Source organism: Eulemur rufifrons, chromosome 29, assembly GCF_041146395.1.
Source record: "Eulemur rufifrons isolate Redbay chromosome 29, OSU_ERuf_1, whole genome shotgun sequence".
Classification (NCBI taxonomy): Eukaryota; Metazoa; Chordata; class Mammalia; order Primates; family Lemuridae; genus Eulemur; species Eulemur rufifrons.
In genome coordinates, this window is record NC_091011.1 from 46,107,031 (window position 1) to 46,395,388 (window position 288,358).

The 288,358-nt window shown below is 36.7% G+C and overlaps 3 protein-coding genes across 9 annotated transcripts; 2 read left to right on the forward strand and 1 right to left on the reverse strand.

The window, feature by feature from the left end:
* Positions 1–18,037: 18,037 nt before the first annotated feature.
* Positions 18,038–128,657, reverse strand: VPS50 (VPS50 subunit of EARP/GARPII complex). 3 transcript variants are annotated; one of them, XM_069461323.1, is made up of 28 exons: positions 128,523–128,615; positions 122,032–122,100; positions 110,498–110,620; positions 109,301–109,372; positions 106,852–106,905; positions 105,948–106,018; positions 105,158–105,275; positions 105,041–105,076; positions 103,804–103,886; positions 90,520–90,562; positions 88,998–89,096; positions 85,205–85,345; positions 70,877–71,009; positions 68,049–68,140; positions 65,338–65,432; positions 64,930–65,028; positions 62,131–62,221; positions 59,528–59,704; positions 56,267–56,385; positions 55,430–55,536; positions 43,261–43,382; positions 37,408–37,488; positions 29,663–29,811; positions 28,497–28,593; positions 27,261–27,419; positions 23,690–23,811; positions 21,660–21,849; positions 18,038–18,577 (listed from the first exon to the last, which is right to left on the reverse strand). In XM_069461323.1, exons 1-28 carry the CDS (start codon positions 128,553–128,555, stop codon positions 18,458–18,460), a joined length of 2,895 nt encoding a protein of 964 aa, XP_069317424.1. In that variant the 5' UTR covers positions 128,556–128,615; the 3' UTR covers positions 18,038–18,457. The 3 variants fall into 3 exon arrangements, with proteins under 3 accessions (XP_069317424.1, XP_069317425.1, XP_069317426.1); XM_069461324.1 differs by lacking the exons at positions 122,032–122,100; positions 128,523–128,615 and adding an exon at positions 115,906–115,917; XM_069461325.1 differs by lacking the exons at positions 18,038–18,577; positions 21,660–21,849; positions 23,690–23,811; ... (11 more) ...; positions 68,049–68,140; positions 70,877–71,009 and having other exon boundaries at positions 85,084–85,345; positions 128,523–128,657.
* Positions 128,658–128,823: 166 nt separating this feature from the next.
* Positions 128,824–172,189, forward strand: HEPACAM2 (HEPACAM family member 2). 4 transcript variants are annotated; one of them, XM_069462158.1, is made up of 11 exons: positions 128,824–128,898; positions 134,423–134,430; positions 140,261–140,614; positions 143,956–144,240; positions 151,182–151,478; positions 161,767–161,892; positions 161,982–162,006; positions 162,104–162,141; positions 163,480–163,553; positions 168,587–168,696; positions 171,453–172,189. In XM_069462158.1, exons 3-11 carry the CDS (start codon positions 140,410–140,412, stop codon positions 171,454–171,456), a joined length of 1,164 nt encoding a protein of 387 aa, XP_069318259.1. In that variant the 5' UTR covers positions 128,824–128,898; positions 134,423–134,430; positions 140,261–140,409; the 3' UTR covers positions 171,457–172,189. The 4 variants fall into 4 exon arrangements, with proteins under 4 accessions (XP_069318259.1, XP_069318256.1, XP_069318257.1 ...); XM_069462155.1 differs by lacking the exons at positions 128,824–128,898; positions 134,423–134,430; positions 171,453–172,189 and adding an exon at positions 132,991–133,069 and having other exon boundaries at positions 168,587–168,700; XM_069462156.1 differs by lacking the exons at positions 128,824–128,898; positions 134,423–134,430 and having other exon boundaries at positions 140,144–140,614.
* Positions 172,190–212,685: 40,496 nt separating this feature from the next.
* Positions 212,686–227,232, forward strand: LOC138377629 (sterile alpha motif domain-containing protein 9). 2 transcript variants are annotated; one of them, XM_069462766.1, is made up of 3 exons: positions 212,686–212,805; positions 215,651–215,732; positions 222,001–227,232. In XM_069462766.1, the coding sequence occupies exon 3, from the start codon at positions 222,009–222,011 to the stop codon at positions 226,773–226,775; it is 4,767 nt and encodes a 1,588-aa protein (XP_069318867.1). In that variant the 5' UTR covers positions 212,686–212,805; positions 215,651–215,732; positions 222,001–222,008; the 3' UTR covers positions 226,776–227,232. The 2 variants fall into 2 exon arrangements, with proteins under 2 accessions (XP_069318867.1, XP_069318868.1); XM_069462767.1 differs by lacking the exon at positions 215,651–215,732.
* The last annotated feature ends 61,126 nt before the right edge of the window (positions 227,233–288,358 follow it).

Below are 288,358 nucleotides of genomic sequence, written 5' to 3' on the forward strand. Positions count from 1 at the left end.
TTCCTCTGAAATCAGTGGAAAATATGAAGATGACTTCATTCTGAGAAATAAGACATGATCCAAATGGTAAATTAAATTTTAAAAAGGTGATTGTGTCCCAAAAGCCCAAAGAGTTTCCACTGCAATGGTCCATCTGCTTGGCCTTGGCCATATACCACATTAATGCAACAGCAACACCTTTGTAGATGTCGCCATCAACGATGTAAAAAATGGGAAGTCAAAAGTTAATGGTTTGGGGAAGGATTAACATTTTATTTGGGGGAGAAATCAGTTCTCCTATTAACCAAAAACTTATCCACTTAGGAAGTGGAACTTCTTGGTGTAAAATTATCCTTACAAAGGATTGTGGAAATTGCAGATTTTGGAGCATTCTTGCAGATGTGCAGATGTAGTCAGGTTTATCGGCTGATCTCTTATTAACAATTTTAGAAACACATTAGCCCCTTGACATGGTAGATTTTAAACTACATCATTTAGACCACTCACAAGCAGCCCAAAGGATCAAAAATACATGGTTTGCTGAGGCACAAATTTGATACAAAACCACTGTCAGTATAGATGAGGGAGGGAGGTCCTTAGCTATATGAGTAGACTAGTAGACACCCAGGTTGGGAAAAAAGAAGGGCAGAGTTAAAGTATTAAAACCCAGGGGATCAAAGGAGAGACCCTCTCCCCCATTTCCAGAGCTGGTGCTTGAACCTCTGAGGTGAGGGCCCAGCCCCATGATGCTTGGATCTTTTTTTTTTTTAACATGTTTTACATTTACAGTTTATTAGCTAATCAACATCAACATGCAAAAATAAGTGCTAAATACAAACCTCTACAATATGGTTTTGTGTAAACTACAGTGGTTCATTTGTTTTGAAAAGTCATCAGTACTTATTTCAACTGAACTATTAGTTTCTGTAATGAATAGTATCTAGACTCTAAAGTTATGGAACCATCCAGCAAGGCCTCTGCAGAAACTCGGTCCAGTGGATTTCCACGTGAATACATTCTCAAAGCAGGAAATAAGGTGGCGCATGAAAGATGTGATATTGAACCTATGCACACACTGGATCTTTGAGGGAGAACACACAGCAGAAGATGTGCAGTGTGGCTGATGCTGCTACCTCTGGGGCCCACACTGCCTAGTGCCTGGACCAGTTGATGCAGCACAGCTGGCTGATGTGAAAAAGCTTAGTGCTGTGGGTGCTGGAGGTTCTGAGGGAAACTGGAGCTGGAGCTATTATCTGCAACGAGGGGGATGCTGGGAGAATCTGAAACCTCCCCTCACCTGCCAGTGATTCCCACCGACCAAACTTCACTGGCGTTCAGCTGGCAAGGGAATCTGGGATAGGTAGTTTCCAGAGCCCCAGATTCAGCATCCCAGAGCGGAATACAGAAGAGAGGGTAGCACCAAGAGGCAGTTAGCCAGTAAGCCATACAGTAGCTCTATCTCATCTTCAGAAATGTTGGCCACTTGTCCAGAGCCACAGCTGGGAAGTGGAAGGGTTGGGATTCTTAGTTAGGTATATGGGGATGAAAAAACCCATTCTCTTTCCATTATATTAAGCTGCTTCGAAATGAATAAAATGTTTCCATTTTAATTTGCTCTTATTAAAAGAAACATCAATCCACCACATTAAAAATGCAATATATCCCCATGGTAGCCCAAATGATGATTAATAGTTTATGTACTTTATTACTGGGATTGAATGGGGAGGAAAATTTTTATGGATGTCGTTTCATTTATACTATTGAAAGAACTGCAGTTCACTTCCTTTATTTTTCAAATGTGACATGGCATTTTATGAACATAAGAGTAGTATGTACTTACTATGAAAATTCAGGGAAAAAAACCCAAAAGTTTTAAAGAAGAAAACAAAAATCCCTGAACAGTCTAGTCTGTCAACCAGGGGTAACCTCTGTTAACTTTTGATAGCCATAATTTCAGTGTAAAATATTGTAAAATGAAAACAATCACTGTATTTGTATATTTGGAAGTTTGATTACTAAGGAAATTGTTCTATTGTCTTAGAATTATAAAGCCAGAAAGAGCCTCATTGTAGATATGTAAACCACGATATAGTATGTGGCAGTACTAGGACGAGAACACTAGTGTTTAGACTCCAAATTTATGGTCCTTTCAGCAGGCTCCAGCTCACCTGTTTACCTGTCATTGTTCTTTGCTGAAAGGAAACTTTATTTTTCAAGAAAGTGAAAGTACTATTTGTAAGCAGTATTTTCTAAAATAATATACAGTAAATTTTATTGTTCCTGTTTCTCCCAAGTGATTCAGTTTTTTGAAGACAGAGAACACAAGAGTTGGTTGGCTATTCCAAGCTAAATCAGGTGCAGGGCCCTCAATTTCTGCAACATTAGAACAGATGAGGCCTCACAGTGCAGTACCATGTTGTTACCACTAGTAGACACTCAAATATTAAAATAGTTGCCAAGTTGAATAAGACTTGCCGTAAATACATAACAGACTGGAATTACCATCTGCAAAATGTTTTTCTGTTGGAGTGCATTATGAAGTTAAGTGTATTCTTGAAAATGCTGCCAACTAGTAATTAATGTGACTAAAGTAGAAATTTTTTATGAAATCAAAAATTGCTTTTAGTAGTACTATCATTTGGCAAGAACAATTTTACAACATCTGAAAACATCTGAGTTCTGCTTTCTTGGCTCAGGGTAGTAGGTTATTATGTTGCTTTTTCCTTGTTAGGTGGTAAATGGTAATTCAAAGAATAGGGTGAAATGTAAATGTGACTTTCCCTTCCTTTTAGGGCCTTAATAATAGAGAAGGGAATCTAGTCCAGATTTTTAAAAGGCTGAATTAGTCAGCAATTTTGTAAATACTTAGGATGCAGTAAAACTCAATTTGGGTTTGGTTGCATACTTATATTTGTAATTTTTACATTGCATCTCTTTATTTTGTTTCTATGACTTGTAATTTTCTTTTTAATTTACATGTAGTAATTGTACATATATGTGGGGTACAGTGTGACATTTCCCTATATATACAAGGGAAGCATTGTATAATGATTGTATACATTGTATAATGATCAAATCAGGGTATTTAGCATATCCATCACCTCAAACATTTATCATTTCTTTGTGGTGAGAACATTCAAAATCCTCTCTTTGTTATTTGAAATATACAGTATTGTTAACTATAGTCAGCCTACTGTGCAATAGAACACTAGAATATATTCCTCCTTATCTAACTATAATTTTGTACCCATTGACCAATCTTTCCCCATCTCTCCATTCCCTCTATCCTCCCCAGCCTCTGGTGACCACTAATTTACACTGTACTTCTAAGAGTTCAGCTTTTTCAAATTCCACAAATGAGTGAGAGCATGTGGTAATTAACTCTCTGTGCCTGGCTTATTTCACTTAACATGATGTTCTCCGGGTTCAACCATGGGGCCACAAATGACAGAATTTTATTCTTTTTTTTTTTTTTTTTACATCTGAATAATATTCCATTGTGTATATTTACCACATTTCCTTTATTCATTCTTCGATTGGTGGACACTTAGGTTGATTTCCTATCTTGGCTATTGTGAATAATGCTGCAATAAACATGGGAGTACAGATATCTCCTCAACATACTGATTTCATTTCCTTTGGATAAATACAGGCATACCTTGGAGATATTACAGGTGCAGTTTCAGACCACTGCAATAAAGCAAATATTGCAATAAAGTCACACAAGGTTTTTGGTTTCGTAGTGCATATAAAAGTTATGTTTATATCATGCTGTAGCATATTAAGTGTGCAATAACATTATATCTAAAAAAGTACATATCTTAATTTAAAAATAGTTTATTGCTAAAAAATGCTAATGATCATCTGAGTTTTCAGCGAGTCATAATCTTTTTGCTCTTGGAAGGTTTTGCCTCAATGTTGATGGCTACTGGCTGGTCAGGGTGGTGGTTGCTGAATGTTAGCGTAGCTGTGACAATCTTAAAATAAGACAATAATGAATTTTGCCACATTGAATGACTCATTTCATGAAAGATTTCTCTGTAGCATGCGCTGCTGTTTGATAACATTTTACCCACAGTGGAAGTTCTTTCAAAATTGGAACCAATCCTCTGAAACCTTGTCACTGTTTTATCAACTAAGTTTATCTAATATTCTAAATCCTTTGTTGTCATATCAACAATGTTCACAGCAGCTTTACCAGGAGTGGATTCCATCTCAAGGAGCCACTTTCTTTCCTCATCCATAAAGAGCAACTCCTCATCCATTCAAGTTTGATCATGAGATTGCAGCAATTCAGCCACATCTTCAGGCTCCACTTCTAATTCTAGTTCTCTTGCTATGTTCACCACATCTGCAGTGACTTCCTCCACTGAAGTCTTGAACCCCTGAAAGTTATCCGTGTGGGTTGGAATCAACTTCTTCCAAACTCCTGTTAATGTTGATATTTTGACCTCCTCCCATTAATCATGAATGCTCTTAATGGCATCTAGAATAGTGAATCCTTTCCAGAAGGTTTTCAATTCACTTTATCCAGATCTATCAGGGGAATCACTATGTATGGAAACGATAGCCTTTCAAACTGTGCTACTTAATTAATAAGACTTGAAAGTCAACATGACTCCTTGATCATTGATGGGCTGCAGAATGTTGTGCTAGCAGATGTGAAAACAACACTGATCTCCTTGTACATCTCCATCAGAGCTCCTGGACGACCAGGTGCATTGTCAATGAGCAGTAATATTTTGAAAGGAATCTTTTTTTTTTTGAGCAGTAGGTCTCAACAGTGGGCTTAAAATATGCAGCAAACTATGCTTCAAACAGATGTGCTGTCATCCCGGCTTTATTGTTCCACTTGTAGAACACAGGCAGAGTAGATCTAGCATAATTCTTAAGGGCTTTCGCATTTCGTGATAGTAAATGAGCATTGGCTTCAACTTCAAGTAGCCAGCTGCGTGAGCCCCAACAAGAGAGTCAGCCTGTCCTTCAAAGCAAGGCATTAGCTTCTCCTCTCTACCTGTAATTGGTCTTGCAAAATGACCCCCTTCCTTTTTTCTTCTCTCTCCAGTACCTCAAACTTTCAGACCAGTCAAGCCTAACAAGCAGAACATAGTTATCTTCTTGCTTAATTAACTTCTTCACAGGACTTCCTGATGACTGATCATCCATCACCAACAGCTGCCTCTTGAATCCGGCCACCTGCAGACCCCGTGACTTCAAACCCCAGGCAACCTGACCTGCATTCCACAACTCACTATAAAAGCTCCTGCCCTTAGTCAGTGGGGGAGACAGATTTGAAAAATATCTCCTGGCTGATGGCAGTCACAGTGAAACCCTTTCTTCGCTGACAGTGTTCATTGTCTCAGTGATTGGCTTTCTGTGTGGTGAGCAACTAGCCTTAGGCTGCTGAACCACTTTTGGGTCCAGTAACAGACCTGTGAAGGTCCTGGATGGCATCTACTTGTGATATAAGACTGTTTTATGTGCATCGGAAATCTGTTCTTTAGTGTAGCCACCTTCATCCATTATCTTAGTTAGATACTCTGGATAACTTCCTACAGCTTCTACTTCCTCACTTGCTGTTTCACCTTAGACTTTTATGTTATGGAGATAACTTCCTTCCATGAACCTCACAAACCAACCTCTGTTAACTTCAAATTTTTCTTCTGCAGCTTCCTCACTTCTCTGCACCTTCGTAAAATTGAAGTGAGTTAGGGCCTTGCGCTGGATTAGGCTTTGGCTTAAGGGAATATTGTGGCTGGACGGTCTTCTATCCAGACCACTCACACTTTCTCCTTATTAGCAATAAGCCTTGTTTTGCCTTCTTATATGTGTGTTCACTGGAGTAGCACTTTTAATTTCCTTCAAGAACCTTTTTTGTGCATTTACAACTAGGTCAAGAGGCCTAGCTTTCAGCCTGTCTTGACTTTCAACATGTGTCCCTAAGTTTAATCATTTCTAGCTTTTGATTTAAAGTGAGAGATCTGCAATTCTTCCTTTCACTTGAACACTTACAGGCCATTGTAGGATTATTAATTAGCCTAATTTCAATATTGTTATGTCTCAGGTTTTATAGGGAGGCCCCAGGATAGGGAGAGAGATGGTAGAATGGCCAGTAGGTGGCGCAGTCAGACATACACAGTTGATTAAATGTGCCGTTTTATATGGGCATTGTTTGTGGCACCCCAAAACAATTACAATAGTAACATCAAAGATCACCGTTCACAGAGCACCATAACAGATAATGATAATAGTGAAAAAGTTTGAAATATTGTGAGAATTACCAAAATGTGACAGAGAGACACAAAGTGAGCGCTGATAGACTTCTCGGTACAGGGTTGCCACAAACCTTCAATTTGCAAAAAACTCAATGCCTGTGAAGCACAATAAAGCAAAGTGCAATAAAAATAGTTATGCCTGTATTGTATGTGGCGGGCACTTTCCTATGAATTTTACATATTTTGTCTTGCTTAATCCTATGAGTCCAATCTTACAGAAGGGAAAACGGAGGCCCACGGAGTGTAAGTAAAATGCCCAAATTCACCTAGCATGTTAGAATCTGGAATTGAGTTGCCTGAGCACTGTGCCATAGACTGTCTCCCCCGGGAGAGAGATTTCAGAAAATGATCAAGAATTGTTTCATGGTGGCCTGAGAAAGAAAAATAAAGAAAAAAAAAAAAATGATCAGGAAAAGATATCACAGTCCTGTCTCCAGATGCTGAAAAGGCGGGGTGGGGGGGGGGGAAAGAAGGAGAAACAAAATGAATTCTAACTCTGGAGTTCCCAGCAGTCATTCTAAGGAAGGAGAAAGTGGCATCGGAAGAAACCAGAGTTAGGCGGCTCCGTGGCCCAATGGATAGCAGCACACTGGACCTCTAGAGGCTGGAGGCATTCAAAGAAGCCAGTGTGCCCACACCAGGTATATTCTGCTGGGCAGACTGTAAAAAAGTACAAAAGATTAAAAAAGGAAAAAAAAGAATAAAAGAAGTGCATAACGAGAGTCAAATACAAAAGAGTGACTGTGACCTTGAACCAGGAGGTTAAAGCGTAGTATGACCTACGATGTAAGAGGCCTCAGGACAACTCAAAGGGTTTTTAGATACGTGTTCCAAGAAGGAAGAAGGAGGAAAATAAGTCACTGCTAGAGGTGTTGGAGTACTATTAATTAGGTTTAAAGAAAAAAGAATGTTCTTTATAATTAGGAAGGGAAGAACACAATTAAGATCAATGAAACTCAGATAGTAATGCCCTGTTAAGTAAACAAACACCTAGAAACTTTACATAAACTCAAGTCTTCTTCCTGTGGTTATAAAGGCACTGGAAGTGAGAAGAGGAAGTTTCTGCACAATTACATAAATGAAGGAGAGGCATCTGAAGTCAGGAATTAGGTGACTAACATTCTAATTTACTGATAGGGATTAGGCTTCTCGCACCATGATCTGGTAAGCTTACCATGGAATACTTGGCAGACTTCAAGAAGGGAATATTAAAAAACAGTTTATGAGCCCTTATAAAAATAAAAGGTCATCACTAAAAGTCAGCGTGGTTTAAAGTGAGGACACGCATACCAAAATGTTGCCACTTTCCATTTTGAGAGTGTTGCTAGTATTTTATTTTCAGCAAAGCATTTCACAAAATTTCTTATCACCTTTGTGATCAAACTGGAAAAATATGGAGAAAATGATAAGAGGTAGTGTATCCATGGCTCAGTACAGCTGTTCAAAGAGGTCTGATTACTGGAATTGCCTTGTGCCAGGCCCAAGAGTCTGCTCTTGGTTCTATGCCACTTAACGTTTTTATCCACTTAGATGAGGACCTACAAGAAGTACTTATCACCTGAGCAGCAAGGTGGGACATGCTTCGTATTCTGAATGACAGAATCTGGAACTAAAACATTCTAGACAGGTGACAACAAAGCCAAAACTAATAAAATAGTATTGAGAGGAGAATTACTTAAGATCTTGAATTTACATTTAAAATCCCACTGTACGAATATTGAAGGAGATAGAATTTAACAGCACTGAATAAACTTAAGGGTTTTAGTTGACCACACATTCAAAATGAGTTAACATTCCAGATATAATTTGGCTGACATCAGTCAATGGGGCTGTAGGCAGCCCCAGTGGAAGGGAGACAGGTTTCTGTATTCTTCCTGGTCAGAGGGCAGAACACAAAACAAGGATTGTAGGCTCCACAGAGCACAGTCTCAGGTCAGGGCTGTCCTTGTGAGGAAACATTCCCTACCCCTGGAAATTTTCCGGAGGTAGCTAAGAATGCTGCAGAAGATATCCCGCTCTCTGGACATCCAGACCTATAGCTAATGGATATCTGTAACCTTCCTAGTGGAAGGTTGTACTAGGGGAGCGCTAAGCTTCCTACTAGCTTTAAAACTGTTCCATTTTACTCTGGAATCTTCCCAGTACCTTGTCTCGTTGTTCCCTGGAGCCTCATATTATGAGATCCCTGCTGCCAGGCCCATGTGCTGACTCCCAGGCAGATTCACTGGATCCTGGGTGAGCATTATGGTCCTGGACTTTTGGGGTCTAGAAAAGACTGCTGACAATACCTGCCTATTCATCACTCCCATCTCCATGCAGATCCATTGTGGACTTCCCAAATCATGGAAGACTTCCCAAATCATGGAAGAGATAACTTATCTTTTTTTTTTTTTTTTTGCATGTTCAGTGTTACCTGTTTTTACCAAAATATTTTTTTACCCTTCTATACTATCTTGCCATGTATACAGTCCTACTGTGATACTGTCATTGCTAAATCTTTCTGTTTCAAATGCCACAATTATATCATTTATACATTGCCCCTGAAACTTGGGGAGCAACAGCTCATAGCACCAGCTGGTTAATCCCAACCCACCCACCCCTGCACAAAGTCTTCTATGCTACCATCATTTTTATTAAATCATACTCTCTTCCCAAAGTTCCTCTTCATATTCTCCTGAGGATGAAATCCAAGAGCTGAAAAAGCAAAAAACAAACAAACAAACAAACAACAACAACAACAACAAAAATAGCCAAAGGAAAAGAGGAGAGTTGACCCTTAACAAGAAAAAAAAATCTGTTTTGGCTTAAAATAAAAAAGAAACAATCAAGGTGGTTTAACCATCTTAAACAACAAAAGCCAAGTTCCTATCATCATAGTTAAATTCCACCCAAACAATGCCTCAAATTGCCAATATGTTGAAAACTTCTCTAATATGCTCAGAGTGATCAATGGAACTTCAATTTATAATATAAAGATCTTGGCTTTTCTCTCCAAGGTGCTTTGAAAAGTATTTAAACCGGCTTCCAACAAGTGAGCTTTTAAAGATGGAAACAAACTACTTACTAAGTATATCAGGTACTGCCAAATCTCAGTCCCTGGATAGGCACTAATTATAATCTCTTTTAGAATGTTCTTACTGGTGCACACTTACATTTCAGGGACAAAAGTGAAGCTAGTTTGCTTGCAACAAGCTTTGTCTCAAAGATTAACGACTCAGAAGAGGTAACCAATGGACCTCAGCCAAAATAGATTTCAAAATAACCATTCCATTATCTGAAGAAACAGATACCAGGCAGTACATTTGTTTGTTTAGTCAGTGAAGTTGGGGGCGGGAAAAGGTGTGTGTGTGTGTGTGTGTGTGTGTGTGTGTATACGAGCTTAGAGAGGAAAATATCAGGTCTTTCTGTTTGTAAATTTACTAAATACAAAGAATTCTACTCAAATAATTGAAAGTACTCTCCTGACAGTTTTAAGATATTGATCAATGGTGGGGTTATAGCTCCATTGATGCCTCTGTTGGTTTTCTGTGTATTTTCACTTTCCTTGCCTCTTACTAGCCTCGGAGTCCACTTTTCCTCTTTCAGCCCTCAAACAAGCTGAAACAGTGAGTCTTAGAAACTGCTGATCTGAATGTGAACTAAAAGGTATCTGCTTACAGATCGCTTCTTCTTCTTCTCCCCTAGACATCATTGTGCAGGGGCCAGAGAAAGAGGCCATAGTGGGGATGACTGGGACGAGAGAGAAAGGCATAGAGGGTGCAAAGCAGGAAAGGGGAAAAAGAGATTCCACTGGGGGGTGAGGGGTGGGGGAGTAGCAAGGACTCCAGGTTAAGCTGCCCCAGGGGTGGGCGTTTCTATTACCTGTGAGCCACCTCCCACTCTACAGCCCCAGACTTAGGCCCCCTGGATATAGGTTGGGAGAGCTGTATACCTTGGATGGGGGGAAACATAAAGGGAAAACTTTCCCCACAACCGGGTAGAACTGAACATAACCGTTGGCATTTCCTTAGGAGCTGGCATGGCAGCACAAACAGTCCCATTGCTACACGAATTTCTCAGTAGTCGGAAGAGGATCTCTTTAGGTAGTTTACTAAAAGAATGCATGAAGGGAAAGACTCTTGAGCATTCGCCTGTGCATGTATAATCGTCCATTCTTACTTCCCCTAAGCAGGTCACATTACTCACTGCTAGCAAGAGGCTCTACTATTAAATCTGGAGGCACTAGACAGTGGAGGGGTCCCACTGAGGACCAGCTGCATTCTGCAGCATGCTAACTAGCCTTTTGGGAAAAAGGCAAATACACAACTAAGGAATTGATACTGGGATGCAATTCAGGCAGACTAGTGCCCTGAAGAAATGTGACGAAGTCCACTATGGCCAATACCTGGCTCGTACAGCTGCCAGAAGCAGTGAGGGGCAGAGCACTGGATTTAAGTTCTGGTTCCACCCCTTGCAGTGTGGCTTTGGGAAAAGTGCCTATGACCCTTGAACCCCAGTCCCCTCCTCCCCAAACAAGGTTAATAATGACTGGCATTTACTGAACTATACACTAACCACTGTTCTAAGAACTTTTGCAGATTTCCTTTTATTCTTACGGTAGCCCTATGAAGTAAGTACTATTATTATTCCCATCTTAGAGAAAAGGAAATGCTCTTTAAAATTATGTCACAGAGGATAAATGGAGACTAGGCAAGGATACGAGACTATGAGCTCCACAGAGCCTCAGCCAGGAACACATCCTGCTCCTGGTAGGTCTGACATAGCAAGGAATACGAGGGAAACGCTGCATTAACTCTGTATAGAACTTTTCCTAAATTAATCAGACAAAAAATTTTTTGCTTGGGATAAATTATAGGGTAATAGATAAATTCATGGGTTATGGAATCATAGCAGATTCCTGGATAGCTGAGTCAAATCCACCTCCTCCACTTACTAACAAGGGGTTGGTTACACAGAAATCAAATGGATTATCCAGTTTCCTCATTTGTAGAGTAGGGTTGATAGTAACGGCAGCTACCACTACCACTAGAGTTGTTAGGATTAAGCGAATAGAGGTGAAGTGTTCAAAGCACACTTGGTGATTGTTACAGTTGATCAGTGCTGGGCTGACTGTTGTGGGAGATACACAGCCCCTCACACAGGGGACCAAGCCAAGATAGTACGTCCAAGATAACGTAGCACGAAGAGCTTGGGATGTGGTGCAGGTTGTAGGCTGGGGCACTGGTGATGCTGGCAGGAAGCCGTCACTGAGAAGAACCCTGGGTGAGTGTGGATAGGAAATGGAGGCCATTTAAGAGGTGATGACAAGGACTGCTGGGAGGCGCCGGCAGAGCGTGCCTTACATAGGGGACAGGTTGTGGGAGCAGGTTAGCTTTGTAGGCTGTGTGCAAGACAAGAGTAAGTTGCACACATATTCTTTCAGCAAAGGATGTATCTTTGAAGTTCTCAGAAAGTGTAGTTCTTAAGAATTTGCTTCATAAAGTAAAAAAAAAAAAAAAAAGCTATGCACTGTGTCTGTTTTTAAAAGTCACTTGTCCCACCATCCTCTCCCCCAGTAATTCTGACCGGTGGAGATGGTCACCCTGATATATTCTATTAGGAAAACAACTATAATCGCCTTTTCTGTGTAGAGCTTTATGGAAATCCCAGAATAACTTCCGCTTAATAACTATTTTTTCATTTTACGCACTAAAGGAGATTTCTCCTTTACCATGTGTAGAGTCCAGCTGTGGCTTTGTTAATAGAAACAGGTGCTTCCACAAATCCCTCCATGTTTGCAGTGACAGTTGTGCATTAACCAATTCTGTCAGATGTTTCGGCACTTCCTAGATTGGGGGACTGGCAGCAAAGTGAAATTTTACAACCAGCTGATTCACAGACAATAACCATCTGGATGGCTCGCTTGCCTTCCTCAATCGGGAACTGGCTTCCCTCTCTGTCGGATTCAATTAATTGCAGAGAGAATCGAAAACCAAATCACTGTAAGATGTGATACATTACATTGGTTATTCTTGCAGATCCACTTGTCTCACTGCTCATGACTTATGCACCAATTAAAAGTCTCCAGGGAGAATCTTTCTTATTTAGCTCAAGTCAGTGTGAAGGGGATGCAACATGCTTGGTGTCCTGCTCAAACACTAGTCACTCAGGGGCTCATACAGGAAAGGCTAAGATTTCTTTCCTGGAAGAGTAACAATTCCTATACTAAAGTGTGCAAAAGATAAATAAATATTGTCTAAAAACCGAAAGAAAGGCTTTCTCAGCAGTTGGTTTGGAATAGCTATACTGTAGTTCTTTCTGTTGGTAAAAAATTCCAGGTGAGCAAGTTCTATGGATCACTTTCATCCCAGGGTGTGTGCGGGTGCGTGTGTGTGTGTTTACGGCTCCCGCCAGGGTAATGGTTCCCAAACTTTAGTGTGCATCGGCACTTGTTAAAACACTGATTGCTGATCTCCGTCTCCAGCGTTTCTGATTCTGTAGGTCTGGGGCCCAAGAATCTGCACGTCTACATTCCCAGGTGATGCTGAGGCTACTGGGAACTACATTTTGAGAACCACTGGTCTAGGGCAGTCTCTTAAAACAAGTCAAGCCTCATCTCAGGCAGCCTGCAAGTGTTAAAAAGAAAATTTAAGGAATTGAAATAAGTTATTGCTTCTTGTTAAACTGCTAATTCTTTGGCTTCAAAAGCCAGTGTGCACCTCTCTCCAATAATCACTGGGTAATTAATCCTCTTTCTACAATATTGAAAAGTCAATAAACAAACAGTTATGTGTCTGATCCAGGACAGGGAGCTCTGTAGCGTAAGAAGTATACATGTGACAGTCCTGCCCCAAAGAAACTGACCAGCTGTTCAGGATAGTTCCAGGGGCCGGAGTATTTGTCTTTCATCCCTCTTAGCCGAGTAAGATTCTGTCTAGGTGCTGTCAAGGATGCATAGCAGAACGCACAGATGGAAGGTCTGGGCCACTCTCTCCTCTATACAGACTCCCTCTCCCCCCACCACCCCTCAACTAATGGGCCAGGGGAAGTGATTAGTTCATTCGGATGCGGAGTTTAAAATTATATAACTGGAGTGCCTGTAGGTACACCCTGGCCCACACTGTGCACTTCTCAAAATGCCTGTCCCTTGTTATTGAATAATATCCGCTGTCTTACGTGTGTCCTGCTAGGCTGCACAAGACGCCTAGGTTTGCAGTTCCTCCTTAGCCACCACACTGGCCTTTCTGATCCTCAAACATGCTCTTCCCTCAGCCCCTCACCTAACTCCTTACTCTGTCTCCTCTTGAATGTTTCTTCCTCAAGAGTGTCTCTCCTAACCCCTACCCAAGACTTTTCCTTTGAAATACTCCCCAAAATATAATGCAATGTTTGTCATGCATCTATTTATCCTGCTAGCTTTCAGCTCCCTGAGGGCAGGCGCTGTGTGTCCTGTCCACTAGAGCATTCTCAGCACCCAGCCAGTGCCTGCCACAGGAGAGACACTCTGGGCAGCATGGCCCTGGAGCTCACCTAGTTGCCTGGATGACGAGCTTCTCGCAGGAGCGATGGCTTCCTAGTCCCGGACTAACGAGCTGCAACATCCAAAGGCCCTGAGCCGTTCTCTTATTTGCTCTAGAAAACTCTCTCCAGGACAGCACCCTGGTCCTGTCTCACCTCTCATAGTGGCAATGACAAGGGGCAGTGTTTCTGTTTTTTTCCGCTGTCCCAGGCTTGTGAGTTCTCTTGCCTCCTAAAAGAAGCTTGTGTCGTTTCTTCTGATGACCCCGTATTTCCATCTATAGCCCTGACCTCTTCTCAGAGAACTCCAGACTACGTGTGCCTCTTCTACTCCTCCAATTGTGTATCTCAAAGCATCCCCAACTCCCCTGTCCAAAACTGTTTTCTTGATCTTCACTAACCGTCTTCCCAAAGACTTCTACTTCCTCAGGCGAAAGTTTTACATCATCCTAATTCCTCTTTTCTCAAACATTTTATCAAGCAACAAGTCTTCTTGTCTCTACCTTCAAAATCTGTCCAGAATCTGACCTCCTCGCACCATGTCCACCAATTTACTACACTCCTAGCCAGCATCATAGTTCTCATGGTTGATTGTATTAGCTTCCTACCATGTCTCCTTGCATTGGTCGCTGTCCCGATGGCCTTTTCTCAAATTCCGAGTGATTTTGGTGAAACCTGCGTCACAAATTGGGTCATCACTCTGTTCACAGCCCTCCAAATGCTTTCCATCTGAAACTGAAATCCAAAGTCCTTTCTATGGTTCATAGGCCTTCACTCTTGTGTCCCCTCCTGCCACATCCTTTCTGTTCTCTCCCCCACCTGCTGTGCCATCTCCACTGGCCTCCCTGCTGTCTCTGACAGCAGCCTGTACCCTAAAGCCTTTGCACTTACCCTTCCCCCAGCCCGCAACACTCTGCCCCAGACATCTGCACACTGGGCCTCCTCACTTCCTTCCAAGTGAGGCCTCTGCTGCCACCCTTGTTTAAGTGGTACTACCACCATGACCACCGCCATTACCTAATGATTTTTCTCCACAGCAACTATCCCTGAGAGGGATATTCATGGAAAGGACAGCATTTTGGTTGGGTTCTGAAAAGTAAAATTGTGATTAGGAAGTAGGGATAAAAGAAGTAAGGTAAGGTAAATGGCAAGTAGCCAGCAAAAATGGTCTCCCAGTGGTTACCTGACGGTAAGGCAGGCTCTAGGATTGAGCTCTGTCAAAATGGAAACCCTGACAACAGGGTCCCTTTCCTTTAAGGCAAAGATTAGCATGCTTGCTATTTGTTGGCGCTGAATAAAAATGCCCACAATATGGAAATGTCTTTTTTTAAAAACAGAAATCCTTTTGGATGTTGATAGGCAGAATGAAGAGACTGGGGATTGGGAAGAAACAGTAAAATAAAAATTGTTGATCAAGAAAATTCCTTTCCTGGATGGAAAGGCTCAGCTCAGTGTGAAAAACTACTTAAAGAGCAAATTTGGAAATCCTCACCAGGGCCAAGAGTCTTCTTGGTCTTGAGATTAAAAAAAAAAATGACCTCTAAATTAATTTACAAAAATAGTTCTTTATCAAAAACAAACCAAAAATGTTCTGTTAATCATATTAATAAAATACCAAAATCCCAGAGGGATCCTTCTAAGTGGAGGAGAGTATTTGCTGTGGTTTTGTTTTCAAACTGAAAAAAATGATCCGGGCATACTTAGCAATATCCACACAAGGATGTGCCAATCAGGAAAAGTATATCAAAGCTAATGAACTAGTTTCCCCCATTCATTTTAAACCAGTTAAGAATCCTCTTATGTAAATCTGACAGTTCTGTCCTTGTGGGAGTTGTGCAGTTTAAATTTTTGATGGCCTTTAAAAATTTCTGGATGACAGGAATTGAGTAAATATTTTCCACGGTAAGAAAATAATCTGTAGAAAGCTGCACCAGTCTTAACATTTACAAAGATTACACCAGAGTATTAATAATCCTCTTGTCATTCATCATCGTCAAAAGCTAAATATCATTTTGTTAACCACTTAGTCTGTATCACAATTACTCCAAGGGGGGAGAAATATATATATATATTCCCCACCATCCTCCCTGTACCACTTCTTCTATTTGCTTTGAGCACAACCCGTATTCATCTTTAGGTCTGACTTATTATTACAAAAGATAACTATGCTTTCAAAGTGAATTGAAATATAAGCTTTTTACTACTTTTCAGTGATTAAAAAAAAAAAGGCTAAGTTTCACTTCAGCACTCAAATAGAAATTTTCAAAGGAAATTCTGCTTAAAGATATGATATAATGCCATATGGTCCTGGTTTCTAGAGAAATTCAATTCTGTAAGTTGTGTAAATGAGTTTATTAGTTAAAGTAAACTTAAAAATCTCTGTAGGTTTTTATAAATAGAAGCAAACTAGTTCATTTGAATTACTATATATCTCCCTAGAATTTTTTAATGCAAGAAAATGGATTTGTAAATATAATCATTCTTTCTCAGAGGATACTAATTTACTATGCTCCCCTATCAACTTAAAATCTTGAATTCTATAAGACACTTTCATATAAAACATCAAAGTTAAGGAAAATTTAGACTCAAAAAGAAGTTTTTGGTAACTACAGAAGCTTTTGGAACATGTGTAATTTCATTTACATTTTCAGCTTTTCAATTCTATCTTAAAATTTGTTTCACAAAATGCTATATGGCTATAATTCAACATTACTGCATAATGTATTTGAGAAACATCTAGTAACTCTTTTGCTATTAGGTAATTTCATGATTCAAATCTCCTGTTATTGTTTTGATGTTAGCACTTATTAAGCTACCTTTTAATGCAAAACAAAACCAAAAACCTTTTTCAAAAAGTATTGAAAAGATTTACCATTTTCATTTTGAAGATGGAGAAAGCAAAGTAGGGTAGGTTAAAAGGTCTATCAGACTGCACGGTTGAGTCTCTAAAAGATAAGTAATGCTTTTGTATCAATTCCTACGACACTGAAAAACACCCGGCTCTACCAGGCAGGTAATAGCTCTTTATATTTCTAGAGCCAACTGAAGTAGAAATCAAAGGAAACCAATTATAAAATCCATGTAGAAAAGAAAAAGTAAGTAGCTCCTCATCAATTGAGAATTAAATAAGGCTGATTAGCTCTTTATGTGCCCAGCTGAATATGCCATTTAAATACAAGGGCTAAGCTTATCTCATGTTTGTTTTCTTCAAGTGGCTGCATATAGGTAATGGCTACAGGTAGAATTGACTTTCCAGGTACACAATCTAGTACCACAGGCAGCACATCATGGCACCAAATTCATATCTTTTTAAAAGGGGAAAGTTGTAAATTGACAGTAAACGAACTGTGAAATGAGAGGCTGAAAAGGAAAAACTCATACAGACACACACAGAAACAGCCACACAGAGACATATTCTAAAAGTGCTTCCCGTTAGACTGTGCTGGTTATGGACACCCACAGGGACTGACGGACACTGGCAGTCATTTCCTTTACTGCCATGTCAGATCACATGCAACCCTGGGCCCTCCACTTCAGCACCTCGGCTCCCGGAAGACGCACAGGACACAAGGCTTGCTTCTCATGAGACTCCTCAGGATTCTGTAGCTGTGGATGTTATAGGTCATACACAGTAATCACTGGACCAATACCACACTGGCTTCGATGTCTCCCACACTCCAGTCAGAAGGAAGACAAACAAAATTCCTTATTAGACAGTTGGAAGGAGCACATGGGAAATGGATTTTCCTGTCACATATATTGGGAGACGATCCCTGGCTTCAGGGCAAAGTTTAGAGGAGCAGTACATAGTTACTTAAACACTAACTAACTGGGTTCCGAAGCTCATTATTGGCTAGATGCATATTATTTTATAGCTGTGTTACAAAGTAGATATTTAAGAAAGGTGAACATATGACCCTATACTTTTACAAAGAAAGAAAATCACCATTGTGTGTGCTACTCAGGTATTAAAAAGGTATACTCAGTGAAATTACTTTTCACCATTGGTTTCAGGATATAAAATAATTAAAATTGGAATATGCCAAAAAATTACACTATAGTTTCATGACCTCTTCCTCTCAGGCAGAAATATCAAAATACAATCTCACATAGACTAATATTAGAGTATATTTATTAAATTTCATCATTTATGATCACTTTGTTATAATTAAATTAACCTGACATAAACCTTCACATTTAAAAACACAGAGAACATACTGATTTTTCAACTATTTTACTTACATATAATTTTTAATTCTCATGCAGTGCTCATAATTAGGAGATAGTGTACATGAACCCTCATAATATGCTTACTAAGAACCAAGTTCAGAGGGTAGAAAAATGCCAACATAAACTCATTCTCCAAAAACTGCCCATAGATATATTAAGCCACTGTTTCTTCTAATTATGTACTTATGGTACATTCGTCCGTAAAATGTATAATTGTAGTCATATAACCGTAGTTATGACAAGGCAATATTTCAAGAAGGGATTACAACAAATGAGACCAACAGTTGAAGAGACCAGAGCATATAAAAGTCATTTGAGAACACCACACACACTTGGATGTTTTCCACTTTCCAGTTGAAAAGAACATGCACAAAGTCTTCTTAGTAGATAGGTGTCAGGAGTGCACGAAAAATTGGCTTTCACGTCATATATGTTGAGAGAAGATCAATGTCACTGAGGAAAAAGAGTTGTGTTCTTTATCTTTTAGGTCTGTCTATGTCATCTATAGCTGCTAGAAGTTTTTGTCTTGCTTTCTTATTAATATGGGATCCCAGGCAAACATTCACCAGATTCGTCAGTTGCTTCGTTGAATATTCCTGCTCAAAGAAGGAAGATCCAGATTTAGTATACTAAAAGACATGTACCTGATCAATGCAGCAAAAGAACAGGCAGATATCCAGGGATCAGTGCACAGTTATTGAGCACCACAAACCAGTGAACCACAGTGGAAATTATAGTTTGGGACGTGGAGGACAAATTCCTTACTGAGCTGTAACAGGAGGGAATGAGGATACGGCAGTACACATTTGAAACAGGAAGCAACTGTCTCTGTTTTAATATGGCAAAGTAATCTGACATGCCTATGCTTTTTATTACTTTGAAGATCACACATTTTATCCTTGTTTCTCTGATAATATTTGTTATTAAGTTACCAAAATAAACTAACATTTCAAATTTTTACAACGCTGCTGATCAAGTATTTTTCTGGCACTGTACATTTTATAAAACTTTAGTTAGAAAAAATCAATAAGAGAACAACTCTTCTAAGATATAACAAATGAATAAGGTAACAAAGATCAAAAAGTCGGTGTCTTTTAAACCCTTATATTATAACTGATAACTATTAATAGCAAGTAAAATTAAGACAAGTATTTTTCACCATCCATATCCACCTGGTTCCTGAATTTCAGATAATGAGTGAGTTGCTAAGATGAGAATCAAGAGGGATTCACAGAAATTGCTGCATATTGATTTAGTTCTGGAGGTTGAATAGCAAGAGTTGACAGCAAGAGATAATTGTATACTATCATCTAAGAAGAAAAGAAAACCTGTCTTTATTGAAAGTAGCCACTAAAGATAGGGCAAATTCAAAATATGAGACTGACTTTATTTTAAAAACTCAGCAAACTGCTCAGTTTGTATATCTGACCTGTAAAAGCACCTGTCACCACCTGGTAAATAATCTCATTGAAGCAGTGAGCACGCAGTGAGCCCTGGACTCATTCTTGGAGTTTCCCTGGAGACAGGACAGAGTCCCTACTGCTGCTGAGGAGATGTCGTTGAATTACAGACACCAATCAGTTAAAGCTCTTCTAAAAAATTCATTCCAGCATATTCAAAAAGGAAATCCTAAAGTGAGCATCATTCTTGCGTTATATAATGGATATTTAAGTGCCGTGCTTTTTCTCCTCAGCTACTGTGTGCTTTTTCCCCAAACCCCTTCCTCAGTACCAACTCTCAAGTGTTTACAGCTTACTTTACTAAACAGTTTCCAGCAACATACAACAGTCCACTTGCATCTGAGTTTAACGTTTTGGTTCTCAAGTGTCATTTGGACTAAAAGTGGTGAAGTTTCTCTCAATTCAGGCTTACTGGCCAACATCATTGAAAATAACACGTACATTTCTACTTTGCTTCCAAAGATCTGAAACTGACCTACATTTACATAAAACTCAGGCCAATGTTAAAGTTCCAAGCTAGTGTTCATTTCATCTTTTTACAGTATTGAAATCAGAAAGGATGAACCCAAGAAGGTAAATACAAATAATTTCTTATTCTTTACCCATATGAAATAAAATTTTATTTAGCTTGTGCCCATGATGTTTATAGCCTAAGTGAAGGTAAACCCTACACAAAGAGATGTAAAGGTCATTGGAAATCAAGAAGGGGGAAGGGGGAGGGTGGATGTGTAAACATTTACCTATCGCGGGTACAGTGAACACTATTCAAGTGATGGGCACACTATAAGCACGACTTAAGAATTATAAAAGGTATCCATGTAACAAAAACATTTGTGCTCCCTTAATATTTTGAAATAAAAAAAAGAAAGAAAAGAAAAAGATATAAAAAAAATAATGAAGGCTAACAAAGGTATAAGGAAACAGGCCCTCTCATATATTGTTGGGGAAATATATAAAGATCAGTTTGGCAACATGTATCAAAAATCATTAAAATGTACACATTTTTGACCTAGGTATTGTCCTTTTAGAAATGCATTCTAAGATGTCTAAGGAAGTTCATCACAGTGCTATGCACAATGGTAAAATCTGAAACAACCTGGAGTTCTTAAAATCATACTGCTTTCTAACCCAGACGTCTTTCTTTCCTTAATTGGCTATAACATAAACCAATAATTCATTTCTCTCTCTTTTAACCATTTGTCATAGCTATTAATCAAAGTCCAACTATATGTTCTTAGTTTATAAAGCAAGTGAATTAATTTTTGTATATTTGTATATAAAGTTTTTAATGATATGTTTAGCTGGTAAGTTGTTTTTTATGTCTATCAACCACTATTGCTTTTTATATACACGATTCCTCCACTGAAAAAATATTCTCCACTCTTGCCCAAAATGGTACCATAGAAGTCATCATTTTTAATAAAACAAAACCAAAAAAAGTGAACCCTAGAGTCCTTAAAGGAATAAGGATTTGATGATGATTTTAACACTTTCCATATTTTTCTTAAATCCGTCTTCACATACTGCCTATTCAGACAAATGATGCAGCGATCATATAGAAAAGCTCCCCATACCAAGCATGCTCAGGTGATATATGTTGAGTTGAATTGTGTCAAAAATTCAGAATCCTAAATAGCAATAAATGGCATTTTTCTCTACTTATCTATATATCTACACAAAAGAAAACTAATCAAATCTATATTAAAGGTAAAATCTAATGTAAGATGGTAAGTTAAATTTAGCCATTTAAATATTAATATCTTCAACCATCACTAATACGTGTCAGCAGGTTTAGGATGCCACCATTTCATTGTTGAGGGATACAAGAAGGTTTAAGTTATATAATAGAGTATGGCTTATGTATCACTTCAATGTTACTATATCCAATTTATCTTCAAATTAATCAACTTCCTCCTTTTCCCACGAGGGGGAAATTTTTCCTACACAATCGTAGGAAAAAAATAGCTAATGTTCTGACTTTGGCTATATTTCTAGATAATTACTGTAACAGTTCACAAAAGGCCCCCAAAGTTGTAATAGGCAAAGGGCACTACATAGATACAGTCTGAATATGGCAAAGAATTGACCCAATTAGTTTACGTCTAAAAAGCAAATATTTCTTCATATTATACTCTCATGGATTTTGAATTAAATGACATACAAGAACAGCAAAAAGAAAAAAGAATAAAAACTTAATTAACTATTCTCCAGCTCTCACCCTGTGCTCTTTGATCCAGCGTTCCATGTCATTCTCCGTTAGGTAGTAGGCTTTAATATAGGTTTCCACAAATTCTTTATCAGGAATGGGCCTAATATCTGTTAGTTTTTCAAGTTTCATTAAAAACTGCTGAAAATCCAATTGCATCAAGGCACGACCCTCATTACTGCACTTCTTGACATTGGCATATCTATGACACACAATAATGATAAAAAAAAAAAAACATACATGATGAGAAGGTTAGAAAGAGAAACCTTTAGGTACCTGTATTTTCCTTTAACCCATATTTTGACAGATTCTCCAAAAATGAGAGCGGTACATAAAAAAGAGTATATGAGCTTGACTCAGAAGGACTGGGTTCTGTTTGTGCCATCATTTTACCTATTGCGGAAAAAAAAAAAAAAAGCCATTTTGCCCATCTGGGCCTCATTTCCTTGTTTGCAAAGATGTGGAATAACTTCAAGGTTTTTGTTGCTCTACAGACCATAGCTCTCTATATTCAATTAACATAATCATCTCTAAGACAGTTAAGCTGGTGCTCCTGTTAAGCTGGCTACCCAGAGTTATTTATAAAACTAAGCTTTGACTACTCCAAAGTAATCTTAGTTTTATAGAACTGTTCACTATTGTTCAATATTGGAACTATTTGATATAAAAGAAACAAATGAAATAATTCTCCCTTAATGCTTGACAAACCTGAGAAATGTGTAATTATATAAGCATAGAAAGTATATACATATTTTCCATGCTAAAACAGTTTATAGACTTATTCCAGCATCCCACACTACTGAAACACTGTGTTTTAAGGTGGACTAGCAGTAAGAATGAATATACTGACCCTAACAGTACATTTTATTACTCATAAGTCCAGGTCTCCTTTCCTTCAATCAATCATACAGAACATGGAAAATTCAATCTTAGGGAATGAGATACTTCCCCTAAGGAAATTTGTAAGAAAATTAAAGCTTATATCATTTAAAGTGACCAAGCTTTTTTTTTTTTAAATAAAAAGTGTTCTATACAGAAATATATACTATTTACTATTCTACTTTATTAAACGAATTTATTAAAAACACTTTTCACTTGTGATTATTGACACAGAGCCATTTTATAATTTATAGCACTGTTGGTTTCAATACAGAGTGCCAAGACTGTTGTCAGCTTGTCACTGCTACTTTTCCACTTGCTAATACATTTTTCTTTTACAATGAATGAGAACTAAAGAAAAATCAGATAAATGATAGTATGAAAATTCAATTAATGTGCAATTCTGGGTTACTGTGTATGGTCTTTGAAATAGCTATTTGCTTTTCAGGGATATTTCAAATATATTACTGATTCCTATTTGTATTCTAGATGTCATGAGCAGAGTAAGCATGGTCTCTGAGTAAGTGGGGAAATTACTATTGATAGAGCTGTTAACCCAACACATGAAAGATTTATAGTTTATAATGATATGATGATGGTGATGAACTGTGATATTGAAATTATGAGGACTGATTTTACATCAGAACATCAAGAGTTCATATGCCTTCTCTGCTTTTAAAAACTGTGAACTTAGGCAAATTAACTTAACCTGTGTCAGCTTCAGTTTTCTGAGCCTAGATTTTTCTCATTGATAAAAAGAATAATAGTACCTATCAAAGAGAATTTGTTTTAGGATATGGTGATACAATCCTATGAAATGTCTAGTTCAGTAAATAACATACAGTGCTCAAAAAAGTTAGGTATAATCATCATCATAATGATTGTATTATTAAATATTAGGTAAAAATAATAATTATTAGTTTCACTTTCAGATAACCATTAGATTCTGCATTCCTCACTCATCCACTGTCACCAGCAAGAAAAGAAAGCACAGAGACTGGCACAGTGGGTTTAAGATTTCTTCTTTAGTTATACTCCAAACTTGTCTACTATTTATCATTATCTCTACCTATTCTATCCATCCATTAGTGATATCTTACAATGTTATTCATAAAATACAAGTTAACATTTAAGAAACACGTAAGCTTTCATGAAAAACGTACCCTTCCACAATAGTTCTATTAGCCAGTCGTATACAATGTTCCCAAAGTATATTAGACACAGGCAAGGGTATCCGAACTCTCTTAGAAACTTCATTTAGCCTCCTGTTAAACTGCTCAAATTCCTAAGACAAAAAAAATCATGGCTGTATGTGAATATCATTATAATGCCACATGCTTTCCCACAAAAATGGAAAAAAAAAAAAAATCAAAGATTTTGAAACAGTCAGAATCAAATCAAGTGAAACAAAAAGAGATAATAACAAAGATAACTTGGATTTAGTATGAAGGTTTTAAAAATACATACAGCGTTTTGAATAGATTATAATACAGAGTATACTACATTTCATCTCAAAAGAAACAGGTGTCATTAACTGATTAAACAATGCTAACAATGTCCAAATGTTTCTATGTCTCAGAATTTTCTGCGGTTGTCAGTATGGATTAAAAGAGCAGAACTTGTCTTTAAAACCGTCTTCAAGAAACCCAGTTTTTTAAAAAATGTTTTCATAAGCTTTCAACTCAGAATTAATTATTTATAATCTGTAGCTATACTCCTTAGAGAGCAATCTGATAAGTTATTCTCTTTACTAAACCTTCTTTAAATTATTACACAGGTTGAGTATCCCTTATCCAAAATGCTTGGGACCAGAAGTATTGTAGATTTTGGATTTGTTCAGATTTTGGTATGTATGCATTATATTTATTGGTTGAGCATCCCAAATCTAAAAATCAAAAATCTGAAATCTGAAATGCTTCAATCAACAAATCCTTTGAATGTCATGTAGGCACTCAAAAAGTTTCAGATTTTGGAGCATTTTGGATTTTGGATTTTCAAATTTGAGATGCTCAATCTGTATACCAAATAATTTGAAAGTTTCGTATTATAGCAGCAAATTTTTAGTACAATGAAAAAAAAACATATTTTCTATTACCTACAGAAAAACTTAACATTTTTATTATCCGTTAACTTTATAACATGATTGTACTAAAAATGGAAAATATATATAACTAATTTAAATAATCCCAAAGATCACATGAAAGTAGCAAATCACCCTACAATAAATGTGTTTCTGATCTCTTTGGACTATTACCATCTAAATAAGTTCATTTACAAAAGTAAATGCTGTTTAACCCCTCCTTGACAATATATTTCAAATAAACTTAAGAAGGCTTAAAATGATTTTGTTCTTTAGTTTCCTGAATGAAGAAGCCACACAATGTTTAACAAGACTGAAAGGTGTCCACATTTTCTAATAACATACAGGAGAAGAAAAATCTAACCTGATCACCAGTCAAGCTACCACATAATGATAATTTGTGCTCTCCTTTGCTCTTTTTCCTAAATCACAATTTTTCTTGCTGATTCACTTTTAATAGTTCACATTGATTTTAATTATTAGAAAGAAGTAGATTGTCAATTCACTAAGTTTACCTTTGAAAATCAAAGTTAAATAAATATTTGCTCTTCATTTATTATTTCATTTCATGGATCTAGCAAAGCAGTAGTATTTACTACTATAACTGATTCGGATTTCAAGAGTCATAATTCAACATTTTTCATTAATATTTTATTTAAAAGATAAAGATATAGGCTTACTGTACATTAAGGACATTCTACTTAATGCTAAATTCAACGTTCAGAAGTGGTTGTTGTAAAATGAATAAAACTGTCTCATTTTACTTCTGATTCTTTTGTGGCAACATAAGCAGGCTGCCTTCACCTAAATGCTTAGACTTAGAAAAGTAACAGAAAGAACAAAAATTATCACAGATAATTAACTTTTATGCTTAAGGAAGTCCTTAAGCTGCTAAAAATTGGGTTCAGGTTAATAACCTGAATAACATTAGTTCTTTCTTATAATATTCATATTTCTTGGAATTAAGAATAACTGAAGCAAGAAGCCTCCTTCGAGTATGTATATTCACTGAGTTGCAGAAGTCTTTCTCTTGCATCCCTATGAGTACCGTGGTTAACACGTGCTATGGTCTGAATGTTTGTGTCTCCCCCAAATCCATATGTTAACTACCAGGGTGATGGTGTTGGGAGGTGGAACCTTTTGGGGTTGATTAGGTCATGAGGGCAAAGCCCTCATGAATGCATTTAGTGCCCCTATAAAAGAGCCCCCAGTGAGCTACCTTGCCTCTTTCATCATGGGAAGATACAGTAAGTAGGTGACATCTATGAGAAATCAGGCCCTCACCACACACCAAATCTGCCTGAACCTTGCTCTTGAACTTCCTAGCTTCTGTAACTGAGAGAAATAACTATTTGTTGTTTACAAGCCACCCAGACTATGGTATTTTGTTATAACAGCCTGAATGGACTAAGCATGCCATAAAAAATAGAATCAGCTTTCCAAAAAGAGGGCATTATTATTTATAAATTACCTTTATTTTCTACATTCCAAATGAAAATTCACAATTGAAGTCTCCTGGGTACTCTAGAAACCGAAGTTCTTCCTTTGATTATCTTTTAAGGTCAAGGATCTCTGAATTCAAGGCTGGCAAACACAGAGCACCCCCCACCCCGCCCCGAGATCTCCAAGGAAACTCCTAGCCACTGCTTACTGATCTTGGCACCCTTGAGTCTGGAGACGGCCTCACAGTCTCCCCAGAAAGGCATAAGGCGCTGGGAGTTGGCACACAGGAACTCTGCTGCTATCTGTTTTAGTCTAGAGCTCCGTTTATTGGTTCTCAGGTGTCCCAGGCTATTGTTTGTTGCCTTAGAACTAAGCAGGTGATTGTGTAAATGAGTTAAAAGTCAGGAATTGAGAAGGGCCAAAATGAAAAACAAAATTTTTCTGCAAGTTGCTTTCATTTTCCCATATGCTCTTTCCTCACCTTAGATATCCACGTCTCTTCTCCTTACTTCCCTCAGGCCTCATCTCCATTCTCACTTTATCAGAGTCCTTCTCTAACTACAATGAATAAATGGTATTCTGCTCCCACCCAGATCCTGTTATTCTCTTTTAATGGTTTATTTCTTTTTCACAGTATTATTCATCACTTGACATGATATCTCAATTTACCTGTTTACTGCTATCTGTACACTGGTATGTAAATTCCCTTAGGGCACATAAGTTTCTCAATCCGCAACTCTATCGCCAGCACCTCTATCAGTGCCTCTCACGTGTCAGATGATCTATAAATAGCTATTCATGGATAAATGAAAAAAAAAAAAAGGAACTTCAGTTCTTTCCAGGAAACTTATAAATGTAGGTCACTGAACGCAAAGAGGTGTTTGCAGGACACACTGCAAAAGCAGTATGATTTCTAGAAATAACAATTCAGAATAATCAGGAGCATGGTCTCTTGCTAATGAATATATGTACTAAACCATAAAAACAACTTCTAATTAAAATAGAAACAAAAACAAAAAATCTACAAAGTACTCTTAGATCTAATAGAAGACAAAAGTCAGAAAGTAAGCCTATTACAATTCACGGACTTTAGTATCACAATGTTAAAAATGTGGTAGTAACTATAATTGCACTATTTTAAAGCCTTTGCAATAAAAGAATATTTTTCTTTGAAGAATGATCTTTAGCAGAGATGTTTCTAGAGCACTTGCCTTTAATAATGCATCTACATATATGTTGTGTTGTGACATAATTTCTTTTACATCCCATTTCACATTAGCCATTAGGAGCAGCATCTGTTCATAATCAATGGCTTTACCAGCTACAATCCAGTAAATTGGTTTGCGTAGTTCACTGGCAGTTGAAACTGTCTGAAATAAATTTCACAGAAATGAAAACAATTACTTTCTAAAAGTTATCAGATTTATAACTCTGTTTCTAGTATACACCATATCTGAAAATAAAACACTATACATTTGGAGATTTAAATTATGAAAATACTTTATCTTTGAGTAAGGCAAAAGCCTTACTCAAAACATAATTTTTGAGACATTCAATAAACTTGAAGCCATTGCCACTACAAATATAAGAGACACTACAACTATAAGAGAACTAGAGATTTTCGTGGAGACTAGCAAATGTTTCTCAAATCTTTCCAACTCTCTCCATTTCCGCTCCCACTACCCTACATCAGGATTCCATCCTCTCTCACCTGCAATACTGCAGCAGCCTTCAGACTGGTCTCCCTGTCTCTAGCTTGCCTTCTGCAGTCCACTCTCCACAGAGCCCCCGGAGAACTCCTAAAACACACATCTGACCCTGCTGCTTCACCTGTTTCAAACCCTCCAGTAGCTCCCCAGAGCCCTTGGAATCAAGTCCAACTCCTGGCTGAGGGCGCTTTATAGGATGTGGCTCCCGCTTATCCCTCCAGCGGTCTTTCTCATCACCAGCCCTCCTCCCTGCCCGGACAAGTGAGTTCCTGGCTGCTCACATGCACTGTGTTCTCTCTCACCTTCTGGTCTTCATACGGCCACAACCTTCGTCTGAAATATATCCCCCGCTCACCTTCTCTGCCTGGCTGGTCCAGTTTAAACATCACTTCCCCTGGACAGCCTTTCCGACAACCTTCTCCCAGCCACAGACCCTCCCATCCTCCAGTCTGGGTTAAACACCCTGTCACTGCTCTTTCCCCTTACCACAGCACTTACCATACTTTATTGGAAATACAGTTTTACTTGGCTCTCTCACTAGACTAAAAGTTATATGAGGTGCTTGATAAGTATTTACTTAATGCAGGAATTCATGAGTGAATAAATGAATAATCTATCCAGCTCCCCAGGGTTTTGGAGACTGATCTTTAATTAAAAAAAAAAAAAAAACAACCCAAAATAATCTGTGACAGTCCTATCTGGCTCACCATTGAAATGATATACAAGACCATCTCTGACCTGAGAATAAAACTGCTGAAGAAAGGGCTTTTTAACTGCAGGCATCACAGCATCCAGATGTGGCTGAAGGAACTCAAATTGTTCAGCCAAGAATACCCTGAAGAGAATAAATAACCCACTGGGTAAATAAACTGTTGAGAATTTAGGGTCTGTCAATGTTTTGTGTAAGTAATCTTTTAAGATCTCTGAGTACAACTTTAACGATTAAAATTATTTTCCACTTTAGTGAACTATCTGTACTAGCACTTGACAGGTTCACTTACAGTCTACACCGTAATTAGTGCTGAGTTTATCACTGAATGGAAGTTGAAGTGAAAGAAGAGTAACTCCAAAGGAGCTACCAGGTTACCAAGGTGTAGAGTTCTGCTGCTTTGCATGTAAGATATGAGCACAGATAACACAACAGATTGAAAAAAGAATGCAACAGTATTTTTTTAAAGGATTTCTTTTAAAAATCCCATTCAATTAACATATAAGACTCTTAAATTCACAGATTCAATACGTGACACTTTTCAGAAGTAACCCAAACATGCATAACGTGATGCAAACTGTACCTTGGCTGAGGCATACAAATGAACTACAGGTGCAGGAGGCTGGTGGACAGGAATGGGAGTCCTTTGGCTGGAGACTGAGCCTGGACTACAGCCTGCAGATACGCTGCAACTGGGCGCTGTTTTTCTCTTTTTGTCATGTATGCAAACGCTCTTAAGTTATCTTGGACTTCATTTTATGGAAGAAGTTATATGCTTTAATTTTATTAACAAGTTTAAGAATTTATAAAGGTCAGGAAGCATTTTTGCTGATGTCAAGGGTCAACTAGATTTAACTGACAATGCAACTACAGTTTCTCTAGGATCATAAGTCACCAATAGGAAAATATAAAGTATAACATATGTTTTTTAAAAGTTTTACTTAAAGCAAGGATCATGTTACTAAAAAGCAAAACTTAAAAAGATTTCCTTCCTTCCTTGCATTTCTAGAACTGAAACCAACCATGTAGCTTTAAAAATCGATTGGTAATCTACGTTAGGATATACTTCTTAGAAATATATAAGGGATATTTAGAAGTGGTAGATGTATGCAACTAGAAGTCTTATTATACAATACTTACTTTTATAACTTTTCTTACATATTTAATGGCAAAGCAACTATATTTAACAACTTACAAGGATTCCGTGGCTACCACTCTCTCTGCTAACCCATACAATGTATCACCAGATGTCAAAACCACTAGGTGACTGAGGTGAGGGCTCGGTACCTTCTCCTTTCTTTCTTCTGCTGCTGTGAGTGTGGCAGTAGGATCAGCTGAAACTTCCTGAAAATGTAACACACACATACACATTCTGGAATAGCAAATCTAAAAGTAATAAACCATGTGATTTTTGACAAAACTAGAACTACAAATAAAATACTCTCAGGCATATATCAATTCTATTTAGTTTCAGTTCTTTTCAAACCCCCACTTTTTTTTTTCAGCTCATTATGGGGGTACAAAAGTTCAGGTTATATATATTGCCCATGCCTCCCCATCCCCCCGAGTCTGAGCTTCAAGTGTGTCCATTCCCCAGACAGTGCGCATTAGCACTCATCATGTAGGTATACACCCATCCCCTCCCCCCACCCCTACCTCTGTCCGATACCCAATTGGGGTTATTCCCAAATGTGCACTCAGGGAAACCAGTTTGCTGGTGAGTATATGTGGTGCTTATTTTTCCATTCTTGGGATACTTCACTTAATAGAATGGGTTCCAACTCTCTCCAGGAGAACCAAAGAGATGCCATATCACCATTATTTCTAATAGCTGAGTAATACTCCATGGTATACATATACCACATTTTGCTAATCCATTCATGAATTGATGGGCATTTGCAACCCCCCACTTTTATGATTTGTTAACTTTTGGAACTTTCCTTTTGATACTTAGTGAACATAATTCTGTATAATATCCAACTCTATATGCTACCATCTGTGAATGACCAAAAGTATGCCAACACAAGGAGTCTTTATGAACTGACAGATGTTTCATAGAGACAATAGTGAGATGCCCCTCAAGAACTTGCAAATGAGGGAAATGAGATTGTCCCTTGAGAATCAAGCTTGTAAATCCAAAATTATGGTGCGATTAACCATTTCACACCCAAACCTCAATCAAGGTAACCCTGGTATAATAATCAAAAAGGCAGGACTAGAATGAAACAGAAGCAATGCTATTGTATTACATATGTCTGGAGACAGATTACTGATAAAGACTGTCTAATGTGAATGAGGGAAAGAGATGCCCAGAGAGCAGGGTGTGCTGGGCCCCTCAGCACTGTCCAGGAGAGAAGCACTGATTCAGGTACACAGACATGCAGTCAGCAGGAGTGACGTGGTCTAATCTGTGGTCAGAAAAACTCATCAGACTTCAAGTCTCTCAGTTTTACTTTTATCTGATGTCATGCTCACTAGCAATCTACCTTTCCAGGGATTCTGATGCGAGGCAAGGAGTGCCCTGAATATGAGTTATGTACATTTTTGTACTTCTCAGAAATATGTTCCATATTATAAACAGACTGGCAAAGGAAGAGTTTTGAGGATATGCTCACCCAACTTCCCCTCAATACATAGCAAGAAACACTTATTTCTACTGAGCTCTTAGCAAACAGTAAAAAACCAAAACAAAATAAACAAAAAAACCTCAAAAAACACTTGAACTCACTGGCACACTGGCAGTCTTTTTTTGTAGGGAGGGTGAAGGTGTCTTGAAGAGCTATTCGGTAAAGAGGTGCTAAACTGGCTACTTGGAGTAGCTGACAGAGTACCAGAAGACTGCCAGCTCAAGAGTTCCAGCACTCCAAATATTTCAATAAAGATACATTTAGGCAAACCAGCTTCCCTTTGTAAAGCAAACATGAAAGAATGCTGTTTAGAATACTGACATCGTCATACCCTTGATTTAAATAGTTATTACATTCAGTGTCAGAGAAAAAGAGTTTTAATTACTGTTTTGGGAGGGAGGAGAGGAGAGGGGTCAAGGAAGTGACTATAATTACACTGTAGAAAGAACATGTCCATGACAGCATGATTCTCAATAAATGACTCCTAACAATACTGACGATATTATAATCTCAAAGTCACTTCACTGTGTGAGGCCACGAAGAACTTTTATAACCAAATATATTTCTAATAACAATTAGCTTGGATTAGAAATGGACATTATAATTTTCATTTAAGTAAAACTATTAGGGTTTTCCAGTACTGACATGGCATCAAACTGCACTCATTACATTTTGAAAAACAGTTCCAGAAGAGAAATTTACAAAAAGAAAAAAATAGAATAAATGCTATGCAAATTATGCAGTAGCTTGAAGTACAAAAGTGCTGTTATGTTTTAAGTTTACCTGAATACAGGTCAGTGTTTAACCTACTCAATCTTTTAGCAAAAAGTTTTGAAATTTTGATTGAATCAGAGATTGACAGAGCTAGAAGAAATGCTAAACATTATCTAATACAACCCTTGCAGTTTACATACTACTTTCAGTATGGAACACATTACCTGGTTATCTCCATTATGGAGTTTAAAGGTGAGAACAGATGAGTATGCAGATAGCACAACTAAACGTTTAAATGCAAACATAAGTAATATATTTAAAACACCCTCAAAGAAAATTCTACCACAAAAATTGGAAGTAAAAGTGTACAAAATGTAAATCTAGATTACTTTTTAAAGCAACTCTATAGTCACAAATCTCCAACATTTTCCATATGAATAAGAGAGACATCAAATGCACAATACTCTGGGAGTATAATTTACTTTTATAAATTTAGCAAAATAGAAACAAAAATTATAAAACCTTTCAAGTTAGAAAATGGGTATATTCTTCTTTAATTCTTTTTGATTTCCTATCTTTTCCTAAAGATAATGTCTCTCTTCAATTTCTAATTAGTCAATTAGAATTTACAAGTTATTTTGGGAATAAATGCTTCCTCTACAGAGAATCAGGATCATGGAACCATGCAAGTTATTTCATCTCCACTATTTATTTCCCTCTACTGAAAAGGAAATAACCCTACCCCCCCCAAAAAAAAAAAAATTCACAAAATCAGATACTGTTTGGTAACAATTGGTTGCCTGCGTTATTAATTCTGGTGGCTATTTAATAATAACCAGTTGAGGAACTTTGGAATCATTTATGATCCCCCCCCCTTCCTCCTCACTTCCCACATCCAATCAATAACTGAAATATGTCTAGACAAACACCTGTTTATTTGTTCCTTCCTGATGTTACTACTTATTCAAGCCCCAGGCCCCAGGCCCCTTAGCAGTCTTGACTGGACTATTCTAAAATCCCCTGAACACAGGTCTCTGTCTCTAGGGCTCCTGTTTCTACTCTAGTTTCCACACTGTCTAATTTTTCTAAAATACCAATGTGATCTTTCTAAAATAGAGATGGGACCGTGCCACTCCCTGGTTTAGAAGCCTCGATCCATTCCCTACAGGAAAAATTCTAAACATGTTACCATTACTCCTTTACAAGTGACATCAGCTCCCCTGCCAACCTCATTTTGAGGTGTCGTTCTAAGCCCGTAACGTCTAACAACACTGGACTGACTACTTGGGTTTGAAAGAGCATGAGAGGAGAGAAAGTGAAGACCATCATTGTCATTATCATCATCTTCATCAATCAAACTGATTGAAGGCCTGCCAATGCCAGGAGACATGTCACAGTCTTGAGATGCGAAGATGATAAAGGTGGTCCTCACCCTCCAGAAAACTCACAATGAGGTAGGGGAGTCAAAAACAGCTGCTAATAAAGTACACTTTATGTCATGAAAAACATTTAGCAGCTGAGATAACGAGAACACATGTAAGAGACCCATTCTTCTCTGGAGACTGAGAAAGTTATAGAAAGAATATGGCATAGGAGGACAGACTTCAAAAATGAGGAGTGAGCTTGGCAGATCAGAGAAGAGAGCTGGTGAGACAGGAGTCTCAGCAGAAGAGATACAGCACTCTATTTTCTTCCTAGTTCAGAGTTGTAAATATCTATCTCTGAACACATCAAACCCTGGTGAGGAGACCTGAAATCTTGAAACGTGAAAAACTACTGAAGGAAGTGGGCAAAGAGATGACTCACTCGGGCAACATAGCTAGGCTAGCCAAAGTGGTCCCAATAGGGCAGAAATAGGAATAACAGAAAATAGTCCCAGAGAAGCAGATCTGGCTACATCAAAACAAAGCACATTCATTCTATCAGGCAGACTGCAAGGCAGGAAGAGCTGTTTTGGGTGGTTATGAGTTCCCTATCGCTGAAGAAGAGGTTCAAGCAGAAGCTTATAGTTATTAGGTTTGTATGAATACTGTACAGGTTAAATGAGCACAGATAGGCTTCCTTCTATGATTTTATGGAGTAGAAACCTAGAGTATTACACTCCAATAGTATAACAAAATCTCCTTCTAAGCATCAAACACTCCTGCTTTTAAAATATTTTATAATTAAACTAAATCCAATATAAACTTCATGACAATACTGTATAATCTCAAAACTCAAGGAGGTCAAGGTGCCATGAATACCATACACTTATAATAGTGAGTTACTTTGAATTTCATTCTCTTATGATCAGATATCTCCATATATGAAACATATTTATAAAACTAAAAACTTCTTTGACTTTAGATACTACTAGTTAATTTGGGATAGAACAGGGAGGTGGTGCTGGAATGTGAAGGAAGGGAAGGAGAGGGATGCCTTCCTTTGTTCCCACTTAACACTGGTGTTTTAGGCATAAAAATTACGGTAATTATGTGTTTAATGGCTAAAGTTCTGTATTTACATTTAGGAAAATATGCTTGAAGAGAACAAGAGAATCACAAAAATGTCAAGCAGACATAAATAAATGGTATGTGCTCATTTTGCATGTAAATGGAAGAGTACCTAAACTGGGTCAGTGTTTTAGTTTACACCAGTACAGTAAGTAAAGGAGATAATTTTCCAAGACTTTGAGAAATGAAATCTCATCAATCTTTATTACAGTGAAAGTCACATTGTTTAGCCTTTCTTGCCACTATTTTACCACTATAAAATGAATTCATATTTATGAACTTTTCTGGACAAATTTAGAATATGTTTGTATTATCAAAGACTTAAAGTTGGCCAAGGGTCTTAAAGCACACAATTTAGTTAGCATCACCAAAAGGATGACTAAAAATTCACATTTCTGCTACCATTATGACCTATACCAGCTTCCTTTCCTACTTTTCCTCTACTAGACTACTTTTCTTAGACTTTTATTTGATATGTCAAACAAACTTTCTTATTTACATTGAATTTATATGAAAAATGGTGTCAGGTGGCATTTTTTAGACCACAATGATTCCATTTTGCCTTTTACTGTTTGAAGATACATAAAAATTAGAAGATATATATGAAAAAAATTATCAAAAAAATGTTTATTAAGATTTTAACTGACATATAGGAGAAATATAAAGAAAAATATTATTTTCATCTAGTTGGCTCCAAATTGATCAGGCTATAAATTATTTTAATAGCCAAAGAATACACTGACTAGCAAGAAATCAATTAATGTTCTCTGCCAATGTAGATGCAAATTAATGAAGTGATGAAAATTAAAATACCAGCTTAAAAAAACCTGAGATCAAGGTCTAGTAAATGACAAATACATTTTCTAAAATAATAAACTGATGCTTATCAATATGAGTAAATTCAACAGGTAAAAAATATGAAAACTAATGGAAAATTTTAGGAAAACGTCTACTGTATTGCATGGAATCTTATCTCCAGGGGACTAGGACACTGGAGAGCCCTTGCCAAAGGGCAGTGTCCTCACACACTGACGGAGGAATGGCTGCACGCATGGTCTTCTCATGTGACGTGCAGTCTTCTGATTTAAGAGATGGTAAGAATAAGGGTTTAAAGAAAGAGCTATCTCTAAAAGATAAGGTGCCAAAGGAGAAAAAAACCCACATATCTAGCTATTTGTTTACTGGGGGAGGGAAGGTATTGTTGGTTTTTTTAAATACATTCCTAAATTTGACAACTATACCAGTCCAGGAAAAAACTCATCCAATGATCACAGAAGTCAGGCAAATGCTATAGATAACACTATTATCAAGTAGATGGGTAGCAGCTTGTCTCAAAGAACAGCTAGTTTGGTCCCAATGTTTACTTGGTCATGCTATTTCATTATACACCATGTGGCAAAACCTGAAGCATAAATCCATGCCTTAACAGTCAAATCTGGAACTGTGGTTTGACAACCATAGCCAGTAACTAGTGGAGACAAGCAGACAAATGCCAAACTGAATGACTCTAGTGGTGAATTTTGGCCTATCAATCTTGAGACTTTCAGCCAGAAACAAGAAAAATTATGATCTGGAGAACAAGATCTGATGGTCAAGGTTATACTAAGCATCAAACGAAAGCCAATCAAAATTGAAACAAAACTGCCAATGGAGTTGAACCCAATGGACTTTACAAAGACAAAAAAAGAAAAAGAAAAAGAAAAAGAAAAAAAGCCTTGACTCTGAAAATGAAGACCAAAGATTAAATGAATATCAAAGTAATATCAAAGCAAAGAAAACAAGCCAGGTTAAGCTAACAAACATGAAACCTAGGGATTGGAGTTTATTCATCTACTCTATGCATTTTTTGAAGAAATGCTATGTGCCAAGATAAGTGCTATGAATATATTTTTTAAAATGTGCTAGGTAAAAAGACCTCTAAATGATAAGGGAGAAGGACACTGGTTATTTCCTCTTCCCAAACAGCACCCATCTGAGAGATTAGTCAACGCATGCCTCTCTCATTTTATTCACACTTCTGCTCAAAGATCCCCATCCCATCACTCTCTGCTTCATTTTCATCTTAGGACTCATCAGTATCTGACACTACATTACACATCTGTTTATTGGTCTCTCTGTTCCAATAAAATACAAGTTCCAAGAAGACAGGAAGTATCTCTTCTGTGCACTCATGAATTCACAGCACTATAAAATGCCTGGCATATAACAACTGTTTCAATAAGTATTTGTTTAAGAGAATGAATGATTTCAAGGCTTTATAAAAACTTTAATAACAGAAATATGCACATAATATAGAGCTTATGAAAAAAGAGGAAAATGATTGCTTGTTTGGGGTTGGGCAAAGCAATAAAGGAAAATTCACACAAACTTACGGTTAATGTAGACGCAGAGAAACATTCTGAACAACATAAATTTCTGGCTACAACGACCAACCACAGGAAAAAAGTTTTTTCTTATTTTAAATGCTTATGATAGTTTAAACACTGCATTAGGTTAGCCCTGTGCTGCTACCTAACCTATGTTTATAAGATATATTTCATCATGTGATACAACAGTCAAGAACCAAGACACTCTACTACACAGCAAACTAAATGTAAACTTTGTCCTTGAATTTCAAGGCCATTTATAAAGTAGTACCAAATACTCTCTGCAACCTAACTCTTCAGCATATACCAGTGCCCCAATCACATGATCTGCCAAACTTTGGGCCAGGCCTGCTCCTACCTCAAGGCTCTTGTTCAGCCTCTGTATTTTAATTTGAATACTCTTCTTTTTTCTTTCCCACTAATCCCATGTCTGGTCTTTGAAGTCTAGCATAAGTCTCACTTCCTCCTTTAGTCATTCTCTGACATTAAATTTCCACATAAACCCTTTTCCTCTTCGAACTTGTGCTAGACGTATAGCCAACATCATATTCTTTCATATATACCAGTTTTGTCTCTGAGCAGAATATAAGCAAGCTCTGTTTTACTTCCTATATGCACTTAGTGTAACACTAAGGACTCAGGTACTCAATATACATATAGACACAAACTTACATGTACTTGATTGGAAGGCTGATTTCTATTTTAGATAACCCAATATAATTGATTCCAATCATTACTTACCAGATCAATAAGGCTTTCTTGTATTCTATTTAGAGTTGTTCTTAGTCTACTACTACTAAGGCCAAGTCCTGTTGATTCCAACTGAAACAAGAAAAAAGAAAGGCTTCTTATATCACTGTGAAGATAATTTTGCACATGTTACATCTTCAAATTAACCAAGGTATTTGATAAGTTTTAACTCAGATACTTAGCCTTCAAAGGGTTTCCAAATTGTGTTTAAAAATTCCAACATTATCAAGTGAAGAAGTCAAATCTTAGCTCTCAAGGGAACCAAAGAACATTTATTTACATGTGTGCATTTACAGGTCACACTAACACCTATCAATCTTGTGAATTATCAGGAGAGAGTTCACTAGAATTTCTTTCCAACAAGTTATTTTTAGTTACAAAACCTGAGATTTTAAATATTTAAAGATAGTATACTCTGTTATATTTAAGGTATGCTGTGTTGTGTTTATGTAGAAGCATAACAATGTAAAGTGTTGCTAATTTATTTTGCTTACACAAATTAGAGACAGCCTAGGCCCTCATTCAGAAATCAATGAAATTTTCTGCTAGTCTTAGTAAACATTTCACAGTACAGAATTCTATTCACTACAACAAAGCCAAAGCATTTATAAAAACCTTCACAAAAGAGCATAAATGAGAAGGGTGACTTAACTGTTAAGGCATGAATAGCAGTTAGCTCCTTGTATGATGATTCAATTGATGAAAATAAATTTAATTTAGAGGTAATCATAGATACAGGCATTTGGAAAAATGTTAAAATGTTCTCTATGAGCCAATAAATTTAAAACATTATTAATGTAAACTATAAAACAGTCTCACTAATGCATTCATAAAAATTATGTATGACTCCATGTGTATATATACACACACAAGCATGCACACACATTTATTGTTCCTCTTCCTCCCCTCTGAAATACAAGAATGAGAAACTTACAGGTGTCAGAAAGCCTCAAACTAAAATAGTTGTGTGATGACACTGTATAATAAAACATGTTCTAGTTTTATGTGCTAATTTTATAGCACATTTTCTCTAGGTTTTATAAACTTCATTAATTTACTTTTCTTCTATTTTCATTAACATTTAATGTAATGGTTAGTTGGGTTTGCATCTACCACTATATTTTATTTCTTTTTTTGTTCTATGATTCCTCCTTTACTACATATTTTGACTATACGAATACATTTTTAGAATTCTACTTTTCCTGTTGGGTAAAGAGTTAAAATTCTTTGCATTGTTTTTCATGGTTGCCCTATGGATTACAATATACATCCTTGACTTTTCAGTCCATTCATTAACAATGTACAGCTTTATGCAATGTACAGAAATCTCACAAACTTATAGGTCCATATCCTCCTCACATGCCTTGTTACAGTTGTTACATGTAATACATCTACATATATTTTAAACTCCAAAAGACAATGTAATGATTTCAGTGTTAAATAGCTACATGTTTTATAAAGAAATGAAGTAGAAAAAGGAAAAACATAACCTTTTGCATTTCCCCAGGTAGATTCCATTACCAATGCTCTTCGTTCTTTTTCTGAGGATCTGTGTGTTCACCTGATATCATTCCTTTCAGTCGGAACCACTTCCTGTAGGACTTATATTACATGTCTGTTGTGACAAATTCTCTTTTTCTCTTTTGCTTTTTATCTAAAAATGTCTTAATTTTCCTTATATTCTTGAAATGTTTTTGTTGGACATAAAATTCTGGATAGACAGTTTTTCTTCTCCTTCAGTACCTTCAAGGTATTGTTTAACTCTCTTCTAGCCTCCCCAGTTTCTTATGAGAAGTCAGTTGTTAATCAGATCATTGATCCCTTTTATATAAGAAGTCTATTGTAGTTTTTAAGAAACAATTTCATCATGGTGTGCCCTGCTGTACATTTCTTTGTGCTTGTTCTTCTTGCTGTTCATTTGACATCCAATATCTGTGAATTGTTGGCCAATGTTTCTTCAAATATTTTTTTTCTGGCCCATTCTCTCTCTTTTCTTCTCCATCTGCTATTCCAATCACAAGCAGGTTTGGCCATGTCACATAATCTAACATGTCAGTAAAACTCTGATCAGTTTTGTTTTAGAATATTTTTTCTCTGTGTTCTTCACTTTGAATAATTTCTATTGATTTTGAGTTAACATATTCTTTCCACTGATGTGTCCATTTTGCTATTAAGTACATTAATTATATTTTTTTCATTTTCTGAAATTGTATTTTTCAGTTTTAGGATTTCCCTTTGGTTTTTTATTATTGTCACTACTGGTTCTTCTATTTCTCTGCTGAGATGTTCACTCATTTAAAACGTTTCATTTTACTTCATTGAAGACAGTTGTAATAGCCCATTTAAAATTCTTATCCCTTCGTTCCAGTATCTTGGAGTCAGACTAAATTGATTTGGTTCTATGTATGTTGGGTAAAGTCAGACTATGTCATCAATTTGATTATGGAGATTCTGGATCCTGTTAGTTTTGTCCCATAAATACTGTTTCCTTTATTCTCAGTATGCAAGTTTCTTCGCTGGGCTTGAACTATAAGCTGTCTCTTGTCCAACAGCTTTGGTCTCTGTTCAGATCACTTTTCTGTGGGCTGCGGTCAGTCTGTTCCACATAAACATGGTTCACAGATGAGTCAGAGACATGGGTAGGCTGAATTTGGGGATTCCTCTCTCTGGCTCTTTCCCTTCTGAGCTTCATTACACTCTTTCCAGTGTCTATAGTTTCCTCAGTCTGCTTTTCTGGTTCCCCAGACCATAAAGACTACAGGTTTTCCCATGCTTGCCTCCACTTGTGAGCTGTGTGGACTGCACTCAGCCCTGGGATAAAAGCCAGGAGGACGACATTTATTTTTATAGCTCCCCTTTCCCTCACTTGCAGACTAGCATGAATTCACCACCAGAGTCTATCTGCTTCCTCTCTAGTATCTTCAAATAGTTGCCTTTTGTATAACATGCAGATTTTATAGTTGTTTTTTGTAGGGAATGTCATTCAGTAAGGTGTTAATGACTGTGGGAGTTAAATCATTTATTAAAAGTTTAGATACCAAATGACAGACTGTTTACAGAGAAACAGTTTTATTAATGAAAGGTAACCGTAAGTGAAGCTTACAAATTGGTTGTCAAGTAAGAACCCTCATAAGATCTACTTGGATAACAAATAATTAGAACATTGATCCATGTGCTGTAAGCATCTACTATGTGCTTTTTACTGTGTAAGCTACAGAATGGTCTTTGCAAAAGAATGTGAACAGGAAAGATCAAGGAAAACATAACTCAAGAGGTGAATAATGGAAAGCTGGGGTAAGCCAAGATAAGGCAATATTATGAGTAACATTATTATAATAGAATCCAATGGATTAGATATAAAATAGAGCATGAGATAGTTGGTTATAACCAGTTCTGTGAAGAACAGGAGCTTCTGGAAGAATTAGCATCAACAAGAGGAATCCTTTGGACTAATGCATACATTGTGTGCCACCCAGTCAATGATTTATAGAAGCCAGAACCCCTGAGAAAAAGATGCTTACACTTCCATAAGGAGCATCCATCTAAATTCACTCACACAGTTCCTTTCTTCTGGAAGAGAAGCAGGTGCAACCGTATACCCTGTTTTTCCCATTCTACCCACTACCTGATTCCCCCTCTCCTGCTACCATCTGAGACTCAACAGCTAATAGGACAATTTGGAGTATTTGTTTATTTTTAAGCGTATGGAAATTTCTAGGATTTCTAATGGACTTGAGGAGGAAATCAAAAGCTATCTCTTCAATCTTATATGCATGCATATAACCATACTTTATACCTAACTATACTTTGTTAACTTTCTCAGGTTCTAGTGAACTCTACTGTACTATTTATTTATATATTTCCTTGTTCCAAAAGGAACTTAAAGTAGCTAATTAAGAAGAATATAACTTTGCAAGGAAAAAAAAAAATAAATGTATATAAAAATTAAGCAAAGTAAAATATGTGTAGAAAAGTTACATGAAGTGTTAATTTTTATAAATTTTTACAGAAAATTCCTTTCAAAGAGATTCACAGTTTTTGTGTTAGTGTTTCTCTCAGTTTTGCAGAATTGAAAATAGTAGGATCCGAATTATAAGTTATTCTATTTGAAAATATGCATATTTTTAGTATTTACATTGCAGCTAAAAGTTAATATTACTAAATATAATCTAATAATAGAAAAAGTCTTTCTTAAAAAGTATAAGAGGAATAGGAAATGTTGTATTTACTCATATACACTCATATACATATTTTATATTGGTTCATACAAAAAAAGTATTTCTAATACAACATATGGGTAGACATCTAGGTAAAGGATACAAAACTTTATAACTGATAGCTGTTTCAATATAATTTAAATAGCTCTTAGTGAGTCTTACAGAAGTGACAATGCTTTCAATATAAAGTATCAGACTAATGTGTTCTTTAAAACATAAGAGATCTTTAATAAAATATGCGACATATTTTACAAGCACCTAACTATACTTTGTTAATTCTCAAGTTCTAGTGAACTCCATTGTAAACAAATCTGTATCATTATCTACTCAGCTGGGAAGTCATCCCCACAACCATTTAGTTACCAAAAGTTCCAGAAGAATCCTATTTTAACACATCTTAGCAATAATATGCTCCTGAACTGTTCTGTCCAATATGATAGTCACTAGTCCCATGTGGCTACTTATATTTAAAAGATAAAGTAACTAAAATTAAATGCAATTATTGTAAGAATTCAGTTCCTAAATCACATTAGTCACATTTCAAGTGCTCAAAAGCCACATGTGGCCAGTGGCTACCACACTCGATAATGCAAATATACATTTCCATTATTGTGAAATCTCTTGGACAGCACTGGTCTAGAAGCATAGTATCAAAGACAATGTAAGGCTCATCTAGAAGACTGAAAGATTTTGACAGTTAACTAAAACTCCACAATGTCTTCGTTAATATTTATTTAGTGAATTTCCAAATTCAGAATGATAAATTAGAATATATTTTATAGCAACATAAATCCTGTAGCAACAAATTATATTGGAATTTGTTCAAGGAATATTTTTCAGAATTAAGGAAAAAGGAAATTCAGATCCTGTATTAAAAGATCACGTCTTTGACATACTTGTGATCACAGCAAGGATATAAATATTTATATGATAAATGTAATTATACTTTATGTTTTTAAAAAGGAATGAAATATACCGTAAGAAAAGTTAGTACTGTGATATTTTCATAGGACCCAGCAGTATGCTTTACACAGAAAACTTCAAATATCTAGGCAAACCACATTATAATTCTCAAATATCAGATTAAAGTTATCTACCTAATGTGTTATTCTCTGTTAAGAGTAGGAAAAGATAAATTTAATAAGACCTTTGGAAACACAAAAAGGAGGTGCAGTAAACATTAATTCTGTGGCAGGCAGATGGTTCAGTTCAAAGATTTTCAATTCTTTTAATAAATATCTGTCATTATCTTCTGAATGTATTAGTGACTGCTAAGGTTATTAGCCAGTGCTGAAAATGTCTCATTTACTGTGTAGTAATTATATATGGGGCCAGATTTAAATAAAGCAACCTGCACATTTTTCATTGCCAAAATATGTCAAGGTTAGAAACAGATATTGCACTTTTTCTGCCAAAAATCTGAATAATATATAATATGCTTATCATATCAAAACTTAAAATATAAATAAGGCAATTAGGTAAAAAGCTGATATCAATAATTTTGCATTGATGGATAATTATCAAAATAATGTGTATTTTATACAGAGAGAATGAAAAGCTTTACTTGACATTTAAAATATAAATAAATTTTAAAAGAAACAGATTTTCCTTCCAAAGGTTGACTTACTGAATCATTCCGACCAAAAAAGGTATATATTGCATACAAGTAGTAATCAAATAGCTGAGACATGAAATGGATAACATCAAAAGCAATTGGCTTAAGAATGTTCATCATCTGCATATATTTCCCTGAAAAGAAAAAAAAATTAAAAATTAAGAACAAAATTAAAATCTGCTACTCTATAATTATAAAAATAAAATAAAAATACTATATTAAAATGTTTAAATAAAATATTGCATTCCTCAGTCACACTAGAAGTCACACAGCACAGATTATAAACAGTTCTATCACATTTGAAAGTTCTATTGGACAGCACTGATATAAATGATACCTACAATGATATTTTCCTTTTATTATATTTTACTGTTTGTCAAATTTTTATGGAACTGCTACACTCTTCCACAAATGACACCGTACAAACACAACACAGTTTCTCTTTTCTAGAAAATTCCATTTAAAATAATTTCTTCAAAAATGTTTAAGTTTTTAATAAAGTAAAATACAACATATTTGGGAAAAATAATTTTTTATAAGCTTATACACACATAGAAAAACTAAGAAAGCAAGAGGAAAAAGGACACATGGAAAGTACTATTCATTCCCCTGTGAAATCTTGTGTCAGAGGCCAGGATACATTTCTTTACCACTACACATCATTCAAGAGCTTAATACCCTCAAAGCGCAAAGAACATATCCTTCCTATTCCTTCCTTTGGGAGAGGCCAATATTCTATTCTCTTTTCTCTAAGCATATAATCAGATAGAGTCACAGAAAAAAAATGTAAAAGCCAAACTTCTTCATTTACAAACTTGCTAATGTATTTGAAGGGTTTGGAGAGATGGACTGAATCAAATGACAAATAACTACAAGTCCTTAATTCCGTTTTTTCTAATGGGAAATAATAGGCAAAGAAGCATATTTATTAAAAATGCTCTATACCTTCTTCTGCAGAAGATGTTAAAATAGGCCATTTGCTTAATTTCCAAATGAGCCAGTAATTCACATGCTGGCTCTACTTCCTGTAACTGCTAAAATTTTAAATTGGTACTATTAAAGACACCATGACTCAAGAGAAAACACATTAATTGCAGTACAAGAAATGACAAACTTACTCTAATGGAAATGTCTACTATCAAAACCATTTCTTTATGTAAAATTCAGTAAATCTGTCTTAATTTAGTGAGAGATGATTTTAAATAAAAATCAGATGGTCGGGAAGAGAAACAACAAAGTAAAAAACCATTCAACTCAGATTCTATTCTTATTCCTATTTACAAGTCTTTTGTTTCAGAATCATCTTTCACAATTATTTCATATAGACTTTTTTCTGAAAAATCACATTTGAAAAATATTTAAAATACATGCTCCTAGAACATTCTGGATCATCATGTAGGTATTTTGTTAGTTACAAAACATAGGGTTATTTAAGCTGCAACTGTTAACACATGAAATAACGTGCCACTGTGAAGAAAAAAATGGAAAAATAATGTATTACATTAATTAGTAAAAGAAAAAGATTAAGCAGAATGAGGTAGAACGCAAAATAAGTGGAGTGATACGCATCTAGAATACAAAGTCCCTCTCCATTTCTAATAAAACTATTTTTCATATACGTGATCTTGAGAAAGTATATAAAAATAAATTATTAATAGGTAAAGGCTATTTTAGATGTATATTCAGAAGGAAAAAACAGTTCCTCACCACTCTGAAAAAAAATTTTAAACATAAAGATATCCATTCATTCATTCATTTGTTCATTCAACAAACACTTTTGAAGGCTTACTATGTGGTTGGCCTTGTGTTAAGGCACAAGAAAGTGCACAGAGTCCCTGCTCCTGCATCTTAAAAGGTCATACATGGAAGACAACAATCAAAAAGCAGGTTGTCAGTATACTACAGTGAATCAGAGACAGGACTTTACCTTTCCAGTTCAAGAAGGCAAAACAGGCAGAGAGTAACCCTTCGGGGGCCTGAAGAGGCTTATGTACCGCCTCAGACTCTACTGAATTAAAATAGGATTGTACAATGAATTAAGCCCATATCTATGAAGAGAAGAGGTAAGAAGGCAATAGCAGGTGGGTTTGAGCACAAGAAAATGAAAAATCTCAAAAATTTTCTAAACCAGGCGTTGGCAAACCTTTCCTTGTAAAGGACCGAATAGTAGATAGTTTAGGCTGTGCATACCATGCAGTGTGGCAACTATTCAGCTCTGCTGGTCTATGTTTCAACTGCTCAACCCTGCCAGTGTAGCACAGAAGCAGCCATGGAGAATGTGTAAACAAATGAGCATGACTATTCCAATAAAACTTCATTTACAAAAACGGGAAGCTAGACTGATCTGGCCTGCACGCTATAGCTTGCCAACTCCTGGTCTAGAAATGTTTTGACATTTCTCATCTCAAAACAAATGACATCTCAAAAACGTTTGTTCTAGATGACAGACGGTGAATGGGAATAGGTTGACGGAAAAACATAAAGTAGCCAATAAACCCTAAAAGGGCCACAGAGAGGATGGAAGCTATTCAGTAGGGCAGTAAATGCTGAGACTCAAGCTGCTACAGCCAAAGTGAGAAATGGGGCTGAAAAAAGATGAAAATGGAGGTCCACACATGGGACAAACTGTACCAGTCTACATGGCCCCCTTACCACTATTCCTCTCTTCAGCAGTTAGACGCACAGGCTGACAGAATTTACACCCCCCACCCCACACACATATATAAACAAATAAAAATAAAAAATAAAACCAGTAGGATTCCTCTCTAAGAGAAGTATATAAACAAACCAAATAAAAAGAAAATTGAACAAACTTAAAAAAAGTAATAAATTAAGAAAGCTAAGGCTTCTACCTTATTCTGAAATTTTGGGGAGCTGTCCCCATAAAGTAAAGGCTACCAGTAAATCCACCCAGCCCTGTCCTGTTCCACGCAGTAGTAAGAATTCCTACTGATGAGAAAGCACCAGCTCAAACACAGTTCTAATTACTCAGAAGAAACTCACAACAGCTATGTAGGCCTTCTATTTTAAATATGAATGATAATAAAAAAATCACCAGACATATGAGGAAAACCTAGAGTGTGAAAGTAAAAAGCTGATCCCAGAGGATATCGAATAATTTGAGCTAAAAAAGAAAAATGTAATATTATGTAAAACCCTATAACAGGAGAGTGTGGACAAAAAACAGAATATGAAAGTGCTCTTAAATGTAAAAATATGATCTTTAAAAACATAAAGTTAAATTTAAAAAATGGGAAAAAATAATGAGACAGTGTAGTTGATAGTAAGAAGAAAAAAAGAAAAAAAAAAAAAAAAGGAAGTCTCCCAAAAGGTACCAGCAAAAAGATAAAAATATGGAAAACATTAGAGGAAAATATGAGACATAAAGGACCAACTTAAGAGACTAAAAACACTTCAATAAGGGAAAATCAAAAGAAAAAAAAAGGGAATAGAGAAAATACAAAGCTGGAAATTATCAAAGAAATACTAGTATCAGTCATAGCTGAGAAACACAAGACCCTTAGATTGAAAGAGTCCACAAACTATCAAATACACTTAGTGAAAAATAAATCACATCTCACACATCAACATAGAATTTTGGAACATAAAGGAAAAAAAAATACTAAAAGCTTTCAGTGAGAGAGAGAGAGAAACAAAAAACACAGAGAGAGAGAGAGGGAGAGAGAGAGAAAAATTCATCTACAAGAGAATAAATAGAACACTAAAAGTTTCAAAGTTCCAAAGAAAATAATTTTTAGTCTACGCCTCTATTCACCGCTAAATTGTCATTCAAGTAAAAGAGTAGAACAAAGACATTTCATACTGACATGAATTCAAAACATTTACTTCTCATCACCCTTTCTCAGGAAATAACTAGAATAGAAACAGACCAAGAAATTGCCTCTACACTGCTGGAAGTGCTATTCATCACAACCTCTTCCTTACTATTTAATGTGCTACTGTGAGATGTACTACCTTGATAAAAACATAAATGCAAGGCTCTGAAGTTAGCCTGCCTAGTTTAAAAAATGTGATCAGTGGTTCAAGATGTGGTTCAGAGGATGCTCTATCTCTTCCTCCTCCCAGAGTTCCCCACGGAGAGGGCACAGTGAGAGAAGCAGACATGGCATGCTTTGGGAACACTGAAGGGTATCTAACACAGCACAGATGACCAGGAAAGGCAGCCCTTCCAAACTTACCAACTGCAAGAGCTCCCTATTCCTACCTCTGGCTACAGTATATCCTTTCTGATCTGTGAATAATTAATTTTGTTAGGAATGAGAGTTAATGTTCTTGATTTCCTCCACTGGCTGTGAACTATGAAAGTTAAGAGCTTACTGGCTCTGTGATACGACAGTCTGGGTTCTACTACTTCACAGATGTGTGATATAAGGCAAGTTATTTATCTCTCCAAGCTTCAGTTATTTGATGTGTAAAATGGATATTGTGAAGAATTCATGAGAAAATGCATATGAAGCATTTACACAACATATGATGTTTTTACGTAGCATATATACACAACTAAGAAATCTTAGCTATCGCTATTACTTTAAGGTAATTATAACTACGATGACTACAATAGGGGAAAGTATAGGATGCTACATCTAACCTGATCTCAAGATGAGAAAGAGCTTCACAGGAGAAGCACTGTTTAAACTCTTTCATTCCAAATTTAGAACATGAGGGAAGAAACACAAAGAGGGGTTGGGGGAAAAAAAGCAACCAAGTAGCAGCATGGACAAGAACTAGAAACAAGAGAACAAACAGTGGCCCTGCCTTAGCCAACTCATCAGTGGGAGACATAGAAAACAGTATGGTTACCACATGAAAGGTGGCCCAGGAGAATACAGGGTTTCATCAATCAGATATCCACACCCCCTGGGGAGAGGAAGGGATACAGAAATGCTGGAAATATGGAGGGAAGTTTCTCTCATTGTGGATTACAACAAGAGAAGAAAAAGGGTTTCTCCAATATTCAAGATTTTAAAAATTAAGGTTTGTCAGTCCAACATATATTGGACAACTACAAAAGCAAAATGCACTTGGCTGGGTGCTACATATAGCTGCTGCAAAAGTGACTCGGACTCTATTCTCATCTGTAGGAACTTATAATCTGACGGGACAAGAGCAAGAACAGAATCTAAGTTGTAAGAATGTTCATTATTCTTATTACAATACACTAATTTGAGAAATCATCAATGGATATAAATAGCATATAAAGGCATAAAAGCATATATAAAAAGGCAAACTGGAAACTATAAATGAGGCATAAAGGAAAGGAAAACGAAGTTAGTTCAAAGTGAACAATTTAGGAAAAGGTATTGAACAATGAAGTGAAGACCAGAGTAAAAAATTAACAGAACCATTAACTAAATCCTGGGTATCAGTTTTTATTCTGTTGTCTGGATAGTATATCTTAGCCTCTGAAATTTCCTATGTCATTTTCTTGTGACATGTACTGAGCAATGGTGCTTCTAGAATTAGCGTCTCAAAATATATCATGCTGTACATACAGCTAGCAACTCAGAAAATACTTCTATTCATGTAAATAATAAATAATATATTGTCACCTCATTTATATATAGTATATAACAATATCATTATTAATATGGAAATACTGACATGTAATCTAAATTAAGGAGAATGAAAAATTTTTTCCTTAAACATTACATACAAAAATTTTGTCTGTTAAAAGATAACTTTTAATTTAATTATTTTAAAACAAGGTTTTAAAATTTTAAAACAAACAAAAAAGGTATTGTGGTACTTCTATAAGATTGCACTTAAGATTTCATTGTATCCAAAACAAGGATATTTTGAAAACAATTGCATGATTACTTACATTCATAAAAAGTAAAAGAAACTACCACTTGAATTACCTATTACAAATCAAGAATTTTACTGTTATTTAAATACACACTGTTTTACATTTTAATTAGGAAAACACAGAAAGGAACCAATGGTTCTCAAAGTTTTCCTGGATCAGCAGCATCAATATTACCTGGAAAAGATGCACTAGATTCTCAGGTTACACCACAGACTCACCAAATCAGATATTCTGGGGTTGGAGCCCAGCAATCTACGTTTTACAAAGTCCTCTAGGTGATTATTATGCATGCTAAAATTTTAGAATTAATGGCTTAGATGATCATAAAAGATCGACAAAACATGGTCCTTCTTTCTTCTTGACAGGCCCTCATACCTTGGTTCTCAAGATCTCCTCTTTGCCCAATTTTACACTTGCCTCTCTACCATTGATTCATGACCTCCTTCACTGGCTTCTCTTGCTGTCTACCCACCAATATATCCATATCCATTGCTGTTTCCTAGGTTTCCGTGCTTATGTGTACTATGGGGGTGGAAGGGTGGCAGAGCTTCTATCTGATTCTCTATGAGTTTAAAAGGTTAAGAGCCTCTGCCAAGACAAACTCATCCGCTACCCTGGTTTTAAGTGCATTTTATACCAATGACTCAAATTATGAATTCTGAACATGTTTTTTCTCCTGACCTCCACATCCATCTATTCAACTACCTAAAGACTAGTTCTAACTAAATGTACCATAGGTATTTCCAAATGTCCGAACTCTAACCTACCATCAGCCCTCCAAACTTGGTCTTAGTCTTATCTTTTTTTTTCCATTTGTGTCAATCTAACTGTTCAGTCACATAAATCTAAAATTTAAGTGATCCCTTGTAACTAATTCACCAATCCAGTCCATTGTATTTCTAAAATCTCTTAAATCTGTCTTCTTCTACCTATTGCAATGACCACTGCTTCATGCAGGCCCAAGTCACCATCACCCTCTTGCATGGGAGACTTCAACAGTCTGCCATCTAATCTTTGACCTTCCTCAGCTTTTCCTTACCCCAAGTCAATCTATTGTTCACACTGTGGTCAGAGTAATCTTTTTCTAAAAAAACAATCTGTTGGAGTCTCTCCCTTGTTTAAAATCCTTAACCCTTAAGCAGCTCATGTCCAAGCTCCAAAGGACATTCTATGAGCCCCTCTGAAATCTCATTCTTGCCCACCTTTCTTGCCATATCTCTCCTGCTTCTACCTCTAGCCCTCATCATGTTTTTCACATGCCAGCAAACTAAACTGCTGTGGTTCTCTGAATACACTGTCTTGCACATGTTGTTCTTTCTATCCAGAATGCCTTTACCAGCTTCTTCATCTATAAGCACCTACCTATTCATCCTTCAAACTCAAGTAGGGTGTCAGCCCCCTGGTAAGTCAGCCTCTCACCTGCTACCCAAAAAAGAAAGTGAATCATCCTTTCCCTCTGCTTGTTTTCTGCTTATTTACACTTATAACATCACATTGTTGTAAATATTTTCTTTTGTATGTTATTTTCCATGTTGTGCTCCTTAAGTACAAAGACTATATCTTCTTCATGATTGTATCTCAAAGACCTAGCAGAGTGCCTGGAACAAAGTAGCAGCTTAAAACAACAACACAAAAAAATCTGTTGGATTGAAAATGAATGAATACAATACATAAGGCAGAAAAAGAAATACTTTCCTTAGTGTACAAATTAAAACATATAATTTCCTTATTATAGGAAAATGAGCAATGAGGCAAGGTGCAGTGGTTCACACCTGTAATCCTAGCACTTTGGGAGGCCAAGGAGGGAGGATCACTTGAAGCTAGGAATTTGAGAATAGCCTGGGCAACATAGCGAGACCCCTTCTCTACAAAAGAAAATACAAAAATTAGCCAGGCATGGTGGCGTTTGCCTGTAGTCCCAGCTACTAAGGATCACTTGATCCCAGCATTTGAAGGTGCAGTGAACTATGATCACACCCCTGCATTCCAGCTGGGCCAACAGAACGAGACTCCATCTCTTAAAAAAAAAAAAAAACAAGGAAGGAAAGAGGGAGGAAAGAAGGAAGAACGGGCAATAGATATGAATAAGTAGTTCACAAATAATAGAAATGTCTTTTAAGCATATGACAAGATGCTTAAACTCACTCATAATTAAATACATTTTTGAATGAGATGCCATTTTTAACATATCAGACTGGCAAGCATCTGAAGCTAGATAATACACAGTGTTGCTAAGGGACTGGGAAAAACAGATACCCTCAAATACTGTTGGTGAATGGGTAAACTAACAGAACCTCTTTAGTAAGTTTTTTAGTAACCTCCCTGATAAATTGAGAATGTCCATCAAAACTGGAAATGTTGATCCAGCTGGAGGAAGCATTTTTAGGAGTAAACCTTATAGCTGTATTTATATACAAAGATATTTCTTCAAGGATATTTGCTGTGGAAATTTGAAGTATCAAGTTACTCAAAACAATCTAAATATTCAAAAATAGAGGATGTATAAAATAAACTGTGGCACATCTATACGAAAGGACCTTGAAAAAGAATGAGTTCTATACATACTAAGATATGTAATATCTTACGATTAAGTATAACATTAAGATATTTGAAGTAAAAAAAAAAAAGCCCAATAAAGAACAGTACATATACTATGAGAAAATTTTTGAAATAAATAAAAACAACAAAAAACAGGGGAGAGTAGATACGTATATTAAATATGCTTGTGAAAGCATACTAATATTTCCAAAACAAAATAGGAGAAACTGAGTAGTTTTCTCTGAGGAAGGAGACTTGGAGTCCAGGGGCTCTGCTTACATCTTGGGCTTTTAAAATCATTTTCATGCATTATCTTTTAATTTAAAGTATTCAATAATAAAATAAAATTAAAGCCCCAGTGAAGGAGTGGATCTCTTCCCTCCCATTTCTGTGTTCTCTCCACCACATAAGCTGCATCTCAGCCAGACTATCCCAAAATATTCCTTAGATGTACATATTCTAGTTACATCTGAAATCCTGATTCATGTACCAGTGTGTATTTTTCTAGGTACTAAAGTAATAATTTTGTTGTTGTAAGGTCTGTAGTTGTTACAAGCGAGGACTCTGGCGACCTACCTCCTACTCCTCAGACCTATCATACCTGCGGAGGTAAGAGCTGCCTCCAGGACAGAGAACCTTGGATACCAAGGCTGTTTTAGAGAGGAGACACATTCCCTAAAATTTCTCTGCCTCTGTCTGCAGGAAATCATCAGGCTGACAGGATTTTCTCTTTACAAGAGCAACTGTTCTGATTAGTCCTCTGTACTAGTAGAAAGCCTCCCTGGGCCTTTCTAATAGACTCAAGTACCACCTGGGGCAAGGAAGCCCCATTAACATTGGTTTGTTTAAACTCTCCTAATTATCTGCCAAATAAATATTACTTGAAAAGGACATTTTGAATATGCCCTTAATGTTTTAAAATGTGTTTCCTAACTACTCAATAATTAGTTCCTTCATCTTCCCAGGCACCAAAATTTATCTTATTTACATGATTGTACTTCTCCCTTTATAAGAGGCATTGCCTATGTCAGATTATAATCTTCAGGTACCTCTATGCAATAACAACAGGGAACAAAATAGTACATTTTACTGAGTCGAAGACCCCTGAGAGAATGGTTTCCTTAAAGTTCTATTGTATGAATATGTACAAACAAGATAAATACATCCCAGGGAGAGAGAAAGTGATAGGCCCAAAAGTCTACAGGGGGGAGGTGGAGGATAATGGCAGCACCTAATCTGTGCCCTAAAAGAGAAGAAAGTTAAATTATTATACTCAGCATTGTTTCCTAATTGCAACTCTAGTGAAAGATATGAGGATGGTGGAGGCTGAAATTACAATGACCAGATTCTCTTCATGGAGTAAGGTTTTATTCAAAACTGTGCCCTATTTTAAATACTGTTAAAAACTATGTTGATCAGTAATCCTTATATGAGATTCTGTTGTTACTATCTTCTGAATTTAGTACCAGGAGCTCATTTCTACCATTATTATAAGGGCAAGTATCCTTTTCTCAAATAATGACAATAGTGGAATACATTATTTCTTCAATTTCCTTATGCCTACTAAGAAGTTAAGAATTGCATTTGATGTTTGCATTTATGATATGATATAAAATATGATGTCCCACCGCCTCAATTTTGTTTTAGCCTTATATTTTGTTTGATTTGATTCTAATGTGTATATGCCTTTTAGACTAAAAAAAAACATGACTACTTCTAGTTTCTTTTGAACTGGATAAGGCAAAAATATAAAAAACTACTTAGCCATGGCTGATTATATTCTTTTTCCCAATTATCTGCTCTGCTCACTCCGGCGCCCAATCCCTGGCCACTTCTCTCTCTCAACTACAGTGCTTCCCGGAATAGAAGCATATTTCTCCCCTCCATTGTCAAACTTGACTTGCTTTGGCCATGACATGTCAGAAGAAGTCAAGGATCATTTGAGCCCAGGAGTTTGCGGTTGCAGAGCCATGATGATGCCACTGCACTCTACCCAGGGCAAGTGAGTCTCTGTCTCAAAAAAAAAAAAAAAAAAGTCAAAACATGGTTCGGCTCTTGCTCTTCTCCCCATGTTCCATATTGATGCTATTCTTTCAACCTGCATCTCAGAATAAAGAGACACATGGCGCAAAGCTACAGATGATCAACAGACAATATGTATCATGGGTGAAAAATAGAACCTTGTGGCTGAAAGTCACTGATACATCAGGGTTGTTTGTTACGTCAACATAATCTAGCAAAAGCTGACCACATCAAACTATACCTTGACTAGTGTGTTCAGGCACCAAAAACTACCAAGTCTAGAAGGCTAAGGAGGATGACAAGGATTACGAAAGGTCTGGAATTTCTATCACTGAGGACCTATGAATTAAGCACATTGAGCCTGAAAAATGGATTAGAGGGTGGGAGTATGAGGAAAGGAAGGACAGGATAACTACCACATACATCTGAAAAGTGACCACATGGAAGAACAGGAAAAAAAAAAAAAAAAGCATAGACTTACTCTTTTTTGCTTTTAAGGGCAGAAACAAGACCAACAGACAGAATGCAGAGAGAGAGAGATTTTGATTTACCATAAGGAAGAGATTTCTACCAATTAGATCAGTCTAATGGTAGAATGACTAGTCTTGCAAACTAATATGCTTCTGGTGACTGTGAGACATAAAACAAAGGCTAGATGGTCACCACATATTAGAGGCATTATGGAAAGAAAGCCTATTTTGTGGGAGTTTATACCAAATGATCTCTCAGCACCCTTCCAATTCTGATTCAATAAATTCTAAAGAGTAATTCATGACACTATGTTCAATTAGCTCTCTTGGATAAAGAAGAAAAGCTAATTTCCCTGGCAATAATTAGTCACAGAATAGCTTTTTAGAACCTGTCATTTTTCTGTTTGTCATGAAAATGTATACCTTTTCTTTTCCTCTCAATTCATTATTAACTATTTTTGCTCTAAACAAAACAGGATTCCTAAAAAAGCATTCTGTACATTTTATCCTATTCATTAATGGAATTTCTAAATTATCTTAAAGAACACAGACCATTTTATCAGAACTCAGATTAAGCAAACTAGGCAACAGGTAAATATCATCTTCATAAATAGAATACAGAGATTTTTACAGAAAACCACTAAAATTCTTGATTGGTATAGATGAAAATTAATATGAGATGACATCTCCTTATTTGTCATATATACAGACCTATTTGAGAGAAACAAGATGTTGAAATACTGACATTAAAAAATTCACATCATCATCAAACCTGAATATTTAAAATGGCATTTCTTCATGTTATTTGCCTTCTACTAAATCATCAGTAAAGGTCTTATCCATAATAAGAACAAAACTTCCTATGATATGAACATTTAGCTTATAGAACCCTTGTGTCTGAAAATGCCAGAGAATCACTATTCACTCTGCCTATTTGACAGGAAGATTATAAAGATCTATGAAACAATTAATTATAAAAAATATTGTGTACATGTGAAACTGGTACTATCACCATCCTACATGTACTTCTAACTTACCTAGAGAATTTTTCAGCACATTTTAATTAACTGAAATATTTTAGAAAAATTGGAAGATACAAAGAGTTAACACATAAATAACTGAAAAAGAAATTGACATTAATATTAGTATTATATTATTTGGAACATTTCAGATGAGAAGCATTGACATATGATAATCTCAAATCCCTCACTGTGAAGGACACTATCACACAATGGAAACCTCAAGTAAAAATATTCAGTAACAAAATATACTAATTTAACTGCTATAATGTTTTTTTTTTTAAAAAAAAGGTATAGCTACTTACCAACAAGTCTTATGACATTCAATGTTGTATTTGTTAAAATAGGTGCATTCACTTTATTTAGACTGTAATCTGATTTCTTCCTACTTTTTAGGGTTTCTCGAGAAACACTTAATATGGAAAAATAAAACAGAATTGCAATTAGGGTTGTCAAGTAATAAACTAGTAAGTTATTTTGCTCAGGCTCTATCCTTCATTCACTAATTATTTACTGGAAATCTTACTATTTGTCAGGTAGGAATATAGAGATTAACCTCTTGTCCTTACAGAATTTACAGTCCAGAGGGAAGAGAAATAAGTAAAGAAGTAATGTACCATAATGCATTTCTTTGATTCTAAGACATTATTAACCATTGTAAAAAGCTATATCACTTTAAAAAAAATCAGATTTTTCCAGAGAAATTATACATCTAGGTATAAACGTACCACGTTTCCTGATTTCAAAAATTTATAAACATGAAAAATGCCCTCCTTAAAATCTGAATTAAGTATAGGATATGATGGCAGTGTTTGGGGTTAAGGGGCGGCATTACATTCAAAAGAAAAGTAGAAGTTCTATGGTAAGTGCAGAAAAAAAGGAACAGCATATAACAGGGTCAGAGGTCAGAGAGAATAAAGTGTGCTCAGAGAAGTACAAGGAGGTCACTATGCTAGCATGTAGAACAAGTGGGCAGAGGAAAAGTGACAAGGAAGGAGGTAAACAAAGGCTAGATCACTGAAAGCAATTAAACCTAAGGAGTACAAACCTTCGGCATGATTAAATTTATACCTAAGAAAAAAACCTAGATTTATATCTAAGAATGGACTGTGCTAAATACCACGCAATGTAAGAATGATTACCTTTTCACAGGAGCGTCGCCTGTCTGCTCATCTACATAATCTCGTTTGAGTTCCTCAGGAACATCACTGTCACTGTCATATTCCTGATAGGCACTCTTTTCTTGTTCGTCAGATTCATACTGAAAAGAACATAGGGTATTTGACAATGGGTAGAAAGAGCGACCTTTCTTGAGGTTTTTCAACACAATACCAGTACCCAATTTTACAAGAAATAGCTAAATATAAGAAAATTCTCAATAATTTAGCTTTAACTTTGTTACCAAGAATATTATTCTTCCATTTTCTTCTTCATCACCCTACCTTAGCCAACTTAAAAGGAAGATAAAATAAAAATGTTAGTCCTACAAAAGCTTGTAAATATCCAACAAAATAAAAATCTCCACATATAAAAATCAAACAAAAACAAAACAAACACCCCCCCTCTAGACCGTCAAAGAGGAAAAGAATGTACATTTGACTTTTTTACATAAAGTCTCCCAGAGGTTTCGTTATACTTATTTCTAATTTGCTAATTCATTAAAAAGAGGTTGAGTATCCAATTCTGGCACTCTGTAAGCATTAATTCAGCGTAATAAACACATGTAACACACATGCCCATGCTATCTAATTCATTATGAGAATTTAATTCCAAGGGCAGTTTAGACAATTAGGCTTAGCACCCAGGGACCTACTGAAAACAAAGACAAAAATGGTGGATTTACTCTTGAGAGGAAAGATGCCTTCTTAGTACTTTTATCATCTTTATGGCACCATGGCCCAATGTCAGCATGGGAAAGGACAGTGGACTCCATGCAGAGCAAAGGAAGCAGTAGCAGCATTATCATCATTATCACCATCATCAATTAATATTATAGATTACTATGATTAAATAATAGCTAACATGTATTGAGTTTTTAACCAAGTACTGTGCCAAGTGCTTTCATGAATTATCTCATTTAATCCTACAAACAATTCTATGAGGAAGTTTTATCCCCATATGACAGTTGAGGAAACCAACTCAACTGTATGATGACATGGAAGAAGTTAGTCCCCTAATTCAACAACTATTTTTTGAGAGTCTATTAATGAAAAGCATTATGACAGGCCATATTTACATGTAGACCCTGATTCTCAGGACTTAAGTTGTACCTGGAAAGATCAGATCACCTATTAAAACATTAAATGCCATGTGAGTTGTACTTAACTCACGCTAGTTTTGAGCTTGGGGCCTCGTGAAGCATATGTAACTCATACATCTCTTCATCTTGGGAGCCATGTGTACTATTTCTCAAGTTGCATGTAAGTCATGCACAGAAAACAATAAAAAATAACAAAATTTTCATTAAATTAGAAAGGATGGTTTTGTTTTTGAAGTTTTTATTCTATTTTCGTAAAAAAAAACACTGTGGCCCCAAGGAAAAAAAAATTTTTCTAGTGTGGCAGTCAATGAGTTAATAACTGCAAACAAGCATTATAGGCATTCTCCTACACTTACACACAATGTGATCCTGAGGACATGCAGAAAGGTGTTCTACACAAAGTAGAGTTTCCTCACTAATAACAACAGAGTTTCGTGATTCCACAGCAGAGAATTCAATATCTGCTAATTTGCCTGCTCACTAAAATTTATTTGTAATTCCAAAGTCAATGCTTATGATGCTTTTGTGGTCATTCAGGGATGTGTGCAGAACAGGAAGAATGTTGAGTCAACCAATATGCATGTCCACAGCTAGGGCAAACAAGGTGACGCTCTGCTTCTCATTTCAGCTCTCATACTATAAACAAGCATCCTTTTCATGGTCTATTTAGTGCCATGCATTTTGTATTTTTGAGTGTTTTGTTGGTGATTTTGCTATTTAGAAAGGCCCCTGAGCATAGTGCTGGGGTGCTGTCCAGTGTTCCTTAAGTACAAGGTAGCTGTGATGTACCCTATGAAGAAAATATGTGTGTTAGATAAGTTTCATTTAGGCATGAGTTACAATGCTGCTGGCCATGAGTTCCATGTCAATGAATCAATAATATATACTAAACAAGGTGGCTTTAAGCAGAAACACATGTAAAATAAGGTTATGTATTGATAGGTTAATAAAAACATTGTGACCAGAGGCTCACAGGAACCTAATCATATCATTTCCTCTAGGAGGAATGGTTCAGTATTTGCTAATTCAGTGTTCATGGCAATTTGATAGAATACACTGCCACAAATAATGAGAATTAAATGCTATGTGAGTTTTAGTTAACAAATCACAATTATAGGGGGATATGTTATTTCAAAATAATTAGAATGACTTTTATTTCCTTTCAGTGTAGTCTATTTCATAGAGGGAAAATGTCACAGAATCAGTAAGCATAATTTTAAATATGGTTTACTATGAAATAATTTAAACTTCATGATAAAATATGACAGTGGTATATTTTCATGGCAGTATTTTAAAAAATATATATTCAGTAAACAAAAAAGAAATTCTAAAACTAAAATATAGAGAAAAATCCAACAGATTTTTGTCAGATCTGAACAGTTTTTACTTCAGCTTCATCAAATCTAAATTAAAAATCACACTGGGTCACTCTGGAAATTATGAAGATCAGAATAGCCCATTAAACATCACAGACCAAATGAAATATTGTGAAAACACTCTACAGGTAACTGTGAAGCAAACATTCCCCTCACTATAAACATGGGGAGAATGAGGGTCACAAAATTAAAATAATTTGCCAAGGGCCAAACAGCTAATAAATAATAAAGATGACAGTCTGCCTTCAAACTCTTTCCACTAACTCACACTTCCTCTACTTAATATTGTTTTTGAGCAACTCAAAATGTTGTTAAAACGCTGTACTTCTAACTCCTAAAAACGTCCCTGCCAGGCAACTAAGCAAGACATATACTCTCTCTTAGACAAAGGGACACAAAACAAAATGACTCAGTTATCCAGGAATGAAGTCAAGAAAAAGTGTAAATATTCACTTGCCCATCTGTCTATACAATAAATCATACAAATATTCAGTGAAGAAACCACTGCTCCATTAGTAATCTGATAACAACATAATCTAATAAGAACATAAAGCAAACATAAAGGCAAATTTATTGCTCAAGAGGATAATGTGAACAAAGCATATTGTGAAGTCATTATCTATACGAGTAGTATACATTAAGTATACAGGTAGGAAGAGGGGTGGCAGATAGATAAGTAAACCTAGCAACTACTTTTCTTATTGAGTAGAACACATTTAAATAAAGAAATCTCATGTTTCACGATATGTTTTTAAAACACCACATACCCCATTAGAAGCCAACACATCTTCCGTTTCTTCATCTTTGTGGTTGGCCTGAATTTCAAATGGATTCCCACCACTACAATACTGCTCGAACAAGGTCACTGTTTTTGAAGAAGCTGAGACTGGCTGCTTACTAGGTGAAACGGATGGGGAACGAGATTGTTCCATGAATTTAAATTCCTAAACATCAAAAAAGGAGGCAGATACCTTTGAACAACAACAATAAAATTCAAGCACATAAACATATTCAATCAATGTAAATGTAGAGTTAGTAGAAAAAAAAATGCTCATCTTCAGTTATTCACTTTTAAATCTTTCAAGTTGTCTGAAAGCATAAACTTGGAAATAACATGTTTAAAGGTTTTCCTAAAGACTACTCAGTCAGTGATATCACTTAAAACAGTGTTATCTGCATCAAGCTACTTTTGACTTACCATAAGGAACTGCACAGAAAATTTTAAAAAAATAACTTAAGAAATGTGAATATCTTCTAAAAATTTTAAGACAGCAAAAGTCCTAATAGGATACAATTTTAAACAATAAAGTCATTTGTAAAAACTAATTGTTGTTAAGCCAAACTCCTTGTTTATTTATATGCTTGCACCATTTAAGATAGTCTCTGCAAATACATCAAAAACAAAGCATGAGTATATATCTTTCTTTGTTATATTGATGGTTATAAACTTTCATTTACTTTTCTTTACCAAGAAGCAGACAACACAAACACACATGCTGAGGCAGGTGATACGTCTTCTTCTCCTACCTGCTATTAAACCATTACATTCCATTAATTTTGTACATAAATGTTAGCAGTGTCATCTGGCTTCTTTATACCTCAATTTCCTCATCTGTAAAATAGAAGTTCAATCTGGATTGAGAGAACTACAAATGCTAAAGCTAAAGAGTTATAACACCTGGGCCAAACCATGCACTAGACAGATGAGGAAACTGAGGCAGTCTGAAGGATTCAGTGCCAAGTTTAAGATCACACAGCTAGTCAGAGGAAAAGCTGAAATAATCTCTAAAGTTCCATGAATTACAAAACTCTTCATTTGATAATTTATCACAAAATCTAATTAATATTTTTCTTATATCTAAAAAGAATAATCCCAAATTTAAATTTTTTCATATTCAATGATATTCTTAAAAGGTACAATGATATTCTTAAGAGGTACTCTTAAATTCTTAAAATGTCATTGACATATTGTATTAAATATCATATGTGTTTATTTTCTTTTTAAATTTCAACTACACATTAAATAAGATCTATCATTAATGCCTAACAATCATGCTATTATTTTTATAATTCTAAATAAGTGGTAAATATAATTAATGAGACAAATGTTTTAAAAACCATATCCACAGGAATACATGTATCAAGTGAATGCTAAGATGTGAATAGATTTCAAGGTAACTACTTTAAAGGAGATAATGCTCACCTGGATGGGTATATTTCAAAGTGCCTTTTAAAAAAAAGTTGTCTTGCAATTACACCAAGTATGTAAGCCAACACATACACACAATTTGATGGTTAAATAAAAAGTCAAATAAAATTTAAATAGATATTCTAAAATTAATGTTAAACTTAGAATTCTAAATAATGTTAAATACTTAATTCTTTCAGAATTCTTAAATTCTATGTTAATTTAATGTTAAATAATTGCTACTTTGTTAGTGCTAGTTAAAATTAATGTTAATTTTGGTGTCTTTAAAGCACTTATTAATCAACATGTTCCAGTATTTTCAATATTTCTGTATTAGGAAAACAATATGATAGAGCTGGAAAAGAAGTAAGCTATTATACAATATGAGCATAAAAACAATCCCTATCAAAAAAACTTCCAATTATGTATTCTTTATATTTATCCAGAATAAGAAAATTGCTTCTAGAAAGTCATTTCTTCCAAAGGCAAGAACACACAAACATTGTACAGGGATTTAAGTATATGCACTGCATTTTGATGTTTGGCATTTGTAGAACACAATCTTTCACACAGGAATATTTATCTACAATGTGTTTCAATCAAGGGAAAAAATCAAACCAATTTAAAGACTTTTTCACAGATTGCTTATTCTAAAAAGATTCAAAGAATCAATTAACTCATTAAAATTAGTTAAGAGTATTTTTTACAAGTGCCTCTTTTATTTCTGAGGCATTTTCTCATTACAGGCAAATTTATGAATTGCAGCATAAATTAATAACCTATTATCCCTTTAAGAATTGACAAATATTCTACAATATTAACAAGCATTTTTATTAAACAGTAGCAAGATATAACTGATTAATTTTCTGCAAAATTTAAATATAGCAATAGGTCCTCTTCTGAATTCAAACAAAAAAATCATTTTAACTACGACTCTTATTAAATAAAAGAGCTTTCCTGAAGTGCGTAAACTGAATTTTATAAAAAAAGATTTTCAGATCCAGAAAAGGATCATTCTTGTAGAAGAGGCTTGCTATTAATGACTTTCAAGGAAGGAATATAAGGTACTGTACTTAATTTAATTATTTTGTAAATGTTTTCATATATCTGTAGTTTTTTTTTTTTTTTTTAAATAAACAGATGTCTACAAAACAGATTTCTTTGTTCTTAGGAAACACTTACATGAAGTTGCAAGATGCTGAAATTTGACTTAACAGGACAAAGTTCCCAAGTCTCATTCTCTAAGAACATTCTCAGTTCATCGAGCCGTGTTCTTAAAAAAAAGGAAAATGAACACTCCACAAACAAGAAAAGTACACTGTACACAAGAATTGAGGAAATAAAGTACAATACAGGATTATCATCATGAGCATAATCAACTTTGGGAACCTACTCAGAATAACTTAATAAACACTAATGTTTTTGTTAGTATCTTATCGTCCTTAAGAGAAAGACTCTCAAATATTTACTGAACTCTGAATATTTTCCTTGTGAATGAAATGATGAATGTGTAAAAAACGACATTTTTATTAAGGGACTAAACTAAAAGCTTGTCACCAACTCATGCACTTAAAACATTTTTAGCTAATCATATATCAATTTCAAAACACAAATACTTTATAGACTATATGAGATCATAAATGCTAATAAATACTTTATGCTAAACAGCATCAATCCTAACCATACTTACTAAGCCACAATATCAAGATAATTATCACTCTCTGAAGATACTTAGCTCAGTGTCTATCTCCACAGAGCATTTACACATTAAATTAGCAGGTAAGGCACGTATATACCCAACATCCCACTAATCGCTTATGTCAAATTGATCTCTCTTTTAATGCTATTATTCTGACTGTCTATCTTGAATAATCAGCACATTATAGAAGCAGTCCCAGGAAACAAATCATTACTCACAGTCGAAAAAAGAGCTGGTGCCTGACCTACTCCTCCCCTTCCTACTACACGCTGTTAATACTATACTAACTAAAAGCAAAATCTAGATTTTTAAAAAATCCATGGTGTCTAAAACAAAGAAGCAATAAATAGATGAATCTGTTAAAACCATGAATTGCTCCAAATACTGGAGTTAACAGATAAGAACTTTAAGATAATTATTATAAATTAAATGAAATAGAGAAAAAGATGTATGAAATGGATAGAAAAAAGGATTTCAAATAATTGCAATAATAAAAACAAACAAAAAAAATCAAATAGACATTCCAGAACTGAAAATATAATACTTCCAATTAAAAACTGATAGGATAAGTAAAACAGTAGACTAGAGGTAGCTGAAGACAGAGTTAGTGAACTCAGAGATCAACAGAAAATATCCAAACTGAATCACAAATTGAAAAAAAAAAAAGGAAGAAAACAGAAAAGGTCATAAGAGATATGTGAGACAATCAAAATATCTACAGTGCATGCAATTGGATGGAGAGGACATGGAATGAGCAGAAGCAATATTTGAAGAGGTAACAGCTGAGAATTCCCAAAGGTGAATGTGTCCATACTTCATATCATATACAAAAATTAACACAAACGGATCTATGATCCAATGTCAAGAACCAAAACTAAAACTTTATAACTCAACACCAGTAACCCAATTAAAAAATGGGCAAAAGCTTTGAATAGATATTTCTGCAAAGATATACAAATGGCCAATAAGCACATAAAAAGATGCTGAACATCATTAGGCAAATGAAAAATCCAAACCATAATAAGATACCACTTCATACCTACTAGAATAATCAAAGAGACAGACATAACAAGTATTGCTAAGATTTTGGAGAATATGGAACCCTCATACAATACTGGCAGAAATGTAAAATGTGCAACTACTTTGGAAAACAGTTTGACAGCTCCTCAAAATGTTAAACATAGAGTTACCACGGGACCCAGCAATTCCACTCTGTATTAGTTTCCTGTGGCTCTGTAATAAATTACCACAAACTGGGTGACTTCAAACAACAGAAATGTATTCTCTCACAGTTCTGGAGGTCAGAAGTCCAAAATCAGTATCACTAGGTTGAAATCAAGGGGTTGGCAGGGCTATACTCTCTCTAGAGGCTCTTGGGAATAACCCACTACTTGCCTCTTCCAGACTAGTTTGTGGTATTTATTACACAGTAATATAAAACTAATATAGTGATAAAAGATACCAACTCATAGACTGAAGAAGTTCAGTCAACCCTAAGCATAAAAAGTATGTAGAAAATAATATGTATAGTAAAAGTTTATGGCATTGATTTTTAAATTTGTTCTTTTCCAAAAAATGTATTTAAAACTAGAAATTCATCCCTCTGCTTTAACTATCCCATAATTTTGATACTATACTTTTATCATTATTCAGTTTAAAATATTTTCTAATTTTCTATATGATTTCTTCTTTGATCACTTTAAGCATACAATCACACTGCTATATGAATATTCTTTCCCACATTCCTCCACTCCCAAAACCATTCTTAGTCACCGTTTTAAAAGTTAGCAGTGATTGTTTTGCAAAGCAATGTAGTACACATCCTTGGCTTTGTAGCTAGATTTCAAATATCACATCCCCTCCTCTAAAGCCTTCTTACTCTTAAAAGACAGATGCTCTCTAACACCCACTGAGTGCTACCTCTACTGAGTTAATTTCCTTACTAGCTCACACCACATATATGCAGGCATGGAACAGTGGCCAAATTCTTTCCATAAATCCTGATGTAATCATATTTTACCCATAAAGAAATCAGTTCAATATTTTGAGCCCTACATGACAAAGAATATATTAAGATTTACCATGAATAGGTAATGAGAACATTTTATCATACTTTTGGTAAAAAAAAAATCTTCAACCATCCTAAGAAGAGCTACAAAGAACATATTCATTCAAATTCAAAAGTAATTGCTTTAATTCAACTAATGCTAAAAGATTAAACATTAGAAAAAAGTATTCTCATTACCTAAATAAGTCTGTTCATATTTTATTGGCATTCTTACCTGTGGTAGTTCTTAAAATAATTGACACTTTGTTTTCTAATGGACTCTTGCAAAACTTCAGACTTGCTACCACAAAATTCTTCTCCAACTTGCATCAACCTAGTTGGATAGAAAGGTTTATGCAAATTTCAGCAACATCCTTAAAGAGAAAAAGAAGTCCAGGCTCTCTTTCTTCAACAGTAACAAATCATAAAAATGTGGATATTTGAAAAAATTCTAAAGATCACAAAATCCATTATGATTTACAAATATCCAAAAGGCAGAAATATTTAAACAGACAAACCCAGCAGCAATTTGCTTATGAATGTATGATTATCTCTTTTCTCTGGTTATACATAATTCACTCATGACTTCTTTGATTATAATGGTTGAATGAATCAAACTAAAAAATAAAATCTCAAACACTACCTGCTTATTATATCCAAAACAAAGATGAAATCATCATATTTGAATATAGACAAATCAGTTCCAAGCAAATAGGTTTTTACTTTTAGCTGGACATCCTGTAAGACAAAAAAAAAAAAAAAAATTTCAAGTAAACCAAAATATAGAAAATAAGTTTTCAGAACCATTTATCCTATAGTTACAGATTAAAATGAGACAGGAATATATTCATAACTTATTAAAGAATATCTATTTAGGCCAACAGCCAACATCGTCAAGGGTGATATAATAAATACAATCCCACAAATACCAGATACAAAATAGTAATGGTCATAATCATCACTATAATTTAACAGTCCTATAAATTTCTAGCTAATGTAAAACAGACACACACACACATACCCACACACGTAAGATAAGTAAAATTAAATCCTCATACTGGATATGAGGCTAAAACTCATTATTATTTATTCATGGCTTGGTTGTTTAGAAATAATAATCAATTGGTTGAATAATCAATTCAAAAAATCAGAAGATAACTATGTGAAGTGATTATGTACAAGATAATATATAAAAATTGATGGTTTTCATATATACCTACCACAGCACCTTAAAATGGAGAGATTCTATTTAAAATAGATTAAAAATATAACATACTAGGAATAATCTTAATAAGAAATGTCAGACCTATAAGAAAAAGCTAACAACTCTAATGAGATACAAAAAGAAAGTTGAAAATATATTTCACTAAATTGAGAGTTATGGGACTGGAGGGGTGACTAAATAGTGTATAAAGATGTCAGTTTTCCCAAATTAATCTATAGGTTCTATGAAATTTGAACCAAAATCATAAAAAAATCCTTTCTTCTGAATAATCACGCTAAAATTCACCTAAAAGAATAAGAGGCAATAACAGCTTTTTAAAAAATAAAGCTTTGAAGAGATGAAGTAAAAGTTATGAGTAATGTTGGAAGATTTGTACTATCTATATTAAATATATTAAAAACTATTTTAAAAAATGCTAGCAGTATGTTAATAACAATATGCAGAGAAAACAATAGATTTGGACAAATAAGAGAGAGAGAGAGAGAGAGAGAGAGAGACTGTATAAAATGGCTTAATAAACAGTAGCAAAAACTCCTATTTTCTGATTATTTACTCTGTGTCAAACATTATGCCAAGAACTTTACATATTACCTTTAATCCTACAACAGTCTTATTGAACAAGCATCTACCATCTCCCTAGACAAAGAGACACTAAAAAGAGGTGACACTGAAGCTCACGTGCCCAGTGAAGGACAAAGCTAAGCACTGAATCCAGGTCTGTCTTCCCTCAGTCTTCTGTTTTCACTGTACCTTACAACAGAGAGGTATCACAAATGAAAAGAAGGGTAAAAAAGGATATCCAGTAAGCACTGAATGGAAAACTGACTAGATTGGGGAGAAAAAATTTTCTCTTCACATCATGTATCAACAGAAATTTAAAATGGATTAAATGCTTTTGTATCTTTTCAAAAGCATAAAATTAGAATTTATAGTTTACTTCAATAAAGCAAAAATCGCTTCTGAGTATTAGGTGTTCTAGACAGTACTCTAGTTATTAGAGACATAGCAATATCAAGTTTAGATGAATATTTATAATTATCAGATGATTATTTAGCTGAGCTTTACCTGGGAAAGAACATTTTAACAATAAATGTAGCATGAGAACTCACAAAAGGAAAAAGGTCAATAATTTGGCCTCATAAAAATGCTAACCATCTGCATATTGAAAATAAAATAAATGGAAATAAGACCCAAACAATAGAGAAATGATTACCCATCACAAAAGTCATTTAGAGTCTATGAAACAAATTGAGCAAAAATCACAGACAAATGATTCATAAAACAAACTACAGTACTTAATTTTTAAACGTTCAACTTTTCTAACTAGAAGATAAATTCTCTCTCAAAAAAAAGGAACAAATTTTTACACTAAAAGGGACCCCAGAAAGCTTCCTTGTCTCTTCCACCATATGACGATACAGAAATAAGGCATCTATGAATCAGGAAGTGGGCTCTCATCAGTACCCAATCACGCTGTCGCCCTGATCTCCAGCTTCCAGCCTCCAGAACTCTGAGAAATAAACTTCTGTAGCTTATAAGCTACTCAGTCTAGGGTATTTTGTTTTAGCAGCCTGATGAGATGAAAAACAGATATATTCAGCCAATAAGCATTTAAGATTACCTCAGGGCAAAAGATCACTAGATGAGAAAAAATTTCTTATTCCATATTAGATTCTGACCGATATATGTCACCTACTTAGTTATTCCTTTACTGAAATTAATAGAAAAGGAAATTAAGAAAACACAAATAAATGAAATAAAGATAGAACAGCTCAATAAGAAAGCATAAATTTCTTTAGGAAAGCAAAAATTTGCTAGGTCTCTAAAACAAAAATGTAATCAAGGAATATATTAATTAAATTATTCCCAATGGAGATTTTCAAATTAAAAGACTTTTTTTTTTTTTTTTTCTTTTTACTTTTTTTTTCCCCTACTGCCATAATACTTATAGTCCAATATAATTGCCAACTACATTACAGAAATTAAATGATACCCTTGTTCCAAAGAAAAACACATGATTAAATCTACAAAGAATATAAATATAGAAAATTTAAAAACTCAATTTCTAAAACAACTTTGACAAAAGGTTTCTATTGTTTCTGTGAAAAAATAATTTTAAAAAACCAAACCTGCCATATTCGTGTAAGTCCATGCTCTAACTTCTTTTTTACATAGCCACGATCAAAATTAGTTTCTTCAGTACCCATCATACTACTTCCTTCTGAAAAAAAGATGGTATTCGTTTTTAGATTTACTTCAATGTGCTTTTGTTTTCCAAATAATATGTCTGACCTCTCATATACTATGAGCCTATGTAAGATACTGAAAATATGTTCAATATTTATAGAGTCAAAGCAATATTAAAAAAACAGCTATTAGGATTAAATCCATTTGGTAAGATAGATAAACTTAGGCCATGAAATGCTAAATATGCCAAAGACTACTCAGCTCATGTGATTGGAGCTGGGATTCCAATTCAGTCAGTCTGGTCCCAGAGACTAGGTTCTCAATGCCCATATATTGCCTACTGCAAGATCATGTAACAGGCTGCCAGGGCATTATAGGGCATTATAGGGCCAATTAACCCAATTATCAACATACATGCTAACAAAGGTACAGATTGACAACTGCTTAGGCAATGAGGTCATGATACATACATTTATATTTTATATTTCTCATGATATACATAGTTTTATCCATTCCAGATAATCTAACCATGTCCAGTTCAGTAGGTAAGATCAATGATCTGCCTCAAAACAAATCCTCCTCCAAAAACAACTGAAAATACACATACACATTTATATTAAAAAGATTACAACTTTGTGTGAATAACCTGTGTGGAACAAACAAGTGAGTATGTTATCTCCTTTTAAGCTAGTAGGGTGTCCTCTGACAACTAGTAAAAGGCCCTCCCATGTGCCAGGCACCAGATACATGACTAGTTTACCTCTGAGCACTGCTAGAGCTTAAGCCTCATTATATGCATGGTATGGCTGCTAGGGACCCAGCAGCCTACGGCAGTGCATCTGAACTACATACAGCTTTAGAGTTTTATTTTAGAACACTGAAGTGTTAGGATACCAAACAGTACCAAATATTATCACTACAGAGCTATAGCAGATGAATTCTAGAGTCCTCTTCAGTTTTATGAAGTTCTGTGAAGAATTATTTTCAAATGACTAATTCTTACAATTCCTGAATAAGAATATGAAATGATTAATTTCAGATGAAGTTTTTAGAGTCCTAGATACTATCAACTTACTGTTAGACTAATAAGAGTACCTGAATATTCATAAAATATACAGATTAGAGTCAAGGAATTTTACTAAAGAGGACTAAGTGTATAAGGCTCCAGTGGAATTTTAAGTTTGACTCAGTACTCAAATGAATGTAAACTATTGGCTTAAAACAAAAAGCCAACTTCAGCATGATGAAAATATAGATAATGTCCCCTAAATTCTTATATCTAAAGTATGTATTAATTCTAAACTTTTCCTTTTAAATAAGGTACTAGAAAAGAAAAAAGAATTGCTGAAATGTCTTAAGTATCCACATCTAGAAAAAATATAAAGGTTGCCAAAATAGGAAAAGCTTTGTGGAAAACTGCAATCTAGTGAGTACAGGAAATTCCCTAAGTAACCAGAGATTAAAAAAAAAAAAAAAAAGCCCTACAGGCATCATTCATTAGTATAATTATCTATGGATCCATTTCCTTTCATGATGTTAACTATCACCAATGTAAGCACCTTACATTCTCTCTAAACTTTACAACAACCCTACCAGGTAGATGTGTTACTACTCTATGGGGGGTTTCGTTTGTTTTTTAGCCTACAATTTTAAGAAGCAAACTGAAGACTGAAAAAGATGAATCAATTTCTTCAAGTACTCACCTTTGGTAAATAGCAGTGAAAACCTGAAGCCAGGCCCTCAGATTACAAAGCCCACACTCCCAGATAGAGTACAGGGGTAAGAGTATTAGGGTTGGGTAAAACCAGTCTGTCCTGGAATCCTGACTGAGTGCTCATCCCTCTCTCTGCTTTCTCCTCTTTCTCTCCCTTCTTTTACCTTCCTCGATAATATTTCTACATGGGTGAAAATCCATCCATAAAATTTTCCTCTCTTATTTTTGATTTCTATATCTATGAGCTTCTTATGAGTCAAGACAAAGATTAAACTTATCTCTTCCAAGCTACCAAACTCTTATGTTTAATCAAACAGTGAAATTTGGGTGTTTCCTCCACCCACCCATAACACAAACCAAGCTTTTATCGCTTTTAAAACTATTTTGAATACTTAATGTTAGCTACTGTTCAAGGATAATTACTTAAGATATATAATTATGCAAATGAAGCAATTTAAATAGAATACCTAGTGAACATAATTTCTCAAAGACTTGTTTTTATTATTTATCTAACTATATATCATAGTCATTTAAAGTTGAATTTTCCATGCAAATACAAAGATTTTAAAATATTTTTTAATGAAAAAAATGCAGTATTTTCAGGATGGAAAGTATTAATATAATTATTAATTCTAAGAAGCCAGCATTATTAGTCCAACTTGAAAATAGCAAAATAGATTAATATTGAACATCTAACATTAATTTCCAAGTAAATTTGGACAGATCAATGTCTTACCTAGTTTGCAACTAATTATATTAAAGAAATAATTTTTTTTTTTTAAAAAAGCTCTTTCCCAATAATTCAGCCCTAAGGCCCTCAGCACACACTCCTACAAACTGGTATTATCTGCCACTTGAAAAATCCTTTGGCCCAGGTAATCCCCAAAGGTAATGGAGCTTCTAGAGTAGCTGAACCACTTTGCTGAAGATTTAACCTATAGATACTATAGTCCCTGAAAACCTAAAAGCATGCCTACCCCCTTTGTTTCTTCTTACTTCAGTAATGTGGCATATTTATAGTTCAATTTTCAAAATAAAATCAAAATAATTTCCCACCAGAAGCTGAAGCAGTATCCTCATTGTCATGCTTTTCATGCCATTCCATAGTCCTGTAATAGCTGAGCATAACCTCCCACAGTGCCTTGCACAGGTCTGCAAGGCATGGAATATAGCTGTCTGGTGTAACGTGCTGAAAAAAATGACAACAGCCAATTTTCAAATTATTATGTTTAACACTTACAGTTATAATAAAACATGCTATTAATTAAATATATTCAAAAATTAGAGACAACTAAGAAAATTTCTTCAAATGACATATCTAATGAGAAAACTCAATGGTAAGAAAATTTATTTCAGTAATTCCCATTTCAACATGGGTTTTTAGTTCTTATTAGGAGTATAAGTCTATATGCTGTGAATCAAACTGTACTCACAGAACCATAAAATCTACAAGAAGTTATTGAATTAGCAACTGTTCTAATAAACAGCAATGTAAACTTCCCAAAAAGCATTTTTTCAAAACATGCTTCTAAACATGCGCACACAGCTTTGTAATTATTCTTGGACCTGAGTCATAACTTGCAAAGAGGAGGTCGGATTTACAAATCAATCATTTCATTTGTGTAAATTAAGCAAAGACTTTTGAGAATCTCTAAATTCTTTAAATCATTATAGATATAGGTAGCCTATATCTCACAATAACATTTTAAAGTAATGTTTTATATAAACAGGCTATGAAACATATATAATCCCAAATCTTCTCCCTAATGGAAATGCATGAATTTTTTCTCTCTCTATCCTTCATAAAAACAATTAGTTTGCCCATCTTGCCCTCTTTTTCTATTTTGCAGGCTTCCCACTTGTCATAATACAGCATTTCCTCCATCATTTGAGATTTTCTAGCATTTCTTTAGCTTGTGATCAACCCACCACAACTGATTATGCTTGATAAAACACTGAAAGGCTGATTCTGGTGTAAGTAAGCCCTCCAAGACAGACAGCTGGTAGAACTAAAATATAGCAAGCATAGCTATGGTGTTGACAGAATGTCACAGTTAGTAGTGGTCCTTACTCTTTTAAAAAGCTTTTTCAGACAATGATGATCTCTCCCTCATCTAAACTCATTTACCAAAACATTCATTTAGCAATTCATAAAAGTACTAGCTTGTATGACTTAGCACACTTTTGAATAAGCATGTCAAATCTTTGAAACTAAACTGGGCAATAGTAAAATAGAGAAGTTAAGCTCTGGAATCAGACTACCCAAGTGGGGTTTAAGCCAAGAATGCTAGAATGGGTTAATCTTATAAAATCTATTAATATTATATAACTCGCCCTGTTAATAGGTCCAAGAAGAAAAACCAAACAAGTATCTCAACAGAAACTGGAAAAAAAAAAAAAAACCTTTGACAAAATTCAACACCCGTTTCTAACAAAAACTTGTACAAACATAAGAATGGATGGGTATTTCCTTAAGATGAGAAAACTCTAGGGCAAAACCACTGTGGTCAGGAACAAAGCAAAGATTCCCATTATCTCCACTACTATTTAATAATGATCTGGAATACCAGCCAATACAGTTAGACTACAGAAAACAATTAGAAGCAAAAGAATAAAAAAAGAAGAAATAAAACTATTTCTACCTGCTAGTGACATAATAATACACCTAGAAAGTCCTAAAGAATCAATGATAAAACTAACTCAAACAATAAAAGAATTAGGCAAGGTAGCAGGTTATAAAATAGGCACGCAAGAAAAAAACAGCATTCAAATACAAATAATAACCATTTAGAAGATACACTGAGTTAGAACCTCCCCCTTTACAAGAAGAACAAGGGAGATAAACTTTTTAAGGAAAAATTTAAGAAATGATCAAAAACTCATGAAGAAAACTATATGACACTCCTGAAAAATATAAAAGTAGACTTGAACAAATGGAAAGCCATCCCTTATTCTCAACATCATCAAAATGTCAGTTCTAATTTATAAATTTACTAAGATACCAATAAAAAAGTCCAGAAATAGATCCAGCCTTGTTAAAAAATCTAGTGTATGATAAGATAGCATCTCACATGGCTTAGGCAAAGATAGTCTTTTTTCATAAATAATGCTGACACAACTGGATATTCAGTTGGAAAAGACAAAATTAGATCTACTCCTCATAACACACAAGAATGAACTCCAAATGGATAAGAGAGCTAAATATAAAAAATAAAACTATACTAGCACTAGAAGAAACTATGAATCAATTCTACTCTAACTTTGATATCAGAAAAGGCTTTCTAATTACAACTCAAAATTCAGAGATAATAAAAGTAAAATTTAATAAATTTTACTGCATAAAAACAAAAACGGCATTTGTATGGCAAAAAAACACCATGAGCAAAGTCAAAGATAAATGATAAACTGGAAAAATGTTCACAACATACATTCACAATAAAGAGCTCGTATCCTACATTTATAAAGTACTCAAAAGTTTTGGGAAAAAAGATCAAAAATCCTATAGAAAAATTGGAAGACTGCACATGAACACAATTCACAAACAAATGTATAAAAATGGCCCTTAAACATGAAAGCATGTTCAATTTTACTTGTAATAGCACAAATATAAATTAAAACTACAGTAAAATACAAATTCTCACCCATCAAGGATGGGTAAAAATTTTAAAGCTGACCATTGACAAGGATTTTCTCCTTAACCAAACTCTAGCCAGGCTTCTCTGAGCCCTCTTCTCAACTAGGCCTGAACATTGGCCTAAAATAACTTGAAGGAACACTATCATAGTTTCTGATGGCTCAAGGACATATCCTTTGGATGACCCTAGCCCCCTTTAAAGTGCCTGCCTAAGAAAAGGTCAGGCTGCCAAAAGAATTCACTGTTTGTTCCAGCCAACACCTAAAGATAGGGCCATCCTCTGTGGGAGGGTAGGAGCCTAACCCATAAGTGCCAGTTCGTAAGCCCAGATAGGCTTCACATGGACCAATGGCTCTGTCTCCCTTTTTGTAATTTTTCACTTCTCTGACTCTACTAAGCCCCTGCTCACTCCATCCCCAGTTCCTCATTCTTCCATCACCTTTGTACAAATCAAAGTTAAGGTCAGTTCAATCTGGACTCCCTTCCCTATTGCAATAGTATATTACTGATTAAAACCTGTCCTTACCACTCCTTCCCTATTGCAATAGTATATTACTGACTAAAACCTGTCCTTACCACTTTAACTATTAATAGCAACTGGCTTTGCTGATCTTTGATAACATATCCATACACTCTGTTGGCAAGGCTGTGAAAAAAACAGGCACTCTCATGCACTGCTGGTGAAAATACAAATGGTGAAACCCCAAGGAGAGAAATTTGGCACCATCTAACAAAATTACATGTATATTTTCCCTTCAAGCCAGTAATCCCATTTCTAGGAATTTATCTTACAGATATACCTCAAACAACATGAAACTACATATGCACAAGGTTATTCATTAAAGGATTATCTGTAATTGCAGAATATTTAAATCTATCTAAACATCCAAACACAGGAAATTGGCAGAATAATTTATCATTCATATATACAAAAGAGTCCTATGCAGCTGTGAAAAATTATTTCTGGGTAATTTCTCACACTTTTATAACTGCTACCTTTAAAATGAACCAGTCTTAATATTTTTTCCTTGGTTTATTTTTAGCATATAATTACACCTGATTGTCTGTTTTACCACACACATATAATGACAACAACACTCATTACACAAGGCTAGGAAAAGGCTAAAAGCCGAGGGCAAAGAAAAGCAAAAATTGCAAAATGTTCCAGGTGGCAACTCAGCAATCATCCACCCGAATAAAGGTACTCCTCTACAGGTCAATTTTTTAAAATTTCATAAACTCAATTTGCAAAATTTATATTTATATTATGTACATAAATTTAATCTAAGCATATTCCAACATTCTTTCTGGTAGAAAAGACAAAGGCAGTGTTAGCCATATTTTTTCCAAAGAAAAATTATGACTATACAAATAATTGTGCTATAATCCACCAATTAATTTCTATTATAGTTGTCACAATTTAAATTAAAACTTGGACCTACTACCTCTTATTTTCCACCCAACCACTGTCCAGCTACATTATTTGCCTATTTATTCAAGGAAAGGGAGGTCCTTTGTTATGTTATCTTTTGGGGATTTGTTGAAATTTAATAGGTTTGGGTGAGATACACACACACAGACACATATGTGAATTTTTTTAAAAAAAAGTCAAAGTTATGGGAGGGGAGGGATATATACCTACATGATGGGTACAACGCACATTGTCTGGGGAACGGACATGCCTGGAGCTTTGACTTGGGGGGACAGGCGGTACATGGGCAACGTATGTAACCTGAAATTCTGTATCCCCCATAATAAGATGAAATAAATAAAATAAAATAAAAGGTCAAAGTTATGTAATGAAATTATAGCAAGTTTTTCTCACTAAACTAATTCAAGTGTTAGTAATTCACAGATCTAGCTAAACCACTGCACAAGACTAAAAGTCCCCCAAAAGAACTCAAATTTTATTATCTTCAATATCTTCAAATATATTCATATATACAAACATAAGACTATGATATACTCAGCACCAGATAACAAGATGATTCTTGCCTAAGTTTATATTCTAAAATAGAAACAAATGTAGAAACTATTTTACCAAATACAAATACAATAACAGTTTAAGGAAAAAAGGCAAGGTGTGATAGAAAAAAAGAATGTTTTCAATAGATTAAAGCCCAGGTATGTTAATCTCTGAAGACTATCTGGGCAATAAGAGTCATTTCATTTTAAAATTGGACCCCTTTCCATCATGCCATAAAACCAACTGGTGGCAACTGTCACAGTGACAAATGTTTCACATGCTTTTAACACCACATAGCTAAAATCACTTATAACTAGCATTTTCTAATTACTTTATAAAAATCACTTCCAAATTTCAAATAGAGAATTTTATTACACAGACATGGGTGAACCATAACCAAAGAGATTCAAAGAAACCAACAAATAAGCAAATAATTGCAGAGGTAATCAAAAAATAAAAGAGGAACTTGAGTTTCTGAATTAACAGCTCATAAAACTTCCACCCAGACATCAATTCTTCACATCTGCAGAGCATAATAAAAAGAGACGTAGACAAGGAACTGGAAGCCAGGGGTTCTAGCAAGCACTAGTTCCACAACTTACCAGTCACATATACTGAGACAATAGACCATTCTGGATCTTAGTTTCACCTTTCATAAAACAGTGTTAGAAATACTTGGATCTTCCTAGTTCATCACTGAAGTTATTCATTGGTTACTAAATACTTATTAATAATATTGAAACTCAGTTCAGGTTTCAATTAAGGGGAGACTCAGTGGTATAAGACCAGGAATATCATGGCAGAGAAGCACCATATTGTAATTCCAGTTCTATACTCACATCACATATTGAAAATAGCAATGAAAGTCTTGAATGAGTCAATTTAAAAAACATTCACACAATGAGACACCTCCAAGAACTAAATAACATGTCTTGACATTTTTTTTAAAGCTAAGAATAGATGGTAAAATTTAATTACCAAATATTGCTTTGTGTTCTAGAGCTATTTTCCACTGTCATTCTTCAACTGAAAGCTAGTAGCATCAATTTATCCAGCAAAGGCTGTGAGACAAGGAAAAAAGGTATACAGTCTTTGAGAAATATCTCAAAAGACATGTACAAGAGAAGGAATATTTTAAGTAATCCAATTTTTTTAATAAATCCATAACCTCCATAGAGACAACATACATATCTAGTAACTTTGGTGATCACAAGAGGTAACAAATATCGTAGAGTGCCGCATCTGGAGAAGATTCACAAATCTGGATGTCACATGTAAAAAACTCACCACAGCATTTCCACCAAGCTTCACAGTTCAAATACCAAAATAGACTCCTTAATCCAATCTTGACTAATGCTTACAAAATCCACAGATCTGATTTCCCATCTTTCATCATTATCAGTTCAGAGTGGAACTACCACTTCCACTATTAACCATCTCAACCAACCTACCTGATAGCTAATGATGAAATTAGCATATCTAAACCAGCAACATCTCAGCCTCCATTATAAACAATAAGTTTAGGCGACTGTCAAAGAATACTGTAAATGCAGAAATGAATACAAGCAGCCTTTCTGAATTTGAAGGACACAAAGAAAGAGTGTCATGTTTTTGAAAATTGCTTTAAATGCAGAGTAAAGCAGTAAATATGAAAAAAAAGAAGCTGCTAGTCTTTTACTTATTATGTAGTTTACTTTTATACACAACAGAAATCTCTATTACCAAATTCCTACAAAAATTTCAAGAAAATGCTGTTTATATGAAAACATAAAAATGAAAAAACCTTAGGGGTAGCCTTAATGCATTATTTTGTTCTTGTTTCACATTTAAATTTAGCACTCTAATCACATCCTAAGAAACACAAAGGAAACAGATGTTTTGGCATCCTTGCAGAGACCCAAAACTTCCAGCACCCTGACCCCACCAAAACACACACATACTGATGGATGGATTTCAGAAAACAACAAAGGGTTATCAGTATCTTCAGACGAATGCTGTTAGCACTGTGAGCTCACATCATCAGAAGCTGTGAGCTCACATCATCAGATGCTGCCAGGCGTTAGGGCTTATCTGAGAGGCTTCTGAAAATATGCTACTGGTCAAAACAGCAACAGGCCCAGGGAGTTAAAAAAACATCCCTGGGGGTAAATCTGGACCTACAAAAGTGTCTGGGCCGAGTAGTTACACAATCTCTCCAAAATCTAATTACTTCTGTGAGTGCCAAGCTGTACAAAAAATGAATATCTTAAGTACTTTCTAACCATCAGAAACCAGGGAGGTGGTGCTATATAGTGGAAAGAGCACTGAACCGGATGAAACATGTTTGGGCTTGGGGTTGTGACTTACTTGGTCATGACTTCTGCATATCACTTCATGTGTCTAAACCCCAAGTGTTAAAGCAAATCCCCTAGAGTCTTTCTGAAACCTAACAGACTATATGACTCTCCATAAATAAAAATATGGATATACTTTCAGCAAAACTTTCCTTAAACCTGACTAGATTCATTCATGATTTTAAAACAAATATATCATAGGAAAAAAATAGTCATTCTCATCTACCAGGCATTTTATCATTAATACTAAATATGCATATACACATAAAGACACGTAATATGTATGATATAAAGGATCCCAAATTAGAACTAACACCTGATAAGCTGTAAAACAGAAAGTTCTCTTTTAGTAACATTCTCAGGTTTTTCTAAATGCTATTAAAGGGCCTTAATCAAATAGAAAGCTTAATATTACAAAATAAGCAAAGCACATACAATTAGAATATATAATTTTCTTTAAAAGTTTCAAGTGATAAAATGCTGTTAACCCCTTGTGCTGAGATCACAAAAAAAAGGCAGTATGAAATATAAAAACACAATCAAATAAAAAATAGAGTTTTTTGGCAGGTTTCAAAAATGTTCTTCTATCAATAAATTATTTTTTGTTTCTGCTGGCAGCTGTGTGCCATCTTCTAACAATAGGTTGGCTCTTTATCTTTTATCCCAAATCCCCATTAAAAAAAAAAAATCAGCCAGCAGTCTAAATTACATTGATAATGATAGTTTTAAAGATTCTCAGACTTGAATAGTAGAAAGGCCTTGCCACACCTAAGCCAGCTTCAAGAAAATGGAAAACCCCTCCACCTCCAGCTGAGAGAGGAAAGGTTGGCTATCAGATAACTACAGCCCAAATCATGTGCTCCATATGCACTCATTGTCCCAGGGTACCTTAGAAACAACCAAACTACCATACTGAAATCTAGACAACCTACTGTTCCTTTCACCTGACTTGTGCTCTCCTACTCATGCCATTGTTCATGATATTTCCTCTGTACCTGGATTACATTGTTCCTGTTGTGTTTACTGAAACTAAGACCCAACTCAAAAGCAGTCATTTACTCTTAACAATAAATATACAGTTTTTCCTTCCTTAGCTTAAAGAGCTGTGCTGATCCCTTTGGCACTTTATGCTGTTTGAACTTTTCTTGCTCTACCCCTGATCATAATTCACGTGACCTTACTAGATTATAAACTCTTTAAAGTTTTATTTATCCTTGCTGAGCTGAACTGATTACTAAATTGCAAAAGCTGAGTAATGACAAGGGAACTTAGCAAGTCAGAGTGCTAAAAAAATGAAATCTTGTATCCTCTACCATCATCCATAAAATCTTAACAGGTTAGTGTATTAGTTTGCAAGTAGAATAAAATTTCAGACCCTTCACAATTCTTGACAATCCAGAGTAAACAGCAGGGAAAAAGGAAGAGTTGAATAAACTTTCCTTATCTTTCTTCTGACCACTAAGTTTTAATTTTAAAAATTTCAAAACCTACTTTTTATTTTACCTTAAATATCTAGAAATAAACATATAAATTCATATATAGGAAAATGAGTTAGGTACTATATATACAAGGATAAATCTGACAGCTAAATTCTTAGTTCATTCTAAAACTGTCCTGAGGAAGCTCTCAAGTAAATAAGAAAATTCCTTGAACTGAAAAGGTTTCTCTCTTTGACCAAATATTCAAATTTGTAGCATTCAGCAAGAAGGGAAAGGTCCACTCACCTATCCAACCAAATCAACCAAATTAACCTCAACAATCAATGAGATGTCCCAGTTTAATTTCCTTAGCAGCCCAAATATGCCTGAGTAATAAGAAACACAAATTATTTTTGATATGCTATCTTCTGGTATCTGACAATTAAGCTATTAAATAAAAATAATCATCATGCATGTGTTCAGGAAAAGAGATAAAAGCAGACACTGTTGATGAGGAGTGTAAATTGAAACATACTTTCTAGAGGGCAATTTTGGAAATACAAACCAAAAGCCTTTAAAATGTAAAGCCTTTGATAGACAATGCAATTTCTTGTGATTGATCCTAAAGAAATAATTAAAGATGTGTGCAAAGATTTAGCTTTAAGAATATTTACTACAGTGTCATTCATAATGACAAAAGTGGAAATAACATAAATATCCAAGAACAGAAAACTAGTTAATTAATCCACAGGATCTCTTACACTGAAATACTGTCAAGCCATTAAAAGTTATGCAGATAGCATATTTAATGAAATGGAAAACTGTTTATAACATGGCAAGTGAGAAAGATGTTATAAAACAGTGTGTGCAGCTACTTTTAAAAGCTATCTGCTTACATATATAATATTAATAGAAGAACCAGCTTTGCATGCAGACATGTAATTCTTATTTTCTTTTTATCTCTTTTCCTGCAATTAATGTTTTAAAGTTATATAATTTAAAATATGTATATTTGTTAAAGTATATCAATTAATGATTGCATAATTTGAGCAACTATTTATATAATCTACACTATGCCTCACTCTTTGATTGTGAGTGACATAAAAACACGTAAATAACAGACCAGTTTAAGAAGTCAGAAGCAGTTAGAAAAGGGATAAAGAGGCAGTTAATTCTATAGAGAGCCCAAAATGAGATGGGTTCTACACATGAACATTAAATTTAGCTTTGAACTTCTTGGCAGCTTATAGAGAGTCAGCATACCCTCACACTATCTGATGAGAGAAAATGCATTAATTCTTCACAATACAAACAAAGTGTCCTGAGAATTTAGGAACACAAACATGTTTTTGACTCAAAAGAGGAATCTGTCTTTAGGTTTTTATATGAATATCAAAATAGACTGTATCTTCAACAGAGTTCTTACAATTATTAACTCAAAAAAACTGACATTGAGTTATTATAATTCAATATCAAAAATGTTATTTGTAAGAATTAAACTTTAAAAGCCTAGAAGAATGGAATATTAGACTAGCCTTCGGTTTGTCTTTGTCTCATGTACTCATATAAAGCACCTGTTCAAGTATGGCACAGAGAAGATGGCTCAATGTCGGCTTTCTTTTCCTCCCAGTTAACCTAATCAGACTTAAATTGTGTCAGTGCCACACCAATCAGAGATAAACCTTGCAATCCACTTTACTCAAGAAACATTTACTAAACACCTCCAATGTACCAGACACTATGAAAACACATACTGAAATGATTTCAAAAAGTTTTTTCTAAAAGAAACACTATATTTTCCCCAAAGTATTACTACATTATCAATTCATCATAAAAACAGAATTCTAAAGTCATTAAGACCAATTGGAAATCAACAACTGAAAAATGGTTGAGAAAACTTCAGCCAGCTTAGCCAACTTTAGTATCCTAAAATTAGTCAATAACATCCTAATTAACATCTTGAAATAAGCTCCCCAGGGAAATCCATCAGCCTGCCAAAGACATGTTATTTAAAAAAAAACAAAACAAAACCACGATGAATACTTCATAAACTTTCAAATAACCCATAAAGGGTTTCTCTGCAAGGTCACTAAATAAAAAAGCTTCCAAATGGTGTCTATAAATCTCTCCATAGACTGGTGTAAATATGTAGGACACATCAAAATATAAATGCAAATCACAAACAAGGCTTAATTTTTTAAGTAAATAAAATTGCCACTAAGACCCTTTACATTGTCCCTTTCAAGAAATGAAAGAAATTAAATTCTCATTTTGAAATTCTGCTACTAAATAGCAGCCATTTATTCGGGCTTCAACATAATGTATCCATTTTTTTAAAAGAACATAAACGACTAGTCTAAAAAACAGTAAGCCAATACATTCAAGAAAAGCAGGGACACCAGACTGAAAGATAAACCATAAAAAGAAAAACTATGCTTCTAATTAAACCATTTAGAAAACATGGTTTAGTAAAGAAAAAAATAAGTACATTCAATTGCAAAATGACTTCAGAAGCTCAAAACCAACTAAACTTTAAACTCTGAGCAATGGTGAAAGGAAACAAATGGCAGACATTTCACAAGGGAACAGAATGCTGCTGGCCTTAAGAACCTTAAGGTTCTGTTTAGGGTAAATAAAAACAGAACACTAATTTTGCCCCAGATTTCTTTCTAAAGGGTTTTTTTTTTTTTTTTACAAATTAGTTAAATTTCACTCTAGCTCATTTAGACTGGTAGCTGAGAGTGGTTTAAAATAATACTATGAATAAAGCAAGCAGATAATTATCTCTTCATTTATAACCATTTTCCATTCAAAGGAAGCACAATTGTTCCCCGTTCACAAGAAGGCCATCTCCCTCTTACTCTGTCCCATCCATCTATCTTAATTTTCAAAGTTATTTTAAAACTCTATTTATGATTAAGGACTTCCTTCAAAATACTGCTACTGTACACAGAAAATAAACCGCCAAAATGCCTAAGCTTTCTGCACATTTCCAAAATATGCCACAGTCAACACCCCTATGTGTCTCCTGACGAGTCTGCTGTGTCTTGCTTACCTGATCCTCCACTGCCACACACTTGAGCTCTCACACAAGTATACCCCCAATAATTATTAGCAGTTACTTTTAATCAAAGGCTAAAATGATTTCCCACTGCCAGATATTGAAAAATTAAGGTTACACTCTTACAAGGCTCCTTCACGAATTGTAGAGCCTTGATATTTCTCACCAGGAAAATGTATTTACACTTCTTTTCATCAACTTATTTATTCAACTTCTAAGGGTTCCCTCTAGTTTTCCTCTCCTGAGCTAATCACCATCTTTTATAGAATTCAGTTACTGAAAGTTCACATCGTTTCATCTAACTAAATAATAACTAGAATTGGTGAGAAATAATTTCTTCCTAATCTTACCTGGTTTAAACATGTCAAATTTATGACTCAATATTATGAAATAAATTAACACTTAGATTTCAAAGAGATTTCTGCAGCCCTGTCTGCCTGTAGCAGCACTGACTAGAAGTCTTGGGGTAATTTCTAGCAGGTGTGAGATAATTTCTGAGCTTCTTAAATTTTTTACTGAGAATAGTGCCAAAGAAAATGGGCTACCTTAATGTGCATCACAATCTTCACCTTATTATGTTAACTATTTTCTTCAAAAAAAATTCCTCCATGAAACCATCACTAACATTTGCTACTACTCTCACCACTTCAAACCAAAAGTACTCCAACTAATGTTTTAGCACAGCTTGAATATAAACCAAACTGTACAACTGTGTTGGATGAATAATATATGTGCCTGCTGTTGTGTGTGTTTTCTGTGATTAAGCTCTAGTATATTAATAAATCATTTGTTTCCTTAATTTAATTATATATTTATATATACCTCACCCACTATTGCATATATACGGATAATTTTATAATAATGACCTGAAGTTTCTTGGGGGTAATTTTAATGAGCATTTAACCCAAGATGGAATATGGAAGGACAGGTATTTGTTACCTGATAATTTAAATATATACAGCTACTTCAAAAGATTATTTTACAGTCAGCTTTTTTAAAAAGTGAAAGAAATTCAGAAGAAACATGAGATCGTAAACATTTACCTTGAGCACTATTTTTGTTCATTAAAATTTATAAGCCAAGCACAACTTTCCACTTTCTATTATATAAATGTGCAGAGGACACCAAGAAGCATAAGCACAGTATGTTTTTTACATTTAAAAGTTATATACTTTTATATAAAGTGTTAACAATTATACATACACACACACACACACACACACACCCCCACACACACACCCACTCGGATATAACCGAAGTCAATAAGACGGATGGACAAAAACCTAATTTGTTTAAAATGTTCATTTTAATTTTTAAGAGCTATTTTCTGCTTTAATAGAAAAATCACTATCTTGTAATAAATTGCTTTACTGTTTAAATCACCTATTAGTGATAGCAACATTAATAGAATCAAATAATAAAGTTAATTAGGTATTTAATTTAAAATATATATATCAATTCATATATAACACATTTTAAAATTATTAATATTTACAAAATTATGGATATACTTAAAACTGGATACTTAAAATGTAATTATACAATTATATCACACTTAAAGTTAATAATCATAAAATTTATAAAACAATCCTCATGATTTATAAAATTATTTTAAAAAGACATTTTTAGCCATATTAACAACCATCCACTGTCATTAATCTTTAATATATCATATGTAACCACACCCTTCCAGAATATTTGCTGTAGCTCAAGTAAGAAAATTTCTCCAGTTCCCAATAGATAACCAACACTTTTGAAAAGAAACTTGTTGAAGAATGAAGATTAACTTAATTTCACACTAAGTCCTGGACATAATTACAAAAACGAACAGATATCTACTTCCTAGAATTGTTATAACTTCCTGAGCAGACATTAGAGAAAACTCAAGGATGTCTCTAGTGAGAGATGACATAGAGCATTCTTAGGTTAGAATGAAGGAGATCGTGATAAATGACTTCCACATTGTCAAATCAAGTGGTCACTTCTGTAATATCACCATATTCAGACTCTCAGCAGCATTTGATATAGGTTTACACTCCATTCTTTTTGAAACAATTCCTTCTTCATGTTTTCATAACACCAGCATCACCTAGTCTTCCTCCTATACAGCTAGCTTGCTCCTTCTCAGACTCTTGTAGTCTCTGCTCCCCTAGCTAATCCCTCAATGTCACAAGGCCCAGGGCCCTCATGTCTTCTTTATCTATACCTTTTTCCCCAATCTTATCATCCAAAATTATGGCTTTAAATACCAGTAGATGCTGACGAGTCCCAAATCTATAACCTCATCCCTGATCTCCCCAGGTTCTTTTATCCAACTGCCTTCTCAACAAGTCCACTTAAATGTCAAATAGAACTCTTGATTTTCCACTACAGTTCTGCTCCTTCCCAGTCTTCCCTATAAACGCAAATGGCACTATCATTCTTCCAGCTGTTTATCATTCTCTTTTCCTCACAGTCTACATCAATGCATCAGTAGGACCTACTTCTAAAATAGAACCCAAATCAGTCTGCTTCTCACTTGTTGGGTTATATTACCTAAAGATGGATGTTTCTTTAAGAATGAAAAGGAAAAGCTGGTTACAGATGCTGACAGAGACAGCACTTATACACATGAAAAGACTGATTGAAAATCTGTAAGGAAAACCAGCAACGATGATTACTCAGAAGCGCACTAGATGCAATCAAGGAAGAGAATTCAGAGCCTGAGCGAGAAGGGTAAACGAAATGAAGAGAAGGTAGAGAGTCAATTGAGAAGGAACTCCACTCCAATCTCAGTAACCTTTATCGTTTGAATGACTGAGTTCTCCAGTTTCTCTATAAGGAAAAGAACAACATGGGAGAAGAAAAAAACTTTTGGCAAACATTTGTTTTTATTTTACTAGCATCCTGAAATAGTAGGTGCAAAGAAAAAGGGAATATGAATTTAAAAACTAAAAGAGAGACATATGAACAGTAATTAAGTTACTACATACTGTACAGAGATCTTTATATTGCAGCTTTTGGAATTTTGTGTCTGTGTTTCCAGCACATAGTTCCACATAACCAAGAACAACTTGAAACACAGTATTGTGGATGGCTTGGGTGAAGTGCATGTGAAGTTGATCCATTGCTGTCTATGGGCAGAAAAAAACACACAACATAATTTTATGTTATTAATATAAATAAATTTCAACACATTAGAAAAACACAGGAAAAACATCTTCACCAATTATATATCTATAGCACAAAGATCACTACTATTCCCAGAATTATAACTGTAGTGTAGGTTATTTGCAAATAACCCTTCACGTAACCACAACATATAGCATTTAAGATAAATCAGAATCATGATCACTATTCTGTTGCTCTGTATTTATAACTGGTATTCATCCTGCTCTTTCTCAAACGTGCACAATCACACCTCTGGATCCCATATGCCACCTGATAATCATTCTCATATGTCATTCAGAACACTTCTCACTGGTTGCCTTCTCATAGAACCTTTCCTGACTAACCTATATAAATCAGTACTTTCCATCACTGCAACCATTTACTGATTTGTATTTCTTTGAAGCACTTGTTACCACCTGACATCACATTCATTTACAGGTGTACCTTAGAGATATTGCAGGTTCAGTTCCAGACCACCCCAATAAAGCTAGTATCACAATAATGTGAGTTGCATGAATGTTTTGGTTTCCCAGTGCATATAAAAGTTATGCTTACACTACAGTCTATTAAGTGTACAATAGCATTGTCTAAAAAAAAAAACAAAAAAACAAAAAAACACTGCACACAGCTTAACTAAAAAATACTTTATTGCTAAAAAATACTAATGATCATCTCAGCCTTCAGCAAGTCATAATCTTTTTGCTGGTGGAAGGTCTTGCCTCCATGTTGCTGGCTGCTGACTGACCAGGGTGGTGGACGCTGAAGGCTGGGTAGCTGTGACTATTTCTTAAAATAAGACAATAATAAAGTACGTCACATTTGACTGACTCTTCCTTTCACAAAAGATTTCTCTATACATTACAATGCTGTTTGATTAGCATTTCACCCACAGAACTTCATTCAAAATTGGAATCAATCCTCTCAAACTCTGCCACTGCTTTATCAACTAAGTTTATGTTACATTCTGAATCTTTGGTTGTCATTTCAACAATGTCCATAGCATCTTTAACAGCAGTAGATTCCATCTCAAGAAACCACTTTCTTTGCTCATCCATAAGAATTAGCTCCTTAGCCATGTAAGTTTTATCACGAGATTTCAGCAGTTAAGTCACATCTTCAGGATCTGCTTCTAATTCGAGTTCTTTTGTTTCCACCACATCTACAGTGACTTCCTCCACTGAAGTCTTGAACCCCTCCAAATTATTCAGGAAGGCTGGAATCAACTTCTTCCAAATTCCTGTGAATGTTGATATTCTGACATCCTCCCATGAATCACAAATGTTCTTAATGACATCTAGAATGGTGAATGCTTTCCAGAAGATTTTCAATTCACTTTGTGTATATCCGTCAGAGAAATCATCTATGGTAGCTACAGCCTTACGAAATATATTTCTTAAATAATAAGACTTCAAAGTCAAAATGACTCTTGTAACAGCAAACATGAAAATAGCATTGATCTCCTTGTACATCTCCACCAGAGCTCTTGGGTGACCAGGTGCAGTGTCAATGGGCAGTAATATTTTGAAAGGAATCTTTTTTTATCAGCAATAGGTCTCAACAGGGGGCTAAAATATTCAGTAAACCATGTTGTAACAGATGTACTGTCATCCAGGCTTTGTTGTTCCATTTATAGAGCACAGGCAGAGTACATTTAGCATAACTCTTAGGAGCCCTAGCATAACTCTGAGAGCTCCAGGATTTTCGGAAAGGTAAATGAGCACTGGCTTCAACTTCAAGTCACCAGCTGCACTGGCCCCTAACAAGAGAGTTAGTCTGTCCTTTGATGCTTCAAAGCCAGATATTGACTTCTCTCTAGCTATGAGCCAGGCATTTACTTCTCTGTAGCTATGAAAGCCCTAGACAGCATCTTCTTCCAATAGAAGGCTGTTTCATCTACATTAGAAATCTGTTGTTTAGTATAGCCACCTTCATCAATGATCTTAACCAGATCCTCTGGATAACTTGCTGCAGCTTCTATATCAGCACTTGCTGTTTCATCTTCTACTTTTATGTTGTAGAGAAGGCTTCTGTCCTTGAACCTCATGAACGAACCTCTGCTAGCTTCAAACTTTTCTTCTGCAGTTTCCTCACCTCTCTTAGCCTTCATAAAATTGAAAAGAGTTAGGACCTTGCACTGGATTAGACTTTGGCTTAAGGGAATGATGTGGCTGGTTTGATCATCTACCCAGATCACTCACACTTTCTCCATATCAACAATAAGGATGTTTTGCTTTCTTATTTGTATGTTCACTGGAGCAGCACTTTTAATTTCCTTCAAGAACTTTTCCTCCTTGATTTGATTAATTCACATTGTGCACATGTATCAAAATAGTACACATACCCCATAAATATATATAACTATTATGTACCTATAATAATTAAAAATCTTTTAAAAAAGGACTTTTCCTTTGCATTCACAACTTGGCTAACTGGCACAAGAGGCCTAGCTTTTGACCTACCTCAACTTTGAACATGTCCTCCTCACTAAGCTTAATCATTTCTAGCTTTTGATTTAAAGTCACTCTTCCTTTCACTTGGACACTCAGAGGCCACTGCAGGGGTTATTCACTGGCCTCATTTCAATATTGTTGCGTCTCAGGGAATAGGATGACCCAAGGAGAGGGAGAGAGATGGAGAAATGGCTGGTTGGTAGAATAAAATAAAGTATGCTTGTATTTCTTTAATGCTTCTATTCCTCACTAGAAGGTGAGATACATGAAGGCCTAAATCCAGGGGCCTGGAGTAATACACATAGTAGGTAACAAGAAATATTTAAGGAATGTAAGACTTAACCTTATGTGGGAAATGAGAAGTTATAATCCCATTTTCAGAAGGCTTTAAACATGTTCCTCAAAATTGCCACGTCTTTCTTCTTGGATTTTTTTCTTAGGTATGGCTTAAGACATGAAAATAATAAACAGCCAAATTTCTTTATTCAGAATTTAAAATGTAAATGGAGTTTAAATGGTTGGATAAAGTCTGAAATTTCCTTCTAAAAGAGGATACCATTTAAGGGAATAAAACATTTATGTCTATCAGTTAAATGTTGCATAGATAAATGTATAATCCTGTACATGGCCCTTGTTTCAAGTTTTTCAAGGAAGCCCTTGAACACTAGGAGTATACAAAGCCATGCATTTTGAAAAATGTTTTGGCATTTTGGGGATAACAGAACCCTTTCAAAATGTGATAAATGCAATGGACCTGTTTTACAGACAGATGTACACAATGCACAAAGTTTACATAACATTTTGAGGCAGTTGTTCTGGCTGATCTAGGAATCCATGAAGACCCAAATTAAAAAGTCCTGTTTCAGGACCAAGAGCTGAGATAAAAGGGACTACACATCGTCTTCCATTCAATTATCTTATATATTAATACTGTTTTAAAACCTACATAAAATTGAGAAAATATTAAACCTGACAAATACTTCATAATTCAAAACAAACTTCTGTAATATTTTAATCACACTACACTTCAGTCTGTTAAATTCAGCAGAAAAATGTACTCTGTTAAATGAAACTTAAGGGCATTACATGAATAATATTCAGACTTAATCATGAAGGTCAACAGATTAGTGATTAGGAAAAAAGAAAACATCCTTTTGAAACAAACCTGTGTTTTTCCAAGAAGTTGATAAGCTTGTTGAACTTTCGTATAATGGTTAATGTCAAAATTCTTGCAGATTTTGGAAAGAGCTACATCTAGCTGTTCCTATGTAATTAAAAGAGGAAGGAAGAGGTAGTTAAGAAATTGTATTTTTAAGGCTATGAGAAGAAAATACTAAGACTAATCTCTCACCTTTAATTAATACCTAAATATATTCGCTATCACACTGGATTTAATAGTAAAAAAGGCTTAAATCAAATTACAATAAGTTGTAATTGTAATTTATTAGCTACTACAATCAAGTTATCAAGTTTACTGAGATATTATCAACATAGGAGTTTCTGCTATGAAACCCATGCCTAGTGTTTCAAAGGAAACAAAATAAATGCAATCATTTCTTAAGGAATCCTATTTTTTATTTTTCCTTATGTTTCCTCAGGCATCTGCTAAAATATTATAATTTTTAATTATAATGAACATAATATAATGAAAAAATTTGTGGGACTACTGAAAAATGACAAAACAATCTTTCTGTCATCACTGAAGAGTAATTCTCACCAAAAATTACATAGACCTTAAAAGTACAAAACTCAAAGTTTAAGTTTATATATCTAAATATATCACTTTGTTTATGGGTTTCTCTTTCAGTGACTTCATTTTTACATAATAACTTTATAGGTAAGTATAGAATAATACTGTATATTAAGAATAAAGAAATACTGATTTCTCAATAGAAAACCCTCATTAAAAATATTCAGGGAATTGTTTACTTAAGGGACTTAAAGTAGTTGTTTTTTGGTTATCAAATAAATTGGCATTCTTACAATTAATAGATAAATGCATCTATGATCAAAAACTACTTTCATAAAAGGTCATTTGAAATTCCAACTTCAATTTTTATAAGTACTCTGATCAAGAAAACAATAAAATGAATTCTAGAAGAAACCAAATAATTCTTATTAAATTTATTAAAATTTATACCCTACTTTGCAAAGATTGCCAAGTAAATCTAAATATATGTAGGAAGAAAAACAAAGCTTCATGCTCACAATGACACATCTTTTCCTTTCCAGTTTCTATATTTTTGATGAACTATATGAGATATCATCATAAGGTTTAGGAATTTAGGAGGGTTTTCATCAGGCAATAATTACTCATAAGTAATTTAACTCACTAAAATAAAAAAGAATAGTTGATAATCAAAATATAATTAATACAGGGAAAACTATTTTGGCCATTATAATTTACATGAGAACACACCTACGACTAACAGTCTGGAAATTTTTCTGGGGACGGTGATATTCTCAAACACTGTTTTGAGATCCCACAATTCCAAAAGTATTAATGAGTTTACAAGTATATTAACACTAACTTGACTATGCACAGACAGTCCAGATGAAAAACAACAAATAAAGTGATCTAGAAACACTGGTAATAACACAAAAGCCAAAACATAATGTTGCACCTATCCTATTCAAAAACATCTGAAAAGAAAAAGTCATATAATCTATGATATAACCCTTCTTACCTCAATTTGTTCTAAAGTATCTTGCAGCTTTGAATTCAGTTCACTATTAAATAAAACACAGAGTTAAATGAGTCTGCTTTTCAAAGAGACAAACTAAGTGCTAATATATAAGACATACAAGCTGAATAAAAAATCAACAAATTCAAAGATCCACAGTATGAGCAGTCAGATGTGCTGGTGATCCCACAGACAGTGCAATAAGGCAAGACAAAGAGATAAAAGGAAAAGCACCAGAAGGGAAGAAATAAGAGTCACTACTAGCAACAACAGAATTATATGAGTAGAAAATCCTAAAGAAGTTCTACAGACAAAACTAAGAACTAAAAATTTATGGCAATTTTTAAAGATAAAAATATAGTTTAAATAAAATGTAAAATTTAAAAAATAAAATTAATTTCCTACATATTAGGAACAAAGAACAAGAAAATGAAATTTTTTTAAATACTATGTAAAAACACCAATGTCTGGGGTAAGTGTAATAAAAAACATACAATATAACACTGAGATAAAATAGACTCAAATACGTATGGTATATGTATATATATATAAATACATGAGGTACACAAGGTCTGTCCATAAAGTATCCAGCCATGTAATATGAAAAATAGAGACCTTTATTGAAGGAAGATACAAGAAACATTGCACATAGGACAATGACACTTCGGTCCCCTTCGAAGTAGGCACCCTGGGAACTCACACAGTTCTCCCAGCATTTCTTAACCTAACCCGTACATGTTCAATATTCTCAGGTGTTCTGCTTCTTGTAGGCCTTCCTGAATGTGGATCACTTTCAACAGATTCTCAACCATCTTTGAAGCATCTGTGCCACACTTTTATTTGCGCTGCACTCATGGCATCATCCCCAAAAGCCTTCTGCATCATCCGAATAGTTTCCACAGAGGAATGTTCAAGCTTAACATAAAATTTGATGCAGATTTGTTGCTCTACTCGCTCAGTCATTTTGAATGCGATGGCCACACAGTACACATGCTCACTCAACAGCACCTAGTGCCCACTGGCTAGTGCAGTGAAGTCGTCACTGTTTACACATGCACATTCCAGTCCACTCTCCTTGGCTGCCAGGTTACATCGATGTTGCAAAACCCACTCTCGTCATACTAACAATGGCTGGATACTTTCCGGACAGCCCTTGTATACCATGTTAATAGATTAAAACCTTCAACACAGTTCTCACCAAAATGATCTCCTAGAATAACTCAAATTCTAATCAAAATCACATAAAATTTTTTTTTAATTTGTAAAAACTGACAAGGAGCTTCTAAAATTTATCTGGAAATTCAAAGGGCTAAGAATAGCCCAAAAAAAAAAAAAAACTAAAGAATAATGTTAAAGGACATATACTAAAATAGGTAAAGTCTATTATAAAGTTTCAGCAATAAGACAGTGTAGAACTGGCATAAAGATACATAAGCAGATCAATGGAACAGAAAAAAACTAAGGGTAAATGCCTTCAACAGATACTTGACAAAGGTTCCCCCTGGCTAATACACAAATAAATAGGCACTCGGGTTCACTAGTAACTCAAGAAATGCAAATCAAAAACACAGTGACAAATAATTACAGTGGCTAAAAATACATTTAAAAAATTAAAAATGACATCACCAAATGTTGGCAAGGATGTAGAGCAAACGAAACACTCATTCAATGCTAGAGTAAGGGAAAATGATACAACCTCTTTGGAAAACTGTAATATCTACTGAAACTCAACACATACTCTATATACCAGCAGTTTTCTACTCCTGGATACATTTCTAACAGAAATGTACACATAAGCCTTGCAGCATTATTTCTAATAGACAAAAACTTGAAACAATTGTCTATGAACAATTAAATGAATAAATAAAGTGTGATATAGTCCATAATGACTGCAGCAATGAAAATATATCACTGGAATCTCAAAATCATAATGTTGGACAAAAGAAGTCAGTACATACTGTACGATTCCATGCATTTAAAGTTCTAAATAAGCAAAACTAACTTTGGTGACAGAAGCCAGAATAGTGATTGCCTTGGATTACCTTGGAAGAATAACTGGGATGGTAAATGAGGGAAGTTCCTGAAGTATTAGAAATGTTCTATTTTTACATGGTAGTTACACAGTTATGTTTACTTGGTGAGCATTTATTGAATTATACAGTTAACTTTTTTACTAGATTTTCTTCCCTTTAATTCTTACTAGGTTAGTAAAAAAAAAAAAAAAAACCAGAACATTATTTGAATTATTGTATCTTATTACTAAAAAATATTTAAAACGTGTAATAAAAGAAATACAATCATAGAGAAAATATTTAAGTAAAAAAGATTAAAACTTAATTATTCATAAAACAGTAAGAATAAGTGGAAGATACACATTAACGCACCAAAATAATACAAGGTTTTTTTCACAAAATCATACAAGGCTTTTACTCGTATTTGCTGATTATAAATTTGACTCTCAAAGTCCTAGCAACCAAACCAAACAAGGAGACCCATAATACATAATTCAGTGTCCACAATACCAAAACATACCAGTAGCTCAAGGTGGGAAAAAATCTAAACAAAGAAATAAAAGTCACTTTTGCTGGCATTAAGTTCGGAGAGAAAATTCTGCTAGAATCTTGATATAGGGGACCTTTTTATATCCTAAGGCACAACACCCTTGACAATATCCTTATGATATGCGAAATAGCGGTTCCTTGCATGTATTTCTTCTAGAGCCTTCAATGCAAGCTGAAGAGATAACACCAGAGCGAGAAAGATATACAGATATAAAGCAATTTGTCATAAAAGTAAAACCAAAATAATACAAGAATCCAGTTTTTGATGGTCTCAAGAATAAATGTCCAAACATCTAGAGGAATTATATATTTTCTGCAAATACTATTTATCATAAGCATACTTTGGATTGAAGTTGAGGATTGGAGATTATATTCCTTAGGAAAAACTGAGAATGAGCTAAACTGTATGCTTTGAATTAGAAAAATTAAGGTCCCTAATCAGGATTTATGCCCGAAATACAGCCAAATCCAAAGATATAGATTAAGGCAACACTTGCAGGCATGACTGAGATTTTCCTTTACAAAAATGATTCTAGGACAATTCCTGTCTAAAAAAAATAATAAATGAAGGAATGAACAAATGAAATAGGAATAAGAGCTAACATCCCCAGAACAATGCCCCAGAAAGGATACCCATGCTAGTGCCTTAACACTTAGAATTAAATAAATCCTCACCTCACCCTAAGAAAACCAAATCAGTATTTTCTCTCCCCCAAAGATGTTCTTTCTCCCATGTTCTCTGTCTCAATTCACAGCATCACCACCCACTCAATCCAAGTTGAAAATCCCGGTCATCTTTAATTCTTCCTTCTTCATATGTAACTGGTGAAGATTACATAAGCAGATCAATGGAACAGAAATCATGACAATTGTACCATTTTATTTCGGTACTTCCCATATCCACCCATGCTTATCCTTTCTCAATTCGGTCCTAACTCAAGCACTATCTCCTTCTGCTTGAATTCTAACAGCCTTCTAATGAAACTCCACATGCAACACACACATTCTACCCCTTAATCCCTCTGTTCATTTATTTGACAAACACCATCAACCAAACATTGTACAACATCCTCCAAAAAGCCGTCAGAGATAGCTGTGAGCAGGAGTCTAATTTCACATAACACAGTGTTTTCAAATGGCTTATACGTAAAAGGCTTTAGGCAAGGCAAATACTCTCCAGTCCTGTGGGCCCTACCATTCCCTGCTGTCTTAAACTTGGCAGCTTCACATTTATGTTACCCCCTAGCCCTAAAGATATCTGAGTATAGCTCTTAAGTAATGCAGAAATAAAATCACATAAATTGCCTGCTTTAAAACATATAGTGGTTCCCCATTAAACTAAGGCTAAAGCCCCAAATTTGTATGGCATGTAAGACCTTTAACAATCTGACATAAAAAATTAACTTGTCATTCAGCTTTCAATTCCTATATTTTAGCGATATGGACTGTGTGCAACTCCATAAACAAACCCCAGACTTTCACACTCTCGGTTCTTGCATATAGTGTTCACAATAACTAGAATATCCCTTCTTTCCTTACTCACAAATGTCCATCTATCTTTCCAGGCCCAATTCAAATGCCATTTTCTCCAGCAAGTCCTTTCCTGCTAACTAACTGCTCCCATAAGTTTCATAATACTCTGTTTACAGCACCCTGTATTATAGTAAGAAATACTTGTGACTGTGTCTCCAAGGCACAAGCCTACAAGACACTGTGGCTTATTCCCCAGTAATTCCCCAGAATTAAACTCATCATCTGACTCAGAGCAAGTAATAAATATTTCCTGAATCAAATTTTCAATCCAAAGAAAAATGGCAAAATTGTGCCATCATTCCATTAGCCCCTATATTCTACCTCAATAAATAAAACTAAAGCGTTAGAAGAAAAAGGAGGAGGATGTTTTAGAAGAAAAAGAACCTGAGTCTACAAGTGCCTTAGCAAGAGAACAAGAGATAAGCAAAGCCAAAGGTAATCCTACTACCCTATCACATGGAGTTCAAAAGTTCACCCAAGGCTGAAGCTAGAATGGCAAAGATACCTGGAATAATGAGTAATTTAGAACTGGTAAACATATTTTTTTAGGGAGTATTTTGAGTTTGGAGAAAAAACAAATATATCTAAATTCATTCACAGGTGAGAGTAATGATTTATTCAGCTTCTCTACCAAAAAAATTGGGCTTTAGTGTTTAGGTATGTAATTATCATAAATCTAGATATTTTTATTGCTATTATTTATAGTTAAATAATCTATAAACTATGTATTAAGAATGAATGCAAACATGGTAATGTAAATAGCATGCAGAAGATTATAAACACAAAATCTATAATCAAATATTTTTGTTATATGAAAAATTATTTCATATATATTATTTCAAAATCTATAACTACAATTTGACAACAATTCACTAATTTAAAAAATACATATATAAATTATGTGATTAGATTGGACATTAACTGTACAGCTTTTAAAGAGGCCTTTGGCCATCATTTAGAAATGTGAATTAAAGCCATTTCAATTAATCAAAGTATGTTAAAAGGATCTATTCATAAACATTTTGATAAATAAAAGCTACATTATGGTCAAAAAATTACTAGGTCTATGATGGAAGGCTAAAAGCTCTTAAAAGCTATCTGCAAGATGAATGGAATGAATCAAGCAATTCTGCAGGGCATTTTCACCATCAATACAGAAAATATTAAAGCTAACACACCCATAAAAAACTAATTTAATAGTATTCTTTTAAATAGCTGATACAGGACACAAACATACTCACAAGAATGAGTCCTAGAAAGATTGCATCCAAATCAAGAATTTGAACAAATCTGACTACACAAAAATATATTAATAAGACGGTATAGAGATAATTAGCATCTAAATGATCTTTCTCTGCTCTGTTATTAAGAAGTTATATGATTTAAGTCAAGTCCCTTAATATCTCTAGGCATCAGATTCCTATATAAAGGTAGGCAAGATCAAAAGGGGTGCTTCTAGCTGTTTCATGATTCTACTATACATTGAACACCAGTAACCCAATTTCCACACCTTTGTACGTGGTTCAGTAAAGTTTTAGAATGAACTTAAGTAGATGGATTTCCAGGTTTATACTGTAGGTCCATGGCCCCCAGACATTCCAGTCTGTTTAGATCAGAGCCTACTCCATTGGTTTCAATCTGCTCACAGGAACCAGAGAATGTATCAACAGATCTCAAAGAAAACCTGATTTCTCAAACACTATGAAGCTAAACCAACAACTCTGAAGTACCATGAAGTGTCCACATGATCCTTCAAACCAGGTATGACCAGACTATAATAGAACTCCCGGGATCACTTTGGATGTAGCTAGATCTCCATCTTCACTCTGTTCAGAAATCTCTGACCTAACCTAGAACACAGCATTCACCACAAAGTTCAAAGTCCATTATTAAGAATACTTAATGCTCAAAACATCTCCAAACTTTATGAACTATAATTCTAGAACAGAGATCAGAGACCACAGGCTAAATCCAGCCGGCAGCCTGTTTCTAAATTAAGTCTTCTTGGAACATAGCTACAACCATTTCTTTACATATCATCTATGGCTGTTTTTGGATTATAAGGGCAGAACTGAATAGTTGCAACAGAATTTATGGCCTGCCAAGTCTAAAATATTTATTATCTGGTCCTTTAAAGACAAAGTTTGCCAAACCTGTGCTAAAATATCTTTTAGTTGGTCAACAGGAAAATTTACACACACACACACACACACACACACACACGTGCATATGTTTACATCGTATTGAAGATTTTAACTAAAATTATATAAATGTACTTCATTCACACATCTTTTGATTTAGAGCCTTTTCTTTTCATTTGATTGGAGTTTTAACTTCTTAGTCTCATATGTGCCAAATCACAAATAAATTGTCTGCAATTTTAAGTTTCATTTTCTCTTAGGTGAAGCAGGAACTTAAAGACAAATGTAAAGAAATCCAAATGCCAAATCACACTGAGTTACCTTATATTCCCCCATTTCTATGAACTGTCTCACAACAAATTCTAAAGGAAATTTATTTTTAACGATATGTTTTGTCTTTCCAACTCATTCAACTTACCTTCAAAAACTAGTTTCATTTCATAATTCATTCTTAGGCTACTCAAATGAAATGTTGGTATTTCAATTTCATTTTAGACAAATTGATAATTAAGGGTAATGTTTTACAAGTAAAAGCTTATGATTTTTAGAAAAAAATTGTCTCATTTCATTAGTTTATTTACTTAAATAACATACAAATACAGTAACAAACATAACTGGCAAAAGAGGTTTAGGAAAAAAATACAATTTACTCTAATAAGTACACAACTCAGTTACTGAAACAGAATTATAAAAATTGGCTTACTAGCCATGAGCTCCCACTATATACAGTAGCTATTACATTACTAGACATTATAGTGTAGTAGTGATTAACAACACAAGCTCTGTATTCCAACAGACCTGAGTTTAAATCCTGAGTGTGGTACTTACTCTAGAAAACACCGATTTCCTCATCTAAAAAGTAGAGACGATACCACCACCTCTGAGGAATATTTTATGAATACAAAATAAGATAATGACAATGATTAGTACAATGTTTGACACATATCAAAGGCCAAAAAATTTCAAAAATTATCATAACCACTGTCACTATCACCATCATCATGATTCAATTTTTTAAAGCTATAAAATAGATCTTAAGTGAGAAAACATTATTAAAATCTAATTTAGAATTATTGTACAGTCAGTGCTGCCATAGCTGGCAATGCCTAGCTTCTACACCCACTCCTATAAATGTCAGTATTTCCCATTCCTGCAGGGGTATAAGAGATGAGCCACTGGCAATATGAACATCTATGATGGTCTTTTGTTTGTGTACTCTGCTCTTTACTAGCATACTATTCCACAGTCCACACATTAACAGCCTGTTATTACAACTCCTAGAGAACAAATAAATTTCCAAAGCTCTTGGTATAATGAGTAACACAGCATCTCGTGCAGCAAGCATTAAATAAATAATACTTCACTCTTATCCTATCATCTAGAGTGAAGAGTTTGACAAAGATGACTTTTCCAAATGACCGGTGAAATTTTAGAACACCAAGGAAAAAAAGAAAATCCTAAAAATTTCTAAAGAAAAGAAAAGATACCATTTATGATGAAATAAGGAGAATTTGCATCTGACTTCTGTCTTAGAAAACAAGAGGCTAGAAGACAACTAGAATAATGATTTTCACTGTTCTGAGAGAAAAATAATTTTTCTTTCAATCATGTGTATAGATTAAATTAAAATAATTCCAAAATCTTAAAGTCATTTCTATCAGAGGTAACTATAACAAGACAAGACAAAGGAATACACAAAAGAATATCATATAAGAAATAATAGCAGCTGAATAGGACCTTAAAAAAAGTGAAAAATGTTCAACAGAAATTAAACAAATACTAATGGACCTTGATTTGCATTTAGAGACAAAGGACTACTTTTCCTATTTTATAAGTTCAATCACTCTACTTAGTTCTGCAGATTATAATATTTATATCATCATAATATGTACATGATTTCTATTAGTTTAATTTTTTAGAAGTAAACCATTGAAAAAGCACACAAGACTTAATTATAGTTGCAAAAAGAATATAAATGTTATAAACCTGATCAAGTAAAATGATAGTTTTACTAACAAAACCTAGAAGGTGGAGAGGGGAAGAGAAATAAAGGAAGTAGACCAAATCCCCATCTCCTATTGATATTTTGTTACAGGGAAGAAACTGATGGGGCAATAGACAATTATCTACAGTGATAAATCAGGAACAAAATATTTTAGTGTAGTATTTAAAATTACAATGACATCTACCAAGAAAAAATTAATAAGCTATAAAAGTAGATTACTCAGAAAGGGAATGGTGAATGGAGCAAAGAGAAAAACCCTTACCTTTTGTTTAAAACACTTCTGTTTATTATGTATTTTGCCATGTGTAGATGTTATTTTAACAGTTCAACATGGGGAGGCAGGCAGAGGAAAACAGGTTAAAATAAAAGAACGCAGATGGTGTCAGGGGAGCACAGTATCAATAACTCAGTCCAAGCTAACTGAGCAAGAAGGACTTAGGACCTAGGCAATGGATCCAGCTAACATGCCTGGTGACCCAGCAATAATACTCGATGTTCAAGCATTACTCCAGGCAGGGTTCCTGATGGTCCCTGACCTGAGCCTAGAGAAACAGAAAGCAGACACATCTTGCTAGAAATGCATTAAGAACAACAAAGGAAGAAAAGTCCCTAGTACTGCTGTATTTGTAGATAAAAACTATGTTCATTTCCTGTATGATGCACAGAAGTTCTACAATCTACAATTTTCACTAAACTGCCAAGATCATATTCTGAGAAAAAAAATCAAAGGATACTTTAAAAATTATGAGAAATTAAATACATCTATGTTAAAGTACAGTACTCAACCAACTAGTACTGGTGGTATGCAAACTTTTCAGTGCATGATATAGAATATTCTCAGGTTCCCTCAAGTAGTTCCTTTCAAATGAAATAAAAATAATAAAGCAGTTTTGACTTTTAAAAATAACTTTTCTTAAAACTCATTTAGGTAAATTTCAAGGGAAAAAGAAATTAAATGCTTCATTCACAGATGCACTTTAACGTAAACACACTCTGATTCTTACTCTCAATAAATCCCAACTATATAACTCTGTCAATCAATTCAGGAAATGTCAAATAATGTAAAAATATTCTGTCAGTTATAAAAGTGAAAAAAATTGGTATTACAGTATCTTTTATTAAAAATGCTGAAACACAGCACATCTCAAGGAAGATACAAGGCACAGAGGACGTACCAGTTTTCTTTCATTTTTCAACCAACAGGGTGAATTACAAAATTACAGTCAGTCCTCAGTATCTGTGGAGGATTGTTCCAGGATCCCCTATGAATACCAAAATCCATGGATACTCAAGTCCCTTATATGAAATGGCACAGTATTTGCATGTAACAAATGCACATCCTCCTTTGTACTTTAAATCACCTCTAAATTACTTATAACACCTAATACAAAGTAAATGCATGTAAATAGTTGTTATATTGTATTGTTTTCTTTATTTGTATTAGTTTTTACTGCTGTGTTGTTACTTTTCCCCCAAATATTTTTGATCTGCAGTTGGTTGAATCCATGCACGTAGAAGCCACAGATATAAAGGGGCGATTATACCTCGCACTTCATGTATTAAACTATCTAGTCATACAATCTGAGACTTACTAGATATATGGTCAATGCCTCTTTGTGCAGAAGCAAAATATGTGAATTCTGTTTTTCCCACTTTTAGAATCATAAGAGTCAGCCCTAAGTTGTTCCATATAATCTACTCCCAAGTACCGTTCCTTAGGCAGCAGAGTCTCTGCCCTCTACCACAAACCTTCTAGGAGTGATACAACTAGAAAAGAGGAACATATGATCGACCAAGGAAAAATTAAGCAGACCAGCATTGTGCATATTTGTTTGAAATTAAAAAAGAAAATCACACAAGAATCCAGAAATGCTCTAAATCATGGGTGGTTCTCTTAAAAAAAATTTCTAAAGGAAATATATTTATAATTCTCTAGTCATCAACAAAAATGAAAACAAATTTAAATATTAAAAAAATGAGAGTATGTTAATTCAGTTCAAAATTAATTACCACTCCTAGGAGTACCAGAGTGTCAAATGATTTTTCACTGATTCACTCAGGTCCAAGCAAAGATTAAATCTTGCTTTTGGCTAAGTTCCACAAGTTTGGGTCAATAAAATGAATTTTTAAAGTATGGATGAATCATGTCGGAACAGGCCCAACTAGAGAGCTCAAGACCTGGTACAACATAGTGTTTGGAAGACCAGAGGAATAAGAGTAAAATAAAGAAAAATAAAATACACAGAATAAAAGAGGTGCATCTAATTAATAAAGACAAAAATAAAAGGATGTTAGAATAAAATGTCTTTGATTACTGTAGACTCAACTTGCCCCTCGTATCAACTAACCCTATTCCTGTGTCCCACATCACATTATCTACAAAGAAGTGAACAAACATTACACTTTCCCAACTATAAACAAAAGAATAAAATAACAAGCGAAGGGAAAGGGGGAATGGTGTCAGGGAGAAGGTGGCTAGCAAAGGACCCTGTGCTAGCACGTGGGCAAGAGGAAGTGCTGGCAGAGGGGCTGTCATCGCCACCAAACAGCTCCAACTGATAGGTCTGCTAAGTCACCCTCACATTGTCACTAAATCACCAAGTTAAAAACACAACTCTAAGTTTTCCTGGGAAGCCTAAGGTAAAAGCCCATTACAATGTACTCCTTGGAATATTTGAATTGTATTTGTGATGTACTTTTACCTGTTTGTAGAGAGTAAGAACACTTTTTCTTATTATATGGATGACTCACATAGGTAAACACAGCACGTTTCTTATACATTGTTATTACGTAAAATAGAACAATTACTAATTTAAATCTTTCCAACTGAAGATCTTTTTGATTTCAGGCTTTTTACCATGTCTGTTAACTGTAGCCACACCTCCTCTATCACTATAACATACATTAACAAAAAAGTGCTTATAAGCTACTTCATACCAACTTTAAAAAGTCCTCATTAGAATTTCTTTCAAAGACATTTTTTATGGTTTATTCATGTCATGTAAGATATTTACTTTAGCATAGTTAAAATAGAATTTTTAATTATATATAAAATTCCTAACATATCACCTGCTCCCTCAATTTCCTGCCACGAAATTTCACACTCATTCTTTTCTATTACAATAGATGGTGACCTTTTCAAAGTCAATCCCTGCTATAATCCCCACAAAGCCTTAGCATATTATTATGTTTTTTATTTTACTTTCAACTTCTCCCGCTTTCCCGTTGATTTTCAAATATTCAGTTTTCTCATTCATAATTCCACATCTGTTCTTGTCACAAAATTTCCTCACCTTATAATTATACTTCAACCAAATCCCATCAAATCTGTCCCCAACAAGGTCAACTATGACTTCTTTGTTACGATAAATCCCATAGATAGATATTTTCAGTCCTTATTTCCTTGGCATTGCTGAAACAAAGATGTCATTCATGGTGCCCAGAATCTCCCACCCACAAGCCCATCATGGCCTATCTAACTCGTCCTGGGTCCTCCTTCAGGTTCTCCTCAGTCCTGACCCTCTAAGGAGAGTTAGAACCCAATGATTCCACTGTGTATGCAGCTTCCTTCTCGCTAAAGCCCAAGTCCACCTGTGCCTACTTTAACAGAAGTCCTTCTTGACAGATTTCTTTATAAAACCAGGGATTATAATGATTACATTGTGTATGGTTCACCACTACACTACCAATTCCAAAGCAAAGCACCTGGCTATAGTAAATACTCAGTAAATACATACCTGCCTGAATTATTTTCACCCAATAAACAAGCTATTGCCACTATAGCAGATTTATCACTACAAAATGAATTAAGTGGATGCTTTAATTCAAATGGGTATGTTCTTTCAAGACCCAGAATGCCTTGTTAGAAATTTCTAAATACATTCAACATACTAAAGCTAATTCTTTATTCAGTTAATCTGATAATGTATAAATGACACTGTCAAGTTTATCACTGGTACTACCCAACTATTCATATCCTAATCATATAAAAAAGGTGTTACTTCAATCTGCATGATCTTAAAAGAAAAACATACCATAAATATTTAAATAGCATTTCTGGGAGAAAAATACCTAGCCTTTATCCTGTACTCCATAAGAACCTACAAAATGAAAGCATATCAAAAGAAAAAAAGTAATTCAAACTTGTATTAATGTTTTGCTCTACCATAATACATCAATTTTTCAGACACTAGCAACCAACATCTATAACATCAGTGAGTCATGCTCACTGAATATCAGAATTTTCATAGGAGAGACAAAGGGGCTGCATTCTGAGACAGGTATAGATTTAATTTAAAACTGAGTTTGCTTGGCAAGCACACTATTTCATTTAGCTTGTATATTTATTTGTAATGGCTTTAGAGGAATGATGGAAATTACACGTAGAGATTAGAGCCTCCCCAAGGTACTGTTACAAGTAATACAAACCCTTCATTTTAAGCAAACCAAAAATCTATTAATAAAGTTAGAACTAAGAACAAAAGATGCAGCAGCCATTTTTGCATTGTACATTTTATAACAATTAAACAAAAGGTGTAACACATTAAATAATCACTTAAATATTACAAAGATGATTAGGATATAAACTGAAATCATACTTAAATTTTCCAAAAGACTTCTTATTATGATGAGCCAAACACATGAACCATATGGATTTTAAAAACAAGTTGCAATAATGCCCTCAATATTTATAAGCTGGGCAAAGTTAAGGAGGAAGAATTCCCAAGAGATGCAATGGAGACATGAACAGATGAATTTATTCTTGTCTACTACTCTATAAAAATGAAATCAACCAGATTGGAAAGAACAAGAAAAAAGAATTTCAATGAGGTGACAAAAGGAGGCAGGATTAAAAAGTATCTGATCTTTCACACCTTAAGAACAATTACTTATAATTTTATTGTACTGCTCATTTATGAACATGAATGCTAACCTAGAAAATAGCACTTTATATTAATTTTTGATGCTTATTCACATAGAATATTACACAACTCGTACATAAAAAACGGACAATACAATTAGCTTTAAAATGTTTGTATTACCTTACCTTATACAACTGTAATGTTTAAAAGTGCTGGCAGCTTTCTGACATTCCAGGCACAACTGAATAGCTCCTGGATAGTCTTCCTCCTTAGGATAACAACAGAAGTCATCAGACTGGAAACTTTTTTTTTCTTAAAGCCTCTGATAAAAACACATCTCTGTTCATACTTTAACCAAAAGTTGCAGGATCAGAAAATTTTAATTCCTCTAAAACAAAGATTAGAACACCAATGATAGATAAATAACAAAATATAAAGAGGCAACTAGTTCTAGGCCTAAATAAATGCACAGAAAAAGTACTTAAAATGTTCTGCTCACTTAAATACACATTAACCATCCTCTGAGACCATGACTTATGGACAAGACCTATATAAAATTATAAGCTGCTTCACAGGGAAGGTGTGAACTGTTAACATATCTTTTTTCAGTAATGTTTACATAAAATGCTCCAAAACAGTATGCATTCTATTTGTAATCAACATTCAACAGTCCTCCCACCAAGAAATTAGTAAATGGTTCTAAAGAAATAAGTGTGGAAAAGTAAAATATTAATTCATAACCTCAGATTATTTATCACCTAACAGTAATTTAATGTCAAATGAATTTTTCACATGGATTTCTCAAACCTTAGTATAGTAGTAATAGTTTAGAAGTAATACAACAATTATACAGAAAATCACAACAAATTTTCCCTCTGCTCATACCTAAAACATATGCAATTCAAACCACCTAGGATGCTGAAGTAAGGACAAAGTATCTACCAAAGAAGCTCAAGTATTATGAGGAAACACACATATTATATTATGCTTTGGTGAACTTTATGACAAAAGTAGATAGAGGATGCTAAGAAAGCATCAAAAAGAAAACAGATGGCTCACTCAGAAAACAAATTAATATATGATACCAAATATAACTAAAATATCACATCTTTCTTAAATTATTACTGTCTGTTAGATGCAAAAGTTAATTTTATTGCTATTTGGCTGCAATACAATCAAAAGACTAAGGTTAACAATTCCAGTATTAATACAAAGTAAATGTTTCCCAAAATAAATTGGTTTTTCTAAATGAAGTATATATTATGTCAATAGAAAAAGGGTCTAGAGCAAGTACCTTTACATGACTAAAAATGCTCTTTATACCAATGTGACAAAAAGGCACATCTCAGTTTTGTCCACCATAATGTTTCTATTAAGATACAATATTATGAGATCACCAAATTTCCAAGCCTATTAACTTACCTCTAGCATTTCACTTAACCGTACATCTGTTCTTTGCTGAAAAAACAAAAATCAAAGGTAAAATCTGTTTCAACCACAAAATTAAGTTTTAATGTTTAAAAAGTAACCTGTATATACCAATGTTTTTATAGTTCTCAGAGATTTCAGAAGTCCAATCAGCAACTGACGTTTCCTCTGATTTGCAAGAAGGCCTAAACTAGCTTGAGTAAAACCTTCTTTTGCAATATTCAAGTGTCTGCAAAAATGAACAATAAACAGTTAAAATTTCCTAGTACCCACACAGAAAAATTAGACAACTAATGAGGTAGTGGCCAGGATTACTATTAAAACCGGGGATGGTAATGACTACTATTTGACAAATTTATTCAGTGGCTCAGTCTAGACTAGCATTACTCAAAACACGGCAGGCAGACTAGTGCCAATCCACAAACTACTAGTGGTCCATAACAAGAAAAGTACAGAAATTGAGATTAAGCATTTAAAAACAGTGCAAACGCAGACAGAATAATTTTATTCATTGTGACTCTAATAATTTAAAAAATTAAGACCGTATTGTATGTCTGGGTTTTTTAATTTCATTTTCCTAACTTCTTTTTACTGCATTTTACAAAAATAATAGCCTGTGACAGACTGGAAATTTAAAAAGAAAAGAAAAAACTGCTCCTTCACCACAAATAGTTTGAAAGGCATTCACCTAAACAATACAAAAATAGTAATTTTTTTTAACTCGTAAGTAGATTTATACATATTTTCCACAAACCCTCTTAGTGCAGAGTAATGTTCACTTAATGAATGATTTTCTAGAAACCACAGCCATAATAAAAAAATCAATTATCAATGATAGATTTCATAGTCATTCTTAAAATATTTCCCAGCTTAAAGAACAAAATATCATCAAAAGCAATACCTTCTCCCATTTGTGCAGATAACAGCAGCTAATTGAAGACCTGTCTGTAATGAGGTAACTCTTTCAAGTTCCTACGGAAAGATTAGATAAGGTCATTATTGAGGCATTTTATTTTTCCTTCTCATTCGTATGATACTCTAACAAAAACTCTAGTGGGTTTCAAAGAAAAGCCTGCTTGGAAAACGAAGTAGCAGCAAAAATACCTGAACTTAAAAATTGGTAGTATATTTTTCACAAAATTATTTAAAATGACTACTTTCAATAGATTTTTACAATGACAGATGACAAAATATTTAGTCAGTATTGCCTGTATGGAAATCTAGAGCCAACTTCTTTTAGACAGGAATAAACAAATACAAATAATATATCTGTTTAAATGTTTCTACCTAAAAGAACATCTCGAGGTAATTAAGGATATGACAAATATGATTTCTGTTTACTAAGATGCTTTGACAATGAATGCCTTCATTTGAATACTGGTAGACATTTCAAAGGATTCTGAAGGCTCTGATTTTCTGATGAAAACACAGATTCAGCTAGACAGTTCCAAATGTATCATATTTTATAGTATGACACACAGATTGTTACATTGCCATTTAATGGTCATTATGGCTGATCTATGTGCTTGTTACAAAGTTCATGGAAGCAATTTCACTTGCTCTTTTAAAGCTTGAAAAAACCAAAAGATTACTTTAGAAACACATATAAAAACTTTTCACTTCTTGAGTTTGGTAAATTTCCAAATGAAAGAGGAAAACATATGTACACATACACCCACACAACAAATAGGGTCAGTATGTTGCTATAGAACTGTAAACAGAATTGCAGTACTTCAACAGCTTCAAGTTAAGTCACTCAACCATTTTTTAAATTTTACTATAAAAAATAACAAATATCATCCTACCTTTACATAAGCAGGCTGTTTTTCAAGGATTAAATCTGCTACTTTTTTAGAGACCTATAAGAACATGCAATCAAACAAAGGAAGTAAAAGAAAAAGCCTCATGCTTCCTATTACATTTTTATATTTTAAATTTTTGCAAGAATATTCCATAGGCCTTTCAAATAACTTCTAGGACAGATGTTGGCATGCTATGGCCATATGCATTTCCCCAGGCTATGAAATTAGTAAAAGAGGTAGTATAATAAAGAACATAGCACAACACCTGGTCCTTAATACAAACTGAATAAATGATCATTACTGTTAATAATATAAGTATCATTATCTGATTTAACTAACATGCACAAAAGTGTAACCATCTTTAAGGGTATGGGATTTGATTTAAAAAGATGAATTTGTTAAGGCAAAATTTTAACCAAGTGAATTTATGGAGACAATCAATATCTGGGAAAGAGAGAACTTGCTTGTACCCTGTAAATTCTTCATACCACATAAGAAGACAAGTAGTTTGGTCTGCTACTTCTGAAAAAGTTGAAAACACATGATTTTTGGAATGCTATGACAATATCTAAGGGTTTTTTTTTTGGTCAATTCCATGAATAATGCTAATGTATCCAAGTTAGAATTACAATGATTTTGAACATGAGATCCTTAATCCACAATCTTGAGGTCCCTGTCAATTACACTACAGAGATTCTACAACTAGCATGAAGCGTGACACACAGAAGGCATTTAGTGAGTGCTCAAGAAACAAAATTGGCTTCTTTTCCCCTTATCCCTGAGAATAAAACGTTGCACATACATTAAACTACTGCATTAATTCTTTCACGTGTTCTTAATCTGCTTCTAACATCTTTCAAATTATGTGAATTAATTTCTAGATAGACTCATTGTTTTTGTCTGAAAAGAGGAATTCCATTAAGGTTAAGGAAATCAAACTTTAAATAGCTGTGAGACTTCAATTAATGAAGAAATATCAATGCTAATCCTAAATATCATTTTAAGAATTCCAAAGATTCCGTAGGTCTAGTAATAGATTAATTAAGATAATACAACCCCTATGAGAAAAAGTCAAATAGGAGCCACAAGAAAATGAAATTAGTAAGTTCTCACTCTGTACCATATATTTTGACATATATGAATCTATATAAATGCACATAGACAAAAACCCACCTAATTTTATTAAATTGGGTTAAAAAATAGACAATGTAGTCATTGTTAGTCTGTGCTGTGTGAGGCAGGGTACTGAGTGCTTTTCCTACATTATCTCAGTTAGGTCTCATCACAATCCATCAAGATGAGTGCCATATTTTCTCATTTTCCAGACGAGCAATCTTAAAAGTAATAGTAATTCACCCACAGTCCAACAGTTAGTAAGTTGCAAGGCCAGGATTCAAGCCTAGGTTTATCAAATTCCAAAGGCCACTATGCTATACAGCCCTTGTGGTGGGGCTCATTCCCAAAAGAATACTATCACATGAAGTACATATATAGAAGAGTATTTATTTAAGCACACTGAAGCCAAGAGAAGGCAAAAAATGCCACCAACCGCTGAAATCTAAATCTCCAAAGGGACAATATATTTTTACTACACAAACCTCTAGAGCTCAAGTCCCTTCCTCCCCCTGCCCAAGCCTGCCCTACGCTACCAGTGCTACCCCAGCACCCACTGAGACTTCTGGGTGTAATAGAAAAGAGAAGGAATGAAAGGAGTATCTTTCTTTTTTTGCCAGATATATTACTAAAAATCATATTTGAAACTCAAATAGATAAATTTATTACTATTGTTTTTTTTTTTTAGTTGAAAAAGGCTAACAAGATCACATGCTATATTCATCTTCTACAGTTAAGTGTGAATTTCATAAAGTGAGTTTGGACTAACATGAGAAAACTATAGAATCACAGAATTTTATAGCATTAGAGAAAAACACAGACCTAATCTATCACTTTGCAAACAAAACAAAAGAGACTTAGTAAGGTTAAATGACTTGCCCAATGTCATAATTCAATAGTGACTACAACTCAGACTTTCTGAATCTTAGTCCTGTATCCTCTTTGAAAATATTTCAACTTTTAATAGAGGTGGGGGCCTTTATTCTGACATAAGAATACTCCATTACAAAACTATGGTAGGAAAGTCATACATGTATGACAAGGAGCCTAAAAGTACTTACTAATCTAAAAAATGTTCAAAGTTCTTTGATCACATTTAAGATTCCAGAGAGAAAATTCCAAGTTCTAGAAGCAAATCTATCAAAGTAGCATAAGGAAAATCATGGACATCAAATTTTAATGTAAATGTATCATTTGAGTCAAAGTCATGTTAAATAACATGATTTGTTTATATGCTAATATATTAGTTAAAACCATAAATCTACAAACATTATACTCTCTGTTGTTTCATTTATAGTTTTGTCTGAAAGAAATGTGGGTTTTTTTTTTTTTTACTTACTGCAGCTTGCTGTTGTTTCAATTTGTCTCTGTATTCCTCTAATTCTTGCAAATTGAGAACAGGTGGAAGCTTCTACAGAAAAAATTCATAAATGAAGAATAAAAAATAAGTTGTTTTTCTCGATTTCATTTACCTGGACACCTCTGACTAGTGAACTGCAATCTGTGCATGCACAACAGTGTTATATCCCATTGCCCTCCATGCTTCCTGTCCTCCCCACTTTCCTCCATAGACTCCAGCCACAAAAGCCTACACATCTTTTATCATACAACCTTCTGGTTCCACGCCTTACCCAGCCTTGCTACTTCCACTGCTGCTGCTCCACCCTCCAAGAATCCCCACTACCATTGGAGGCCCTGGCCCCTAGGCCTAGAGACACTGTGTTTCCATGACCTGTAATAGGAGAATGTGAGAAAAGTTCCTAACCTTAATCCCCACTCTACCAGACACAGATATATCCCTACTTGTGTATGACAGAAATCAAAACAGATTTCCCCTCCAAAATATTATGAATGGTAAGTACTACAGTGTGACAGTGACAGTTGCTGGACTACATTCTGGATTACATCAGTGTTCAGAGGGCAGTATGGAAAACTAACAAAAAACGCATACCAGTGTGTATTTAGGGAAACAGACTCCAAGTCTCAGTCAACTGATTGATGAAACTTCAAAATGAGTTGGGGACTGACTGACTTGGTATGTACTACATATAAAGTATGAATGCATATGGCATTTGGTTTTGTCTAAAAACAAATTTTACTATTCTGACTTTTTTTGAAGTTCCTATAAATTTTAAATGCCAGTATTGTAAACAATATGGCATATGAATTTTTATCATGACCAAACAATGATATAAATATACATTCTGATTAAAAGTCTCAGAGCTTTTCTAAACATATTCTGCCAATATAAAATATGATAGAAACAGTATACTAACACATTGGATGCTAACAGTTGAAAACCAAAAATACAGAAATGTTTCCCTGACCAATATTCTACAGTTGCACTCGAAATTACATCTTAAAAAATATTTTCATCTTTAAACAATGCTGACAGTTCATTTAATCACAATGTGGTAATCACAGACCTGTTCTGGTACCAAAAAAATATAAATGCACCCAAAAATTCAAATCTCACAAATTCAGTCACTGAACAAAATCGGCTTTAAATATATTTTGATGAAATTTTTTTGTTTACCTCCAGCTCATATTTAACAATATCAAATGAGTCGGCGGAAAAATATACTTGTTCAATACTATTAATAAGCTCTTGTTCAGCTTGAGGGTCACATGGCTGTTCTCGAAGTTCCCTGAATTCCTCCTTTAAGAAAAAAAAGTCACAATTATAGTACCTATAGCTTTTAAAATTCCATCTGCATGAAAATAAATGATCATCTATCTTAACAGTCACATATCTTCTGGGAACCGTTCTAATCAAGGACACAAACTAATAGAAACCAGAAAAATTCAAGGAAAATTAGGAAATAGCCAAACACTAAAAACTAACTCCTCACCTACTAGAGAAAAAAACTAGCCAGTTTGAAATTCAGATTTTATTCTCAATTCTTTGTGTGTCAACAAGGCTGAAAAAATTTAAATGTTTAACAAAAGGGAAAAAGTGACTACCTAACCATACACGTATCAGACAAATACATCTTGCCATCTAACAACATTCTAAAATCTGCCTCACCACAGTTAACAAGAAGAACACCTCAGTGACTTTGGGGACACAATCAGCATTGGAACTCTGCGCAGCAGACATCCAACTCTGTTAAAATACTTAAGTGCTCAGCTAAGAAACACTGGCTCCAGAAAAGGTTCAAGCAAATCAGTGCTGTAATCCTATGAGGCTTCCTTCATCGGGTACTGATGCTGCCATTAATGATCTGATCATGAACCTAAAATTCTATATTTTATAAAATGCTTTCTTTCTAATGATACAGAATGGGGCTTCTGTGGATTTATACAATGAAAAAGAACTTGACAGACAAATCCCTAACCCTAATGTCAGCATCCTTACCCTATGCAATTTCACTGTATATTTGGATAAACCTTTAGTTAACCGGGAAATTTTAAAAATTCAGGCATCCTCTCCCCTACCACCCTAGTTAATCAACACATTATTATGGACATATAACAAGCTAGCCATTTGATTTTTTATTCAACTTAACCTCAAATACATTTATGTACACAAAAAGGAATTATAATTTAAAATCATTTTACAGTCCTTAAAATAATACTTAACAAAAATACTAATTAAATACACAAAAATTATCTGGTCAATTGAAGTATATTATTTTCTAAATAGAGATATTCTAGATTATTTTATTACAGGGAATATTTTTCATTTATAAAAAGAGCCTAGTTTGGATGACTTTTAGAGTTTAACTTATATTTTATATTTTTAAAATTATTAACTATAAGATTATCCCCTATTAGTAAGTTCAAGCTAAAAAAAAATTAATTAGAACTAAATCTGAAACTCATGAGAGTAGCTGTTTTAAATTTAAAATTCTAATACATTTAAAAGAGAAGACAAAGGCATACAAAAATCAAAACTACATAATCAAAAATGCATGGAAAAGACAATGTCTCTTCAGTATCAAGCTAATGTATAAATACATTAATGAAAAAAAGCCAAATCACCAATTCAGCATGCAATTAGATACTATGAGTACAGTAAGAAATCCAGGGTCCTAACAATGGGAGCTGCACACCTGTGGAGGTTATTCTATAACACATTAATCCCTTTAGCACCCTGGACAGTGGTGTTGATGCACAGACTTGGATCAAACCCACATCACATGTGGAAGGGAAGGTTCCCAACTTGCCTATCAACAGGCAACCTCCCTGCATCCCATGGAAACATGAAATGACAGTGAGACATGAAATGGAAGAAGAGGTCAGAAATTCCTGGCAATCTCCTTCCCTAACAGTCCTCAGGCATTTGAAATACCAGCTCTAAATGCCACAAACTGGGAGAAGGAATAAGGTCTAAGTGATAATGTGGCAATGTTGCTTCCTACTAATTCTGCAGCACCATGAGCAAATAAATGCAGTTGATACTATTCAAGAAAAAAATATATGAAGATTACAAAAATTGCTAAGATTAAAAAATATCAGATACAGAGCCAAGCCAAAAATTCAAATAGATTGCAATGACTGAGTCCTTTCATCTTAAATGTAAGAATTTCAATGACATATAACACCATGCTGAGATTCTCCATATACTACCAATAGTTTTAAAGATACTTAGGTTTTAGCTGCACATCTATTAACCTGGCAACTTAGTTTCCTCATTCCTAGCTTTTGTCTCTTGTAAAAGATATACATATACACACACACTCTTTCAAATGTCAGTGAAACAAATATCCAAAGTTATTAAGAATGCCAAAGGGAAAACATGATTTCATTTATAAATATCTCTCAAGTGTACATTTCAAAAATGCAATGAATCTGTAAAAAGAGCACAATCTGTGTATGTATATAAAAGGTCAAATGCTATTCTTTCCTAGAAAACTAAGCAATTAATATCACAGAGAACAGACAAACACATATAATTTCAAAGAACTGACATGGAACACTTGACACTCGAAGTGTAAGAAACCTGGACTTAGGAATAAAACCTAGAAAGGCAGAAAAAGAAATGTAGCATACAAAATAGAATTCAATCCAAAAAAATGTCCCCATGTAACACTATATACCTATACAATACCCTCTCCTTTCAGACAATTTGGTAGTTCCTATGTGAAAATATACATCTGAACTCATTCAGACAAATTCCATTCAGACTAGAATCCAGACCGCCGTATTCTTTTTAGTCTCACTGCACCGGCAGTCCGTAAGAATCGGCTTCTACCTATTCATTCTCTAAATCTTTCATCGCTGTTACAGCTGCCTGCTCAAATTATACTACACAAATTTCTTGAGAACTGAGATTTCTCCTTATTTTCCATCATTATGCTCTGTAGTGCCAAGGCACACTGTAGATAATAATCACTGATCAAACTAAAATTAATTTACACAGTCAATAGTATAAAAAAAGGAATACAGGACAAAACGAAAGGAAAAGACAGTATGTTTTTGTTTTGATAGTCAAAATTTTTCACAAACTCTTAACAAAAGGTTTCTTTCTTTCTTCTAACTAGAAATAACACTAAACATTAAATGATTTAGGAATATCGCATGTATGTAAATTAGAAAAATAAACAGAAGCAACTAGACTGCATATTCTTAACATGATTACTCTATAATTTAATATAAACTGATTTCCTAGGACTAGAGATATACAAAAATACATAATTCTTCACCTGAAACAGAATGAATTTGGCAAGCCAATACACAGGTATGGGGCAAAATTTTACATAAACAAAATGAACAAAAAATTTCCTACAAAAAAATTAAAAGGTAAAACCAGGGGGGAAAAATACCAAATGAAATTCCTAATATTATATTAAAACATGATTTAAGAAAAAAAAGTTACAATAACATTACATATTTAAGAGCTAAATTTGGGGTAAAATATTTCAGTCTTAAACTTTTTATATTAATAACATGGTTGGAAGAATTTATTTTTACAGTAAATTTTGTGTCTCATGGTAACTAATAAGTACAAATTAACATTAATAGTGGTATACATGCTCTGTAAAACTTGAAAATGCAAAAATAATTTGTCAACAACTACAGACTATCAAATATGCCACAACCTGCTTGCCAATGGTAATCAACTCCACCTAAAATAAACTATATTAATGTCATCCCAGAATTAGAGCTAGAGAAAAACTACAATGAAAGTAATGAATTTAACTGCAGAGGGAGTAAAACAAAAGCACAAAAGGCAAAAATGAACAAACCAAATCTCTCTCCCATGTATCATTAGAAACTAACCTGCCTATTTTCAAAACTCTAAAACCTTACCTTTCCCAGTCAATATAATTCCATTTAACAATTTTTTAAATTCCCACTATGTAAAAATTCCCCATACTAGGTCATATGGAAACAAAAATGAGTAAAATACAGCTCTTCCCTCGAATAGTTTCCAAAGTAATAGAAATAAATCAGATGAATAAGAAAACAACAATGCAATGTAAAACTTAAAGGATGTACAAACAAAATAAAGGGCATCAAAGGATGGTGAGTTCACATCTGATGGAAGAGGGGGCATGTGGAAACTATGAGAATAGGCAGAATTTCAAATTTAAGAAATTAGGGGAATAGGGTTACAAATATAAAGCAAAGCATAAGTAAAAACATTACATCGGGAAAGCATACAACAGGTTCAAGCAATAAAGGATGGCTCACCGCAGGGTAGAAAAATGTCACAGGGGAAAGCCTGCACATACACCAAGAGGCAATAAAATGTAACAAATTGAGATTTTTAAAAATCCAATATGTTTTTATATATGTTAGAACCATATTTTCCTTTACTAAAAATAAAGTATCTTAACACAAAGCACTGTCCCAGATGTTGTATCAAACATAAATAGTCAATATTTTCTTAACATAATAAACCAAGCAGGATTTTAGGAAAGTGCCAGACAACAAAGAAGTTATTCAATATTTTAGAGGCTGCTTTTTTCAGCAGTCACACCACACCACATGGTTGCATATAATACTACCTAGCCTATTTTTCTATTTTGATCATCTCTGAGATAAAGCTACGTGAACACACACACAAAAATGTACATCATAAATGTAACTTTATGAAAAATGAAGAAAAACAATCATAATAGAAATTTAAGTCAACATCTTTAATTTAGCCAAGCCACTTTTCCTCTCAACATAACAAAAGGTTTTATGAGAACTGGGAATTCAAGTCTATAAAATAATTTAAGCCCTCAAATATGAGGTGTTATAAAACATTTCCAGTACATTTATGGTTTCTAAGGAACTAGACTATATCTTTACAAAACAATTTCCCACTTAAGAGTTCATCTCTCAAGGGAATGTATTCAAGTTTCAGAAGAAAAAAAGAGACTACTGATTTTGTATTTAACCAGTACTTTCAAAATTATCTAAAATACCACACTAATTAAAAATATCAACCCAAGTTCAGGACTCTCAATTCTATTCATTTTTATGAGTGTAAAAAGTTAGTTATGACAGCTTAACAGTTTTCCTTACCATTATTAAACTCAAGATTCTCTTCAATTTTGAAAGTAATTTAACCTAATTTTTAAACCCAAGAACAGCTTGAAAACTCACAATCTTCAGTAGCAGGTTTTTATTCAAACAAAAAGATGAATGCAAAAATCTTCATTTGATAGATCAGGTTTCAAAACCCTACAGAAAATTTACAGAATAAAAAACAAAATGCAAACCAACTCCCCTTTCTGTACTTAGCTTATTATACCACAATTTGCATTATATACCTGATTATATACCTCGATGGCAAAGTGCATTTTGTGTGTGCGTGTGTGTGTGTGTGTGTATGTGTGTGTGTGTTGGAGAGAAGGGGGAGAAATTCTGACCTTGTAAAGCATGAATCTGAGTTTTCCACAACAAATCACATCAAAGATGTTTTTTGCTGTTTGCATTTCTTCATTGATCAACATAAAACAGCTATTCTGTTATAATAAATTCTAAAAACACAAGCCATAATCTTACCAAAGTTAACATCACATTTGAGCTCTAATTGAAAGCAAAAAATGTTTAGGCACCAAAATCTATACAGAGCTAAAAGGAAGAACAAAACATGAAGTTTTCAATATTCAATCAGTATTACATAAGTCATAAATCACTGAGCAGAAATAGGTTTGATCCGTTTCCAAATGAAACAGAATTCAAAACCTATTTCAAGATCACAGATACCCTAAAACCATATACCACATAAGTTTATAATGAATTGCCAGATGTCTGATTATGTGGGGAAATGGCACATTTTCTTAAAATCCCACTAGAACAACAATAATAATCCATCAAAGATGGCCGGTTCATCAGTTTCTGTGTATGTGTTTTAAATAAAACATAGCTTTTAAGCCTACCCTATTTTTCATCAGGCTTTCAGTGCCACCTAGTGGAATACTGGTGAGATTACAATTTGAAAGGTTTCAGCAAAATGATTAACAGAAAATTTTTATAAAAAGTTGCTGTATGGCATTATTTTAATCCTGCTTTACAATACAATTAAGTGACAAAAATAATGTATTTTAATCACTTTCTACACAATAAAAGTTTACATATATTTGTTTTTTAAAGAAACAGATCATGAATAAAAACTAATTTTATTCACAGAAATTTACTGAGTTATTAACTGAAATAAAATCATAAAATTAGCAAAAATTTCATATTTGGTACTTTTCTAAATATTTTTATTTACTTCTCTTATTTAGTGGTTAAAAATACCAACCCAAGTTCAGGACTTTGTTACATCTTTATCAAGTATTTTCCCAAATTTATTTCTATGAAAAGGAAAACAGAGACAACAGCTCTACAGACATTTAAAAAAAAAAAAAAAAGCTATCTTTAAAAATAGTTCTCAACTTCAATGAACAACACTGAGCTGTGTGCCACGTGCCTGTCCTTTCAGGGCTAACACTGGAGAAAAGACATCACAAATTGAGATACAGAGAGAAAAATCCAGTGTGTATGCTTTAATTTTGTTTTTCTTTAGTTTTCAAACATCTCATCAGACCGTCTCTCTAAAAGAAGAAATACCAACTATTCTGAGAAAAGACATCACAGCACCTTCAATCCCAGTGCCTTCCACAGCTTCCTTCACCTTCCACATCTGATAAAATCCTCAATCCTAAATGCTGCTTATAAAATGTCCCCCAAATTTAACTCTTCTCCATTTCCTTCACCTCATGTTCTTATCATCTTCTTAATCAGTATCCTGGTCTCCAGCCTCCACTCAACAACTCACCCCATAAACCTGTAATCTTTCTCAAAGAAATTAATCACCAACTCTAAAAGACCCTGCACTTACCTCTACCTACACCTAGTCCTCTCTTAGCTGGGCTACCACTGTGCATACCTTTATACAGACCTCTACCGTGCTTATACTACTCTGCAATTATCTATTTTTGCCTGTCTCCCCCGCTCAGTTGAGGGAAGAATAGTCTTGTACTTTTTATCTTCAACAATTAGTAACTGCCTGGCTTCATAAATGTTTGCCAAATGTACTCCAAGAATGATCTTAAATGATTTGCTATGAAAGAAGGATTCTGAGTCTCAAAGCATATGAAGACGTGAGAAGCACAATTTCATCAATGGTTAAAAAGAAAACAGCTAAATATTGTTAGCCATGAGCACTTAAGGAAAACTCTAGATCTCTTAACTGTTATTACAGCACACTTTCCACATACTTGGCAATGCTTTGGAAACCAAGCACTGCAGTTAGTGTGTCATTTTAGAATTCTTTTCACTGATGCTAAGAAGTCAAGTCAAATCTGTTCATCGATTTCACAAAAGTACTTGAAACTAAAGAAAACATTCTGCCCAAACTCCTAGAATGTTATATAATGGAAATGCTACAGAGTAGGCAGGTACTCAATAAATATTCGTTGAATGGATTAAATACAAAAAGAAAAATACTTCCTTGTATTTAGATAAACAGATTCTCAAATTTTGACTGCAACAGATATTCCTTTTGTTGCCTGATCCTATATTTTACTTCCGTGAAAAAACTCAAAGGCATAGTAAACATTAATAGTAAACTTAACTGAGTCCTATTTGTTTTTACGAATTAATTAAATCAAGACCTTAAAAAAAAACCCTGAACCTTATCCTTAAAGAATACTCTTAGGAGGCAGTATTTCAGTAAAAATTCATAAAACAATATTACTATCAGCACTGTTTCTCAGGTTTGTAATATGAAGTCATTATGGAAGTACTATGGAAAGTGTTTATTAGAAGTCTAGACATAGATTTATAAGGTTCTGAATATTGGTATTTTTATTTTTTAATCACGGTTCAACAAATACTCTCAAACACAGTCTCAGTAAGCTCTATGATTAATAACCTTGTGGCTATTATGATTATCATATAATACAATAAATATTGGTCTTTAATTCATAATTCTTATAACCAATAAGTAAAAAAATCTTTCACATTTAAATGGAAAACTTATACTATCTAATTTCTTATATCCTTACCCCTACATGAAAATCCCACTAATTTGAAATATAACAGAATCTATTTCTCAAGTTTGGAATTTTAGGTCATTCTACTTTATCCTACAAAAATTGTCAGTAAAACTTCTGAAATTTTTTCTAGAATAGTTCCTAAATTTCCCATTTCTCTATTCTTGATCATATTGTCAGCTTGGCCAGTGGTTCCCAAACTTGGCTCAACATTGCAATCACTTGGGGATCTTTAAAAATTACTGACACTTGGCTCCACCTTGACACTGTGATTCCACTGGAACGGGCTACGGTTTGAGTGCTGGTGATTCTAACACATGGCAAAGTTCGGGCACCACTGACCTTGGCACTCAACTCTTAAACTAAGATCCCTGAAATCTGTCTCAAAGTTTTCTTTCCTCTAGCAAGTTCTGAAAAGAATCTTAAAAATTTTTTCTACTTTTCTATACTATTTTATCCACCAAAATTCCAAATTTCCAGTATACACAATTTGACTCACATCTCCTCTTAAAATGGGGCAGTGTCATCTTGTCTATAAAATGTGGAAATTGTACCATATAATTTCTAAAGTTTCTTCCCACTTTGAATTTGTATAGTTCTCAAAAAATAAAAAATAAAATAAACAATACCCTCTGGCCACACCTACATGCCCTTCTTCAGTACCCCCTTCACTATTCTCCCTTTTCTAGTAAATTGAACCACATAAAATTTGCCAACATTTGACCATTTTAAACCTAAATAGTCATTTCAAATGATTCATCCTAATATTTTCCTTCTACTTATCCTTTATAATAGAACCTTTTCATGTAACGCAACCCAAGCTAACCCATTTTATTCTTGAAAATCCCACTGAAATCTCAATTCTTTGTCCAAACTTCCAGAGACATTATGTATGACAAGAAAAAGAAATGGGCCCATTCCTGAAGACCAGGGATATCTTTTTTTTAAAGGTTGTATTATTACCTATACATATGAGTGAGGCAGAGCTATTAAATAAAGTCAATGTTTAAAAACTTTTTCATACAAATATTGACAATCACTACTTAAATAGCATAAACTAAGTTCAAAAAGTACCTATCTAAGCCAAACTAAAGGGTAGCTTACTTGTTAAACCTAGTAACATACTGTGAACATTTTCCTATGCAATATATATCACTAAGTTTAAAACCCAAGCTTAAAAATAATTTCTAAGAATAATACCACTTAAAAAAAAAAAAAAGGTGGGGAGGGAGAGGAACCCACACTGACTACTTCATGCAAATAAACCCGAGCTTCATGGACTTTATCTCATTGTCCTGTTTCCTTCATAGTATTTGTTATAATTTCAATCACTTTGTTTACTGTCTGCCTTCCCCCTATTTGAATGTAAGTAAGCTCCCTGGCAACAGGAAAATCGTGGCTTTTGGAAAGAACTTTTGTCTTTTCGCTGCTGTACTGCCAGTCCTTACAGAGTATCTAGCACAGATGTTCAATACATTTGTTGAATATGCACAGAGAAAAGACCAGAAGGCAATGTTAACCTTGACTGTGCTGGTGATTTTTGTGATTTTTTTTTTTTTAGGTACATTTTTCTGTTTACCATGTTTTCTGTTCACTTATGTATTACTTTTATATTAAAAGCAAATGTTATTTTAAAACAATCATTTCAGATTAATATTTTCCATTTTGTTGAAATGCTTTTAATAATTTGAAAAATTTAAATGAAGATCATTTTTGATGACATCAAATTTCAGGTCATTAGGAACTATCTGCAACATTAATTTTAAAGCAGTTGTATAAAAATAATTTAAAATTTATGTATATGATCTAAGTATAAAGTAATATCTATGTTGTGAAAAATACTCAGCATTAAAGTTATCCCAAGCTATGCTACGTACGGAATTTCTGAACATGAGCATTCTTAACTCTTACTCTCAGTACTGACTGCAAACCTCACCCATAACAGACTCAATCTACTGTCTGAAGCTTTGCGTCTCTCTGGACCCAGCGACTCTTATGTTCTCAAAACCACCCAGAGAGGGCAGTAGTCCTGCTCACCCTCCAGCATTTGTGATGTTGCAAGAAAACACAGGGAGAACAAACAGGCACAAGAAGGAAGTTTGTAAGGCTTTTTTAGTGTAAGGTAAATGTAAGCTTACAGCATTAATACCTATTTTATTATTATAAGTTTTACAATTTAAATTAGCTTATTAATATTTGCCAAACAGACCAATGCCCCAGGATTAATCTTCACCTGAACCATTTACATTTGCTGACCTTGTGATCCCAGACTGGCCACCCTGCTCAGGGCCAGCTACCTTAACAGTACATAGCACTTGTGACTGATGGGGCTAGGGTGGAAAGTTAATAAGATGACTGTGTAATGACATCATCATAAATTCATCACCTACCACTACTGGAAAAACACCCAGGTTCATGGTTTAAAGACAACAAAAAGTGCTTATTAATAAAATCGTGTGTTTTATAGAGAGGCTCACTCATCAATTTGACATTAATTCTGAAATATACAATGGAGTCTAACTCTAGGCATGTTCATAATGCATGGTAATCTTTTTTCTTAAGTCAAAGAAATAAAGAGAATTATTTGTCAACTAGAATTTATGGTTATCTCTTATTTCCCGATTTTATCATGCCGATAATCTTTAATAACATCATATAAAACTATTTGAAATACCTTTTTGTAAGGCATTTTTTGGTCTGCACTACTTCATGCAAAAGGGTTGGTTAGAATTTTATTGTATTTAAACACTAGGTTTGGGTCTAACCCATAAAAAGGCAATTCAGTACATACAAAATTCACTTTGGAGAGTAAGGTGCCTGAAAGAGAAGAGAAAGCATCCTGACCCTGGGTGTAAGGAGAGGCCTTAGTTTGCTGATCAAGAGAAGCAAACGCTCTGTATTTAAATGCCAAACACAGAAAACAAACAGTACTTTCAAATATGATCCTCAAATTAAAAATCACAAGAGCAGACGTTCAGAAGTGCCAGCTTAATCTGTAATGGAGCTCCTATTCACACAGGCAGCTCCAAGCAGCAACCCTCAGAGAAGCAGCAGGTATACAGCAATGGTTAATAATTCTCCTGAGGGGAAGCCTGCTAGCTTTCAAATAACCCATACTAAATCTGTAAACTGAGAAGTTCACATGAAATCAGGGGATTAAAATCTAAAATATCTACAATTTAGTATAAGTCATACAATTCAGTATAAACAGTATGTTTTAGGGGCTTATTCAAAAATCTCTGCTGGCCACAACAAATATATAATTAACCATGATTTTTGGCTCAGAGTGTTAGAGTATAAAAAGTAATCAATTATTTCATTTCATTTCTCCAAATTACAGCAGATAAATCAATAAGTTAAATATATACACACATATATATATAAACTGCCTTCAAGCTAAGAATTTGATACAATAAACTCTAAATTTATCAATTTTACATTTTCTGCTTTACTATAATGAATCATACTGCATCCCACTGAGTAATGAAAGCAAAAATAAGCCCTACACCTACTGTATTATAAAAATTCACCTCGCTTATCATACAACAATCTGCCTGTGGGAAAGAAAAAATTCTGTGAATCAATTATTATCCAGAGGCAATAATGTTTTGTTAAGTGAAAAGTCACGCTCACACGTGCAGATCAATACCTTTCCAGGGACCCGGAGACTCTCAATGGCACCGAGATCACCAAGGCTCTCCTGAGGGCTTTTCAGACCCTTAAAAAATAATAAGATAAGGACAATTTTAATTATGCTGAAGAATTATAAAAGTATAGCACATACCTACTGAAACAGAAATGACCATTTTAAAAATAGAAATTTCCTTGCTTCAAAATATATAGAACTAAAAACAATCATCACTTAATACATATAGCACTATTACTAAATCAGGTAAGGATGTACTTTTGGTATTTGAAAATAAAAGTATTATATGGTACCTTCCCAACTAATGGTGGTAGTCTAACCTAACCATGATTTAAAACAACCCAAAGAAAAGAAACTTAGGTGAGGAAAAGCATTCTATAAAAGTACTTATGTATTAATCATCACCAAATTCACCTGGGAAGGAGGTCTAAGCAATAGCATTATGATTCACAAATACAATATACTCCCCAACTGAGCTAATCAAAGATTTTTAAATAATGCTAATTGTTTAGTTAATACATAAGTAATCACTTCATTTTTACCTGATTATTTCTCACCAATGTATCCACTTCATGTTGTATAAATTAAGATTTAAATCTCAAGCCTCACTGCCTTCTACCTGTTCTTCAGCTCTTTGATACCATGTATTTTTTATATTCACATCAACTAAGGGATTCTGAAGGTCTTAAATTTTAAATATCTCTCTCTCTCTCTCTCTCTCTCCCCCAGATCTTAAGTCCCAAGGAAAGAGAGAGTCCAAGTCTTACGCTTCTACAGCCCAGTGGCTAGCAAAGTTCCAGGAACATAATAAACAACAAAGAGATGAATAAATTATTAGTTAGAAGTCGTTTATCAGACTCCAATCTCTAACTTAGTAGCACACTGTCCCCATGGAACATGCAATCGACCGCAAAATAAAATTTCCAGGAATGCTTGCTGGAAAAAGAAAAAAACCTACTGAGGTTTAACATGCTTTTCAATGAGTAAGTGGGGAAAAAAGTTTGGGACTAGCCTTGAGCCATTTGTTCTTCCCTGTCTCAATTTCTCACACACAGTCATGAGGGCATAGCAACAAAAGTGGTGGAGAAGGCAAAGTTGGGTTATATAACTAAAACTCTATATACACGATACATACACACACATACATATACACACAATAAAGCTTCATAATTTGATTGAAAATCAGGATCACCCCTAAAATATCTTTTTAAAAGTGTAATTGCCATGTCTTTTAAACAAACATTAAGAGTACAGATGCTCAACTTACAATGGGGTTATGCTCCAATAAACTCATCATAAATCAAAAATACTGTAAGTTGAAAATGCATTTAATACCACCAATATACCCTTGTAAAGTCAAAAAATTGTAAGTTGAACCATCATAAAGCAGAGTCTATTTGTATAGATTTGTTTAATCTAACCAGAATCCTTGGAGGAATATGGCAGGTCCAATTTTTTATTTCCCCACAGCTACTCAGTAGAGAAATTAATGATTGAAATGTAAAAGTGTTACATACCAACATCTAGAAAAAGGTTTTACCTCCAAAATTAGTCACACATACAATAATTCAGTATGAATACATGGCAACTTTCTGACAAATGCACAAAATACATGCTAAAAATCGGAAACCCCTTATATGTGTTCGGAGGCAGGGGAGTAGAGTGATTTCCAGGAACTGGCTCTAGGAACTGGCTCAGGAACGGACCATCTGAGTTTGTAACCCTGACTTTCTCCCTGTGGTCTTGAACAACTTAACTTCACTTCCTTTCCTACACATTATATTTTAATTATGGTAATAACTCACAGGCTGCTACAAGGAGTAAAGAAGACAATGTATGTGAGGAACCAAAAATAGTGTCTGGTACATCACAAGCATTCTTTATGTGTTAACCATTATTTTTAATATTTTTATTATCACAGAGAAATGTTTTTCTCTCATCAAAACAGAAATGAAGAATTATATAAATATCTCAAAGCACAACATCTGATCCCCAACTGTAGCTTAGAATTATAAATCTTTAACTCTTTATCAATTTTATAAATTTCTACTAACAAATGTGAAGTTATTTTTATCTTCATGTTTCAAAGCATGAAGTCATTGTAATCATTAACCATTATTTGATTTTCTTTTGTATTTGTTTTTTTTTTTTTTTTTTTTTTTTGAGACAGAGTCTCACTCTGTTGCTCAGGCTAGAGTGAGTGCCGTGGCGTCAGCCTAGCTCACAGCAACCTCAAACTCCTGAGCTCAAGCGATCCTCCTGTCTCAGCCTCCCGAGTAGCTGGGACTACAGGCATGCACCACCATGCCCGGCTAATTTTTTTTTTTTCTATATATATTTTTAGCTGTCCATATAATTTCTTTCTATTTTTAGTAGAGATGGGGTCTCGCTCTTGCTCAGGCTGGTCTCGAACTCCTGAGCTCAAACGATCCGCCCACCTCGGCCTCCCAGAGTGCTAGGATTACAGGCGTGAGCCACCACGCCCGGCCTGTATTTGATTTTTGTTTTAATAATTTTCCCAGTTTAAATTTATACAAAATTCAGCATAGATAACACCTGCCTCTGCACTCTATTTCTTTGCACAAACCAGATTAACTCTTTAGACTACTATGATTATGTCTACATGAATATTCATTTTCCATTTATGAGACCAGCAACTTATGTTCTGTCAATCAAAAGGAACATCTGCGATGATTTGTGTTTCCTTCTGATTTTGGCAAAACTCAAGAGGATTTACATCCAGTCCCTAATTTCTCTCCCCTTATTTTCTCTTGAACCCACCCTAATCAGGCTTTCTTCCCCACCACTTCATGAAAACTGCCATTGTCAAGTCACCAAGGACCTCCAAGCTTCTCAGCCCAAAAGCTCATTATCATTCTCACCTTACTTGGCCAATCTGCAGCATTTAACACAACTGATCACCCCCTCCTCTTTTAAATTCTTAGTTTCTAGGAGCCACTCTTCCTGATTGTTCCTTTTAGCCAACATTCATTCAACAAATATTTATTGAGCATCCACTATATGCCAGGTGCCATTTGAGATGCTGAAGACTTCTTACTTCACTTGCTGCTGCTTCTCATTCTGCTTTGCTGGATCCACTTCTTCCCTCTGACCTTTTAACACTGAATTCTCAAAAGCTCGAATGTTGGACTCTGTACATCTACACTCACTCACTGGTGATATTAACCAGTTTATATGCAATCTACATGTTTGTAACTCCCAAAGTTTTCCCTATATCCTGGATTTCAACCCATAAATTCAGACTCATCTGGCCAACTGCCTACTTTCTCTCTCCACTTAAATATCTAAGAGACTCTTAAATTAACAAGTCTAAAAACTGTCTCCCTTCCCTCAATCTGTCCCTCCAGATTTATCCACCCCTGTAAGTGGCAATTCCATTCTTCCAATTGCTAGGGCCAAGCCATTTGGAGTCATCCTTGATGCTTCTCTTTCCTTCACAGCCCTAATCCAATTCATCAGGAAACCTGTCAACTCTACATTTATAAGATTTTCAACTTCTCAACACTTCCACCACTAGCTCCCTGGTTAAGGCCTACACCCTTTCTCACCTACATTACTGCAATAGCCTCCTTATTGTTTGTTCTTCCTGTTTTTGTTCTTTTCCCCTCTTCAACTGTTTAAAAAACGTGAGTCAGAATGGTTTTTCTAAAGTGTTATGTCAGATTATATCACTTCTCTACTTAGCATTTCACTCAAAATAAAAGCCATGGCCTTGCCATGAACCAGAAGGTTCTACAGGATCTAGTTTCCTGCCCTCAAGTCTCTGACCTCATCTCCTACTACTTTTCTCCTCACTCACTTCACTGCACCCATACTGGCCCCTTGCAGTTCCTCAAACATGCTCCTGCTTCAGGGGCTCTGCATTTGCTTTTCCTTCCACTGGGAATGTTCCTTCCCAGATATCCACATGGTTCACTTCCTCACCTCCTTCAGGTCTTTTTTATTACCTTCTCAGAGAGGCCTTCCACATCCACCCTATCTAAATTACAAGTGACCCCAAATTACCAACAACTCCCAGGACTCCCTATCGTCTTTTCCTCTAAAGCATTTATCACCATGCCATGCTTAGCACTTGTCTATTTTGTTCACTGCTGCATTCCCCAAACTTAGAATGGTGCCTGGCACATAGTGCTCAATAAACATTTGTTGAATGGACTGAAAGAACAGAGGCCAGCATAATGAAGAAAGATGAACAACAGATCTCATCTAAGTAAAGAGAGCTAACACAGGCCTTCCACCCTCCCTCCCACTCTTTTGCAAACAAAGATCCTAGGACAGCTGAAATGCAAAAAAATCTAAATTTCATAGACTTAAATCTCACATCTCTCCACACTAACTCAACATACATCATTACCATATTCTGTAGCCTCAAAAAAGAAACATCTTTGTGTATATTTATTTGTAATCCTATTACACTTAACCCAATAATTAATAGTATTAATTAAAACCCCAATGTAACTCTACGTAGCATCCTATTTTCACACCTCATAAATTCACAAACTGTGCATTAGTAGTAATCAAATATGTGGAAATCAATCCATAAACATATTAATTATATATAATTAGGGTAATCTTTTACACAGTATAGTTCCAGCTTTTCACATGTGTTCTTCATTGTGTTTTTTTTTTCTTTCCATTCCACTTAAACACAGATTTGACTTGCTCAAATTCAATAAGCAACTGATTGAGACTTAAGGGTTACCATTTTCAGCACAATTTCATTACATTTAGGAGACATAAACAGTATCTGGAATTTTGTATTTATTTTCTCTCCTACTCAGTTTTACAAAATAAGGTAAAAAAAAAAAACCAACAACAGAGGCTGTATTACTATGATAATGTTGGCTACACTGAACTGTGTTAACAAACCTGAGAGAGCACCCAACTCAGCTGATGCAAAAAGTCCAAATTCAGTATTCCAAAGGCAGTTTAGGGGTATTAGTGGTCTAATATACAAAAGTATATATTGTTTTAAAATCAAACAGATACCAAAGTTGGCGTGAAATTATCTATTACTTGAATTACTGAAACAGCCTGCTTCCAGTTCCCCTGCTTTCCCACTATCAATGTAGCCAATTCAATGGCTCTGTGATCAAGCATGTCCTTGATAATGCTCTGGAACTATGTTAATGTCTTTATTTAGTCTCTTTAACTTCATTATATCATATAAACATTATCATCAGGCTAACCCCATGAGGTACACTTCATTGTTACTATTTTAAAAGATCACACAGCTATCACAGGATGGAGCAGGACCCAAACTCATTCTCAAGAAAGAAGTAGTAGGAAGCACAACACCAGTACTCAACAAATATAAGGGATTATCAAATGTTACTACCCACTTACTTAAATCTTTTTATTATTCACAGGACATTTTTAATTATATTATTATGATATAATCTGACAGAAGTAAAATAATCATGTAAGGATCATTTGTGTATTGTCCAACAGAAATATACAGTGTTCCTGTAACCTGTTCATATATCCTTCAAGTTCTGAATTCTCAAATAAGAATTTGGGATTTGAAATTTTTTTAATCAACAAGAAAAAACTCACAAATGAACCTTTCGCCAAACGATTATCCTCCACATTCTCTAAACTTCTTAAAGCTCTATTAATTTAAAACTCTAATCTAAATTATGTTTCTTTCATATTAAAATAAGGAATGGCCAATTCTAGTGAAATATTAGAGTTGAAGTAAATAAAGTTATCTAAAACCACGTCATAATCAATAAGTACATAAAAGGAAATTTCTGCTGCTTCTTGCTTGAAGAAAGCTGAGGCATTATTAGGAAGTCCCTAACATTTATGAGACAGGATGTGAAACAGCCAAAGCTTTTACTCATGAATTATCATTCTGGAAAAAAGTAAAAGATCATTACTTTGACATGACAAGAGTAATTTTTAAAAACCAGCATTTCACAAAGAGTTTTCACATATTTTAGCTTATTGATGACTCTCAGAACTGTGAGATAGAATGAACAAAAATAATTCTTCATATTTTCACAACTGGAAACTTAAACTACAAGGTTTGAGGACCTGCCCAAAATCATAAAGCTACCAGTCCTATCTTCAAACCATCTGCTCCTTTCACTCTTTCCAAGTCATCTCTAATGCACCGATACACCTCTGTACCAGGCCACCTGCTCCCAGACAACAGACATCCTGGATGCAGGGACCAAGGCAGCTGGTGCTGTCCTGGAAAAATGGAAAAAAGGGAGGAGAGGAGACTAAGATAGCCTCTGACTCCCTCAATGATCCATGTTTTTAGGAGGCCGATACTCGCTTGAGCAGGGCTCCCATCCAGGAGGCTCCAGTGAGTTTTCCAGGGTGTGCCTGGGCTTCCCAGTCCCTCTGACACCTGCCACTACCTATAACTTAGGTCTCCACCCGCCGCGCCCCGGGGAGAGAATATCTCGGCTCCTCTCCCGGCCTAAACGAGGGAGGACTTTGCTTCATCTGCCGCAACTTACCTGGCGGGTCATAAGAGATTTTATTTTTTGCATGTCGAAACCGTGAAAGGGGTATGCTGCCGCAAAAGGCTAACAAATCACACCAAACCACCAGACAGCTCACCCAAACACAAGGAAGCCATAGTGGGTGGTCACGTGGAGCAGTCGACCCGGGTCATCTTTTCTCGCCCTGTGCATACTGGGAACTGTAGTCTTTCGGCTGCCGCCGGCCCTTGTAATAAAAACAGGAGGCCAGTATAGGTACTACATTTCCCAGCAAGCAAAACAGCGGCCCTTGAGTTAAGCCCTCAAAGTTTATTGCTCAGCGTGACCGCGGCGGTCGCCGGTCTTCACAGAGGTGCTTGCAGTAGGTAGCTCTGTACTGCTAGGCGGAAACGTACATCCTGGGTGATCAGGCATTGAGCAAAGGACCAAATACTGACGAGAAAATATATAAACCATACTGACATGATGCCCCACTAGGAGCCTGACAGAGGGAACCCCACCTGGTCTAGAGGGCTGGCGTGGGGGGAGCGTGAGACTGCCGCAGACAAGGAACTCAAGAAAGGGCAATCTCGGAGAGCTAACTTGAAAAGTTGGGACTCCCCAGGTGGCGCTGGGTTTGGTCTGAGGAAAGGTGTGGTCCAAGTTGCCCAATAGGCGGCCTCCCAGAATTAAAACTGTTCTTCCTCAGTTTTAGCATCCCCTGCAAAAGCCCTAAAATCAAAGGATTTTGACCCTCACCTTTCATTTTACTACTTGCGTAACCTAAGTCAAGACAGAAAATAAGGCAGTAATAATGAGTACACATATCACTTTAAAGTTCAGTTAAATTGGGAAATGTAATAGGAGTTTCTGGGGGCTCAATTTAAAAAGGACTTTCCAATTATGAGACTACCAGGAAAAAAAAAAGCGGCCCCAAAGCTAACAATAGCTAATATTTGTTGAAAGCTTACCACATGTCAGGAACTCTGCAAATAGCTTTACATGTATGATCTCATTTATCCACACAAGCATCCAATGGGGTTATTACTATTATCCCCATTTTAAAGATGATGAAACGGATACGGAGAAAGTGGAGAAAGACGTTAAGGACTTCCAGGTGGCCTCTCTCCATTGGCCTGATCCAAGGGAGGGCTCATGGGAGGTGTGGGATGTTGCCAGATAATTGATATACGTGATTGTTAGGTGTTCTTTGTTTTCCTGCAGTCCCCTCCCCTGATTGGTCCTCCTGGCCTGTATCTGCCGCCTGCAGATTTGATCCCTGCCTAACAAACTGTATTTTTTAATTCAACATACCTTGACACTATATAAAATAATTGAACCTTACATGATACGTTTTTAGCTCCCTAAACTAAAAAATAAAAAATAAAAACTTAGAGCCCTAAAGAACACTTTTTAAAAGGTGAAGCATGTTGTTTCCATGTTTCAAAAATACATATATAAGATTTATTTAGTTAGGACTTTCACATTTTCCTGAAAACTATTTAGAGTGGTAGTACAACTAGTGGAAAGTTTGGAAGGCCTTGACAAAAAATCTTGAGGAAGACTTGCTGGTTGGTAGTGCTTGGTAAACAAGTGCCACCCCATTTTTGCAGATTGGAACATCACAACTGAGGGTTAAGTAAATTGATCTGATTCATGGCAAATAGCACCAGCAGTAAAGTAGGATCAGGGTGTATTTCTAATGGCCAAACAAGAAGGGCCTCTGGAAGCTTAAATAAGAGCTGAGATCCTGGTTTAATTAGGAAGATACATTTATCACCCTATACATAGTAAACCAGTGGAGAAATGTAGCCCCTCCAGGATGATGTAAATACATTTCTTGATCAGGCAGTAGCAGAAAACAGAACACTTGCTAAACTTAAAGCAGTGACCTGAAGAGGCACCCAAGAAGGAAAGTGTTGCTCCATAATCATTGAACAGCCATATAGTATATATCTAGGCTTCTGGGAGGTGGCATTTCAGACTTTGCTATGTAGGAGTAAACTTTAGCACAGACATAGGCATATGTAGTAGCTCCTCTGGCAGCCAGCTCTTCCTTCTAAACTGTACTCTTCCCTGAGATCTGTAATTACAACAATAAGAAAACTCTTTTCCCTGTTCTTAATCCCAACAGTTTTACGTTGACCTTGGCATTTTACCACTTCTCCTCAATTGTTTCTGCCACTGCAAAATATTTATATGCTACTGATGATTAAAGAATGTGGATGTTTGAAATTCATATAGCAGATGTTTGCTATATAAAGCAAGACAAGTCTTACTTAGGATTTAAATAAACTAGACTGTAAACTAGTGTGACTTGAGAGGTAATAAGAAAGCCTTGCTCTCCAACACACACACACACACACACACACACACACCTACACAGGAGAGTGTGCCCATATGCGATTGCAAATGCATACACACATACACATACTCACTATCCCAGTGGATCCTTGCATTGTTTGCAATTTAATTACCATGGATGTAGATTGTTTTAGGTTAATCAGCCATTTCATTTTAAATTCAAATTTAACTAAGATTAGTAAACAGGATGTAGGTCCTGAACAACATGGAAGAACAGAGCTTTTCAGTGTGTTACAGGTGTGATGTCAAATATTGATAGTGGGAAATTTCTTACAGCGATAAAACACTTTAAGCATTTTTAGGAATCATGTAAAAATTGACAACAGTTGAAATTAAATTTGAACATTCCTTATTTGACTTCCTGTGTAAAACATATTGAATTCAGAAATTACTCCAGCAGGTAAGAGTTTATACCTACAACTTACCACTAGAGGGCGCCTTGTCATGGTTATACCACATAGCTCTTCCCTAGATGTGCCACAAAGGTATTGTCATTTTTTAATGTTTGTCGTGAGATAAAAAGATAATCACAAATAAGATTCATTTTAACATTTAATTTATTTATGTAGAGTCTACTATGACCTTATTTCATAAAAGAAGAGATATTTTTAAATACAAGAAAAGAAATAGGAAAAAAAATCTCAAAAAACTCCTTAAAATTTAGTACTTTTAACATTAAGAAAAACACACTACATTGTCATTTCCCTCACTTGCCAAAGACCCACAGACTTCATCATAAACCAGCACTGGGTTGAAAAACACTGGGAATAGCTTTTTTAATAAAGGCAATTGGAGATTAATATTGATCTAAAAGGTGTTAGGGGAGCCTACGTGATATCTGTAGAAATTCCATTTTACTTTGTAAATTGTATTTTGTGAGATCCAATATTAAAATTTATTTGCATTTCTTAAACACCAGCTGAGATTCAGAAGCCATGGGCTAAGGAGCATTTAGAGTTTGTTTTTGGAAGAACAACTTAACAAAAGTACTAGTTAAGCACTAAGCTAGATGCTAAAGATCCATGAATGAATAAGACTGTTCTCTGTACTTGGAACTCAGAGGGAAAATAAACATCCAATAAAATTAATTGATTCCAAAATAACTATCATCCTTTTTGGCTTTTAGTTATGCTTGAGGAATATTCTTCCTTCCCCTCTCGTCATTGAACTTCTTCAGTGGACCTTTACTGTTAAAACTGATTTGTGTAAGGAATTTTACTTGATTTGATACAGATTCGTTTATAAACTTTCCATTTTATATAGTGGAAGGCTTGGCCCAGAGCATTCTTGCAAATGGGGGTTAACTTATAACTTAATAAATTAAGCGGAAGTGCTTAGACTGCCTGCTACCATGACAATGGAGAGGCCAGGCTGAAAAACACCAGAGTAGAGGCAAGATCTGTGGATCATTGGTTCTCTTCCTCTGTGCTTCAGCTGTGAAAATGTGGCCTCAGATATTATCGTTGGCATAGGCTTTTTATTATAATTATACATGGGCCATGCTTCAGCCCTACTTGGAAACACACCTGTGATATGCTTTCAAAAATAGAATGAATCCAAAGATTCCATAAAACCATAGCAGTCGTTTGTAATAGGAAACACTGCATAGAAAAACACGCTTTTATTCATTTGATTCATTGGGGTAATTTTTACATGTTAGTGACTTCATAAAGATTCATAACTTTAGGAGATACAGAAACTGCTTTAATTTTCATAGAAAACATTTTTTTATTTCAAAATAATGTCGTAGTTTTGCATGATAGGAAACCAGCTTTTGTTTTTGAGGAAATTTCACAATATGCTCTTATTAGGAAAGCATGCTGTTTTTCGATAAAATCATCCAAAAATTTGTTTTCCTTAATGTGATTTTTAATAACTAAGAATATTTTATAAAATATACAGACAATTATTGATAATTGCTTAGAAACTGTGCTGGAAGTCGTAAGCCTGTATCCTTGTAAAGCATATAACAGGTGTTCCCACTCCCTGTGTCCTTTGTATACACATTCATTCTGTATTCAAATCACAGAAGCAAGAGTCAGGATAGGGTCTGTTACCTCACTGCTAATTTCCCTAGCAAATAAACCAGCAGCTGCTGGTCCATGTACCAAGTTACCACAGAGAACAGGGCACTGTACGCATGGGACAGGATGCTTTCATGGAGACCTTCACCAGCATGGTTGCAGTCTTTCAGTGCAAGATGTACCTCCTTCTCTTAGGTAAGGCCCTGCGTGAATTATGTTTTAGCTGTCTGTTGTTTTGGGGGATTTTTTTTATTGTGGTATAAAGTAAATCTTTGCTTTAGGCTGTAGATTCACTCAGATAATTGAAGAGCAGGTCAGAACCTTTTTACAATAACACACTGTTCCAGCAAAGAAGCAGGAACATTTAGGAGAAATGAGGCTCAATAAATATAGATTGCTGTTATTTCCTTAGAATAAAATTATTGTCAATAACACTCATGAAGAAAGTTAAGACATTCTAAAAATCTAATCAATTTCTTCTTTTTAGAGTTTACATGTAGGTTCAATAGTCTTTAATGCATTTATTTTGGCAAATATTCTAATAGGCCATGAAATTGTGACCGCTTAGAGTGAAAACTCAAAACAGTTTATGAAAACGGTTTTCTTCTTAAAAAGTTAAAGATCTTGCTACAAACTGTTGACTCTGCTTCATTTTAAATTGTCCATCTCATCTTATGAAATATGGAAAAAGGTCAGCTTCCAAACTGACAAAACAAAATTTTGTACACAAAAGGGAGAAATGTGTTGGGAAGGATTATTTCTCCAAAATGCCTTTAGCTTTTCTCTTTGTTCAACAGCTCGTAGTCCTGTAAAATTTTTTTAGCTGTACCTTAATATTTTTTTCCTCACTCTCCTCTTTATCCTTAGAGTTTAAAGAAGTCTGTGTACAATACTCCCACTGTTTTTATCTGTCAACATTATTTTCACCAGATGTTCTCTTTTCCGTTCTTCCTCTTTATTGGTTTTAAAAGTCAACTTAGTTTCTTGTTTTGTTTATATTCAACAGATAGGAATTTTTTAAAAAGCCATATTCCTTAAATTTTAAGAACAACTTAGGTATATAAGCAGTTTGTTTTAGACCTCTTCAGTTACTTAGAGCCTTACTTTCACTTGTATATTTTGTTACAGTTTTCATTGAAAATGGGATTGTTTTTCAAATTTAAACCTAATGTACATATCCCATATATTTGAAATGTACAGTTTATAAATTTTTAAAAAGTCTTTGAGTTTCCTATAGTTGTGATTCTTAAGTTATTACAGTGTTTATGTTACCAAATTAAAACAAAAAATAGATTTTTATTTTTAGAAATTTTTTGAAAAATTAAACAATTACTGTAACTGTCTCTTCATCTTTGTTGATTTTTCTCAGTTTTGAAAGTATCCCATGTCGGTACCCCACTTATTTTTAATTTTAAAACTCTAGGACTGTTGTAATTTCATAAGTGATGTTTTTGTAATTGGCTTTAAGAACTTAGAGACAATTCAGTTGGGGAATTCAACTACAATAAAATAAAATGTGCTTTAGAGAAATTGCATGTTTATAAATAGTTAAATCAGTTATTATACTTTAAGATTTTCTTTCTTATGTAGATTTACTTTTCTTCATTGGTAGTGTGTTATAAAGACCACAGGTAATGTGGAAATCTTTTTGCTTTTAGGAATATTGAATTTTTGTTCGTTTTTTCTTTTTAAAAAAACTAAAAATTTTGAAGCCTAAAATGTACCATTTGTACAGTCTATTTAAAATACAACTTCATAATTTCTGTTTTCTCTAAAGATGCAAGAGTTTATTTTCAGTCAACAATAGTTGTGTTATGGTTGCAAATACCATGCATGATAATGAGGAAGTAAATGCCAACTATTTTGAGCTACAGTAGAGGTCACTTTGTGAAGTCTGGTGTTTATATTCAATACAGTGAAACTGGTCTAGGGAGTCCTTTGTTGCTGGAATATAGATAAATTTCACTTAGCTATATAAGCAATTTGTTTTAGACTTCTTCAGTTACCTAAAGCCTTACTTTCACTTGTATATTTTGTTAACAGTTTTCATTGAAAATGGGATTGTTTTTCAAATTTAAACCTAATGTACATATCCCATGTATTTGAAATGTACAGTTTATAAATTTTTTAAAAGTCTTTAAGTTTCCCATAGTTGTGATTCTTCCAGTTATTACGAGACTTCAAGTGTTCCTTAACACTGGATACTCTTTTATAATGCTATTGTTATACAGTTTAAGAGAATCTGTAAAGGGAAGATCATTGCTGTAATTTTGTATGCCAGATTATGAATGATATTATCAGTGTTTCTTGAGATTAGTGTAATGCTTTACATGCAAAAAGTCTGAGTTTTTCTTTTTTATTCTCAAAGTATTAGTGAATCTAACAATAAAACTGAATTTTCATTTAAGTACAAATATTTGAAATATCAAAAGGAAATTAAAATTTCATCAATTTTTATATTATTTATTTTCTTGAAGCTTATTTGTTATTACAGAGGATGACCTTCTAAAATCAGTAGTTCAGTCCTTTATTTTTTTTTCTCTTTTATTTTATTTTATTTTTTTTTTTTTGTTCCCACCAAGCAAAAGGTTAGTCCTTTAGGTTTTCTCAAACAACTAGAAAAGAGCACTTGAATATTTCTCAAAATAAAGCTAATTTTTCTAAAATTAATAACCTACTGCGTTTGACAGCATGGATTCATCACATCTGTAATGGGAAACACAATGGCAAGAAGAGTATGTTTCTAAATGCAGCAGCATTCAGTTATCTGTTTATTCTCCAAATTTCCCTACAAGTAAAGATCACATCATATCAATAGGTTCACGTCTGTCCTGCAAAATGAAAAGATTTGAGGTGGCTGAGATAAGATACTGTATAAAGAAAATTTCATTCCTTGCTGACATTCTTATAACTTGCTACCTATAATTTATCTGATAAAAATGATGTAGGCAATCTCGAAAGAAACAGCTATTGTAACAGCTGTGTTATCTCTCACTGTCGAACACACATTTGAAAAAGCACATATATTTGAAAAAATATTTTTCATTTCTTAAGAAAGCATTGAATATGTTCAGAGATATTGTTGATAATATATTATGTAAGGTATTACTAAATGATGCAGTCTCTAAAATAGCCCAAAAAACTAGTTTCCCCCCCTAAACAATTATCATAAAGGTCATTAAAAATGTTATTTTTTACTAAAGTAGTTTCATTTTGCTCTGGACTGCAATATTTGCATTGTTTTTAATATTTTATTACATAAAGCCTTCTTCCCCTAACTTTGGTCATAGATTCTCTAACAAGTCTTTTCATATTTAAGATTAAATGATCTGAAGCAAGATCCAAAAGTCAGCAACATTTCTAGTCTAGTGATATTGTCACTCCATAATGATAAGTTACCTCCCAATCATTTCCAGAATATTAAATATTCTTAAATATTAAATTATTAAATAAATCTCAGTCTTTTTCAACTACAAAGAAAGTAAATTAAAAGGGTTTGTTCTCTTTAAAAAAAAAAATTAAAAAGCAAACAAGGACTTTTGCAATGACTTTCCCAAAAGACAAGGACAGATTGGGTGGAATTGTATTCAGGCCATCTTAGCCTAGCGGTGGTTTCTAGGTTGAGCTGTTAAATGTCTTAAATGGACCAATAAGTCAATGACAAAACTGCTCCCCGCCAGAGGCATCTACCTCCTGTTACGTTAGCAGCCATGCTGCCTTTTCCAGTGCATTCCCAAGGCAATGATGTGGACTCCACTGTTCCCCTTCGTAGCAGACACAGAATTGCCACTTTGCTAAAGGGTATCCAGAGATTGACCAAAAACTGAGACTCAATACTTCAAAATTCTTCAGGCCCTCTCTCAATTTGAGTCCTCTCAAAATTCTTTGGGCCTTTCAAATGTATTATAGTTTGCTGCTACACTGAGAAAAACACCTCAGGAGAGAGTCAAGGAAGGCCTTAGACTTCATTTAATATTACGCCCTTTTCACACATGAGAAAACAGAGGCAGAGAATTAAAATGACTCCTCTAAGATCACCTTGCTGAGCAGTTACCATTTTATCTCAAGTATGCATTCTTTATTAAGATCTCACATTTTAGTGGATTTTTAACTTCATCAGTGTATCAAATACTGTAATCTATCTACAAGGTTAGAGAATAGGTTCCTGAAAATCCTTATTTCAGGGCAATTACAAGAGATAAATTTAAGATTAACTGGCAGACATAGGACAAGGGAGTCCAAAATCAGGAGTGAAGCATGAAACCCTCATAAATATTTTCATGTTCACTCAATTGAAAAAAATAAAGAGCAATATAATAAATACAGTGAAAGTTACATTTTAAATATCCTAAGTTAGTAATAACAGGTACTAAAAACTAATTTTTATTTATTACTTACTGGGAACTTGTCAGCAGCTTGCTGTTTCCAATTTTAATGAAAGGCATGTGAATGTATTTTGTTTTGTGCAGAAAACACATACACTAAGAGGAATCTTTTCCTGTGCCGATCCCCCATCCAAAGGCTCAGTGTCTCTCTAAATTTATGACTTTAAGAGCTTCACCCCGTCGGTCAGCCTCTGCTACACATATCTTAGACATCACTAGTTTTAAGACTTAGATTTAGTCTCCCATCTTCCTTTCGTTCTCCTGCTATTCCCTTGCAAAAACCACTACTGCTTTTCTTCAGTCCACTTTATCTCCTCTTTAGAATTTCCAGCACCCAGTTCCCTCATTTTCTAATCACTCAAATTAGAAAAAAAAAATCCAAATTTAACATTCTTACACTTGCCAGAAAAGAATACGGAAACAAATCCTCATACCTTTGTAACTTCTTTGTCATGGACCAAATCACTGAAGTGAATGTGCAAGTACAGTCCATTATCAGAAAAAAAAAAATAGAAGTTAATCACAAATACATACACAAGCCAAAAAGACTATATGACACATCTTTATGTTTCCCATATGGTCACCTACTTTTCAGTCCATACAGTCAGGTCAGTTGAGTGTCTACGAGTCTCTTCTCCCTCTAACCTCCTCTTCCTCTTGGGCTTTCTCCCCCTGAGTTCTTTGCTCTAACTTCCCTGCTCACCCCAGAGTCTCACTCTCTACTAATAGCTAGCCAATAATTGCCATAGTCATGGTGATCTTTGCTTCCACCTCCACCCTGGGAAGGAAGGAGAGATTTACTGTTGGTAGAACTGGATTCCTCATAGAAACAGGCCTACATCCTTGAGTTTCTTCAAAGAAATCATCACCAAAGGCAAACAGGCTTTTCTACCTTTTCTTTCCTAGTATTGATGGCCTTTTATGACATGACTTGAATGCTTGAAGACCTCCTTCCTAGTAGCAATGAAAAGAGGAAGCAATCAAAGAGGATAAATGTTTTGTATATAAGAAAATTGAAATTGTAAAATCCCTCTATTTGTACCTAATTTCCATCTCTTCTCACTTGCTCAAGGATTTTATTCCACCTTCACCCATATCTATTCTGTATCATCAGTATTTCCCTTTCAGTGAAATGTTCCCAGTAGCAAAAACCTTTTGATTTCACGTGTTAGGTCCCTCTTAGCTCCTGCCCCATCTCTCTGCTCCCCTTCATAGCAAAACTCCTCAAAATCATTGTCTATACTCATTGTCTTCAATTTCCTTTCCATTCTCTCTTTTTCCTCTCAGTGTTCAAAATACTTCCCCTTCTCTCCCCTGATACTTCAAATATTCCTATGATTTAGGTACCATATTTCTCCCTTTTAAAATGAGAATTTTGAAGCAAAGAGCTTTTAATTAGAGTTTTAGCAACATGATAGCCTAAGCTAAGAAGGACTCTCTTCCCGCTGCACATACATAGAAATGCTAAATAAAACAAAGCAATATATCATGGCTTAAGGAAAAATGGAGAAATCTCCAGGTGCCAGAAACTAGGAAGAAACCTGAAGACGTAGCACTGAGTGCACAGACTCCAACAGCTCAGGCACTGCCCAGGCCTCCAGACCCACTTTTTCTCTCTTAAACACACTTTAATCAGGCTTTTATGTCCAGAATATCCTTTTGACATTGCCTCTTGGATGTCTAAGGGGCATCTCAAAATGAACATGCCTAAATCTGACTCCTGATCATCCTCTAAAACACCTGCTCTCCCCACAGTCTTCCCCATGATGGAGTTGCAACTCCATTCTTGACTCCTCTTTGTTTTTTATATCCCACTTGCAAAATGTTAGCACATCCTGTTAGCACCACAAGACTTTACCCTGTGTATATATTTTTGTTGTTGTTGTTGTTTGTTTGTTTGTTTGGTGGGGGGAAACAGGGTCTCACTGTGTCACCCAGGCTGGAGTGCAGTGGCTCAATCATAGGTAATGGTAGCTTTGAACTCCTGGGCTCAAGGGATCCTTCTGCCTCAGCCTCCCAAAGTGCTGGGATTACAGGCATGAGCCACCACACCCAGCCTCCCACAATACCTTTAACTACCACCCTAGTCTCCAGCATGGTCATCTCTTGCCTGTTTTATTGCAGGCACCTCTTAAGTGTTCTCTCCTGCTCTTGCCCCTATTGTCATCTATCCTCACAGCAGCTAGAGTGAGTTCAATAGAACATAAGAAAAGTCATATCCCTTCTCTTCTCGCAAAACTCCAGTTGCATCCCCATCTTAGAGAACAGTGCCAAAGTCTTTCCCATGGTGCTAAGGTCCTGTCCATTCTGTCGGGGCCAGCTCACTGACCTCATATTCTACCATGCTCTCTCTCCTCTATTCTGTTCCATCCATACCTGCCTCTTACTGTTCCTCAAATACACCAGCCAGATGCCTGGTCTGAGCAGGAATGACTGAGCATGACTGATACTGGTTTAATGTCACTCTCCTTAGGACATTTGCATTTGGCAAGGCTTTGGCTAAAGGGACAAACTTCCAAAAATGGAATATTAAGTCACTTCAGAAGGCTTTAGGGGAAATACTTGGGAGGAAATAACCCCTCAGTTATACAAAGTATATAAATAAACATAGTTTAATTAGGATATGATATGACAGGGACATTAATATAGTCATAATTTCAAATGTTTTTAATGGTTTCTTTGGACTTTAGAGCTAATAATCTTTCCCAGTTCTCCTTTTCCCTTTATTCTTTAACGGTCATAGGTAATAACTTCTGCTTTTCCTTTTCATCTTGCCTTTAGAGAAGTCATGCAATCAGCAGTCTTTGGGTGGAGTTTTTTAAGCGCCAAAGGTTTCAGAGACAAATATTTACTTCTATATGTATCCGGTACCAGAATGGTCAGTACCTAGAAGCTGCTCTCCTTTGAAAAGGATTATCACCTGATCAAGTTCTGTCTGCGGCTGCCCCTTTCGACTGTGAAATGTGGCTCACGGTCTTCACAGCTTTCCTTTCCTTTGCAGCGGGTGCTTGTTCAGGGCTGAAGGTGACGGTGCCTTCACACACCGTCCACGGCATCAGGGGTCAGGCCCTCTACCTCCCCGTGCACTATGGCTTCCACACCCCGGCATCAGACATCCAGATCATATGGCTGTTTGAGAGGCCCCATACGATGCCCAAATACCTGCTAGGCTCTGTGAATGAGTCTGTGGTTCCTGACTTGGAATTCCGACACAAATTCACCATGATGCCACCTAATGCATCTCTACTCATCAACCCACTGCAGTTCACTGATGAAGGCAATTACATCGTGAAGGTCAACGTTCAGGGAAATGGAACGCTGTCTGCTAGTCAGAAGATACAAGTCACTGTTGATGGTGAGTCCACTCTAAGTGTATGTGGGCAGCAGGCTAGCATGCTAGTTAGCAAAGGCTCAGGAAACTAAATGACCTGGGTTTTAGGTCCTGGCTCTGCAACTCTGGGCGAATTAATTAATTTTCAAAGCCTCACTCTCATGGCACTAATGACATTATCTACTTCATGAGGCTTTCTGAGGATTAAAAAAGTGGACATGCGTGTAAAAGATATGCCCAGTGCCCAGCAAAAGGTAATCAAGCAATAACTTATTATCTTTTTGCCTGGGAACTATCAAATATAAAGTTGCTTATATAATGAGATGGAGAAAATCTTATTTACTCAGTAGGAGAATACACTCTGGAAGAGCCCTATTTTTGTCCCATGAAGATTTTTATTTTGGTACACTGTTTGGGAGAGGATAAGATTTACTCAAGGACCATACTAAAGGACAACAGAAGTTCCTGGAAATGTCCTCCAAGGGGGACTGGTCTCAGCTAACTTGCAGACACTTATTTTCCTTATTGAGATATGTAAGTGGCATACCTTAAATATACTATATTCAAAGCCCAACTTCTAGTTTTTTCTCTGTAGACCTGTTTATTTGACAATATTCCCCATTTTAGTAAATTCAAAAACCGTTCTGTCAACTGCCTGAGCCATAACCTTGCAGTCATCATTGGCCCCCTCTTTTTCTCAAATCCCACATGCAGCCCGCAAGAAAGCCCTGTTGGCTTTACCTTCAAAATATTAATATAGACAAAGTCCAGCCACTTCTCACCACCCCCACTATTGCCCCACTCAACACCACCATCAGCTGTGGCCTGTACTATCCTAACAGCCTGCCACCTGGTCTCCCTGCATCCATTCCTACCTCCCGCAGATTAAAATCCTCCCATAGCTTCTACCTCACTCAGAGAAAAAATAAAAGTACTAACAATGGCCCGCAAGGCCCCACATACCCAGCACCTATCTGGCCCCATTTCCTACCTGCGTCCCCCTCACTCCCTCTGTTCTGGCCCCTCTGGTCTCCTTGCTTATCCTAGAACAGATCAAACACACTCACACCTCAGGGCCTTTGTACTTGCTGTTCACTCTACCTAGATGGGTTTTCTCCTAGATACCAGCAAGTGCCCCTCCCTTATTTCCTTTAAGTCTCAGACCAAATGTTACTTAATAGTGAAGTCTTTCCTGACCACCCTATATAAAATATAATCTCACTCCCCCAAACACACACACACACACACACACACACACAGTCACTCTCTACCTCCAATTCTGCTTTTCTTTTTTTCATAGGACTTATTACCACCTAGACATATTGTATATTTTTGTTTATTGTTTCTCTTCCCCAACTAGAATATGAGGTCCATGGGAGCAGCACTTTGTCTGTATTGTTGGCTGCTTTATCCTCAGTGCCTAAAACCTTGCTGACCTAAAACCTTTGCTTATTTATCTGGGGAGTAAATAAGTGTCCACAGAAGAGACGGAGGAGGCTGCAGGGGAGCATGGACACAGCGGGTGGAAGCAGATGCCTGGAGAGCAACTTTAGGGAAGGAGAAGAGATCACTAAAGGGAATTCTCGTGTGTGGCATCCTGTCTCCTCCCAAAACTTTCAATAGGACATCCTTACTTATTAATTAGTAGTAAAGTTGGATCTGTTCATGAAAATACAAGCAAAAATTTAGTAAAGCCTCAATTTTAGGGCCTGAGCCAAAATCCTTCTTGGAAGGGAAACTTCCACACCTGAATCACACTGTTTTAGGCAAATGTATGATCACAATCCCAAGGACTATTCTAATTGGTTCTCCTCATACAAGCCCGCTTATCCCATACCACATATATTTCCACACAGAGATGCATTTGAAATAAAACCTTTTTCTGCATAATAAATGTACACAATTCATTTTTCTTTATAAATCATAATAACATGAACATAGAGCTTTTTCAAATCCTTTGTTCTTGCCAGGGAAGATGAAGGATTAAATTAAATGGACAAGCCAGTTGATTACCCCCAGCTTGAGAAGTGCTGGAAGTTTCAGAACTACTCAGCTTCCTACAAGTTGCCCTTCAACTTCCTTTCTCCTTATCTTTCAGTTTCTTCTGTCTTCTCCGGGCTGGAGCAATGGGTCTGTTTGTGCCCTAATGCACATTTTCCAGTGTAAGAAAATGTGAGCATGAGTTGATAAATTTTCCTCAGGAACATGCGCCAACCATAATTAAAAGCCTGATAGAAAATTAAGATCTAAACATTGAAGGCAATCATCTGCCACTTATATATTATCCCACTCCCTCTGTGTCTTGTAGTCATACATAGAAGGAGATGGTTATAGGAGATGGTTAAACACCTCTCTTTCCAAAATGCAGGAGAGAAACATTGACTGATTTAATGCTCTCTTCATTTTGCCACTGACTGCCTATGTAACTTGTGCAAGTCACTGTTTTTATCAAATAGAATCAAGAACCTCAAAGATTAATTAAAATTGCTGAAAATGGTTGTAGATGCTTATTTAATCCCCATCCTTGTCTATCAACTTTACAGTTAAAATTCAGAGAGAAAACATTTACTCATTCCTGGAAATGTATTAATTTGGCAAACATTATTAAGTGCCTATTGTATGCCAGACCATGAAATAAGACTACTTTCCCATTACTTGAATTCTACTGGATTTGTCTTTTTTTCCTTCTAATCTGATACAATCCCAAGAATACATTTTATCCTATTTTCAGATTGAGTCAGTATTGAAATTTTGACTTTGGTTTGTTATAGTGTCTAACATAATGTTGCAACATAAATGCAAAGTCATTAAGGTATACGATTAATTTGATTACATACATAGAAAGAAAAGAAAGTTGTACGTATGTGATTCTCTAAAATTTTCCCTCAACTTCCCAAAAGTATGCTGTATATGAGCAGTATATGTATTTTGCAGATGGTAGATAGAAATTTGGGTTTCCACATCCACCCCAACCAGCTAGTCCTGGGACATTAGGACAAGTCAAGAGAGGGGAATAACCACATACATTTTGCCGGTGAGAGTATACCTTTATAGTATGGGGGAAGGCACAATGACCAGGAAATAAGGAAGCTGGTATTTGCAACTACTAACTACGTTATCTATAATGTTAAGGGCTTCATTAAACAATCCTTGAAGAGTAAGTTCTAGAATTTGGTCATATTTTTATCATTTTGCATTTTCCATGACTTTTTATTCTCTGCTTTAATTATTGCCTGAGCGGTCTACATTTATAGAGTACAACTCTAGAATCGTTTCCCTAGGAGTTAATATTTGAAAGACCTCGTAGAGTTTTATTGCAATTCCATGAATGGAAAGAATCATTCCTATCTCTCTTGATATTGCAGATCCTGTCACAAAGCCAGTGGTGCAGACCCATCCTTCCTCTGGGGCTGTGGAGTATGTGGGGAATATGACTCTGACATGCCAGGTGGAAGGGGGCACTCGGCTAATTTACCAGTGGCTAAGAAATGGAAGGCCTGTCCACACCAGCTCCACCTATTCCTTTTCTCCCCAAAACAACACCCTTCATATTGCTCCAGTGACCAAGGAAGACATTGGGAATTACAGTTGCCTGGTGAAGAACCCTGTCAGTGAGATGGAAAGTGACATCATTATGCCCATCATATATTGTAAGTTTTTTTTTTTTCAAGAAATACTCAATGCATTTTGTTTTGTTTCTAAGAAGTTCTCATACGGGTAGTCATAGAGAATATAAGCACCAGATGTCTTTTGGTTTTTACCATTATTGTAGTTCAGTACTAGTTCTAATCACACCTGCTAGGCCCTGTCTTGTCATAAAATATATCTAATGAAACTATTTCTTGAAGATCAAATTGAGATACTGGCCAGTGACCATCCAGGTTGCATTTTGTGATTGAGTCCATTGTGTGACCTCATTTCCAATGCAAAGTAGGAATCTCAATTTCAAGAACCCAGAACTGTGTAGAGGCTGTGAAGAGAAAACTGAAAGAATACCTTGAGAGGAACATTTTTTCTTCTCCAAACATTACCATTCCTTAATTGAACATATTTTATTTTTCTACAGTAAAATATTTTCTTTATGTTGATTCTTTCTTATAGCTATTTATCTCTCCATCTACCTACCTATCTTTAAACTCTAGCCATAGATTTAAATTAAAAATTCCTCGGGAAAATTGCATAAACAACTATAGGCATATGCGAATATCATTTCCAAAATATACTTTTGTTTTGCTGTATAGTTCATTTTAATTTGGCAAAGTGAAAATAAGATCTTTCTTTCAAATATGCAAGTCTAAGCACCAAATTCATTATTATAGAATATGCTGTGATACACAGTGTGGAAAATATAAAATGGGAGAAAGAAACATAATCACACCTGCAAATGTTAAATATTATGCTTTAGACTCCTAAACCTTTTTTCCTTTCCTATGTTATTTGAAAGAATTAAAATACCCCAATTTGAATAAATTCATATTTCACAGAAGCCATCTTCTACTTACTGATTAAACTTTCTTCTTTACACTATTTTAGACATAGTCTATGAAAATCTCATGGAGAAATGTCTATCATGAGTACAGACTAATGACAGATAGTAGAAAGAAGAACACTTAGAAAATTTACAAACGCAGGTTCTACTTACACATAGTAAAGATGAATTCACTACATGACTTAAGAAAGATTATGACTCATTAATTGGTAATTATGAATATAGTACTATTGATTTTTTGTGTTATTTTTATGTTCAGATGTAGAAACCTTCACTTGTTCAACATTTCATTTTATCGATATTCATTCATTCACGTATTCATTCATTTATTCACTCATTCATTCATAGGTTGATTTAATTAAAAAATAAACCATGAGGGTCTTGTTTGTGCTGAGCAATTATTACCTATCACATAACACATAGAAACAACCCAGACTCATTAATTTAAGAATTTTTCTTGGTAGATATTGCTATTTTAGCCCTGTTTCAATATTTGTTTTTGTTTTGTTTTGTTGATTTCAGGTGACAAAAATTAAATAAAATGTATATTGTAACCTGATGATTTGTCATTTATCCTATCTGTTGATGTGGCATCAAACATGTTTGCAATCTTTACCATTTCATGCAAATGGGGAATATGCACCTTGGTTTATGTTACTCCTGCTTCTCTTTCTTCTTCTGGTTACCCTCGTCTTCCTTCATGACATCATCTTCTCCAGGAAGACTTACCTGTCCCTACTTGTCTCACCTCCTCAGGTCACTAAGAGGTTCACTGTGTTCCTGCAGTGTTCTATGCACGGCTCTTCCCCGGCTCTCACTGCATTGTATTTTCCCTGACTCTCCTTCACTTATAAGCACCCCGACCCCAAATGGTAATTCTGCACTACTCGTCTTTATATTCATGGGGCAACACTTGACACAGAGTAAGAACTCAATAGAGTTTCTTGAACTTGACAAAATGGAACAGATTATCTTTCTTCATATCCATTTCAGAGTCCATCATTGATGATGTTGTACAGAGGCTATATTCCCATTATAAAATGACAGCTTCTTCATTATAGTGCTTTGGCACTTTTTTCCCTGACCTTTAGCAAAATTCCTCAATAATCTAGTAAATGTAATATCTCAATATTCCTCCATTGAGGTCCACATCATAATTTAGAATTCCAGTATGAATCACCTATTCTGTTTTCTAAAGGCACTGTTTCCATGAACGTTTCTGTCATGAAAGCAGAAAGTATTTTTTATTTTGACAGAAAAAGGTATAACAAAATCTATCAAGATTGACCATGTATTTATGAGGTTATGATGTCATAATCTAATATTGGCCTTGGTGGAACACAATGTCAGGCCAATAACTCAGACAAATATCTACTTGCAGTTCACAAAACATATATGTCTTCTAGCTCCAGTTGTAAATAATAACCCAGTAACCACTGCGTTTTGTGTGCAACATATGGCAATGCTGCAGGGGAGAGCTCTAAGTGATAAAAATTAAAGAAGAAAAAAAAAGGTCATTCACAGTAAATACTTACCATCTGTTCCCAAGCAGGATGGCAAACAGCATCATGATGGAAATTTAGGTATTGTTCCCGCCCAGCCATAAATTGTTAAAGAGAACAGATGATATGTGATTTTACAAGTCATTTAGTAAACAGCCATTCCTGAGGCAAAGGTTCATTGCTATTGGGAGCTCTGTGCCAAAGGCAAGAGAGTGAACCATAATCCAAAGTCAAAATGGAATTATCCTTCTGCTTTCATCTTCAGTAGCAGAGGCCACTCTAGTTGAATCACTCCGAATATCTCCAATTAGATTGCCTGTTCACTTAAATAATGTACTAGGCTGCATTTCAAAGTAGAGAGATGGTCAGCCTGAAGCACTGATGATAAAAGGAGTAACATAGTGTAGTCAGAAGAAAATAGATTGTAAGCATTGTGTAGAGTGTGAGATATAATTGGCTAAATTTGTGTGTGTGTGTGTCTGTGTGTGTGTGTGTGTGTGTGTGTGAGAGAGAGAGAGAGAGAGACAGAACGAGCGAGCGCACACGCGCCAGGGCCGGGCGTAGAAGGAATACTTGAAGATCATACACTGAAATGTGGATATTGGTTCTCTGAACAGTAAAATTGCAAATGACTTTTCATCTTTGTGCTTCTCTGAGTTTTAGGATTTTCTGCAATGAACATGTGTTTCTTAAATAATCATATAAAATCTGTTACCTTTTAAGAAATCATATCAGAAGCAAGGAACTTAAGTGCTTCAGGGTGTTAGGTTCCAGGAGCTAGAAAACATGCTTGCAGAGCGGCAGGGGGTGGTGGGGGAGGGTACAGTTTGCAGGAGTTGAGGCCGATTCTGAAAAGCCAAATATAGCATAAAATTAAGACAGACATAAGAGAAAAGATTATGCTAATCATGAACCTCAACAAATGAGGAGTAGCAAAATCAAAATAAACGTAATTGAGTAAAGACGATAAGCATTATCTTCTTTTAAAAATACTTTTAAAGTATTTTTTTATTTTAAACTAGAATGATCTTATTAAATTAGGTCACAGGCCAGGTGTGGTGGCTCATACCTATAATCCCAGCCCTTTGGGAGGTGGGAGGATTGCTTGAGGACAGGAGTTTGAGACCAGCCTGGGCAACACAGGGAGACCCCCCCTATCCCTACAAAAAAAATAAAAAACATTAGCTGGGCATGGTGGCCTGTGCCTGTAGTCCCAACTACTTGGGAGACTGAGGTAGGAAGATTGCTTGAGCCCAGGAGTTTGAGGCTGCAGTGAGCTATACTTGTGCCGCTGCACTCTAGCCTGGGCAACAGAGCAAGATCCTGTCTCTAAAAACAACATAAAAATTAAAAATTTGTAAAAATAAATAAGGTCATTGACCAGCCATGGCTCTAAATGACTGTGGGCTTCCTCTACAAATTAAACCCACCCTCCAAAATTGAAATTGAAAAATTACTACTTGTGAGAACACTCCATTATGTTGCAAGGTCCTAAGGCAATCCCAAATGAGGAGTTCTCCAAAAAAAAAGTTCTGTATAGCATCAGCATGCTTTGAAAAGAGTAACACTCATTTGTATGTGTGTTAAATTATTAGACAATTCATATGTATAGCCACATTCTGTAAACACTGAAAAAGCAGTAGGAAGATGAAGACCTAAACTGAGTGACTGTATTTTTTATGATGACATTTCTCTTCTTTATCACGTCAGCCTTGCTATGCTCTCAGAGTTCAGTTTTTGTACATAGGCTAACGTTTCTTGCTCTTTCAAACTACGGTCAATTCCTCCTATTGGTTTCCTTCTATGTGAACCATAACCAGTACGCTCTAGTTGGTCATCTTTCCTTCCCTAATAGTCTATCAATGATGACAATTTGAAGGGACCTTGCAGCTGCACAGGACCTGAGATGATAGCCAAAGGATGTCTTCAACGTCTCTGATTCCCTCATAATACCTGGAATAGTATCATGCTCAAAGAACATCTCAATATTGATTTTGATTGAGTGAAAACAAAGTTTTGTTCTCATTACACTACTTGCTATTTAGTGGAATTCAGAATAAGAGGGTTCCATTTTACAGGACATTGTTCTAAACCCCTTATCACAGTAGTTTCACCTGAGACTATCACAGCCTGAAATGCCAGATCAGGGTTTTAGTACAGTCACAGGAAAGGAACACACATTTCTCCTCATTTTAATCTGCTACCTTTAGTTCCTGATTACTTTAAATTTGAAAGTACTAACTTCTGTGTTTGCTTTCTGAAAGCAGGGTTACCTCATGTAGACATACTAATATTTAATCTGTAGGATTCCTTCGTAGTTCTCCATGTCTTTAGAAAGAAAATGCATACATAAGGGTATATAATCTATTGTTTCACATCTTTAATTTCTGCTATATCTTTGAAAATTTGTTTCTCCAATGGTATCTTGGTCAGAAAATGCTGATATAATAGGGAACTACTCTGGGAATGTGCAACTGGAGATTGGCTTGCCAATATCCAAATTAGCTTTAGTGTGGCATGAATCATGATGTTTCAAAGATGTTAGAAAGAACCTTGATAATCAGTCATCTAATCCATCTTTTATGTTAAAAGATGACGAAAGTGAGACCCCAAAAGTTTAAATGACTTCTAAAGAATGAATAACTAATGATTGACAATTAGTACCCTCATGTCTAGTCACTACATTATATTATTCCACGTGTTAGTGGAATATAGTTGGTAAGTTAAAAAAAAATCAGGACCTTTGAAATTAGGTCACTACTAAGCAAACCATCCATACCCTTATCAAGTTTATAAATTCCTTGAGAATATGAATTATGGCTGATACTTCTGTTTCCCACATATACTAAATATATGATCTTACACTTTGTATCTTTCAAATAAATATTTGATTACTTAATGAAGTGATTACAGATTAATCTATAATTAGATAATAATTTATTGTAGAACTAATAATGTAAACTTTTCTGATATAGAAAATTATACCACTTACACTTTATTTCTTTTTAGGAAAGTAATATGAATGATTACATGCATATATTTTAGAGTACCAGTTCTGCTATTTAATAGCTATGTGATCATGGGCAAATAAATTTTTTAATTTTTTAAAATATCTCTTCCCCATCTTATAAATTAAAATAATAACATTCACTGCACAATGATTGCTTTAAATATTAAATATGGCTATATGCATAAGCACTTAAAGTGCCTTCACATGGCAAATAATAAATGTTGGTAATGATCAGCTGAAAAATGAGCACAAGCATAATTAAAACTTGAAGTTTTTTAGAATATAAGCCACGACTTAGGCCAGATGAGAAAACCTACCTAGCTGGGCAATAATTGTTTAGTCTCCTCTTTATTCTCTGAAGAAACTAATGGGAAATATGTCTTCATCTGCTGGCAGTCTGATGCCAAAGAAATGTTTTAATGTTTCAGGAGTACTGCAGTGTGAGAAAAAAACACCAAGGGATATCCATGACTAAGTCATTTATTGATGATCAATGAATATTTGTTAATGATAATGAAGATATATTTTTTCCAAATGGAATCCTAAGCTTAGCTTTAGGAGGGAAGAATTTTAAAAAAAATTTTAACTGCTAAAAATGTCATGAAACTGTAGAACACTCCTATATCTATTTGCACAAATCTGTGTTCCATGTAAAAACTATGTCTTTGATAAATATTTACATGACCTATCCTAGCACTGAGAAGAAACATATATAATGCCCAAAGTATGATTGTCAAAAAGAAAATAGTGGCCATAATCTGTTGTAAAAATATTTTCAAGTTCAATGACTGTTTCAGAAATACTGAGCTTGCATTTGTAAAAGCTAAAAAGGCTGATCTCATAGAAGGAGAGAGTAGAATGGTGGTTAGCAAAGGTGGGAAAGAGGCGGGAAGAGGAATAGCCAAAGCTTGAGTAACGGACACAAAAACACAACTAGATAGGAGGAATCAGTTCTTGTGTTCTATATACTGTAGGGTGACTATAGTTAACAACAAATTATTGCATATTTTCAAATAGCTAGAAGAGTGGATTTTGAATGTTTCCAACACAAAGACATGATAAATGTCTGAGGTGAAGGATGTGCTAATTACCCTCAATTTGATCAATACACACTGTATACATGTATTGAAATATCACACTGTATCCCATAAATATGTATGATTATTATGTGTTATATTATTACATTTTTTATATGTTATATTATTATATTTTATTATATAAAATTCAGCCAGTCACACACAAAAAAGAAAGATTGAGTTTATCTAACTAGGTTGCAGATTTATCAATACAGGACTCAAAAACTTAGCATCACAATCATGATGACAGTGTTTGTAAAATTATATACTAAGTTTCAGGCTTTTACTATTTCAAATCAGTTCAATCTCATCTCAAATAATTTCCATTTTCATGGATATCAGAATAAAATATTTAGATCCTCGTCATTTACTGGGAGTCTAAAGGAGGATCTGTTTGCCCAAGGCTAACTTGAAGCTTTTCAAGGGAACCGAAATGCTACTATGCTCTCCCAAACTCAAAAACTATATTATGATTATTTATGTTACCCTCTATTTCTTTTTTATATTGATGCAGATGGACCTTATGGACTTCAAGTGAATTCTGATAAAGGACTGAAAGTAGGGGGAGTGTTTACTGTTGACCTTGGAGAAGCCATCCTATTTGATTGTTCTGCTGATTCTTATCCCCCCAACATCTACTCCTGGATCCAGAGGGCTGACAATACAACATATGTCATTAAGCATGGGCCTCGCTTGGAAGTTGCTTCTGAGGAAGTAGCCCAGAAGACAACTGACTATGTCTGCTGTGCTTACAACAACATAACTGGAAGGCGAGATGAAACTCGTTTCACAGTTATAATCACTTCTATAGGTAAGTGTGACATGAAAGGAAGGGATCCCAATAAAACATAAATGCATGCTGGCCTTGCTTTTCCCCTATTTTATAACTACGTGGAGGAGAAAATCATTGTGGAACTACTCGTATACTCTAATAAGCTCTCTTTCCTAAGTTAATTGCGCCATGGTTTCTATGACTCAAAGAAAGAAAACCCAAAATGAAACAGAGGAGAAATTAAATTGCTGGTTGTGAGGGGCTATGAAGAAAAAGGGAATTCAATGAATTCCTTCTAAATGTGTATTCTTGCTTTCCTGATTTTACAGATAGGAATATAAGAGAAGCAGGCTGCTTATTTAGGGGATTTATATCTACTGTTGCATCAGGTCAAATGAATAAACCTCCGTGAGTTGGAAATTCTGTTTTTGTACTCCCATTTGACTTCCTTTCGCACTATCCTTCATGGTCTCCTCTTCCTCTTTCACTGTTTAAACAACTGAAATCTGTGGAAGTTCTCAGCAGGAGTCTCAACACCTTAGAAATTACAAAATTGTTTAAGTCTGTGAAATTTGGCATTCTTTAGCAGTCATCTGACTTTCAGAAAGGTTATCAATTGACAAAGGGTTAAGAATCACTGCCTAAAATATTGATGTCCACAAAATCCCCATCCTTCCAAGCCTTCTCTTCTGACTCTATGGTATGATTTCATTCTCCTATATGATTTTCTGTATAATTTCATTCATTCCCATGGCTTCGTGTAACACTGGTGCACCCCAAATCTATACCTGTAAAGCTCTAAAACTGCACACCCAGATGCCTCTGAATGTCTCTGCTTAGAAGTACCAGAGGCAGCAAACAGGTCTAATGTATCAAAACTGAACCAGCTTCTTTCCCCCAAATTGCCATTCTGTCTGTATTCTCTATTTGAGTGAATGGCCCTACTAACTACCAACCTAAGACAGAAAGCTAAATGTCACCCCAGACTCTTTCCTCTTGCTTATTACCATGCCCCACATTCAATCACCAAGTTCTGCCCATTCTCTTTCCTTTCTCAGATCCATCCTCTTCTCTCCTTCTTTCTTCTTTTTTCTTTCTTTACTTCTATATTTCTTTTCTCCTCCTTCTCCATCTCCCTTTCCCGTCTATGCTCCTACTCGTTCTCCCTTTTCTTCTTCCTCTTCTACCACTACTATCAAGTTTTTCCCCAACTCTCCTTTGCATACAGAAAAAGACAAGCCAGATTCCACTTGGGGAAAACCTTTGGACAGGAAGTGGTAGTTAAGGTCCCTATGATTGGTGGAGGACCAAGTTCACAAAAGGCACCACTCACTAATACCTTTTCCATTGACGCCTTCTCTTTCTTCATCTTTATAGGCCTGTGCCTAGAACAGGACCCATAACAGAGAGAAACTCAATAAATTTTGTTGAATAAATGAAGCAAGCAATAACACAAATGAATTCTTATAATCCTTAGGCTAACCTTTTCAGTATGTGGCCCCTGCACTACCTGCATCAAAATCACCTGAAAAGGTTGCTAAGAATGTAGTTTCATTAAGACATTTCAGACCTATTGGATCAAGATCTTTCAGGGAACACCTGGGAGCCAGAATATTTAGCATACACAGGTGTGACAACCACTTGGTCGAGATGTTTTTCCTCCATAGCATTGTGAATTTATTAAAAAGCTCTTAAAGAGCCATCAAGAATTATAAGACTATCACAAACCTGCAGTTGTGATGAAGAAATGTGTAATGGATAGGGTCCTCTTAAAATTCCTTAAGGTCAAGGGTATTTATATTTGTAAAATCATCTGAGTATATTAGAATTTACATATTGTCATGGTGGGGTTTTGTCTTTAATATGAAGAAAATTTTACACTCTCTATAAGAGTGTTATCTGGTAGGACTTTCTACAATGAAAGACATGTTCAAGATCTGCACTGTTCAATATGGTAACCACTAGCCTCATTTGGCTTTGGGGCACTGAAAATATGGCTATGCAACTGAGAAAATAAATTTTTATTGTATTTCATTTCTATTAATTTTAATTTAAATGTAGATGGCCACATGTATCTAGTAGCTACCATATCGGACAATGCAGCTCTAGGACTTTTACCTGAATTATACTTCATTTGTGCAGTGGATAATAATATATTTCCCTTGTAAGCCCTCAAAGCATATGTGTGTTTAGGGTGATATAAATTTGGCACTCATTTATTCATTCATTATTTAGTACCTATTATGGGCCAAATACTGGAGTAGGCACTAAGAATTCCATGTGAAAAAATAATTCCTGCTAATAAAATTCCTGCTCATAATCTAATATGGGTGGCAAAAACAAGTAAACAGCTATGGTATAGACTTTGCTTTCTATTTTACTAAATTTTTAATAGTCATAACCAGCTTTTCACCCCAGTAGCTAACCAAGACATAATTGTAAAGCGAGCCATAATTAAGCATATAAAATAGTTTAATAGTGATCCAGATGTCATCTTAGACTTGTTCCTCATGGTCATTGCAAGTGAAAACATGGCTATAATATGTAGACATGTACTACGGTTAGGCTTTTCCACTGCCTAAACTTTCTTCATTAATATTTAGCCAAGATATTTTCATAATATTAGAAGTGAAGCCCCCAATATTTGATCAAGATCTTATTACCAAGGTCCAAAGACAGCTATAGTCTTCACATCAGATAATTGCCTTTTGCAAAATCTAAAAAACCTGTTTGACCTGTACGAAGACCAAGCATTTGTTATTATAGTAAATAAGAACAGGTGCTTATTTTTCAGAGGGATTCAGAGTTGTCAACATTAGTGACCTCTTTGTGGTTTTTAGGGCTATTTTCCAACCCCCAAGTGTTCACAGAACTTTAACACAAACAGTGGCAAAATGGGTAAGAAAATGAATAGGATTGATGTGTTTTGTTAAATATTTGATCTTTTCTAAGTTTCCAAATGAATGACTCTCGCAATGTAGATTAAGCATACACCAACCTACAATTATAAATGACCATCACTTGTAACTATCAATTGTGCACTACGGATCATCCACTCTGCTGAATAAACTATATTAAGACCTGTGGAGAATTTGAAATCATTTAAAAGGATAAAGTACCAGCTTTTGAGATGTTCCCAGAATCAAGCTGGTGTTTGATGTAGCCAGAGTCAAGCTGTATAAAATAGATGAACTTCTTTGTTTTTAATGAGACAAAAAATATGGTCAAAAAGTTTCAGCAATAAGATGTGGAAGGCAAAGTAAAAAGGATTCAAAGATGACTCCAAGGTCACAGATATGGAAAGAAAATAATAAGGTCAGGAAATAATCAAAAGTTTTATTGGAGATTTTCAGTGGGGAGAGGAAGGCTGGAGAAAATAACAATTAGCTTTGTGTTTTTCTGCCTGTGTAAGAATAGACCAAATGACGATTTCCACCTCTGTAGGTTATGATTCACATCTAATTTGACATATTACTTGGCCTTTTGGTACCTCACTGAGAATATCTCAGTGGAGAGATATTCTAAAGAAAACAAAGATAATGGGCAAAGTCATACAGCTAGTAAGTAATAAAATAGTATCTGAATTCAAAGCTCTCATTTTTTAACCACTATACAAACTGTCTCCTTTGATGTAACTGAGAATGTTGATGAGACTACACTCTTTCTAAAACATATGTATAGGGTTACACAGAGTATAGTGTATATTTTCTCACACATATCTAATGCTATATACATAGAGATATTCTGATTTGTCTATGACATGTGTATAATTTCATATTAAAGAGAAATTATGAAATATCTATAATTAAAAATAATATCTATAATGTTTCAAGGAAAAAATAGCTATTAGCATAGTAAAGTAGCATTTGTATTTTGAAAAACAATTCATTTTATTACCTTAATTAAGGATTTCCTTGAATGCAGATGTCCCTAAAGTTTTACCTGAGCCTAAATTGCTATTGTGACAGGCAGTATATATAAAATGAAAATGTTCATGGAAGTGTAGTCATCTGATCAGAATTCAAATGTTCACATTTAATGAAAGCAATCAAATTTATAAATAGAGTTTCCTAGGGCCCATGGACCTAGCTTGAGATTTAGCCATAATAGAAATGTTTTGAGTTTGTATGTGATCCTGAGAAATCTACCATTTTTATAATTATTTATATTCCACATGTTTTTATAAAGAAGTGAACAAGAAAAAGATCCAAGGCAAGAAAATGAATTTACTAATTTCTTCTATCTAGAAATTACTCATTTCAAGGCCTCCAGGAGATGTATTTCACTATAGGCTGCCGCAGATAATTGAGATAGAACTATAACCCTGACGTGCAGACTCTGAGACCTTAGGCGACATCTGCATGGCAACTAGTGTAGAATAACTGTGTCTGTCAGGCGGGGCCATGGTGGAGTGTGGAAATAGCACACGCAATATGGCGCCTTCATCTCTGTAGGGATATGAATCAGCTGCCACAATCAGTGAACAGATTGGACAAGAGCAATCTCAGGACTCCATTTTGATCTAGAAATAGATACACTGACTGGTAGCATATGGCTGTCCTGTTGGGTGCAGTTTCTCAAACAGCAGGGTTGCGATACCATGGATACCACACCTCTTGCCCATATTTGCAGTTAACATGTTATTCCATTTTATTTGTTTGCCTAAGGAGGGGGCAAATAGCATTTGCACTAGGGCTTTGGTAAATGAGTCAATCATGTTTAAATAATGGAAGAATGGCATGCTATGTGCTAAAGAATAGTGTAAACTCTCTGGAAGGAGAAAGAAGGGAGCTCCAGCAAGTTTCCAAAACAGCATTAGGGAATCTCTATACATTCTCTGTGGCAATAGGGTCAGAATTTCCCTGTTGTCTTATTTTCAAGTTGGCATTCATCTCTCCAAAACACACTTGCCTAGGGCTGAGACCACAGCAACTGTGCCCCTTTATTTTATGCTTGACTTGGCATTTTTTATTTTGTGAAACAGAACAAATTTCAAATGCTAGACCTCATAAACCTTGTGTGTTCTGGGATAGAGAAGCAGTGCTGAGAGCAGAGAGACAGGATGCTCTAGAGGAGGGGCCTAACAAGAAAGATCATTTGTTCTGAGAAAAAGGTTATCCCTATGCCTCATTCTCCATGGGAAGGACTCTTGGCTTTTGCAACAGCCAAGGTTTGGGGCTGACAGGCACTGGTCACTACAGGGAGGTTCTCTGATGTAGGGTAAACACAGGCCAAGGGGAAGAGGCAAGAGGGCAACAAGGAAGGAATCTGAAGAAATAAGAAGGAATGAGGGAGGAGAAGAGTGTGGGATCCTCTGCAGGAGAGAACATGCAAATGAGGTCATTTTTAGTAAATACATATCAAAAGGGACAAAAAGTTAAAACTGTAGGAGAGGGGAGGATATGTGACTTATCTAGCACAAAATATCGAATCATTGTATATTAAACCTATCTTTAATATGAACTTATTCTTACATCATGGAAGAAGATGGAAACAGTAAGTGGTAGAAGTATTCATATTGATTAGAATTTTTTTCATCCCAAAAGTCTAAGCCACAAATAAAAATGTATAACTAACAAGCAAATAGAGAGGAAAAGAGGAATAAAATAAAATTCTGATTAATCCAAATTAAGACAAGAAAAGAGACAAAAAAATAAAAATGTAGGAAATATAGAAAAAAGAAGTTTGTGTATCTAAACTTAAATACATTAGTAATCATATTAGGTATTAATGCACTAAATATTTCAACTAAAATACAAATATCATCAAACTGGATTGAAAAATACTATTTGCTGCTTATAGAATACACACCTTATATATAAAGATACTGAAAGATTTAAAGTAAATAGATGAACGAATAAGCTGTACAAACAGCCAAAAGAAAGCGGACATAGCTGTACACAGCAGTTTCTCTAATAACATTTCGTTCAACATCATTTCGTTATAACATTGATGAGAAAAAAAATCAATTCCCTTGGAGGCCACTGTCTGTATGGTATTGGTACATTCTCTCCGTGTTTGTGTGGGTTTTCTCCAGGTACTCCAGTTTGCTCCCACATCCCAAAGATGTCCACATTAAGTGAATTAATGTATCGAAATCATCCCAATCTGAGTGAGTGTGGGTGTGAGTGTACCTACAATGGGATGGTGGTGTCCTGTCTAGGTTGGGTTCCCACCTTGGACTCTGAACTGCCAGGATAGCCTCTAGCCACCTATAACCCTGAGCTGAAATAAGTGGATTAGAAAATGAATGAATGAGTATAAATTATTGTCAAATAAAAATTTGTAAAGTCTACAACAATCATACAAATACACGACAATAAACCATGTGGTGTGAAAGCGCTCAGCAAGCCCATCAGATTTGTGATTGTTTCTGCACTGCGTGGTGGGAGGGGGTGTTCCTTACAGTTTTTGCTTTGCAAACATTTATTCCTTGATTTAACCCACCACCACAACCACCCTCACTCGATGATTCACCAAAAATTGGGTAAATATTGATCTTACTTGTTTTTGTAATCTTTCTTAAAAGTACGTATAGCTCACATTTATGTCCATGTTTAATATTAGAAATGTTTTGGGTCTTTATTTAGAACTTTGCTCATATTTCTGTGGCCAGAAGTATGCTGTAGGAATCCTTACCTATGGTAAAATTGGTTTCGTTATACATCGTTGTGCTTAAAGTCACAGTTTCCAAGAAGTTATCAATGATCTTAAGTGGGGACTCACTGTACTAATATCAGATAACTTATATAAGAAGCATTACTTCAGATAAAAGGTGAATATTTCATAAGAGTAAAGTGGTCTATCCAGCAAGAAGACATAAAAATTCTGAATTTGTATGCATCTAACAGTATAGCTCCAAAGTGCACCTAATAAATAGCAAAAATTGACAGAAAAATAGAAAACTTCACAAAGTGGGAGATTTTAACTATCTCTCTCAATAACTGATAAACAGACAAAAACTTAGTAGAAATAGAGAAAACCTCCACCCTTACCTAACTGAAATAATATAAAATACTACATGCAAATGCAGAGCATGCCTTCTTTTCATATGATCATTTGTATGATCATTTAAAAAAAAAAACTCTACCCCCTAAATCCATTACAATAAAAAAATTAACGAATTTCAAAGGATTGCATTCTAACAAGAATGAGATTAAGCAAAAAATCAATAACAGAAAGAAAACTAGAAAACTCCCAACTCAAAGAAATTAAGCAATATACTTTATATAACCCATAGGTCAAATAAGAAATCTCAATGAAAATTAGAAAATATTTTAGGCTTAATGATAACAAAATTAGTACTTTTCAAAACTCAGAGAATGTTGCTCTATAATTAGATTGCCTGCAATTAAGAAAATGATGGAGAAAATAATAATGCAGATTAAACTTAAAAGTATATTGTGTTTGTAGCCATTATATTATATATGCCACATAAAATTGAGGAAATATTCTTCCAGTATTCAAAAATCTTTTTCAGTACTGCAAAGAAGTCATTCACATCACTGATGAATGAATGAAGTTCCAATATATGTCATTGTTGTTTCACTTTCATCTGACTATTTTTAAATATCAGTGAACATTCATGTTGAAACTATACTTGTTTATCAATGATGTAAGTGATTTTTTTGCTGAACTGGATAGTAATAAAGCATTTATTTGAAGTATAAGTTTGTCAAAACATAGTTGACTTTCACATATAGGTTAACTACAGATGCAAGAGTTCCACAAAAATCAACAAAAGCATTCCATGAGAATCAATTGACTATATAGAATTAACACTAAAGAGTATTGCATATTTTATTTGTAAGGTATGTGCCACCCATCTTTTATATCAGTAAAACTTATGACTAATATATGTATATATGTGCAATTTTTTAAGACTAAATTGCTAGCATGCCACTGCATATAGTGTCCTATTTACAAAATAAACTTCATGTAAACCTCTGTGTCTGTCCCAAATCATAGAGTATCAGAGCAAGAAATTAAAGAGCAGTCACTCTACCCTCCTCATTTCACTAAGTGAAAATCAAAACCCTGAGGGTCAGGTGGCTCATTTCTAAATTATATGTTCTTAGAAAGAACAAACCTATGAAGCAGGAGCACAATATCCCCAGAAAAGCAGACTAAGACCTCACAAAAAGATAACCCAAGTGCTCAGTCATTCCAAACCCAAAGGTCAACTTTCTAACCGTGGGAGAACATGAATTAATCTATAACTTATTAACAAAGAGAAGGAAAAATAATCTTTCTAATATGTTGTATGATGTTATAGTCTACATCTAGAATCAATAAATTGCCATTCTAGTTCATTTTAAACCACCTTGCATTTATTTCTTCCATCCAAGTTTTAAAAGAGTTTAATTTAAGATCTGTTTAAAGGCAATAAATATCACACATCTATTACAATCCCATAGAAGAATATTTTTTTAAGAATGCAGTTCTCTGAATACATATCAGAAATGTATAAACTTCCCATCAGAGATAGTGAAAATTTTTGATAATAAAAAACAACCTTGTTTAACTCCTGAGAACTTACGGAGAATATCAGAACAGTGTTGTATGGGGAAATTAGAAGAAACAACATGGTTTCCATGACTTGTTTACTAGAGTTTGGTATTTATGATCTATACTACATTATGAAAAGATTATGGGAAGATTAAAAAATGAAAGTATTCCAGATGGAAAAGCCAAGAGAATGTATTTAGGTCCACACTGAGAGAAGGAAAAGATTAAGCTTCCTGCTTCTCTTGGCTGCTGGAGACCTCAGCAGAGGCTTTAGGGTGAAAGATGACAAGGTGCAGGCTGGATAGTTATTGCAGAGCTGGACGGCCACTGTGTTCTTCAGCGCACGTGGATTCTCCAGGCTGTTTTCCACCACTGCAGGATGGAAGTGGCATCACATGACTTTCACTCCCACATTAATCTGGACAGACAGGCAACTGCCATGATTCATTTCCACATCAATATCTGATTCACATCTGAAGACATCTGTTACTTGCACTTGGTGGAGGTTTCAACTACTTCCTACTCTATATATTAGCTTATGACTAAACATATTATAGTATGGAGCTGGTCTTAACATAGCCACAGTTAATTAGTTGTGTTAAACTAACGTTAAAGAGGCAGGGCGTGGTGACTCGTGCCTGTAATTCTAGCACTTTGGGAAGCCAAGGTGGGAAGATTGCTTAAAGCCAGGAGTTTGAGATCAACCTAGGCAACCAAGGGAGACCTTCCCCACAAAAAAATAAAAAATAAAAAAATAAATCTGGGTGTGGTGGCACCCACCTATAGTCCCAGCTACTTGGGAGGCTGAGATAGGAGGACCACTTGAGCCCAGGAGTTCAAGCCTGCAGTAAGCTATGATCATGCCACTGCGCTCCAACCTGGGTGACAGAGAGAGACCCTGTCTCTAAAATAATAATAATAAAATAACATTAAAGGGAGGCAACATTAAATGTTAAGAGCCCAGGGTCACATCTGGACTCTATGACTTACAACCTGAGTGAATTTGGACAAACCTCAATTTCCTCACCCATAAGAGGGGATGATAAAATTATCTCTCCCTAACAACACTGTTGTGAAGATTGAGTTAGTTGTATGAATCATGCACAGAGCCTGACATATTGTAAGCACTCAGCGGATGGTTAGTTATTGGCACCATATTTTATATAGTGTTATTAATAAGGGTAATGACTTACAAAACAAAGTGGCTTTTAGTCACTAGGTAGGACTTTAAATATTTTATCGAAAATCACACAATCCTATTTTAAGGATTGACATTTCTGTATTGGTCAAAAATTAGTAAAGTGCATTTGAAATGATGATCACTGCCCCTCTCACACCTTTAATCACATACCATCTCCCTAGAAAATTTATATACTTGAAATATACTAAAAGAGTGAAATGGAAGCAGGGGAGAGACAGAGAGAGCAAAAACAACCTAGCATCTGGGGATGTAGAGATGATGAGATGAAACAGATCTAAGTTAAGGTGGCAAACACAGTAGAGACGTATGACATGAGCTATTCGCTACATCTAATATAATACAACCTATCAGTATTATCCTGGGTAGCTCACCACATTTCCAATCACAAAACATCCCTAGGGAGTTTAGTTAGTGTGTGTTCTATAATAGGTGCTTTCTTTCCATTTGGTGTCTCTCTCTCTCCCCCCCCTTCTGTGTATATGTGTATATATATTTGTATATATATGCATTATATACATATATATTTGCAATAGTGTCTCATTTAAGATAAAGCATTAAAAAGTCAAATAATATATCGTAGTAATTTATTACTAAAAATATATTTGTCTTTTTATTTAGGACTGGAGAAGCTTGCACAAAAAGGGAAATCATTGTCCCCTTTAGCATGCATAACTGGGATATCACTATTTTTGATTATATCCATGTGTCTTCTCTTCCTATGGAAAAAGTATCAACCCCACAAAGGTAGGTTAAAATTAGAAAAATGTTTTTAAAGTTTTGTATACGTATGCTAAAAAGTACCTTACTATGGTTTCTTTTTCTCTTGATTTCAGTTATAAAACAGAAGCTAGAAGGCAGGTAATGCATGTGTTTCTATGAAAATAGTTTTTTTTTTTTCTTGAATGCTTTTTCCTTAATTATGATCCCTGACAGAAATACCTGTTTGTCTTCTCAGGCCAGAAACTGAATACAGGAAAGCTCAAACATTTTCAGGTAATGGCCAGGCTGAAAAAGGCTATTATCAGTGTTAATGTTTATTAAATAATATTATTGATATCAATTATTATGTTAGTAATGTAACAGAAGTTATATAAGCTAATATTAATATAACATTAGCAATCCCTTACCTTTGAGTAGAGCCCTCATGCTACAAAGTGCTATCCTTTTTATTGGTTTTATGTAAATCATATAAGTCTGTGAGATCAACCTGGAAAGCACTCTTAACTCCATTATACTGGCAAGAGAACTAAGGATCAGGGAGATTAAGTCACTTGCCCAGAGTCACTGAGTTTTGCTGAATCCGTTGATCCTATTAGTACTATTTTGAAAATGCCAAAGTGTTCTCTCACTTTAATTCCTAAAGTAGATTTAATGCTGGCAGTTCTATCCCAAAGAGAAGAGCAAAGGGAGGTCTGACAGGGACAAGTGCTGCTTCCTTGTCCCCATTGTAACCCTCCCTGTCATCAATATTGACTGTACTGACTTGCAAATTAACAATGGAGCTTTTTCTCATGCCATGGAGTCACAGGGAGTCAGGTTTCAGTTCCATATATGCCACTTTCCCCCTGTGTCACCTTGGGAAAATTGTTTTTCTTGCCCTCAACTTCCTCATCTATTTGATAGAGATAAAAACTTCGCCCTAGTGTTGCTATGACAATTAAATAAAGTGGTGTAGGTGGAGTGCCTAGTATGGTGTCTGGATGCTTAATAAATGTGGGTCTTCTTCCTCTTATGTAGCCCTTCCTCACAAATGACAGAATGTCAGAGCTGGGAAGGGCCCAAAGACCATCTAATTCCTCCCAACCACCTCCACCCCCATCATTCTATAGATGATAGTTAGGTGCTATTGATATCGACATTGTATTGTCTTGTCTTATATTGCATTTTGTATGTTTGGGAAGCTGCAGTTATTTATTTGTTCTTTTTAGTTCTGGTTGTGTCTGTTAGATCTAGCAGGGTGCAGTAGATACTATGGGTGGACCAAGAGCTGAAGCCTTGGTGACCTCCAGGCTGAAGCCTTGGTGTCCATGAGTCTCTGGTACAAAGGCCAAGCCTGCCCACATGTGTGTGTTTGAATATATAATATGCTGTTCCCACCTCAGGCTTTGAGAATAATTGTTCCAATTCAGTTTCAATTCTCAGGTTTAGAAAGGATGATTTCCAACACTGCTTTATGGTAATAAGACTATAGGGGATTAGGAAATGTTAAATTGGTTTTGTACACATAGCACTTAAGACAGACAGTAAAGATGAGTTTTACAAAGGTTTTTAAAAACAACAATAGCACATCAAGGCATTTGGTTTGTAAGTAGCATTTGTTTTACATTTCAGGCCATGAAGATGCTCTGGATGACTTCGGAATATATGAATTTGTTGCTTTTCCAGATGCTTCTGGTGTTCCCAGGGTTGGTTTCCCTAGTGGCTGATTAACCAAGAAGTAGTATTCTGCTTCACCAGAGGTGTAAGCAGCATTCATTTAAACACTTGGAAAGTGTGGGCAAACGTCTGCATTGCCCATTACTGCATTAAGCAGTGTTGACTTGCTCTATAGTGAATGATGTTGCCAGATCTGGGGAGCTAAAGCATCTTTCTTGGCCTTTATGAGTAAAGCTAACACAAATAAGAAAGTTATGCCAGTTCATAAATATTCTCTACCTGGTAATCTCAGTGAAGAGAGAACTAACTAGATTGAAGATGAAGATAACTGAATAAATAGAGGATCAGGAACCCCCGGTTTAAATCGTCCTGCATCACGCGGGTGACTACAGCCCATCACGTTACTGAACTCTCTCTGTTCCTCAGTTTCCCTTTCATGTCCCCTTCATATCTCTTGATGACATTGCAAAGATATTTGATCATACCCTTGAAGGTACCTCATGCTCTGCAGAAGGGAGTTACCATATAGACCCAAAGTAAGCAGGTATACACCTTTATTATTATTCTAAAGATGAGTGAGATGGGGCAGGGGTGAGGGGGAAGCTTTTATGCAATTGAAGTCATTTTTTCAGTCTGAGGGAAAAAACGCTTTTAAAGAAATCAGTTTTTAACAGACATGCAGAATGTTTCTTTGGACTAATCAGCTTATTAACACTTTTATAGATTTGGGTTTTTTTTATTATAGCCCAAGTTATATTATAAAGTATTCATTTTCATACCTCCTCTTTGTACTAAATTCAGAACTCCTTGAGGGCAAGGAGTATGTCTAATTATTGCTTGTGGTTCCAGTGCTTAGCTCAGCTCATTGTAGGTGCTGAGGGAAAGTGAGATTGAATGAATCAATCACCACACCTCAAGGACCCTCTGTTTTACCAGGTACCATGCTAAGAAATGTAAAGTTAAAAAGATCAGGCCTTTGGCCCCTTGAAGTTCATAAACAAATTGAGGATGTGTTCCTATCTTTCAATTCTACATTATAGAAACCCAACACAAACTAGCTTAAAAGGAAAAAAAGAATGTGGGCAGGGGACAGAATTTATTTGTCCTAGGCAGTTTACTTCTATTAATAGTGTCAGGAATAGCGGAATCTAAGATCCAAGGGGTTCCAACAATGTTATCCTGCAGATTAGGTCTCTTTCTATAACCTGCTCTTGGGTGGCTTTATCCTCAGGAATTTTTTTTCCATGTGAAAGCGCCTCACAGCTCCATGTTTACATCCAGTTGTAGCAAAAATAGAGCTTTTTATGCCAAGGGTCCTAGCAAAAGTCCTAGAAGTAATTCTCAATGCTTTTAATTAAGTCACCTGCCCTTCACTGAACCCATTATAGTAACTCTGAATAGGCCTACGTCACATGCTTACCTCTGGATTTGGAAGTGGGGTTGACCCCATCCAAATGATATGGATTAAAAGTGAGGGTAGATTGTTCACCAGAAGAAAATCAAGTTGCTGTTACTAAAAGGGGGAGAAGATATTAGACAAGCAAAAACCAACATATTTCCTCCATAGAGGAGATGTCCTATACATCTGTAATTGTATGGTAAGGCTAGGAGTGATGCTTGTCTTAAGTGCTTACAGCCAAAGATTAGGTAGGAGAAATGGATCACTTCGAGGACAGCTATTCACAAACACCTTCTAGGAGGAAGCCTATGAAGTAGGCCTTTTAGATAGGTAGGATTATAGTAGATGAAGATGAGGAGGCCTTTCAGATACTTGGAAAGGTATGAACAAAGGCAGGGAGGTAAGGATCCTTTGGAGGTTTTCCAAGTTTGCTGGGAACTTTCGGGAATTAAGTCTGGAAATTTGGTTGGGGGCAATATCTATACATACTCTAATAAGTGCTAATACTTTATGCAGACTTCTTCCATATATGATCTCAAAAAAGAGTAATTTTGACAGGCACCAGGATTATTCTTTCCATGTTACCGATGGGGCAAGTGAGGCCTAGTACAAGAGATGCCTGCTGAGAATTCACCCTCTTGTGTCCAGAGACAGAACAGCACAAGAAGCCCAATTTCTGCCCTCCAGTCCAGGACTGTGCCCCTGCCCTCATCCACAGTAAAAATAAAATCTGGGGTTGGAAATCACCGGGACAGGAGCTGTGGCTCAGCCCCAGGGCTAGCCTGAGGACACCTTTGGAGGAAGCTGTGAGAACAATCATACAGGCAGGAAGAAGGTATCTGACTTGCATAATGTCTAAGAGCAGAGACTCTGGAGTCAGGCCTGGTTTTGATTCTCAGTTTCATGAGTTAAGGTGTTACCTTTGGCAGATTATATAACTTCTCCAAGCCTTAGTTTCCTCATCTGTAAACAAGGTAAAGAACAATACCTACCTTATAGGATGGTTCATGAGGTCTGAATGAGATATTGCATATTAAGAACTTAGCACTATCTTCCTCCTCTGGTCTGGTCTCCTCTTCTTCGTCTAGTCTCGTCTCCTCTTCCTCATCTGGTCTGGTCTCCTCCTCCTAGTCTCGTTTTGTCTCCCCTTCCTCGTCCGGTCTCTTATAGATTTGTATAGGACCAATTTTTCCTCTGCTTCCTTATTCCCCTGTGATAGTCTACTTAACAAAAGCACCATAAACAGATTACTTTCTCCCAGGCATTCTCATTTCCATTTTGTTAAAGAACTATTTGCTATGAGGGAATGGTTACTTCACTTGTTCAGAGCATTCTATCAATGTGTAAGGTTCACCCAGCAAGTTTCCTGGCCACAGACTTTATTTGAGAAATGCTATGTGAGTAATGGAGAAGGATTGATTGGATTTCATCCTCCCTAAGGGTGAGCCAGTAGCAGCAGTGCCCGCATTGTCACAGATGGAAGGGAGAACTGCCCTGCAAAGGCTTTGTGATACTCTATTCGGTCTCAGAGAGGATTGGCTCACCATGCACTTCCACAACCAAAAAGACAAAAAAAAAAAAAAAAAAATGGTGGATCAGTTATTTCAAACAGGTTCTCATGATGGCAGAAAGCACCCCTCTAAGGTGTGGCTTCAAATGGGAGAGCAAGAAACGGAAGAGCTAAGAAGACTTACAATTGAATTTTTGAAGTAAAGAGTTTCTTTATTTAAAATAACTCATACTTTTTACTCCTAGGAATTCACTGGAAAGGCATGAGATTTATGTCAGAAACTTTAAATTTAGACTGTGATTAATCAATACTCAGTTTTGAGGTTTCATTGGGAGGACCTCACTTGGCTCAAAATGCTACAGTCCTCAAGAACTTGAAGCAGGAAAACGGGTGGTTTAATTACATGCCAGAGACCTTGCTTATTTCTGTCGTAAACAGAATAATTTGATTTGGAGCCACACTTGTCTTCAAAGCTGACAACTCCACCCCTGAGGAATCTGCTGAGGTTCTTAATTGGCTGTGCCAGCAGCTTTGGGGAAGAAGTGAGAAATCAAAACCAACTACCTAAGGAGGAAAAAGGGGAGGAGGAGGAAGAAGAGGATGGAGACATGAGGAGGAGGATCTGCATGAGAAGAAGGCAGAATGACAGTTATGTGGGAAAATGAGCAGCCGTGCAGTGGCCTTGAGAAGAAAAAGAAAAGCAACACTAAAACCAAGATCTCAAAATTGAAGTTAAGAAGGGAAATAAATTAAATTACTAACTTTTTGAATTTTTAAAAATCAAAATAATCTTTTGGCTTGTGGTATGTGTACAAATGGATGATTTTTCCTCTCTCTACCTGTTGTACATTTCACTGTCCGCTTAGCCACCTCTTTCAGGAGCTGGACAGAAGGCAATTGCATGAAATGAGCATGTTTATTATTTCACAGCTCTAATATTAGGTTAGGTGAATAAGTTAGTGATCATCTACAGATTGCTTTTTCCCATGGGATGGGGAACCTGTGTCCCCAAGGCCACATGTGGCCCTCCAGATCCCCACACACAGCCCCTCGACGGAATCCAAAATTCACAGAACAAATCCCTTTATATGTTCTGTAAAATTTGGATTCAGTCAAAAGTCTGCACTCAAGGATCCAGAAGGCTACCTGTGGCCCCAAGGCCTCAGGTTCCCCACCCTTGCCAGGGGGCCTCGACACAAAAATGATAGGACAAATCACATATAATCAGACTGCCCACGAGAGCTTTAGCAGGTGGAATGGAAATGGGCAATTTCTAGAAAAACATAAAACAGGTGTTCCAGTCAAACCTAGCAGGTCCAATTGGGTTAAAGAACTCCTCAAGGGCAGAGTCCTCTAGGTGGAGCTGTGTAAATATGATGTGAAGGACTGAAAGTGGGCAGGACTGTGATGAAAACAGAAAGCACTAGGATGAGGAGGAAAACCAGACTTTGACTAAGAAATTGGAAGGCAGTGTTTATAGGAAGAAGGAGTTGTGCAATATCAGATCAGGAATGGGCATTAATAAAACATAAATACCAGTTTCAATAAAATACATTTTGGTTTTTACCAGCCATAAATACACTACTATTCTTTCCACATTCATCCAAGCCTTTAGTTTTTAGAGCCCATTACTACATTCAAACCATCACATCTCACCTTGTGTGTTTTATATTTCCTGGTACTGTCTTCACTCACTTCAATATGAAGAGGGATTTGGGCTATGCATGGTTCTTTCTTTTAAGCCACCCATATGCACATAATTAGCAAATAGTGTCAAAAGGGTAATGGAGATATATTATATACGAGATAATAATATGTACTCTCTGATTCTAAGCTGTCCTGATATCTCCTCTTTTGCTATTTTTTTCTTTCTATTATATTTCCATTATAGTACTGCCAGCTTTCTTCTTAAATAAAGGAAAAAATGATAGTTTTGTCAAGCTATTCCTCTTCTGACCTTGTAACTATGCTGCTGCACAAACTATCATAGGGTAAGTGCAGGAAACTGTGGCAATGAGGAAGTGAACATTCTAGGGATGATGAACAATTCTCTCTAATTATCACTAGCCAGTTGTTTTCAACTATGCAGCATAATGAAAATACTATTTACTGCTCTTCTGTTAATTTTTTTTTTAATGTGCCACATTTTCTAGATGCCAAGTAGATCTGTTCCAGCCTCTGAGGGTGTAGCAGGGCAAGATCTGCACAGTACAATTTACGAAGTTATTCAGCATATTCCTGCCCAACAGCAAGACCATCCAGAGTAAGTATGAGTCTGCATTTGATGGTGCTGTAGAAGGGCTCAGCATTTAGCCTCTGCTTTTCCCAGAATTTATTGAAAGGCTCAGAAAAAAAAATAGTAAAACAGGAAATTATAGCTTCTGTACATTTGAACACACTTCCCTACCTGAAAATAATTTTGAGAAATAAAACAGGCAAACACACAAATATCTTTTTGGGCCACGTACTTGGGCCAGTGGACTAGATGCAGAGCCCTAGAATCAACTTTCTGTTGAGTATCTTTCTCCCTCTCACGGTGTTTCCCCAAGGAATCCACATCTGGGTATGAAAGGAATGTTCAAGCCAGTTCTCAAGCCATCCTGGTTATCTTAATGATTTTCCAGTGGCTATGATAGTTTTAAAGAAGTGATGATCTGTCACAAAAAAAAAAAAAAGGCCAGGAAAAAAACCAAAGCCTACAGAAGGTCTGTAGCACAGTCAGCATCTTAAATGCCCAACCTCTTACACTTCAAAGTGTTTTATTCCCAAGTGAATGGAACCACAGTGAGGACTGGCTTCTCACCCGGAGAGGACAAAACTTGTGCTGAGGCCAAAGCTAGGAAGCTACTTATCCAGATAAGCACAAGGCTGCCTCTAAGAAGTCTCCCTCTCTTCCCTGCCATGGAGAAACTAAGCCTACAGTCTTTTGAAATAATGCAATGAACTTTTTTTGTGGGCTCTAGCTGCCTGCAGCCATAACTGCCACAAACCATCTTCCATCATTTCTTTATTTGTCATTTATTGACTTTGAGAGGAACATCGATAACCACACAGAGAAACTTCCCCTCTGGCAAAAGAAACAGTTGCAGCAGAGTAATTCATGCACACCTCTGGATAAATACCAAAAATAACAGCTAGAAGTGAACAAATGTATGGGAAGTCATCTTATAGGGAGGAAATCCAGTCCTGGAAGGATTATGCAGTCATTTTTGGGCTAAATAAGTGGCAAAACACTTCGGAGAACCCCATTAGAGAAAATTTATCTGCAGTCAGGTAAATTAGGAATAGACCCCAAAGAAGCTAGGAACTTCTGGTTTGAACAACAATAAAAAAAAAAATGAAAATTGGTTTAAAGCATTATATTATTAATCTAGTAGAACACAATACTGGGATATTATTCCATGATAGTTTAAAAATAAAAACTCTCTAAAATGATACCTAACCCTCTTTACTTTCTATAATAGAAAATTAGGGAAAGTTTTTCTTTATCAATTATAAGGCATAGAAAGAATTTTAAGATCATGTCTGCTTTCTAAAATTTAATTAAAAATTTTAGCATATTAAAATTTATTTTTCTGTGTATCCTTTGTTTTAAATATCTATTTTTCACACTAGAATGCAAACAAACAAAGTTTATTTCAGAAATAATTTTTAAAGGTTGAAAATAAAGCAGAAATGCTCTTTTTCAAGAATATAAAGGACTATTTAAAACTGCTGTTGAGGACATGCTCCTTCGAAAGACATTCACCCCAGGACACCATCTCACGCTCCCAGCCCACCCTGAGTGACATCTGTGTCTCCCATGGCCTCTCTTCTCACCTCCTTCTTCCCTGTCTTCAGAGTCTTTTGTTTTGTTTTGTTTTGTTTCTCTCTGTGTGTCTTCCTGTGGCTCTCTCTTCCTCTACCTTCATGCTTTGATTTCTTCCTTTTCTGAATCAGCCCTTCACTTTTCTTCTCTTTTATCTGTAAGACTGTCTCCCTTCTCTCTAATACGCTCTTCAAAATTTTCCTTCTTTGTTTGCCAACATTTTTTAAAGTATTATTTCATGGAATACAGATTTTTTTATGTTCCCTATTCTAAATTTTAAAAATGAATAAGTAGAATGTTTTCTTTTCCTGCATCAAAAACTGGTTTGCAACTTATTTTATTTACAATCAATCCACAAATGTTTCCAGGACATTTACCATGTGCTAGGTGGAGAGATTAAATAAGGCTCAGTCTTTTAAGGTTTTTAGAGTTTAATGGTTGCCTGTTTGCTTATTTTATTATAACTATAGATTAGTGATTCTTGGTAAAATAAATACTCCTCGATACTGCCCATAAATCCAAAGACCATTTTTCTTCCCTGGTTACCTATGGTCTTATTCTCTAGGTCCTATTAAATTTGAAGACAATTGCATGAATAATGCAGTATTACAGGTGGTTAGGGAATCTCCCCCATCTTCCATTTTCAAAGTGAATATGCCAGTTCTAGGGAAAGAAAGAATCCTAACTTACTTCTTTCTTTTACCTTTATTTGACAATTACTTCTGAGGTAGGAAAGACAGCCAATTTTATTATTTGGTTCTTAGCTTATTCTAAGAGTGTTATTTTCTTGACTTCATGTGCCATTACCTAATTGGACTGGTACTTAACAAATTGGTAAATTAGTCTGTGTTCATACTCTAGTACTAAGCCCAGTTATTTATTTGTTGAACTTACGGCTGCGCTTGTTTCCATGCTGTCAACCTCATTACTCTTGGCGAGGTTCGTTTTGAACACAAAGCTGACTGTTAGCATCTTGAAAACAGGATATTCAGGTAAGTACACATTTAGTTTTAAAAGGAAATTATCTACAAAATTTAATGATTGCTTACTCTTTATATTTATTGTTTGATAAATGTAATTTTCTTGAACTAGCTCAAAACATTCCTATTATTTGTAGCTCTGGAAAGGAATAAAAGAATTTAAGGTACTTTTTACCTGTGGACATGAAAATCTACAGAGCAGTTTACATATCTTGTATATCTCTTCACTAGGTGAGCTTTTACAGTCAAAGAAGTACATTTGGAGGGAAATAATGAAAGAACATTTTGAGGAAAAACAGTGGATGTGTCTATTCATCTGGAATCAGTGAAGAAATCAAGCCCAATGCCTCTTACTCATTAGTCTTTAAATGCAAGATAGAAGCATTTATGAAAGTTAGACTGCAGGCTTTCCAGCATAAACACGGCGTCTTGTGCAACAGAGGAAAATGGTATGGAAATATTCCTCGGTGGACAGTCTTTATCATGCTGACTGCGAGAAAGAAAAGGACAGGTCACTCTTTTTATATCAAATTTCTCTAAAGGCCCAATTAGTTCTAATCTATACTTTCAATTTCATCAACATTGACACTATCCTATCTCACCTACAAATGTGGAAACTTTACATTTGTAAATTTTTTAGCAGGCTTTGTGTTACCAAATTCTCATGACTACTAAGATTGCTAAACTTATTTTTTATTTTATTCCCAAATTTCTATCTTGTTATTTGTACCACAAAATATTAATAATAAGGATGGTTGTCACAAAGCAAGAACTGTGCCTTCTCTCCTTGGTTGTCAATTACCAATGGTGTTTTTGAGAAGACTTGTGAAACGCTTGAGGAAATGACTTATTAAAGTCTTATCTTTATTTTTGTTCAAGGAAAAGACTCAAATAAATTATTCTGTCTTTGCTTTCATGTGGCCTTGATTCTTTGTCTTTCAGTGTAAAAATGTTACATAAAAGTCAGATTATAGAATTGGATTTTTTATCCTTATTTCCCAATATGCAATAAAGTCTAGATTATAGAAAACTTTTAAAATAAGAATCTTGCTCTTTTATAGCCTATTATTTTATGCAGAAAAAAAGAAATCTTAAACATAGGATTTTTTTAAATGTTTCCACCGAACCACTGTGTTTACACCATCCGCCCATATTTTCATAAAAGCATTCGGTGAAAAGAAAATTAAGACTTAAGTCCCACAGCTCCTGTCTGGTCTTCTCTCTCTACCACCCTCACATATTTTTCTGTTGGAAAAGTCAATTAGTTCTAACACAAATATTTTCTTCTGCATTTAGTAAAAAAAAAAAAAAAAAAAAGTCTTACTTTATCTATTAGAAAAGGAATTCATGCCCATTGTAAAAATATGTGTGTACTTGAAAATGTAGAAGATGCTCCATAAGACAATTAAAATCACTTGTAATCTCATCTTTCAGAAATAGCCTGTTAGCATTTCCCTAGAGTGGTACGTATGTATTTATTCATACTCCTTCCAATTCCAAAAAGGATTTATGGTAGCTCATATAAATGTATAATATAACAAGATAACATAGATTTGATAACGAAAACAGGATGAAGGAACAATGAGAAGCAAAGTGAAAGCAGAAATGAGATCCATAACCAGGGTGATGAATTCCCTTTCATCTGTGAGTATTGTTTTACACTACTGAGATTGGGCCACACACACAGGTGTGTATCTAAGGAGGGGCTTCTAAACCGAATGCAATATGTAAGCAATAGAACCAAAGAAAGGTTGCAATCCCATTGCCAGGCTTGGGCAGAGCAGGTCAGTTTTTGCAGCCACCCCAGTTCCATCCGTCTCTCCCCTCCTTTCTCAGTCTGGTGTCCCCTCCTTCCCTGGGGCTGTACTCCTTGCTGAGGCATCTCTTATGGAGGGCAGACACTAACTACAATGAACTATAGCTGCATCTGTGTTCCTCTTCTGAAACCCAACCCTGAAACACTTTAATCCACAGACAATCTTCAACAGCCCTTTCCTGAAAAGATAATATTCATATGATTCACAAATCAAACCCCTATAAGAAGTATGCACTAAGGTAACTGTGTTTATTACTTCGGGTTTTTGGTTTGGCTATTTTGTGCATACCTCCAGAGTTTCTCCCCACAAACCAAAGGAAATACAAATACATATTCTTATTTTTTCAAACTCACTTTTCAATTACTTGTAATTCCTCTCATTTCTTTATCTTTATTGCGCACTCAGAAATACACGGGCTCCCTTAGCGCATGGTTCCACTCAAAGCAGCAAGGAATTGCTGAAGGGAGAAATGTGAAAGGATCTAGAATCCAATTAACTTCTGCTGTCATTGGTGTGTAACACTGGATGACTCACTGCTTTTTTAGTAAATGAGGATGAAAGTCTCATAAATTAATCAAGGTTTCCAAGGGAAGTGATGAACCAAAACCCAGATGTTCGCCTAATTAACAAATTAATCTTTAAAAAACAGCCTAAAGTTCTTTCCTCATTACGAAACATAATCTTAGCTAGTGTTAGTTTTTGACTTTATATTACCACTTCTAACTTGGAATGGTGTCATATTCCTAGTGCTCATTATTTTTAAAGGGTATATTCTACTGATAGAGTTTTAAGCAAAAAATGAAAATATTCATGAATAAAACACAGTTTTCCTTACTTTTCTGACATTTGTACTTCCATGTTAATAAGATAGTTTCAATTAAACTGCACATGTACACTCTGAGAGCAAGGTCCACGTGATCCTTCAGTTCCACTAGATCATGTACCTTATAAAATTCTGTCCAAGTAAAAAAAATTAAGTGATAACACAGTACTTGGCATATAGGTAGATATTTTACTATATTTAACTACAAATTTATTTTTTAAAAGTTCTTATTTTCTGCCTCTATATTGCTATATATAACCATGTATATTCCTGTCATTTCTTATATATTTCTCTAAAGTTCATGTTCAAATATGCATTTACATATATATGCACACATTTTAGTTTCATGAGGCAGTAAGAAAGCAAAGTTTTCTTTCTCATAAATACAGAAATCAGACACAACACTTGGGCTTAACGGTGTTATTCTCCATTCTTTTCTCCTAGACACACTGTTTATTGTGATTACCATGTCAAGCTTAGTTTATTAAACTTTCACATACATGACTTTCTTTGATCTTTACAAGAACCCTGTGAGCTAGAACCAGTATTTCCACCTTACAGATGAAGAAACCAAGTTAGATGACTTTCCTAAAGTCACCAAACCAACAAGTGGCAGAGCTGATCCTTGGCTCCAAGTCTGTTCCCATGCGCCACGTGACTTCTCTGGCCACGGCCTCCTCGAGTGGAGTGTGCAGCAGTGTTTCTTCTGTCAGCCTTACCTTGGGAACCTTATTACTTTCAAATGCTACTGGGCCCCCAGAAAACAGTTGATTTACTTGTTTGTTTCTATCTGAGAACTTCCTCATTTGAATATGCTCCAAGGGAAGATGAACAGCTCAGTTGCTTGCCATCGATAGAGCATAAACTGGGAGATTGTTTTTGTTTTCAAATCTGTGAAAGCCCCCACAGAATCCCATCTTAGGCTTTCTGAAGCTTTGGGGCAGTCAGTGTCCCTCACTCATCCATCCCAGCATATCCATGTTAGAACACAGATAATGCATGTTTTTTGAATTGTACTGAGTTGGATTGCCTGCCCTTTGTGTATGTAATAAAGACATCATAAATAGGAGGCAAATAAATTACCATGTTTTCAATAACCAAATTTCTTTGAGTTTATCTCTCAGGGACTTTTGGAGCTATTTTTTCTTGCAGTTCACTAAGACCCTATCAAAATGTTTTGTCCTTGAGAAAGTAGAGAGTCTTGGGAGTGTGACTGCATCTATAAAATTTTATCCTTATTACTTATAAAATAAATGATAGTTTATGACTCACAGATCACAGGTCACCAGACGTTTTACAGATGGGGAAACTGAGACTCAGACTGTCAGGGTCTCAGTTTCCCTATCAGGACATGAAAAGGCTGGACTATACAACCTCTGCCCTGCTTTGATTTACCCAACAGTGACACCCTCTGAGCAGGTCAGGTGCTCTCCTCTGCTCTCATTACACATCTACCAAAGCCTTTACCGTACTACTGTAATTGTATTGCAGGAGAGACATATAAAGAAAGAATTATAATACTGTGTCTTAAATGCAACAGTAGAAGTGTGTAAAAATTCAGAGGCACCACAGAGGAAGGAGTGACTAACTTGGTTTGGCAGCATTTAAAAACGTTTCTTACAGCTTGTAGGGTTTTGGTGGTCAAAAGGAATTCGTCAGCTTTAGAGGAAAGGGCATTCCAGCAGGTAACATTAAGTAAGACCTGTAATATACAAGGGGCAATAGGACAGGTAGATAGGTAAAACAAGGAACATGTGGATTATCCAGGAGGGACTATTTAGTAAAATTATAAAACATGTCCAGTGTTTGGGAAATACATCTGGTCAGAAATTTCAGTTCAGTTATGTTTAATAAAATTTTATTACCTATATTTCAAGTGACAGAAGATAAATAAGAACCAAACATAGCCAAGTCTTTATCTTCTAAGGGCTTACAGTCTACTCAAAGAAAGAGATACAAGAGTTTTAATAATATACTAGCACATATTAAATACAACATGGTATACTTACTATGAACAAAACAGAGCATATTATGGAAGCTTAGATGAGTCTTGGGGGTTCAAAGAAGGTTTCCTAGAGGAAGCTGAGCTGAACCTCAAAGTACAAGGAGTTAGCCAGGTGAAGAATTGTGAGGAAAGCATTTCAGGCAGAGAAAACTGCTTGGGCAAAAGCACAGAGGCAGAAAACAGCCTGATCTATTTGAAGAACTGCAAGCAGTGCATTAATGATAGAGAATAAGGTAGGGAATGGCCAACACAAGTACTGGTGAGTGAAGAAGCTAGCGTATACTGTACCCCCCCCCCCCCATGATACTCATCATAAGGGTAATTACTTGCTCAGTGTTTATTTCGCCCTAGACTGTAAGTTCCCAGAGTCAGGGAAGGCAGGGAACCGTGTCTGCCTATACTCTCAGTGCCGATCATATCTCAGGAATCAATTAAGTGTTTGATGATAAAATGAATGAATGAGAGTACGTGTATAAGGGTCAGATCATTCATGAACTTGAGTGTCCAAAGAGCTAAGATGTATTTTCTAAGTGATGAAACATCCAAGCAGGTGAGTAATCACATAAGATTTCTGATTTGGATAGATCACTCTATAGCAACTTGGAAATGGATTTTAAGGGATAAGGCTGAGACTAGATAAATAATTGGGAAGGATATTACTGTTATCACGGTGAGGATGAAGCTCTGGATGGGCTGTAGGGTGGCAGTCAAAATACATGTTTTGAAGGCAAAACTCATGAGGGATGTGTGAGGCAAAATACAGGGGAGGGCCATGAATGGTGCCTATGTTTCTGTCTTGACTGCCTGATGATGCCATCACATAAGATGGGAAAGGCATGTGGAACAGCAGGTTTAGAAAGGGGAAAATGTTGAGTTCAGGACTAGATAGGATCAGGATTAGTTTAGGATTCCAAATAGAAATGCCTGATAGGCGGTGGTATATCCAAGATGAGAACTTCAAGGAGAGGTCTAAGTTTAAGAAATAAATTTGAATTGTGTATCACTTACAACGCTTAGACAGAGAATAACAACAACAAAGTCTCATTAAAGTGGACTTAAAGATTTATTTATTATCTCAAATGATAGGAAGTTCAAAGACAAGGTAGACTCCGGGATTAGTTAATTTAATGACTCGACAACATAATCAAGAACCCAAGTTTTCTTCCATCTCTTTACTCTCTGCCTCATGGTTATAGGATAGCTGCAGCAGTTCCAGACATTACATACAGATGCCACAACATCCAGTAGATTGAAAAAGCCACCTTTTCCTGTACTATTTTCTTAGGTGTGAGGAAACTTTTTCCAGAAGCCTCCACTACAATTCAGTTTCCTTGGCCATGCTAGTTAAATGTCCTTCCCTAAAGGAATTCTTGGTAAGAGAAATGGGATTATTAATCTAAACAATACTCAGAATTTACTTCCCTGGAAATGGAGATAAAACCAACATTCCCAGAAGCACTTGGCTGGGCAGAAAAACAGTGGATATATAAATAAAATTGAGGTTTTTATGGAAATGAGGAACAGGTGGAAATCGATGCCAGATGAGGTGGAAAGCAAATAAAGAGAGAAACATCCTTTGAAACACCAACTTTGGGAATTTAAAGAGAAACCAGGGAAGGTTAAGAAATAGTAGTTAAGGGAGAAAGAAGAGAACTTGAAAAGAAATTTAAGAAATTTTAAGGATAATCTGTACACATCTAAAAAAGAGAGAGAGCAAGAAAGAGAAAATGAATAGGAATTTTATCATTGTGTACCCTTAAATATTTTTTTTTAAAAAAGGATGGCCTTAAATATTCTGGTTCCTGATCAAGAAAGTTCCTGTGTTTACAATGACCACCCAAAATTGTTTCCTCAGACAGTTCAATTTTAGTGGAATTTTATTAGTCTAATTAACATATATTTAATATATAATGACATGAAATTAAATTTTTAACTTTATGATTTTACATATTAAGAAATCTACCAACTGCAAATGCTGATTCTTAGTTTCAAATTATCGCTTAGTAGTAGAGGCTGACCTGCCAGGAAATCATAATTGGATGCTAATAGACAAATACATGTGCTTGATTCCATATCCATCAAATGACTTCCGACCTTGACCTAGTTTCCCATGCCATGGAGGACATTGTCCATCATCTCTCCACCGTTCCAACACACACAACTAAAACCATTTCAAAACTTCTACTCCCAAAAGTCCCCTAGTTTAAACAAAAAATTATGTCATGACCATACATGGAAAGTTATCATTTGCCTCTTTGTCCATCCCTGTTTACTCTTGAAGGCTATCAGTGCTGTTGTCATCTCTGCTGTGCAGCCTTCCCCAAGGTGTCCAAGACTCTTACATGGCCCCAGAGCGTGGCCTACAAAACTCTGCTGGAGCCCTGGTCACACATCTACTTTCCCCTTCTAGATAAAAGATAAAATAATTCTAAGTCAATGAAGCATCATTTAGTTACTAGGTTACAAACCTAGAGATGATATTAGCAAAGTAGTAATATATACATAGAATTAATATAAAACCAAACACTACTTTCTGTGGCCAGTCCTGGTTGTCTACTCTGTAATATGAGAGGCTAGGACTAAATAAGCTCTAGGACTCCTTGAAGTTCCATGACCTATGCCCTTTTTATTAATTTACTATGAATATCTAAATCTTCTTAGCAGACAGATATTGTAAAGTTCAAATCTTTTAACCAAGCTGTTGCCTTTGCTTAAATAAGTGAACCAGGAACCAGCTATAAAAGGAAGTTTGTTTTCTCATTTGAGAACTCAGCAAGGAGCCTCACCTATACCTTCGTCATTTTTAGCATACACACTAGCAAGTAATTACACACAGTGTAATAGTTGCCAAATACCCATTATGTCAGTAAAATGTTGAAAATTTTTCCAGTAGTAATTTTGAGTTGTCTCTGTTTCAAATGATCTGTTTATAGGAAGGAAACAAGAAACCAGCTGAAATACCTATCAACAGAGAACTAGTTAAATATTAGTAAAACTAATAGAATTAGGGTACTCTGTAGCCCTTAAAAAGAAAGAGATAAATCTAAATGTAAATATAAGGCCAGACGCGGTGGCTCACGCCTGTAATCCTAGCACTCTAGGAGGCCGAGGCGGGTGGATCGCTTGAGGTCAGGTGTTCGAGACCAGCCTGAGCAAGAGCAAGACACCGTCTCTACTAAAAATAGAAAGAAATTATCTGGCCAACTAAAAAATATATATAGAAAAAAAAATTAGCCGGGCATGGTGGCGCATGCCTGTAGTCCGAGCTACTTGGGAGGCTGAGGCAATAGGATTGCTTGAGCCCAGGAGTATGAGGTTGCTGTGAGACTGTCTCAAAAAAAAAAAAAAATATATATATATATATATATATATAATAAACATGGAGAAAGTTCTGCACATATTATTAGTTGAAAAACAATATGTCACAGGTGAGTTTTTTGGTATGATTTCGTACGTGGATAAAAAATTTTATTTCTGTATACACAGAAAATATTTAGTAGCAACAATTGGGAAGAATAAAAGAATAGCGGGCGGAGAGGCTTACATTTTTTCTTTTTATTTTAGAGAAATTTGTACTGCTTCATATATATTTTTACAATAATAAAATGCAAAAAAGTTACATAAGGAGAACTTACCATTCTAAATCACACATCTTGACTGAAATTCATTTGTGCAACATCTGCAATTAATTATGCACATATGTATGCCACTTTTTTGTTCCCCTTCATTTACCCTCTTTTTCTTTTTTCTTTCTCTCAATTTTTCTTGTCCCTTTCTCCTGGTTTCCCTTCTTTTTTTCTGATTTTATTTCTTCTTGTTGTATTCCATATCCTCCTGCCTTTACTTTAATTTCCTTTCTCCTTGCCCCTAAACTGTATCCCTGAAAGGTGAAAATCTGAGTACGTAAACAGGTGACTTTTGTGTTAGGTGGTGGCTCTGGGCATGACCCAGGGCTCCTGAAATATTGGAATCGGAACAGTGTGGTCTGGCCACCTGAGAGGAACTGTGACCAATGTAGGACATCAAGATTCAGAGATTGACCACAGATTTTTAAAACAAAATTCTATCACTGGAACCCAGCATTTTCTTTCTTCATTGAAATGTGTACAGATTTGTCTTGAATGGTGTGGCCATTTCTGCTGCTGGACTGTAGAAGAAGGAAAGAGAGTGAAGCCTCAAATGAAGGAGCCTCCATCACTAAGAGAGGACTGGGCTATTGGTTACCATAGCAACTGCCAGGTTAGTGGGAAGGGTTAGTGAAAGATATAAAGTATTTGGGGATCTTGCTTCTTATGGCTAAATTCTATATCATTGAATTGAAATTGAAATTGAATTAAATTGTAACACATTGAACTGGAAAACAAAAGACTAACCTGTGGCAGAGGCTTTTCATGGATTCACTTAATTAATTTATTGTTGAAATTTGGTGTGCAATATATCTGAAACTCTGCCAGGTACTTAAAACATATTCTCCCTTAACCCTCAGAATAACTGTATGATACATTATCCCTACTTTTTAGATGAAGAAACTGAAGTTCAGAGAACTTGGGTAACCCCTCCAGCGTCATCAACTAAGTAAATGTCTGTGTCACTCTCAACTCTCAGCTGAATCCAGCAAGGACTGCTTTGCAGAATTGTATTGGAGTCTTCATGAAGCTGAGTATTCACTTACAAAATTCCCAGCTAAAGCCTCCATGTTGTCTGGAGTTAAACAGCTGCAGAACATCAGCTACTCAATTTGCTCAGTGTTCAGGTGGCTTCTATTTTACATAGGAAAGCTAGAAAAACAATGGAGACATTTTTCAGAACTAACAAGCTAGAATCAAAGGAGTATGTCTCTCACAATACATATGTAATGTATACACATATATACATTTATTTATTCATTATAGGAACTTCTATACACATTTTTACATAATGTTCAGGCAATGTTTCCATTGCAGTGAGGCAAATTACAAACTTCTTATGTGCAGAGAGAGAAAGATGAAGTGGTGTTCTTTACATTTCTAGAATTGGGTACCCAGAATTCCAATTCCTATCTCTGATACCAAGCTGCTCCCAGAATGTTGTCAGTGAGACCTTTATATATGTAGAAACAAGAAGGCCAAGATCAAGGAGGGGAGTTTGGGAGGGGGCGGGGTTTATTTGACGTGGCTTTGAAAGATCTCTGAAACAGTGGGTACTCGTTCAAACTATTGCAAACCAGTTTTAACAGGTAGAGTCAATTCTTGCATCCTCTGCAGCTAATGCATTTTTATTGTGAGGGGCAAGTAGTCAAGATCAGCATTTTGTGCTCTATCTTTGAAAAGTCACTAACATGAATGCTCCCACTGCTTCCCTCCCCTTCCTGTCTCCAAACCACAAACAGAGGATGACTGAAAACATTTTTACTCTCAAGGCTGAATGAGGTTGTGGAGGGAAACCCATCTCCCAGATTTTCATTGCAAGCTAAGTCAAGGCCAGCAGTGTTTAATGTAAGTTTCATCTATACCAACAGGTGCCATTTGGTCTTCTCAGAATACCAGACTTTTTGCTTCTCAGTCTCAGACTATTGAAATCTAGAAGTGTTGGGTAACAAGTGACCAAAGCAACTCTCACTGATGGTATAAATAGTAGACAGTGGTGACATTCAAAAGTATCTCTACCAAGATATAGCAGTTTGGCATTTATATATTTGTTTTAAAATACAATTTTCACACTGCAAACCTAGAAAATTATCATACAACTGAGCTAATTTATTAATAACTTATATGTCACATAAACTCATATTTTGAGTGTTATAGTGCTAAACTTTGTTTACGATCAGATCATGAGAGAGTTCTTTGCTTTTCCGACTGATGACCTATATGTTTTGTTTTTGGACAAAAGAAAGTTATAGAAGCAGAAGAATGAAAGGTGACAAGGTTTTGTGTAAGACAATTGGTATTGAAAGGAATAGTTTGCAAATGGCATCGTGAAGTATACGCCAAGTCTAGAGGACAAGATAAATTCAAATAGACTCACATTGTTACAGAACCTCAAGTATGAATGACCATTAAGACTACAAGTATAAGATTAGAATGGGTGACCAGGGTGATTGATTTATAGACAATATTAAAAACAGAAAGGATTATTTTTCTAGATATAGTTTATCTGCTATAAAAGAGGGTGGCAGAAATGTCCATTCAAGATCCCTTCGAACCTAGCATTCCAAAAGTGGTTACATTCCTTAATCTTTTAGTGCCACCTATGGTCCCAACTTAGAAAATATTAGTTGAAAACAAATTCTAGATACTGTGAAGTCTCCTAATTTAAAATTAGCATTTTTATATCTCAATTATATTTTGCCTTTTGGGTTTGACTAAATGAACTGGATGTCTTTCTGGAGGGCAATTAGGCAACGTGTATTTCAAGAGTTTAAAATATTTAGAATCTTTAACCCAGTAATTCCCTGTCTAGGAAATGAGACACAGGGAGATGTGTATAAGTATATGATTATAACATGTCTATATGAGGGAATATGAAGCAGTCATTTTTTAAAATGTGTCAAAAGAAAGAACAACCTTTAGTTGTAATCTCTACAATTTTTCTCCTTATAGAAAGATTTAAAGTCTTTTACAAAGTGTCAAAAACCTAAAGAGATATAATTCTGTAGCATGCAATAGCTCACCAAAAATAATACAATTCATAACCCATAAAACTAAGCATCTATATGCCTAGCAAATAGAATTTACAAATATACTGGAAGAAATTGTTGAATTTTGTATATACACCAGTCAAAGTAAATGATATCAAAATCCCTTTGCGAAGAAAACAGAAATCGCCAGATGGAAACTCCTTCATCTTTCCAAAATAAAGCATGCTTACCTGCTTGTGTTTCCATCTGGTCTGTGTCTCTCTAATTACCACAGAGAGGACTAATCCCTCCACTTCTGCTCTGGATTCTAGCCCCTGTTACCTACTCAAGAACTTTATACCATTCATTATCCCTTTTCTTCTTTGTGGATTCAAACTCTCATCTCAATTGGATATTTTCCACCAGCTTTAAAACATACTCAAGTGAGTGTTATTTAAAATGAGAAATAGGGCCGGGCGCGGTGGCTCACGCCTGTAATCCTAGCACTCTGGGAGGCCGAGGTGGGCGGATCGTTTGAGCTCAGGAGTTCGAGACCAGCCTGAGCAAGAGCGAGACCCCACCTCTACTAAAAATAGAAAGAAATTATATGGACAGCTAAAAATATATATAGAAAAAATTAGCCGGGCATGGTGGCGCATGCCTGTAGTCCCAGCTACTCGGGAGGCTGAGACAGGAGGATCGCTTAAGCTCAGGAGTTTGAGGTTGCTGTGAGCTAGGCTGATGCCACGGCACTCACTCTAGCCTGGGCAACAGAGTGAGACTCTGTCTCAAAAAAAAAAATAAATAAATAAAATAAAATAAAATGAGAAATAAAAAGAATTTCTCACTCAAATTCATGTCCTGCACCTCCTTACTTCTAGCAAACTGTAGTCCTACTTCTATCACTCACTTCACAGGCAATATTCTTAATTTTCTATATTTGCTATCACTTTTTCACACCTGCTCAATCCTAAATCCACTCCAGTCTGCCGTATGATCCCATCATTTCATAAAGCAGCTCTCTGTAAAGTCTCTAATGACCTCCCTGCTGCTAAATTCGTGGATTTTTTTTGGTATTCATTGTAGTGTCTCAGCAGTAGTCAACACTCTTGAGAAATGCCTCCTTCTCGAAACACTCACCTCTCTTCTCCATCTACGGCTCCATGTCTTTTGTTGCTCATTCTCCTCTTCTTGGCCATTAAAGGTCATGGATCGGTCTTTGACCCCCTTTTCCTTCTATAATTTCTCCCCAGGCAATTTCTTCATAGCTGTGGTTTCAATTACCACCTACATGCAAATAATTCACAAACTCTAATTTCTAGCCCAGTGCTTTCCTCTGAACTCCAGGAATACACACACACATATATAAAATGGCCTACTGACTTTACCTCTCTAAGTCATCTAAATTTCTATTTGACCAAAACCTAACACATGATCTTTTCTTCCAAATTTATTCCCTTTTAGTGCTCGCTTTCAGTTCTATAAATAGCCTCCCCCCATCTAGTTATGCAAACTAACTCCTAAAAGTCATCCTTAATGTCTCACTCTCTCCTTCACCATGTACATTTAATCCATCCCCAAACTCTGTTCATGTTAATTCCTACCTCTTCAATCCATCTTCTCTCCATCTTTCACCATGATATTGATCAAGGTTACCATTATTAAATAGTCTTAACAGTTTTATTTCTTCATTCCCAAACTGTATAACATTTATTCACTTTCTTGTCTAAATGCACTAACTAGAACGTTCATTACAATGTTGAGTAGGAGTGGTAAGAGAGGACATCTTTGCCTTGTTCCTGATCTTAGGGAGAAAGCATCCATTTTCTTGCCATTAAGTATGATGTTAGCTGTAGCTTTTGTAGATGTCCTTCATCAAGCAGAGAAATTTCTTCTCTGCTCCTAGTTTGCTGAGAGTTTTTATTATGAATGGGTATAGGATTTTGCCAAAAGTGTTTACTATATCGATTGATAGGATCATGTGATTTTTCTTCTTTAGCCTGTTGATGTGCTGGATTGCAATAATTAATTTTCAAGTGCTGAAACAGCTTTCCGTACTTGGAATAAATCCTACTTGGTTGTGATATAATTCTTTTTAAACATTGTTGTATTTGAATTGCTCATATCTCTCTCTCTCTCTCTCTCTCTCCCTCTGTCTCAGTTTCTCTCTTTCTTTGTTTCTTTCTTTGCCAGTTTACCAGTCCCAGTTTGGAAGGGTTGCAGTTGTCTCCGCGTGGCAACTAAGATGTTCATCACGGTGATATTGAAGTTATCACTGATGGAGTCTCTGAGCCAGGTGTGTTGGTTCAGTTCCTGGTAGTTTCCCAATTGTGAGATGATGTCTGTGTCCTCCCAACTCATTAAATATGCCAAGCTTCATCAAAAGACTAAGGCCATCCCTGCCTGATGTGCTATGCCTGTCCAATGATTACCCTGTGGCCTGTCCTCTCTGTGTGGGTGACTGTCCGTGTTGCCTGTGGGATCCCTCATAGCTCACTGACGGGAGTGATCCTGTGGAGTTACAGCAACTCCTCTCTCTCTCTCAGTAGGCAGTATGAGTCCATCCCCCCAGTACCATTTCTTGTTTTGCCAAATCACCTCTTGGTGCTGGCAAAGTGGGACCTTTTGCCAGCTCACCTCTCCATCTCCTGAAATTATTATTCTTTAGGGGCCAGAGTCAATTCCTGCCTGGCTATCAGCCCTCATGTCTGTGCCCCACCCCTATTATCCCAGAGAATGGGAGAAGGAGCTTCCCACTGCCCTTCACTCACTCTTCTGAGAGTAACACAGGCTCTTTCCTCTAACCACTCCCCAACACTACCTTCTCCCACCAGGCTCCTAGGCATCCTTGATCCCGGGGCATGGAAATCTTTTAAAATAGTTTGACCTGATCCCATATAATTTCAAATTTCTCAGTGGTCTGCACTGTCCTTCAAGGTCTGCCACAGGAAATTTGAGTTTCTTTGATTATTGAAGATAAAGTAAGTTGCACCGTTTGATTTCTGGATCCTAATAACCGCCATCCCAAACATACATCCCAGGAAAAATGGTGACACTGGATCTTCTTTTCTCTACAGATCATCATTTGGCTGGGATGATGTAGGGAGAAAAATAAAACAGATCATTTTATTTTTCTAGTTATTTGCTTCTGTGTATCTGTTCTCTGTCATATAAATAAAACATACACAGAAGCCCATATAAAAAAAAAAGTTTAATACATACCTTACCACGCACTTTTCTGCTCCACATGTTCAAGGATAATTCAGGAAGAGTCAGGCAATCTATGAATATTTAAAGAGCTGAAGAACTGAGGGGTGTGGTTCTCAGGAGCCTCTGGTGCTCACAGACTCTGTCCTGTGGAAGACATGGGTCAGATCCCCTAGAAGTCCCACTCTGCTGCGCACCCTGAATGAGGCAGAGCTTGAACTGTGAACACTGATTATCACTAGATCCTAACTTAGCCAATCAATTTCAAGCTTCAGAATGTTTTCATTTCTTGGGACAGTTTGTATTTATAATAGAAAGTGAAACAGCCTCCAAGATAGTTCTTTTACAGGAAACTGGGCAGTGTCCAAATGCTCAGGGACAACAAAAGGGGCACACCAACTTGGAACTATGCTATACGTAGAAGTTACCTGAGAAATCAAAGTCAAAAGCTTCCTTCAGCTGAAATCTACTCCCAAACACTGGAAAAAGAAACTCTAGGTCTTGAGGTTATAGGAGTTGTTGCAAGTATATTTCCCTCCCTTACCAAATGGGAAATCCTGTAACATGTAATACCTCTTCCCTCACAAGTTATTCCTGCAAACCACAGCTCCACATACAGAATTCATTCCTAACCTTACATCTGATGGTTTCTGAAGGACTTCTTTACACACGGCCTTTCTCATACGCTCTTAATAGGACCCCTGTCATCTCTATCTGAATAGATGGAGAAGCTGAGAAAAATAGAGGTTAAATGACTTGGCCAAGATCACAAGGCTAGCATATTGATTAGCCTGGACTTCTCAATCCTTCCAGGATAACAAATCTTCCTTTGCCTTCAAATGGATCTAACACATTTTTCTGTGGAATCCCATGTCAGTAAATCATACATTCTGTAATCTCTCAGATGGTATGTGCTCCAGGGGTACTCAAAGCAGGGAAGACAAACATATATTTAGAATGGCTATCAATTCCAATAAGAATAAATTAGTCCAGGGTAGAAGGGGTCTGATATAATCAACCTACCACTAAGTGCCTGCCTACTATTCTTGAAGGGTGGGGCCATACTGAGATCAGCTTTGGTTTATGCTACAGGCAGGTGGGCTAATACACAGTGGCAGTAGCTGGGCCGATAAGCCAGCTTCAGGAGAGAAAGCCCCGTTATTGGGCATGTAAATAGCCTCCAAACCTATTCACTCCATTCCAAGGCCTACTGTGCAGGCACTGAGGTAGCTAAGGAGAGAGGCTGTTGACACCTGAAGGATGAGTTTCCCCATCTGGTAGACAGGTTGGTTGTTTAGTTCCTTCTCTCCAGTAGTTGCTTTCTGGTGCATATAACACAAAGCCAAAGGATCCACAAAATGTGTAATCACTCCCAAAGATCCATCCATAGGCCTCTTCCCCAAACTCACTTATTCCCAATATCCCATTTTGCTCCTTCCAGGCCCCTTCTAAGCCTTTTGCCACTGTTCAGGGGTTTATGTATATCCTGTTCAGGGGTTCGTGTATATCCTGAAGGTCATCTCCCCCTTCATACAAATGAATGGCCAACTGCTTTCTTGTAGCTCTTCCCACTACAGTGATGAAGGGATTTCCCTTCACCATTTGTTGGCAAAGTTACTGCTGAGTGTGGATGTAGTATGGCAACTGCCCATTTTTGGTTAGCACCAACATATCGAGCTGACTCATCTGTAAAACCGAGCCTTAGTTTCTACCTTTTCTCTCAGTGAGTCATGAGGAATCTCTATGACACCATACAGATAATTTAAGGAAGAGACAACAGTGTAACTGAGATAGGTAATGTGGCATTCTGTATCATAATTACTTGCGACCTCTGGACCTGCTCGGTTATGATCTGAATGTACCATTCCATCATTTGACAGACTGCTATTGCACCTGCTTGACCTCATGACTCACTAGATCTGATAATGTTCAGCTGTGCTGGGAAACTGTAATTACATAATCACTTGTTATCCTATCGTCAGGCACTCAGGGCTCTTTTTCAAACATCAAGTAGTTCTTCTGCACATCAGTCCTGCCATTACTACAGAATCCTGGAGAATCTGCAATTTGTCTCTCCTATTAGGCCTTGTTAGGGACTCCATACAGCATTTTTATCCGCAATGGATACCTCTAGCATCATGGGATCTGCTGAGCCACATGTCCTTAATAGTGAAGCAACACGTACCACAGTGTGGATCTTCCACAGAACTCTTCATTTTTCTGGACTTCATATACCATAAGATCTCTAAAAACTTCATGGATGTGACAAACCCTTGAATTTCTGTGGCATGTCTTCCAACCCTTTGGCATGTGTCTGTCTTACTAAGGAATCCAGAGTACTTGCCACTTCCTGTACACTAGTCCAATTAGCATGATGTTATTGACATAGTGGACAAATAGAATGTTCTGTGGAATATCAACATGATCCAGGTCCTTGCAGACTATATTAAGAGACAGCATAGCCCTGGAGCACCTGCATGGATATGTACTGCTTTCTTTCCAGTGTGAAAGCAAACTGGTTTTGATTTTCATTATGCTGATAGAGATTAAAATGAACACATTAACCAGATCAATAACTGCAATCAAGTGATGGTATTGATCTGTTGCAGTGAAGATACCAAATCTGGCAGAGCAGCTGTGACTGGGACTACCACTTAGTTAAGCTTATGGTAGCCCACCACCATATGCTTGATTCATTTACTTTTACAGGACCATACAATACAGGGGATTTGAATGGATATATAAGGACCACTACTTGTTCTTCTGTTGAGATTTTGATGGGAGTGCTAACCTCCACAACTCTCCTCAGAATGAAGCATGGCTTCTGATTTACTGTTTCGGCAGGAGGATATATGGGGACAATTTTAGGAACTTCTACTTGGCCCTTTATACTATAATGGCTCTTGTTCGGCAAGTCGTGAAATCAATATGAGAGTTTTGTAAGCTGGTAAGAATATTTATCACAATTATGTACTTGAGGACTAGAGAAACAATCAGTGAGTTTGCAAATACATTGAACCCACCTGTGTGATGAACTTCTGCCAGGGCTCTGTTAATCTTTCTCTGTGAGCCCCCACTCTAACCAGAGGACCACGGTGGTGTTTTAGACCCTTGGCATCAATGTCAGCTCAGAACCTATATCCAACAGCCCTCCAAAGGCATAGGTAATTCCCTTTCCTCATTGCACACTGAGGTAAGTATATACAGGTTCCTGTGGGAAAATGATTGGGGAAATATTTATCAATCTTCTTGCTATGACATGGCAGGGGCCCTTTTGAAGCGAAAACTCCCTTTGATCAATGGGTTCTAGGGCTATAGACTTATTTAGATCTCAAAACTGGCTATAGGATCATAATTTTCTAATGTGGTGGCTGACATCTTCTCTCCAGCTCTTGATCTTTTTCATTATGCCAGTTGGGCTATACTCATCATACTTTTTTTGCTTCCCATGCATCTTATTCTGAGGAACAAACTGTGACCTCTTAAACATAACCACAAGCCCCTGGTTGCCATTCTGGTCTTGCTACTATTACTGTTTCCTCCTTCCTTTAAGTTCTGTCCCTGGAACACTGCCATTCCAGAATGCTACCGTCCTTATTGAGCCCAGCTCTATGGCTGTAGCTCCTACTGTCAACCCAGCCCTCAGCAGATAGCCCTCATTGAGCTTCTCAGAGAGGCCAGGGCCCCTGCATTGGTGCATGCCATATTGCCTTAATGAAGGGAAGTATACTTTGGTCTTTAAAATAAGGAGTCTTATTTCTGAAAAAATAAGGAAATAGTGGATTCTCTGGGATAATATAATAAATTTATTCTAAATTGCTCTTTTCCCTGATCACTGTAATTTCTTTTTCAGTATTCTTCCAAGGCAGTTCTGGCATTTCTACCTCTTTTACTATAAGACATTATATCTAGGCCAGGACATTAAATCCAGAGTCATGAAAGAGTGCTTGCCTGGCATTAAATTTCCCCCTTCAAGCTTATATTCTCCCCATTTTTACACCACTATCCAATGTCTTTAAAATCTACTATCACAGGCATTATTCTGGTTTCTGATGGTAAATATAAGATAAGTCTTGTACTTTTTTGTATGTGTTTTCTCAGGCTCTATTTTCCTGCTCAATCTATGCTGATACCTGATCCTACTTTTTGGTCCTAAGGTAATGAAAAAAGAGCAAGGCAGATCTCACAAAGAACAAGTATAATCTTGCTCCAAGTAAAATTTCTACTGGGTCTCTTGGCAAGGAGAGGCCACTATTCTCTAGGAAATGGGGAGAAGCTCATTCTGCCAGCCCAGAGGGTTCAGGGGAGGACAGGTGTTCAAGATTCAGACTCCTCTACCTAAATATGTCCATCCCAAGTTCTAGGGTTCCACTGTTTTCCTATCAGGGTCCTGATTGGCATCAAACATTTATAGTGGTGGTACATTTAAGAAAAGTCTGTTTGTAGCCTTTCTACCATTAAAATTAAATTCTAGGCCTAATTTTCAGTACAATCCTATCTTGAAGCTTCAGAAGATAATTAAAAAAATACTGAATAGACAGGTTCCACAGGTTGTCTTAAGTTTATAATTGACAACCGTGGACCTATCATTTTCTTTTTCAAGGGTCCTATAATCAAGTCCACTTTAAAATCCTTATACTATTTCCCCCACACCATCCAAGTGCAAAAGCTACAGCATAAGCCGATGCTTTACATTCCTCCTACACCTAATCCCAAGTGCATGTCAGAGATTTTTGCCACTAAATTTATCACCAGCAAGAATCCTTTCCACTGCCTGACAGTTCCAGAATCCCATGCTGAAGGTCTTTCTGGACCCACTTTGGTACCAATTGTTCTAGCTTGTTTCCTCCCCACTTCACCCCGACACTCCAGAAAGCAGAGCTGAAGACAAGGGCTTCTATACAGATAGTTTATTTTGGATGTGAGCCCAAGGAAGAGGAGTGGGGCCTTGGGGAGAGTGAAACAGGGAAGAGTTGAAAACTGGCACAAGAAAGGTGTTATTGCCTTGGTCCTCATTTCAGCCAACTGGAATTCAAACTTGCCAGGATCTACCAAGGAGCTGGATAGAATGCAACTAAGAATTGTTCTGAGCAATGGAAAGGAGGAACATTTTCTACCAGCTCCTGTCCTCTGTTGATCAACAGATGGTTGCCCCTGTGATTTTTTATGCCCCTCCCATTCCAAGTTGCTCATACATAAGTGCCACGGGATTCCAGCAGGTGTCGCCTAGTGTTCTTGAGGTCCAAGAAGCCTGGAGCATAAAGTGAGATGTACACAGTCACTGAAGTAAGGTATCGTCAGGTCACATCTGCACAAAACTGGTTGCCACTGGAATGTCTATGATAAAAGATGGGCCAAGAGAAGATAAGGTGGGGCATAAAAGGTCTCTGATACCTTTTATATGTATATTATGCACATTGAGAAAAATTTTTTGATTTTTTTGTTTTTGCTTTTGTTTTGTTTTGGTTTTTTTTGAGGTTTTTTTTTTTTTTTTTTTTTTTTTAGAGATAGGTTCTTTGCTCTGTTGCCTAGGCTGGAGTGCAGTGGTGCAATCATAGCAGGCTCAAATGCTTGGGCTCAAGGGATCCTCCTGCCTCAGCCTCCCGAGTAGCTGGGACTGCAGGCACGTGCCTCCATGCCTGGCTAATTTTTTTATTTTTATTTTTTGTAGTGACAGGGTCTCGCTTTGTTGCCTAGGCTGGTCTCAGGAGATCCTCAGCCTCAGCCTGTCAAAGTGCTGGGATTATAGATGTGAGCCACCATGCCCGCCTAAGAAATGTTTTCTTATGTCTCATCTTCCATCTTTCCAGACGTTGAAAGAATATTCAACGTCTTTCTGACTTTGTGGCTTACCGATGCTGATTTCTGCCACCCACAACCCATATTCCCAATATGGTGCCAAGACAATAAATTGAATACTTTATTAGAAAAGCTCTAGGTAATTTATATTTTTGTTTACTCTGCTAGCTAATGATATATGTTTAAAATTTCCCATTGCACTATATTATTTGGTCTGGAGCTTGGTCCATGATAATATCAAACCTAAAGACATTGTCAAAACTTCCCTCTTCACAGAAGTCATCAGCATATTTATTCCCCTACATTTTCCTATATTTTAAAAGTTTTTATTGTACAAATTTCAACTTCTTCTGTGTCACTTTTTCCTCCTTTCTCTTCTTACTTTCACTATGCCAAAGTATACCAAACCAGAAAACTTACAGGTATGCAGAAGTTAGTTTTCATAGATTCCAATTCCACTTATATGCTTTTTAGGAGCCATATAATTGCAAATAGACATCTGTAGAAGACATGGCTAATTGTGTCCCGGTATCTGTTCTCCCTAGATATATAGCCATAAAATATTTAGCTGTACTGCTATATGTGACCCTGTGTGATAATTAATTTTATTTTTTTTTTTTTTTTTTTCTTTTTACAGAATCAAAGAGTCTAACAGTATATCTTGTTAGATACAGTATGTCCTCATAATGTATACATTATTTCTTGTACAATGATATGAAATAATATGGGAAATATTCATGATAAATTATTAAGTGAACAGTGCAAGTTAAAAACAATAGTTTCATATTTTTTCCCCCACCCCCCCTTTCCCGAGTCAGCACCTTCAAGTGTTACCACTCCCCAAACGGTGCGCAATGCACTCATTGTGTAGGCATACCCCCATCCCCTCCCCCACCCCCACCTCAGTCTGATGTCCAATTGGTGTCGTTCCCAGGTTTGTATTTAGGTGATGATCAAGGAAACCAATTTTCTGGTGAGTACATGTGATGCTTGTTTTTCCATTCTTGGGATACTTCACTTAATATAATGGGTTCCAACTCTCTCCAGGAGAACCATAGAGATGTTGTATCTTCATCATTCCTTATAGCTGAGTAGTATTCCATGGTATACATATACCACAGTTTACTAATCCAATCATGTATTGATGGGCTTTTGGGTTGTTTCCACATCTTTGCTATTGTGAATTGTGCTGCTATAAACATTTGGGTACACGTGCCTTTGTTACAGAATGACCTTTTTTCCTTTGGGTATATGCCCAGTAATGGGATTGCTGGGTCAAATGGCAGGTCTACTTGAATCTGTTTAAGATACCTCCATAATGCTTTCCACAGAGGTTGCACTAGTTTGCAGTCCCACCAGCAGTGTATTAGTGTTCCTGTCTCTCCACACCCACGCCAACATGTGTTGTTTTGGGTTTTTTTGATAAAGGCCATTCTCACTGGGGTTAAGTGATATCTCATTGTGGTTTTGATTTGCATTTCCCTGATGATTAGAGATGTTGAACACTTTTTCATATGTTTGTTAGCCATTTTTATATCTTCTTTTGAAAAATTTCTATTCATGTCCTTTGCCCACTTTTTGATAGGGTTGCTTGATTTTTTCTTGCTGATTTTCCTGAGTTCTAAATAGATTCTTGTTATCAGTCCTTTATCTGATGTGTAGTATGCAAAAATTTTTTCCCATTCTGTAGGTGGTCTGTTTATTCTCTGGACTGTTTCTTTGGCTGTGCAGAAGCTTTTTAATTTAATCATGTCCCATTCATTTATTTTTGTTGCTGCTGTGATTGCCTTGGGGGTCTTCTTCATAAATTCTTTGCCTAGGCCAATGTCTGTAAGAGTCTTTCCTACATTTTCTTCTAGAATTCTGATTGTATCACGCCTAAGGTTTAAGTCTGTTATCCACCGTGATTTGATTTTTGTGAGAGGTGAAAGCTGTGGGTCCTGTTTCAGTCTTCTACAAGTGGCTAACCAATTCTCCCAGCACCATTTGTTGAATAGGGATTCTTGTCCCCAGAGTATATTCTTTCCCGCTTTGTCGAAAATTAGGTGACTATATGAGGATGGTTCTATATTTGGATTTTCTGTTGTGTTCCACTGGTCTGTGTCCCTGCACTTGTGCCAATACCAGGCTGTTTTAAGAACCACGGCCTTGTAGTATAGTTTGAGGTCTGGCAGATTAATACCTCCCATTTTGTTTTTGTTGCTTAAAATTGCTTTTGCTATACGGGGTCTTCTTTGGTTCCATACAAAGTGTATAATTATTTTCTCTATGTCTGTAAAGAATGATGTTGGTAATTTAATAGGGATTGCATTGAATCTGTAGATCACTTTGGGTAGTATAGACATTTTAACAATGTTGATTCTTCCGATCCACGAGCATGGTATATTTTTCCATCTATTTGCAAGTTCTGCTATTTCTTTTCTCAGTGTTTCATAGTTTTCCTTATAGAGGTCCTTTACCTCTTTAGTTAGATATATACCTAGATATTTTATTTTCTTTGTTGCTATTTTGAAGGGTATTGAGTCTTTAATTTGGTTTTCCGATTGACTGTTATTGGCATATATAAATGCCTCTGATTTGTGTATATTAATTTTGTAGCCTGAGACTTTGCTGTATTCGTTAATCAATTCCAGGAGTCTCTTGGTTGAATCCTGGGGGTTTTCCAGATATAACATCATATCATCAGCAAAAAGTGAGAGTTTGATCTCTTCCTTCCCTATTTGGACTCCCTTGATTCTGCTCTCTTGCCTGATAGCTCTCGCAAGGACTTCCAATACTATGTTGAAAAGTAATGGAGACAATGGGCAGCCCTGTCTGGTTCCAGTTCTAAGTGGGAGTGCTTTCAGTTTTTCCCCATTCAGTATGATGTTGGCTGTGGGTTTGTCATATATGGCTTGTATCATTTTTAGGTAGGTTCCATCAATGCCTATTTTGTTAAGCGTTTTTATCATAAAAGGGTGTTGAATTTTGTCAAATGCTTTTTCTGCATCTAATGAGAGTATCATATGGTTTTTGTTTTTGCTTCTATTTATGTGGTGAATTACATTTATAGATTTACGTATGTTGAACCACCCCTGCATCTCAGGGATGAAGCCCACTTGGTCGTGGTGGATTATTTTTTTGATAAGTACTTGGATTCGATTTGCTAGTATTTTATTGAAAATTTTTGCATCTATATTCATGAGGGAAATTGGTCTGTAGTTCTCTATTTTTGTTGTGTCCTTTCCAGGTTTTGGTATTAATGTTATATTGGCTTGGTAGAACGTGTTAGGGAGAACTCCATCCTTCTCAATATTGGAGAATAGTTTATGTAGGATGGGCACCAGTTCTTCTTTGTATGTATGGTAAAATTCAGGTGTGAACCCATCTGGACCAGGGCTTTTCTTTTTGGGAAGGTTTTTTATTGCTGTTTCGATTTCAGTTCTTGATATTGGTCTGTTCAGGTACTCTATTTCTTCCTGGTTGAGCCTGGGAAGACTATGTGTTTCTAAAAATCTGTCCATTTCCTCCACATTCTCCAGTTTGTGTGCATAAAGATTTTTGTAGAATTCATAGGTGATATCTTGTATCTCTGTAGCATCGGTTGTGATTTCTCCTTTCATGTTCCTAATGGAGGTTATTAGAGATTTTACTTTTGTGCTCTTGGTTAGTCTAGCCAGAGGTGTGTCTATTTTGTTTATCTTTTCAAAGAACCAACTTTTTGTTTTATTAATTTCCCTTATAGTTTCTTTGTTGTCCTTTTCATTTAGTTCTGATTTGATCTTAGTAATTTCTCGCCTTCTGCTGGGTTTGGGATCGTTCTGTTCTTCTTTCTCCAGCTCTTTGAGTCTATTCGTTAGGTTGTCTATTTGCATGTTTTCTGTCTTTTTGATATAGGCATTTATGGATATGAATTTTCCTCTCAGGACTGCTTTAGCTGCATCCCATAGATTTTGATAAGTTGTATCTCCATTGTCATTTAATTCAAAGAAATTTTTGATTTCCATCTTGATTTCTTCTTTTATAGAATAATTATTCAGGAGAAGGTTATTTAGCTTCCATGACTTTGAGTAAGGGTGAGGGTTTCTGTTTGTGATCATTGTTACTTTTATTCCGCTGTGATCTGAGAAGATGCATGGTATAATTTCTATTTTTTTGAATTTTTGAAGACATGATTTATGTCCTAGGACATGGTCAATCTTAGAGAATGTCCCGTGAGCTGATGAGAAGAATGTATATTCTGTGGACTTTGGGTAGAATGTCCTATAGATGTCAGCCATGCCCATTTGTTCTAGCATTCTATTGAGGTCCATTATGTCTTTGTTTATTTTCTGTTTAGAGGATCTGTCCTGTACTGTCAGTGGGGTGTTAAAGTCTCCAGCTATTACAGTATTGTTATCTATCATTTGGTTGAGATCTAGTAGGGTTTGCTTTATGAATCTAGGTGCACCTAGGTTGGGTGCATATATATTGAGTATAGTCATGGCTTCTTGATGAATTGTGCCTTTAATCAGTATGTAGTAGCCATCTTTGTCTTTTATTATTTTTGTTGGTTTGAAGGCTAAGTTATTGGAAATTAAGATTGCCACACCAGCTTTCTTTTGGTTACCATTTGCTTGAAATATCGATTTCCATCCTTTTATTTTCAGTCTAAATGCATCTTTGCAGGTTAGGTGAGTTTCTTGAAGACAGCAGATACTTGGATTGTATTTTTTTATCCATTGGGCCAGTCTATGTCTCTTGAGCGGGGAGTTCAAGCCATTCACATTTATTGAGAAAACTGATAAGTGAGACAGTTTTTTGTTCAGCTTGTTGGGTAGAACTTCATTGTGATGTTTTCTCTCCTGGGCCAGTGTGGTATCTGGAATTTGATCTTTAACTCTTGAGTAGTTTTACATTTGTGGATCTTTCTTGTGCTGATCCGTGTATAATTCTCTTTTGAGTACTTCTTGGAGGGCTGGTCTTGTCTTGGTGAATTCCCTCAACCTTTGTTTATCTGAGAATGTCTTGATTTCTCCTTCGTATAGAAAACTTAGCTTAGCTGGGTACAAGATTCTAGGCTGGGCATTATTCTGTTTCAGAAGCGTGAAAATGGGGCCCCAACCTCTTCTTGCTTGTAAGGTTTCAGCTGAGAAATCTGGCGTAATTCTGATGGGTTTTCCTTTGTAAGTTACTTGTTTCTTTCTCCTTACAGCTCGGAGAAGTGACTCTTTAGTGGATATTTTGGTCAGCCTGATGACTACATGGCGTGGTGTTTTCCTATTTGCTATGAATCTCCCAGGGGTCCTTTGAGCTTCTTGAATCTGTATGTCTAGAGTATTGGCAAGGCCTGGAAAATTTTCCTCGATTATGTCTTCAAATAGCTTGTCCAACCCTTGCTTGTTATCTTCTTCACCCTCAGGAATGCCAATAACTCTCAAGTTAGGTTTCTTCACATAATCCCACATTTCTTGAAGACTCAGATCATTTCTCTTACTTTTTCGATCTATCTCTGTGACTGACTTATTTAGTTGGAAGGAGTTATCTTCAATTTCTGAGATTCTTTCCTCTGTTTGATCTACCCTGCTCTTGAGACTTTCCACAGTGTTTTGTAGCTCTCTGAGTGAATTCTTCACTTCTAGGAGTTCAGTTTGGTTTTTCTTCAATATTTCAATTTCTTTAGTGAATTTTTCCTCCAAATCCTGTATTTTTTTTGTGTTTTCCTTGTGTTGTTTATCCATTGATTCTTGTATATTATTCAGCTTGTTTATAATCCATAATTGGAATTCTTCCTGTGACATGTTGGTGTTTTGAGTCTGGTTTGTGTCAAATGGTTGGGAGCTGGTATTTCTCTTTGGGGATGAGCTTTCCATTTGATTCTTTTTGCTCTCCGTGTTTTTTCGCTGGGCCCTTCCCATCTAGATTTGTCGTTGGATCTTTACTTATAGGTTTAGTCTGGTTAACAGGACTCTTTGTGCTCTATTCTTAGGCTGTGAAACAGTCTAGGTATGTTGCTTCTTTTGGCAAGAGGGGGAGTTGCTGTAGCTCCCACGGGCAAAAGTCTGTCTTGGCCCAATGTCCCCAGGGATCAGGTTCCACACTCTCGCTTCTGGAGAAGTATTCAGTGTTTACACTTGGGCAGGGATCCTATATAAGGTCCGTGGACCAGGGGAGAGGGCCGTCCAGGGAGCCTCTTGGTACCCTATTGCTCCGCAGTGACTTGGCTGTGGGCTCTATAGTGGCAATTGCGTGCCCGCAGATCTCCGGCCCTGGGGGTGACTACTCAGGATCCGGTATGTACCAGAGCCAGGGACCTGGCCCGTTCCGAAGCTCACCGTGGGTCCCCAGTTTGAAGGCGAGAAGAGAGGAGAAAGAGAAGAGAAAAGAAAAAAAAAAAAAAAAAAAAAGAAAAAAGAAAAGGAAAGAAAGCAAAGAAAGAGGAGAAAACGAAAGAGAAAAGAAAAAAAAGAAGAAAAAGAAAGAAAGAAAAAAAAAAAAAAAAAGAAAAACGCAAAAAGCCAAACCAAAAAACACCAAAAACGCCAACAAAAATGAACAAAAACAAACTACATAGCACTTCACCACACCGCAAGGCAGAAAGATACACAAATCTGAAGTATATAATTCAGCGACTCAATGTTTTTTTTTGTTTGTTTGTTTGTTTTACGCCTTAGCACAGCTCCGCCCCTTCACTTCCGCTCGGCTGGGTCCGGAGTGGCCATTAGATGTTTTTGTTTTTACGCCTTAGCACAGCTCCGCCCCTTCACGCCCGCCCGGCTGGGTCCCGGGCGGTTTCGCAGTGGATTTCAAGATGGCGTCTGCGCGCCCGCACAGCTCCGAGGGTGGTGGGGATCCAACCTCCGCGCTCAAAAAGGCGCGGCAGCCAGAGGCCCAGAGGGCAAAGGTGCCCGCCGAGGCTGTCCGCCGCCGGAAAAAAAAAGAAAAAGAAAAGAAAAGGAAAGAAAAAAAAAGAAAAAACCCCCAAAAAACAAAAACAAACACAAACACAAACAAACAAAACCCAGAAGAAATTTACCAAGAATAAAATATACAGTTCGGGGAGCCTATTCTTCTTGTTCGTGTTGTTTTTTTTTTTTTTTTGCCTTAGCGCAGCTCTGCCCCTTCACCCCGAGCGCGGCCCCGGCATATCCCGTACTCCTGGCGTTGGTTCAGAGACCAGCGGAGGGCGCCGGGCAGAGAGAGCCGCTCGGCACTTTATGGCTCCCGAGCGGTTTCGCCCTCGCTTTCAAGATGGCGCCTGCAGAGCTCCGGGGCTGGAGGAGACTGGCTCCTCGGCAGGCAGAGACCACCACTGCCCGGGGGCTGGCGAGCAAGGACGCGCACCGGGGGGTCACCGGCTGGAGAACCGCCGGAAAAGGCAGCACGGGCAGAAAGAGCCGCTGGGCACTTTTTGGCTCCCGAGCGGTTTTGCCTTCGCTTTCAAGATGGCGCCTGCCGAGCTCCGGGGCTGGAGGGGACCGGCTCCCCGGCAGGCAGAGACCGCCACTGCCCAGGGGCTGGCCAGCAAGGACACGCACCGGGGGTGACCGGCTGGAGGACCGCCGAAAAAGGCAGCACCGCCGAAAAAGGCAGCACCGGCAGAAAGAGCCGCTGGGCACTTTTTGGCCCCCGAGCCGTTTCGCTCTCGCTTTCAAGATGGCGCCTGCCAAGCTCCGGGGCTGGAGGGGACCGGCTCCCCGGCAGGCAGAGACCGCCACTGCCCAGGGGCTGGCCAGCAAGGACACGCACCGGGGGTGACCGGCTGGAGAACTGCCGAAAAAGGCAGCACGGGGTACAACGCTATTTGCTGTCCGGGAGTCTTTTGTGTTTTTCTGCCCTGGGGCAGATCCGTCCCTCCTCGCCAAGCGCTGTCTCAGCTGAGATCCCCCAGGTTCTAAGGTAATTTCTCAAAAAAGCCTCCTGTCTCCAATGCGCCACGTATCCCTCAGTGATTCTGCGCTGGCCTGGGTCAGGGCTCTATTCAATTGGGAGCGGCGGTCAATGAGGAGGACAAGCCGCTTTCCCGAGAGGCTGCACCCGCCCCGGCTGGGGGCGGGTGTATCCGACCCGCGCTCCGCTGGCTAGTGTCTGTCCCGCGTTCCCAATTTTCGTTCACCTCAGACCTCACTCGCTCTGTTTGTCCCACGCTGATTCTCCGTGGATTCACACCGCTGTTCCTGTGTGGGAGCGGTCTTCTAGCGTTGTGGCAGGTCCGGATCGATGCCTTCCTTCCCGGGAGCGCAGATTCAGGCCGTCACCACCACTCCGCCATCTTTGATTCTCGATAATTAATTTTATATGTCAATTTGAGTGGGCCACAGAGTGCCCAGATTAAATATTGTCTCTAGGTGTGTCTATGATGACATTTCCAGATGAAATTAGCATCTGGAATCTACAGATTGAGAAAAGCAGACTGCCCTCCCTGGTGTGGCTGGGCATCATCCCATTTATTGAAGGCCTGAACAGAACAAAAGGTGAAAGGAGGAGAAATTCACACTTTTTTCCTGCCTCACTGCTTGAGCGGGGACAGCTCACCCTGTTCTGCACTTGGACTGCGATTCACATCCTGAGATCCCCTGGTTCTCAGGCTTTTAGTGTTGGACTGAATTATGCCACCAGCTTTCTTGGGTCTCCAGCTTGCAGACAGCAGACTGTGGGACTTTTCAGCCTCCATAATCACATGAGCCAATTCCTCATAATAAATCTCCTTTTAGATAGATTGATAGATATAAAGCATACATTATATGTAAGCTCTTAAATGTATAAATATATATTAATATGATATAGATGTAGATTTAGATATAGATATAGATCCATCCTATTGAGTCTGTTTCTCTGGAGAACCCTTGACTAATACAGATTTTAGTACCAAGAGTGGTTTTAGAAGAACAGAATTTTAAGGATGAGCTTTCTTTTCTTTTCTTTTTTTTCCTTTCTTTTATTTTCTCTTTTTTCTTTTCTTTTCTTTTCTTTTTTTTCTTTTGAGACAGGGTCTTGCTATCTCCCAGGCTGGAGTGCAGTGGCATCATCATAGCTCACTGCAACCTCAAACTCCTGGGCTCAAGCGATCCTCCTGCCTCAGCCTCCTGAATAGCTGGGACTACAGGCATGCACCATGACACCTGACTAATTTTTTTCTATTCTAAGTAGAGATGGGATCTCGCTATCGGCTCAGGTTGGTCTCGAACTCCTGAGCTCAAGCTATCCTCCCACTTTGGCCTCGCAGAGCGCTAGGATTACTAATGCGAGACACCACGCCAGGCCATTTGTATTTTATTTAAATCCTTTCCATATACTTTGCTTATTGGATTATTGCTTATTGAACTACTGAGTTTTTCCTTACTAAATTGTACAGGCTCTTTACAAATTAAGAAGATTAGCTCATTACAGATATTATAGATGCTGTGAATGTAATTCTCCTGGTGCTCTTTTGGCTTATATTATGAGACATTTTTGTCAAGTGATTTACATATGTATACAGCTTAAATTTTTAATTTTATTTTAAGGTATCAAGAGCACTTAACATGCAATCTATCCTTTTAAAATTTTAAGTGTACAAGTCATTATTGTTGACTATAGGCACAATGTTGAACAGCATATCTCTCTCTAGAGCTTATTATGCAATTTAATTCTTCCCCCACCCCGGGACCATAGTTTCAAGATGCCCTGAATATACACTCTCTATGTAATTTAACATATTACCTATTTCTCCATATGTCTTTGGCCATGTTTTTTAAGAGTGTAGTAATGAATATATTTATCACATATAAATCACTGAATCATCTGGCTCTGATTCTTGACCAGGATGGTCTTAACAATCTTCTCAGCTTGACTAAACTTTGGACAGGTTTTCCCTTACTAAAGACCTCCCTTTTCTTAGAGCATTTCTTTTATAAAACTTGTAGTTGCAAATTCTTTCTTAGCCCTATTGAAATGTGTGAAAACCTTGGCTCAGCCTGTTGCCAGTTTTACAGCCCAGGAAATGTCTTTCTGAAGGACCAGAGAACCATGTCTTTGAAATGAAAACATCCAAGAAGATAGCACCCCTATCTCCCAGGCTCTGTGGGAGGATGGAAGCACAACTTAGACGGATGCCAACTAGCAGACACAGATAGCCTGATCACAGGGAAAAACATTTGCAAACTCAAGAACAACCAAGTGTGCTTGATGTCCTCCAGTGCTTTTCCACTACTAGCTCACCCAGTGCTTAAACATGATGAATAGACACAATTTTTGTTTGCCAACTTAAATAATAAATAAATTTTTAAAACAAAAATAGCATAAAGAAAATCTTCCCACCTTTTTTTTTTTCTGCAGAGTTTGGTTCCGTCTCTCCACCCTACTGCAATAGCGTTGAATAAAGTCTTCCTTGCCAGTTTAGCTTTATCCTGTGCAATTTTTGCTTTGACATTCTTCCTTTCAGGGCATCTTCCCAGAGGAACACTTTTTTATTCTACCTGGGCTCTAATATGCCACACCAAGCCAGACCTCCATTTAGACAACTTCTCAACCTGCTCTGGCTCTGGCTCTGATACCCTGCACCGGGCTGCCTCCTTGCACCGACACCCTCCTCACCCCACGCAGGCTCTGCCACCTTTCTGAGCCTGACTTCCTGCTCTGAGCCACCTTGACGCCTCCACTCTCCCACCACTGACATCTACCTTTCTCTGCCCATCTAATGATTTTAGGACTGAACTGCTTGAAAATGGAGCAGAAAGAAAGAAAAGGTACAGGAAAGAGGGGAAATAGGAAGAGTTCATTCATTTTATTCCAGATGTTCTTGCTCTGCCTGTACATTAGAACTACTGAGGGAGGTTTTAAACATTATTGATGCTTGGCCCTATCCCTAGAGATAAGTGATTATACAGTGGAGGCCACAGGCATCTGCTTTAGGGAAAGCTCCCCAGATAATATTAATGTGCAGTGTGGTTTGAGAACCACTGTTCTATTGTGGGCAAAAAGGAGAGGATTGTAGGGGTGCAGGTGAGTTTGAGGATCTAGAGAATGGAGCATGCAAGAAAGCCCATCTGATGACTTCAAGACTTCAATTTTGTCCACTACATAGGAAGAGATGTCATCAGGTGAGAGTGATGGAGGACAAAATTGTCAGGGGGTGGGAAATGGAGAATCTATGAAATAATGCTTATTGAGAGAGGAAGATAAAGCTTAATTAAAAACTGTAGATTACTGGGCAATGTACATTGCCCATGTGAAGTTATATGCTTTAGGGCCTGGTAAAATTTCTCAAATATTAAATTTATATTTTTTAAAAGTACATAGAGAAAAAATGAAAGAAAGTAAACATTAAGAAATGGAGATTGTATTACCAGATTGGGTAATATGAGTTTTCTCCCTTTTTTGTATATTTTGTATTTTTTAAGTTTGAAAATAAAGCCTTGTTGTATTCATAATAGAAGAAATATGGTTTTTAGTTTTATTCAGGTATAACTGATATACAAAAAAAATTGTACACATTTAATATGTACATCCTGATGAGTTTGGACGTATGCCTACACCCATGATACCATCACCACAACCAAGTTACTAAACGTATTCATTACTTCCAAAAAGAAAAAATAATGTTTTAATTTTCAAAAGATGAAACCAATGGTGACCCAGCAAGCAGAAGAATTTAAGGGCACTGTATTGGTTTGCTAAGACTGTCATAACAAAGTACCACAAATTGGCTGGCATGGGCAATGGAAATTTATTTCCTCACAATTCTGGAACCTAGAAGTCCAAAGTCAAAATGTCATCAGGTGGGTTTCTTCTGAGGTCTCTCTCTTTGGCTTGTAGATGGCTGTCTTCTCCCTGTGTCTTCACATGGTCTTCCCTCTGTGCCCGTCTGCATCCAAATTTCCTCTTCTTAGGAGGATGCCAGTCAGATTGAATTAGGGGCACTCTAATGACCTCATTTTAACTGAATTACCTCCTTAAAGTCAAATACAGTCACATTCTGAGGTGCTGAGAATTAAGACTTTAACATATGAATTTTGGGGGGGACACAATTCAACCCTTTGGATCACACTGAGATTTTAATGTTTTCCCTGGTATTTCTATTCTCTTTATACCATAGGAGTTTTTTTTTTTAATTTTTTTCCCTATTTCTTAACTCTTACAACCTTAAAAATCTGTCTGTAGTTCAATTTATTGATTCTTTTCTGTGATGTTATAAAAATATTTTATGTCCTTCCATATTTGAAAATATATATTTCCAAGTGAAACTGAAACTGTCCGCATTTCTACTTCCTCATTCTACTTCTGCACTGGAACTCTCATACCTCTTTAGAAAGAGAAATAGGAAAACAGGAAACTTCACAACTTAATGGCTTAGTTTTTTTAAAAGGATCCTTATCATCATAGGTCTCCTAGCCATGAGAAGAGGAATAAGAAAGCAAAGGTTAAAATGATCTGTTTCGAGTTTCTGATATAAAAAGACAACGTTTTCAAGAAAATTCTGGTAAGTTGTTGAATCATTAAACTTTTCTTTATTTTTTATGCCTATGAGGGGACAGGTATTTTTTGAAACTCCAGCTGTACTTTTTATATAAATATGTGTTCATACATAAACCATTACTTATAAAAATGTTAAAGTAATGAGAAATATCAACATATGAAATACATATCAGTATATTTAACTGATACAAACTTTGTACATGCTCTTCTAAAAAGAAATGTACCAGTGAGTGTAATTAGGATGGTGAGAACAAATCAGAATGGTGAGAGGGTTTCTGGTCACCTTGGGCAGGTGGGGGAAGGAAGATGAAGAAACGAGGCAAAGACGGTCAGAAATTTAACCATAGAAGATTGTAAAGGAAGCTATGGTCACGTGTAATTATTCAAAATTGTGTCTTCCAGAACATGTTATTAACACCAGTTTTACACTCTATCTAAGATAACACCCCCCATAATCTAACTATTCTCCTATTTAAGTCTTTTGTTCCCATCCATCTCCTAGTGTCTAGCAGGGGGTGCTGCAAAAGGGACTTTGTGCCACCTGGCAGGCCATAGCTTCTCCCACTTCCTCCGTTCAGATTCTGCCAATAGTTAGCAGAGAGGTAGAACTATTCTTCTCAGATAGGGTTACGGACATTTGTTCACCAAAGCTGAAGTCTTTTCTTATATTAAGTGGAAAAATTGGTTGAAAACTACAAAAATTCAAAGTGTACTTCAGGAAAATGAAACTAACTTGCTTGTGTGTGGTTTCAGTTCACCAGATCATCAGAGCAGGGTGTGGATAGCCCACTTGGGCCAGAGCCAGCATTCTGAAGTGTTTTGCCTTCACATCAGTTGTAAGAGTCCTGCAGAGCGGAACAATTCCTCAGGGCCTGGGTATCTGGGGTGCTGCTGAGGACCCCCTGACATGGGCGTGGGCACCCGTGCTTGTCCCTAGGAACTCTGCTGATTTGGCACTTCTCACACAACAGCAAAGAAAGAAAACTGGAGTATTCCCTTGAGAATGGAATCCTGCAACTACTTTGTCAATAATTAATGTCACTACTACTAATAATAAGATCTGTGTTCACCATTGTTTCAGAACAGGAAGCTGAGGTTTCCCCTAGGAAACCAAGAGTTACGTCAAGACATTCTCAAAATTTGTCCACACTTCTCATGAAAATTTTGATCTTTGCTTAGTTCCAACAATATAGATGCAGATGCTCTTAAAATTGATAAAGTGCAAACTATTTTAAAAGCATTAGTGAATATTACAGGTCCAAATCACTATATGTTCACAACTGCTACCGTGTTGGAGGGGCAGGGTTGAGAAATCTTTAACATTATAATATATAATGAATATTAACATTACAACAGCACAAGGATATTATTGAAGAGTTTAGCATATCATACGGAGACAAGGTTTATGTACGAGCATGTATCTACATACATGTATTCATGTAAAAAGTATAGCTGGAGCTTTAAAAAATAGTTTTCCTCTCAAGGGATAAAAGATAATAGGCATATTGTCAATTTTTCCATTTAACAGAAGAAAAGACTCCAGCTTTGGGGAACAAATGTCTGTGATTCTACCTGAGAAGAATATTTCTAACTCTCCGCTATCTATTGGCAGAATCTGAACAAAAGGAAGTGGGAGAAGTGTCTTTAAGAAGTGTTGCCTGCTAGGTAGCAAAAGTCCCTTTTGCAGCACCTCCTACCAGACATGGGCACAGGATGAGTCACTGGCTCTGCATAGAGGCCAAAGAGCTGTAAAAAGAAGGGACAGACTACGAAAGGAAATTCTGGTTGTGCTACTTCATTTCTAGAATGTAGGGTCCCATTAGAATAGCTGTGTTTACTGGCAAAAACAAAGGGAAAAAACCTGGAGTCTGTCCTTTCAAACTTTAAGATATCCAGAGAGAGGGTAGGTGGTTAAATTACTGAAAAAAGATTCTGGCTAGACCGGGCGTGGTGGCTCATGCCTGTAATCCTAGCACTCCAGGAGGCCAAGGTGGGAGAATCACTTGAGGTCAGGAGTTTCAGACCAGGCTGAGCAAGAGACCCCATCTCTACTAAAAATAGGAAAAATTAGCCGGGCATAGTGGCACATGCCTGTAGTCCCAGCTACTCGGGAGGCTGAGGCAGGAGGATTGCTTGAGCCCAGGAGTTGGAGGTTGCTGTGAGCTAGGCTGATGCCATGGCACTCTAGCCCGGGCGACAGAGCAAGACTCTGTCTCAAAAAAAAAAAAAAAAAATAGAAGATTCTGGCTAAAAGAAGATGTTGCACCTGACCTAAGCAGAGTGTGTCTGTGGAAAGGCGAAACCCCTCACCAGGAGATCAGCTGCCCAGCAGAGACAGCAGGTAAAGACAGCAGAGGTGCTGAGATGCTGACGCCGAGGACCTAGAGTCAAAAGGGACTTCCTCTGGGGAAATCCCTGTATGAGAAATGGCCTCATTCAGGGACTGTGACACTGCAGAAAGTTGATAACGTATATTATGTACTGGGGTACCTCCAAGAACTGCAGGAGAAAATACATTTATTAATTTTCCTTTCTTTTTGATAAAACTTCCTTTTCATTCCTTGTGAGCAGATGATAGAAGGTGGAGTTAGCTCTGACCTAATGGGTAGTACAGTAAAGAGACTTCCCCAGATTTCTGTCTGGGATTTCAGCCACGTGAAATAATTACAGCAATTGCCCTAGTCAAATGACGAAAGTCCTTTGACCCATAGACATTGCTAGCTCGAGGGTTTTCAAAAATTCATTATTTTTAACTACTCTAAGAAAATACGTTACTCATTCAACAAATTTTTGTTAAGAAGCTATTATGTGCTAGGCACTGCAAGATAGTGAACATAGTGTAAAAATATCTTTGTCTGCATGGAGTGCACAGAATAATGGGTGGGACAGAATATAAATAAGATAAATAGGTTAAAGTACATGGAATATTTGATTGTTGTAAGTCCCAAGTAGGTAAAATAAAGCCAGAAGAGAGAGAGAAAGTGTTGGGAGATAGAAAGTGAGACAAAATTTTCAGTAGGTGGTCCAGGCAGTGCCTCCCTGAAAAGGTGACATTTGACAAAAGATCTCAAGGAAGTAAGGGAGTGAGCTCTGCAGGTATCCAAGGACATGCCAGGAAGAGAAAACAAGTACCTTGGCTGGAAACAGGAGCAGGTGCCACCTGCACGGAGCAACAAAGAGGTCAGAGGGCTGGACCAGATTTAGAGAAGGAAAGAAAAGTAAGATGTGATATCAGAGCAGTCACAGGTTGCCAGATCACATGTGGGGCCTTGTGGTTCATAACAAGGAACTTGGCTTTCAGTCTGAGTCAGATGTAAAGCCACTGGAGGGGCTGAACAAAACATTGGTATGAAGTTATCTACATTTTAGCAAGGTCACTCTGGCGGCTATTTGGAGACATCCCTGAAGCAAACAATAACAGCAAGAGGTAAACTGGTGAGAGAGCTTTTCCTGTGATCCAGGAGAAAGATGAAGGCTTGGACCAGGTGGTAGTGGTGGCAGACGGTCAAATGCTGGATATATTGTGAAGATACAACCCACAGGGTTTGCTCTACGTTGACTGCAGAATGCAGGAAGAGAGAAAAAGTATGCCTGCAACACATTTTTGGATATTTATTTATTTTATTAAAAGTATTTAAGTATGGGAATAGATGCCGCCTAGGGGAAGGATATTCCTTTCACTATTCTTTCAAATCTTCTATATGTTTGAAAATTTTCACAGTAAAAAGTTGGGCGGAAAATCTGTTCCATAGACAGTTCCTAGGCAACAGTACGGTCTCTTGCATTTTAATTGGCTGTGATATCATTTTATTTAAATGTAATAGATTCTCAACAAATATTTCTTCAGCAAAGTAAACAAGGACCAAGTCTGTTCTGCCTACACCTCTATTTCCTCATAACTTCTTTCCAAGATGTAACTCTCACAGATTCTCAAGACAATGCAACTAATCTAAGGGTTCCATATCAAAGGGTCTCATGAAGACTTATTTCACATTTCTAATATAAAATGTAGAAGTTTTCAGAGAAAGCCTTGGTAAGTTTCTAATCATTAAAGACTTGTTTAATCAACTCTCTTTAAAAGCTATCTTTAAAAACTAATTCTAAAAACTAAAGCAGAACTTTGAAAATAAATATACTTGTAAGTGGGCATAAGCTATTTCTTATGAAACTTTTCTAAAAGGAGTGAGAAATATCACTGCTTTCATATACATGTCACTAGATGTAACTTGTGCTGACTGCAGAATTCTTTAAAAAGAAAGTTTCAGCAAACATGGTGAGGGTGCAAAGTATTTCTGGAGGTAGAAGGCTCTGGGAGTGAGGCTAAAAGACCTAGGTAAAATGTAGACCATAAGATCAGAAATCCAAGCATACAAAACCATGTATTCAATTGCAACCGTGTGCAGCTAGGCAAAATTCCATCCTATATAATTTAGGATGATATCAAAAGTTTATATTTAATTAAAGATTTAAAAAGACGCTCCAAAGTTGAGTCTTCATTTTATGTAAGATTTTTGTTCACAATTAGCTCGTATAGAGACCATGAGGAGAAATATATAATCTTACCTGCACTTCAGGAAAATGAAACTAACTTGCTTTGTGATTTGAGTTCCACAGAGCATGAGAGCAGGGCGGGCCGCTGGGCTGCAGCCAGGATTCTGAGCCTCCTTTCCTGGAGTCAGGACACCAGTGCTGCTGCCAAGACCTAGCCTCCTAGAAACGGGCGTGAGCGCCAGAGCTTGCCCTGCCAGTGTCCTGGGTTAATCCTTCCTGCTCAGCCCCCAAAGAGAGAAAACAATCGTCCTTAGGGAATAGATCCTGAAATTAAGTACAGTTGGTTTCTGTAAGGGACTGGTTCCAGGACTCTCGCAGATACCAAAATCCCTGGGTGATCCAGTCCCTTATATAAAATGGCATATTATTTGCATGTAACCTACCCACATCCTCCCATATGCATATCTCTAGAGGACCTATAATATCTAGTGCAATGTAAATGCTATGTAAATAACAGTAGTTGTGTTGTTTAGGGAATAATGACAAGAAAAGTAAGTCTGTACGTGTGTAGTACAAATGCAGTTTTTTTCCAAATATTTTTAATCCATGGTTGGTTGAATCTACAAATCTACAGATGGGGAACCATGGACAGGGAGGGCCAACTAGTAGTAGCAAGGAGAACTCTGGGTTTCAAAATTATCTCAGAGCAGAGCAAAGGGGACAAGGTGGGGGTCTTTTTCTCGGCTCCAACCAGAGCAGCATCACCTTCACTCCTGGTGAGGCCAGAGCCTGACTGGAGGGAGTTCCAAAGGGAATGGAAGAAGAGAAATGGGTGTAGACACTTCTACTGTGAAGGAAAGCAGAAATATGGGACAAGTTTTGAAAGAGTCTTGCTTAACAGGAAAATATATATATTTGTTTGTTTGTTGAAGGGCAAGATCCAGTAAACAAGGAAAGACTGAAGAAGCCAGATAGAGAGGGGAGAATTGCCAAAGCAACTTCCTTCAATAAATGAGAGGGATGGAAGGGCTGGAGCAGGTGGAGAGGTGAACCTCGCTGGGAGTGTGGACACACTATTCAGAGAACAGAAACTAAGATAGAACATGTGGACATAGGGACAGGAGAAAAGTCAAGAAGCAGGTTGGTCGGTGGGTACATGTGATTTGGGGAGCTTGGGAAGCTCTCTCAAACATGGAGTATGTCTGCTAGGGAGACAAGCTGCATCCCAGGATTGGTGGAAGAGGCTAACTCACAGCAGGAGAGGGCTGACAGGTAGAAGATCAGGTTGAGATCCAGTCTAGCAGGGGCAGAAGGGTGATAGACATCAGAATTCAACAACAGAATCCCCTCAGGTGGCAAGGCATAATTGGTTTCCATAGCCTCCAGGAGTGTTTCAGGAAACAACTGGCCCAGAAAGTTCATATGCAGGATTGAGCCAACAGAGCTGGTGAAGTAATGAGAAATTCAGGCAGACAATACATGCACATCTAGATCATATGTTCTCAATTGGATCCCTACCACCACCAAGGGGGTGAAAATTGGTTCTTGGGAGCCAAAAAAAAGTCATATGTTTCAAAATAGACAATTTTTTAAAGCAGTTTAGGTTTATAGCAAAATGGAGCAGAAGATACAGAGCTCTCCTGTATATTCCCTGCTCTGCTCCCCTGCGCTCTCACAGCCTCCCCCATTTTCAACATCCCCTGCAGAGTGGTACATTTGTTACAATCTACAAACCTGCGCTGACACATCATTATCTCCCAGAGTCCATAGTTGACATTAGGGTTCACCCTTGGTGTTGCACATTCTACGGGTTTGGACAAATGTATAATGACACGTGTCCACCACTGCAGTATCATACAGAGTTGTTTCACTGCCCTAAAAATCCTCTGCTCCCCATCTGTTCCTCCTCCCCTCCCCTGTAACTCCTGGCCACCACGGATCTTTTTACTCTCTCCATAGTTTTGTCTCTTCCAGAATGTCATATAGTCAGAATCATACACTATGTAGCCTTTTCAGATTGTTTCTTTCACTTAGTAATACACATTTGAGGTTCCTCCATGTCCTTTCATGGCTCGATAGCTTATTTCTTTTTAGCACTGAATAATATTCCGTCATCTGAATGTATCACAGATCATTTACCTACTGAAGGACATCTTGGTTTCTTCCAAGTTTTAGCAATTATGAATAAAGCTGCTATAAACAACCATGTACAGGTTTTTAGGTTTTCAACTCATTTGGGTAAATACCAAGGAACACAATTGCTAGACTGTATGGTAAGGGTGTGTTTAGTTTTGTAAGGAACTGCCACCCTGGCTTCCAAAGGGGCTTACCATCATGAGGCATGAATGGGAGCTCCTATTGCTTCATATTCTCACCAGAAATTAACAAAGTCAGTGTTTTGGATCTGGACTATTCTCATACCTGAGTAATGGTATCTCATTATGGTTTTAATATGCAATTCTCCTAATGACGTATGATGTTCTCCTTTTTTAATGTTCAAAGCACAGATATTCATAGACAGATATACAGTATATCTCTAGTATTGAAATTCCATGGGGGAGACAACTAGATAAAAAATGCCCCTCCTTAAGGGGGCAATAATATAAAATTTTAAAAATGAGAAATACCAGTCTAAGTGGTCAGAGAGACAGTGTGGGGAGAGAGACATAGGAGAGAAGAAAGGGATTGCCCATGCCAAAGATCCGGGACCTGGCCTCACACGGAGTCTGAGCAACTAGATAAGCTAGTGGAACAGAAACTCTATATGGGGAGCAGAGCAAAAGTTAATTTTCATAACTTGGTTGTATTAGTCAGGATTTGAAACAGAACAAATGGGGTATATATATATATGTGTGTGTGTGTGTGTGTGTGTGCATGTACATATGCATACTTATATATACATATATTTTGTAAATTTATATATACAATAAAGAATTGTCTTGTGCAGTTGTGGAAGCTGACAAGTTCCAAGATCTACAGTTGACAAGCTGGAGACTAAAGAGAACTGATGATGTAAGTCCAAGTCTGAGACAGAGGCCTGACAACTAGGAGAGCTAATGGTGTAGTCCTAGTCTATAGGCCAGCAGGTTCGAGACCCAGAAAGAGCTGATGTTTCAGTTCAAGTCCAAACACAGAAAAAAACATGATGTCCCAGCTCAAAGGCAGTCAGTCAAGAGAAGTTCCCTGTTATTCAGCCTTTTTTCCCTATTCAGGCCTTCAAATGATTGGATGAGCTCCCCCTCCCACCCGCCACCTTAATGAGGCCAATCTGCTTTACTCACTCTATCAATTTAAATGTAAAACTCATCAAAAACACCCTCACAGAAACACCCAGAATATAGTGTTCGATCAAATATCTGGGCACTTTGTGGCTCAGTCAAGTTGACACAAAAATTAACCATCACACTGGTCCACATGGAAAGTAGAACCCAGGCTTTGGAGCTCAGCCCAGGGTCCCCTTACTAGGAGGGTTCTTCGGGTGAGTGATGAGTCTAGTGGTTATATCTAGGCTCTCCTTTGCAGCCACTTTCTTCCTTCCTAAAGCTCAAGACTTAAGAGTACTGGCCCAGAGCCTGGGTTCAAATCTCTACCACGTATGAGGTGTGCAAACTTGAGTCACTTTATTTAACCTATCTGTGCCTCAGTTTTTTCACCTGCAAAATGGAGATAAAAATAGTCTCTACCTCAGGCGATTATTGTGAGGAGTAAGTAAGTTAATATAAAACACTTAGAATAATGCCTGGTACGTGGTAAGTGCCCATGCAGTGTGACCCTCAGGTCTGCAGCCCTGTTCTGCTCTGCAGAACTAACCCAGAGGCCTTTAGCATTTATAGAGGGACTCAAAGAAGTCCCTGAAAGCCATTCCTTTACACTTTAGGAAAACAGTGAGTCCAACCTTGAAGGCCAGTGAAATACCAACATAGATCATTCCCCACCTGGAGCTCGGGACTGCAATGAAAACTGATATTCCCAAGAGATCAAGGCAGAATATCCCTGCAGTTTTTAACCAAGATAACAGGGTTCTCTGCCGCCTTCAAAACTCTCAAGTTTTGAAGAAAAGTTATTAAACCTTTGAATTTTAACTAAACAGACCACAAGGTGGCGTATAGTCATTGCTTATAAAAGAGTATTTTAGCCAAAAAAGGAAGTGCTGTAAATTCAGACCTAGGAAACGAAACTAAAACTAAGTCCTCCTTCTTCCTTCCCCGCACCTCCCAGTTAGGCAGCTGGGCACACCCTGTCGTCTTCAAGCCAATTAAAGCTTGTGTTGAAGTAGATAAAGAAAATAAATAGACTTTCATTAAAACTATAATGAAGAAAATATTTTTCTCTAGCATGGGAGAAGGAAGAAAACACAGGTATCAGATGTTTTCTGCACCAGAAGAGATGATCTTCCCCTCATTTATGTAAAAGAAAATTGCAAGGCAATCAGGGTAAGTACAATATCTATTAATATTGTTATTACTATCTGTAGCAGCATTTTATTGAATAGGAAGATATCTACTTTTCAATTAGAAAATTGAAATATACCCAGAAACAAGAAATAATATTCTAAGCCTAGAAATTCTACACTATTTGTTGCTGTGCTGGGCGTCTGCCTTATATTAGTTGAAAAATGAGTCATGATATTTCATAAAAGATGCAATTGAAAACAAAAGACACTTTTATTGATGAAATCCTCCAAGGCATAACAGCACCTTCACAAAGAACAGACAATGGAAACTTAAAAGTAGTGTACTTTACATTAATCAAAGATACCTTCCACCATCTACTCTAAGAAATAGGCAGCTTCTGGAAAACAAAACTCTTTGACAGCTTCTCAGATATTGGTGTCTGATGATACAGAGAGAGACAGACAGACTGCTGCAGGAAGTCCTTGGAGTTATGGCATCGAAAATCCTAGATTTATGTCTACTTTCGACCCCCAAAGCCAATAATAAGGTAACGGGAGAGGGTAGGGGAATCTCCCCGTAGGTTGTCTGTAACCATTTCTGAATAAAGGTTTGATCTTCAACTCCCTTTAGAAAAGCTAAAAAACCCTACAGTTAAGCCCACAGTTAATAAATGTATATGGGTTCAATCGTGTAACAAATTGTGTTTCCTTTTTTATACTCGTTGCTAAGAAGCTCAAAACCAAATTATCAGGACACTTTTTAAAGTATACAGAATAGAAAACAGCTATTTTAGGCACTGAATTTGTTCCTTTTTTTTTTTTTCTGCTACCCTTATTTAGCCTTCCCCTGATTTCTTTACCTGAGGGTTTTAATATATGTGTGATCCTGTATTACTTTCTAAATTGTCTAAAAAACATTTCGGAACAAGAAAGAGTATAAAGAAATTATTACTATGTAAAATACCTATGAATGGTGGCATAAATGGGAAAAACTCATTCCTCCAGTGTGTATTCTCCAAGACTGGCGTCTGCAACAAGTTTTAAAAAATAATTATTGAAAGGCACAGCTTTGGGGGGGGGGGTAAATTCCCACCTAACGGGTACAATGCACACTATCTGGGGGATGGGCACACTTATAACTTCGTCTCAAATGGTACAAAACCAATTTATGTAACCAAAACATTTGTACCCCCATAATATTCTAAAATTAAAAAAAAAAAAAAAGACAGCTTTCGAGAGTGAAACATGTTCTTTAAGGGAAGTGGTGTGAAAGTGAGACCTGTTCAATCACAACTGAAATGTTCATAATCTGGTATAAAAAATAGTCAAAAGTTACCCCTTTTTTATTTGCTTACTTTCCCCACCAAATGTTCAGGCCCAGCTCTCCATCCCCCCCACCCTTATACGATAGGCTGACTTTATGTTTTTAAATGTAATGGTATATAGCTCATGCATACATCAAATAATCCATCTATTTCACCAGTCTCATAATCTAGTCAGAGGGTAAAGGCTGAGTTTGTAAAAGTGTGAGAGGCCGGAGATGATGGAGGACGTCAGGGAGATCCCAGGAAAATATACTGGTAGGATGGGAAAAAGATAGGGCATGAGAGCGCTGGGTGTGAACCCTCAGAAGCCGGAGAACACCCAGCAGCGGAATGATCAGGGTAGCCCAGCTTTACGCATTATGATAACGCAGGGACAACAGAAGTGAGCTGTACTTTTATAGGGTGGAGTAGACAGGACTCAGCAAATTACATGAAGGTGATTTAGATAGGAGGGTTACTAGAGGAGGGTGGGATCGGTTTTAGACTATAAAACCAGTATGAGTCAACAGTGGGTGGGGTGCGGAAGTCAAAAGCTTGTAATCTGAGGCTGCAGTAATAAATGTCTGGTAAAACTTTAGGACCTCAGAAACCCAGAATTGACTTAACCATTATCCTTGATTCATAACACACCACCTTCTTTTTCTATGCAAGTACCTCTTTTATTTTATTGATCTGTTTATTTGTTTTATTATGTATTTTACAGGCATCATTGTCTTTTAAAATTAAGTATAAGTTAAAATGAACAAATCTTAAGGGTACAGCTGTATGAAATTTTCGTATGTATTCATCTCTGTAACCACTAACCAAATAGAGATATAAAATGTTTCCATCACACCAGAAGTTTTCCTTGTGGCCCTTCCTAAAAATATATCCCCACCAAGAAGTAACCATTATTCTGACTTCTATGACAGATTCATTTTGCCAGTTCTTGAACTTCATGTAATTGGAATCAGAAAATATGTTTTCTGTTGTAACTGGCTTCTTTCACTCAATATGACGTGAGTGAGATTCATCCATGTTGTTGCCTGTATCAGTACTTTCTTCTTTCTCATTAGAATTGCTGAGCTACAGGGTTTAACTTGATAAACTTGATAAACTTGATAAACTTTTATTTAACTTGATAAAAACTGTCAAATAGTTTCCCAAAGGGCCTGAAACAATTTACACCCCTGCCAGCTCTGTGTAAGAGCTCCATCCACTCCACATCTTCACCAACATTTGGTGTTGCCAGTCTTTAATTTTAGCCATTCTGGTGAGTAGGTAGTATTCGCCCATTGTAGTTTGACTTTGCATTTCCATTAAGATTAAAAATTTTGGAGGACGTCTAACTCTAATGCATCACATCCACCTACATGACTGTCAAAAACTATACAGGTTTCTCTTCCTCCCAGGAGGCCAAGTCTGGTCCTCAACCTAGCCCAGAATCATCAAATGGCCCAAAGCTTACCTAGACAGAGATCTGCCCTCTCCAGTCTTTCTCCTGTAGTCTATCTATGATTCTGTGATGACTTCAAAAATATAAGTTTTGTAATTTATCTGACTTTTTTCTCATTGTTGCAGTGGGAAAGTCGGTGGCCTTCTGTGATCTACTACATCACTGCAAGAAGTGGGACACCTTCCATTTATTCTAGAGTCAGTTTTGGTAAGTTATATTTTTCAAGGAATTTATTCAGTTCACCTCAGTCTTCAATTTATTCACGTAAAGTTGGTTGCAATATCCTCTACTCCCTTTAATTTTTATAGCATGTGATACTGCTTATTTTTGCCATCTCTCTTCTATTTCTTGGTTAGCCTTTCCGTGGGTATGTCAATTTTATTACCCTTTATTGAGAACAACTTTTGGACTTTGTTGAGTCTCTCTTGTAACTTTGTTTTACACTTTATAGATTTCAGATCTTTATTTTCTCCTTCCTTCTTCTTACTTCAGGTTTATTCTGTTGTTCTTTGAACTTATTAAGTCATCCTTCTATTTTTATAAAAGCACTTAAGGCTATAAATATTTCTCCAACTATTGTTGACACTGTTTCTTACAAGTTTTGATATGCAACACTTCATTACTATTCAATTCTAAATATTTTTGCTCTTTAATGGATGCCACTGAATTTTTTTATTTTTTAATTAAACTTTTCATTTGAGATCACTGTAGATTCACACACAGTTGTAAGAAATAATGAGATATTCCTCTACCCAGTTTCCCCAACGGTAAAAATCTTACAAAACTACAGTACAAGATCACAACCATGATATTGCCATTGATACTTTCAAAACAAAAAAATTCCATCACCACAAGGATTTCTCATATTGCTGTTTTATAACCATGCCCACCTCCCTTGGGCCACCACCACTCCTTAACCCCAGGTTATTAATCTGTTCTTTACTTTTATAATTTTGCCATTTCAAGAATGTTATATAAATGGAATTGTACAGATTGTTGCATTTGGAGATTGGCCTTTATCAGTCAGTGTAATTCTCTGGAGAATTATGCAGGTTGGTGTATGTATCAATAGCTTATTTCTTCTTATTGCTGAGTGGTATTCCATGTTATGAATGTAAAATGGTTTGTTTCACCATTCACCTTTTGAAGGACATGTAGGTTGGTCCCAGTTTGGGGCTATTATATGTAAACCTGCTATAAACATTTGTGTGCAAGATTTTGAGTGATTATAAGTTTTCCTTTCTCTGAGATAAATGCCCAGCAATGCAACTGCAAAGTCATATCATAGTTGCACGTTTAATTTTTGAGAAAATGCCCAACTGTTTTTGAGAGTAGCTGCTCCATTTTACATTCACACCATCAATAGACGTATAAATGATGCAGTTTCTCCACGTCCTGCAACTCTGAGCATTGTCACTATTTTTTACTCAAGGCATCTGATCATTGTGTAGTGGTACCTCATTGTGATTTTAATTTACATTTCCCTGATGGCTAAGATGTTGAACATCTTTTAATCTGTTTTTTTGTTTGTTTGTTTGTTTGTTTTGCCATTTGTATTCTCTTCAGTAACATCTATTTCTTTTTCCGTTTTCTAGTTAGAGTGTTTGGTTTTTGAGTTTTGAGGGTTTTTTAATCTAGATAATAGTCCTTTGGTTTGCAACTATTTCTCCTTGTTCATAGCTTGTTTTTCATTGTCTTTTGCAGAAAAAAAATTTTAATTTTGATTAAGTTTAATTTATCAATTTTTCCTTTTATGGCTCATGAGTTTGGAATCAAGTCTAAGAAATTTTCACCTATCCCTAGATCATGAAGATTTTCTCCTATGTTATTTTTCTAAAATTTTTAAATTTTTCATTTAAGTTCACAATCCGTTCTAAGTTAACTTTTGTATAAGGTGTGAGATTGGGTTATGGTTCTTTTTTTCACCCAGTGATGTCCAGTTACTCCAACATCATTTGTTAAAATAAGTATTCTACCTTCATTGTTTTTGCACCTTTGTCAAATGTCAGTGGGGCATATTTGTACAGGTCTACTTCTGGGACCCTATTCTGTTCTATTGGTACATGTGTCTATCTCTCCACCAATGCCATACAGCTCTGACTTAGTAATTATAAAATACGTGTAGAAAAAAATTTTCTCCTACTTTATTCTTTTCTTAAAAAAAAATTGCTTTAACTATTCTACTTCCTTTGCCTTTCCATATAAATTTTACAATAATCTTGTCTATATCTACAATCTTGCTGGAATTTTGATAGAAATTATATTAAACCTGTATAATGATTTGGGGACAATTGGCAATCTTACTGTGTAAAATTTCCAATCCATGAACATGATATGTCTCTCTATTTATTTAGATCTTTGATTTCTTTCATCAAAGAAATCAAATTATGTTGATACTTTTTTTCTTAAGCAAGCTCAATTTTATTTATATAAATATGTATATAGGTATATATATGTTTGTACCTATACTCAAAACATTTTTCTATTATGTTCATAAAATAGTCCCCAAACTGGTTACATATGAAATAGCCATTTTTTTTTGTCAGCTATCTTTTCATTTTTATTATTCATTGTTATCAATATCTTATAGATGTAAATGTGTTCCTTTTCTTGATTTTTTTTTTTATTTCATCTTGTTATGGGGGATACAGAATTGCAGGTTACATACGTTGCTCCTGTACCGCTTTCCCCCCAAGACAGAGCTCCAGGCGTGTCTGTTCCCCAGGTAGTGCGCGTTGCACCCATCATGTAGGTATATATCCCTCCCTTCCCCACCCCCCCTTCCCGAGTCAGCACCTTCAAGCGTTACCGATCCCCAAACGGTGCGCAATGCACTCATTGTGTAGGCATACCCCCATCCCCTCCCCCACCCCCAACCTCAGTCTGATATCCAATTGGTGTCGTTCCCAGATTTGTATTTAGGTGATGATCAGGGAAACCAATTTTCTGGTGAGTACATGTGATGCTTGTTTTTCCATTCTTGGGACACTTCACTTAATATAATGGGTTCCAACTCTCTCCAGGAGAACCATAGAGATGTCCTATCTTCATCATTCCTTATAGCTGAGTAATATTCCACGGTATACATATACCACAGCTTACTAATCCAATCATGTATTGATGGGCATTTGGGTTGTTTCCACATCTTTGCTATTGTGAATTGTGCTGCTATAAACATTCGGGTACATGTGTCTTTGTTACAGAATGACCTTTTTTCCTTTGGATATATGCCCAGTAATGGGATTGCTGGGTCAAATGGCAGGTCTACTTGAATCTGTTTAAGATACCTCCATAATGCTTTCCACAGGGGTTGCACTAGTTTGCAGTCCCACCAGCAGTGTATTAGTGTTCCTGTCTCTCCACACCCACGCCATATGTTGATACTTTTCAACATAAAACTCTTCCACATTTTTTGTTAGATTTACAGCTAAGTATTTCAGGGGGGGTTTGTTTGTTTGTTTTTAGTGATTCTAAATGGAATTGATTTTTAATTTTGGTGTCCATGTGTTCATTGATCATATATAGAAAAATAATTGATTTTTTTGTATGTTTATCTTTTTAAATTTTTTTTATTTCAGCATATTATGGGGGTGTAAATGTTTAAATTACATATATTGCCTTTGCCTCACCCGAGTCAGGGCTTCAAGTGTGTCCATCCCCCAAGTGGTGCACACCACATCCATTAGGTGTGTATATATATCTTGTATTCTGAAAAGTTGGTGAACTCAGTTGTTAGTCCTATGAAATTTTTTCTACATTCTTTGGCATTTTCTTTGTAGACAGTCATGCCATCTGAAAACAGGGAGAGTAATCACTTCTCGGCCTTTTGGCTAAGATCAAGTGAAAATAGGGACAGTTTTATTTCATCCTTTCCATATTCTATGTCTTTTATTTTCTTCTCTTGCTTTATTGCACTGGCTAGAACTTCCAGCACTATGTTGAACAGAGTGGTGAACATCCTTGCCTTGTTCCCAACTTCAGAAGAAAAGCATTCAGTCTTTCACCATTAATGATAATGTTAGCTGTAGCCGTAGAGTTTTTTGTAGATGTTCTTTATCAAGCTTCACTCTAGTCCTAGTTTTCTGAGAGTTTTTATTATGAATGTGTGTTGAATTTTGTCAAATGCTTTTTCTGTATTCACTGATATGATCGTGTGATTTTTCTTGTACAGCCTGTAAATATGGAAGTTTTCATTTATTGACTTCTGAATATTGAACTCTCTTGCATCCCTAGAATAAACCCTATGTGGTGTGGTGTATAATTCTCTTCTATATTACTGAGTTCTACTTTCTGTTATTATGTTAAGAATTTTCGCTTCTTTATTCATGCAGGATATGAGTTTACAATTTCATTTTTTGTACTGTTTTCGTCTGGTTTTACTAACAGGGTAATACTAACTTCATAAATGAATTGAGAAATATTCTTCTCTTTCTGTTTTCTGGAAGAGATAGTGTAGAATCAATGTTAATTATTTAAATGTTTGGTAGAATTCTCCAGTGGACCTGTCTGGGCCTGGTGATTTTTGTCTTGGGGGAGATTTCTAAAATTACAAATCCAATTTCCTTAGAAATAATGGAACTGTTCAAATTATCATATTGAGTAAGTTGTGGAAGTTTGTGTTTTTTAAGGAATTGGTCCATTTCCTTTAAGTTGTCAAATTTATGTGGGTAAAGTTGTTCATAGTATTCCCTTATTGTGCTTTTGATGTCTACAGGGTTTGAAATAATAGCCACTGCCTCACTTCAGATATTGGTAAACTATGTCTTTTTTTTATTTTCAGTCTTGTACAGGTTTGTCAATTTTATTGTTCTTTTCAAGAAAGCAAATCTTTGTTTCATTTATTTTCTTCATTATTTTTTTCTTTTCAGTTTAATTGATTTCTGCTCTTATCTTTCTATTTTCTTCTTTCTGCTAGTCAGCTATTGTCATTACTCTTCTCTTTTTTTTTTTAATAAACTGCCTGCTTATAAAAAATGAGCTTATCTTTTTGATTTTTTAAATTGTGAGTAAACTCAGAACAAATGGATGCAGAGTGCACTGTATGGGGGAAAAGCACACTTGCAGTCCTGGCTTAGGCAAGGCTAAGGCATTATATGTAACCAAAATGTTTGTACCCCCCTAATATTCTGAAATTAAAAAGAAAATCCTAATCCTGAGTTTGTATCTGCCACTGGAAGGCAATATTTCTGTGTATTATTTCATCAAAGTGGGACTGTATAACTTATCTGCCATCATTCCCCAGGCTGTCTCCTTTGTTAATTTTATTTCTCACACAATACATAGAAGTTTGGTTCATTGGAATAGCTCACATTTTTGGATCATACTTAAAGCTGACTATTTTTATTTGGATTTTGTTTTTTATAACCATTGCTATATTTCTGTATCTTAGATGGCAATTAAGTTTTTAGATAATAGTCTGTTAATTTGCAGAACAAATAGTTATGCCATGCGTTAGTGCCCAGAAATCAGCTGTGATCAATTATGTAAAAAAAAATTACTTTGATACAATAGTAGCTTCCAAGTTCACTACCCAGCAAGCTATCCAGATGTCATGGAACAGAACAGCTCACAGACCAAATGAAGATGCTTGAAGCACATGCTTTATTAAATCAATTAAAATACACAATAAAAAAAAGAAATGGGTAACACACTTTGAATAGAGTACAAAAAGGGTAGAACAATCTCATTACCTGAGTTATGCAAGTTAATATATCCTCTCTCTTACATGCTATATCAGCATTCTCCACTGATTGTATAATTTTGAGAACCAGAGCTGAGATCTCTCCAAAGGGTCTCAGCAGATGGAAGAGGTCCTGGGTGAGTGACATACATTTGCTCTAATCAGGGAGATGTAGAAGGGTAAGTATGCCTGGCCACAGCTACAGGTCATTAGACCAAATTAAGATCTAAAAAATATCAAGTGCTTCATGTGTGTCTCATGAATATTTACTATCTATTTGGCTCTTACATTCCTTCCTAATTAATCTTAACATTCATATGCTCTATTTACTTTAGCTATGTCTATCATAACGTCTCACAAACTACTTGCTTCTATACTTAGTTTCAAAATCCTCCTTTTTTCTTTTATTTTGTAAAGAAGAATTGAACATTCTTAAATAATACAGCAAACACACATTATAGCAAATAATCATTTGGTAATAAGGATAAACCATCTCTATATATACTGACGGGAAGCATCCCCAAGACATACTTAGTGAATAAAGAAAGGTGAAGAGAATTACAGATGGTATGCTACCATGCATGGTGGGAAAAAGGTGCTTATTTATTTGTATTTGGTAATATTTTTCTGGAAGGATACTGGTAATAATAATTTTCCCTGCAATATAATTAGTAGGCATATCCTTTTGAACTTTTTACATTTTGTAACACATGTATATATTACCTATTGAAAAATTGATTATTTAAAAAAATTGCTTTTAAAAATATTAAGCCATTTTTCTTTTTCTATATACAGGCATCAGAATGGCAAAGCAACTGAACCTTCCAGAAAATACAGATGACTGGACAAAAGAGGATGTAAATCAGTGGTTAGAAAGTCATAAAATTGATCAAAAACACAGGGAAATTTTGACTGCACAAGATGTGGATGGAAAGATCTTGAAGTGGTTAAAAAAAAAAGATCTTGTGGATATGGGCATAACACATGGACCAGCTATACAAATAGAAGAACTATTCAAAGAATTGCTGAAAACTTCTTCTGAAAATTCTATTCAGACATCTAAAAGGGGGAAAGGCAGTAAAAATGTTCCTAAAAAACAAACTTTGATGGAAAAGGAAAGTAGAGAAACTTCACAACAAAAACAACAGGATAAAGAGAACACAGATATGACTAATGCCTCTACAATGAGTACAGTTGCTAAAGGTTCTAAGTCACTAAAAAATGAGCTCATGGGAGAAGAAATAGATGACACAAAGGAAAAGCAGCCATCCATAGAACTGACATGTGTAGCATACCCTTTTGATGAATTCAGTAATCCATATCGTTACAAATTGCATTTTAGTCTACAGCCCGAAACAGGACCACACAATCTCATTGATCCAATACATGAATTCAAAGCCTTCACAAATACAGAAACAGCCACAGAAGAAGATGTTAAGATGAAATTTAGTAATGAGGTTTTCCGATTTGCTTCAGCTTGTATGAATTCACGTACCAATGGCACCATTCATTTTGGAGTCAAAGACAAACCCCATGGAAAAATTGTTGGCGTGAAATTCACCAGTGTTACCAAGGAAGCCCTCATTGACCACTTCAATCTGATGATACACCAGTATTTTGAAGACCATCAGGTCCAACAAGCAAAGAAGTGCATTCGAGAGCCAAGATTTGTAGAAGTTTTACTGCCAAATAGCATTCCATCTGACAGATTTGTTATAGAAGTGGATGTCATTCCACAATATTCTGAATGTGAACATGATTATTTCCAGATTAAAATGCAAAATTGCAACAACAAAACATGGGAACAAAGTCCAAAATTCTCAATCTTTGTAAGACATGGGGCCAGCTCTAAGGACATCATGAAAAATAAAGCTGATTTCAGAGAATTTAAATTAGATTTAAAAACACTGGCAGAGTCCAGGAAAGAAGCAGAAGAAAAATTCAGAGTGAAAACAAATAAAAAAGAGAGTGAGGGACTAAAGCTGGTTAAACTGTTGACAGGAAATCAGGATTTGTTAGACAATTCATACTACGAATGGTACATTCTTGTAATAAATAAATGCCATCCAGATCAAACAAAACACTTAGATTTCCTAAGGGAAATTAAATGGTTTGCTGTGTTGGAGTTTGATCCTGAATCTGAGAGCAATGGAGTGGTCAAAGCTTACAAAGAAAGCCGAGTAGCAAACCTTCACTTTCCAAGTCTGTATGTAGAAGGGAATACCACACCAAATGAGAAGATTTCTACTCTGAATCTTTACCAGCAACCCAGCTGGATTTTCTGCAATGGCAGGTCAGACCTTGACAGTGAAAAATATAAGTCCTTAGATCCAAGATCCTGGCATAAAGAAAGAGCTTCTGATGTCAGGAAAGTTATTTCATTTCTTACACATGAAGACATAATGCCAAGAGGAAAGTTTTTGGTGGTATATCTATTACTCTCACCCATAGATGACCCAGGAGACCCTCTCATTGAGACTTTCTGTGCTTTCTACCAAGAACTCAATGGAATGGAAAATATACTGTGCCTTTGTGTACACCCACACATATGTCAGGGATGGAAAGACCACCTTGAAGTAAGATTATTTAAACAAGAAGAGGAATTTTCAAACCAATGTATTTCTGCTTTAAATCTTGAGGAGATAAATGGCACTATTCTTAAACTAAAATCTGTGACTCAATCTTTAAAGAGACTTTTGCCATCTACTGGTTTGGCGACTGTCCTTCTGAAAAAGGAAGAAGATATCATGACTGCCCTGGAAATTGTCTGTGAAAATGAATGTGAAGGTACACTCTTGGAGAAGGACAAAAATAAATTCCTTGAATTCAAGGCATTGAAAGAGGAAGATTTCTATCGAGGTGGCAAAGTATCATGGTGGAACTTCTACTTTTCTTCTCAAAGCTATTCTTTACCTTTTGTCAAAAGGGATAAATATGAAAAACTTGAAGAAATGATTCAAAACTGTGCAGATTCTTCTAAATCAGTATGTGCCAAAATTATTCATTTGTATCATCATCCAGGCTGTGGGGGAACTACCTTGGCTATGCATATTCTCTGGGAACTAAGGAAGAAATTCAGATGTGCTGTGCTAAGAAATAAGACGGTGGATTTTTCTGAAATTGGAGAACAGGTAACCAATTTAATCACATATGGAGCAATGAACCATCAGAATTACTTACCTGTACTGCTCCTTGTTGATGATTTTGAAGAACAAGAGAATGTCTATCTTCTGCAGGCCTCTATTCAAACAGCTGTAAGTAAAAAGTACATTCGATATGAGAAACCTCTAGTGATTATCCTAAATTGCATGAGATCACAAAATCCTGAAAATAGTGCAAAGATCCCAGACAGTATTGCTGTAATACAACAACTATCTCTCAAAGAGCAGAGAGCTTTTGAGCTTAAATTGAAAGAAATCAAAGAACAGCATAAAAACTTTGAAGATTTTTATTCCTTCATGATCATGAAAACCAATTTCAATAAAGAGTACATAGAAAATGTGGTCAGGAATATCCTGAAAGGGCAGGATATTTCCACCAAGGAAGCAAGGCTTTTTTCTTTCCTGGCTCTTCTTAACTCTTACGTGCCTGATACCACCATTTCACTATCACAGTGTGAAAAGTTCCTAGGAATTGCAAACAAGAAGGCTTACTGGGGGACAGAAAAATTTGAACACAAGATGGGCACCTACTCCACAATTCTGATAAAAACAGAGGTGGTAGACTGTGGGATCTACTGTGGAGTGCGCATCATTCACCCTTTGATCGCACTTCTCTCACTGAAAGAATTGAAGAAAAGCTATCACTTGGATAAAAGTAAAATTATGCTGGATATGCTAACAGAAAATTTGTTCTATGATACTGGTATAGGAAAAAGCAAATTTCTCCAAGATATGCAAACACTACTGCTCACAAGACACCGTGATGAACATGAAAGTGGAACAGGAAATTTGTTTTCCCCATTTATTGAAGCATTACATAAAGATGAAGGAAATGCAGTGGTTGAAGCTGTCTTGCGTGAAGGTATCCGTCGGTTCCACCTAAATGCATTCATCTGCCAAGCCTTGGCAAGACATTTCTACATCAAAGAGAAGGACTTTTGCAATGCTCTGCATTGGGCAAAAGAAGCAAAAAAGATAGAACCTGACAATTCTTATATCTCAGATACACTGGGTCAAGTCTACAAAAGCAAAATAAGATGGTGGTTAGAGGATAATGAAAGAAACAGGAACATTTCAGTTCATGATCTAACTGATCTTTTGGATTTGGCAGAACATGCCTCAAATGCATTCAAAGAATCTCAACAGCAAAGTGAAGACAGGCAATATGAAGTGAAGGAAAGGTTATACCAGAAGTCGAAAAGAAGATATGATACTTACAATATAGCTGGTTATCTAGGAGAGATAGAAGTTGGGTTTTACACAATCCAGATCCTCCAGCTCATTCCTTTCTTTGACAATAAAAATGAACTATCTAGAAAAGATATGGTCAATTTTATATCAGGAAGTAGTGATATTCCAGGACATCCGAACAATGAATTTAAATTAGCCCTCAAGAACTTTATTCCTTATCTAACTAATTTGCAACAGTCTTTGAAAAAGTCCTTTGATTTTTTTGATGAATATTTCGTCCTTCTAAAACCCAGAAACAACATTAAGCAAAATGAAGAGGCCAAAACTCGGAGAAGGGTGGCGATGTGTTTTCATAAGTATGTAGATATATTTTGTCCCTTGGAGGTATCACAAAACATAGATTTTGGATCAAAGCTCAGTGAGCCACTTCAAGTGGAGAGGTATCGGAAAAGGCTAGTAGCTTTAAAAGCAGACAAGTTTTCTGGGCTCCTGGAATATCTTATCAAAAGTCAAGAAGATGCTATAAGCACCATGGAAGAGATAGTAAACAAATATACTTTTCTCTTAGTACAATGCACTGTCAGAATCCAGCCAAAAGAAAAGCAAAATTTCATCTTGGCCAACATCATTCTCTCCTGTATTAAACCTACCTCCAAATTAGTAAAGCCAATTAAAAAACTGAAAGATCAGCTTCGAGAAGTCTTGCAACCATTAGGAATGACTTCTCGATATTCAGAGCCTTATTTCCTAGCTTCCCTCTTATTCTGGCCAGAAAACCAACAACTAGATCCAGATTCTAAACAAATGAACAAGTATGCTCAATCATTGGAAAATTCTTTCAAGGGGCAATATAAACATATGCATCGTACAAAGCAACCAATTGCATATTTCTTTCTTGGAAAAGGTAACAATATGAACAGACTTGTTCACAAAGGAAAAATTGATCAATGCTTTGGAAAGACCCCTGATTTTAATTCCTTGTGGCAGAGTGGAGATGTATGGAAGGAGAAAAAAGTCCAAGAACTTTTGCTTCGTTTACAGGGACGAGCTGAAAATAATTGTGTATACATAGAATATGGAATCAATGAAAAAATCACAATACCCATCACACCCACTTTCTTAGGCCAACTTAGAAGTGGCAGAAGCATAGAAAAAGTGTCTTTTTACCTGGGATTTTCCATCGGAGGCCCACTTGCTTATGACATTCAAATTGTTTAAAAGCCAGATCTTCTCCCTCCAAGAATGTCATCTCAGTATCACCTAATTTTTTTAGATCCCATACCCATAATTTAAATTGGAAAATTTCTGCCTGGAGCCACTCCACAGGTTTTAGTTGACTTTATACAGAACTATCTCTTTTGGAGTCTTGCTTTCCTGGGTGATTCTTTTGAATTCAAATTAAGCCAGTTTAGGCAGATGTTCTCTCCCCCATGACCTACCTTTGGTGAAAAAAAAAATAAAAAATAAAAAATAAACCTCTTTGAGATGTTTGCTCTACCGTTGGTAGGGAGTGCAGCTAATTTCCAGTCTCCAGTCTTGGGAACAAGATGCCTTCTAAAATCAGGGGGCCACAGGTCAAACTCTCCAAGTGAACTTCTTGAAGGCCCCCTCTCTCCAAGCTCGAAATGACATTCTCATGGGGTTTCGGGAGACCTTTTCCAAAAGAATCTCTTCATAAACCCTTATTTTCTCAATGCCAGCAGTTGGTTTAGCCTGTGGGTTAAATCAAGCCTACTGCTTGTCTTTGTAAATAAAGTTTAATTGAAATATAGACACATTCATTTGTTTAAGTATTATCTGTGGCTGCTTTTGCACTACAACAATAGAGTAGTTGCAACAGAGACCATATAATCCACAAAGCCTAAAATATTTACTATCTGGCTCTTCACAGGAAGTTTGTTGACCCCTGCTCTATGCAGTTCACCCTTTTATGTCTTTACTGCAGGACAATTGTCTAATTGGTTCTTGGACACCTACTTTGAAAATATGCATTGTGGTTTATCATCTCACTTTGGTATCTGACTTTTATCATTTTAGAGAAAAAGTAAATTTTTAACATTTTTTAAATAAACAAAATCTATTTTTACATTATAATAATCCAAATCCACTTTTTCAAAAAACAGCAGAGTAATAAATGTCTGAGAGTTTTCCTCTTGCAAATTAAAAAAATACCTGAATTATGCTGGATAAATTGGACAAGTACATTGATCTTTCATGATTTTCCTTACTTATTTAGTTTTATATTTCCTTTAAGGCTATGATATTTGGTCTTGAAACATAGGAATTTGGAAGGTGCCTTAGTCTGTTCCTGATATTACAACAAGATACCTTAGACTAGGCAATTTATAAAAAAAAAAAAAAAAATTATTTCTAAGAGTTCTGGAGGCTGGACATCCAAGATCAGCAAGGTGCCAGCAGACTTGGTGTCTGGTTAGGGCCTTCTTGCTGTGTCCTCACATGGTAAAAGAATAGAAGAGCAACAGGGATGAAAAACTCCCTCAAAATTCTTTTATTAAGTCATAAATCCCAGTTATGAGGGCTCATGACTCCATCATTTCCTGAAGGCACTACTTCTTAATACTAATACACTGGCAATTATGTTTCAACATATGAATTTAAGGGAGACATGTTCAGGTCACAGTATTTCACCCTTGGTGCCTCAAAATTCATGTCCTCATGCACAAAATACATTAATTCCATCCCAGTAGCCCCAAAAGTCTTAAACAGTGTTCTAGCACCAACTCAAAAGTCTAATAAGTCCAAAGTCTTATCTAAATCAGTTATGGGTGAGACTTAAGGTACTATTCTTCCTGAGGCAAATTCCCTTCCAGCTCTGAGCCTGTAAAATCCAACAAGTTATGTGCTTCTAAACTACAATAATGAGATAGAGATAGGATAGCCATTCCCATTCCGAAGGGGAGAAATGGGAAAGAGGTATGTCCACGGGTTGATAAACCCTCTGCTCCTGAAAGGCACCGAACAAGTCCTGCTTTCCTTATTACCAGGTATACAAGTTCACTCCAAGCAAGTGAGCCAGGCATTAGATGGCTTAGTGCCAACAAAACCAGGGGGAGAAAATATTGTTTAACCTTAACACGGGAAGGGGTTGTAAGTGCCTCATCAGATCAGAAAGAAAAGTACATTATCAAAACCAATGCAAAGCCTGGAAATGCAGAAGTTACAGCACAGAGCCCTCTTCCCTAAAGTGAAAAAAAATGAAAGACTTCTCTCCTACTATGAGGGACATGTCCCCAAACTCCTTGTCACACAACCGGGTTTAGCCAAGAACTCAATCAACCATGCAGTCTGAGAAATGGTGAGGGTGGAAAAACAAAGGCAAGCTCCAGCGCCCCCTCAAGTGCTGGCTGCAAGACAAGAAGACCCAAAGCAAGAGTGTTATCATGGAGAAAGGTGAGCTGCCTTGCCTAGACAGAGTGATCTGAGTCAGAGTGATTTTATGGAAAAAAGCAAGCTTATCTAGACAGAAACATCCAAGTCACAGCACCAAATATATAGGGTTTGGCAATTTTGCTCTGTGTTCTCAGTTCTTGGTATGCTCTTGGCTGAAGAATGACCAGACACACCAAAGTAAGGCAAGCACAAGGTGAAATTTATTGAGGGGGAACAAGATAGGATTATAGAGCAAGAGCAAGATAAAGGTTTACAGAGCAAGATACATATGCCACAGATGACAACTGGACCCCTTGTTGTAGCAAAAGAGAGAGACCTTGGTTATGGACAAGGTCTTGTTTCATAATGTCCAGATAGGGACATCCCTGTGGTTGAGACGTCATCATGGAACCAATGATGGACAGTTGGGAGTTATATGACCTGAGTCTTACTACACATGTGGATCTCCCATAAGCCTCTCTGAAAGCTGGTTGTTCTAGGTCACTTTCCAGACTCTGTTGTACCTATGCTGCTTGGCCCATGGGCTAGACGGTCCTCTGGATTCTTTTACAGTTGGCATGCTAAGTTCTGATTGGCAGATGCATAGGGTGTTCCCTCCTCCCCCAGGTATGGTAGTCACCCACCTTGTCCCCATGGAGGGGCTGGAGGTCCCTAGCTGTCTACCTAACAAAGGCTGGATGGTATTGGTACAGGGATAGATGCAATGGATAAAATGAAGAACTCATAAATAGACTCACACAATATGCTCAACTGATTTTTTACAAAGATGCAAAGGCAATTTGATGGGGGAAGGATGATCCATAGGCAAAACAATGTATCTCAACGTGAACCTCACGTCTTATACTAAAATTAACTCAATAAGAGTCACAGGCTTAATTATAGAATTTTTAAATTTGATAATTTTGAGCAAGATGGCCAAATAGAACCCTCTAGCAATCATTCCCCTATAGGAACACAAAGTTTAACAACCATACATGCAAAAAATCACCTTTATAATAACCAAAAAATCAGATGAGCAATCACAGTACCTGGTTTTTTTTTTTGTTTTTTTTTTTTTTTGAGACAGAGTCTCACTCTGTTGCCCAGGCTAGAGTGAGTGCCGTGGCGTCAGCCTAGCTCACAGCAACCTCAAACTCCTGAGCTCAAGCGATCCTCCTGTCTCAGCCTCCCGAGTAGCTGGGACTACAGGCATGCGCCACCATGCCCGGCTAATTTTTTCTCTATATATTTTTAGCTGTCCATATAATTTCTTTCTATTTTTAGTAGAGGTGGGGTCTCGCTCTTGCTCAGGCTGGTCTCGAACTCCTGAGCTCAAACGATCCGCCCACCTCGGCCTCCCAGAGTGCTAGGATTACAGGCGTGAGCCACCGCGCCCGGCCGCTGGTTTTAACATAGTAACAAGAAAAGAGGTATTGAAGGGTCTGAAGGACAGTCCTGTATTGCCTGTCCCACCCATCTCCCAACCCCAGGTAGCACTTGGAGAAATAATCTGCGTACTTGGGGGAAGGATAGTGAAGTGAATGTGGGACTTTATGTTGGATCTCAGTGCCTCCCTGTCACAGTGGAACACAACATTGCCAGTATACATTAAGGGAGTATTTAGACTAGCCCTGGACCAGAGGGGACTCCTCTGCTCAAGCTACAGTGGCTATAGTCCCTGGGCAAGCCCCAGTGCTGTGCTGGTCTGAGAGGCCATGGGCTGCAGGTGCAACCCAGAGGAATGCCAGCTGTTGTGGTCATGGGGGTGCCCACATCACCCTTACCCCAACTCCAGGCAGCCCATCATGAAAAGAGACTTCTTCCATTTGAGGGAAAGAGAGAGAAGAAAGCAAGAGACTTTGCCTGGTAACCCTTAGCTTCTCCAGGTCTGCCAACAACATATCAGAGTCTGCAAGAGTCACCGGGTTCCTGGGCTTAAGGTGCCCTCTAGTGATGAAATGGCTGCAGTGATCACAGATTTAGGTAACAACACTGAACCCCTTTGAAATCTTGGAAGCCCTCTCATGAAGAATGAATACAAATAAGCCCAGACTGTGAATACATACCTAACTCTTCAATGCCCAGACATCAGTGAATGTCCACAAGCATCAGTAACATCCAGGAAAACATGACCTCACCAAACAGACTAAAATAAGGCACCAGTGACCAATCCTGGAGTGACAGAGATATGTGACCTCTCAGATAGGGAATTCAAAATAGCTGTCTTGAGGAAGCTCATCAAACTTTAAGATAACACAGAGAAGGAATTCATAATTCTACCAGAAAAATTTAACAAAGAGTTTGAAATAATAAAAAACGTCAAATGGAAATTATGGAGCTAAAAAATTTAGTTGAGAAATTGAGATATGCATCCGTGTAGAATAGATTTTTGCAGAATAAAGACTTAGTGAGTTCAAAGACAAGATATATGAATACACAGAGAAGAAAAAATAATAAAAAACAATGAAGTACACCTACAAGATCTAGAAAATAGCCTTAGGGCAAAGCTAAGCGTTATTGGCCTTAAAGAGTATTAAAGAAAGAGAACAGGGTAAACAGTATATTCAAACAAATAACAACAGAAACTTTCCAAACCTAGAGGAAGATATGAATATCCAGGTACAAGAAGATCAACCACCAAACAGATTCAACCCAAATAAGACTACCTTAAGGCATATAATATTTAAACTCTCAAAGGTCAAGAACAAACAAAAGATCCTAAAAGCAACAGGATAAAAGAAACAAATAATATATAAAGAAGCTCTGACATGTCTGGCAGCAGAGTTCTCAGCAGAAACCTTACAGGTCAAGAGAGAACGGGATGACATATTCTAAGTGCTGAAGGAGAAACACTTTCAATCTAGAATATTATCTCCGGGTAAAGTTATCTTTCAAACATGAGGGAAAAATAGACTTTCCCAGTAAAAAAGCCAAAACCAAAAATTTATGTTCTAGGTGATAACATTCTTGAAATTAAAAAATAATAGAAATGGAGAACACATTAGTATCTGTGTCAGTAGTTAACGTCCAAGGTCTGGGGAAATAGAAAGAAAGATGTGTGTGGTTATAAAAGGACAGTAGACACGATCTTTGTGGGGATGGAGTTATTCTGTATCTTGATTGTATCACTGTCATTAGCCTGCTTGTGATTTCTTACTATTTCACACTTTCCAAGGTGTTACCATTGGGGAAAACTAAGCAAAGGATAAACTAGATCTCTCTGTTTTATTTCTTACAACTGCATGTGCATCTATAATCATTTCAAAAAATTTTTAATTAAAAAAAGATAAAAGAAGGCCGGGCGCAGTGGCTCACTCCTGTAATCCTAGCATTCTGGGAGGCCGAGGCTGGTGGATCGCTCGAGGTCAGGAGTTCGAGACCAGCCTGAGCAAGAGCGAGACTCCGTCTCTACTAAAAAATAGAAAGAAATTATCTGGACAACTAAAAATATATAGAAAAAATTAGCCGGGCATGGTGGCACATGCCTGTAGTCCCAGCTACTCAGGAGGCTGAGGCAGGAGGATTGCTTGAGCCCAGGAGTTTGAGGTTGCTGTGAGCTAGGCTGATGCCACAGCACTCTAGCCACGGCAAAAGAGCGAGACTCTGTCTCTAAAAAAAAAAAAAAAAAAAAGATAAAAGAAGGCAATCAATAATTTGTACCAACAGTTTTGAAAATAAGTAAATGAATAAATTCATACATATGAATTTGTATAAATGAATCTATTCACATACATGAATTTATTCATATGTATTATTGATAGTGTCCTGAAATTGTTTATAAATCTGTCTGGCTTTTTGGGAAAGTTTAAAACTATGGTTTCAATTTCCTTAATAGTAACAGGATTTTTCAAGCTTGCTTTGTTTAATCAGTTTGGTAAGTTTTCTACAACTTAAGTAAACTTGAGTAAAGGAACAAATGTGTGTATATAATTATGTACATATATGTGTGCATAATATAAATATATATTCTATATGAAATATATGTAAATAATATATATGACTTAAAACAACTCAGCTGGCATGCTATAGCATTGCAATTACTAAGATTTTCATCTGCAGTAAATTAGGATGGGTTTCAGTAGAAGGAGATTTACTTACACATGTAATACTTCTGGCATTTGAGACTTGCAAGGAAAATGGTAACTATGAAGCCTATGGAATTAATTAGTGGTTACTAGCCTCTATTGATGCAATAGAGAAAATGACATGCTCAAGTTATAGTAGGGTCATAGAAGCTGGATCCCACTATTCAATACCCCAAGGCTCAATAGTTCTCTAATCTGAAATATTGCTTCTATAATATTACTACTACAGAAAAGTGAGGAATAGTTTCCTCTTCTGTGTACCTAGTGTGTTACTTTTCATTAGTCAGCATTCAAACATGTTTTTTGTTTGGTAGGCTTTATTCTTCAAAGGTTTTTATTGTGCTGATATCTACCATTTGCCCCACAAGTCAACTCTCACCCCTTCTCCACCCTCCTTTCTGCTCAAGATGCTCACCTATGTGGACCACATCAGTAGACCTCCTCCTGCCCTCCGGTTTCCAGTTGGAGTTGGCCATTTCTTATTTTCTCAATAAGAAATTAGAGGATAAGAAAAGAGTAGGGATATTCACCGGCTTCCTCCCTGAAAGGTCCCCATTCTGGCTTTGTTCCTGACTAAAAGTAACTGCTTCTTTCTACGGAGCCTACTTGACAGGACTTTCTCCCCTTTTGGAGCCTGTCCCTCTCTTCATATCTTCAGGCCTCAAGGCTAACAGCTATGCTGCCGCTGAATGCAGGACATTGCTTATGGTTTCCCTATACTCACACCTTTGTATATAATCTCTTTATAAGTAATGTTCCTCAAATTATCCTGATTTGCATGTATTATCTATATCTTGCTGGTGTTACCAATATGATCATTTTTACCCAAAAGATGGAATTCTTTCCTGTTCAGTGTGGTGAAGCCAATATACCAAACCAAGTGGTAAGCAGTTCAGACTCTATTCAATTAGCCAAGGAATGGAGAATCAGAAGCATAGCTCACAAATCAACTTCACACACTATGAGAAGTGAGAGGGTTAAAATATAGGATTTCTTTTAATGAAGGGGTTGAGTATAAAACACAGGGAGGAATATTCATATTCTGGGAATGAGTGGAGAACTTCTCAGTACCAGAACATCACCTTTTTTTGGTCCCTGTGTGGTCTTTTCCAGTTGTTGCCATGGTAATTGTCAGCTGTCATGGTGCTGACAGGAGTGTCATTTAGCATGGAAATTAGATTATAATGAGGTTAGAGGTTCTTTAGAGGTCAAGTGAGCTGCCATCTTGGATCCTACTGGTTTCAGTTGGTTTGGTCAGAGGGGAACCTTTGACTGCAGGCGTCCTGTTTCTTAAAAAATAAGCAGAGTTAGTGTGAGCTAGGAAACACTGGGATCTGACAAATGCATTTGTGGTCTATGATTTGCCCTGAAGCATCTCCTAGTGGCTGGATGTGATTAATTTGGAATGAGCTTTGCCAATTCCAGAAAGACTATAAACTTTGAGGAAAAGTTTCTTTTTTTTTTAAGGTAAATATTTCACATTTATTAAAAACTCTATACTTTGTTTCATTAGCAAGCCTACAGCCTCAGGCTCACCAAAATGAGATAGTGGGGAAAATATGTAACTGGACTTTTTCCTCTTTCTTTCCCCTCACATCAGACACTCTGTATGACTGTCTCTTAACTAAAAACTCATAGTGGTTTCATGGATTATTTTCCAAGCTTTGCCTTGAAGAACCCAAAATCTGGGTGTAGGATCTTTAGGAGGTTTTTTGGGAAAGAAACTGTAGAGAAAGTGAAGATAGCATGAGCTTTCCAGCACCCATTTTATCCAGAACACTTAGAAAAATTTTTAAATTTATATGCTGTGATCCCATTTAAGATTTTAATTGAACAAATGCTTTATTCTATCAATTGAGAAGTGTTTATTAGCTAGTTTAGTTCAGTTTAATTAATAACCACTGACAAATCAAAACTTTAAGATGCTAAAAGAAACTTCTAATGGTATAACCATAGGTAACAGTAGAAATAGAACTGATAACAGTATAGAGATTTAGCGTCAGGTTATTCCAGTCCAATGTACCTGAAATTATGCCCCATAAGGGGCTGCTTTTTATGGACAGCCATTTAAAAGCCCTGGTGATCTGTTTCTTTGTCAACATGAGTGCCTCCTTGGTTTTTTACAAATCCCAATCTTGAGCTGAGTCAATCTTTTTCTAATTATTTTTATCTTCTTCTAGGAACCCTTCCCAGGCTAAGCAGTAATCAGCCTTCAGCAATTACCATATGGTATTATTTAGTGGCTGCCCATTTGTGAGTAATGGAGTCACAGAAACTTGGAGTTGCAAGGGACTGTCAAGGTCACTTGGCCAAATCTCCCTTCCCTACGGAAGTCCTGATCTCATTTCCCTGACAAGTGGTCACTAGACACCTAAATGCTTTCGGCTAGCAAGGCTCTATTTAGCAAGTCACTTCTGTGAGAGATTTTTTCTCTATATTAAGACAAAATTTATGTCCCTATGCATGACGCCAATTGGTGCTAATCATTCCCTCTAAAACAAGAACAAGTCTCCTCCCTATTTACAGGACAGTCCTTCAATACCAGCAGCAATCATCTCTTCACTTAATCTTTTCCACACAAATCATCTATCATCACCAGATCTAAAACCATTCCACTAAGGACATTTGATAGCTTCCAGATCTCTCACCTAACTCTTACATGACAGTTTTTACTTTATTCTAAAAATTTATGCTCAGTAGAAAGCACAATACAGGAAGCATGTTCTGATCAGTTGAACCCACTGGTCACCTTGCAAAAGACATTAGACTGATTAATTGAACAGTGACTACATACCATCATTTTGGACTGATAGTGAATCAATGACAACAGTCCCATCTTTTTCACATGGATCCTTACAAAGCTAAGTATCCCTGGTGCTATATTTGTATCTAAATCTATTGCTTTAAATAACATAAGTGGGTACATTCTTAATTATACATATGAGAAAAACCGTACTCAAAGAGGTTAAACATTTTGCAAGGATCATACAACAAGTAAGTGGTTTAGCAGAGATTTGATTCCAGATCAAAACTTGTTCATTTTCTGCTAAGTCGTTCTGTCTCTTCATTTATCTTCTCTCTCTTCAAATATAACTAGGTTCTGTCTATGTTCCAGACATTATTCTAGGTCCTGAGGAAAAAGCAGTGATGAAGAGACATCCTTTCTGGAAATTATGTTCTAGTGGGAAATATGATTTACAAGCTTGAAAACATTTAAATCATGTGGAAGGATATCCAAAGATGCAAGAGAGAAAAAGAATAATCAAAAGTATACGGAGTCAAAACATATAAAATTTTATACTTTAAATATGTACAGTTTATTATATGTCATTGATACCTGATTTTTTTTTTTTTTTTTAAGTGCCAGGGAGTTCCACTTTCAGTTTAGATGTAGAAGGATATGAAAGACTATCTTTTAGGCCGGGCGTGGTGGCTCACGCCTGTAATCCTAGCACTCTGGGAGGCCGAGGCGGGTGGATCGCTCAAGGTCAGGAGTTCAAGTCCAGCCTGAGCAAGAACGAGACCCCGTCTCTACTAAAAATAGAAAGAAATTATATGGACAACTAAAATATATATATAGAAAAAATTAGCCGGCTATGGTGGCGCATGCCTGTAGTCCCAGCTACTCGGGAGGCTGAGGCAGTAGGATTGCTTGAACCCAGGAGTTTGAGGTTGCTGTGAGCTGGGCTGACGCCATGGCACTCATTCTAGCCAGGGCAACAAAGCGACACTCTGTCTCAAAAAAAAAAAAAAAAAAAAAGACTATCTTTTCCATGGTAACAACAGAAAAATACCAGATAAATTTAAGAGTTTTTCTTTTTAATTAAAGCCATAGAGAACAGTAGATGCTCTTAGTCTTAATGAAATAAATTCTTGAGAGTAAGAAACCCTTCATAGATGAGCAAAGAACTGCAGTCACTTCCACTTTTGGGGGCAAGTGATTAGGCCAGGTACAAACAATCAAAGAAGCAGATTTTCAAGGGAGAGATCAGTCATACTTCAATGACAATACTGAATGGCATGATGGATTAGAACCTTGACAAATTCAAATGCAAAAAATAAACAAATAAGTTGTTCAACCTGTCAATCCTTTTCTATGGCAATTTTTGCAAAGTAAATACCAGTAGAAACTAGGGTAAAGAGCAGAAAACAATTTTTCAGTCTCGTGCAATCGTGTAATGTTTAGATTCCAGGACTATACTGAAGTTGAATTCAGTTGTGAACCAAAACTAACTAAAACTATCCAAGCTCAAAATCTGACAAGATAAAAGAGATCATCTACATTGCAAAAGAATGGGGAGTTGACGTTGGGCCAAAGAACAAAGAGATATCTCTTTAATCTCATTTGAAAGCTGAGATAAACTGAATTTAATTAAAGCTCCGCTAAACTCAGTGACAAAATCTGAATACTCAGCCCCTCACCCTAGGCACCTGGAAAAGGAAAGCACTTACTTGCTTGAGGAAAAAAAGAAAACAAAAATATATAACTTCAAGCTCTACTCTGCCTTTACTCACAAGGTCTGGCACTCAGTCCATATTATAAGATATAAAAGAAACGGGAATGTTACTCATAACCAAGACAACTCTCTTTTTAAAAAAAAAATGATTTTATTTGACCATTCTTAATTCTTCTCCATGAAGCAATCAAGTGGAACTCACTAAGCAGAGGAGACAGCAAATGCAAAGGCCCTGAAGTGGGAACAGGCTTTCCATGTTTAAAGAACAGAAAGGAGACCAGTATAGCGGAAGCAAAATAAGCAAGTGGGAAAGTGACCGGGCATGAGGTCAGAGATTAGCCAGAGCCCCTACTTGGTAAGCTTTTATAAGCCATGGTAAGACACTAGATTTTACTCTGGGTAAGATGGGAACCATTGTACCTCTCTGGTTGCTTTTATCAAAAAGTGTCATATTAGCAAAACTTTACTGAAATTAGCAACCTTTTTATCTTCCCAAAGCTTTAAGAATAGATGCAGGGGGTGGAGGAGAGTGGAGAAAAGAACAAGGAAGGAGACAGGGAGGTAAGTAGTCATGGACTATTGTGACTATGCAGGCCAGAGATGGTGGTGGCTTTCACCTGGATGAAAGCAACAGAAATGGCAAAAAGTAGCAAGATTCTGGTATATTTTGAAAATATAATCAACAGAATTTGCTGGCATATTAGATATGTATTGGGAGAAAATGAGAACAGTGAATGATGATTCCAAGAGTTTCATCCTAACCTAACTGGAAGGAGGGAGCTGTCAGTAACTGAGATGGAGAGCCCTGCAGCTGGTGGTGGTGTGAAGGGAAGACCAAGAATTCCATTTTTGGCTAGAGTAGGTCTGATATGTGTATTAGACATCCAAGCGAAGATGCTGAGTAAGCAGAAGGATAAATGAGTCTGGGGTTGGGGAAAGAGGTGTAGGCTGTACATATAAATTGGGCAGCTATCAGTGTATTGATTCTAAATAAAGAAATATATATCACAAAGACAATAAACAAAGGATTAGAGAAAAACATTTGTAACAGAGATAGCAGATAAGGCTTATATGTATAACGTACAAAAATGTTTTAACACCTTGACAAGAAAGACAAAAAGAACAGTAGAAAAAGGGATAAAAGAAATAAACACATGATTTACAGAAGAGGAAACCTGAATGGCCAATAAACATATGAAGAGATGCTGAGACTCAGTAGGAAAGAAGAAAATGTGAATTTTAATATAACAAAGAGATAAGTCACACCCATCAGACTGGCAAAAATTTTAGAAGACTCTCAAAAGTAAGTGTTGGCAAAGATGCAGGACAAAGGAAACACATATTTGCTGCCAGTGGGAGTGAAGATTGGAATAAACACTTGTGCAACCATTTAGTATAACTTACAGACGCGAATATGTGCATGATCTACCCCAGCAATTTCACTTCTAAGATTTCCTTGAACTGTGGATCTTCAAACTGAAGGACTTGTAGTTTTTAAGGATATGTGAAAGGCTTCCAAAGCACACCAGGGCACGGAGAAAGAAATCAGTTTTAGACTTTCAACGTTCATAGTTATTCTTTCCTAAAAGCGACCTACTTGGAGAAGTGCCTGATCCACTCCCTCTAAGGCTCCTATCGTTTGTCCTTTCCCTCTTTCCCTTTTACAAACACCCTCCCCACTTTACAATGCTCAGAGTCTTGGCTCACCAGAGCAAACCACCCCAGAGCTCTTTTCCCTTTGCCACGACAACCGGCAACACCCCAGATGGAGGCAGCTACATCAGCGTGGGTCCCAGGGTCGGGATAACGCACAGCACAGCCTCCCGCTAATCCGAGATGGCGTGTGGGATAAGAACTAATTAAACCTTGCTATTTTAAGCCATTGAAGTTTAAGAGTTGTTTGTTACTGCTGCACAAATTGCCTATCCTGACTGATACAAAGACATGCCCCTACCCATTCTAAACTTTATTATGGTTGGTACCTTGCACCTGGCATAAAAACCTCAGAGGCACCAAATGAAGAGGCCATTTGAAATATTGGTTTCCTCTTGAATAATTAACCAATGCACCACAATCCAAGAGTCTTTAGGTCTTTTTATGTCTTGTATGTATTTCTTTTAAGGCAGAGAAGCAGGGTGTTAGGAACAGGATATTTTGACCCATGTTGGGTTGTTGTGAATATACATATATTGTACTGTGAGAGGACAGGAGAGATACCATTCATTTGGCGACCTCATCTCATCAGTCTCTCTCTTCTGGTCAAACAATCCTTCTTGAGGAAGGGTCCCACGAGAGCAGAGAGCAGCGCAGCGCAAGTAGAGAACTAGCAGGAAATAACACCAAAAGGGGCTTTTTCCACATACGTAAATGTAATCAATTCTTACCAGCTAGCCTCAAAATCCTAAAAAGTACCCTTATCTGAAAGAAGTGAGTCTTTGAAAACTGAAGCAGGCAAGTCAGTGATGATGATCGATTTAAAAGAAATTGGAAAAATTTTCAGAAATATCTAATATTAATATTTTAAAATATATTGGATAAAATTTAGGGAGGAAAATTTTATGGCTATCTTTCACATTCATTGTATGCTGTTCCATGTAACCTTACTGTGCCTGTCTGTGAAAGTGCTTCCCTGTGCTTTAGTTTCCTCAGCTATAAAGTGGGGATAGAGTAGCTACCTCAGGAGGTTGTTATGAGAAATAGATTAGTTAACATTTGCAGAGTTGTTGGCACACAGTACATGCTATTTGTAATTAGATAGTAAATAAATTAGTAAACAAGCAAATATTCCATGAGGTAATTAAAGCATATTTACCGAATTATTCATACCAATCACATAATTACTATAATATTAAAATATATATAAGATGATATGCTATCACTTTATAAAATATTTAATTGTTTTTATTTCCCATTAAATTGTGATCCAATGTATTTACAACAAATTTACCTTCTTTTTTTATTAAATAGATAGGAAACATTTGATCATGTTTACTGAAATTATTAAAGTTATTGCTAATTTTTACATGATTCTTAACTATTTCCAAAAACTAAACTCCCATGTCCTTGCTTACTCCTTGTTTCACACAAAGCATATAATTTGGGGTACATGTTACATTTATTATTTCAAATTAAGTAATTAAAAACATTGGTTTTGTCCTACTTTGTTTTATGACTTATAAATTGAATAATTTATATGAAAGTTACATCACATTAACCTCAGCTTAACTTCTTTTATTAGTCTATTTTACAAGATACATTTTTGTTTCTCATTGACTTTATAATATACCTTGAAGTATGTATTAACAAATTTATATGAATTAAAAAATAAAGTCACATATTTTCTGATAGAAAGTTTAATTTGGCTGAGAGATTTGACAATGAAGACTAACTTTGCAAATTCAATTTCAGGTTGCCATTTTCAATGAATTCAATTAGATAAATCTATAGTTCTAAGATGAAAATATCTTTAAAACATGAGATTACAACATTTTATCAAAAATTATGATGTTAACAAAGCTGTACTGTGATTAACAATGTGTTTATTTTCTCCAAACTTTATGTTTATATTGGGTTAAATGAGGGGACTCTAAATAAAAGAGCAACAAGTATAATTAATATTTTTTCCATTGAGCTTCTACACCCCTTTCTGATATATTTCCCAGAAACTGAGATAGTAAGTGACTAGACCGTCTATATAACAAAATATTTTGCCAGTCAGGTTGTTTCCAAATCTTTGCTATCGGTGTAATTGAAGGCAAACCTAATTGAGCTGTCAGTTGACGGATCATTAACCTAATTTTTATGATAATTACATTAATTTTTAACAATATAACTCTTTCATGAGTTCAAATAATTGACATAGTTTAGCAAAATAATGTAATCCCCATCCATCTATGTATGTGAACAAGATTTTTTAGCAGCTTCAGCTATACCAGTAAAAAGCAGGATGAGAATTTATGTTGAACTCAGATCTTTCTAGCAATAACTATTTTTTTCATGAATATACAACCTACAGGCATACCTTGTGTCAGTGTACTTTGCTTTATTGTACTTTGCAGATATTGCATTTTTACAAATTGAAGGTTTGGTGAAACCCTGCATCAGGTAAATCTATCGGTGTCATTTTTCCAACAGTATGTGCTCACTTCATGTCTTGTCATATGTTGGTAATTCTCACAATATTTCAAAGTTTTTTTATTACTATTATATCTGTGATAGTGATCTGTGATCAGTGATCTTTGATGTTACTACTATACTATTATAATTGTTTTAGGGCACCATAAGACGGTGAACTTAATTGATACATGTCGTGTGTGTTCTGACTGACCAGCCATTGCCCCATCTCTCTTCCTCTGCCCCGGCCTCCCTATTCCCCAAGATAGAACAATATTGATATTAGACCAGTTAATAACCCTGCTATGGCCTCTAAGTGTTCAAGTGAAAGGAAGGCACAAGTCTCTCACTTTCCATCAAAAGCTAGAAACGATCAAGCTCAAGGAGGAAGATATGTCAAAAGCCAAGACAGGCTGAAAGCTAGGCCTCTTGGCCGAGTTGTAAATGCACAAAAAAAAGTTCTTGAAGGAGATTAAAAGTGCTACTCCAGTGAACACAGGATTGATAAGAAAGCGAAACAGCCTTATTGCTGATATGGAGAAGATGTGAGTGGTCTGGATAGAAGATCAAACCAGCCACAACATTTCCTTAAGCCAAAGCCTAATCCAGAGCAAAACCCTAACTCTCTTCAATGCTGTGAAAGCTGAGAGAGGTGAGGAAGCTGCAGAAGAAAAGTTTGAAGCTAGCAGAAGGTGGTTCCTGATGTTCAAGGAAATAAGACATCTGCATAACATACAAGCGCAAGGTAAAGCAGACTGTGCCAATGTAGAAGCTGTAGCAAGTTATCTGGAAGATCTAGGTAAGGTAACTATGAAAGTGGCTACACTAAACAACATTTTCCATGTAGATGAAACAGCCTTCTAAAAGTCAATGCCTGGCTTCAAAGCTTCAAAGAATAGGCTGACTCTCTTGTTAGGGACTAATGAAGCTGGTGACTTGAAGTTGAAGCCAATACTCATTTACCATTCCAAAAATCCTAGAGCCTGTAAGAACTATGCTAAGTCTACTCTGTCTGTGTTCTATAAATGGAACAGCAAAGCCTAAATGACAGCATGTCTATTTACAGCATGGTTTACTGACTATTTTAAGCCTATTGTTGAGACCTACTTCTTAGAAAAAAACATTTATTTCAAAATATTACTACTCATTGACAATGCACCTGGTCGTCCCAAGAGCTCTGATGGAGATGTATAAGGATATTAATGTTGTTTTCATGCATGCTAACACAATAGTCATTCTGCAGCTCATGGATCAAGGAGTAATTTCAACTTTCAAGTCTTATTATTTAAGAAACACATTTGGTAACGCTATAGTAGCCAGCCATAGCTAGTAATTCCTCTGACGGACCTGGGCAAAGTCAATTGAAACTCTTCTGGAAATGATTCACCTTTCTAGGTGCCGTTAAAAACATTCGTGGTTCATGGGAGGAGGTCAAAATATCAACATTAACAGGAGTTTGGAAGAAGTTAATTCCAGCCCTCGTGAATGACTTTGAGGGGCTCAAGACTTCAGTGAAGGAAGTCACTGCAGATGTGCTGGAAATAGCAAGAGCACTAGAATTGGAAGTGGAACCTGAAGATGTTACTGAATTACTGCAATCTCATGATAAAACTTTGACACTTAAAGCCATTAAAATATATCACTTAACTAGAAAATACAGAGTGGAATTTTAAAACATGCATGGAATTAATAACCATCAAATTCATGAGAAAGGTTAACTCTAGAGAGAGGGAAAAATGGAATTGAGAAGAAGTATACAGAGGCTTTCACTGAATTTGTAATGTTTTCTTATTTTTAAAAATGTGAAGCAGTTACAGCAGAATATTAGGCTTATTGAAACTTCATAAAGCTGAGAGGTGGGCATATAGGTTATCATATATGTATCTGTATATTTGAACTATTTTATAATAAAAATAGCTAAAAGTAAAGGACAAAATGTAGGCTGGGCACGGTGGCTCATGCCTTAATCCTAACACTTTGCGAGGCTGAGGTGAGAGGATAGCTTGAGCTCAGGAGTTTGAGACCAGGCTGAGCAAGAGCCAGACCCCATCTCTACAAAAATAGAAAAATTAACCAGGTGTGGTGGCGCACCCCTGTAGTCCCAGCTACTCGAGAGGCTGAGGTGGAAGGATCACTTGAGCCCAGGAATTTGAGGTTGCTGTGAGCTATGATGACACCCCTGCACTCTAGCCAGGTGACAGAGCAAGACCCTGTCTCAAAAAAAACAAAAACAAAAAAGACAAAATGTAAAAGAAAAACAATAATCCAGTGTATCCTAAAATGGCAGAGGGAAGGATAAAAAAAGTTATCAATCCAACAGATTATAGAAAAAAAGAAAAAAATACAAAGAAACAAACAGTGAATTAAAAACACAAAATAAAGTGGTAGATTATTAAATATATCAATAACCATAACATATGTAAAGAGATTAAATTCATCTATTAAAAGGCAGAGATACTCAGATTTTTCTAAAAGCCATCTATGTATGGCTTATAAATACGCACCTTAAATAAAATGACAAAGAAAGATTACAGATAAAGGTAATTAAGGAATACCGGACAAATTCTTTCCTAAGTAAAGCTATGGTCACAATATTAATATCAGATAAAACAGAATTTAAGACAAAAGGCAAATAATGGGAGTAAAGCAAGAAACCACGTAATTAAAAATTAGGAGCGTTTCACTAAAGGAGATAAAACCATAAATTTGTGTGATTTAACAACATACATACAAAAAGCAAAAAACTGACAAAAGCACAGGGAGATGTTGACAAATCACACTCACAGAGGAAGATTTTATGTTATCTGTTTCAGAATACGGTAATTTGAGTAACCTCTGCATTCCCAAATCCTTAGGATACAGATAATTTGAACAAACAAGTTACTATTTGGACTTCATGAGTATATTTGACAAAACCTGCAAAAAAAAAAAATACAAAAAGTAGAGAGTATACCTTATTGCAAGTTGCCCATAGAACAATGACAAAAATCCAGCACAGGTTAGCTTTTCCAAAGAAGTCTCAACAAATTTCAAGTCTTCAGTTATCACACAGACCACATTCCATTACCACAATAAAATTAAATTAAAACAACAATTAAAAGATAATTTATAAATACTAACATGTTTGAAAACTTTGTTAAAATTTATTTTATTATTTTATTTTATTTATTTATTATTTTTAGAGACAGGGTCTGGCTGTGTTGCCCAGGCTGGAGTGCAATGTCCCTATCATGGCTCACAGCAGCCTCCAAGTACTGGGCTGAAGGGATCCTTCTGCCTCAGCCTCCCAAGTTGCTGGGACTACAGGCATGTGCCACCACACCCGGATAATTTTTGTTTGTTTTCTTTTTGTAGAGACCAGGTCTCTGTGCTGCCCAGGCTGGTCTCAAACTCTTGGGCTCAAGCGATTCTCCCACCTCAGTCTCCCAAAGTGCTGGAATTACAGGCATGAGCCACCATGCAGGGCCTGAAAATTTTTTTCAATGTACTCTTAGAATAAGAATGAACTTATTATCAGATTCTGTCCAGTCCAGCTGAGCAGAAATGTGTATTTACATTTAAATATTTACATGTATATTACATGAAAATGTAAAATTTATATTTGTAAAATATTACGATCTGTTTAAACTCCACCTCAAACAGTGGCAGTAACATGTTAGGTCCACTAGATGTCACTGTTACTTTATCTTTGTTCTCATTTGCCAGAGGCTTGGAGTCAAGATCCAATTAAGTCCATTAAGTTAGATTTCAGACCTAGTTCCACGCCCTTTTAAGTTTGACTCAAATATCTAATAATGAGGAAATAATATTTATGATGAAAAATTTTAATGTGCAATACAAATATAAATTTTTATCACACAATAGTTTCCTAAATCTCTTTCTGTATATTTTCCACTAATTAATTTTTAACTTGCTAAAGCAATTTGTATGATTCTAAAGACCCTTTAAGAAATAGGCAAGACAGAAAGGATTTTCAATTGCTCTGGGGGGACAAAAAAGCTCCCCAAATTGTCTGCAATACATATATGCAATAAAGCATATTCCTGTTAGAAATATAGGCCTGTGACAGAAGTAATACATGGAATTAAAAAGGATCTTGAAAAACCATCTATTCTAACTGCCATCATCTTAAAAACTGACAAATGGGAACTAAGTCTATTTTTAAAGACTCCAGGGAAGGAAATCATCAGTCAAGAAGTTCTTCCTACCTAACCTAAATCCCTCCTGATGAAGTTTAATCCCATTTCCTCTAGTGTGGGCCTTTTTAGTGAGAATGAAAGACATCTGCTGCCCTCTCTCCTCATCTAGAGAACAACCGTTCACATCCCAGAATACGTGCGTACTGGGCTCTCATGAACTACAGAATGGATCTCAACACGGCAGGTAGCTATAAGCAACTGTCAAGTAAATTAATAGTAGCCCAAAAGTTATTAAAAGGGACTCTCTAATAAAAGCCAGTTGTAAAGAGGCCTGACTTTGAAGTAAAGAGATATGGGTTCTTATCTCCACTCTATTCCACTGACATTCTGAGTTACCTCAGGAGGTTTCATTAAATGTAATCAGGATTGAGCACCTACTATGAATCTTACCAAACCCTCGAGGGGATTCCGGCCTACAGCCTGTTGCTCGACACACAGAAAGCCAATTACTGAGACAACGAGGACTGCCAAGGAAGAAAGAGAATTTATTACAAATGCTGTCACCTGGGAGACTGGAGAACTGCCTCAAATCTATCTCCCCGACCAACCAAGGTAGGGGTTTTTATAAGGGGGTCAGGAAAGTGGCTACATGTATTGAGGCAGGTTGTGTTGAAAGCATCGCATACAGGAGGTCTAATTCAGAAGTCACAGGTGATGGATGGTGAGTCATGGTGTTGTGATTCTGTGAAGTCTGCTGTTTCTGAGAGACACCTCAAAAGGTACAGGGGTTAAACAGAAAGATTAAATGTTCTCGTCATCAAGCCCTACTGACCTGGGAATCCAAAGCATAAGAAAGCTACAGAGAAAATTTATATGGGGGAGAGTGTCATTTTGTGTTTGTTCATGGAGCCGATTACATGAGCAAGGTGCTTTAATTAATTCTTTATAATTACCATTTGACACTTGAAAGATGATCCATTGTCCTCATCTCTATTGTTTCTGTTGAAAAGTAGATAATCAGCTGTATCATTGTCTAATGCATGTGGTCTTTTTTCTCTAACAACTTTTCAGGATTTTCCCTTCCTCTTCAGTTTTCAGAACTTTGGCTAAAGTGTGACTAGATTTTTGTGTGTTTTGTACTTGACTTGCTTGGGGTTTGTTGAGTTGCTTGGATCTATAACTTGATGTTTTCCATCAAAGTTGGGAAATTTTCATCCATCATTTTAAAATTTTTCTTTCTCTCTCATTTTCTCTCTCCTATTCTTCTGGGAATCCAATTACATATATGCTAGATTATTTGATATTTTCCCACAGGATCCTAAAGCTCATTTCACAGGCTTTTACACAGGACTCTTTTCCCTCTATACTTCAGCTTGTATAGTTCCTATTGATGTCTTCTAATTCCCTAACCCTTTATACTGCTTTTAAGCTCACCCAGTAAATTTTATTTCAAATATTGTACTTTTCAGTTCAAGAATTTCTATTTGATTCTTTTTTACAGTTTATATTTCCTTACCAAAATCCTCCATCTGTTCACTCATTATGACTATCTTATCCTTTAATTCCTTAAACAAATCTATAACAGCTGCTTTAAAGTCTTTGTAACATCTGGTCCATCTTGTGTCTTTTACTGTTCAGTCACATTTCCCTGTTTCTTCATATGTCTAATAATTTTTTATCATATACTGGATATTGTAAAGAATACATTATAGACTCTGGTTTCTATTTTTCCCTCTGAACAATATTGAATTTTGTTAAAACTGGCATTTAAATGACTAGCTGATCACCTTGAACTTGTAGAGGCTTGGTTTTATGCTTTGATAGTCTGTTTCAGTTTTGTTATTAGTCCTAAGGCAAATCCCTTAAATCTGATGACTAGTCTTTGTTCTTAAGGCATGACCTTTCTAGAGTTTAAGCAGAAATCTTGAAAAATTACCAAGCCCCTCAAACTTGGCAAGACTCAAACTCTAAACTCTGTCTCCATGCATTGGACAGGAGCTGAAATCTCTGTTCTATTCTTTCAGTCTCTCACCTATAGTTTTCTACAGGTCTCCTTGGAGTTTCCCCTGCACATATACAGTGCAAGGGTCACCCAAGGATTTGTGAAGAGAGTATGAGCAGATTTGGTGCCTACCAGCCCCCTCTGTGATCCTTCTTTCTGGGATTTTTACTCCTCAATTTCCAGACACTGTGATAGCACAATCACTATCCCCTGACTTCTCAGGCCAATAAAACTGTGGCTTTCTGCTTGAGTTCTAGCTGTTCTGCACCAGATGAACTGTTGAGCACCTTCAGGAAAATCAATAAACACATTGGTCTTATCTAGCGTGATTCCTTATTTGAAAGATTAAATTCTTTCCAGTTTCTGCCTGCTTTGATGTCTCTTCAGTATGCTTAAATTATTGTCTTTCAATATTTTGTCCAGAGTTTATAACTGTTATCTGTAGGAAGGGTAGTCTGATACAAGTTACTCCAGCATGACCAGAACCAGATTTGTGTAGGCCATTTTTGCATTTAATTTCACTTAAGTGAAAAATCTTCACCTGTTGCACAGATTGCAACAGTTTGAAATTTGAGGGTGAGCCTTTCATTTTTGAATCACAGGTTTTCACTTCTAGATCATCATTGCTTTACTAAAAGGTAGATGCTCCAAAGAGAGAAACAAATACTTGCCTTCCTTGAGACAATCTCAAAGGAAATGCCATGTCTGGTTTTGTTTAATTTATTATTTGTAATATAGAAAAGCTTAGGACCTCAGCCTTCTAAAACTCTGAAATCTGAAAGATGTGAGTTTATTGTCTATGTGGCCTCTCAGATTTGTAAATAACCCCTTGAAAACCTCCCCATGACTGCCTGTTTGTGCAAATAAGGGAAAACTCTGTTTTAATTCATCTTATTGAGTATACTGAACAAATTAAGGAGAGCCAGGTAAAACAATCTAGTGAGCTAAAAAATGTGGGGTGTTTATTTTGTAGAATGTCGTTTGTAGATTCCTGGTCGGAATGGCCCATACCATAAGAGTTCCAGGTGGGTGCCATGCCACACAGGAAACAATTGTAGCCTGCCCCTGGGAGTAAGCCAGAGAGCTAACAAATTCAGTGTGCATTGTAATGCTTCATCAACACGTCTTCTGCTGGGTCTGCCCTCTCTGCTGGGTCACTGACCTTTATAAGTGCACAGTCATGGCCACCGCCTGACAGGCATGAAAAGGAGACAGACAATGGACGAGAAGGAGACATGCACAGAGGGGGGAAATGCACTCATTCAAGGGATTTACTGGTCAGGGATGTCATGTCCTATGTCCAATTCCAGAATGCATGTGGCGGTGTTTAAACCATGCATATGGGGCTGAATAAATATAAGGAATGATGTTGTCAGAGATATATGCACATAAAAATATCCCTGAGAATCATGATCAGTTTTGTGGCAGCATAGAATAATATAGAAAGTTGTTCTTTGCTCTAAACATTTTCACCAATTTCTAAAAGCTTTAGATCACTAAAATTGATTAGAGTGTCATACAGCCTGATTTCAAAGGCATTTCAGACTCCAGAGACAGCATCATATACTGGACTGAGAGGGAAAAAATTGAATCTAGGTTCTGAGTTTGTCACAAAGTAGCTGTGTAACCTTTGGCCACTGGCTGCAAACCATCAGGCTCCCATTTCTCCATCTGTATATCAAGTAGGGGCTCTCTTAGCACAATGATCCCATTTCCCTGATACTTTAGGATTTCTGTGTTTGTTGCTGTCCCTCTGCATCCTCAGATGGTTAGTGTAGCTTCCTGTTCCAGAAGTTTAGAAAACAAATTAACACAGTGATTTTCAAAAAGAACTTCTGGAACTCTAAATGTTCCCCTGGTTCAATAAGACACACTGGTATTATTTTACATATTAGAATTTCATGTGGGCTTTTATTTCTTTTTATTTTGTTTTTAAAAGGAGTCCATTCTGGGTGGAACAAAAGCATTTGAAACCCAATTTTGAAGGATTTTCCTTTTATCTCCAATAGTCTAGGATTCTTGTAATGAAAAAGCAATGTATAAACTTGTACCTTTTATTGATAAGCATTTTTCACAGGCTCTTAACAGTGATATTAAATTACATATTGACCAACATACTATTCTGCTAGAAAAACAATGTACTGCAGATGCATCTGGAAAGATACATGTGTTCTGAGAACCCCAGTCTGGAATGAGGGCACTGTTCTAGATTGCATACGCACTCCCCACCACTACAGAGATTGTCACACAGACTGGTGTTTTCCCCCTGGGTCTGTCCACATTTCATGGTCCCTAAGTCTTACCGCCCTCATCTACTTACTTCAGTCCAAGGGTATCTCAAAAATGGCATCTTGCCTGGCATTCCACCCCAAAGTCCCTAACAACCTGTTTTGCTTCTTGGAGAACCTCTCCTGATTATCAGTGGTTCAGGGAAAGTAATTTAATTTTGACACTAGCCAAAACCAAACGTAACTATAGGCATAAATCTACAGAAAGAATAATCATATGACGCATTTCAAAGCCAAATAAAAGTGATATCTATTATTGATCATTGAAAAGTAATCTTTATCACTACTCCCTCGTTTAGGAAGCAAGTGGCTTCCTAAATCCAAAGCACATCTGATATTTACAATAGCTTTCACTTGAGAATCTATTCCTATATGTGGTAGTAATTATTTTTCCATTTTGCAAAAGTAAAGAAATTTAGTCCTGGAGAGGATAACATCACGGTTCATTTTAATGTGTAAATGATTATTTTTCCCTGTGAAAGAGACTGAGCATCTCTATGGGAGAACAGCAACGTCTGATTGATTAGGTGTTAAGGTGAAAGTCCAGTCCATCTGATAGTTCCTAAGCCTTCCAGGTTGGAATAACTGTTCCCGGGGCTTTATGAGAACCTGGAAGAATGATCATTGTGTTTAATGTACTCATTCTCAAAATAGAAAGTTGCTGGACTACCCTCTAGGAGCTTTTATTCTGTTGTATAAAAACTCACTATCATTCATACAGCCTAAAATATCACATAATCATATGCTGAACACTTGGCACAGAAAGGCTTTTTAGACATATTTTTAGTTAGTTCTTGATTTTCCCCTTTCTTTTTAAATTTTTTTTCTTGCTGGGGGAGAGGATGAGCCACATTTAAATGTAATAGAGACGATTGTTGGGCAGAATTTTGAGGGAAGTGAGTGTACTCACCCCACCCACTTCAACAGGAGAAGCTTCCTGTGTGAGGTGGGATTTGAGTCATATTAATTTGTCCCAGACCACACCAAAATTAAGCTGTTCACGTCTGAAACATTCCATGAATTCAGTTGCGAGGAGGAATTTGTTCAGCCATGTTATGGATTCATATTTCTCTCCTCTCCCAAGAAGGTCTGGGTGTCCTTATAAGGGAGAACGCCTCTGTTTCCCACAGTGTGGAGAGCGAAATAAATACTCTCTCACAGTCAATGCAGAGGTAACTTTTTTTTAATGGATTAAAAAAAAAAAAAAAAAAGCAGTTCTGAGAGTCCATCACTGTTTCAGCATCCCCATTCAGAGAGGGGGCTTTTGTCTCTCTCTCAGTGGGAGCTGCCATTTTAATGGGGCCTCCAGCGGGGCCTGGTTTGATGATGTGAAGTAGGCCTGGAAGAATCGTGGAATTTTTTTTTTTTTAATTTAGATTTTGGTTAATTTAACCATACTGGCTTTCAAATGAACTGAAATGTAAAAGTGAATCCACGGTAAATGTCCCTCAGAAGCTGCTACCAGATAATTTCAGCGATTTCTCATTTTTGAAGCTCTCTCATGTGAAAACCAATCTCTTGAAGTTCTAATAGGCATTACCCGCTCCCTACCCCCACCTCCAATCTATTTGCAAAGATGAAAATAGGGAAAAGAATCCATTCTTAAAAATATGCGAACGTATACACAGACACAGATATGCACTCCTAAACGCTAGATGAAAAGATTGCTTTGAGCTGACGGGCAACGCCAAGCCAGGATCGGGATGGCTTTGTGGTAATTCTGGGGTTTCCCTTTTGCCTGAGTCATGAACACCAAGGTACATGGAGCGCTCCCCACCCCAGAGCCTTGGCAGTGCCAAAGCTACTCCCCGCGCCCCCGCCCCAGAGGGGCTCCAGCCCCCCTGCCCCCCGCAGCACACTTTCTAGATAGAACTGTTGCTCTCGGTAATGAGGCGGGAGCCCGCGGAGCCCCGCTGGCCCGCAGGCCGCTTTCCGCAGGCCCTGGCGCCGGACCTGCTCTGCCCCCGCCCGCCCGCGGGCCCCGCGGCCACACAGTGGGCTGCGCCTGGCAGCTGCGCGCCCAGATGCCAACCGCTGGAATGCGTTTTATGTCCCTGCGTCTCTGCCTGGCTGGCCTCGGGGGAGGTTCTTCCCCGGCCTCTCGGGCTCCGGCGCTGGGCTGCGGCAGCTGGGGGACCGATGTGCGATCAGTTTACACATGAGCTGTTCACCCTTCCAGGAACTGCTTGCCTGCACTAATGCCGCGCGCAGTGCGCACACTGAGCCCCTTTGTAGGGCTGAAGGATGACGGTCTCTTGGGCCTACACTGGTTTAGTGAATGACTGACCGCGTGGGCTTGAGTACCCGGGTACTCCTGTGTGTGTGTGTGTGTGTGTGTGTGTGTGTGTGTGTTCACGCATACATAAAGGCGCTCCACTCTTTGCAGAAATAAATGAAAAAATGAATGAATGAATTTTTTAAAAGAGGGTGGGTAGAAGTGATGCATTTCCGAAAACGGCAAATGCCCAGGAATGTACAGTTTTGTTACAACATATCTATCCATGATTCCATTTTTGGGGAATTTACATTTAGATATCCTACAATCAGGCAACTGGCAAACAATAAGGCACTCCTTAACTGAGTTGAAAGTGGGGAGGAGAAAAAAGAAAAATTGTCCCCATAAAATATATTGAAATTTAGCTTTATGTTTCCCAGTAACGGGGCTGTGTGGGGATGAGACTCGAAGCGGGAAAACCCAGGTCAGCCTTGGAGCGGCACTTCTCAAATGTCACTGCGAAGGCTTTCAGGTGGCTGGTAATTTGTGTTTGTTTCCAACAATGTTTTGATTCATCATATTTAATAAAATATGATATCACTTCATTGGTGGCTAATCAAAATATTAATTCTGATTTATTTGTTTGCTGGGGAGAGCCACCCTTGTGGTGTTGATTTGTTTGTTTGTTGCAGTGGCAAATTGGGCCAAAGTTTCTCCTGCCCACCACCGTAGCCCTTGGAATGTAAAAGTACAAGACTTCCCATTGTCAGGAGCTTGGATAATGATAAAAAATCATTTTACCTCTCTTTGCCTTTTCTACTCTTCAGATGGAAAGAGGCAATGGCAGGTTCAAGAGTCTGGGAAACATATTTAAGCTTGGGATGAAAAGCCAGAAACTGCAGACCCAGTTTTACACACAATGAATTTTTAGAGAAGACATGTAAGAGTGGACATCCACTTATAAAGTACAAGCTCGATAGCAAATATGCTCTATCTTTTTAAAAATGTATTGAATTATGAATACATTACCTTCCTGTAAAAAAAAAGGAAAACAATACAGAAATGTTTAAAATAAAAAGTGAACATTACCCCTATTGTCACTCCCCTAGAATAATCACTTACAAATCTGATGAGTATCCTTCCAGTCTTTTCATACACACACGTATATACTGTATATTAATGTGTTTATTACATGTGTATGTATATGTGCAATGCACATTTAAAATACTTATAGAGAGGATGTCTTCGTTTTAATGGGATCTCCCATATTGTTCTGTAACTTCCTTCTTTAGACTCAGAAATATATATCATGGACAGCCTCTCATACCAGGATATGCACTGTTTTTAGTGGTTCCATAATATTCCAGAATATCAGTGTATGATGGTTTATTTAGTCTTTCCCATGTTCATGGTCATTAAAGTTATCCCAATTTCTTCAGTAATACAAATAATGCTGCCATAAACATCCTTGCACATACATCACACATTTTAAGTATATATGTATGAATGCAGGTGCTTTTGCCTCTGGAAACTGAAACTATCAACTGAGCAGGGAGAGGCAGCAAGAAATGCAGTCTAGGTGTTGCATAAAGTATGAAGCTGCAAGTTGCAAAGCAATGAGTTGGAATTGCTTATAGAAATAGAAAGTAGGCTCATTAAAAGTTGCATTTGGATGTGCAATGTATTTTTTTCAGTCATGAGATTCCCTTTTTGTTTCCATAATATTTTCTATCAGATAACATACCTGTAGATATGCACAGCTCTGTCTCCAACTTTGTAACTGAACTGGACATGGAGTTGGGTCCACCTTGTAAATTTGAAATGTTGACGAGAAGCACGGGCGTGCTCATGGGCTTCCCTGTAACTCAAAAGACTGCAGTGCTTGCTACAACCTGTAGCCACATTTGTCTCTATTTCTCAAGCACTGAAATTGAAAATAAAAATTATTTTTCCTTTAGTTTGATCTCTCTATTTTACCTTCTCTTATTGTATATTCTTTTTGGAGGTCACCTCACATCTTTATTGATTGGGTCTAGATTCATTCCTGTGTCTGTTCGTTTATTGATATACATTGAGATTAATAGAGCTCAATAACCTTCAGTACACAAGGAAAAAGTAATCACCATTTACCATCTGGGGCCAAAGAAACCTTTTATTTATTTATTTATTTATTTGATATTTTTAAGTCATTTTACAAATAATTGATAGAAATAAGAATAAAGGGATGAGAAAAACATTTTGTTAGAAATTTTAATAAGAATTTAATCAATTTTAAGCATAGCAAATTCAGATTTTTATTCCATATTTTCTTGCTTTTTTAGGTATCAATACCCAAAATGGGCAATGTCTCTAAAACTCAACTAACTGCCCATACCTACTATGCAGGAGCCTGCAGCATATCTATGCTATAAATATTGGTTCCAGATTTCTTTAATAGGTTTTAGTATATTTCTGGTTCTCCTGGGTTTGGCATTATCAAAATGCAACACATTTGAAATTTTTAACAAATCAGAATTTTGTTGACATGAAGGCTGACATCTTCTTTGCTCCTTAAGTGCAAAAAAAAATTATTTCTAGATTTATGAATACCAATTAAAATAATCAGTCTAATTCATTCATTTTGCATTTCTATATCATCTATTTTCTTCCAATTACCTTTGTAAACACACCTGCCTTCAGCATTCATTTGCTCATAAACTGTAAAGAATAAAACTTGAAACAATTTTGAAACAATGAAGAATACTCTTAACATCCTTTTAGCAAAACAGAATTGTCCGGGTTCTTACTGCAAAGTATTTCCTGAATGACTAACTGGATGAGAATACCATATTTTCTTTTTGTCCTTAAAATGAATTGTTCATTCATTGATTAAGTTTAGGGGAAAATTTCATCTAGTATATTGTCCTCTGAAGACTCATACCTGAGATTTCACTTTTCTGATCATTTTTACCATCATCGTTAGAGCCTCGAGAGCTGCTGTCTCTTTGCATTCATCTTCTGTTTCATGTAATAATACTTTCCTCTACCAGTTTCCTTTTCTTTGCCATTATGGGCAGAAAGTGGAAATTTTTATATTCTCACCTGTGTTCAGTCATTAAAAAGACTGCAAAGATGGTATCTCCATACTTCTTTTATTCCTTACTTTTAAATAGTGCAATACTTTGGGCAACACAATAAGAAAAGTAAAACTTGACGCAATAGTAATGATTGATTGATTGATTGATTTCCTTTCAGGCAATGTCATCATTCTTCTATTTTCTTATTATTGTCATTTTTTTAAAGGCATAGTTGGGAATAATTACAAAACAATGCTAAGGTCATTCCCAGCAAGGTGAAATAGCAAAATGGAAAAAATAGGATCACTAAGATTCCATAATGTGATACAGATTTACACAAAAATCCAGTGGAACCACATGGTAATTGCAAGATAGAATGGGTTTTATTCTATTAAAGAAAAATAAGTAAATTTTCTCTTGGTTTTTTGGGAAAATAAAAGTCATGAAATATCTTTACAAACAGTTATAAATAAGAACTCGAAAATAAAATTGGAAGGAATGGGTCCTGATGGTATACTGAAGGTTGAGGTAGGAAGGTATTGTACCACATCATCTCCTTCCCAGATTCATGCAGATTCAGGGTGAGGCAACTGACTAATGAAGCAGGTGCTGAACAAATGCTTCACTTCAGACTCTTAAATAATGAACACTGGTTAAAAATGAAAATAGTTATATTAACAATGGTTGCTCAGAAATAATTTTGAAATTTCATGTTGTATTTTCATATGTCCTATATTTCAATATCCACTTGACACAAGAGAAACTGAGATGAAAGTAGCTTACCTAAGGTTAATTAAATGAAATATCTTGATCCTAGAGGCATTACATGTATTCATTCAATAAACATTTACCGATTGTCTACAATATGATAGGGACCGTTATTAGGTAGCAAATGTAGATACCTTAAAAACTGGTTAAATAGAAAGGAAAGTATTCCAAGAATATACTACTTGAAGATGATATCGGTTTTGCAAACATTAGGTCTTTAACTTTAAAAATGGATCTTTAGAAAACTACTCACTCACCAGAATGGTTCATTGGGCACAACTTTCTCTTTCCTTGCTGATTTTATCCTTACTATCTCTTCCTTACACTGCACACAATATCAGGTATAAATATACCCATATGCTTTTTTCCCCTCAACTGACTGATAGATTCATAACTTGCTTTGTTACATAAAGATTTTAGGGGGCACAAGAAAAATGAGTTCAATACAGCAACATAAACTAAAAAAAAAAAAAGAAAAATTGGTAAAATTGTACAGAAACCTAACTTAAACCAACATAAGTGAAAAAAAATAATAGGTATTTTAATTTTAAATAATCACATTGCGAGTGCAATGCGCACCGTTTGGGGAGTGGTAACACTTGAAGGTGCTGACTCGGGAAAGGGGGGGTGGGGAAAAAAATATGAAACTGTTGTTTTTAACTTGCATTGTTCACTTAATAATTTATCATTAATATTTCCCATATTATTTCATATCATTGTACAAGAAATAATGTATACATTATGAGGACATACTGTATCTAACAAGATATACTGTTAGACTCTTTGATTCTGTAAAATTAAATTGTTATTAATGATAAAAAAAAAATCACATTGCACATTGGAAAGGGCCGAGATGCAGGTCCACCTTGGGAACAACTGGAACCAGGGCCCTAAGAAACACTCCATCTTGCTACAGTCTCTGTTTTGCTCTGCTTGTCAGTTTCATTCTCGTTCACATAGATTGATTTTTTCCACAGGGCAGAAAACACAGTTACTCATAGCAGCTGGGTTTTTCCCAACTCTCTGGGTTTCTATCTGCCTATCCTAGTGAAGGCTCTAACTGGCCTTAAGTCAGTCACCAATCTCTGATGCAAATATTAACACCTATGGCCACAGTCAAAGCCTGGAAAAGGGACTATGATTGGCCCAATTTGGATTATGTATCCGCCTGTGTAGTCAAGGGTTTATCCGTGTACCAATTAACTGTAGCCAAGGAGCAGGATCATGTCACAAAAAAAGGCTACTCCTACAAAAGCCAATCAAGGAAAGATTTACCAAAAAAAGAAAAAAAAAAAAAACTGGTTGTGCCAGGAAGACAATTTCAAAGCTATCCATGACAATAAAGTAAAATAAATTAATGGTGACAATACAATCAAAGCCAAAAGTGGGGCACATGTTTCCCCACACAGAACATTTCACCAATTTGATCAACTGCTCAGAGTAGGGATAGGGAAGGAAGTTCATATAGAGAAAAACTCGCTTCCACACTGCCTCCTCCTCCTCCATGGTGGTTACGACACCAGCATTGTTGAAGGCTGAACTTCAGGATGGGCATTTAATGGGGGTTGTCTCAGCCCATTTGTGTTGCTGTGAAGGAACACCTGAGGCTAGGAAATTTACAAAGAAAAGAGGTTTATTTGGCTCAGCATCTGCATCTGGTGAGGGCCTCAGGCTGCTTCCACTCATGGCAGAAGGCAAAGGGGAGGTGGCTGTGCAAAAATCACATAATGAGGCCAGGCGTGGTGGCTCACGCCTCTAATCCTAGCACTCTGGGAGGCCGAGGCAGGAGGATTGCTCAAGGTCAGGTGTTCGAGACCAGCCTGAGCAAGAGCGAGACCCCGTCTCTACTAAAAAAGTAGAAAGAAATTAGCTGGACAATTAAAAAATATATATATATAAAATTAGCCGGGCATGGTGGCACATGGCTGTAGTCCCAGCTACTCGGGAGGCTGAGGCAAGAGGATTGCTTGAGCCCAGGAGTTTGAAGTTGCTGTGAGCTAGGCTGAGGCCACAGCACTCTAGCCTGGGCAACAGAGTGAGGCTCTGTCTAAAAAAAAAAAAAAAAAAAAAAATCACATAATGAGAGAGGACGCAGTGCAGTGCCAAGCTCTTTCTAACAACCAGGTCTTGCGGGCATGAATACAGTGAGAATTCACTCGTTATCTTGAAGATAGTACCAACCCATTCATGAGGAGTCCACCCTCCACCAAACTTCCATTAGGCCCCAGCTCCAGCACTGGAGATCAAATTTCAACATGAGGTTTGGGGGGCAAACATCAAAACTATGGCAGGGGCCATGTGGAATTGAGAACAGTCAGTAATATCCACATCATGATGGTGCAAATAGATGAACTATCCAAGTAGAGCTGAATCTCTCCAACTCACCTTGACCTCAAGACTCTAAATCAATCCATTCCGTCCATGAGGCCAGAAGAGAGCTGGGGTCCTGGCCAAGTTCCTATTAGCTGCCCACAAGAAGAGCAGTCTACAGTCACATCTGAAGTCCAAGAAAAGATTCAGCAACATCCCTTATCCCCTCTGTCACTCAGCCTTGTCTGCGGCTGTCCCTAGACTATGGCGGTCTTGTCACTGCCTAAATTTGCTCCTAAAATGTAAGTATTAAGGGTAACAAACCCCCATTTGATCAAAATCTAAGCAACCAAAAAGCTCAAATAATCAGAATTGGTCTCATTTATTGTCTAAAAATGATTGATATCACAAATTTATCTTAAATTAATTTTAAATCATCCAAGTAATGTTATATTTTAGGAACATATTAAGTATTATATGTAATTTTATATATTCTAATTATTTTTATATATTATATATATTTAATATATATTTTTACCACACATTCACTTTTATAAGATTTCTGATAGACTCCTCAAGGATAGAAACCATGCCTATTTTATTGATTACTCTAGTGTAAGCTCTAAGCACAGTGCCTGGCACACAGTAGGTGCTCAATAAATACTAGTTGAATAAATAGTTCCTTTGTAAAAACCAATCATATAATTATCGTGTGTAGCCAAATGTGATAGCAAAGTCCACAGATATACACCAGAATTTTCAAATTCCTTATTAATTAATCTCTAAATTGTTGAATTTTTACTGAAACATTGTATTTTTAAAATAGAAATGTGTTATCCTTATCCTTCTCTACATTATAAAAGTTGTTAAAAAATGAGAGTATAATAAATCTATGGTTGTATTAGGAGGCCCCTATAAAAATGAGCTTTGCTAGATGTGTTAAGGCATAAGAGAATATTTAGAAACCTTGATGATTAGAAATAATTTCTAATAATACAGGAAAAGAGCAAATTCCTCTTTGCAATATAAAGAGATGAACCCTCTGCCCTTTCACTCCAGGTTCATGACGATATGGAGAGTCTCTCTCCTCCTGGCTTGGGCCTTCAGGAAGGGCTTGAGCTCTTCTTCATATGCCATCCAATTCTTCATATGCCACCTTGCTGCACCCAAAGGGCCAGGACATCTTACGCAAATCAAATGCAAGAGGCTGGGGGAATTGCACAGATTCAAAAATGTACAAATCAAACCTCAACAGTGAGCCTAAATTTGTTATATTCCCCCATCCCTTCCACCCCAGGTAAAAGTTTACAGTTCCTGCAGACAAGCTGCCTTACCTCAACTCCCTTTGTTCCTAATCCTCCTTAACCTATATCCCCCCAACTCACACAGACACACACACTTGCACAACTGCTCATTCCCAGAACTATCAGAAACTATTCTGCTTTGTAAGCTGCTCTGTGATACCTAGTCCCATCCTCATGACTAGAACCAATAGATAAATACCCCAAATCTTTTCACCAGGCGGTAGATTCCCTTCTAGAGACTTAGTATCTGAAAAACTTCCTCTAAGAGGCAACCCTCACCAACTCCAACTTTGGAATTGTCCCACGAAAAGGACATTAGCTTTCTCATGGAATTGTTGGTTCGAAGGCTTTCAACTTGTATATTCCCTGAGACTTTCTGCCCTAAATTCCACATTCCAAAGAAGAAATAGGTTCTTTTCTTAAAGCTCCTGAGCACATTTTATATGAGATTAATCAATATTCATTTAAGAATTAATTAGCTTATAATAGCCAACATTTATTAAATGCTCATTATGTGTTGAAAGGCTTCCAAGGATTATCACATTTACCCCCCACTACATGCCTAAGTGTTACTATTATCCCTGTTTAACACATCTCTGTTTAACAAACTGCAGCTTGTCGTGGTTAAGTAACTTGCCCAAGGTCACACAACTACGAATTTGCAAAGTTGGGATTCAAACCCAGACACCTGGACTCTAGGACCTGTGGTAATCCCAACTAAATCTAAAAGAATGAATGAAAAGTATATTCAGCCACATGCTCCCATACTTAGGTTCCCACTACCACAAAGACCTAGATAGCTCTCCTACCTTCCAAGACAATCATCTCAACTCAGCAGAGAAGTCCCTTGAAGATGAAGTTTGCACGCCCACATTGTTCATCCAAGATCTGGAACTGATGTCAAAGATGAAACTGGCCCATCACATTGTTTTCTGCATGGGACAAAAATGGAAACTAACAGATTATTGTCTGCACACATTTGAATGTAGATGCCATATATTTCCAGGAATCATCCTAAATTTTACAATGTTTAGTTGTTTTAGTTTGTGTGTGAGTCTGAATACATACAAAGTATTAAATTTCAGCAAGCTCCTGCTATAGGAGGTATCTGACCTCTACTGCTCACTGTCTTCCTGGTATAAACAGTCGCAATACCATCCTCATAATGTTCGCCCCGTGGGAGCCCACAACAGGCAGGTAAGCATGCCGAAGGCCTAGGCATGAGTCTTTCCAGCAGTCGTGAGAATTTCTCCGGAGAATCAGTCTCTTGCTCCTCCCTGCTTCACTAAAGGCATTCTTCCCTTTCCCTGTTGCTCTTTGCCCACTCCTCCTCTCTTTTTTGTCTTTTTTTTTTTTGCAACGCAGAAGTCAGATCATTACAAGGTTTTGTAGTTTTTTCATACAAAGGTGATTCAAACTCCCTGCAAGACCAGGCTAGTTGTTTCCACGGAATAACCTAATCCACATCCTTTTCATATTCTAAATCAGACAACAAACTATAAGCATTTTCAGATAAAAAGCAAAATCTAGGCTGCTAGGACTGTCATCCATACAGACTCATGTGCCACCACTTGGTCTAGTGGAAAAACCTCTGCACTAGAAGTTCAAATGCTGGTTCTTCTGCCTACCAGGCAAATGACTTTGGGCCACGCTCTTAACCTCTCTAAGCCTCAGTTTCCTACCAGTAAAATGAGCATAAAAGCCACTTCACAGAGTGATGTGGAGGATTAAACGGGATTAAAAGAAGAAAAATCTCTATAAATGCTCCTACTACGGTGCCACACAGGAACCATGGTAGAAGGGACTATTAGTTTTTATGAGTTCTAAATCCTTTAAAAAATAATTGAATTTGAAGAATAACTAAACTACATATTGCACATGATATAGTAGCCCTTCAAAAGTTTCAAAGATTTTATTTAATTTATAAGAAATTTTGTTTTTATATAATCCCATTTTAGGTAAAATGTGGTGATTTTATGCAAAGCACCTGGTAAAGATTTAAATAATTCTGTGAAACTTTTAGTAATTGTATTAGGTTTTTGTATACTCTAAATTATTTATTTATTTATTTATTTTATTAATAGAATTTTTAAATATAGTTTATTAAAAGAACTACATTCTTTTGATCGCTGAAGGACAAGAGAATTTTTTAAGTACAATTCTTAAGAAAATAGCCAATTTCCATCTTTCTAGGATATCTATTTTTATGGAACAACCCTAATTGTGAGTCAGGCCATAAAGGCATGTTTTACTGAATTTGAGCATCAACTCCTTCAGGGAACTAGTCTGAAAACTTGATTCTCAATCAAGACGCCATTTGAAATTAGAGCCGCTTGTGTGTGATTATTTTCAACCTGTTAGAATGATCTTTTACTTAGAAAGTAGATTGTCTTCAATTTTTTCTCTTTTAATCCATTATTCGCCATCATTCCTCGTAATCCCCCTAAAACGCTCTCACCCGCCATGCCCACCAGACTATAAAAAAAGTGAAATACAGTGATTTGTGAGCACGAAGATACCTAAACTATACTTTCCCAACCTACAGTCACCAGGATTTGACATATTAGCATTTTTTGGTCTGTTAGATTCAAAGTTCCGTAAGTTCAGTGACGGTATCAGCTTCTAATGCTACTTACATATAAGGAGTGCCTAGCTGACACATGGTGGGTGCTCAGTGAGAGTTCGTTGAATGAATGGACAGCTTTTAGGTTTCTTGCCATGACTTAATCACGCAAACGCCTTCAGGGATGAGACAGTCTGCATCTCCGTCACTCGTGCTTCAACTGACTCAGCCGAAGTATTGAAATGCCACCAGGTGCCACAACCATGCTATTCCCCTCCCCATAATCAACTCAGTATCTACCATGAAATTCATTTTCCTGATGCTTTTCTGATGGCAGGTTTCTTTTGAGGGGAGGGAGAGGATATGGGGGGGCGGGCACGGGGCATCGTGGGAGGGAGCACCACACAAGGGAAAACCAATCAGAATAATGGCTTTCATTTACTGTGTCTTAACTAGGTGACAAACGTCTCATTTAATCTTTATGTCAGCATTATGAAGTTATTTCTGTTTGTCACATAAGGAAACTGAGGCTCATAGACATTAAGGAACTTCCCCAACGTCATACAGCTAATATATGGCAAGGCTGAGCTTTGAAACAGTTCTCTGACCCCAGAGCCTTGTCTCTGGCCAAAGTGCTTCTGGCCTTTGCCTCCCGCAAGGGGCAAAGGGTTCTCTGCACAGGGTGCGGTGGGGCTAGAACCATGGAGGAGTGCGAGCTGGTGGAGCCACAAGACAAGACCCTCATCTACCTCTTAACACTGTTTGGAGCAGAAACGCTATTAACAGTCACAGAGTTTAATTATCTAGTTTTGCTCTTTCTAAATGAATGTCACTTGGGATCAACCCCTGATATTAGACAACAAGCTCACCCTTGGAGGCTCATAACTAAACCCTCGAATTTGTGCAGGAAATACCATTGGTCCTGAGATTTAGAACTATTTTAGCAAATACGTGTTCACCATAATATGAGAACCATGTGTCCTGTACCTTTAAGGATAACTCAGCTGCTTACTCCAGCTGCTTCCCAGTCTTCTGAGCAAGCAATGGGCAAATGCTAGAAAGCCACGTGTGTGCAGGGCAACATGTTCAAGGTGTCCCATGCTGTCCACGTGGATGCGGAGGCCTCAAACCAGGTCAGCCAACATCGGAAGAGACCTGGAAGCAGAGAGGCCTGACTTCCTGCACAGTGAGACAACACACACCAGGCACAACTCCTGCAGCAGTGGAGCTGGTGCCGGGAGTTGATTTGCATGAAGGTTTGAGTCTGAAGAAACAGAAGAAGGGAGTGGGTTCTTAGAGGAAGGACAATAGAGAGAAGAACGTGGTGTGTGTTGTGGGTTCTAGCTCCTCATCTCAGCCCCATGGACTCATGTCTGAACTCTGTGGGGAAAGGCAGAACCTGAAGGAAGGGTTTTCCTGAGGAACTCTTGGGTGGCAGGAGGCAGGAGCCACACTGCAGGGGGCCTGGAGCTGGAGGTGACGGCTGGCTGGGAGGAGGAGCCTCTCTCCTGTGTTGAGTTGAGCACCGCACCACTCTCACCGCGAGGGCTCTGGGGGACGCGCTCTGCCCTGGCACACTGAGGACTGGCAGCCTGAAGGGCATCAAGGGAGCTCCGTCCCAGGCAAAGGTGTCAGTGCCCACGGGGACAGCGGAACCATTGAATTCCTTCAACAGAGGCTGAGACCAGCAGAGAAGCTGTAGCAAAATCATGTGAGGATATTGGGCATGAGCCCCATTTAGATACCCCAAGGCCTTCTGCAAATAAATAGGTGAAATTCCAAAGTTGCTACTGACCTTGTGTTTGGAGGTAGTTGAAAAAGCTAACGTGCCTTGAATGATTACTCAAAACGTGACTCAATACAAAATGTGACCCAATACAAAATATAACCCAATACAAAAGCTTGTATTGTCAGGAAAATGAAATTTTATGCTACTGAAAAATGAAATTGGAGCATCCCAGACCCATTCATGGAAAATGGCCTGGACTCTCTCACTTCATTCTCACTTTTCTTATCATCTCCCGCCACTTTCTATCATCCTGGCCTTTCTCTCTCCCTGGTTCTTGGTGATCCACACACCAGTCTTCCCAGATGATGGATGCACTGGGCTTCCCCTGCTGTGCACTTCCTCTTTCTTGAACACCGTTTACTCTGGGTTAGCCTTCCCCGCCTCGGGGTGGGACCCTCTCAAAAGGAGCTCCACTGCTCCACCCAGCTTTGCCCTGCACAAGAGGAGTTAAACAGAGAGAAAAGCTCTTGCACACTAAAGTTTCGTGAAAGCAGACAGTGAGTAATCGAGATCCTCTGCATAAATACAAAAAAAAGACATCTGTAGTTTACATGATACATGCTTCTAGAGTAAAGGAAAGTATATTACAAACATAAATGACACTTTTAGAGCAACATACTGTATATATTATAATTCCTAACGTTGTAAAACAAGAATGTTCGAAGTCCCCTAAAGAGGGAAGAGACCATCTGTGGGTTTATGACATGAAGCAGATGGAACAGCATCTGAGTAGGGCTTAAAAGTTTCGCTTCCAGATATTGTTATCAATTCAATCACCACTTGAATCGTCTAAAAAGGGAAGGGTGTTGTCAAATCCTCAGGTGACACAGTATTTGGGAGGCACCACAGAAATCACGGGGTCCATCAGAATCCACTCCACTGATTGAGCATCAACAATGTCCCCGGCATGTACACCATTATTGGTTGTCAAGGGTAACCCTATACCCTACTCACAGCACACGGAGGTTTTTCCCTCCTAGTTACTCCCTGGTGTCACTATGCCCATTATTGTTTAGTGCAAGATTGTTTTAAAGTTTTTCATAGTCTTCAAATGGAAATAATAAAAAAAAGTAAGCAAATAATCTCACCCTTTTAACAAAAGAGACTTTGTAAACAGAGCGCTATAAACGTAGACTGTGGCAACATTAAAGCACAGCAGCTACTAAGTGTAGCATGGGCCCTCTGAATGAGAGTCCGGAGGGGCCTTCGTATCTGCATTTTAACATACTCCACAGGTGATTTTTAGGCACACCGAAACTTGAGAACTGCCCCAGAATATTTCAGTTTACTATAAAAATATGAGAAAATGCTCCATAAATACTATGTTATTATGTCCCTCTTGCAATCTTGGAGGTTGAAATTAATAAATCAGAATATTTGCTGCTCTGTTTGTGGGGTTTTGTTTTTTGAAAAAGAGTGAAAGATATATAAATAGTTCAAGAGGAAATCATACATGATAAAGATCTAAGGGCCGGGCGCGGTGGCTCACGCCTATAATCCTAGCACTCTGGGAGGTCGAGGTGAGAGGATCGCTTGAGGTCAGGAGTTCGAGACCAGCCTGAGCAAGAGCGAGACCCCGTCTCTACTAAAAATAAAAGAAATGATCTGGCCAACTAAAAATATATATATAGAAAAAATTAGCCAGGCATGGTGGTGCATGCCTATAGTCCCAGCTAGTTGGAAGGCTGAGGCAGAAAGATTGCTTAAGCCCAGGAGTTTGAGGTTGCTGTGAGCTAGGCTGACACCATGGCACTCTAGCCCAGGCAACAGAGTGAGACTCTGTCTCAAAAAAAAAAAAAAAAGATCTAAGGAAATGAGTTATACATTTATTCCAACAGGGAGTTAGTATGGTAGGGCTTACGCAGTTATACAACCTGGATTAAGCCTGTTCTATGGCATCATCCAATTAGAATTTGTGAGAGAAGAACTACTTTGTTGGGAAATCAAAGCAAAACAGCTTCCAAATATCGTATGTCCTTTCCCACAGACATAGTGCACAAAAAACTATTTAGGCAAATTCACCCAATGGACACTGTGTACTACATTTTTTTGGTAAAGCCTCTTTGGACTAGATCAGCTCAGAGCAGCTTGAAATGGAATGCCCAAACACTGGAACAGCTGTGCTTTAAGTAAAATATCTTGTTGCATTTTTGTTAACCAACCAACTATTCAGAATGTCTTGTCAGTGTGTCACACAAACATACAAAGTCCTGTAAAATTATTCAGAATCTACTAAAACCCAATAAATAGAAGTGGATACGTCTTCAGAGATGGTTCACGGTCAATCATGAAGCACTTCCCGACATCCTTTCCTCAGGTTTGCAGAGGAAATCAGCTCTTTATACACTTTTTTTTAACACTGGGCTACAGCTAGCCCCAGAAGCCTCTTGTGCTCCCTGTGATGACCTGGCCTATCCCTGAGTCCTTGGGGCCAACCAGCTCTCAGACCTCTGATTTCTTCTGTACTAAACAGTCTCACCAGTCAACTCCAAATCCAAAAGATTTAGTTTGCTCTCCTAGAAGGTTCCTAGCGAAATGTATGACTACCCAGGTAACCCAATCTAGCCACGCATCTCCCTGGGAGAAAGGCCCTGCATGCACAGACTATTAGTCAAGCCAGATCTAGTCCCTTCTTTTCTGCCTTTTGAAGTCACCGTAACCTCATGAAGAAATCCTTAACACGGGCGCTGTGGACCGGCTTCACTGATTCCATAAAATGCTTGAGATTGTGTGTGAATACTTTATACGTAAATGTACATATCCATTTCCCTAAGGAGATTGTCTACAGCTTTCTAAAGTTTCTCAGAAGGGTCTGTGGCATTAGAGATTATGACATTCGCATCTAAACGGTGAATGATATAGAGTTAGAATCTCTTCCTTGTACTTACTGGCCGACTTCACACTTTGAGCAGTCACTTCTTTGTGTCATGTGTACTCATTATGTATTAAGAAAAAAATAAGCAGTTTGCCTTCTGCATCAGTTAGGAATTGGCTTTGCCTGCCAGTCACAGAGACCCTGCCACACTGGCTTAAACAAATTAAGGATTTACTCCTTCTTGTAAAAGAAATCTAAGAAAAGACCATCCAGAGTCCTTCTGCAGCCAAGATGTCATTACGAACACAGGCTCTATCTTTCTGCTCTGACATCCTTAGCACCTGGCCGTGTACCTTCTGATGACAAGAGAGCTGCCATCTGTCTTGTTTTCTTTTAAGGAACTTTCCTAGACGTACCACAGAATAAATTGTACTTTACATTCTATTGGCCAGAACTTAGCAGCAGGGGAGGCTGAGAAATAAAAGCTTTAGATAGGCAACTTACTCCCCACTCCACCTTCCAAAAAATCAGGCTTTCGTCACTGAAGAAAAAAGAGAAAACCTATTCAGCAGGCAACTAGAAGTCTGCTATATCTTTTCATGAAAATGGATGTTAATGAAATTATTTTCTGTTTAGGGTTCCCTGGGCATTCTCTCTGCTGCTACACACTCCTGAATGAAGAAGGCAGGACTTCCTTCTTCCCACTGCTCTGTTTATCTCAGTCCTTGAAAAAAAAAAAAAATGAGCAAAGAACCTCTCTGTCATCAAAGAATTCCTTTGCTTTTCTTCCCACGCTGCGGCTACGCTCAGCTCTTCCCTGGATTTACCCTGAGCCTTCCTGGTGAGCTGAGTTCATTTCATTCAAGCCCAGCTGAGCTTCAGCTTTGTAGCATGGGGTGGGCCTCCTGGACCCCGTATCTCTTTCCATATTCTGCCTCACTTACTATGATTTACATGGTGGACCGGACGGGCTGCTTTCCTGTCTTTTGTGAGAACAACACCCAGAACCCCGTTTGTCTTTCTCCCCCTTGAAGGATTCTGATTTATTACCCAGAATGAGTTCTCAAGATGACATCAGGCCTGTCCACAGGGCAGGGTGCATGTGTCCTCTAGTAGTAAGAAGGGACAGGAGTATCCAAAAGCCAAATATTTCTATGTCTTTGAGCAAATCGCTTCTGCTCACTAAGCCACCGGTTTCCCTTAAGTCAAATGGCAGTGAGTGTATCTCCCCGACAAGAGGAGAGAGGAAAGCAGTATTTTCTCCCAGTAGCTGCATCTTTGTAACTCCTTCGGCATGAAGACGCCATCCCCATATGTGAGTGCAGGCGGCCAGCTGCTGTGATAGTTGCTCTGCAGAGTTTCACGTCCAACCTTTGGAAGAAAGAGAGGCTTTGGTCCTGCAGGAGGAACTGGGAAGAGGCCAGCCCCTAATCCACTGGGTAAAGGATAGACAGACAGTATTCCGACCTCCATGGATGGTCTGTCGTGTCCTCTCAGCCAAGAAACTGATGGCCACAGGATGAGCCCTGAGCTACAAGAGAGGTGCGGCCAGGGGAGGAAACGGTACCCCTGGGAATCGATGCGATCATCCATTTCATCCAGAATGGTTTCTCTATTTGGGTTTCCGCCTTGAGAACTATATACATAAGAGTCACAAATGCTGCATGGAAGAGGGCTCTTTAAAAACAATTAAACTGAAAGTCCCTAGATGCTGCTGGCTAAGCAGTCTTTCTCCTCTGCCTGCCAGAGAATACAAGCCCTGTCTGACTTCCTGTGAAGCTAGTCAGGGCAGAACATCTTTTCTCCGGATCCTCTTCTCAGCAGCAGCCACAGCAGTAAATCTTCAGAGAGGCCTCATTAGGCAAGTTCCTTTTTGAACTCCCTCCACCCTCCAGACCTCTTGCAACCACCACCGCCATTCTAGCATGTTATTATTTTTTCCTCCTAAGCTTGCATTTTCCTCACACCCGGCACCCAGGCCTCCTTATGCTGCTCTCTCACTTTCCTTAATGGACTCTTTAGCTGGAGTCTCTCCAAAGGGTGTGTTCATGCAATCAAAAACTTCCCTTTTTGTTTTATTGCATCATTGAACATATCAGATAAGGCCCAGTAAAAGCAAGGGGGTGAGGGAGGGAGAGAGGGAAGAAAAGAGAGGAGGGAGGGAGGGCAGGAGGGAGGAAGAGGTCTCCTGGGCTGGGCTGGTGGGGAGGAAGGGGCAAGCGAAGGGGGCACAGGAAGGAGGCAGAAGAAATCTCCACATCAGCACTGAGGACCGTGTAGGCTCAGCAAACATGGACAAAGGGTGTTTGGCGTGGCCTTGCCCCATCCCTCCCCAGCCCCTTCTCAGGAAGCTGCATGGCATTCAGACCTAGAGCAAGTGATTGTCCCCGACTTGAAAAGAGCATATAGAAGAAATCAGACAGAAGATACAGTAAGACACGGACACCAGGACATCAAATAGTTAATTTTTAGCAAACCCAAATTGCATTTCCATCATGTGCAAGCAGTCAGCTGCTATTGTAGGTCACCAAGATACAACGCATTATTTCTACAGTTTGTGGAAAACATTAGGCAGCTGTAATAAAGTCAATGGTATTTCCTTCCTTACTGAAACATGACTTCAGTAAATCCCCATTTAAATTTTTTTTCCCTTTCTAAACATTTCTCTCCATCTGCACGATAAGTCAATAAAAGAAATTAAAAGTTAAAATGCCTAATGAAATTTTATCAGGCATGAAATGGCATTTTAACCAGAGTTGCCACCCGGGCTTAGGTGGGTGAAAACTGACCCGAACTTGAAGGGTTATAAAAAGCGGGGGGAGGGTAGCAGCAAATTTCAGTGGCCTTTATGTATTGCAGCCACTGGAAAAAAAAATCATTCCAAAGAGGCATTCCATGAAACCGAGACTCTCTGAGCAGTTAAGATTTTTACAGGAGGTACATCATTTCTGTAAACCTCCACATTCTTTTAAGCCACCATTCTTTTTTCTTTATTCACTTCTTTGCACTGACATGCTTATTTTGAGATCAATCTTCATCTGTGTACCTCTGTCGTGATCCCAGGAAAAGTGGCAGGAAGAAAGCCTGAGAACATTTTTAAGAAGAAGAAACAGATGGGAAGGGGAGGAGACTTAATTCTTAATCTCTCTTAGAGAAGAGCATCGGTTGTTCTATGCAGGCTCAGAAAGAGTTTTTAAATAAAAAGGCATGGAGAGAAAACAATCTTGTATAAAATTGTTTATTTTTATAATTACTTACCATACCATCCTTGGGTCATAATAGACATCTCATTTTCACTGGAACCCGAAAAGAAAAGGACCCATGCAACAAGTGTGCGGCTATTTCCCAGCCTTACCAATTTAAAATCTTAATCTTTAAAAGCAAATTCCAAAGTCCTTCCTCACATAGGACCTCCATAGATGTCAAGGAGTGTATGTCTCAGAAGAGACAGCACAGTCAGACCCTCTAATTGGAAAGCATATTCAGAACTTCCAAGAAATGTCCTGTAGTTGGTAACCAGACAAGTGTGTTTCAAAGTGGTTGGCCCTACTGGCGGCCTTGCTGAGAAGGAAGCAGTCGCCCAGCCTGCAAAGCAGGGAGAGGGACTCTGCAATATACTGGACCTTGTCCATTTCTAATGGCTCTGGAAGTCAGCGTGGGGTGGTGGTTTTCCCATAGTATGTTCCATTCCGTTGCTCTTTAAAAATTCAGCTATGGGAGTACAGGGCCTAACCCATGTGAGAACAAGTCCTCACCTCTGCCCAGAAACTGGCCACCGGCTAGTTGTGAAAATATGTTCACAGGCTTCAGGCAGCGTCACAGCACTGCAATCATGGACAGATCTTACCAGGGCCCACTAGATCTAGTAATGTTAAATTTCCCTTATTTCAGTCAAGGCGATACAATTTTCAAATAAGTATATGGTTATCAGTGCCTCCCAGTCTTTTTAAAAATCATCAAAAAAAAGCTGAGTCTGCAAGTCTAGGAAAGGACATGTTCACTTTTATTAAAAAATTCTGACTTTCTGTAAAACAAAACAATCTGTGCTAACTTTTCCAACTTTTGCCTCTTCCCATCCTAGTCCCGGAAATCCTCTAGTGCTAGAGATTCTATGACATTCAAACACACAAAATGCTTCCAATGATGTATTTGTTGATAATATTTGGGGGGCAGATGGCTGGAGAGAAAATTGTTTCTAAATATTTGCACCGGGTACACACAACTCCAGAGAAGAGAAACATGTGAGATTTGCAGATACACACGAGTCTCCCATGTTTAAAAGCCTGTTCATTGACCTCCAAGCAAGCTGACTATTGCCTGTCTGCACCAGACCAGACGTGTGTGGAATACCTGAGCAGTCGCTGGCTGCTGAAGGAGGGATTCACGACTTAAACTGAAATTCAAGAGGAGGGCAGACAAGCCTGGCATAGGAAAATTCAGACTTAGAGAAATGCTATTGAACAGATGCCTCATCCAAACTGTAAGGCAACATGGTAGAGTCAGAAACAAAACCACGCTGGATAAGTAGTGGAAACAAAAGGAGAAGGTTTAGATGTGTGTATTTCTGCTCACAAATTAGCTATTTTGATCACATCATCCACAGGTAGAAATTCCATTAAAAACAGCTGGGCAGAGCCAGGTCTTGTAGGCTGGATACTTATGTAACCTTAGGGCCGTCTTTAAGAAAAATAAACAAATAAATAACAAAAACAAAATTATTTACAGGCCAGGTGTGGTGGCACACATCTACAGTCCCAGCTACTGGGGAGGCTGAGGCAGGAGGATCACTTGAGCCCAGGAGCTCAAGTCCAGCCTGGGCAATAATGAGACCCCCATCTCTTTAAAAAAATATATGTATAGATGTGAAGATTTATTTAGAAGGGATGCATGCAAGTTAAGGGCCCTGAGGTTTAAGCTTCACTAGGTTCCCAGTACGTTCACCACTGGTAACAGTACTTTTTCCTACAAAATAAATGCTGCGTGTATATAGTTCGGGTCAGTTGTGCAATGCTCAGACTAAAAGAAGGGGTACATCTCTGCAGCAAGAAGGCCTGTTACAGTTTTACCAAGATTCATGTCACATGAACATTTCCATATCATAAGGTTAACTCTTCATCATGTCTTTCTAATTGTCAGGGCGAGCTCTTAGTCTGGACTATGAGTCCCAGTAGATGCCATAATCTCAGGATTATCTTGATTAGAAGGACGTGAAGATTTGGGCTGTTGAGTGCTAGCTCAGATCCCCTGCGCACACAAAGGGATAGAGTTTTACATGGAGTCTTTCACGAGATTCTGTATTCTTTTGTGCTCTTCCTGCCTCTAACCTTTACATCGGGATTTACAGTATGAGCTAAGTGTTCATTTGCTATTGGTACAACTTGCTGTCAAAGGAGAAGGTAAGTCAATCCAGAATCAAAGTCAACTCCAAACAATTTGGAGAGCTAAACTGGTCATTTTAACCATCAAGTTACATTAGTATTATTTAGAGGAGACTGTGAATGCAAAAGCCAATTTAATTATCATTAAAAGGAGAAATGTGGCCGGGCGCGGTGGCTCACGCCTGTAATCCTAGCACTCTGGGAGGCCGGGGTGGGCGGATCGTTTGAGCTCAGGAGTTCGAGACCAGCCTGAGCAAGAGCGAGACCCCATCTCTACTAAAAATAGAAAGAAATTATATGGACAGCTAAAAATATACATAGAAAAAAATTAGCCGGGCATGGTGGCGCATGCCTGTAGTCCCAGCTACTCGGGAGGCTGAGGCAGGAGGATCGCTTGAGCTCAGGAGTTTGAGGTTGCTGTGAGCTAGGCTGATGCCACGGCACTCACTCTAGCCTGGGCAACAGAGTGAGACTCTGTCTCAAAAAAAAAAAAAAAAAAAAAAAAAAGGAGAAATGTTACAGACACTATTAGAAGTAACTGGTTCTTCATGGATGTAGACCTCCAACACCATTCAAGAGGATGGAAACAACTTTTGAAGCAAAGGCTTGTCAAATCAAATATTTTACTTCATGGTTGATACAGTCCAATTTTATTATTCCTATATTTTTTATTTATCTTAGATGAGATCTTTGGGTCCAATATCCCTTTCTCTATTTTCAGATTAACTGTGTTTTACTAATTGATTCCAGGACAGAAATATAGTTAATTGCTTCTAAACCATTAAATTCTCTCTCTCTCTCTTTTTTTTTCCTGACTCTCAGCATTAGCAGTTGAAGAATGCACTCCTCTTTAATCCAATAGAAGTATGAAAATATTGATATTGCAGCTGCCTTTTGATATCAACATTCCAAGTAGCATTTTATTAATTAGAAAGTGTCAAAATACTCTTTATTTTTTGTTTTAGGAAAACTAAACTAAAGGTGCCCTAGAGAAGTTTTGAGCTGGGTGGACATAGAAACAGTTAATCACCCTTCTCCACACAGCTGATTACCTGGAAGATTGGCCCCCAAAGCAAATGTGATGGTAGTCATAACAATGCTGTCAGAATAACCTTCTCTTCCAAAAGGAATTGGGGCATCACTCCAGGGTTCACATAACACATTTCCCACTTTGCAGCAGGAATTCCAAAACTGTTGAAATGGCTACGATGGTCACCAATTAAGAAATGCACAGTTTATATATTTTTATTTATTCAACAAATATTTATTGATAGCTTAGTCTATATCAGACACAGGTATATAGAGATGCTCTTGTGGAACTTAAAATTTATATTATATGTACATATCCGTGTATATGCTTCTCACACATTTAATACATAGACACCACATCAGACACACACACACACACACACACACACACTTACACACAGTTGGTTATTTCCAGCAATTTTAACTGTCTGCTGCAAAGCCAAGAACCTCTGAGTCACTGAGGAGACAAACCCTGTCAGAAAGTCTAATGAAAAAAAAAAATCATGAGCTCACAGAAGAAGCCCCACATAGAACCCATGTGCTCTCACTTTTCTCACAATTCCAGCAAGCTTGATTATCTCATTTCTCATATAGCTGTTCAATAATCTCATTATCTCATTGCAAAATAAGAGGCATATGAACAGCAGGGGAGGGGAGCTATTAAATGAACACAGGAAGTAAAAGGTACAATAATTTGGGACCATTTAGTACAGGGGCAAACAACACTACACCCTGAATAGTCCCTGAGTTACTAGGTGAGATTAAATTATGTTCAGCATTTTCCATTAGGAAGACAAGGAAGTGTGCGATTTGTTTTAGAAAAAAAGTTTCATTTTTAAGCTGGTACTTTGTTTCACCCCTTCAATAAAATTGCTAACAAATGAACCATTATTATGTAAAGACACTTGTCACTCACCTATTTATCAAGTTTTTTTCCCCTCACTATTTTGGGGAGAGAAAATTATAGATTGGATTATAATTATAGACTTGTAAGTGTGATATAATACACACGTCTTCCTGTGTGAAAATACTTTGGCAAATGAAATGTCCCTGTACAAAAAAAATCTCTTTGGTGACAAATGGAAGAGTCCTTGTATCCACAAAACAAGGATAGGGCTCTGTCTTCAGCATAAATCCCTTGATTTGTGACATAACAGTTTGCATGACTAATGTTTTTATGATTCTTCATTTTCATGTACTGAATTGGTGAAAGTGACTCTACTTTCTCTGGAATTCCAAAAGTTAAAAAAGTGAGCTCTTTGTCATGTCAAATGCAACCTGCACAACCTGTTTGTGAACCCGCTGAAGTAAGCCAGGTTCCCAAGAATCAAGAAACCAAGAGAGAGCAAGATAACTTGACGGTCTGAAACATAGAGCTATTCAGTAATGCCATCCACTTGTCTTCAACGGTGCTGGAGATGTGGGACTAGTGACCACCATGAAAAATTACACACATCATAGACCTGCAGTGATCCATTTTAGGGGTTCATCTGGAAGAGAATGTGAAAGCACGAACTCATGAGGAACTCTTGGAATACTTAAAGCTTAGTAGTAACTGATGTAAATTACTACAGAAAGCAAAGAGATGCTTCCAGAACATGTACAAGTGTTCAGAGTACTTTTGTGACAAAAAGAAATATCCCCTCCCAGTATTTCCAAATAAAGAGGGTAGTGAAAGTTGGAAGCCTTCCACCATCTGATTTCAAGATTTAGTAGAAAGCTACAGTAATTAAGTCAATGTGGTATTCACATAAGAATAAACATACAAAAGAGTCAGAAATAGACCCACACATACAGAGTTGATTGCTTTTCAACAATGACGCCAAGGTTATTCAATGGGTAAAAATACCATTTCAATAAATAGTACTGAAAAAATAAGCATCTATATGCAAAAAATATGAACTTTTGACACCATATAAAAAATTAACTCAATATGGCTCACAGAACTAAGCATAAGTGCTAAAACTATAAAACTTCTAGAAGAAGAGAATAGGAGAAAATCTTGGTTACCTTGAGCTAGGCAAAGATTTCTTAGGACACAGAAGTCATGAACCATAAAAGAAAATCTTGGTAAAGTGGACTTCCTTAAATTAAAAACATCTGCACCTTGTGAAGAAAATAAAAAAGCAAAACAAAGAAAATAAAAAAGCAAAACAAAGAATGGGAAAATATTTACAAATCACATATCTGAAAAAGGATTTATATCCAGGATATATAAAAAGACTGTCAAAACTCATAAGAAAGCAAACCACTCAATTTTTTAAAAATAGGCAAAATATTTTAATAGATAATTCACAAAAGAAGATATATAGATGGAAAATAAACACATGAAAAGATGCTCAATGTCGTCAGTAATTAAAGAAATGCAATTTGAAACCATCCTGTGATACTACTACACTCCCATCAGAATAGCTAAACTTAAAAAAAAAAATGACAATAGCAAGTGTAGGTGAGGATGTAGAGTACCTAAAATTTTCGTAGATTGCTGGTGGGAGTGTAAAATGATACAATCACATTGGAAGAGTTTAGTAGGTGAACATTAAACATGAATTCATCATACAATGTAGCAACTCCATTCCTAGGTATTTATCCAAGAGCAATAAAAACATATGTCCACACAAAAACCTATACACACGTTTATAACAGCCTTGTGCATAGTCACCAAAAGCTGGAAACAACCTAAATGTTCAACAAGGAATGAATGGATAAACAAAGTGTGGTACACTGGTACAATAGAATACTACTCAGTAATAAAAAAATAACAAACCAATGAAACACACAGCAGTGTGGGTGAATCTCAAGAGCATTCTGCTGAATGAAAAGAGGCTGATGCAAAAGGCTTCCTATTGTGATTTCAGGCTCCTCATCTCGGCCATGTTAGCACAATTATGCAGCAGCATCACACTAAAGCATATTGCTTAAGACAATTTTTGTGGGCATTTTCTAGGTGGTTAAACTCAGAGTTTGTTTTTTATTTTTCTACTTAACTGAATTACTTATCAATGGAAGTTAAAGAGCTTCTCTTGAAAGTCAGCCAGAAGCTTTTTACCAGCAGATGTTCAGTGCTTGAAAGATAGTTCTTGGTGACGCTTGGCCAGTTCAAACAATCTCTCCACACTTTGCACATGCCCTGAATTCCACCTTATTACTGAGTCTAATCCCATTGACGAAGGAGACTAAGCACAACATGACTGCTCTGGAAGAAAGGAACTTGAAAATTGAGATGAGAGATGACAGTGGATGCCAGGTTGGAACGTCACCGTTAAGAACAGAGAGAACCGGTGTGGTATCGGTACTTGTCACCCCTGCCAAATCATCAGTGGACTATCCATGTCTAGTTCATGTGTTATGGAAGTTAACCCATTTCTACAATGCATCCAAGTAGTCTTTTTTTCAAAGTGGGAAGGGGGAAAATGAAGGTTACCACTGAGAATGAGCCATGTCGTGATTACAATGATAACACAATCTGCTTCTCTAAATTATTTTTAGAATTAAATAATATATAAAACTATCTTGTACAATACAGAGTGCTCAATACCTGTTCACCAAGTTTTGATTTTCCTTCACTTCCTTTATGCAATGGAGAATATTTTTCAAAACTGGAAAGACCTCAGAGGTTATTTTGTCTGATGTTTTAATTTTACAAATGAGAAAACTAGGTTCAGTGAGATGAAGTGGATCTCAGAGCTCACTCAGAGTTAGAAGTCCGACTCTCAGTTCACTTGAATCTTTTTCCTAAAGCATCTGCTTTCAACGGTGATGCCTCCAGCAGCAGAGCCTGAGGGAGAACTGAGGGACAGAAGAGTTTTGCTCTACATATCTAGGAATCATGGACTCTTGTTTCTGACTCTGTGTTTATTTTACCTATTTTCAATTTTTTTTTTTTTTTTGCTTCAAGAATGGGAGGCAATAGGAAGCCTTTCTCTCTGGGGACTAGGACTGCTAGATTTAGCAAATAAAATTACAGGGTGCACAATTAGATTTGAATTTCAAATACACTATGCATAATTTTTTAGTCTCATGAAATATTTGGAACATACTTACACTGGCAACTTGTCTGTCAACTCTCTTAGGGACCAAACAATATGTGGCTCTCAACTGCAATGATTTTTCTTTTTCGACCCAGAGCAAATAACCACGAGCAAAATGGTCACCACGCCCATGCATCAATCTTGGCTTCCTGGCCATTTCTGCTCATGACCATATTTCCTCTCCTGGGATCTGGGTAGCTGTGATGAACAGCCTCTGCGGCCAGGTGAGAAAGGGGTGTCTGATGAGAATGGTGATGCACAGAAAAAGTTGGTGATGCACCTGAGCAGCATTAGGAGGACATGTTTTGCCAAACAGGAAGTGCACAATTCTACTGTCAGAAAGATATGTGTTATCTGCTCCTTCTTTTTCTTACCAGTTGGTTGGCTGTATGACGTTGAGCAAGTTGCCTAAACTCCACCCACCGATGCTCAGACTCTGCTTTTTCCTTCATAAAATAAGCCTCATTTCCATCATAAATCTTAAGTTTTTGTGAAGATCAAATATAATAGGAAGAAAGCACTGATCACTGTGCCTAGAATATAATAAATAGAGTCTTATAAATTATCATTTCTAAAACTGTGCATATGTGTTGTACATACTTTCCCATGTATTTGCTATCGTTCACAATAAATGCTGTTTAAATAAATGAGTGGTGGCAGACTGGCCAGGATCTTGAGTGCCAGAAGGTGGAATTTGGACACTAAATTTCAGCCTACAGGTAGGCGGGATCCATTGCTACCTGCACAATGTCTGAGGCTCAGAGTCAGGCCACCTCCTTCCAAGTTTCCCCAAAAAACTACCTGGGAAATTTTGCATCATATCATTTCCTGTAGGATCAAGGACACATTCACCAACACAGGACGAACTGACTTGCCTTCTTTAGGCTTCTCCTTCTGCTCCATCTTGACAGAGTTACAAAAGTTCTAACACTTCCCACTGATCTACTTTGTGCTACTTGAGAAGTTCACAGGCTTCAAATACAACCAGGTAAAAATTCCTGCTCCACCGCTAAGTTACTAGTAGCATGGCCATGTCCAAATTAATCAATCCTTTTGAGCGTCTATACAATAAGTATACCATCACCTAAGCTGGCAGGGTCTTAGAATTAAAAGAGTCTAACACAGTGCCTGGATATGGAGCTGCTCAATAGCTGTGTTTTTATTTTCTACTTCTGTAGAATTCTACACTTAAGTTGTATGAATCATAGGTCCCTGGAGTGTTCTTTCTCACACCTATCAGAAAATTCCTGTGAGTCAGTTTTCAGAAGACTGTCCGAAAGTGAGGACTAGTCGTTCAGACCAACTTTGTTCAGAAAATGGTCCTACTGAAATCTCTTAGACAGTTGACACCAGAATGAGTCAGATTCTTGCTCAGCCTTCCCCTCACACCGTGGAGGCTGCACGTTCTAAGGTTCACCAGTTCCCTCTCACATGCCTTCCTTTAGAACTTGCAGATGTGTGTTATCTGCTCCTGCTGTTTGGTCAACTTCAAATGCTTCTAATCTTTTTATAACCAGTTCTGTTGGCTGTTATCTGGATTCCTCCGAGCTCCTTGTCTATTGTAAAGTTTTACCAGATCTCCGCCCACTTCCCTGGCAATTAGGAGGGTAATATAATTATTTAACAATGTTCTCTCAGATAAGCTTCTTAACTGGACCTCCTCACCCTTTGCCTTGTGCATATGAAAAATATTAGCTGAAGGTTTTCTTAAAGCTGGATTCTTACCCTATTTCCAGATAAGGGCCCCCGGGCACCTTCTGCCATTCATACTCCTTCCCCCTTCTCCATTCTCCATGCTGGAAGAGGTACCTGTTGTTTCCTTCAACCTGGACAGATTGATCAGACCTATTATTTTCATTTTGCAAGTCTGTTTTTGTCATTTTCTCATATTTTACTACTCTTCCTATTCTGGTTTTTATCTGTGTGGCTCTACGGTCACTTACATCACCAACTCTGTATTTAATCACAGGATGATTTGGGGTACCAGAAAACGCAATGGCCTTTGAGTTAAGAGAAGTAAGTTTTCATCCAGGATCTGCCACGAACCAGCTATGTGACCTTGCCAAGACAGTTAACTGCTCTGGGCTTCAGCTTCCTTATCTGTAAAATAGCCAGAGAACACATACTCCCCTTCAGTTTCATGCTCTGACACTTTCACTTCTGAAACACCTGTCCTTATACCTGTGGATTTCCAATACATTCCTGATCACTTTTAAAGCAAAAATCCCTTTCACTATGTTTCAACGTTTGACTCTTACTTTTTGCCAAATGACCACTCATATGCTTTCTTAATAGCTCTGAGTAACTCAGCATAAACCCAACATAGAACCTCGGTCATTTCTGAATATTAGATATAGATCCACTAACCTAACTATAGTTTGATCCACTAGCTATTGTCTATGTAATTTTAAAAATGTTAGTCATGTAAATTTTCCCTAAGCCATAAGAATATAATTTATAATTTAAAAGTGAAATTGTACATTTCTTGGCCAACTTGTGAAATTGTTTAGAATATTTTTTCCTAAAAAAAAAAAAGAAGTGGGATGATGGAGGAGTTAGCTATAAATCGTATTTATTACCCTCATTCTATGCAGAACAAATGAAGAGGTCAACACCCAGGTATATCACGTTCTTGGGAAGGCAAAAATAAATTGCAAATGAGAATTTGAAGAACGTCTCAATCTTTCCTGAGACTTTTAAGGTTCTTTTCCCCTCAGAGCCTAACTCTGTCTCTCTGGTTGCTATTTAGAGTAGAGCTGATTCCCTATAGCAACAGAGCTCAGGGTTTCCAGGAAACTCCCCCAGGGTCTAGGCAGGAGCCCTAAGATAGGAGCTACCTACAACTTGGGTCCAAATCTTTGTATTATCAGATACCTACAGCCAGGGTGAGGACCAGTTAACCACTGTGACATGCAGAAAGCAGCCCAGAAAACTTTACTGACCACATGCTACGCCCAGCTCTGGACTAACAGTCTCCTTCCCTCTCCCCACAGTTATGCCCTTGGAAACCAAAAGGAGAGGGCGCCTTGACTTTGTAGATGAACCTATGTTAAAGCTGAAGAGCCTAAGTGTGTCCTTTGTGGTGCTTTCCTTTGCATGTGTGTATCAGGTGAAACTCTGCACCCTGAGGGGGTGGTGCTCTGGAAGCTGAGTGTTGCTCTTGTTTGCTCTCTTCTCCAGCCCCACTTTCTTGGCTGGGTTCAAGTTCCCCATCTCACTGGACCACCCTGTAGTTCTTGAGTGGCCATCCTGTCTTCAGCTTCACCCTGCCTACAGTCCACCTTCCATATCATGGTCAAAGTACTCTTCCCAAAACTCTAATCTGACTGGGATTCCCCTGGAGAAAGTCCTTCACTTGCTCCTGATCATCCTCAGGGTACAGTCAAGGTCTTCATCATTACCTATCCAATGTCCTCCATAATCTTGACCCTTCTTGCTTACCTTGCCCCACTCTGTGCTCATCTTCTCCCTCTTGCATTGTAAACTCCAGTAGTACTGAATTTTACATGTTTCTGAACAGAAAGTGCTACTTTAAGCCTCTAAAGTACCATCCTCTGAGACCCTCACCCTTTTACCTTCTTCATTAATTCACATTCAACCCATCAGATAGATAGATAAAATGCTTATGCTACTTTCAAAACCCAATTCATAAAAAGGTAACGGGAAAAAATAATATTTTGTTGGTCATCTGTGTTTGTTACATTTTTTTGGTTTCGTATCCCCATTTAACTCATGCTACATTTTTATTACTAATAGTAACATCCAAGTTTTTCTTATTTGAATAATTCAATTCTTAAACTTTATTTTTCTATTTATATAATAATCAATAAATAAGATATTTGTCTAAAAAGAGGAACCATTTGTTTGTCATATATGGGGCAAAAAACTTTTTCTTCAAACTCACTATTTTTTAATACTGTTTCAGTTTCAGTAACTAGGATTTCACTTCACTGTGAGGAAGTTGCTTATAGTTAAATCCCACCAAAATTCCATTATTTTGGATGTTTTGAACTATTGCTTGTAATAGTAATTAAGAAGTATTTTCTAATTTTTAATACATTCATACACTGTACTTAACAAGAACAACAAAAACAAAACCAAATTTGGAAGTCCCAGCCCACGACAGAAGAGTAGGTTTTCAATAAACTACTTCTGAGTGGAATGGCTCATACCAGAATCCAAGTGATGAAGTTACAACCTTTATATTTTACTTTAAGTTTCTTCTTCCTTCTGACTTTGATGGCATCAGAGACATCAGATACTAGATGCCAAAAAAATATCTAAGCAAGTAGCTTTTTTTTCCAATTCCTCCAGTTCCTAGTTTCTCTCAGAGGATACTTGTCCCATTTTAAAGTGACCTGAGAAAATCAACCAAACCCCAAGTCTTCTCCACTTGAGAAGAACACAAAGAAGAACTCTTCTGAACCTTACCTGGGCTGGCCAGTCAAGTCACATGGACAGTTTACTTGTTCTCTTTATTGCACTTGGTCCAGAAACTCCTAGAGCCATCACCTACTAACTCCTGGCCCCACACCTGCTGTGATAGTTCTGGCTTCTTGTGCATTTTACCTGGTTAATCTTGGCTAAATTGGCCATAATTTTTAGGGCTATTTCCATCCCAAGCACTAACAAGAGCTCGGTCCTGCATTAGGTCATGACTGGTGTCTAGACCTGGGTGGACAGGAAGGACAATACTGGCTACTGGCTTCAGTTTTCTGAGATATAATTCATATACCATACAATTCACTCATTGAAAGTGTACAATTCCATAGTTTTTGGTACATTTACAGATGGGTGGGTGCTGCTATCACCACAGTCAATTTTAGGACATTTTAATCGTCTTAAAAAGAAACCCTGAACCCTTTAGCTCTCATCCCCCTAGCCTTCCATTCTCCCTCTGCTTCCCACCACAAGCTCTAAGCAAACATTAATTTACTCCCTATAGATTTCTCCATTCTGGACTTTTGTATAAATGGAATCACACAATATGTGGTCTTTTGTGAATGACTTCTTTCCCTTAGCATGTTTTTAAGGTTCATCTATGTTGTATTATATATCATTACTTCATTCCTTTTTATGGCTGAATAATATTCCATTATATGCATATATCACATTTTGTGTATCCATTCATCAGTTGATGGCTATTTAAGTCATTTCCACTCTATGGCTATTATAAATAATGTTTCTATGAACATTTGGGTACAATATTTCTTGCTCTTAGCATACATACATTTTCCACCAAAGCAGATTGCTTTTTATGCTAAATAAAAGACATCAATCTCTCTCTGTAGGAGAGAATTCTCTTGAAAGGTCTATGGTGACTATTAAGTCAGACAATAAATATTTGTTAGTTGTTCTCACGTGTCCAGCAGTGTCCTAGCAAATGAGAGAATCAGACACAGTTCCTACAATTAGGGAATCTATAGCCTTGTGTAGGGACAAACAAGAAATGTGATGATGAAAATACAGAGTGGTAATGGTTGAGACATTATTTAACACAGAGAAGGAATGCTAAGGAGGGCCAATAGATGTAAAATTAGAGAAGCAGGGAAATTAAAATTTACTTTAAAGAAACAGGATGTTTAAATGGAGTCTTAAAAGACAAGGAGCTATCCAGAAAAACTTGAGGAAAGAGGGGAGAAGGATATTTCTAGCAGGGAAAGCATGCAAAGAATTAGAGGTAAGAGAAAACAGGAACATGTCAGAGAACTCCAAAAAAGATCAATAGCACAAGAGTAATTATTTGTAGTGGGAAATGAGCCTGGTGAGGTAGGCTGGGGCTAGATCGTGGAATACCTTATACGCAATGCTGACGAATTTAGATCTTATTCTGAAGACAGTGAATGGCCATTAAAACTAGAAAAAAAGAAATAGCAGAATCAACCTGGTGACATTCAGAACAACAGATTAGAAGAGGTGAAACTGAATGCCAGACGACTGTCACAGTAGCACAAGTAAGAAATTATCAAAGTCAATACCAAGGCAATGATTAGGGATGAAGAGAAAAAGAAATGTTTTACCAGTATTTAGAAAGTATAACTGCCAGGAGTGGGAGTAAGTACAGGAAGTAAAGATGGTGAGTAGGCAGTTGGATATAACTAAAAATGACTCCATTTCTGGCTTTGCAAACTGAATGATGGTGACATTATACTCTGAGATGGGAAATAAAGGGGGAAGAAGTAGTTTGAGAGAAAGAAAAAAAATCATGAATTCTGTTTTGTATAAGCCAACTGAGCTGTCAGTTCATCATTATACATTAGCCAGAGATATCTAATTGGCCACTGAATATAGCAGTTTTTAGTCCATATTTTTTTCCAGGTTGAAGATATGTATTAGGGATTAATAGTTATATATTAATACATGGGAAGTTGGAGCCATCAATGAGAAGAAGCTTATTCAGGGAAAATTTGTCAACATTGGTGATGGGAGGGATGAAATTTGAGGACAGAATTTAGTAGAACACCAGTATTGACAGGGTGCAAGGAGAAAGGAGATGGCAAGGAGAAGACTGAAAAAAAGTGTCTGTCCAGGGAGGTGGGACAGGAAAGAGTGTCAAGAAAGGCCAATGGTCAGTTGTATCACACACTGTAGACAAGGTAAGTGGGATAAATCGGCTGAACATCCATTTTGCTTGGCATTTTAGAAGTGTTTGAACTGGAAAATAGTCTCAATGGTGAGTTGGAGGCTGATGGCAGATTACAGTGCACTAAGGAGTGGGGGAGAAAAAGTACAGGGTTTTTCAAGAAGCTTGGTTGAGCAGGTGTAGAGGAGAGAGAGGAGATGGAGAGAGAAATTGGACCAAAGGTCAATGTCTTATTTCTATGTAATTTTATTGCTTATTTTTATAGCTTTTATGGCTACAAAATTAATACATGGCAACTGTGAAAATGTTTGAGTGATTCAGAAAGCTATATAGTACAGAAAAGTCTTCTATAAAGCAAAACACAGGAGATAACTATTGCTAATAGTTGGTGTGTATTTTTCATATTTTTACTACAAAGATAATAGAAGATATAATAGTTTTAAATATCAATCAATGTGTTTCTTATTCCTAATGATCTCTGTCCACCTCTGCTCTTTCCCTACTTAAACTAGTCAAGTAACATCCATTGTTCCAGAGAAGGGCAGTTAGAGCAACAACTCAGAGAAAAAGAAAATGTCCACTCTCGATTTTGAGGTTCAAAAAACTTTTGGAATCCCAAGCAGAGATAAATCTTTGAGAGAAAAGTTCTGAGTCTTAGGAGTCGAGGTTTTGAAGGACCCTAGACCTGAAGCTTGTGATTTAGTGGGAAGAATACATGATGATGTAAGAGCACATTTTCCTACAACAGAGGTCATAGAAACATATCTGGAGCTGGAGCAAAGGATCAGAAGCAGAAGCAAGAGTGGCAGAGGCAGGTAAATGTCCTGAGAAGAGACTGAGGACCCTTAGGCACCCTGGGCTGAGATACAGGAAAGGGATAAGAACAACAGAGGCTCCTACCACCACCATGAACCCCCACTTCATCTCCAACCTATTTGGCTCCTGCTCTCTGCTTCATTCACTGTGCTCGGGCCAAACTGGTCTCCTTGCTCCCATTCAAACATGTCAAGCATGCTCCTGCCTCAGTGTATGTATACTTGCTCTTTCCTCTGCCTGGAATTATCTCCCCCACATACCTTTGGCTCCCTCCGTCGCCTCCTTCAGGTCTCTGCTCAAATGTCACCTTATCAAAATAAGCTTCCCTGACCATCCATTTGAAAACAGCACTACTTCTCACCCTATCCCTCCTTGTCCCCTTCCCTTATTTTATTTCCAAAACACTCACCTGATATACTACATATGTTACTTATTTATTCTTTTATCGTCTGTCTCTATGCACCAGAAATGAAGCCTTAGGGAGCAAGGATTTTCTTGTTGCTGTTGTGATTTTGCTTCTCTCCATATCAGTGGACACAGGTTAATCCCATTCTTTTTTCACTGCTGTTTTATTAGAACTTAGAACAATGCTTGGCATATACATGTTTATCAAAAATGGTTGATTGAATATGTGAATGAATGAATGAATGAATTGGCGGGCAACTGAGTAATGATGCACCTTTCCTGGAAGTTACATGCGCTCCCCTAGAAATCAGAAGTTTGTCTGCAAAGAAAGGGAAAGAGAGAAGACTTGACTTAATTGAGAAAACTCTAAATCAGTTAAATTTACCCTGATGTGACTTAGAATAGGTTTGTGTCACTGGGCAGAAAAACGGTTCAAGAAATTAAGTTTAGCTATAGAAAAATAAAGAAAAATACGTCTGATTTACACTTAAGTTTGTGGCAAATGAGATTTTTCTGCTATAAATAAATTAACATTTATATATGTGTGTTTCATTGTATTTTATAAAAATTGAATCTATATGTATTTCTCAACTGGCCCCTTTCACCTAATAATATCTACATCTCTGCATGTCAGTGGACTCAGATTAATTCCGTTCTTTTTACTGGATCTGTAGCATTCTGTTTGTATGAAGACACCATAATATGTTCAACCAAATCCCTATTGACAGACTTTCAATTGTTTCTAATTTTTTACTGTATCTAAAAATACAATAAATTCATCAAACCAGAATTAGTCAATGAGGGATGCACATTTAAAATACTAAGCAATGTTGATAAATTGTATAAAAGGGAGATTTTTCTAAAGTGGGATTTGAAGGTGTTTACATGCTCAGGAGAAAGTGGTAACAGAAACAAAGAAGTTGAAGATACAGAGGCAGGAAGGGATCGAAGACAGAGCAAATTCATGTAAAAATGGCAGAGTCGGGACCCAAGAGTCAAACTCCTGCCTGGGAGGACAGGGAGACAGTATAAGATTGAAGAGAAGAAGAAAAAGATCAAGCAGATCAGTTAAGTTTGTAGGTGAAGAATCCCATATGACAGCCTCTTTTCTCTTTGTCTAAAGCGATATGGCCAGGCTGAAATCTAAATCATGAATTTTTGTTTTGTGATTTTCTGCAAAAACACTCAGTAGTTGGATGGAAGAGAGGAAAGGACAAATGGTTGGATTTATCTAGGGTTGAGTATTATTAGGGCAAGAGAAGCAAAAATCATTAGACATGAAATGAAGTCATTGACCAGGGAGCTGCTGAAATATCAGATGATAAGATATAGGCTGATTAGGAAAGGAAATGAATCCAAAAAGAAGCCAAAAGTTTCAGAGGGAAGAAAGACACAAAGGAATGGAAGTCTTGAGATAGAAAAGAAGAGATTATTAGAGCAAGGAAGTGGAGGAGTTGGGGAAAAGGGAGTTTGAGTTCAGAGGGTGGGATATTGATCTTAAAGTTTTTGGGCAAGGAATGGTCCCAGGCAGATGTTGCTCCCAGGCAAAGGTCACTCCCAGGGTGTAGCACTGCTGTTACTTGCTTCCATGCCAGGAGCATGGAATGGCCTTTTGTCTCTAGAACAAAATCAGAAAACAATAGTCCAACATTGCTGTATTTCCCAGAGTCTATATTAGTCAGTTTAAAATCAACATCAAATACTGTATACCTGCAGCCTCCAACCCCTGGGCTGTGGACCAGTACCAGTCCATGGAACTGGGCCGCACAGCAGGAGGTGAGTGGCAGGCAAGTGAGTGAAGCTTCATATGTATTTATAGCCACTCTCCATCGCTCGTATCACTGCACAAGCTGCGCCTTCTGTCAGATCAGCAGCAGCATTAGAGTATCATAGGAGCTCAAACCCTACCGTAAACTGCACATGCGAGGGGTCTAGATTGTCCACTCCTTATGGGAAGCTAATGCCTGATGATCTGAGGTGGAGCTGAGGCGGTGATGCTAGCGCTGGGGAGCAGCTGCAAATACAGATTATCATTAGCAGAGAGGTTTGACTGAGCAATAAATGTAATGTGCTTGAATCATCCCAAAACAACCCCCAACCCGGTCCATGGAAAAATTGTCTTCCCTGGTGCCAAAAACGTTGGGGACCACTGCTGTATACGGTTTATGTAACTGTAAAATTCAAATGAAGCACCAGCAATTGCAGACTAACTCCTTTTTTGATCTTTCCACCATTGTGTTCTGAAGACCAAAATCCACATTTCATCTACCATTTTCTGTGTTTTCATTTCCAGTCGTCAGTGAGCAACTGCTTGAGGGTGCATACAAACACACACACATTTTCACAAGAACAAACAACAGTTTTCAAACACTGTGTGGTCTAAACGAGGGATCAGCAAACTTTTTTCTGTAAAGGGCCAGATACCAAATATTTTTAGCTTTGTGGGCCACATAGTATCTCTGTTGAAACTCCACAACTGCTGTTATCGTGCAAAAGCAGCCACAGACAATATGTCAGTGAATGAGAATGGCTGCGTTCCAATAACATTTTATTTATGGACACTAAATTGAAATTTCACATACTTCTCATGTGGCATGAAATATTCTTCTTTAGATTTTTTTCAACCGGTTAAAAATATAACCATGCTCAGTTTGCAGGCTGTACAAAAGCACGTGGTGGGCCAGATTTGCCCCACGCATAGTTGTCAACCCCTGGTCTAAATTTATACAGTCATGTGCCACATGGCAAGCTTTCAGTCAACAAAGGACTGCATATAAGGTGGACCCAGAAGATTAGAATGGAATTGAAAAATTCCTATTGCATAATGATGTCACAGGCATTGTAAGATTGTAGGACAGGGCACAACACATTACTCACCATGTCTGTGTGATGCTGGTACAAATAACTCTGTGCTGCAAGTTGTACAAAAGTATAGCACATACAATTATGTGCAATACATAATACTTGATGATGATAATAATTGACCATATTACTGGTTTATATATTTACTATATTATACTTTTTATTATTTTGAGTGTACCCATTCTACTTATTTAAAAAAAATCACTGTAACAGCCTCAGGCAGGTCCTTCAGGAAGTATTCTAGAAGAAGACATTATTATCATAGGAGACAACAGCTCCACGCATGTTATTGCCCCCGAAGACCTTCCAGTGGGACAAGACATGGAAATGGAAGACCGTGATATTGATGATCTTGATCATGGCCTGGGCTAATGTGTATGTTTGTGTCTTAGTGTTTAAAAAA

Coding starts and splice junctions, on each gene's coding strand:
- LOC138377629 (XM_069462766.1), top strand. CDS start 222,009: ATGGCAAAGCAACTGAACCTTCCAGAAAATACAGATGACTGGACAAAA.
- HEPACAM2 (XM_069462155.1), top strand. CDS start 132,991: ATGGGACAGGATGCTTTCATGGAGACCTTCACCAGCATGGTTGCAGTC. Junction 151,479..161,766: donor AGTTATAATCACTTCTATAG/GTAAGTGTGACA, acceptor CTTTTTATTTAG/GACTGGAGAAGCTTGCACAA. Junction 162,007..162,103: donor AAACAGAAGCTAGAAGGCAG/GTAATGCATGTG, acceptor TTGTCTTCTCAG/GCCAGAAACTGAATACAGGA.
- VPS50 (XM_069461323.1), bottom strand. CDS start 128,555: ATGCAAAAAATAAAATCTCTTATGACCCGCCAG. Junction 90,563..103,803: donor AAACATTACAGTTGTATAAG/GTAAGGTAATAC, acceptor TTTATTTAATAG/TGAACTGAATTCAAAGCTGC. Junction 85,346..88,997: donor AACTTCTTGGAAAAACACAG/GTTTGTTTCAAA, acceptor TTCTGCCCATAG/ACAGCAATGGATCAACTTCA.